We start from the raw sequence: 240006 nt of genomic DNA on the forward strand, positions 1-240006 counted from the left end.
CACACAATGACAAGCTTCTCCAACCAATGTTTAAAAAACTTTTAAGTGGTCAAACTTTATGGTGCCTTGGTTATATTCTCCAAGATTAAAGTTTTTCACTTACTCTTTTGTTTAAACTATTCTTATTGTGGTAACTATATATAACAAAATTTACCATTTCAAATGTCCCCCATTTTTTCCCCTTGGGCCCCCTACACTCACCCCTGCCCCACCCCAGGGCTTCACCACACTATTGTTTGTGTCCATGGGCTATGCATATATGCATATAAGTTCTTTGATTAGTATACAGTTAGTTCCATGGCATTAAGTATAGTACATTCACACTATTATCACTGCTATTCTGTAACTTTTTCTTCTTCCCAAACTTACACTCTGTACCCACTAAATACTCCCTCTTATTCTCTCCTCCCTCAGCCCCTGGCACCCACATTCTGCCTCTGTCTCTGTGAATCTGACTCCTCTAGAACCCTCATAGAAGTGGGATGATGCAGTATGCGTTCTTTTGGTGACTGGCTTATTTCACTCGCCATGATGTTTTCAAAGTTCATCCATGTTGTAAATATGAATCAGGATGTACTTCTTTTCTCAGAGTGAATGTTTTATCATATGCATATGCTCATTTTATTTATTCATTTATCTATTGATGGATATGTGGGGTTATTTTCACATTTTGGAGATATAGATAATGCTGCTATGTACATTAAATATGTTTCAGATCAAATCTCCTTTCAAGTATTTCTGTATATACCCAGAAGTAGAATTATTGGACAATATGGGAATTCTATATTTAATTTTTTGAGGAACCACTATAATGTTTTGATGCAGCTACACAAATTTACACTCTCAACAGCAATGCACATGGGGTCCAATTTTTCTACATCATTATCAACATTTGTTCTTAGTTTTTTTAATAGCCATTCTAATGTGTATGTATAATACCTCATTGTGTTTTTATTTGAATTTTCCTAATGATTAGTGATGTAGAATATTTTTGCATGTGCTTATTGAACATTTCTTTAGAGAAATGTCTATTCAAATCCCTTGCCCATTTTTTGGGTTATTTTATTCTTTGTTTCAGACTTTTAGGAGCACATTATATATTCTGGATATTAATCCATATGATTTGCAAATATTTTTCCCATTCTGTGTGGTTTGCCTTTTTACTCATTTTTTTATTGTGGTAAAATACACTAACATAAAACTTAACATTTTAAACCATTTTAGTGCACATTTCAGTGATTAAGTATATTCATATTATTGTGCAACCAGTACCACAATCCATTTCAAGAACTCTTTTCATCTTGAAAAACTGAAAATCAATATCAATTAAACAGTAACTTCCAGTGCTCTTTTTCCCCAACCTAGCAGTCTCCATTCTATTTTCTGTCTCTATAATTTGACTGCTCTAGCTCATTTCGGTGAAATCATTCAGTATTTGTCCTTTTGTCTCTGGCTTATTCCCCTGAGCATAATGTCATCAGATTTCATCCATACTGTAGCATGTGTCAGAATTTCCTTTCTTTTTTCTTTTAAATCTTCACCCTAGGATATGTTTGGATTTTTAAAAAATTATTGATTGAGAGAGGAACATCAATGTGAGAGAAATATCGATCAGTTGCCTCCCATACAAGCCCCAACAGGGATCAAACCCAAAACTCAGGTACGTGCCCTGACCTGGAATCTAACCTGCAACCTTTTGGTGTACAGGACGATGCTCCAACCAACTGAGCCACTTGACCAGGGAAGAATTTCCTTTCTTTTTAAGGCTAATATTCCATTTTACAGACAGACTACATTTTGTGTATTCATTTATCCATTGATGAAAATTTAGGTTTCTTTGACGGACCCTTGGTGATTGTGAATATTGCTGCTATGAATGTGGGTATGCCAATATTTTTTGAGACACTGCTTTAAAGTCTTTTGGGTATATGTTACTAATTTAGGGATTGCTAGTTCACATGGTAGTCCTATTTTTAATTATTTGAAGAACCACGATACTGTTTTCCACAGCAGCTGCACTGTTTTTCATGCATAAAGGTTCCAATTTCTCTACATCCTTACCCACATTTATTTTATATTTTTAAATTTTTTAATTTTTTTCAATCAGAGTTCATATATATTATTTTAGTTTCAGGTATACAGTATAGTGGTTAGACATTTATATAACTTACTAGAGGCCTAGTGCACGAAATTTGTGCACTGTGGTGGTGGAGGAGGACGATCCCTCAGCCCAGCCTGTGCCCTCTCACAGTCCAGGAGCCCCACAATCGATGGCCCCAAAGAGGTAAGCCTCGGCCAGGGCTCCTCGATTGATCACCCCAAAGAGGTAGGCCCTGCCTACCTGGCTGGGGCTCCGTGATGGATCACGCCCACTGAGGGAGGCCTTGCCCACCTGCTGCAGCACAGTCGCCAGGTAGCCTGGGCCTCCCTCTTTGGAGCAATTGATCCCGCCCTGCAGAGGGAGGCCCCACCCACCTGCTGCAGCCCAGTGGTCAGTGGCCTGGGCCTCCCTCTCTGGAGTGATCATGGAGCCCCCCAATTGATCAATCTCCCCCACTGGCCAGTGGCCTGGGCCTCCCTCTGCAGGGCAATCATGGGGTGATGGCCGGGCCCCCAACCAATCGCATTGCACCTGCCTTGGCTGGCCTGGCGCCAGTGGGAGTCATAGCGTGGTCGTCTGGAAGGTCGTCTGGAAGGTCGTCCAGACGGTCGTTCTGCTGTTTGGTCATTCAGTCAATTTGCATATTACGCTTTTATTATTATAGATGAACTGATCCCACTGAAGAGTCTAGTAACCACCTGATACCATACATAGTTATTGCAATATTATTTACTGTGTTCCCTATGCTGTACTTGATATCTCCAAACTATTTTGTAATTGACAATGTTTACTTCTTAATCCCTACACCTATTGCACCCAGTCCTGCAACCCCCTAGCCATCTGGCAACCATCAGTTTGTTCATATTTTTTTTAAATAAATCTTTATCGTTCAGATTATTACAGTTGTTCCTCTTTATATAGCTCCCCTCCACCCAGTTCCCACCCCACCCTCTGCCGTTACCCCCCACCACTGTCCTCATCCATAGGTGTACGATTTTTGTCCAGTCTCTTCTCACACTCCCCACACCCTTTTCCCCCCGAGAGTTGTCAGTCCACTTCCTTTCTATGCCCATGATTCTATTATATTCACCAGTTTACTCTGTTCATCAGACTTTTTATTCACTTGATTTTTAGATTCACTTGTTGATAGATTTGTATTTGTTGTTCATAATTTATATCTTTACCTTTTTCTTCTTCTTCCTCTTCTTAAAGGATACCTTTCAGCATTTCATATAATACTGGTTTGGTGGTGATGAACTCCTTTAGCTTTTTCTTATCTGTGAAGCTCTTTATCTGACCTTCAATTATGAACGATAGCTTTGCTGGATAAAGTAATCTTGGTTCTAAGTTCTTGCTATTCATCACTTTGAATATTTCTTGCCACTCCCTTCTGGCCTGCATAATTTCTGTTGAGAAATCAGCTGACAGTCGTATGGGTACTCTCTTGTACGTAACTGACTGTTTTTCTCTTGCTGCTTTTAAGATTTTCTCTTTGTCTTTTGCTCTTGGCATTTTAATTATGATGTGTCTTGGTGTGGTCCTCTTTGGATTCCTTTTGTATGGGGTTCTCTGCGCTTCCTGGACTTGTTAGTCTATTTCTTTCACCAGGTAGGGGAAGTTTTCTGTCATTATTTCTTCAAATAGGTTTTCAATATCTTGCTCTCTCTCTTCTTCTGGCACCCCAATAATTCTGATGTTGGTACGTTTGAAGCTGTCCCAGAGGGTCCTTACACTATCTTCATATTTTTGGATTCTTTTTCTTTTTGCTTTTCTGGTTGGGTGTTTTTTTTGCTTCTTCGTATTTCAGATCTTTGACTTGATTCTTGCGCTCCTCTAGTCTGCTGTTGGATCTCTGTATATTATTCTTTATTTCAGTCAGTGTATGCTTAATTTCTAGTTGGTCCTTTTTCATATCCTCCAGGGTCTCACTAAATTTATCGGCGATTTCTAGAAAATTCTTGAAAAACCTTATAACCGTGGTTTTGAACTCTATATCCCATAGTTTGCTCTCCTCCATTTCTGTCATTTGTGACCTGTTTCTTTGTCTCTGCCTTTTTTATGCTTCCCTATGTTGATAGAGTGGCTTTGTGTGCTAGGTGTCCTATAGGGCCCAGTGGTTCAGCCTCCCCAATTACCTGAGGTGGATACTCTTGGTGCACCCCTTTGTGGGCTTTGTGCACAGTCTTGTTGTAGTTAAGCCTTGATTGTTGTTGGTATCACTGGGAGGAGTTGACCTCCAGGTAATTGGCTGTGAGAATCAGCTGTGTCTATGGTGGGAGAACTTCTGTGCTGAAGACACCCTTATGGAGCAAGACTTGCTTCAGTGGGGCTTTGGTGCTCACTGAGTCTGCCCCCTGAGTGTGTCCCTTATGGATCTGAGGAGTTGTAATCTGGATGGTCCACTCTGACCACTGGATACACTGGCTCTTGGATCTCTAAGTAGGTGCTACTTTAGCATCTGCCTGAGGCTACCCGGCAGGAGCTACGGAGAGATCTGCAGTTTTCTCTTCTTTGTTTGGGATTTGGAGGTGCCCAGATGAGGCCCAGCTGTGAAGCAATGCAAGTTGCTGTGGGGCCTTGGGCCTTCTTTTGGATGTTCTGACCCAGCTGCAGTTTGTTAGGTAATTTTAGATTTCATTCATATGCAAAAGCCTCTGCACACAGCTTGGGTGGGACGGGGTCTCAGGGGATCAACAGGGGGGAGCAAACAGCCCTGCCCTAAAAGGCCCTGGGTCTCAATGTCCTGCTGTAATCAGTAATCGCTGAAAGCACCTCTGAGAGAAAGCCTCCACAAGTTCCATCCACTGCCAGACAGTCCAATTTCTCCCCTTATGAGTCTGGGTCCCCAGAGACTCGCCCGGAACTGGGGTTCAGAGCAGTTGGGAGCTTCTGTCTCCCTCCCGATTGAAAAAGACAGCCGTGTCCTCAGTTGCCAGCCCTTTCGCACGCCTCTGTACCTCTGCACTTTACTTTCACACTGCACCTCCTCTGAGTCTCAGTGTGCTTTTCTCTTTCCTTCTAGTTGTAGAATTTCCACTCAGCCAGCCTTCCTGTGGTTCTGGATGATGTCTGTTTTGTCTTTTAGTTGTAGTTTTGAAGTGGTTGTGCGAGGCAGCAATTTCTGGTGTTTACCTATGCCACCATCTTGGTTTCTCCATCAGTTTGTTCTTTGTATCTATAAGTTTGTTTCTGTTTTATTTATTTTGTTTTTAGATTCCACAAATAGGGAAAATCACATGGTATTTGTCTTTCTCTGTCTGACTAACTTCATTTAGCATAATACTTTCAAGGTCCATCCATGTTGTTGCAAATGGTAAGATTTAATTTTTACTGCCAAGAAATACGTCATCATATATATATATATGTGTGTGATGAGTCTATGAGTCTATCAATGGACACTTAGGTTGATAGTGTCCTATTGTAAATAAAGCTGCAGTGAACATAGGGGTGAATATATCTTTTCAAATGAGTGTTTTAGATTTCTTCAGGTAAATATTCAGAGGTTAAAATTTTGGGTCATATGGTAGCTCTATTGTTAATTTTTTGAGGAATCTCCATACTGTTTTCCATAGTGGCTGTACCAGTTTTCAATCCCACCAACAGAACATGAGTGTTTCCTTTTATCCACATTCTCTCCAACATGTTGTTTTTTCATTTATTGATGACTAGAGGCCTGGTGCACAAAAATTTGTGCACTTGGGGGGGGTCCCTCAGCCCGGCCTGTGCCCTCTCGCAGTCTGGGACCCCTCAGGGGATGTCCACCTGCTGGGTTTGGCCCCCTCCTCGGGGGTTTGGGCCTAAGCTGGCAGTCAGACATCCCTCTGGCAGCCCGGAAGCCCTCAGAGGATGTCCACTTGCCAGTGGGGAGCAGGCCTAAGCTGCAGTCAGACATCCTTGGTGCTGCTGGGGAGGAGGGAGAGGCTCCCACCACCACCACTGTACTGACAGCCATCAGCCTGGCTTGGGGCTGAGCAGAGCTCCCCCTGTGGGAGCGCACTGACCACCGGGGGCAGCTCCTGCATTGAGCGTCTGCCCCTGGTGGTCAGTGTGTGTCATAGTGACCAGTCATTCCCAGTGGTTCTGCTGTTAGGGTCAATTTTCATATTACTCTTTTATTATATAGGATTATTATATAGGATAGCCATTCTGACAGGTGTGAGATAATATCTCATTGTGGTTTTCATTTGCATTTCTATAATTTTTAGTGGCATTGAGCATCTTTTTAGATTTGTTGGCTATCTGTATGTCCTCTTTGGAGAAATGTCTATTCAGGTCCTTTGCTCATTTTTCTTTCTTTTTTATAAATCATTTTTCATTTCTAGCTACAGTTGACATATTTATAAAAATAAAAGTGTAATATACTAATTAGACTGGACAGCTGGACAACCTTCTGGATGTCCTTACGGATGAAGCCAGGGCTGTGAGGGCCGAGGCAAGCCCCTGCAGTTGTAAGGGCCAAGCCCCTTGCATGAATTTTGTGCATCGGGCCTCTAGTATTATTATGTTATTTTAGGTGTACACCCCAGTAATTAGACATTACTTAACTTACTAAGTGATCATACAGATAAATCTCACTCCCACCTGACACCATACATAGTTAGAATAATATTGCCTATATTCCCTATGCTGTACTTTACATCCCTATGACTATTCTATAACACCCAATTTGTACTTCTCAATCCCTTCACCTTTCTCACCCATCCCTCCATCCCACTCATATTTGTCAACCGTCAAAATGTTCTCTGTAAGACATATGAAAACATGCTCAAAGTCACTAAAACATGCTCAAATCATCTGAGAGAAGCAAATCAAAACAACAATAAGGTATCATCTCACACCTGTCAGAATGGCTATCATCAACAAATCAACAAACAAGTGCTGGAGAGGATGCAGAGAAAAAGGAACCCTCTTGCACTGCTGGTGGGAATGCAACTGGTGCAGCCACTGTGGAAAACAGTATGGCGTTTCCTCAAAAAATTAAAAATGGAACTGCCATTTGACCCAGTAATCCCACTTCTAGGAATATATCCCAAGAAATAAGAAACACAAATCAGAAAGGATATATGCACCCCTATGTTCATAGCAGCACAATTTACCATAGCTAAGATTTAGAAACAGCCTAAATGCCCATCAACAGATGAGTGGATTAGAAAACTGTGGTACATCTATACAATGGAATACTATGCTGCTGTAAAAAAGAAGAAATTCTTACCATTTGCAACAGCATGGATGGAGAGCATCATGCTAAGCAAAACAAGACAGTCAGAGAAAGATAAATATCACATGATCTCACTCATTTGTGGAATATAAAGAACATCATAAACTGATGAACAAAAATAGATACAGAGACAAAGAAGCATCAAACAGACTGTCAAACTACAGCAGGAAGGCAGGGGAGTGTTGGGGGTGGGTAAGAGATCAACGGAAGGACTTGTATGCATGCATATAAGCATTACCAAGGGACACAGACAGTTGGGGGGGAATATAATGTACAACACACGGAATATAACCAATAATATTGTAATAACTATGTATGATGACAGATGATTACTAGACTTATCATGGTGATCACTTCATAAGGTATATAAATGTAGAATCACTATGTTGTACACCTGAAACTAATATAATATTGCATGTCAACTATACTTTAATTTAAAAATAATATAATTTTTTTAAAAGTGTTCTCTGTATCTATGAGTCTGTTTCTGTTCTCCTTGTTCATTTGTTTTGTTTTTTTAGATTCAATTGTTGATAGAATGTATTGACATTTTACTATTCATATTTTTATCCTTTTTTTCTTCTTTTTAAAAAATGCTTTAACATTTCTTATAATACTGGTTTGGTGGTGGTGAACTCCTTTAGCTTTTTCTTGTCTGGGAAGCTCTTTATCTAACCTTCTATTCTAAATGAGAGCTTTGCTAGGTAGAGGAATCTTGGTTGTAGGTCCTTGCTTTTCATCACTTTGAATATTTTTTGCCAATCCCTTCTGGCCTGCAAAGTTTCTGCTAAGAAATCAGCTGACAGTCTTATGGGAGTTCCCTTCTAGGTAACTCTGCTTTTCTCTTGCTGCTTTTAAGAGTCTCTCCTTGTCTTTAACTTTTGGCATTTTAATAATGATGTGTCTTGGTGTGGGCCTCTTTGGGTTCATCTTGTTTGGAACTCTGCTTCCTGGACTTGTACATCTATTCCCTTTACCAAGTTAGGAAAGTTGCCAATTATTATTTTTTCAAATAAGCTTTCAATTTCTTGCTCTCTCTCTTCTCCTGGCACACCCATTATGTGAATATTGGTACGCTTGAAGTTGTTCCAGAGCCTCCTTACACTAGCCCTTTTTTATGATATTTTTTCTTTTTGTTGTTCTGATTGGGTGTTTTTTGCTTCCTCACATTCCAAATTGCTGATTTGATTCTTGTCTTCATCTACTCTACTGTTGATTCCATGTAAATTATTCTTCATTTCAGTTAGTGTATCCTTCATTTCTGGCTGGTCCTTTTTTATGTTGCTGAGGTTCTCACTAATTTCATTGAGCATCCTTATAACCCGTGTGTTGAACTCTGCATCTAAGAGATTGCTTTCTCTATATTGTTTAGGTGTTTTTCTAGACATTGTTTTTTGTTTGTTTGTTTTTGTCTCTTCAATTTGTCAGCCTCCCTGTGTTTGTTTCTATGTATTAGGTAGAATTGCTACACCTCCTTTGCTTGGTAGAGTGGCCTAATGTAGTAGAAGTTCTGTAGGGCCCAGTGGCACAGTCTTCCCGATCACCCAAGCTGGACACTCAAGGTGTGCCTCCATATGGGTTATGTACACCCTCCTTTTTTAGTCAAGCCTTTATTACTGTTGAAATGTCATCCCTCAATACCCCTCCCATATGGCAACTCTCAAAATGTTCTCTATTTCCATTCTTCTTGTTTGTTTATTTTGCTTTTTAGATTCCACATGTAAGTGGCATTTGTCTTTCTCTGTCTGACTTATTTCACTCAGCACAATACCCTCCAGGTCCATCCATTTGTTGCAGATGGCAAGATTTAATTCTTTTTTTATGGCTGAGTTATATTACATTGTATATATGCACCACATCTTCTTTATTCATTCATCAATAAGGGACACTTATGTTGCTTCATATTTTGACTATTGTAAATACATGCTTCAATGAACAAGTGTTTTATTATCCATTCAACCACCATATGTCTTTGGATTAACCATTTAATTCATTTGCATTTAAAGTCATTGTTAATAGATATGTGTTTATTGCCATTTTATTATTTACATTTTTAATCTTTTTTTTTCTTCTTTTTAAAGAAGACCCTTTATCATTTCTTGTAATACTGGTTTGGTGGTGATGAACTCCTTTAGCTTTTTCTTGTCTGGGAAGCTCTTTATCTAACCTTCTATTCTAAATGAGAGCTTTGTTGGGTAGAGGAATCTTAGTTTTAGGTCCTTGCTTTTCATCACTTTGAATATTTTTTGCCAATCCCTTCTGGCCTGCAAAGTTTCTGCTGAGAAATCAGCTGATAGTCTTATGGGAGCTCCATTCCAGGTTACTCTCTGCTTTTTTCTTGCTTCTTTAAGATTTTCTCCTACTCTTTACTTTAACCTTTGGCATTTTAATTAACACATTGTATGCGGGCCGTTTTTGCTAATTTTTTGCGCAAATGGCAACGTTCAGTAAAATTACGATAACTTTAGTTTTACATATTTTTTTCAATGAAACTTTTTGTGATTTACTATAAAATATATACTGAATTATTTTTCTTAAATTTTAAACAGAAAAATACTGGAAAACTCACTGGAAATTGTGTCTACCAGTCAACGTAAAATGTATAAATACGTTTCCCGTATACAATGTGTTAAGATGTCTTGGTGTGGGCCTCTTTGGGTTCATCCTGTTGGGGATTCGCTGTACTTCCTGGACTTGTATGTCTATTTTGATCACAAGGTTAGGGAAGTTTTTTGTCATTTTTAAAAATAGGTTTCTCTCTCTCTCTCTCTCTCTCTCTCTTTCTTCTTTTTCTGGCATGCCAATGATGCAAATGTTGGTACTCTTTTTCTTTCATTCCTCACCTGAGGATATTTTTCCACTGATTTTTAGACAGAGTGCAAAGGAGGGGGAGAGACAGAAAGAGATAGACAGCGATGTGAGGGAGTGCTGGGGTCCAACCCCAGCAGGTCCAGGGGTCCCCAAAGGTGTGGACGGAGTCGGCGAAGAAGGAATGACATGGAGGCAGCATTCAGATGATCATCGTAGTTGGGTTCCTCAGCCAGGTTCTGTCGCCAGGTTCTGTAGCCAGGCTCTCCTGCCAGGTTCTATCCAGTTTCTCCCACCATGTTCTGTCTAGGTTCTCCAGCCAAGTTCTGTAGCAAGGTTCTGTCCAGGATCTTTTGCCATGTTCTCTCGCTAGGTTCTGTCTCTAGGTTCTGTCTCTAGGTTCTGTGTTTTTTGTCTTGTTACATCTGTATTTATACCAGTCGATTTTAATCCTGTCAATTTCTATTGCAAAGGTTAGGGCATTTCTTATCTCCATTCCAGGGAGTAAAGATTATGTAGCTTAAGCGTGATTGTGCGTAGTTAAAGTGATTAACTACCCGCCTGGCACTTAGTTAAGGGGTTTTATTCCCTCCCTAACTTCAGGGGAAAATTCCTACCTGGGAAAACAACCTTTCTCGGAGAGGTGACTTTGGTTAAAACACATAGCGCCAAGAAGAGGAGCAAACATATTAAGAACAGTATGCCATATACGCCAGGTCCCTTGAAACATATGCTGTGCAGATGTTTCTTCTCTGCAGTGACTGTGTCAAGCAGCAAGGATGGACCGGCTCCCGGCAAGAGAGACACATCATTTGTCTTCCTTCCACACATAACCCAACCAGGGTCAGGGATCAAGTCCGCAACTGAGGTATGTGCCCTTGACTGGAATTGAACCCAGGACCCTTCAGTCCACAGGCTGGCACTCTATCCACTGAGCCAAACTGGCTAAGTCAAATGTTGGTACACTTGAAGTTGTCCCAGACACTCCTTAAACTATCCTCATTTTTTGGATTATTTTTTTCTTTTTGCTATTCTGATTGGGTGTTTTCTGCTTTCTTATCTTCCAAATTGCTGATCTGAGCCTCAGCTTCATCTACTCTACTGCTGATTCCCTGTAAATTATTCTTCATTTCAGCTATTGTATTCTTCATTTCTGACTGATTCTTTTTTATGTTTCCTATCTCTTTGTTGAAGTTCTCACCAAATTCATCTATTCTTTCCCTAAGTCAGCTATTTTCAACTAGTGTACTGCAGCACACTGGTGTGCCACAAGGATTTTTAAAACATGCAATACCTCTTTTTCCTTAGATTGTCAAATTTAGAAATGACAACATCCCTGGCCAGGTAGCTCAGTTGGTTAGAGCAGTGGTCGGCAAACTGCAGCTCACGAGCCACATGCGGCTCTTTGGCCCCTTGAGTGTGGCTCTTCCACAAAATACCACGTGCGGGCGAGCACGTACAGTGCGATTGAAACTTCGTGGCCCATGCGTAGAAGTCGGTATTTTGTAGAAGAGCCACACTCAAAGGACCAAAGAGCCACATGTGACTCGTGAGCCACAGTTTGCCGACCACTGGGTTAGAGCATTGTCCCAATAGGCCACGGTTGTGGGTTTGATCCCTGGGCAGGGCACATACAAGAGTCAACCAATAAATGCATAAATAAGTGAAACAACAAATCAATGTTTCTCTCTCTTTCTTTTTCTCTCTCTAAAATCAATGAATAAATTTAAAAGCTTCTGCACAGCAAAAGAAACCATCAACAAAAGAACAAGAAAACCCACCTCGTGGGAAAACATATTTGCCAACGTCATATCTGATAAGGGCTTAATCTCCAAAATTTATAGGGAACTCACACAACTTAACAAAAAGAAGATAAACAATCCAATCAAAAAATGGGCAAAGGATCTAAATAGACACCTTTCAAAAGAGGACATTCAGAAAGCCAAGAGACATATGAAAACATGCTCAAAGTCACTAATCATCCGAGAGATGCAAATCAAAACAACAATGAGGTACCATCTCACACCTGTCAGAATGGCCATCATCAACAAATCAACAGACAAGTGCTGGAGAGGATGTGGAGAAAAAGGAACACTTGTGCACTGCTGGTGGGAATGCAGACTGGTGCAGCCACTATGGAAGGCAGTATGGAGGTTCCTCAAAAAATTGGAAATGGAACTCCCATTTGACCCTGTGATCCCACTTCTAGGAATATATCCCAAGAAACCAGAAACACCAATCAGAAAGGATATATGCACCCAGATGTTCATAGCAGCACAATTCACCATAGCTAAGATCTGGAAACAGCCTAAGTGCCCATCAGTAGACGAATGGATTAGAAAACTGTGGTACATCTACACGATGGAATACTATGCTGCTGTTAAAAAGAAGGAACTCTTACCATTTGCAACAGCATGGATGGAACTGGAGAGCATTATGCTAAGTGAAACAAGCCAGTCAATGAAGGAAAAATACCACATGATCTCACTCTTTCATGGATAATTAAGACCATTACAAACTTTTGAACAATAATAAATACAGTGGCAGAGCTGCCTCAAACCGATTGTCAGACTGCAGTGGGAAGGCCAGGGAGGGTTGGGGGACAGGAGGGAGGGGAGTAAGAGATCAACCGAAGGACTTGTATGCATCCATATAACCATAACTAATGGACATAAGACACTGGGGGGTAAGGGAGGGCAGGGGCTTGTCAAGGGTGGGGGGGAAAAAAGGTCACATATGTAATACCCTTTGTAATGCTTTAAGCAATAAAAAATAAAAATAAAAATAAATAAAAAAATAAATAAAAATGACAACATCCAACACAACAGTGTGACTGAATCAAATTATACCTATTTTTATTAGATTGGCAAAAAATATATTTTTTGGTGTGCTGCAGAAATTTAGGAATTAGTTTATGTGTGCTATGGGATGATAAGGTTGAAAATAACTGCCCTAATTTCATTGAGCTTCCCTTATAACTAATATTTTGAACTTTGCACTGCTTGTCTCCATTTTTTTTTAAATTTGTATGAAGTATTGTTCTGTTCTTTCATTTGGGACATGTTTCATTGTCTCCTCATTTTCACTGCCTCCCTGTACTTGTTTCTCTGTATTAGGTAAAGCTGCTGCATCTTCTGGTCTTTGTAAAGTAGCCTAATGTAGTAAGTGTCCTGTAGGACCCAGTGGCACAGCCTCCTCAGTCACCAGGTGTGCCCCTTATGTGGGCTGTGCGCACCCTCGTGTTGTAGTTGAGCCCTGATTACTGTTGGCATGACAATAGTAGGGATTTACTATCAGGCTGATTGGCAATAAGGACTGACCAAGACCACAGCAGAGGAGCTGCTGTGCAGGGGCTGACCCTATAGAGCAGGACTCACTTCAGCAGGGCTTTGATGCCCGCTATGTCCATCCCTTGAATGTATTGCTTGTGCAGGTGGTTAAGTGATACTCCTTCATGGTCTGGTGCTGTCCACCAGGTGTGCTCACTCTGGAGCCTTCTGAGAGGTGCAGGCCAAGGTCAGCTGTTGCCTGTGCCCTGCTTAGGGCCATATGGCATGAGCTATAAAGCAATCTGCAAATGGATGCTATTTGAGCTGGGCTTGGAGGTGCCCAGAAGAGGCCCAGCTGAAAACCAAAGCTGGCTGCCACTAGTGCCAGGCCTGGGTCCACTTAGCAAGAGCTATGGAGCATGCCTAGGCCAGATGCTGCTTGTTTAAGAGATTTTAGGAAAGTCTGCAGCAAGAGCCAAGAAAGACCATTTTTATGGAAAGCCACTAGAAACACCTTGGGTGGGCCTGAAAATTAGGTGGAGCAGGGTCTCGGGGAATTACCAGGGCTGGGAGAACAGTGTGAGCCAGGTTGATTGAGACTCAGATATGGCACCTGCCTGCAAGCTCTCTGGAGGAAAGGTCTCAGCGAAGAAATAATTGCCCCTGCCAGCACTGTGGGAGGAAGCTGCCCCTCCAGCCCTCACCCTGAAGCCAGACAATTCAGTTCCTCCTCATATGTCTCTGGTGCCTTTTGAGCTGCTACCCTAGCCCTGAAGCTCAGAACAACTTTGAGTAAGTCCAGGTGCAGGCCCTTTAAGAGGAACACCTGGGCCCTAGCCAGTTTGGCTCAGTGGATAGAGCATTGGCCTGTGGACTGAAGCATCCTGGGTTTGATTCCAGTCAAGGGTATGTACCTCAGTTGCAGGCTCCTCCCCAACCCCAGCCTTGGTCAGGGAGCCTGCAGGAGGCAACAAATTAATGTGTTTCCCTCTTTCTTCTACTCTCTCTCTCTCAAAAAAAATCAATGGAAAAAATATTCTCAGGTGAAGATTTTTTTTAAAAAAAAGGAACACCTGGGTCTCCAGCTGACCTCTGTCTCAGCTACAATCCCTGCCAGTTTTCATAGCCAGAAGTTATGGGAATTTCTTTTGCCAGCACTAGAACCTTAGGCTGAGCGCATTTGGTGTGGGGCTGGGATCCCTCACTCCTCATGGGAGGACTTTCACATTCCAGATATCCCTTCTGATGTTTAACCACCACACATAGATGTGGAACCAACTACCAGTCTCAATGTAGCTTCTTTCTATCTTTATAGGACTTCTGTTTAGCTATATTTCTGGCAGTTGTGAATGATGGTTGTTCTGTAGTTTAGTTGTAATTTTGATGTGGTTGTGGGAGGATGTGAGTACCACATTTACCTACTCTATCATCTTGACCAGAACTTCCAATGTCTTATAATTTCCAATGTCTTATAGGTCTTTTACTTTCTTGGTTAAATTTATTCCTGGATATATTTTTTATTCAATTGTAAATGGGAGTGTTGCCTTAATTTCTCTTTCTAATAGTTCATTATTGGTGTATAAAATGCAATCGAGTTCTGAATATTAATTTTGCATCCTGCTATATTACTGAATTCATTTAGCAGTTCTAACAGTTTTTTTGGTGGAATCTTTAGTATCATGTTATCAACAAATAATGACAGTTTTCCTTCTTCCTTTCCAATTTGGATGCTTTTTGTATGTTTTTCTTGTCTGCATGCTGTGGGTTTGACTTTCAATACTATGTTGAATAAAAGTGCTGAAAGTGGACATCTTGTCTTTTTTCTGATTTTAAGGAAAATGCTTCTAGCTTTTCCCTCTGAGTATGATGTTAGCTGTGGGTTTGTATGTATTGTCTGCTGCTTTTTGGCCTTTATCATAGTAAGGTATGTTCCCTCTATTCCCACTTTGCTGAGAGTTTTTATGCAAAGTGGAACCTTGATTTTGTCAAATGCTTTTTCTGCATCTATGGATATGACTGTATGATTTTCATTCTGCAGTTTGTTTATGTGGTGTATCCCATTAAGTGATTTGTGGGTATTGAACCAACCTTGCATCTCAGGAATAAATCCCACCTAATTATGATGTATGACATTTTTAATATATTGCTGATTTTGGTTTGCTACTGAGGCTTTTTGCATTTATGTTGATTAGGGATATTGGCCTATAATTTTCTTTGCTTGTATATTTTTATCAGGTTTTGGAATCAGTGTAATGTTGGCCTCATAAAATAAGCTTGGGAGCCTTTCTTCCTCTTCCATTTTTTTGAAATAGTTTGAGAAGGATAGTCATTAATTCTTTGAATATTTGGCAGCATTTACCTGTGAAGCCATCTGGTCCAGGGCATTTGTTTGTTGTTTGTTGGATTCAGTTTTGTTAGTAGTTATTGGTCAGTTCTGATTTTCTGTTTCTTCTTGATTCATTCTTAGAAAATTGTATGTTTCTAGGAATCTATCCATTTCTTCCAGGTTGTCCAATTTGCTGGCATATAATTGTTAATAGTATTTTCTTATAATCATGTATTTCTATGATGTCAGCTGTCACTTCTCTTTCATTTCTGACATTACTTTTTGGGTCCTCTTGATGAGTTTGGTAACAGGTTTATCAATTTTATTTTTTTTAAAGAACCAGCTCTTGGTTTCATTAATCTTTTGTAATATTTTTGCTCTGTTTCATTTATTTCCACTCTGATCTTTATTATTTTCTCACTTTTACATACTTCAGGAACTGTTTGTCCTCTCTTTCTTTCTTTCTTTCTTTCTTTCTTTCTTTCTTTCTTTCTTTCTTTCTTCCTCCCCCTTGTCTTTTGGTTCTTTAAGGTGTAAGGTTAGATTGTTTATTTGAGATTATTCTTGTTGGGTTCTTTTTTGAGGTATAGCTGTATTACTATAAATTTTACCCAAGCAATGCTTAGGGCTATTTCCCATAGATTTGGGGTCATTGCATCTTCATTTTCATTTGTCTCAAGGTATCTTTTTTGGGAGAGAGAGACAGAAACATCAACAATGAGAGATAATCATTGATTGGCTGCCTCCCGCATGCCCCCCACTGGGGATCAAGCCCGCAACCCAGGCATGTGCCCTTGACCAGAGTTGAACCCAGGACCCTTCATTCCCCAGGCTGACACTCTATCCACTGAGCCAAACCAGCCAGGGCTCAAGATCCTTGATCTCATTGTTACATTCATTATTTAACTAGAGGTCCGGTGCACAAAAATTTGTGCACTCGGGGGTAGGGGGTCCCTCAGCCCAGCCTGTGCCCTCTCGCAGTCTGGGACCCCTCGGGGGTGACCACTTGCTGGCTTAGGCCTGCTCCCCAGGAGATTGGGCCTAAGATGGCAATCAGACATCCCTCTGGCAGCCCGGCAGCCCTCAGGGGATGTCCATTTGCCAATGGGGAGCAGGCCTAAGCTGCAGTCAGACATCCTTAGCATTGCTGAGGAGGCAGGAGAGGCTCCCACCACCACTGCTGTACTGGCAGCTGGCAGCCTGGCTTGTGGCTGAGCAGAGCTCCCCCCTGTGAGAGCGCACTGACCACCAGAGGGCAGCTCCTGCATTGAGCGTCTGCCCCCTGGTGGTCAGTGTGTGTCATAGTGACCAGTCATTCCCAGTCTTTCTGCTGTTAGGGTCAGTTTGTATATTACCCTTTTACTATATAGGATAGAGGCCTGGTGCACAGGTGGGGGCTGGCTGGTTTTCCCTGAAGGGTGATCTGGATGAGGGTGGGGGTCCCTCTTGGGTGCCTGGCCAGCCTCGATGATGGGCTGATGGCTGTTTGCAGCTGGTCACACCCCCTTCAGGGTGGGGGTCCCCACTGGGGTTCCTGGCCAGTCTGGGTGAGGGGCTGAGGGCCATTTTCAGGCTGGCGGGCAACTGAAGCTCCCAGCCTCTTTTTTTTTCTTTTTTTTATTCTGGGATTTATTTACCTTCTATAGCTGTCACTGGAGCTGAGAGCCGGCTCCAGCTCTGAGGCCCAGCTCCAGCTCTGAGGTTGTGGCTGGCTGAAAACAGGTATCTGGGTTTGTTTAGCTTCTATAATTGAAATTCTGTTGCCATCACTGGCGCTCTAAGCTCTGAGGCCCCGGCTGGCTGAAAGCAGGTATCTGGGGTTTGTTTAGCTCCTGTAATTGAAACATTGTTGCTTCTGGAGCTCAGAGCTGGGCCGCGGCACATGGGGAACCTTGGCTTCCTCCATCACTGGAGCAAGCAAGCCTCATGTTTGCTTCAGCTACGTGGCTGCTGGCCACCATCTTTGTTGGCAGTTAATTTGCATATCCTGCTGATTAGCCAATGGGAAGTGTAGTGGAGGTATGGTCAATTAACATGTTTGTCTATTATTAGATAGGATAGCATGTTATTTAGCTTCCAGATATTTGTTTTTCATTTTTCTTCTTGTGATTGATTTCTACTTCCACACCATTGTGATCAAAGAAGATGCTTGATATAATTTCAATCTTCTTAAATTTATTGAGACTTTTTTGGTTGCCTAATATGTGGTCTGTCCTGGAAAATGTTCTGTGTGTGCTTGAAAAGAATGTATATTCTTCTGCTTTTCAGTGAAATGTTCTAAAAATATCAATTGAATTTCTCTACTCTAATATGTCATTTAAAGTTACTATTTCCGAAGATGGCGGCTGGCAGGACGGAGGTGAGGGAAAGGATGTGAGTGAGTGAGGGGGTGAAAGGATAGTGTGTGGATGTTTGTGGTGTGTGTGTGTGAGTAAGGTAGGGACAGTTAAATCTGGCAGGAGTAGCAGGGGCTGGCAGATTGGACTCTCCTGGACAGAAAGCACCTACCATCGCTGCAGACACTCCCCAGGCTGCGGGATTCGGGCACAGAGCCCACGCCATCTTGAAGGGGAAAGTGGCCTCTTCTAGGAACTCATCAACACCACCACCCAGACAGGCCTTGGACACTGCCCGAAACCCTGCAGCCACTCCAGCCAAAATCCTGCTGCCCCACCCGCAGATCTGCAGACCCTAGGACCTCCACCTCCAAAGGTGAATGGTTCCCGCAGCAGTAAGTGCAACTTCCCCCCTCCCCAGCTGCAGACCTCCAGACACCACAGTCATGCTTTTCCAGCATGCAGATCTCCTGAGCCCACCGCTCCACAGGCCTCTCTTGGGTGCTGCTTGAGCGCCCACTGGGCATGCTCTTATACAAACAAGGATGCACTGCCCCAGCAGTAGAAATTCAGAATTCCCCCTCCTGGATACCTGCCCACAGATATCTTGGTCTCGTGGCTGCAGTACCAGGGCCCCTCAGAGTGCGTGAGTGGGCCACGTTGGCAAACGCACCATGGGTGCCTCTGTGAGCTGCCACTGGGCATGTGCGAATCAAACCAAGGGCACAAGGCCTCTGGCAGTAGAATTTCGGACTTCCCCCACTCCCAGCTGCCTTCCCACAGACACCTCAGTCATGCAGCTTCAGCACAAGGGCCTCTCTGAGTATACCGCCCTGGCAAACGGCCCCGGGGTACCTCTGTGAGCCACCACTGGACATTCGTGTATCCAATTTCAGACGCAGCAGAAAAAACTGAGTCTTCCCTCCCTACAGCTGCAGAACTATGGACACTACAGTGGCCTTTCTGGAGCACAGGCCTTCTGAGCCCCAACTCCCCAACAGACGGCTCCTGGGTGCCTCTGTGAGCCCCGGCTGGGGACACGCAATTTCAACCAAGGTGCAAGGCAGCAAAAATTAGGACATCCCCTTCCCCGGCTGCTGACCTCTGGACACCGCAGTTGCACCTTTCCAGCATGTAGGCCTACTGAGCCCACTGTCCCTATAGGTAGCTTCTGGGTGGCTCCTTGAGCCCTGGATGGGCTTGCTCATATCCAAACAAGGGCACACAGCCCTGGTCATAGAAATTTGGACTTCCCCCTTCCTGGCTGCCTACCCACAGACACCGCGGTTGTGTGGTTTCAGCACACAGGCCCCCTGAGGCAATTGCCCCAGCAGGCAACTCCCAGGTGCTTCTGTGAGCTGCTACTAGGTGCACTCATATTCAACCAAGGGCTCAAGGCCCCGGCAGCAGAAACTCGGACTTCCTCCTCCTCAACTGCTGACTTCTGGTCACTGCAGTCACACTAATCCAGCACGCAAGCCCCCTGAACCCAGTGCCCCAGCAGGCGGCCCCTGGGTGATTCTCTGAGCTGCTGCAAGACACAACTCTGGCCACTGGCATCCAGTCTCTATGGTAGCGCCATTCCAGCACAAGGGCCCCCTGAGCCCACTGCCCCCGCAGACGGCTCCTGGGCACTCTGTAAACAGCCATTGGGTGTGCATATCCAACCAAGAGAGCACATCCCCTGAAGCAGAAACTGGGACTTCTCCCTCCATGGGGCCGGTGACACACCACAATCACGCTGATCCATGAGCACACACCCCTTGCAGATGGCTCCTGGGCCCCTTTGTGTGCTGCCACTGGGTGTGTGCCTCTCCAACCAAGGGCGCACAGCTCCCTCAGTAGGAACCATGGCATCCACCTCCCAGCTACCTATCTCTGGATGACCTGGTGAGTTACTGAGGACTTGCCTCCCTGGACAAGGTCACATTGTTCCAGCCACAGACCTTGAGATTCCCACACCCCCAGCTGCTGGATCCTGAACTCCTTCGTGATTCAGAGAGGAAAATCACTTTGGCCAGAGTCCCACTGCCTCAACCACAGACTATGAGACACCCACCCCACACTGTCACAGGCTCCAGGCCCCTCATAGTGAGTTGCAGAGTGACGCTAATCCAGCAAAGGACACACCACACCAGCCAAAGTCAAAGTACCTGAGCTTCAGGTCCTGAGACTCCTTCCTCCCAGGCCGTGGACTCTGGGAACCCACAGTGAGCACATACCAGTGAGACTTCAGACAACCTTTTCCACAAGAACTGGAAACAAAATCACATCCAAAACAGCTTGCACAAAAAAGCTTGGGGTGAGTCACATTGCCAACCCATGACAAGACTTCACCCATGAGTAAGAAACTAACATTCAAGATCCAACTACATCAAGAGAACCCAAATAGCTCAAGTAGGGAGCTCCACTAGATTACCAAGCCCAGGAGAACTGAGAGATCACACCAGTAGTACCACCCCCAAAAGAACCTGGTTAGCAAATCAGTTGGATCAAGGGCACAGAAACAATTAAAACATTACAGCAGAGGGGGAAGAAAATGGCGGAGGTATAGACGGACATGTTCCGTGCCTTGTCCTGGAGCAGATAAGGGTGAACAGCTGAAATGGATAACATACAGCCCAGATAAGCAGAAGATATTCAGCTGGGAGAGAGTTTGCAGCCAGGAAAGACAGAGGACTCCGAAGAAAGGGGACGGTTGGAGACTGTGGCTGAAATCTCTCCCGGAGCGCCAGCTCAGCTGCGGAGATTGCGCCATCTTGAGTGGCTGTTACTGGAAGCATATACATCCAAAGACCCTGCATCTATGGCATCCAGACATCGGCTATTAGCCTGGAAACAACGGATCTCGGGCAGCGCGACTACGTGGACTCAGAAGAGCCCTGCTTCTCCTCATGGAAAGGTCGGATTTCACCTAGAGGTGCAGTTTGCAATTCAGGTAGGAGAGAGGAACGCACGCGGGGGAAGTCTGCGCCCCACAAAGTCCGTGGCCGTTGGGTCCAGCGTGATCTGTGAGAGTGGAAGGGCTCCTGCAGGGCTGCTGGCAGAAGGGAACACTAAGAATAAGCCGATAGCTGGACTGGATGCAAAAAAGCAGCCTCAGATTTTGCCAGTGTGCTGGCTGCTTAATGCCAGGGGAGAGAGGACGCGCAGAAGAGACTGCACACAGAGCTGGAAGGTGGAGGGTTGCGAATTCGTGCAACTTCTCAGGCTCTTGTTTTTTCTCTTCCCCTTAAATCTTTTCATTTGATTATTAAACCCAGTGCATGAGATGGCCCAGTTGGGGTCACTCACAGAGACTGCAGGGGAAAGTTGTTTTTGTGGAACCTGGGAAACAGAGCGGGGAGTAATGATTAAAGAACAGGCTCTAGGGTAGTCGACTCTCCCAAACCAGTTTTAAGTGCGATAGGGAAAATAAACCCTAACTGCTGGATAGAGAGGACTTATAGCTTCGGAGGTCAATCCAGAAACACTGCCACCCAGGGGCTGATCCACGAACTGACTCTTCTGTAAACACAAATAAAGGCAGTCTGGGAAACAAATACGGCCTGCCTCAAAATCAGGACTGTGGTTTACAACACAGAGGAACAGTGTATTGCAGAAAAATTCAACACTCTCCTGAATACCTGGCAGGACTAAGGCATGCCAAAAAGAAGAGTAGAGGAACTGAAGCACCTTCACTACTGCACATTTTTATTTTTTTTAATTCTTTTTTTCACATTTAATTAAGAAACTATTTTTTTCTTTTTTCATCACCTGATTTTACCTTTTTAATTACTACATTTTTAACCAGTATTATTACTACTATCATTTAACCATTTTTCAAAGTGTCATTATATTTTCTCTTTATTTTATTTTGGGATTAGTGCTCTACATTCTATTTTCATCGTTCCTTTAGCATCATTTTTCTCTACCTCAACTTTACCTTTATGCCAAAACTCTCTTCCTCACTTTTCCCCTTTTGTTGTCCTGTTTCTCTTACCCTATTCCTGCTTTAGATTTTCCCTATTCCTTCTTTTTACCCCCTGTCTAAATTTCACCCTACTTATATATCTGCTTTCCAATCCCCTGCTCTAAATCCATTTACACCTCTCTCTTATCTTTCTTCACTATCCAAATTTTTTTTCTCTTTGTCGTTTTGTTATTGTTTGCTTGATTGTTGAATATATTGGGGGTTTTTATGCTTGTTTGTGAGATTGTTTTTCTTTTTCTTTTTCTTTTTCTGATTTTTTTTCTCCGGTTATTTTTGTGCTTCTGTTTTCCCTCACCTCGCTTGATATTAGTGGTTGTTTGTAGTTTGCATTCATCTCCAGGGATTTGTTGCTGGAATTTGTTGGGATTAGTGGCGGTTCTATTGGAGTTTTCTCCCCATAAAAATAGTCTCTTCCCCTCTTCTATTTCATTGTCTCTCTTTTCTCTCTTGCCTTTTTTTCTCCCTTTTCCCAATTTCATTTTTGCACTCCTTTTTTTTCTTTTTCTCTTTTACCTTTTTCTATTCTTTCTTCCTTATCCCCTAATTCTCTTTGCTCGAGTGGTCACCTTTATTTGGGGTTATTAATATCGTGAATACATTTGTGTTCAGTGCCTTGTACGTTGTGCCCTGTTGTGTTGTATTTTGTGCCTTTAAATCAACGCAGCAGAGAGAGAACTACATAACCAAACACCTGGAGAAGAGAGATCATGGTGAGACAAAGAACCAGCCCGCATAGGAAAGAAAAACAGGCATCACCAGAAAAGGAAGTAAACAAAATGGAGGCAATGGAGGCAAGCAACCTGTCAGAGAAAGAACTCAGAGAAATGACCAGAAGGTGCATGAAAATAATGAAAGACAAATTCAACAATATGTGTAAGAACCAAGAGGAAATGAAGAAAAACCAAGATGAAATGGAAAAACGACATCACTGCTATAAAGAACTCAATAGAAAGCATCAACAGTAGACTAGAAGAAGCAGAGGACCGCATCAGTGAGCTAGAAGACAAGGTAGGTAAAAATACCCAAGCAGAGCAGCTTCTAGAAAAAAAAATTAAAAAGCAGGAGGAGAGCCTAAGAGAACTCTGGGACAACATAAAATGAAACAACATCCAAATAATAGGAGTGCCAGAAGGAGAGGAAACTGAGCAAGGAATAGAAAACCTGTTTGAAAAAATAATGACAGAAAACTTCCCTGATATAGGGAAGAAAAAACTCACACAAATCCAAGAAGCTCACAGAGTCCCAAATAAAATGAACCCCAAAAGACCAACACCAAGCCCATTATAATTAAATTGACAAACACCAATGACAAAGCAAGAATCTTAAAAGCAGCCAGAGAGAGACAGAAAGTTACCTAAAAAGGATCTCCCATCACACTAGCGACTGATTTCTCAACAGAAACACATCAGGCAAGAAGGGAATCTAATGAAATATACAAATTCATGCAAAGGAAGGGCCTGAATCCAAGAATACTGTACCCAGCAAGGCTATCAATCAAAACTGAGGGTGAAATCAGGAGCTTCACAGACAAAAAAGTACTTCAGGAGTTTATTACCACCAAACCAGCAATGCAAGAAATGCTAAAGGGTCTGCTGTAAAAAGAAAAAAATAGGAAATGAAGAAGGAACACAGAGGTAAAGAATAAAAATGGTGACAAACAAGTATCTATCAATAAAAACTTTAAATGTAAATGGATTAAATGCCCCAATCAAAAGACAAAGGGTAACTGAGTGGATAAGAAAACATGACCCATATATCTGCTGTCTACAGGAAACCCACCTCAGAAAAAAAGACGCACACAGACCAATGGTGAAGGGATGGAAAAAGGTTTTTCAGGTGAATGGAAGTGAAAAAAAAGCCGGGGTAGCCATACTTATATCTGACAAATTAGATCTCAAAGTGAAGGACATAAAAAAGAGATAAGGAAGGCCACTTCATAATACTAAAGGGAGCAATCCAACAAGATGAAATAACTCTGGTAAACATATACGCACCCAACATAGGAGCACCCAAATACATAAGAAAACTTCTGGAGGAGATCAAGGGAGAGATTGAGAGCAATACAATCATAGTGGGGGACTTTAACACCCCAGTATCACCATTGGAAAAATCCTCTAAACAAAAAATCAGCAAAGAAACAACAATCCTAAATGACTCACTAGATCAGATGGAATTAATTGACATCTTCAGAACATTTCACCCCAAAGCCACAGAATATACATTCTTCTCAACTGCACATGGGTCATTTTCAAAGATAGACCCTATATTTGGTCACAGGCAAAGTCTCTTCAAATTCAAGAAGATAGAAATCATATCAAGCATCTTCTCAGATCACAATGGCATAAAACTGGAAATCAACTACAATAAAAACAATCCAAAAAAATCAAACACATGGAGACTAAATAGCACGCTATTAAACAATGACTGGGTTACCAGAGAGATCAAAGAAGAAATAAAAAACATCATGGCAACAAACAACAATGAAAACACAACAATCCAAAACCTATGGGACACAGCAAAAGCAGTCTTGAGAGGGAAGTTCATAGCTCTACAAGCCTACTGCAAAAAACAAGAAACAATGATAATAAATTACCTAACCCTACAACTCAAAGAGTTAGAAAGAGAGCAAAAAGAAAAGCCCAGTGTAAGCAGAAGGAAGGAAATAATAAAGATCTGAGTGGAGATAAACAACATAGAAACCAAAAAAAAAAAAAAAAACAATACAAAAGATCAACAAAACCAAGAGCTGGATCTTTGAAAGGATAAACAAGATTGATGAACCTCTAACCAGGCTCACCAAGAAACAAAGAGAGAGAACCCAAATAAACAAAATCAGAAATGAAAGAGGAGAAATAACAACAGACCCCACAGAAATACAAAGGATTGTTAGAAAATACTATGAACAACTCTACTCCAACAAACTAGACAACCTGGAGGAAATGGACATATTCCTAGAAAAATACAACCTTCCAAAACTTAATCAGGAAGAATCTAAAAATCTATATAGGCCAATAACTATAGAGGAAATTGAAGCAGCAATCAAAAAGCTTCCAGCAAACAAAAGCCCAGGACCAGACGGCTTCACAGGGGAGTTTTACCAAACATTCAAGAAAGAACTAAAACCTATCCTCCTCAGACTACTACAAAAAATTCAAGAGGAAGGAACATTTCCAAGATCATTCTATGAAGCCAGCATCACCCTAATACCAAAACCAGATAAAGACAACACAATGAAAGAGAACTACAGGCCAATATCCCTCATGAACATAGATGCCAAAATCCTCAACAAAATCCTAGCAAATAGGATCCAGCAGTACATCAGAAAGATCATACACCATGACCAAGTAGGATTTATCCCAGGGATGCAAGGATGGTACAATATCCGCAAACCAATAAACATAATACATCACATAAACAAATTGAGGGGAAAAAACCACATAGTCATATCAATTGATGCGGAAAAAGCATTTGACAAAATCCAACACCTTTGTTGAAAAGAACTATCAGCAAGATAGGAATAGAGGGATCATACATCAACATAATAAAAGCCATATATGAAAAACCCACAGCCAACATCATAATCAATGGGCAAAAACTAAAACCATTCCCCCCCCCCCAAAAAAACAAGACAGGGATGCCCCCTCTCACCACTCCTTTTCAACATAGTACTGGAAGTACTAGCCGTTGCAATCAGACAAGAAGAAGAAATAAAAGGCATCCAAATTGAAAAAGAAGAAGTAAAACTGTCCTTATTCACAGATGACATGATACTGTACATAGAGAACACTAAAGACTCCGTCAAAAAATTATTAGACTTAATAAACGAATTCGGCAATGTAGCAGGATACAAAATTAATGCCAAGAAATCCATGGCATTTCTTTACACCAATAGTGAACTTACAGAAAGTGAGACTAAAAAAGCAATCCCATTTACCATCGCACCAAAAAAATTAAGATACCTAGGAACAAACTTAACTAAGGAGGTAAAGACTTATATGCGAAAAACTACAGGACACTGTTTTTAAACTTTGGCATTTTAATTATGAAAAATGTGGACCTCTTTGAGTTTATATTGTTTGGGACTCACTGTGACACCTGTACTTATATGTCTATTTCTTTTGCCAGATTAGGAAAGTTTTTAGTCATTCTTTCTTTTTTATTTATCTTCACCCAAGGATATGTTTATTGATTTTTTTAGAAAGAGAAGAAGAAGAAGAAGAAGAAGAAGAAGAAGAAGAAGAAGAAGAAGAAGGAGAAGGAGAAGGAGAAGGAGAAGGAGAAGGAGAAGGAGAAGGAGAAGGAGAAGGAGAAGGAGAAGGAGAAGGAGAAGGAGAAGGAGGAGGAAGAGGAGGAGAAGGAGGAGGAAGAGGAGGAGGAGGAGGAAGAGAGAGAGAGAGAGAGAGAGAGAGAGAGAGAGAGAGAAACATTGATCTGTTACCTCCCGTATGCACCTCAACTAGGGATTGAACCTGCAACCTACATATGTGCCCTCAACAGGACTCAAACCTGAAACCTTTTGGTGTGCAGGATAGTGCTCCAATCCACTGAGCCATCCAACCAGGACCATTATTTCCTTTTTATTATTATTAATTTCAGAGAGGAAGGAAGAGAGAAACATCAATGATGAGAGAGAATCATTGATTTGCTGCCTCTTGCACACCCCACACTGGGGATGGAGCCTGCAACCCAGACATGTGCTCTGACCAGGAATTGAACCATGACCTCCTGGTTTGTAGGTCAACCCTCAACCACTGAACCATGCTGGCCAGGCAGGGACATTATTTCTTTCAATAGGTTTTCAATCCCTTGTTCTCTCTATTCTCTTTCTGGTACCCCTATGATGCAAATGTTGGTATGCTTGATGTTGTCCCAGAGGTTCCTAAACTGTCCTAACATTTTGAAATTTCTTTTTACTTTTTGTTGTTCTGATTAGATGTTTTCTACCTTGTCTTCCGAATTGCTGATTCAGTCCTCGGCTTCATCTAATCTGCTGTTGATTCCATCTAATGGAGTCTTCATTCCAATTATTGTATTACTAGAGGCCTGATGCACAGATTCATGCACCTGTGGGATCCCTCAGTGTGGCCTGCGGGGATTGGGCTGAAACCGGCATCCAACATCTACTGAGTGATGTAGTAGTGCATGAAGTGGCAGGCAGCAGGGGAGGAGCCACTCCCACTCATCCCGGTCCCGCTTATCCCAGTTAGCTGAGCATCTGCCCCTGTCTTCCACCACCACCCCTCACATCTCCTATTCTGCTGCACCCAACTATGGAGAAGTGTGTCCCTAGGGCGGAGCTCCCGCGGCCTCACTAGTGGTACAGACTGAGGCTTGGAAAAGTGAGGTGAGTGCCTGAGGGGTGCCTGGGCAGACTAGGGAGTTGCAGTAGCTGCATGGCAAGGCTGCCCACTTCATGCACCATCCTGCAAGTCTTGGGGTGGCTCCAGCCTGATAGGAGGTGGGCGCTAGGGATGAAGTTCATGGTCTCTTTTTTCCCTCCCTCTATCCCTCAGTCCCGGCTGCCCAGGGAGGATGCAGCCAGAGGGGTTGATAGGGGTTGGGGGTGCCGCACCTCTGGGGCAGTGCCTGGGGAGCAGTGGAATTTGGGCCAATGACCTGGCCTCCCAATGGGAACTGCAGCTCAGCCCCACCTGCTTGCAATCTTTTGTAGACTCAATCGCCTGTTTCTCTTTTCATCTGTCCAAGTTGACTGCCCCCTGGTGGTCAGTGCACATCATAGTGACCAGTCAACCAGTCGCTGAGGCTTTTATATATATAGATTCATTTCTGACTAGTTCTTTTTTTATGGTTTCTTCGCAATGAGTTGATCTATTATTCCTCTAAGTTCATTGAGCATTCTTATACCCAGTGTTTTAAATTCTGTATATGGTAGATAGTTTGCCTCCATTTAGTTTTATTCTATTCTTTAATTTGGGACATGTTTCTTTGTCTCTTCATTTTGACTGCCTCCCTGTGTTTGTGTCTATGTATTAGATAAATCAGATACATTTTTCAATCTTGGTAGAGTAGCCTTATGTGATATGAGTTTTCTGGGGGTCCAGTGGCAGTCTCCATGATGTCCTGAGATGAGTACTATAGGGGTGTCCCTTGTTTAGGTTGTGTGTGCCCTCCTGTTGTAGTTGAGCCTTGATTTCTGTTTTACACAGTGAATGGGATTCACCCTCCTGCTGACTCCCAGGGAGGACTGGCCATGGCTATAGTGGACAAATGGTGGTGCAGGGGCTAACCTCACAGATTCACTTTGGTAGGGCTTGGTTGTGATGTGTGGAACTAATTGAGTGGTGCTGTGGTGTGGTCTAAAGCTGGCCACCAAGTGTGTTGTTTCTGGGTTATTTTCTATTTTTTTTTATAGTAGCCATCCTAGTTGTGAGATGATATCTCATTGGTTTTAATTTACATTTTTCTAATGATTAATAATGTCCATTTGTTCTTATGCTGGTTGGCCATTTGTACATAATCTTCAGAGAAATGTCTATTTAAGTCCTTTGCTGTTTTAAAATCAGGTTATTTGTTTCTTCATTGTTGCATTATAGGAGTTATTTCTATATTGTGGATATTAATTACTTATTTATATATATAAAAGCCAAATATGCAAATTGTCCCTTCAGGAGTTCCACCGGGACACCAGGAGTTCTATTGCTCACTCGCTATGATGTGCGCTGACCACCAGGGGGCAACACAGAATGAAGGAGGGCCCTGGCTGGCAGCCAGAAGGAAGGCCCCAGCTGGCATCCAGATGGCCTCAATTGGCCCTGATTGCCGTTCAGGCCTAGAGACCCTACCCATGCACAAATTTCGTGCACTGGGCCTCTAGTTAGATATATAATTTGCAAATATTTTCTCTCATTCTGTTGTTTGTCTTCTAACTCTGCTGGTTCTGTCCTTTGATGCAAAGTTTGTAACTTTGAGGTAGTCCTATTTGTCTATTGTCACTTTTGTTGCATGTACATTTCTTGCAATATCCAAGAAATCATTGCCAAATCAAATATTATGAAACTTTTCTCCTATGTTTTCTTCCAGGACTTTAATAGTTTTAGATTTTATGTTAGGTCTTAATCCATTTTGTGTTAAAATTTGTATATGGGGTAAGATAAGGGTTCAACTTCATTCTTTTGCATGTAGATATTCACTTCTCCCACTTCTTTCCACATTGGGTAGTCTTTGCATCATTTTCAAATATCATTTTACCATATATACAAGTGATTATTTCTGGGTATATTACTCTGTTTCATTGGTCTACTTGTCTATCTTTATACCAGTACCAAACTTCTTTGATTATTGTAGTTTGTAATACATTTTAAAATCAGGAGGTGAGCCCTAGCTGGTTTGGTTCAGTGGATAGAGTGCTGCCCTGCGACTGAAGGATCCCGGGTTTGATTCTGGTCAGGGGCACATGCCTGGGCACATTCTGGGTTGTAGGCTCAATCCCCAGTGGGGAGTGTGCAGGAGGCAGCCAATCAGTGATTCTCTATCGTCATTCATGTTTCTCTCTCTCCCTCTCCCTTCCTCTCTGAAATTAATAAAAATCTACTTTAAACAGATTAAGGAAGTGTGAGTCCTCTAGCATTATTCTCCTTTTTCAAGATTGTTAGGCTATTCAGGGTCCCTTGAGATTCCATATTTAATTTATGATTATTTTTTAATTTCCACAACAAACATCCTAGGGATTTTGATAATAGGAATTGCATTAAATCTGTGGATAACTAATTAATGAACATGGGATGCCTTTAATTTCCATCATCAGTGTGTTATAGTTTTCAGTGTACAAGTTTTTCACCTCCTTGGATAAGTTAAAGTAGTTTATTCTTTGTTGATGCTATTATAAATGGAACTGTTTTGTTAATTTCATCTTTGTATTATTCATTGTTAGTGTATAGAAATGCAACTGATTTTTGTATGTTCATTTTGTATCTGGAAACTTTCCTGATCTGTTTTTAATCTAACAGTTTTTTATAGAATCTTCAGAGTTTTTTTACATGTAGGATCATGTCAAACAGAGATAGTTTTACATCTTCCTTTTCAGTTTGAATACCTTTGATTTCCTTTCCTTGACTAATTGCCCCAGGTAGGACTTCCAGTACTAGGTAGAATAGACGTAGCAAAAGCAGGCATCCTTGTCTGTTTCTGATCTTAGAGGAACAGTTTTCAGTCTTTCACCATTGAGTACTATGTTTGGTGTGGGTTTCCATAGGTTATTGAGGTAATTTCCTCCTATTCCTAGTTTGTTGAATGTTTTTACCATGAAAGGGTACTGAGTTTTCTCAAAAGCTTCATGTGTATCAATTGAGATGATCATGTGATTTTTGACCCACATTCTGTTAATTTTATCATTATATTCATCGATTTTTGTATATTGAACTCTTTTTTTCTTTGCTATCTAAAATGGGATTTTTTTATTTTTTATTATTGACTAGAGGCCCAATAAATTGTTGACCTGTACACCCTTGCTACACACCTCCTTGCCTGCTCACTGCTCCTTACCACTCGGCTTGCTGCTCCTTACGCTGCCACAGATGCAGGAGAGGCTCCCGCCACCACCACTGCACTTGCCAGCCATGAGCCCAGCTTCTGGCTGAGAAGCGCTCCCCCTGTGGGAGCGCACTGACCACCAGGGGGCAGCTCCTGCATTGAGCATCTGCCCCCTGTGGTCAGTGCACATCATAGCAGCCAGTTGTTCTGCTGTAATGGTCACTTAGGCTCTTATTATATAGACTAGAGGCCGGTGCACAAAAATTTGTGCACTCAGAGGGGGGGATCCCTCAGCCCGGCCTGTGCTCTCTCGCAGTCTGGGACCCCTTGGGAGATAACGACCTGCTGGATTAGGCCTGTTTCTGGGTGGCAGAAGGCAGGCCCAATCCCTAGGTGCAGCCCCTGGTCAGGCTCAGAGCAGGGCCGATTGGGGGGTTGGGGCACCGCCCGCTGTCACACTCAAGGCAGGGTCGATGGGGAGGTTGTGGCGCCACCCCCTGTCATTCACAGAGCAGGGCCAATCAGGGGCTTGGGGCGCTGCCCCCTGTCACTCACAGAGCAGGGCCCATCAGGGGGTTTGGGGCTTCGTACCCTGTCACGCACAGAGCAGGGTCGATCAGGGGGTTGGGGAGCTCCCCCCTGTCATGCACAGAGCAGGGCCCATCAGGGGTTGGGGAGCTCCCCCGTGTCACGCACAGAGCAGGGCCGATCAGGGGGTTGAGGAGCTCCCCCCTGTCACTCACAGAGTAAGGCTGATAGGGGAGTTGGGGCACCACCCCCTGTCACACACAGAGCAGGGCAGATCAGGGGGTTGGGGCGCCACACCCTGTCACACTCAGGGCAGGGCTAATGGGGAGGTTATGGCTCTACCCCGTCACACACAGAGCAGGGCCCATGGGGGGGTTGGGGCGCCGCACCCTGTCACACACAGCACAGGGCCGATCAGGGGGTTGGGACGCCGCACCCTGTCATGAATAGAGCAGGGCGGATAGGGAGGTTGTGGCCCCGCCCCCTGTCACACACAGAGCTGCAGGGCGATCAGGGGGTTTGGGCGCTGCCCCCTGTCACGCTGATCCCGGTGCTGGGAGGCATATTACCCTTTTACTATATAGGATAGAGGCCTAGTGCATGGGTGGGGGCCGACTGGTTTGCCCTGAAGGGTGTCCTGGATCAGAGTGGGGGTCCCGCTTGGGTGCCTGGCCAGCCTGGATGAGGGGATAATGGCTGTTTGCAGCTGGTCACACACCCTTCACGTTGGGGGTCCCCACTGGGGTGCCTGGCCAGTCTGGGTGAGGGGCTGAGGGCTGTTTTCAGGCTGGCGGGTGACTGAAGTTCCCAACTGCTCCTTTTTTTCTTTTTTTTTATTCTGGGCCAGCTTTAGCTCTGAGGCTTGGCTCCAGCTCTTAGGCCTCAGCTGCTGAAAGCAGTTATCTGGTTTGTTTGGGTTCTATAATCGAAACAATGTATAACTCCCGCTCTGGGATCCCGGCCAGCTGAAAGCAGGTTTCTGGGGTTTTGTTTAGCTTCTATATTTGTAACAATGTTTCAAACTGCAAGCTCAAAGGCCAGCAGCGGCAGGCGGGGAACGTTGGAGTCCTCCATCACTGAAGCAAGCAAGCCTCATGTTCGCTTCAAGCTACCTGGCTGCCGGCCGCCATCTTGGCTGGCAGTTAATTTGCATATCGCCCTGATTAGCCAATGGGAAGGGTAGCGGAGTGACACCAATTTGCATGTTTCTCTTTTATTAGTGTAGATTATATAGACTAGACTAGAGGCCCAATGCACGAAATTCATGCAAGGGGCTCAGCCCCTGCAGATGCAGTGGCTGCCTTGGCTCCCACTGGCACGGCTTCATCTGGAAGGTTGTCTGGAAGGATGTCCAGAAGGATGTCCAGTCTAATTAGCATATTAAACTTTTATTATTATAGATAGTATAGATATCTCCCATTTTTCCCCCTTTTACCCCCTCTCCTAGCCCCTACCCACCACCCTCCAGGCCTTCACTACCCTATTGCCTGTGTTCATGGGCTATGCATATAAATATATACGTGTTTTGTTTTCTCTCATCTCACTGCCCCAACCCCACATTGAGTTATGTCAGTCTGTTCCATGCCTCCCTGCTTCAGGTCATATTTTGTTGGTCAATTCATTTTGTTCGTTAGATTCCACCAATAAGTGATATTTGTGATAGTTCTCTTTCTCTGTTTGGCTTATTTCACTTAGCATAAATTTTCCAGGTCCATCCATGCTGTCCCAAAGGGTAAGAGATCCCTCCATTTTTACAGCTGCATAGTATTTCCCTAGTGTAAATGTCTCACGGCTTTTTTTATCCATTCATCTACTGATGGACACTTGGGCTGTTTCCAGGTTTTAGTTAGTTATTATAAATAATGCTGCTATGAACATAAGGGTGCATATATTCTTTCTGATGGGTTTTTTTTTGGAGGGGGGGAGGGGTTAGGACATATTCCCAGAACTGGGGTTGCTGGGTCAAATGGGAGTTCCATTTTTAATATTTTGAAGAATCTCCATACTGTTTTCCATAGTAGCTGCACCAATCTGCATTCCCACCAGCAGTAAACTAGTGTTCCGTTTTCCCCACACTCACCAGCACTCGTTGTTTGTTGGTTTTTTTGATGATACCATATCATGTCATTCTGACAGATGTGAGGTGATACCTCATTGGGGTTTTAATTTGCATTTCTTTGATGATTAGTGACTGAGCATTTTTTTCATGTGTCTCTTGGCCATTTGTATGTCCTCTTTGGAAAAATGTCTACTCAGGTCTTTTGCCCATCTTTTTATTGGATTGTTTGTCTTCCTTTTGTTGAGTTTGTATGAGTACTTTATATATTGTGGATATTAAACCATTATCTGATGTATCATTGGCAAATATGTTCTCCCATATAGGGGGTTCCCTTTTCATTTTGATAGCAACTTTTTTTGCTCTACAGAAGCTTTTTATTTTGGTGTAGTCCCATTTGTTTATTTTCTCCTCAGTTTCCTTTGCCCTAAGAGATGTATCTGTAAGCATATTGCTACATGAGATGTCTGAGATTTTACTGCCTATGTTCTCCTCTATGGTTTCATGCCTTACATTTAAGTATTTTATCTCTCTTGAGTTTATTCATGTGTAGGGTGTAAATTGGTGGTCTAGTTTCATCTTTTTGCATGTGTGTGTCCACTTTTCCCAGTGCCATTTGTTGAACACACTATCTTTACTCCATTGTATGCTCTTGCCTCATTTGTCAAATATTAATTGACTGTAATGGTATGGGTCAATTTCTGGGGCCTCTGTTCTGATCAATTGGACTATATGCCTGTTTTTGTGCCAGTACCAGGCTGTTTTGTTTATAATGGGTTTGTGGTATAGTTTGATATCCGGTATTGTGATCCCTCCTACTTTGTTCTTCTTTCTCAAGATTGCTGCAGCTATTCAGGCTCTTTTATGGTTCCATATAAATTTTTGGAGAATTTGTTCTAGATATGTGAAATATGCCATTGGGGTTTTAATAGAGATTGCATTGAATCTATAGATTGCTTTGGGTAGTATAGACATTTTAATTGTGTTAATTCTTCCAATCCATGAAGATGATATACACTTCCATTTGTTTGTATCCTTCCTCTATTTCTTTTTTCAATGTCCTATAGTTTTTCAAGTATAGGTCTTTACTTCCTTGGTTAAGTTTATTCCTAGGTATTTTTTTTTTGTTGCAATGATAAATGGAGTTACTTTTTTAGTTTCTCTTTCTGAGAGGTCATTATTGGTTTATAGAAATGCCATCAATTTCTGGATGTTGATTTTATATCCTGTTACCTTGCTGAATTCATTTATTAAGTCTAGTAGTTTCCTGGTGGAGTCTTGAGGGTTTTCTATGTACCATATCATGTCATCTGCAAATAATGACAGTTTTACTTCTCCTTTCCAATTTGCATGCCTTTTATTTCTTCTTCTTGTCTGATTACTGTGGCTAGGACTTCCAGTATTATCTATATATATAAAAGCCAAGCGACTGGAATGACCGGTCACTATGATGAGCACTGTGGCTGGTCAACCGGCCTGATTGGCACCCCCACCATGATTGGGGGTGGGGCTGGTCAGCCAACCTCCCACGGCCCCTTCCCCCAGCCATCCCAGCCCTGATTGGCCCCAATTGTAGCAGGCCAGCTGGACCCCACCCAATCAACAACCTCCCGCAGTCCCCCTCCCCAGCCAGCAAACCCCAATTGCCCCATCAGGCCTGGCTCCTGGCTGAGACAGGGAACCGGGGGTAGGTGTGGCCCCTTTCCCTAGGGGGCTGAGGGCCAGTTCCCTCCTCGGGGCTGGCAGCCTCCCACAGCCCCTCACCCCAACCAGCAAACCTCCCTCGGTCCCTCCCCCTAATCTTCTGCCATCCTGGAGGCCCCATCCCTCCCCCCGGCCAGCAGCCCCCCCACCCCCCGTGGCAGTGTGGTGGTGAGGGAAGAAAGAGGGGGGAGATGGGGAACCGCGCAGTGGTGGGACACTGAGGGTGGTGGTGGCATCTGGAGACCGTTCCTTCTGTACCTGGTCCGGCGACCATTGCCTCCTCTCCTGACCCCACCAGGGCCTTTGGGCCCCAATCGGCCCCTATCAGCCTGGCCCCAATCGGCCCTGATCACCAGCCAGGCCTAGGGACCCCACCCATGCACGAATTTCGTGCACCAGGCCTCTAGTACTGAATAAGAGTGATGAGAGCATATTTTCTTGTCTTTTGTTCCTATTCTTAAGGAAACACTTTTAGTTTTTGCCCATTGAGCATTATGTTAGCTGAAGGTTTGCCATATGTGGCCCTTATTTATTGAGGTATGATCCCTCTATTCCACTTTACTGAGAGTTTTTATCAAAAAGGAGTGCGGGATTTTGTCAAATACTTTTTCTGCAGATATTGATATGATCATGTGGTGTTTATCTTACATTTTATTTATGTGAGGTATAACATTTATTTATTCACAAATATTGTACCAGCCTTGCATCCCTAGAATAAGTCACACTTGGTCATAGTGTATGATCTTTTTAATATATTGTTGGATCCGATTTGCAAATATTTTGTTGATTTTAGGTTCTTTGTTCACCAGGGATAGTGGCCTCTAATTTTCTTTTTTTGTAGTGTCTTTATCTAGTTTTGGAATTAGGGTAATACTGAATTCATAAAAAGAGCTTGGAAGTGTTTCTTCCTTTTGGATTTTTTTTTAATAGTTTAGGAGGATAGGTGTTAGTTCTTTGAGTGTTTGGTAAAATTCACCTGTAAATCCATTGGTCCAGGACTTTTGTTTGCTGGAATTTTTTTAATCACTGCTTCAATATCATCAGCGGTTAATGGCCTACTCAGGTTTTCTGATTCTTCCTGATTGAGTTTTGGGAGCTTTTATGTTTCTCGGAATTTGTCCATTTCACCCACGTTATTCAGTTTGTTGGCCTATTGTTGTTCATAGTATTTTCTTACAATTCCTTGTATTTCTGTGGTGTCTGTTGTTATATTGCCTCTTTCATTTCTGATTTTATTTATTTGAGTCCTCTCTCTTTGTTTCTTGATGAGTTTGGCTAGGGGTTCATCAATCTTATTTATCTTTTCAAAGAACCAACTCTTATATTTATTGATCTTTTGCACTATTTTTTAGTCTCTATGTCATTTATTTCTGCTCTGATCTTTATTATTTCCTTCTAATTCCTCTGGGCTTTTGCTGTTCTCTTTCTAATTCATTTAGTTGTAGGGTTAGATAGCTTATTAGTTCTTTTTCTTAATTCATGAGGTAGGCCTGTAGTGATATGAACTTTCCTGTCAAGACTGCTTTCGCCATGTCCCATAGGTTTTGGGTGGTTCATTTGTTTTCAGGAAGTTTTTAATTTCTTGCTTGATCTCATTAGTAACCTATTCACTGTTTAATAACATGCTATTTATCCTCCATGTATTTGAGTATTGGGTTTTTATTATTGTACTTGATTTCTAACTTCATGACATTGTGATCCAAGAAGATGCTTGGTATTATATCAATTTTCTTGAATTTGTATAGACTTGTCTTGTTTCCTAACATGTGGTCTATCTGAGAATGTTCCATGTGCACTTGAGAAGAATGTATATTATGTTGTTTGGGGTGAAATTTTCTGTAAATATCAGTTAGATCCATTTGATCTAGTGTGTCATTTAAGGCCTCTGTTTCCTTGTTAATTTTTTGCCTGGAAGTTCTATCCAGTGATGTCAGTGGGATGTTGAAGTCCCCTCCTATGATTATATTGCTGTCAATCTCTCCCTTGAGGTCCATCAAGAGGGTTTTTTATGTATGTGGGTGCTCCTATATTGGGTGCATATATGTTTACCAGAGTTATATTTTCTTGTTGAATCATTCCCTTTAGTATTATGAAGTGGCCTTCTTTGTCTCTTGTTATGGCCTTGGCTTTGAAGTCTATTTTGTCTGATGTGAGTAAAGCTACCCCAACTTTTTTTTCCTTTCCATTTGCATGGAATTTCCATCCCTTCACTCTCAGTCTGTGTGTATCTTTTGTTCTGAGGTGGGTCTCTTATAAACAGTATATATATGGGTCATGTTTTCTGTTTTCTTTTTATTATTGTTGTTTATTTATTTTTAATTCCTTATTGTTTAAAGTATTACATGTTTCCTTTTTCTCCCATTGACCTCTCCCCAGCCGCCCCCAGCCCCCAGCATATGCCCTCACCCCCATACTGTCTGTGGCCATTGGTTATGCTCATATGCATGCATACAAGTCCTTTGGTTGATCTCTTACCCCCTCACTTCCCACCTTCCCTCATAGGTTGGATAGTCTGTTCGATGCTTCTATGACTCTGCTTCTATATTTGTTCCTCAGTTTATGTTGTTCATTATATTCCACAAATGAGTGAGATCATGTGATATTTATCTTTCTCTGACTGGCTTATTTTGCTTAGCATAATGCTCTCCAGTTCCATCCATGCTGTTGCAAATGGTAAGAATTCCTTCTTTTTTACAGCAGTGTAGTATTCCATTGTGTAGATGTACCACAGTTTTCTAATCCACTCATCTGCTGATGGGCACTTAGGCTGTTTCCAAATCTTAGCTATGGTAAATTGTGCTACTATGAACATAGGGATGCATTTATCCTTTCTGATTGGTGTTTCTGTTTTCTTGGGATATATTTCTAGAAGTGTGATTACTGGGTCAAATGGAAATTCCATTTTTAATTTTTTGAGGAAACACCTTACTGTTTTCCACAGTAGCTGCACCAGTTTGCATTCCCACCAGCAGTGCAAGAGGGTTCTTTTTTCTCAACATGCTTGTCAGCACTTGTCGTTTATTGATTTGTTTATGATAGCTATTCTGATAGCTGTAAGATGGTACCTCATTATTGATTTGATGGGTCATGTTTTTTTATCCATTCAGTCACCCTTTGTCTTTTGACAGGAGCACTTATTGGTAGGTATTTATTTATTGCCATTTTTGTTTTCTTTATGCCTATGATCCTCTCTCCTTTTATTCTTCTTATAGCGGTCCCTTTAACATTTCTTGCATTGCTGATTTGGTTGTCATGTACTACTTTCACTTTTTTTAGTCTGGAAAGCTTTTTATTTCACCTTCAATTTTAAATAATAGCCTTGCTGAATACAGTAGTCTTGAATTTAGGCCTTTGGTTTTCATTACTTTGAGTACTTCATGTCATTCCCTTCTGACCTGAAGTGTTTATATTGAGAAGTCAACTGAGATCTAATGGAAACTCCTTTGCAGGTAATTTTCTGTATCTCTCTTGCATCTGGTAAGACTCTTTCTTTGTCTTTAATGTTTGCCATTTTAATTATGATGCGTCTTGGTGTGGGTCTCTTTGTATGCATCTTGATTGGGACTCTCTGTGCCTCCTGAGCTTGTGTGACATTTTCCTTCTGCAGGTTGGGGAATGTTTCTGTCATTATTTCTTTAAACAGGTTCTCTGTTCCGTGTTCACCCTCTTCTCCTTCTGGTATTCCTATAATGTGGATGTTGTTACGTTTTGTGTTGTCCCACAGCTCCCTTAAGCTATCTTCCTGCTTTTTAATTCTTTTTTCCATTTGCTGCTCTAATTGTGTATTTATTTCTACCTTGTCTTCCAAATTGCTGATTCAATCCTCTTCTTCATCCAATCTACTTTTAATATCTTCCAGTGTGTTCTTGATGTCAGATATATCATTGTTCATTTTGGTCTGATTCTTGTTCATGGCCTCTATTTCCCTCTTCATGCTGTTGTAATCTTCACTAAGTTCTTTAAGCATCTTTATAACCATTGTTTGAACTCTATGTCTGATAGGTTGCCTGCCTCCATTTCATTTAGTTCTTTTTCTATAGAGTCCTTCTTTATATCATTTGGGCGTTTTTTCTTTGTCTCCCCATTTTTGCTGTCTCTTTGTATTTGCTTTTATATATTAGATAGAACTGTTATGCCTCCCAGTCTTTGTGGAATAGCCTTATGTAGAAAGTGTCTTGAGGGGTTCAGTGGCGCAGTCTCTTTGTTCACCTGAGCTGGATGCTCTTAGAACAGTGGTTCTCAACCTTGGCTGCACATTAGAATCACCTGGGAATATTTTTAAAATCCTGATTTCTGGGCCTCATCCTCCAGAAATTCTGTTTCTTTTTAATGGGGTGGGGCCACAACATTAGTAACAATGAGGTGAATGCCAGTGGGACCTAAGCACCTGCTTGGGATTAGACCCCAAGGTGCTCATTGGCAACCCCCCACAGTTGAGATATCCCTCCTGAACTTCAGCTGCTGTCTGGAGGAGCCCAGCCAGCCCTTTTGTGCCTCTGCCCTTCCTACTAGTCTCTGTGTGGTCTCCATTTTCCATCCTTGGTTATCAGGGTCCTCTCCAGCTAGTTTTCAGTTGATTGTTCTTGATGGTTTTTTTGTATTTTAGTTTTAATTCCAGTTTGGTCCTGGGAGTGTGTTTGTCTCTGTTGAACTATCTTTGAATTTCAGGAATCCTACTTGGTCATAGTGTATAACCCTTTTAATGGACTGCAAAATTCCATTTCTTAGTATTTTGTTAATGATTTTTACATCAACATTCATCAGGGATATCAGTCTAGTTTTGTAGAAAAGAAAACTTGTCTTGATATAGTATCAGGGTGATGCTGGCCTCATAAATTAGCTTGGGAGTGGTTCCTCCTCTTCAGTTTTTGGAAGAATTTGAGGAGTGCTGGTGTTGATTCTTCTTTAAATGTTTGGTAGAATTCTCATGGAGTTTTCTGTGTTGGGAGGTTTTTGATCACTGATTTAATCTCCTTACAAGTCATTGGTTTGTTCCAGCTCTTTACTTTTAATCCATTTGTATCTTTATATTGAAACTGTGTTTCTTATAGTCAGGTCTTGCTTTCTTATCCAATATGACAATCTCTATTTTTTAAGTGGTGTATTTAGACCATTCATGTTTAAAATGATTATTGATATAGTTTGATTACTATTTACCATATCTGTAACTGTATTTTATTCATTGCCCTGTTTTTTGCATTTTGTTTATTTGTTTTAGATTTGTCCTCCACTCTTCTTCTACCTTCTCTGGTTTTTAATTAGCATTTTATATTATTCTATTTTTTTCTCCTCTCTTACCTTATCATGTACAGTTCTTTTTAAAATAATTACCCTGGAATTTGCAATACACATTTTTATTAATCTAAATCCACTTTCAAATAACATTATACCTCTTCACAGGTAGTGAAGATGCATTAGAGGATTCTCAATTCTTTCTTCCTATCCCTTATTATATTTATGTCATTTATTTAAGTTATCCATAAGCTATAACCATCCAATACATTATTGCTATCAGTATTTTGAAAAAAAAAAACTGTTATCTGTTAGATCAATTAAGATCATGAGAAAGAAAATATTTTATTTTACCTGAGTTTATTTATTCTCTAATGCTCTCCCTTTCATTATGAGAATATGAACTACATAATTTTTGTTCTCCCTAGTCACTTGTCATCAGAGAGATTCAAATTAAAACAACAATGAGTTATCACCTCACACCTATCAGAATGGCTACCATCAACAAATCAAAAAATGACAAGTGCTGGCCAAGATGTGGAGAAAAGGGAACCTTAGTACACTGCTGGTGGGAATGCAAACTGGTACAGACATTATGGAAAACAGTATGGAGTTTCCTCAAAAAAATTAAATATGGAACTACCATTTGACCCAGTGATCCCACTTCTAGGAATATATCTGAAGAAACCCAAAGTGCCCATCAGAAAGAACGTATGCACCTCTATGTTCATAGTAGCACAATTTACAATAGCTAAGATCTAGAAACAGCCCAAGTGCCCATCAGTAGATGACTGGATAAAAAAGCTGTGGTACATTTATATCATGGAATACTATGCAGCTGTAACAAAGAAGAATCTCTTACCCTTTGAGACAGCATGGAGGGACCTGGAGAGTATTATGCTAAGTGAAATAAGTCAGACAGAGAAAGACAAGTATCACATGATCTCACTCATATATGAAATCTAATTAACTAAATAAACTGATGAATGGAATGGATCTAGAGACATGGAAGCATAGAACAGAGTGCAGAATCTCAAAGGGAAGGCGGGGAAGGATGAGTGGGTGGAAGGTAATCAACCAAAGATCTTGTATGCATATGTGCATAACCCATGGACGCAGATAGTGGGGTGGTGAGGGCCTGGGGTGGGGCGTGGGGATGGGCTGGAGGGGAGAAAGGGGGACATATGTAATACTTTCAACAATAAAAATGTAAAAATAAATAATTTTGTTCTCTCTGAAGAATTTTTAAATTTGTTGCAAGGCAGGTATGAAGGCAACAAATTTCTTCAATTACTGTTTGTATGAGAAAGTCCTTATTTACCCTTTATTTTTAAAGGATAATTTTGCTGAAAACACAATTCCAGGTTGGTGATTTTTTTTTCTTTCAGCACTTTAAATATTTCCAGTCTTTCTGCTTGCATGATTTCTTAGAGACCAATGTATTTATTATCCTTGTTTCTCCATACATAAGATAATTTTCTTTTTTCTCTGGCTTCTTTCAAGATTTTCTCTTTGTCTTTGAATTTCTGCAGTTTTAATATGCTGTGCATAGGTGTAGATTTGTTGATATTTATTCTATTTGGTGATCATGCACTTCCTGAATCTGTGGTTTAGTTTCTCATTCATTTTGGAAAATTCTCAGTCCTTATTGCTTAAAATATGTCTTCTCTTCATTTTTTCTTTCTTCTGCATCTGAAATTCCCATTATATGTATGTTACACATTTTCTAATTATTCCAGAGTTACTGGATATTCTGTTCCATTTTTTATTCCTTTTTATTTTTGCATGCCAGTTTTGGAAGTTTCTATTGACATATGTTCAGGCTCAGTGACTTTCCCTCAGTTGTGTCCAGTCTATTAAATGAGCCCATCCAAAACAGTCTTTATTTCTGTTGAAGTGTTTTGAACTCTAGCACTTATTTTTTATTCTTGTATAGAGTTTCCATCTCTCTGTAACATTGCCCATCTGTTCTTGCATGTTGCCTGCTCATTCCATTAGAGTCCTTAGCATGTTAATCATAATTACTTTAAATTCCTGGTCTTGCTTTCTCAAAATCTCTGCCATATCTGAGTCTTGAATCTATGCATTTAGCCTTTTAGCACTCCTTATCATTTTTGTTAAAAGCTAGACATGAACTATTAAGAAGAACTAAAGTAATAGATCTTTATTGTAAGGTTCTAGGTTTATCTGGCCAACACTTAGGCTATGTTCATTGTTCACAGGGACTGTAGGGTCAGAGTCTGAGTGTCCTTTTTCTTTTGTCCCAATTGTCTTTCGTAGGCTCCCTCTTTAATCAACACATAGTTCCCTCAGCTGTAATCCCCTGTTGTTACTCTAGAGCCCTGTTGATGTGATGGTGAGGTGTGGAGCAGGGGAGCCTTACCATATTCTTATGAGCAATTCTGTTTTTATGAGACTGTGCCCTGGATTGTAACCTTTACATGTGCTCTTCCATTCCCCCTCTTGGTGAGATGGGAAGGGTAAAAGGACTAGGATGGGTATTTCCCTCTCCCACATCAAAGGCTAGAATGGGCTGGACTCAAGTATTTCTCTTTCCCCAGGTCAGCTATGCTTAGTTAAATAGTCTTACTTAGGACTGGTCTGATTAATGAGAGCATAGAGCTCTAGTGTGCTTCAGATTGGCTGATTTTCCCTTGTCTTGCACAGAGACAAGGGTTCTTCTCTGATATTCATCCTAAAAGCCTGGTGCAGCTCTTAGAGGTAAACCTGAGCCCTCAGGAGTTTTAGCTCCTGAGTTAGTCCTCATTCGGTCTCCAGAAATGAGTCAGTTAACCATGCTGGCTCCAGTTCATCTTCTTCCCTGGGAGATGTGGTTCTCTGGGTTCATCTCATCTCTTGGTGCCAAGCAGTGGTTTGCCCTGTGACATGTTTTCTGATTAGGAAGAGCTGTTGATTTTCAGTTGGTTCAGCTTTTTCCTTGGGAGTGATGACTTCCAAGCTCTTTACATGTTTATCTAGAAACCAAAGTTAGTAAAATTATTTTATGAAGAGTCATACCCCTCATCTGCCTGCCTGCACGATGCAATTCCTTAGAAAAGACAATGAATACGTGTACATACCTGTGTTTTTATAATATTTTACAACTGTTGCTATAAAAGCAAATATATTAATATCACATATTAAAACATTTTCTCGGGAAAAAAAAAGAAAAGACAATGAGAAGCTTTGAGATCATGAGATGCTTCCCCTTCACCATCCAAACAAAAGACCAATTAGTTTTTAAAATATTATTTCAAAGTCATGGATTTACATACATTCAATGGGTTTTGATTCATTGCAATTATCATCTATATAAAAGCTTAAAGTGTCACATATTTGTGTGATGGGAGTTTCTACAGGGAAGACTTTAGGTGCATACACTTCCTGCCCCAACTTGGGATTCATAATTTCTCTTAGAAGCCCTGGTTTCTTCTAATCAAAACAGCATTTCATAGAAAATTCTAGGAACCAGGGTGTTCCATGGATAGTAGGTAGGACAAACCCTCCACTCAAGTTTGGATGAAGAGTAATATTAACTACTAGAGCCCCAGTGCACGAATTCGTGCACCAATGGGGTCCCTCGGCCTGGCCTGCGGGATCGGGCCAAAACCAGCTCTCCATCATCACCCAAGGGATCCCAGGTTGCAAGAGGGTGCCGGCCAGGCTGAGGGACTCCACCAGTGCATGATCAGGGCTGGGGAGGGATGCGGGAGGTTGGCCAGCAGGAGAGGGACTGTGGGAGGGACCATGGGAGGGCTCCAGGCATTGTCTGGCTCATCTCGCTCAGTCCCAATCGGCCAGACCCCAGCAGCAGGCTAACCTACTGGTCAGAGCATCTTCCCCCTGGTAGTCAGTACATGTCATAATGAGCAGTTGAGTTGCCTTAGCATATCATTAGCATATTACGCTTTGATTGGTTGAACGATGACCAGATGACTGGACACTTAGCGTATTAGGCTTTTATTATATAGGATTTCTTTTCCATCTGTATCTATTATTCTACATGGAAATTATACTTCTCAAGACACAGGAGGTGATATTCCATAATTATTCATTAGCTTTGTCACACAATCACATGCAAAGTCTGAGATTAGCATTACTAATACTATCACTACAAATGTGATTACTGACAACAGTTCTGTTTTTTGATATGCTCTCCTACTTTTCACCATTTCTAATATGTGCAGATGTGCTTCACTGATAGAGCGTAGACCCATTCCATGTTGTGTCCCATCCCTTTATCCCTCATTTACATCATTAGAGCATAGACACATTTCATACTGTGATCCATATTTTTATCTCTCATTTATGTTGTTAGGTAATAAACCCATTTCATTCTGGGCTACATCCTTTTATGTCTCATACATTTTTAGAGCATAGACTTATTCTTAGCTGAGCTCCATTCTTTTAATATTCATTTATCAAATTAGAGCATAGATCCATTCAGTGCTGTGGTCCATCATTTTATCTCTCACACATTGTTAGAAAGTAGACCTTTTGCCTCTCATATGTTGGTGGAGTGCTGAATATTTCCATGCTGTACTCCATGTTTTATCTCTTATTTAAGTAGGTTGAGCACATGTCCATTATATGTTGTGGTTCATCATTTTAACACTCACACGTTATTAGAGAATAGACCCCTCCTATGCTGTATTCTATGCTTTTAATTCACAAATGTTGTTAGAGCAGAAACTTTCCATGCTTTGCTTGACCCCTTTATCTCTCATTTGCATTGTTAGGACATAGACCCACTCCATTCTGTGCTCCATCCTTTTATCTCTCAAATATTGTTAGAGCACAGACCATTCCATGCTGTGCACAATCCTATGTAACATACGTTGTTAGAGCATAGTTCCATTCCATGCTGTGCTCCTTTGCCTTATATCTCATATATTGATAGAGCATAAGCCCATTGCATGCTGTTCTTAGTCTTATCATATGTTGTTAAAGCATAGACCCATTCTATGCTGTGCTTTGTTCTGTTTTCTCTCATATGTTGTTAGAGCATAGACCCATTCCATGTTGTGCTTTGTCTGTTTATCTCTCATTTACATGATTAGACTACACACCCCTTCTGTGCTGTGTTCTCTTTTTGCATCTCTCATTTACATAATTAGAGGATAGACCCATTACATTCAGTTGCCTGCTGCACATGGCACCTCACTTTTCCAGATTCTCAGTGTATGAATCGGAGGAACAGAAGCAGTCATTCTTCGGCATGTGGCCCCTGCCTTTCCCAAAAGCTCAGTGTGTGAATTGCTGGGACAAAAACCATCTGCCTTTAGCACATGGCACCTAATTTTCCCACATTCTCAGTTATGTATTATGGGGACACAAATAGTTGTCCTACAACACATGGCATCTCACTTTCCCAGAATTCTGTGTCTTAATAGAAGAAACACAAGTACTTGGCCAACAGTACAAGGCACCTCGGTTTCGCAGATTCTCAGTATATGAACTGGAGGGAAACCAGTAGTTAACTTGGAGCATGTGGCTCATCGCTTTTCTACATTTAAGTATATGAATTTGGGGGACACAAATATAACATGTGGTACCTCATTTTCCCAGAATCTCTGTCTCATTTGGGGAGACAGCAGTAATCATGCAATACGTGGCACCTCGCTTTCCCAGATTTTCAGTGTATGATATTGGGAGACACAATCTGTCAGCCTGTAGCACTTGGCACCTTGCTTTCCCACATTGTCACTATAGGAACAGGAGAGACACAAGCAGTCATCATGCAGCACATGGCACCTCACTTTCCCATATTCTCAGTGTCAATCAATTGCATTTAAAGGCTCTTGGCCATGTAGTAGAAGTAGGAGAGTGGCTACCTTGGGGAATGGAGCTGGGAGGAGTACAGGTAACTCCTTGGTTCTGAAGAATGTCCTGGATTTTATACAAGTAGGCATCCACATGTAAAGCTCCATCAAGCTGTACTCTTAAGAATGTCTACTTGACAGACATAGGTGAACACTGGTGGTACAAGTGTATTGATCCTACTTGATGGTGTTGAAAAAAGATGGCGATAAAGCAGCATAGTACAGAACCTGCACTTGGGGTGAGGGACAGGGAGCCCAGGTCTAATCCAGTATTATCCAGATAAGTAAAAGTTTGGGTTAATGTTAGTTTTTAGGTCAGATTAAGATTGCAAGTTATAATTTTAAGATTAAAAGATAGAAATAGTCTGTATAATTCTAAATAATAAATGAAAGTAGAGAACTTTAAAAAATTGACCAATTCAAAAGAAGGCAGGAAAAAAAGAGAAAATGAATCAGAGAAAAGAAAGGAAGAATAGACAGCATGAAATAGAGTTGGAGATTCACTATCAAACACATCAGCAATTACATTCAATGTAAATGTACAAGATACTCCAGTTAACACAGCAGTGCTCAGACTAGTAAAAACAAAAAACCAAAAACCATATGCTGTAAGAGAGACATACCTAAAACATGACAATTAATTAAAAATTAATCAAGTAGAGGTTCATTGTCAAGGGGGGGGGGGGGAGGGAGACATATGTAAAAAAAATTAATCACATAGAAGTTAAATGTACAATAGAGAGGCTCAATAAAGTCAAAAGTGGGTACTTTGAAAAGACCATTTTTCAAAGTCTTTGGGTGGTAGATTTTTATGTTTTATCTGAGTTCATAATTGTTATTTGCTGGAAGGTTGGTCTGATGGGAGTTACTTAGCCATTTACAGAAGCAGAAAACATTAACTGACTAATGGAAAGGAATCATATGATTATCCCAGTCAATGCAGAAAGACACTCATAAGCTTTGATTTGACATGTTTGGGAGGAAGACACCCAGAGCTAGGACAACATGGGAGGTGGGAGCCTGTAATCAACACAGTCTTTTTCCTCAACCCCTGAGGCACTTTCCAAAAACACTGAAGGTCCTCTAATATGGATGACATGTTCCTGCCTCTGGGCACCTCTAGTAAGCTTTCCTTGAATGCCTGGTTCTTCCAGGTTTGTTGTCCAGGTTTCCCTCACATAGTGGGCAGTGGGGGTCTGACAACCTTAGTTATGTGGAGACCACTCAGGACCAATGCCCAGGGCAGTTCTGGTCACATCCGCCAGGATTTCAGGGGAGTCCACCTCAGGCCAGCCTTGTGGCCTCCCATCAAGGACTGCTGGCAACTGTGCGTTGCCCCTCAAGATTTTCATCCTGTCTGATGTTTTGGAACTTAGTGACTCTCTTAATAGGAAACAGGCTTTTTGTTTGTGGTTCATGGAGTCTGTCCCCAGCCTGGCAAGCTGCCAGTGTTCTCCCCAGCCACCAGCACCAGGACACACACACACACCTGGCTGATCTGATGCCAGGAACTGGCAAGTGAGGGAAGTCTCCCTGATCCAAGGCTCACCCCAGGGCCCTACCCATTTCCTGGCCTGGGAGTCCCTGCACTACAGAACAGTCTGCCCAGTGTTTAAGCCTGGCTTCCCCCTTGGCTGCCTGTACAGCTGCAGTCCTCAGTTGGCCCAGTGTCACTCAGGCCCATGCGTCCACCCAGATCTCTGTCAATCTGGCAGCATTAATAGGCAGGGACCCTGGGGCCATGTCGATAGTTGTAGAGGTCACCTTGGGCCTGGGGCAGGCAGGCACTTGGAGTGCGGTTTTCTCCTACTCCTGTCTCCTGTGAGCACACAGGACACTTCAGCCACACTGGCAACCTGCTCCTGGTGGTTCTTTCCCAACCATTCCTTGGTGGGCTGTGGACTCAACTTTGGATCCCTGGGCCAGACAAGGCCAGCAAAGATCCACAAATACCCTCATCGGCTGCCTCTGTAGGTCCAGCCTTGATGATATTTGCTTGAGAAAGAAGTGTGACGATTCTGCATATTGACCTCTAGTCCATTGACCTGGATTAACTCTCCTACTTAAGGTTCTTCTGGGTTTCCAATCTAGGTCATAAATCTCCTGAAAATTAAGGGACTCTGGGGCAGATACTGAGGCAAACAACTTGCCTGGCACAACCTAGGAGTCTGCACACAAAAGTCTGAAAAGATGTTCCTGCAACCCAAAGTCAACTGGGAAATCTCATGGGAAGATAAATCTAACGCCGAACCGGTTTGGCTCAGTGGATAGAGCGTCAGCCTGCGGACTCAGGGGTCCCGGGTTCGATTCCGGTCAAGGGCATGTACCTTGGTTACAGGCACGTCCCCACTGGGGGGCATGCAGGCGGCAGCTGATCAATCTCTCTCATCGATGTTTCTGGCTCTCTGTCCCTCTCCTTTCTTCTCTGTGGAAAATCAATAAAATATTTTTTTTTTAAAAAAAGATAAATCTAACAGACAGTAGAACTTAAATCCAAAGAAATGGAAAAGATAGATAAATCCTTAAAAAGACTTTATCTGGTAAATTTAATAGATTCAGAGATATAGAAGATGGAACAGCATCCAGGGCATGAGAACAGGATGTCCTAAAATAAACACAAATAGTTAAAAATGATAATTTTGGAAATTAACAATATATAATTACTGAAATTTAAAAATCAGTAGTGTCAAGAATAAACTCAAGGTGGATAAAAGACTTAAATGTAAGGCATGGAACCATAAGAATCTTAAAGGAGAACATAGGCAGTAAAATCTCAGACATCTTACATAGCAATATGCTTACAGATACATCTCCTAGGGTGAAGGAAACTAAGGATAAAATAAGTAAATGGGACTACATCTAAATAAAAAGCTTCTGTGCAGCAAAAGAAACCACCATCAAATTGAAAAGGGAACCCACTGAATGGGAGAACATATTTGCCTATGATACATCTGATAAGGGCTTAATATCCAAAATATATAAAGTACTCATTCAATTCAACAAAAAAAGACCAAAAAATCCAATTAAAAAATGGGCAGAATACTTGAATAGACATTTCTCCAAAGAGGACATATAAATGGACAAGAGACATGAAAAAATGCTTGAAGTTACTAATCATCAGAGAAATGCAAATTAAAACCACAATGAGATATCACCTCACACATGTCAGAATGGCTATAATAAAAAATCAACAAACAAGTGCTGGTGAGGATGTGGAGAAAATGGAACACTAGTACATTGCTGGTGGGAATGCAGATTGGTGCAACCATTATGGAAAACAGTATGGAGTTTCCTCTAAAAATTAAAAATGGAACTCCTATTTGACTCAGCGACACCATGTCTGGGAATATATTCTAAAAATCCCCAAAAAACAATCAGAAATAATATATGTTCATAGAAGTGTTATTTACAATAGCTAAGATTTGAAAACAGTCCAAGTGCTATCAGTAGATGAATGGATAAAAAAACTGTGGGACATTCACATTATGGATTACTATGCAGCTATAAAAAAGAGGGATCTCTAAAAAAAAAAAGAGGGATCTCTTACCCTTTGGGACAGCATGGATGGACCTTGAAAATATTATGCTAAGTGAAATAAGCCAAAATGAGAAAGAGAAATATCACATGATCTCACTTATTTTGGAATCTAATGAGCAAAATGAATTGACCCACAAAATAAGATCTGAAGCAGGGAGGCATGGAACAGACTGACATACCTCGATGCAGCCCACCCCACCACGATAGACCCACAGCCCCTCTCCCTGGCCGCCCCACCCCTGATCACACCCCCCACCCCAATAGGGGGTGGGGCTGGCCAGCCAACCTCCTGCAGCCCCTCCCCCCACCTGGCCCCACCCTAGATCTGCCTCCCCCACCCCGATCAGGGGCAGGGCCACCGGCCCACCACCCATGGCCCCTCCCCCAGGCCGCTGGCCCCTGATCGACACCCCCCACCCACCCTATTTGGGGGCGGGGCCAGCTGGCCCACTGCCCTCAGCCCCTCCCCATGGCCAGCCCCAACCCCAACCAGGGGCAGGGCCCAATGGCCAATCACTCGTGGCCCCTTCCCCCAGAAATCCTGGCCCTGATCAGGCCCTGATCCAGGTCGGCCGGCAGCCAACCTCCTGCCATCTCCTCCTCCCGACAGGCCCAGCCCTGATCTTCCCTGAATGGGGCTGGGCCGGCCTGACCCCACCTGTGCACAAATTCGTGCACTGGGCCTCTAGTAACAATTATAAACATACACACACCTAACAAGAGATCCCTAAGATGTATGAAGCAAAAAAAGTCAACAGAATTGAAGCTAGAAATTGACAGTTCTACAAGAATAGTTGAAGACTTCAAGGTTCCACTTTCAATGACAGGTAGAACAGAGAGAAGATAAATAAGGAATGGAGGATGTGAACAACATTATACATCAACTAAATGACTTACACAGGACACCACCCAACAATAGCAGAATACACATTTTACTCAAATGCACATGGAACATTTTCTAGAATATACCACATTTTAGACCACAAAACAAGTCTTAATAAGTTTAAAAACAAGGAAATCATACAAATGTATTTTTCCAACAATGATCAAATGAAACTAGAAACCAGTAACAGAAGGGAAACTGTAATATTCACAAATATGTGGAAATTAACACATTTTTAAACAATGGACCAAAGAAGAAATCATGAAGGAAATTAGAAAATATTTTATGAATAATAAAAACACAAATACCAAAAGTTGAGTATGCAGCAAAAGCAGTGCTCAGAGGGAAATTTATAGCTATAACCATCTACACAAAGAAAGAAGTATTCAAATCAATAACCTAACTTTGTACCCTAAGGAACTAGACAAAGAAGAGTGAACTAAACTCAAGCTAGCAGAAAATAAGGAGCAGAAAGCAAGCATCCAACCATGGAATCCGAGTGGCCATGTGGCCAGAGCTGCCCAGGACAAATTTACCCACCAGGCATACTGGGAAGGTGGGCCTTCAGCCCACCATCATGGTTCCTTGGGATTGGGTCCACTCAGGTGTAGAGGGGAAAGTAAGCTACATTAACATGTTCCTCTATACCACCCCCTGCCATTGTCCAGATGCATTTTCTCAAACCCCCTGGCCTCCTGGGGGCCCCTAAATCTGGCTGACAGAAGGAAAAAGCCCAAGCTTGGCTCACAGATGGGTTGGCTCCATAAGAGAACTGCAACTGCACCCAGGGGGAAACCCTGAAAATAATCGTCAGAGGGCCTCCCAATGGGCAGAGCTCTGGGTGGAGCACCTGGCCATCCACCTTGTGGCCCAAATTAAGGATATAAAGGGCCAGGGAAAAAATAGCTAAAGATAAACAACAAATGACTTAGCTGGTTAGTCAGGGGCCTGGAAGGAGGGAAGCTGGAAGAGTGGGGAGAAGGAGATCTGGGGAAGAGGCCACAGTGATGAACTTATGGGAGTGGGTACAAAGTGTGAGCTTGTTCCATCACACACTGAGGCCATCTGAGAACATCCACTGCAGAAAAGGCAGCAACCACCACATGCTAAGAATCCCAATGAAGCTGTCTAGATAGGATGGATTAACAAGAGAAGCAAGGGTGTGGTTTCCTCCCAGATCCTCTATAGGAGAGGTGTCCACTGGTCAGCTACTGTTAGTGTTGGCTGGAGCAGCTCACAGCTGTCCCTTCTTGGAGGGCTATCCTTGCCCAAGTGGGAGTGCCTGGCCTGGGAGGCTAGCACCACCCCTTGAGGGCAAACTTCAGCCAAATGGACTGATGGGATGGTCAGCCACCAGCTCTTTGGCAAGAGTTTTCCTGTGGCTTCAGTACAGACCACATCCTGGCTCTGCGCCGTCCTCTGCCTGTGCTGCTCCATGCACTTCTTCTGAGAGGCCCTCCATGAGCCTGCTTTAGTATTTAGTCAGCTCGACCTAAGACAGGTCACCATTTACAGCAGAATAAAAAGTATTATCTACCCAGGAGTAAATCTAGCAAAGTATGTACAAGGTCTCTACAAAACAAACAAACAAAACACTACAGAAACAGTATTGAGAGAAATGAAAGGATCTGTAGATAAACAGAGAGCTATGTCATGGCCGTGAGTCAGAACACTCAATCCTGTAAGGTGTCAATTCTTCCCAAACTGGACTATAAAGTCAATGCTATTGCAACAAAAATTCCATCATGTTGTGTAAATTGACAAGCTGACTCTAAAATTTATATAGAAGTGCAAAGGTACAAATAGCCAGGACACGATCATTAGAGGCAGAATGTGGTGGAAGGATTTTCTCCACTAGGCATAATCAAGCTGCAGAGTTAAGACAGTGAGGTGTTGGCGTGGTATAAACAAACAGGTCAGGGGGTGGCACAGAGAGATGAGAAGTAGACCATCTCCATGGGGACACCTGTTATAAGAAAAAAATAATTCTGTAAGGTGGTGGAGAAAGTAGTACTTTTAATATCTATGTGGAAAAATAATGAAACTCAACCCCTCCCTCCCACCTTGTCAATTCCAGGTCCACTTGGAAAGTTTCTAGAAGATTATGTAAAGTATCTTCACAACCTAGTTGTAGGCAAATATTTCCTTAAAGGGTGTATGTACACAGTAAAAGCATTAGCCATGAGGGAAAATGTAAGAGATTTGAGATTATACTTTAAATGTCCCAATCATCAGCAGGCACTATTAAGATAGTGAAAAGCCACAGAGTTTAAGAAAATATAACTCATGAAACTAACAAATATAAAGAATTCCCAAAAAATCAAGAAAAACATAGTTAACCTAATAGAAAAATGGATAAGAGATTTGAATGGGTATTTAATAAAAGAATATTCAAATGACCAACATGATTACTCATCAAGGAAATGGAAATTAAAACTATAATGGGATACAAATACATACCCACCTCAATACCTAATTTTAAAAAAACAAACACACACACAATAAAAATAAAAATAAAAACCTGACCTTGTGGAACAACTAAAAATGTTATGCACTGCTGGGAAATTTTTAAATTGGTTCAATTGATTTGGAAAACAGTTCATCATTATCTACCTAAAATTGAATATGCTTCCATCCTTTAACCCAGCAATCTGGTGTGGTGTTTTCTTTTTTAATAGGCCTTTAAAGGCTGGGGTGTGGTTTAAGACTTAAAGGTTTTGAATGGTCTAGGTCCGTGGTCGGCAAACTGCGGGTTGCGAGCCACATGTGGCTCTTTGGCCCCTTGAGTGTGGCTCTTCCACAAAATACCACGTGCGGGCATGCACGTACAGTGCGACTGAAACTTCGTGGCCCATGCGTAGAAGTCGGTATTTTGTGGAAGAGCCACACTCAAGGGGCCAAAGAGCCGCATATGGGCTCCTCAGGACACTCCCCCAGTAAAGCAGTGGCCTCCGAGGTGGCGGATAGCACGGGTCCAGCAGAGGAAAAACGCCAGCTGTGGAACAAGGAGCGCAGGCACATGACCTCAGTAGGCATTGGGGGGATGTGGCAATTCTACACAGAAGATTGGTCTGGCCTCAAGGATTGCCCTGTTTATTGGTTATGAGTCTTCTGTTCATCACTTCTGTATTTATGTTGCACATTTGGGGCAAGTACACTCCTTTATAGATTTGGCTACATCCATCTGTCTGTCATCTGAAGAAGGAGAAAAAGAATTGATATATCTTGGACCAAAAGCATAATGATTTTCTGTTCATGAGAAAGAAATTTTCTGTAAGCTTACTGTTTTACAGGGAACTTAATGAGAATTGGTTTTAAGGATCAATTTTTTTGTATGGCTAATAAACTTTTTAATTCTTTTTTAAAAAATGTAAACCTTCAGGAATTAACAAATTTTTAATGTAACTTCTAAAAATATAAAATATCACTGAAATTAAAAAAATGGCAAACTAGACATAGTTGAAGAGAGAAATAGTGAAGTAGATGGCATGTTCAGTGAATTTATCCAGAAGGCAGCAGAGAAGATACAAAGATGGAAAATATAAAGAGAGAGATTTAGAGACATGAGAGGATACGAGAGGGTCTAATCTGTGTCTATTTGAAATCTCTTAAAAAGCAAATGGTAAGAATTGATTTAGGAATGGCCACATACATTTAGAGAATTGTATATTAAGGGAATTTTCTAGAACTGATGAAAAATACAAATTTATAGATGGAGGAAGCACAACATATCCTACACCTAGATATGTTATGTGAAATTGAAGAATAGCAACAACAAAAAGAACACCTTGTAAGAACCTGAGAGAGAGGAGAAATTGCCTCTAAAGACATGTGGACTTCTAAACAACAGCAATGGAAGCGACTGTCGTAGCCTCCATGATGGCCTCCCGTAACCCTCGCCTCCTGAAATGTGTGCTTTTGTGCTGTCCCATCCTACACTAAACAGAGTTGCCCTGTGTGACCAAAAGTATATCGAGAAACTAATGATGACAGGCTAGATTTAAATAGCATTGGCGCTTCCACCTGGGTCTATTGATTGCAAACTCTGGAAGCCTGTGGAGAGGTCCTCATGGAGAGAAACCTGCAAACCCAGCCAGCATTTGACTGCACCCTCACAATAAATCCTGAAGCAAAACAGACCAGCCAATCCGCCCCCCAATTTCTGATTCACAGATACCATAGAACATTATATCTGTTAAACCACTAAGTTTTGACATAATTTGTTACACAGCAATAGGCCATCAATTCATTAGAATAGTAGCTACAAAATGTTGAGAGAAAATAAATGTTAACCTAGGATTAGGAATTTAACACCAAGGTCTGCTTTCAAGGAATTCTCAAGTATGTGCTTCAACAAGGAAATAATCCTACCTAGAAGGACTGCAGTGTGTGAGAAGGAATCATGAACAAACAAAACACTAACTATGGATTGCTAGGTTTGATCGAGCAATTGAATCGATACCCCTCGCCCGGGAACTGCCTTTTCAGGCCATTTCACTATGAACATTTCCTTTTGCTGAGACCACACTTTACTTACTGAGACCACATTTCATTATCTCTCCCCTCCGGACCTGCACAGAGAATTCTCCTCCCAGAAAGCTGGGCAAAAGTCCTTTGAAACCCGCTGACTCCCCTCACTGGGTGCTGGCGCCATCTGGGGCTCAGCCACCTGGTGTACGGATGATCCAATAAATGTGTAATCCCTCACCGTTCTGGCCTCGTGCGTACCTCCTCCAGCCACCTAACATGGATGGATCCAAACAAACATCGATAACATGAAAAAACAGCATCTACTGTGTGAGGGTAAAGACGGAGTGAAACGCTCAGCAGTGTTAACTTGGAAAGGGGTCATTAAAGCTAAAACGTTCTAAAGACCTTTTATTGCCTCAGAAATGGTCAAATATTAATTTAAGTCTTTGTTAACTTAGGCAAGTAACCTCTCAGGGGGCAACAATGAAAGAATAGAGTCAGTGCATATAAATTTCAAGCCCATATGGAGAGAAAAGTAAATACAGGGAAAGATTAGTAAAACAAAATCTCCATTTAAAAAACAAGGCAAGAAAGAAGAAAAAAAAACACAGAAAAAATGGTAAAAGTAGAAATAAATGATAGAAATAAGTCCAAATATATCAGTAATTACAGTAAAGACATGGGCTTCTCTACCACCTAAAAGACTTTGTCAGCTTGGACTTTTTAAAAAGCCACTCCCCCTCCCCCAGCTCTGCGCTGTTTTCAGAAAACACACTTAAAATAATGGAATGCAAAGACTGTTAGAGCCAGAAAGGGGGAGGACCAATATTGGCCCAAAGAAAACTGGGATAATGGCATGAATATCTCACAGCAGGAGAAAGGCCTCCCCAGAGCTCACTGAACACACCTTCCCAGGTGCCTGCAATCTCCATAAAAGTTGACCTTCTCTTAAGCCATAAAAATCTTTCCACACATTTCCATCAGCGTGTACCATACAGACCAAGGTCTCTGCCTGCAAAACAATTCAATTAGTTAATATCACACAATAATTTTTTTATCCCTGTATCTTTGGAAAGAGAGTTTCTAAAGAACTTTAGCAAGGTGGCTGGATTTAAGATCAATATACAGCAATTTGGATTTTACACAGTAACCATTAGAAAACACTTTAAAAACAACAACACCTTCACAACAGCAACAAAACCATCCAAAGGACTGGGAACCAATCTAGAGAATGCCCAAAACCCGCATAAGTCATAAAACCATGCACTCTGCCAAGAGTGCCATGAGGGGGGTACTGCCATCGCTTGAGCACGAGGGGTGCCGGCTTGGGCAAGCACAGAGACACGGTCTCAGAGTGAGGCTGGTGCCTCCCCAGGACCAGAAACCTCTCAGACCTCACCCAAGTGGCGGCCAGGCCAGGCCAGGATGCTTGTCCTGAGTGTGAACCCATGGTGGTTTCAGCCCAGCAGCGGTGGCTGCTACTGCCTGCAGGCAAGCCCGGTGACTCTGCCCCCATAGCCTGTCCACCTGCCCCACCCACCCAGCGTAGGAGCCACCAGGGACATGGGGGGAGGAGTGCGTCCTGGAGGCTCCACCAGCTCGCCCAGCTCACCTGTCACGTGAGAACAGGAGCGCACAGCTCTCCAACTCCCTGAGGGCCAGGGGTGCTGCAGGTAGTGAAGGAGGCCCCTCAGTCCCCATCCTCAGGGGTGTTCACAGACTCAAGGCAAGGTCACAGGGGCCAGCACGCAACTCCCGGCAGGTAGTCCTAGCAGCTCAGTCTGCAGTACCTGGGCCACCACACCTGCCACATGCAGCAGCACCATCCTCACCAGAGCTGGTGATCACGCCACCCACTGCTGCTTCTGGTGAGTCTGCAACAAGTCTGAGGGACCAGAGGAGCGGGGCTCCCCTGGGTGGGGATGGGCCCAGGCCAGGGGTGGTGCCAGGTGTCAGGGATCACCCTGAGGGGGCTGGGGTTAAGCCAGGCCCAGGGCAGGGCGCACTTGGCCCATAAAGTACTGGAGAGCTGACGGGCTGGTGTCGAGGGGCAAGGGGAGAGGGCAGTGAGTGAGGTAGGTAGTGGCGATGCCCCTCAGGGACAGAGCGCTGGGATGCTGGGGCAAGTACAGCACGGAGAGAACTAGAGGCTCTTCAAGCGGAGGAGTGTCATGTGGCCTTAAACATCCCCTTTCCCGAGCGTTTTCAAAAGGTACTATTCCTACAGTAGTTTCTGTCATTACCCAAGGGTCCTAAGGGGCGCCCAGGGCTGGACCATTAAACCTCATTTGTCCCCAGTCCTAGGGAACATGAGTCTGAGAGAGTGGGCCACCCCTCTGTTCCTTGGGGGTTCTGGGATGTGGGGAAGGAGAGGAGAGGAGAGGAGAGGAGAGGAGAGGAGAGGAGAGGAGAGAAGAGGAGAGGAGAGGAGGGGAGGGGAGGGGAGGGGAGGGGAGGGGAGGGGAGGGGAGGGGAGGGGAGGGGAGGGGAAGGGAGGGGAGGGGAGGGGCAGGGAGAGGAAGGGAGAGGAGGGGAGAGGAGGGGAGGGGAGGGGAGGGGAGGAGAGGGGAGGGGAGGGAAAAGGGGTAAAGAGGAGGAGGCAGAATACAGAAGGGGGCAGGGGAGAGTGTCATGGCAGGACTGGATCCTACCCCAGTGTCCTGTCTTGGGCCAGGAAAAGAAGAGGCTGCCCAGGTCCAGTGATGGGAAGGTCAGTGGTCAGGGACATGTTCAGGACTGGGCAGCATGGGTGGGGGCCAGCTCAGGTCTCTAAGTGGCGGGCACAGTCTCTCCAGGCCTCTGTGGCCCCTGATGGTGAAGCCAGGTCACCCTTTCCCTTGAGTCCATCAGAACAAGGATTTGAGTCCTCATGGGTACACCAACCTCAAAAAGCAAAGCTGGAGTGAAGGTCCTGGTGACACCATGGCCTGAGTGCTTCTCACCCACAGTCTCCTCACCTTTCAGACACCACCACTGAGGAGCTGGACACATCGTGCCTAGGTTTCAATGACCAAAACGGGCTTCCTGCTGCACAGATGGAGCCAGAAATGCAGGCTGAAGGTCCTTCTGCAAGGCTGGATGGGGGCTCCATCAAGGAAGCCACTGCCCCCTTTCACAGGCTCCTGCATCCCATCCCAGACTTGCTAGCCTGCATGGGGTGGAGGTCTCAGACGCTTGTAGAGCCTTGGGATCAGCAAGGTCATTGAGCAGGAGCTGGGCCCACTGTGGGCATTCCCTACCCTGGGTTTGACTCTTGGTCAGTTAGACAAAGACTGGGCAGCAAGGGCAGTGTGTTCAGCAGGATTAAGCTGCTCCAGGCAGAAGCCCAGAGGCCAGACAGTGTGGGTGGGGTGGAAGATGAGGCCTGAGGGGCCTGCTAGGCTGAGGATTTGGGCAGAGCTGTGCTCTGCTTGGCTGAGCAGGGGGGCAGTGGGAGGAGTAGGCAGGCCACCTGACCTGTGTTTCTGGTTTTTAGGGCCTGGCCACCACATTCATCCCTCTGCTTGTTGCTCCTCCTGTCTGTCAGTCTCACTGTCCATCTTTCTGACACATGGACACCCATCATCCGATGGGTCCGCCCTCCCTCTTCTGCCCCACCTCCACTGTGGCCCAGGCTGACCACTCGGCCTCTCTGAACCACAGTTGGTCATTGTGTGGAGAGCACCTGGGTGTGGGAGAAGGGCGTGGCAGCTGCTGGCCCCTTTCCTCTCCCCTGGGTTCTGTACCTCAAGGGTGATGTTGGGGCTGGGGGTCAGCAAGACTTCTGCCCCCTAGGAGTTCTCACAGCTCAACAGAAGAGATGTTCTCATGCCCCCAAGTCCCAAAAGTCAGGCAGCTCCCCTACCCCAACCAAGACCCAGCCAGCCTCTCATCTAAGGGATGACAGGGTCCCGTATGCTGCCCCCACCTGCCAGGTAAGGGGACTCTATGGGGGTCTGAGCCCAGCTGCACCCCTACCTGGGAGTAAGGAGGGGTTGTTTTTAACCTCCAAGGTTATTTCCTCACCTGCGAGATGTATTATAACACACTGCCCTCAAATAGCACTAGGAGCCAGTGGCCACAGTCAGGCCAACTCCCCTGGCCCTGTCTGCTAAGCCCCACACCAGGCAGGACTAGCTGGGCCCTGGGGAAGGTGTTCTGCCCAAATGAATAAGGTGTGGGAACAGATGGTCCCAGCACAGCCCTCTTGGGAAGTCCCTTCAAGAGGCCTAGGGGTTCAGCCAGGACAGCAGCTGCCAGCTATTCCTGGGTCAGGGAGAAGACTGTGTGGCCAACCTCAAGGTCAGGGCTGTGGCCTTATGGTGAGGTACCAGGAGGGTCACAGAGACCAGGCTAGCCACCCCAGGCACCAGGCTGTCCATTGCTTCTGCTACCTGCCTGGGATAACCAACCACCATGGCTGTCCCCTCACAGAATCATTCCTGAGGTAAATATCATTCAGATCTCCTGCAGGGCCCATAGCTTCTGAGTGGATGTTTGCTGGGCACTTCAGCTGGGGTCCCTGGCATGGGCAGAGCTGGGCCCTGGGGCTGGGAGTAGTGGGAGGGGGGATCCAGGGCACAGGACTAGGCAGAACATTTGGGTGGTGGGTTCACTGACCCCAACTCCCAGCCCTGCTGATGTGGCCACTGCCTCAGCTCTGATCACCCTGGGGCTTCCAGGGGGCCCAAACCCCTCCCTATCCCTCCCCAGAAGCCCCCACCTCTACTGGGAAAGCCCCTCTCCACGCCCCACCCCTCCCAGGTGCTCTGCCTGCTCCTAGGTGATGGGTTCAGTGCATGGGGCAGGCCTGGAACCATCCTTCAGGGAGAAGCAGATTTAAATTTGACATCTGTTCTCTGCAAACCGGGGTTAGAGTGGTGCTGCTCTGGGCCGTTGTCCTGCTACCCCTAGTTCCAGGGGGTCTGTGGAAAGGTACCTGCACACTCTAAGGCAAGGTCTTCTCCCCATTTTCAGGTGAATAACCTACAGGAATGCAAACCAGGCCGTCCGCTTAGACCCCCACCATGGCTCTTCCTACTAGGACTCTCCTTCCTCCACTCAGCACTGCTAGGGGTAATGCATACTGTCAGTACTTAATTAATAAGTGCTGTGGCCTTCAGAAGGGTCAGAGCAAAGCCACCCACAGAAAGGAAATGGATAGAGAGGGTGGCAAGGTCTCCTCACCCATCCACTGCGACCTGGACCCCCACCAATGGGGTGGGGGCAGACTTCCACCGCTGACTGCCCCAGAACTGTTTCAAGAGAGAGACCATGCTAAGTGCTGCACCCCCAGCCTACCTTCCTGGCCAGGCAGGCTCCCTAATCCACAGCCTGAGGTCTCACTGACCCCTGACCCTGAGACCCCAGGCAAGGACTGGGATGGGGCAAACCACCTTTGACCAGGTGGGTAGGATCCAAGGCTCTGCTTCCATGAGCCAACACTCTCTAGCCCCCAGCCCCAATCCCAGTTAGGCCTGCCACCCCCCACAGCAGAAGGGAGACCTGAGTGGGCAGGCACCACTGGAGTCATGGGGAGGAAGGCCCTTCCAGGCTCCCCTTCCCCAGCAGCCCAGGTGACACAAACCCTGCTGATCACCCTCCCACACCCACCACTGCAACTTTCATGCAGCTTAATAACAACAAACAGACCCAGGCCTAGGGCTCCTTGAGGCTGAGCCAGGACAGACCCCAGAGCAGACCACAATGTCCCTTCCCTCCATCTCCATCTCAGAGGGCTATGAGTCATCTGGGCGCTCCAACAGAGGTGAGGGGCCTGTACTCATGTTCCAACATCTCCCTCGCCCTGGCCAGAACAGGGGAAAATACATATATAGGTACAGGCAGCTTTTAAGAAAGCAGCTGGTATTTCTGTGCGGAATTACAGCTCAGCTCCCAGCCACCCCATGCCAATCTCTCTCCCTCCCAGAACAGGAGAGACTGACCCAGCAACACAGCCCTTGGGGAGGAGGGGACTGGGGAGAGTGTGGCCACCACAGGGAACATGTGTAGGACCAGAGGTGGGCCTGGGGGAATCCAGTTCTGAGGGATCCCACCCACATTGGCTCAGTGCTGGAGAGGAGGGGATCTTGGGTGGTTTCTGCAACCTCACCAGGTCTCCCCTCCCCAAAGCCCTCTTCTCCCAGGCTCCCTCCCCAAGGAGTCCTGCCTGGGCCTCTCTCTCCCTGCCAGTCAGCTAGCCGCCCCGCTCCCCCCTCCCCCCAGCTCCTAAGTGGGGGGAGGTTCTTTATGAGTCTCCCATTCCATAAACAGATCACCACTGTGCACAGTCCAGAACCTCTGGAAACAGCTGTCCGAAGTTCTGCAGGCCCTGCCAGGCCCCTGGCAGCCCCTCCCCCACCTGCCCTGGGTTCTCTGAGCAGAGGCGCCCTCTTGGTCTTGGCCTTGGTCTCTCAGCTGGCCTGGGTCTGGTTGTGATGGCCTCAGGTGCAGCCAGTCTGACCTCAGATAGTACAGCCCTGCACTCTGGCCCTCTGGCTGACCCCTAGGCAGGGCTAGACACCCCCAAGGACCAGGCCTTCTCAGGAACATCCTGAGGGGTCAGGCAGGGATTGATAGCAAATGCATCCATTAATAAAGGTTTGATGGGACTCTGCATGTGTCCACACATCCTAAATATTTTCCAGGAACATCTAGAGGAGGTGGAGCCCTGTTTATGGTTCACAATAAGAACACTTTTTCCAGGTCTTGGCCTGTCTTCTTCCCTCTCCTCCCACCTGGCCTACCTCTCACCTGGGAGGAGACACTCACTGGAATGGAGACCAGAGTAGCCCACCTGTGGGAGAGCTTGGGTCCTGCTCTTCCCACCGGCCTCTGCCTGCCTCCTTTCCCCCTCCACGCCTCCTCTCAGTATCCCAAACCCGCTCCCCATGGGGATGGGGCATCCTTCCTGGATGCTGCAAGGCACAGGTACATGGCCTAGGAGGGGCTGTAGGGGCAAGGTAGGTGAGCAGCAGGGAGGGTCTCCCAGCCTCCGTTCTGTGGGGTGGGAACCTGGGCTGTAGCCCCCTTTGCCCCTCCCCCACTTTTCTGGGTCCAGTGCCTTCCCTGGACCTGTGATTCAGGGGTCCTTGAGGGTGGGCTCCAGCCCAGAAAAGACAGGGCCTTGCAACTCAGGGTCTGTCTGAGGTGGTAATAGGGGAGACCTGAACTCCTGGGCATAGGGGTTTCCAGGGCAGAGGTCAGGGGAGGGGGTACCCAGGCCGATCTGGAGGTGAGAGGTGGGAGGAATATTGCCCAGGAATGACCTGGAGGTGAGAGGTCAGGGATGGGGTCAACACCTCCCCAACACCAACACCCGGACAGGCCCAGGGCTGCAGGCCTTCTTCATGGAGGCCTTCTTTGGGAGGGAGGAGGGGGTTCAGAAAAGATCTTGTGACAGGCCCCCATCCCAGGGCAGCAGGTGGACATTGAGGATGGGTCCTGGACTGAGACCAGCAGGACCCATGAGCCCCACATCCACCCCAGGCCACCCTGAGGGGGCCAGGAACCAACACCACTGGGCACAGGCTACCCTTGCTGCCCTGTGCCACACGTGTTGTCCCTGTGTGACTTCTGTTTGTTTGTCTTTCCTCTTCCTTCTTAATAAAACGCAGTGGGGTGGAAGGCCAAAGCCACCTCCCGTGTCCTATAAACCACCTGTGTGTGCTGTGGGCAGGCGGGTGCTCCCTGGCCAGACTACTGGCCGGCCCCACCCCCACCTCTGGGTCCTGATGGATTTCAGGGCTGGCCTTTGGGCCACCAGACACTTGCACAGGGAGGGGCTGAGACTGCTGAACAGGAGAGCCCCTGGGAGCAGACTTTGGGCAGAGCTGAAGGATGGGATTCAGGAGCAGGATGGGGTCCACTGTCTGTGACCTGGGACAAGATGCCCCTGGGGCTGGCACAGGGCTTGGAGTTCATTCTGCATCCCTGTGGAGTGACTCAGCAAAGAGAGGCCTGCTTTCTTTTTGTTTTTTGTTTTTTGTTTTTTGAAGTATATTTTTATTGATTTCAGGGAGGAAGGGAGAAGAGAGGAATAGAAACATTAATGATGAGAGAGACTCATCAGTTGGTTGCCTCTTACATGCTCCCTCCTGGGGATCCAGCCTGCAACCTGGGCATGTGCTCTGACCAGGAATCAAACTGTGACCTCCTGGTTCATGAATCGATGCTCAACCACTGAGCACACTGGCCAGGCAGAGAGGCCTGCTTTCTGTCCCCGACTGCTGGGCATGTGCGAGTCTGTGTGAGGGTCCCCAGCCACTGTGGGATGGGGTGGGGAGTCGTGTGGTATGGGGTAGCCCCCCATCTCAGCACCCAAACATTTGCCCTGAATAACAGTTGATATTTTATAATCTCTGCTGCCCCTCAACCCTCAGCAAGACAGATGCCCACAAGATGCCCAGGCCCGGGAGTTGGAGGCCCATGTGGAGGGTCTAGGGCAGCTCTCTGTCCCCACCCCAGTCAGGCAGGGGTAGCAGGCCTACAATACTGGCTAGCTGCCTGCCCATTTCTACCCAGGAGCCTGTCCATCTGCCAGCATCGATAGGGCCTCCTCCCCAGCACTGGCACAGATACCTTATCTGTCAGCCCAGCACCTCCACCCCTTCACTGGCCCAGGAGCTTGAGAAGGTGGGGGCTTTGCTTAGCACCATGAGCACCCACGTCACACTCTGGCTGCACCCTCTCTTCCTTGGCCTACACACCCCAGCACCAGGGTAGCAGGTGGACATTGAGGATGGGTCCTGGACTGAGACCAGCAGGACCCATGAGCCCCAAATCCACCCCAGGCCACCCTGAGGAGGCCAGGAACCGTGTGCTGTGGGCAGGCGGGTGCTCCCTGGCCAGACTGGATTTCTCTCTGGATTTCTCCTGAGCCATAGACCCTCAGGGCCAGGACCTCCACTCAGTGAGAGTCCCTCCCAGCTGCAGCTCCCCAGCCATAACTGTCTACCCTTCTCCCTGCCTCAGAGCCCCTGCCACCTGTCCTACCCCACCTTCTAGGTCTCAGTGTCCTGATCTCCATCCTGCTCTAGGCTGTCCTCCCAAGGGCCCAGAGAGAACCTAGCCTTCCTCCTCACATCAAACTCAGCCCCAGAGGCTCCTGCCCACCCGCTAGCCACACTTACCTGAGATTTCCCAGAGATATTGGCCCAGCTGTTGTGCTGTCCCCACAGTGGCTCCCATGTCCCCTGTCTTCAGAGGATCTCTGACACCACAGGACTCTGCTGGAATGAGGGACAGAGCATCTGTGAGTGGAACTGTGGTCCCGACCTCCCCAATCCCTCAGCTCCTCTCAGGCTTGATCAGGACCTCTGCTCCAGGGACATCCTGTTCCAAGGCTTCCCATGGGCTCCTGATAGAGGTCAGTGCCCTTGGGAGGGAGGGGCCCATTGGAGGTGGGGACAGAGCGGATACAGCTGGACCCCCACCCTATGAGGCAGCTGTGGCTCTCTCCAAGGGAAGATCTCCAGGGTCCCCTCCCCTGGGCCTGGCAGCACTGAGGCCTGGGCTCAGGGCTCAGGGCTCAGGGTCAGGAATGGGAAGTGTGAGACATTTTCAAAGCTGGCCGGGCTCTGAGCCACAGTTTCTGCTCAGCATCTCCTGGGTGTCAGCTGCCTGCTGTGTTCACTAAACAACTCTGTGACCAGCCTTCCCTGTGTGGAAGTAAGAGATGAGCCTCCTGGCCTTTATGCCCTGGAGGTCTCCTCCTACCACAAGCCCGGGCTGAGGCTAGTGCCACTGAGGCTCCCTGGCCTGCCTGCTCAAGGATGCCTGCCACCATGTCATGGAGACTCAGGCAGCATATGAAGAGACCTAGGAGAAGGACACTGAGACCCCAGCTCAGCAGTCATGAGCAAGCCCCCCCTGAAGGACAGATGCAGCCCCAGCCACCTGCAAGAGGCCCACAGCCAGAACCACCAGCCAAAACCCCAAAACAGACAGTGAGCAATTGTTGATTATTGTGTTGGTCACCCACTTTGGGTCTGTTCCTTATGCAACCAGCACATATCCCCCAAAAGCCCTCTGTGGGTTTTCCAGGCATCATGAGCATGATCTGCCATGCCAGGTAAACTGTGCACACAGGCATCACGGGCAAAGCTTCAGTGCCCAGTCACCCTAAGAGCAGGGGTGTCCATCCATCTGCATCCCAGCCAGGGTATGATGTGAAGCCCTTGCAAAGTGCAAGGGGGTGTGTCAGAGCTGCTCTGGTAGCAGAGAAGAGGGAGGGTGAGGATAGGCCCCCTGGAGTGGGGACTCAGGACTGGCACTGCACGCCATGGCCCCAGCCCAGAGAATGCCAGAGGCAGGCAGAGCTCACAGCACTCCACTGCCTTGACCCAGGGCTTCTGTCTGAAGCAGTGGGTCCAGAGGTGACCTACAGAGTCTGCCGCTGGGAGGACAGGTGAGGAAGGCCTGAGGCCCTAACCCATCATATGTGAGACCTCCTGGTCCTCAGAGTCTGCGTGTCCCTCCTGTTCACCTCTCCAGGATGGCCCCTTCAGGCTCCCCATTCAGAAGCAGGGTGTTACTCTCCCAAACCCCCTCACCTCACCTCACTCATGCAATGCCAGAACCAGCCTTGTGTGCCTGGGAAATTGAGACCCAGAGAGCTAGGGAGCAGAGCCTGACTCAGTATGGTCTCCTGAAACCAGAAGACACCCTGGAGCTTTGAGGAGCTGCCATCTGTCTGTCTGCCCAGGGGAAAGCCTGGGACCACACCCTGGGGTTGGGGCAATGGTGGGAGGCGAGGGGCCCAGTCCAGGTGGGGCAGGCAGAGAAGGTCAGTCCTGGTTCAGCCAGGTAGAGGGTGAGGCCTGCAGGGCTTTGGGGGCTGGTCTGGAGTGAGCAGAGTCTGCTCAGCCACAGTCACACACACACTCACACGCACACACGCACCCCAGGAGAATACACACTCCCACATCATGTAGCATGGCTGCCAAAGGCGCCTGGGCTCTCCCTTAGTTTTTGGCCTAGAGCTGGGGAAGGCTGTCCCTGTGTGGCCCCTCCCAGACCCTGACTCAGGGATGCTTTGTGGGAAGCAAGTGGGATGGGGGCAGCTAGCAGCTGGACCCCAGACCCACATTGGAGAAGCTCAGTGCCAGCCCTGCAGCCTGTACACACATGTAAGAGACACCACAGCCCCGATATGTGTGCACAGGACAGACCAGGGTCTGACAATGGAGTCCTGCACGTGTGTCACAGGCATCGTGTTAAGCACCAGCATAAAAATAATATATAGGTTACCATGATGTTTTTATGACCTTCCTGTCCCTGCCTTACAATGCTGGATCCAGCAGGTGAAATAATACACGTCAGTGGCTTCCCTGGGCCACTCACTGCACACGCGGAGCATGGGCAGCTGGGATGCTGTGGCAGGACTCACATCCTCTCTCGGGGAGCAGAACCATGTTAGTGTAGGTGCATCCCTGAAACTCAGACCTGTGGTTTGGACAGGCTGTGCAGGTATGCAGTGGGAGGGCCCCTGTTAGGTCTCCCTTCACCCCTCAGTTTGTGCAATGGGCAGGCTGCAAAGATCACACTGGGAGAGTGCATATGACCCACCGCTGTGGGGCCAGGTGGGCTGAGCCATTGCTGGGACCTTGTCACAAGAAAGCATGACCCTTGCCTTGGTGTCAACCTCTGCTACAGGAGAGAGGGCAGGTGGTGTGGTGAGGGGGAAGCTGCAACCTCAGCCACCAGAGAATATGGAGCTGTATCAGTCAGCTGTGGTTATGAAAAAGCATCCCTGTCAACCCCAGTGGAGGGGTTTCTCCAGGGTGTCACCACCTGGAGGGGGTTTCCAATGGGATAGAGTCCTCATCCCTGGGTCTGTGAGAAGCCCCGTAGAAGCCTGGTCCTGGGTCTCTCACAACTCTGTCTGTAGGCAAAGTGGGCAGCCCCAGCCCTGGCTCAACAGCCACAAGGATCTGCTCTTTTTCTTCGGGGCCACAGGAATGGACGGAGTGGCCAGGCCCGCCGCTCCCTTCTGGACTGGAGCTTGCCTCTGGAGCCCTCCTGTGCTGACTAGATGGCCACGAGCTCCAGCCTCTGCAGTAGAGACCGTCTCTGGTCAGCTCCAGCAGCTGCCTTGACCCCACTGCCCAGCAGGACCTGGATTTAGGGTGCTTCCCACATTGGCGTCCCACACACTGCAAGGGCCCCTGCAGGTTAAGGACTTGGCCTTGATCGCCCAGAGGCCACAGTGAGTCTTGGATCAAGGCTGCAGCCAGGACCCCTGGACCCTGTGGGGGCCAGGTCTGGAAGGACAGAGTGGGACACATCCATCCAGATGGCACATGTCTGAGGCTGGATGAGGCTGCAAATGATCAGTGGGTGGGGGCAGGCAGGGAAGGTGGTGACAAAAAGGCAGTTGTCCTCCAAGTGCAACAGAAGTCTCTGGTGGGGGTCAGGTGAGCATGAAGGTCCTGCTGTCTAGGTGCAGAGGGAAGGTCTGGCTAGGAGAGAAAGTGTGGTTTTCCCACAGGTGCAGATGAGCCATAAGAGGCAGCTTCTTGCCCTACCCCGAGGCCCCCAGAATATGGGCCTCCCCACTTGGGCTGGTTGCAGGTGGACGAGGTGTAGGCTCAGTCCTCCAGCTGCAAGGGCTCTGGCCTCGCATAGCCCTGGTGCCCTCTGACCTTGCTTTTCTCTGACCCCGGCCCGATGAGGGACCCTGGGGTGAGGAGGCCTCTCAATGTGAAGCTCCTTAAGGTGGCTGGGGGTGGAGGTGGGGTCTGCCTGCCAAAGGCCATGTCAGGCCTAGTGGGAAGCCTCATGTGGGAGCCCGAGCACCCCATATCCAAGAAGACCAGGAGTGGGAGACCCATGAGGGGTTGGCACAGCCCAGGATCCTGTACACCAGAGCAGGGTCCACAGAAGCAGCTGTGGGAGGGCCTAGAGGGTGTCCCCCGAAGCAGGCAGGTCCCTCAGGAGCAGAAAGTGGGCTGTGAGGCACCACCCACCCAGGAGGGACCCTTGTGTAGGCTCCTGGGCCTCTATCAGTGTTTCTGTGAGCCCTACAGGCACCTCATCTGTACCAGGCCTGCTGGGGTCCTGGGAACATCATGATGACAAAGTCACTGGAACTTCTAGCCAAGTTGGGGTGGGGTCGAGGGTTGGGGATCTAACAGCAGACAAATATGAAATCAAGATACATAATAAATGCCAACAAGGAAAAATGAGGACCCAGAGAGAAGATGTTGGGTAGGTGGCTAAGACAGGACCCTCCAAGGACCAGGAGGACAGAACTGCCCATCAGGCCTCACTATGGGAGGGGAGGGGAGGACAGGAGAGGAGGGGCCAAGGCCTTGGAGTGGGGGTTGAGGGCTGGCATTCCCTGGCAGCAGGTCTCCCCTTTGGGTACTGGTGGCCTGGTGCACCCACATGGCTCTTGCGTTTTCCAGGAATGCTACCAAGATATTTCAAGCCAGAACCTCAGACCTCCCCATCAGAGGGAGCTCTCTGTACCCTTGGACATGAGGGGTATGACCAAGGGATGCAGTCTCCACCTGGAGCCCTGACATCCTGTGAGGAAGCCAATAGTCCCTGTGGCCCCATGGAGTGGAACCATCCATCCACCGGCTCCTGTCCCAGCCCTGGCAGGAGGAGTGTCCGATGCTAGCGACAGGCAGTAGGCTCTGAGAAGCTGCGGGCACTGCTGAGCACTGGCCTGACCTGGGGTGGAAGCCCCAGGGCAAGGACTGGGCAGAAGTGCTGTGGCTCCAGCTCCTGTCCCACCAGCAGAAAGGAGACTGAGGAGGAATTCTGGGAATCGGGGAAATGGAAGAAAAGCAAGGGAGGAGGGAAATGCACCTGCCTGGTTCTCTGAGGGGTGGCACGCTTTTCTTCCTGCTTTGCTAATCAGCTAACTGTCTGTGTTATGTTTATAACCAGAAAAAATGACTTTCAACCCTTAACAGTTCCCCACCCTCAGGCTAAGGCCACACTCTGAGTCCCTGCTGACCACTGTGGCTACTGCCACCCCCAGATCCCACCCAGGGGCTTTGAACGCTTTCCCTGCCAGCATTAGGTGCAAAGGTGAGACAAACCTCTGCCCAAGGCCCCACCTCAGAGTCCAGGGTGTCTTGGGTGTGTGTGGGCTGGGGTCGGCGTCTGAGCCCCGGGCCTTTCGGCTCACATCTGTCCTGCACTCAAGGCTGCGGCTTCCGCCTCACTTGCTCCCCAAGCCACACTTCAAGGGCACAGTTTATTTTTCTAAGGTTCAGGAGAAACACGCCCAAATGCTCCAGGAGAGAAGTTGGTTCCTTTTGCCTCGTTTTGTGTTTTGTTCTTGCTGTTTCTGGAGTCTGAATGTTTGAGAACTGGGAGTTGGGTGGTAGAGAGGCTGGTGGGCCCCTGAATGTCTGGAGGGGGTCATTTGGGGACCCCCTAATGCTTCAACTCAGACAGACACTGGCTCCCAGGCCAACCCCAGTCCCGGGACCCTCGTATTGCAGACTCACCCTGCATCCCCCCCAGTGGCTGCTTCAAGAGATTCCTGCAGGAGGAGGTGCTGATTGGTTAGGGTGAAGCCCCCCTTCCCCAGGGTTTGAGGGAGTCAATGTGGCCAAGAGGAGGGGACCTCAGGGACCCCCAAGAGCCTGGAGCGGGTAGGACCTTAGGGGCTTGGTGGGAAAGGACAAGGGAGCCCCAAAGAGGGGGAGGCCTGATGGAAGGGGCACAGAGGGAGGCTGAGGCCAGCTTCTCTGGGATGGTGCGCCTGCTGCCCTGGAGCCCTTATCCCCAGTGGCCCAGAGGCCAGCTGTGCTCAGGTGTTCATATGGTGGCCCCGGTTGGTCCCTCTCTCTCACCTGTGTGACCCTTGGGTCACTGTTCTCAGATAGACCACAGTATGGGACTTCGGCAGTCCCAAATGCTGGTGCATTTGACCATCCTTGCCGCAGCCACTCTTGGCTCCAGGGACCATGAACTGGGCAGCACCCCTGGCAGGGCCTAAGGCCCACCCACAGCCCCTTGGACCCTGGATCTCTCCCTCCAGTCTCAGTCACCTTTAGGAGTGCTCTGTGGGTGAGGTGACACTGGGGCGTGTGAGGAGAGAAGAGCCACCAGAGCTCTGGGCCACTAGCCGGATCTGACAGGCAGGAATCATCTCACTGAGTGTGCCCAGGCCAGCTGCCTGTACCAGGCCCCTCCAGGACTCTCATTGGGCAAAGGCCCGGGGTCCACCTCCCCTATGTCAACCCAGCTTCATTCCCAGAAGCAGGGCCTGGGCTGTCACTAGCAAAGGTTGAGGACAAAGCATGCCTTTCCTCAAGCTGAGGTGAGCCTTGTACAGTACAGCAGCTCACTGAACCAGTTTCTCCACCTGGGCATCCTCCTCCATCCATCTGCTCAGTCATTCATTCATTCGTTCTTTCACTAAATGGTTCATTCACTCAAACCCATGCCAGGCCCCAGCAGCTCAGGCCCCAGCCTACCCCAGAGGGCCCACAGCAGGCACACAAGCAGGAAGCAGTAGGGAGAGAAGCAGCATCCAGGAGCCTGTCAGCATCCAGGGTAAGCATCGTCCTTCCCCCAGGAGTGTAATCAGGCAGGTGGCCCAGGCGAGGGGCAATGGCGAGGGGCATTGGCGAGGGGCTTTACAGTGTAAATAGGATTCACAAGCAGGAAGTGTGCTCTGGGCAGTTGGGCGACTTGAAGGAGGTGGCCCTTAGCGGGGCAGAGGTTCTGGGATCCTATGCCTGAAGCCTGAGCCTGGGAGAGACATGCAAAGACTGAGGGTCAGAGGGACAAAGGCAGCTCCCAAGAGTGGCCAGAAGGACCAGGTTTACCCTTGAAGGCTGAGGTAGAAATACCCTTTCTCCTCTTCCCCCAAACCATGGTCCCTAACCCACCTCCACTCCCACATAGCTTACAGGGGACACAGAGACCCTGCCCCACACAATCTGTCCATTGGGGGTCCAGGTGGTCCCCTTAGGCCTTTGGGCAGCTTCAGGGGTCCCAGATACTCACAGAGTCCCCACCACATTCAAGGGAGGGAGAGCAGGGTTCTGAGTCCCACAGACAAGGCCTGTGTCCTGGGTCTCCCTCACTCCCCACCCCCCAGAGCCTCAGAGTCCTCACCAGGAAAATAGGTGAATGAAGGCCATCCCAGAACAACGACAAGGGCCAAGGGAGCCCTGGGTGTGTTGTCCATGCTCCTTCCCTGTCCGCCCTCACTCAGGGGCCCCGGCTTGAGCTCAGCTCCCTATTCACTTCTTCCAACTCATATCCCACTTACAGTAGGACTCTGCCTTTTCAAGTGTTAATGAACCACATCAATTATTTTGTTTTTTAAAAGTACTGGAACTTGATTTTTAAAATCTCCCTCACACAGTGAGACTAGAAGGAATCAGAAAGGCCTAACAATGGGGGGTTGGGCTTCCTGAGGGGCAGTGTAGCCCCTGTGGGGGATCTCCAGCCCAGCACCTACCCTCCTCTGGGTAGTCACAGAACACAGAGCTCTGTGTGCTCCCCTCCCTGACCCTTGTCAAAAAGCAGATTCTGACTACTGGTGTGTGGGGGCTGAGCTCCTGGTGAGGCTAATGTTCAGCTTACACTCTGAGCATCAGGGGCCATGGCAACACATGTCCAGTCTCGCTGGAGGGGACAGAGGGGCTGCTCCGGGCCAGGCAGAGCCCCATCAGTGCACTCATGGTCCAAAGGTGGTCTCTCATCTGTATCCCAGGCCAGGAGAAGGGAATGAGGACAAACACCAGAAAGGGACAGAGAGCCTTCCTTCTTTTGTGGAGGTTTCACCCAAGCAGGTGGTCCTCCATTCAACATATGCAGTATCTCTGGCCACAGGGGCCTCAAGGCCCAAAGAGGGGAGGTGAGACAGTGCTGGCCCTCAGAGAGTCCCATGGAAGGACAGGCCCAGGACTCAGAACAACTCTGGGGTTCAAGAAAACATCCCTGAGAAGGCGATACCGAGCAATGGTGTGGAGTGAGGATTGTACCAGGCTCTGTCCTGGGGCCATAGACCTGGCAGGTGGGAGCTGAGGGAGGGAATTTCTGGTGGCCTGGATTTGGGTTGTTTGAGGACTTCATCAAGTGGTGTTCTGGGGTGGGCAGGTGGGGCCATCTGAACCAGAGTTTGGCAAAGCCACTCATTGGGTGCCTGCCACCATGGCAGATACCCTTCGAGGCAACACGTGCTTTATTCAGATACACAGGAAGCTGACACCAGGGCCCCAGTGGCACACCACAGGCAGCAGGGCTCTGGCCTAGCCCTGAGGTACCTGCTGAGGTCCTGAGTGGCTGGAGGTAGAGCCTTGAGCAAGGGGAGCAAGCCAGGGTCTGACCATGCAGGACCAAGGCCAAAGGCTGGAGCAGGCAAGGCACTAAGGATGCCGCCAGCGGTGGGTACCGCAGATGCCCCTGGGGTGCTCATCCCACTGTTCAGGGGACAGAGGGTCACAGTGCTGGAGCGGCTCTGAGCCAGATGCTGGAAGGAGGACCTGCCAACTACTGACAGGTCCAAACTATTTGCCTTGCAATGGGTAACCCCTTACTTCCTGGGCCCAGGAGTGAGGGGCTGAGAATAGGGAGAGGAAGTGGGGACCTTGGGTAGGGGTGCATGGCTGGATTGGGTTGTGCGATCAACCTAAGACTCTGTGTCCAGCTGATCCCAGCAGTCCCAGCCATGGGGAGCCCCTACCTCCTAGAGCATAATGGTTCTGGGGAACAATCCTCCATGCCAGCTCTGCCAGGACCGGAGATCACCAGCTCCACACATGGGGTGGGTCTCAGGCGAAACAGGGCTGTGTCCTTCCTGCAGGCTGAGGGGTCCCTGACTTTACTCAGAGGCTTTGTGTCAGCCTCATAGCAACCTAGATGATGAACGAATGAGTGGATGAATACACGAATGAATGAATGAATGAATGAATGAATACATTTGTGAGCACATGTCCTCAGCCCCAGGTCCCCACATGTCTCGTGCATGAGGACCAGCCTTCTCTGTTATTGACATTTTTCTCAAGTTACTTATCCCTTTGTTCCTCGGTTCTCAGTTACTGTCTCCCCTCCTAGAATTTTCTCTCCTGAAGTTGGCTGGTACCGTGGCTGAGTCTGGCATGAGCATGGTTGTCTGGTCTCTCGTTCTCTGAGATGCCCTTGGCCAATCACCATGGCCATTGTCCTTCAGTTTTAACTCCTACAAAACGGGAATAGAAACCTCTGTCCTGAAAGGGCCTGCTGGGCAGCTGGGCAATAAGAAGCATGTGCCCTGCATTATGGCCCCTTTCAGCCCCTTCCTAGCACCAGCTCCCCTTCTTCCTTGTGCAGTTATGGAGCACCAACGGTGTGCAGGCCCATCCCCCGGGCTCACAGTCTCCTGGAATAAAGCCAAAACACACAGGAGCCCGGCTGGGTGTCAGCCACCCGTGTGAGCAGCCCTCCCTGCTTAGTCCTCCCTCCCCGGGCCCTGGGAGGAGGAGCAGGCAGAGACCCCACCCTCCAGTCTCTCTCCCCTGATCTGTCCACTGCAGGTGGCCTCTAGGGCTTTGCTTCTTCCCTGTTTGGCTGCTGGTTCTCCAAGTGCTGCACTACCTCCCTTGCTGGACCCCACTCTGGGTGGGCCTGGGCCTGTCTCAGCCCCTCCCCAACCTTCCTGGCAAGCTCTAGCTATGCTCCCCTCAGTGAGAGGAGGATGACTTCACCCCGACAGAATCTGGCAGCACGCGGTATTTACATAAACACTTTGCTCCCCCACCTCCTGCCCCTGGAACTGAAGTGCAGAAAGGTGGGTAAACTGCTCAGCTCCCCACCCCCTGGGTCCAGGCAGCTGGCCCAGACCACTGTTCCTCTCTAGAGCTACTTCTCAGGTGGCAAATTGGGCCAATTAAGCATCCCTTCCATGTGCAATCCCAGCTGTCAGAGTGCCAGGAGTCCTGTCTTCTGGCTCTCCATAGCCAACCTACCCTGACCCCTCTTCCTGGACAGATCCACCCAGCTGAGAATAGAAACATTCTCACCTAGACCTGGAGCAGGCAATCTGGGAAGGCTACCTACAGGAGGCGGCAGCAGCCATGAGACTTGTGTATGGGATTTCATGAGGCAGATGGGAGGGTCAGGATCCAGGCAGAGTTGAGAGGCCTTGAGAGAGTTTGGGCCACAGGAAGGGATGGGACCTGGGCAGCGGGACCAAAGCATGAGGCCCACCCAAGGGAAAACAGCAGCCCCAGTTTGCATTTGAAGCCCTGGGATGAAGACTAGTGGGCAGGGCAGAGGCTTGAAGGCAACTGCGATGAAGGCACCAGCTGCCTCTGGACCAAGCTGATGAACCCTCACTCCAGCATTCCCCTGCTCTATGGCCACTGCCCTCTAACCCCTTCTGGTCACCACTCAGACCAGGGCTCCTGAGGGTCTCAGAACAGGTTCCATCAGTTTCAGGTTTTTGATCCCCGGTTGTCATGCCAGAGGCGGGCAGCTCTGGGTCTTCCTTGCTGGCATCCCTTACCTGGTGGGGCTGAGGGGCAACCTGGACCTGGGGCTCAAGGGCCAAGGCCTCCCCAGTCTTAACCCAGACCCCTGGGCTCTTGAGCACTGTCAGAGTGAGGGGGTCATGCTGGCTCCAGCCCCTCAGGCCTCAATTTCCTCATCCATGCACTGAGGGGATTGAGAAGGACCCTCCTGAAGATCCAAGGCCGAGTAGGTGGACAGAGGACTATGTCCATGCTGGAAGCCTTGGGACTGCATGGAGACAGGGGTTTTAGGATGACACAGAAGGGAGTCTGGCATCACAGCCCTGCCCCACCCACCTGAGGGGGAAAGGGTCCTCCAGGTCCCATAGGGACTCGGGCAGCTGTGATCACTGGACAGAGATCAAGTGAGAGCCAATGGAGAGAGGGGTAAGGAGTGAGGGAGCCTCAGCACTTGCTGCCATTCTGAGCCCAGGGGGTAGAGGCCACAGGCAGGAGGGGCTATCCTGGACCCCACAGACCTCTCTCTGAGGGGACCTGGGCCAAGACAGGCATGCTGTCCCAAGAGTGGAAACCCAGAGGGTCCGGGAGCACAGGAGGGCTCCCCACACTCCACAGCTGCACCAGGCAGGACACCCCAGTGATGTGGGGTAAGAGGAGGGCCGGCCATCTGTGTTCACCCTCCATCTCCCCCAGGTCTCTGGGTCTCAGCCCCTACCTGAGAGAGGTACCGATTCAGGAAGTCAACCTCGGAGAATCTAGAGCTGGCCCTGAAGTCTGGAGGAACACGGCTCTGCTCTGGGGTCTGGTCTAGGGGACACGGCCCTGTTGCCCTGGGGTCTAGGGGACATGGCCTCACCATAGGGTCTTGTATGGGGTTCCTGGCTATAATCAGAAGGGCTGGCTAGTCCAGATGCCCAGCTGAACCAGGAGCTAAGCTGCTTCCAGGCCATGGGTACAGGATGGCTCCAACCCCAGGGCATGTGGAGGGGCGGGACTCAGCTGGCCATGCAGCCCTACATTCCTCTCAGCCGCTGGAGCGTGTCCCCTCTTCAGGCCAAACCTCAATTGTTCAGAAGCCTTCTTCAAACCTGGGACTGGCCCTCCGGACATCCTGGACCTGAGGCCTGCATGGTTGGGCCCTCACATGGCCTGCCATTCTGTGGGTCCTATGCCTGGACCCACCAAGCAGGCAGGGGAATGTGGGGACAGTCCCTCAGGCCCCACACAGACTGGGCCTGGGAGGCATGTCACTGCCAGTAGATGTGATAGTGGGTTTCTTCAGAGCCACATGTATAGAGCAGGCCAGGCACCTCGAGGGCCCTTGGGTGCTATCCAGCTGCACTCAGCTCTCCTTCAGGAACAGGCAGGGGGCTAGGGCCCTCACACAGCTGTACCCTGACCTGAGGGTCCAGGGGACCACCTCCAGAAAGGCCAGCTTCTACGGGGCCTTCCTGTATCCTGTGAGCATGCATTGCACACCACTGTGTGCCCCGAGCTCTCAGCCCCTCTCAGCTGGGGAGGGGAACGCAGGCACAGCCCAGCCCATCCCAGCCCTGCTGGACAAGGGAACGCAGCCAACACGGCCGCTGAGACATTCCCCAGCTTGACAAGTTACATACTTGGCAGAAATTGGACCCAGGCAATGCCGGGAGGACCATTCAGTGCAGACGCCTGTAATGAAGACGATACAGCCCCCTGTTGTCCTGGTTTCATGTGCTTGTCACATGAGGCCCTGCTGAGCTGTCTGGCATGGAACCGCCCACCTCCCAGAGCAACATAAACGTCACTGACCATGGATACCACCAGCAGTGAAATGACCAATTTCCCAGCCAGCGCTGGGCTTCTCCTCCCGACCTGCTGTGGCCTTTCAGAGCTCTCACCCTCTCTGGGCCCCCACCTGAAATGAGCTTGGAGACATGCATGAAGAAGGTGGGGGTGGGGAGGAGGAGAGAAAATGCCTCCGCATGCAGGACTATGGGTCTAATGTAGTCATGACCACACAGAGAAATGGTCAGGGTGACATTGGAGGTTCCCCCCACCTGGACCAATACTCCTCCCCTGGGCAAGGACTCTTCAGCTGCCAAGCACTAGGCCTGAGTTGATGGGTCTGGATCTCCATTGCTTTCCCACAGTGGTCCAGCCCCTGGGTAACTCCACAGTTCACATACTGGAAGCTTCCAGGCTCTGCTCCAGCTGCCCTGCCCTGAACACACCCTTTCTCAGACACTAGGAAGTACTGGCTCAATAGCACCCAGCCCAGAGCTGGAATCCCTCCCAGCAATCTCAGCTCACACACATACTCACAGACACTCACACTCACACACACTCACATACTCACACATACACACTCACACACGAGCCCTTTCCCCCATCCTCTCCCCACAGCTACTCTCTGGGTCTGCCTAGCTGGCCCTTCTACCAGCCTCCTCTCAGACAGCCCTCACCCCACAGCCCCTGCACCAGCTCTCTCACCGGCAGGCTCAACCCAGGTTCCCCAGCACCTGTGCCCCGACCTGGCTGAGAGAAGGCTCAGCTCCTCTCATCTCTAACCTGGAGGTCCGGATGCCCACCACCACCTTGCAGGGGGCAGCATCTTCAGGGTGTGGTCATGAGTCCCTCAGGCTTCATGTCCAGGCTCAAAGGACACCTGCCTGGTCACCCTGGGGCAGTCCAGTGCAGAGTGACAGGGACACCGTGGGTTATGTGCTCCAAGGAGAGCGGGGCTCCAGGAGTCACCCCTAAGCAGCCCACAGCCCCACTGCCTAGGGCTCCCCCCAGCGTCAGTACAGGGCCAGAAGCCATGCCCAGAGCAGCTGCACCACAAAGGGGGGCCTGCTCACTGCCTATTGCCCAACTTGGCTCTGCTCTAAATGTCGGGTGCAGGGATGCCTTTGAGAGTGGGCAGGAAGGGGCTCCAGCTTTGAGGAGGAAGCCCTTCCTAAACACCCGCTCCCTGTTGGGACACCTCATCTAACCACACCTGACTCTCCCCCTGCGGAGGCTCTGGGCCAGCCCCAGCAGTCCCCATCCTCACTGCCCCTATGACTTCCATGTCCACTGTCACAGTTCCTCCATGGAGACCCCCAATGCCCTGCTTCCAAGCCTCGCCTCATCTATCTGCACTTGGACAGATGACCATGGTGGGTAGCCAGCAGGCCCACCCTCACCATGACCTGTTCCGGGATCCTGCCAACCAGCACCACCTGCTCACCAATAGCTCCCCGCCCCAGCTTTCTCCTGCAGGAAGGAATGCCCTCTTTTCTGTACCATCAGTTGCCCCCTGTTGCTCTCTCACTTCCACTCACCCAGAACAGGGTGTGGGTGGTGGGGGGCACCCTCACCCATGCTCCTGTCTTTAGGGTGCCTCTATGCTGAAATTGTACCCATGATGGGTTGTCCTGTGTATTATTTAAAATATGATTTTATTGATTTTAGAGAGAAAGAAGGGAAAGAGAGAAACATAGGTTGGTTGCCTCCCACATGCACCCAACTTGAGATTGAACCCAAAACTTGGGCATGTGCCCTGGTCGGGAATCAAATCGGCAACCTTTAGGTGGATGGGTCAACACTCAACCAACCGAGCCACACTGTTCAGGGCTGGTCTGTGTATTTTTAATTTACCTGAGTGGTGCTGTACTGACCTTTTCTTCCGGGTCATGCTTTTGGATCAGCCTGTTTTGCTATTTGGCTCAGTCCAGGCATGTCTACCATCCCCTATTCTCAGCCTTCCAGCTCCCTGGAGAGGGGAGGGGCTCCAGATTGACAAGAGGCAGCAGCACTTGGCTCTCTGCTCCTGCAATCCTGTATTTGAGCTGTGGCCAGTACAAAGACGTGTATTCTGCCCTCCAGGACAGTGACGGGGACATGGCTCTCTGGGTGGCTCAGGGTGCCTCCACAACCCGTTTCCTGTGGGGTAGCATGTATGCCCAGGCCCTGGCAAGAGTGCCTCTGAGGGCAGACAATGGAGCCGCCTTCCCTCTTACTCCCCCGATATAATACACACCAGCACTCTGATTTCTCCTTGTGTTCTTGTGGTGTGTTCACAAAAGTTTTCACAAATGTACTTCCCTCTGTTAAGCAGATAGTTTTAATGTTTACATCCTTAATTTCAGCATTTGCATGTATCAGGTGCTCAACAGGTATTTTAATAAGTGAGTGAATGAATAGAGGACTCTTTTTTTTAAAAGGCCTCTGGGCTGCACACCGCCTCTCCACTCCTCCAGGGGTCTGCGCTCCTGCTCTCAGCTGACCTCTCCCCTGACCTGGGGTCCCTGCTCCTGCCCCTGCCCCAGCCATCTCCAGGTAGAGCCTCATTCTCTGCATCCCCTGAATTGCTCTGTACAGTGCTTTTTCAAATAATTTACCAAAAAGAATGTGTAAAGAAGTGAACTTTCTCCACCACCACCACCACCAAAAAAAGATTAAAAAAGAGAAAAAAGGAAAAAAAAAAGAAGTGAACTTTCTGAGAACTTGCCTGTCCCCAAATGCCTCTGTTCTGGTTTTTCTGCAGGCCTGGCTAGGCACGACTCCTAGGTTGGAGATGGCAGTCCCTGCCCTTGAAAGGTATGGCTCCACGCTAGCGGAGCACCCCCACTACTGACGATGTCAGATGCCTATCCATCCTTCTCCGGGCTCCATGTGGAGTTAGGAATGATCTGGATGGCAGATAACAAAACTCAAACAACAGGAGTTTAAACAAACAGTTCATTTGTTTTCAATACTTGGAAACACACACATGCCAGAAATAGAAGAGGCAATATGGGAGTAGCTCTATGACTTCTCACCAAGCCTTTTCTATTTTTGCATCTTCATCCTTCATGCATGGCTTCCATACTCATGACCCCAGGATGGCTGCTGCAACTGCTCCATCATGGCCTATGTTCCAGGCCAGAAAAGGGTGGAAGCGTAGAGGTGATGAGCAAAACAGGCATTTTCTTAGTAAGCTCTGCCTTTTCATTAGAGAAGGGACCCTCTCCATAGGAATTTATCACCATATCTCCTTGGCCAAACTGTCAGGTGATCTCGTGGCTGCAAGATAGCCGAGGAGAAGTTATTTATATTTTACTTGCCATATTTTTATTTCCAATAGTTCACTTTTCCTTTTATTGTTACTTTTCCATTGATTCTATTCTTATTTTGTGTAATTCCTTCACAAATCTTTCTAAGGAGCTAATGATTTTACTTAAAACTCCCTTCTGTGTCCTGAATTACCTCTATTTCTTCCAGCATCATCTTTTTGTGTATCTCCCAAAAGCATCCAGAGTAATTCTATAACCATATTTCACTTCTGTCTAAAGCCCTTGGAAGCCAGAAAGGCAGGACATCTTTGCAGACTGAGAGGACAGAGAAGCCACTCAGAGGAGCCTCCCAGCCAAGTCTGGGAAAAACATCAGCCCTCAAAGCATAACAGCAGCATTGCAAGAAAAACTTCAAATTGAAGAAAAGACAATCCATGTGTTGATAATAGTGAAAAGTCCATGAAGGGAAGTTACTTTGCAGAACAACATACAGTAACCACAGCTGGAATGGCAGGATTGGGACTTTGCCTGGAGAGCTCCTGGTGCCCACATAGAGCCTTGCCCAGGACCCACCTCAGCAGCCCTGAAAGGCAAACAGTACATGTTATATGGTCCTGGATCAGGAAATAAAAAACAAACAAGCTACACAATGAGGTTTTTCCTCCAAGTTCAATTGCTGGGAGTCATGTGGGTGAGTGCCCATGTCATGGGAAGATGCACTGGGAGTGACAGGTTATGTGTTGGAAGGACCAGTGGCTTTCAAAGGGTACAAGAGATGTGTGTTTTTAGAAAGAGGACAAAGCAAACATGAGTAAGCTAACAGCTGGTGAAGTGAGTACATGATCTGGGCTTGCAGGAGGCAGACAGGTGCCCCCTGTTCCCTAGCCATAGGCACATTGTAGCCGTAGGCTCATTGTAGATAGGCTAGAAATTCTCATTCATAGTTGGGGGCAGAATCACATGGAAACTGCACCTGCCCCTGTGACAAAATCCACACTGAGGCCCTGCAGGCTGCCGGCCCATGCTCCAGTTCCTGCCCTCCAGGTTCCCACATTCCAGCACCAGTAATGCAGACACCAGCCTGCTGTGCTCGTCTCTCTTCTCATTCCCAAAGTCATGCAGACAAGCAGCAGCCCTCTCACTGTCCACTCCAGTGTCCTGTCATCAAACCACAGCAGCACCTATGATTCCCTCCTCTGGCCTTCTCCCCGTTCCTCTCTCCTCTCCTCTCCTTCCTCTGCCCTCCCCTCCTACTTTTGCCTTCCCCCTCCTCCTGCTTCCTCTTCCACGCCCTTCCCCCTCCTTTTTTCTCCTCTCCACTCTTCTCTCTTGCTCTGGGAAGGGCCTCTGCCTACCCAGCTAATAACCACAGCAGGAGCCTCTGGGCTCCTACTCCAGCCGTTTCCATGGACAAGGGCCCAACACAAACATGGATGCTGCAGCTCCCCTGCCAACCCAGGACCCCCCACAGCACAGGGTTGGTGGGCAGATGAGGTCATTGCCACAGGGGCGGTAGGGGGAGGAGTACGGATATTTGTTTGGTCTTGTTACCATGGAAACCTGCTAGACCCCTCCTCCACTCCACTCAGTTTGCTGGTTCAGAGGACTAAGCTGCCCCAGGCCCCTAGCTCCATCTCCCACCCTGACCTGGCTCCACCCAGAACCCAGGGCTGCCAGGGAGCAGCCATAACGGTCAGCCCCACCTCCAAAGAGTGGGGAAAGTGAGGCCTGGGAACCAGGCAGACCAAAACACTTGTCCCCAGACAAGTCTCCCTCTGTTATTGTCATAATTAGATAGTTTATTAATATTAATAATAGGAAATGAGCAAAGGGAAGGCCAGACATTATAAGCATGATCATCTGGGCAGCTTTACCAGGAAGCTACAACTTCATGCTCCCCAGGGAACCACCAGTCCCTTCCCTGCAGATAATGGGAAAGGGATTGAACAAAAGGGGAAATGGACACATGTACAGTGAAGCTGGGGTGATGTAGGGTAAGGGGTTGCCTGTCAGTCTAGCCTGGGGAACAATGGATTGGCCCATCAGAAGCACATGAAATCTTGGAAAGTTGGTTGGTCAGTATAAAGAAGCTCCTGGGCTGCTTCCACACCTGCAAATGGTAACCAAGGCCAATCAGAAACCCCTCTGAGCAGCCTCCCAATCTGAGCTCTGAGCCCTGAGCCCTGCAGGCTCCTCTTCTTTTTCTCCTCACTCCACGGGGCTTTGCCTGTAAGCTGCAGGTACACCCTGTCCTCTAGAACTTCTTGAGGCCTCTTGCCTGCTCCCCCACAGACAGGAAGCAGTCTCCTAGGGGTCTCTGCCCACCAGGCAAAATGTGGTTGGACAAGGCAGGTCTTCCCTACCTGAGGTGCTGGGCCAAGCCAGCAGCAGCTTTTCAGATAGAGGAGACCAGAGATGGGGCAGAAGGCCACGGTCACAGGGCAAGGCGAGTGGCCAGAAAGAACAGCAACAGCCGCCCTAACTGGTGTAGCTCAGTGGATAGAGCGTCGGCCTGCGGACTGAAGGGTCTGGGTTTGATTCCGGCCAGGGGCATGTACCTTGGTTGCGGGCACATCCCCAGTAGGAGGTGTGCAAGAGGCAGCTGATCGCTGTTTCTCTCTCATCGATGTTTCTAACTCTCTATCCCTCTCTCTTCCTCTCTGTAAAAAATCAATAAAATATATATTAAAAAAAAGATGCTGAAGTATTTAAAAAAAAAAAAAGAACAGCAACAGCCCAGCACTTCATCCTCACAGTACACACACACACACACACACAGGCGGATGCATGGATCCAGCCCCCCCACATGCTCACACACATGCACACACACAGACACAGAAACACTCAAAACTAGCCAGATGCACAGGGCAGAACCACCACACTCAGGACCCCAGGATCCAAGGAAGACCCAGGTGTCCAGAAAGGGCTCCTGGGCAGGGGGGGCACATGCCCAGGCAGGAGGAGGGTGGACCCTGGTGGAGGCTCTGCACCAGCCTGTGCTACCCAGAAGCCCTGCTCCCTTCAGAAGCCTGGCCCCTGCCCTCTCACACTGGGTTGATTTCAGCTACAGTTTCGGCCACAATTGCCTAGGAAGAATGGCCCCATTCAAGCTGCCTGCTCCCTATGCCCAGGCAGCTCACAACCCCCTCCCACCAGGCACAGAGACCTGAGACCCCCACTCAGGAGGAAGCTTTGGTCTTACAATGTGCAATGAGGAGGAGCTGACCCCTACGTATCCCCCAAGTGTGGGATGCCCCAAGCCCCCCTCCACCCTGCTGCCCACTGCCCCATCCCTCATCCACAGAGCCCATGCCCAGCTGAGGGACCTCACAGGGCTGCCTAGTGGCCTTCAGTTTGGCAAAGATCTGTGTCAGGAAGTGCACCTCGGGCTCCTCATGGCAGTGTCCCTGGGCCGGGGGCGGGGGGTGCTGCCACCCTCTGCCTGGGCATGGATATTAGGAGGGTAACCCCACATTTTTCTCTGGGGGAATTAGCAGGTTCACATGGGACTGGAGATGGCCTGCCACCGAGGGTCCAGCAGGACACAGCACAGCTTTGGGGGAACACATGAGGTAGTTCGAGGGAAGACAGAGACCAGCAGTGAGGCTGAGACCAACAAAGGACATGGGCCTTGAAGTATGGAGGAAAGGTTTACCCAAGAAACTGCAGCCTTGTTTCCTAATGATCAAGAGAAGGAGGTGTGTGTCCTGCCCTGCCTGCCCACCCGGCGGAGAGCTCAGACCTCCTAGGGACCAATGAGGGTTGTGTGTTGTGCCCAGAGAACCCCAGACTTACAGCAGGTGAACAGATGGACCAATGGGCCCTGTTGGGGACCCACTGCTGTAAGGAGCTGTGAGGAACCTGCTTCTGGAAGAGGCTGCAGCCTCAGAGCAGGAGGGAGAGCAGGGCCACAGCAGGCATCCTGAGAGCAGGCTAAAAGCACCCCACCCCCAAACACTCCTGGGGAAGGGAGGAGGCAGGGGCAGGTGCCCAGTGTGCTGGAGGTGAACTACACCCCCAGCATTCTGGAGGCCTCTCCCCACTGACCAACAAAGGACATGGGCCTTGAAGTATGGAGGGAAGGTTTGCTCAAGAAACTGCAGCCTTGTTTCCTAATGATCAAGAGAAGGAGGTGTGTGTCCTGCCCTGCCTGCCCACCCGGCGGAGAGCTCAGACCTCCTAGCCAGGGCCTGCCCTCACCCAGCGCTCCATGATTGCCATGGGTAGAGCTGTGTCCCCCAAAATTCACATCCACTTGACACAGTGTGGGACCTTAGTTGGAAATGGGGCCTCTGCAGATGTACTTAATGATCTCCAGCTTTGGGGAAACAAGGGTCTCAAGGCTCAGTCACCAGCTTGAGGCTATGCTAAGCATTGACAGTGGGCAAGCTGAACGTTGCTGGGCTCCTGGGACCCCAGTGACGGCAATGTGAGAGGGACCATGCAGCCACTCAGTGACCAAGGATCCCAGATAAGGTCTCTGCACCTGAGAGCTGTGGCCCCTCCAGGTATGACCACAAATAAACCACCATCCCCCATATGGGTCCCGCTGTGCTGTGCTTGGGCTTCAAAAACACTCAGCTCCCTCCACACTCTCACATCAGAATCCACTGAAACAAGTTTTCATGTTCCTACCTCAACTCTTCTCTGTCCTGCCCAAGTCCCTACTTATTACGTGTACCGGTTAATAATGCGGATTTTTTTCAATAGATGGAGTTACACATGTTGATATATATGCGATTTGATACGTATGCTATTTTGTTGTATTGACAGCAAGCTTGAAAACTTCATATGTCAAATTTGCTGAAGGTGTTAACATCATAGATATTTTACGCTTAAAAATGTCGAATTTCATGCCAAAAAAAGAGGATTTGTGGGAAGTTTTAATTCGTTACTTTATTTTGAAGAAAAGTGCTGCTGAAAGTTATTGTATACTTCAGGAAGCTTATGGTGAACATGCTCCATCTCAAGATACTTGTGAACGCTGGTTTAAATGCTTTAAACGTGTTTATTTCAATGTGAAAGACAAAGAACATCCAGGTCAACCGAAAAAGTTTGAAGACCAACAATTATAAGCATTATTGGATGAAGATGCATACCAAACTCAAAAACAACTTGCAGAAATTGTTGCTCAGCAAACAATTTCCAGTCATTTACAAGCAATGGGAGAGATTGTAAAGGAAGGAAAATGGGTGCCACATCAACTGAATGAAAGACAAATGGAAAACTGAAAAGTCATCAGTAAAATGTTGCTTCAACGGCACGAAAGAAAGGCTTTTTTGCATCGAATTGTGACTGGCAATGAAAAGTGGATTTATTTTGAGAATCCCAAATGCACAAAATCATGGGTTGATCCAGGTCAACCATCAACATTGACTGCAAGGCCAAATCGCTTCAGAAAGAAGACAATGCTCTGCGTTTGGTGGGATCAGGAAGGTGTGATGTATTATGAGCTTCTAAAACCAGGTGAAACCGTTAACACTGATTGCTACCGACAACAAATAACAATTTGAACCACACTCTGATCAAAAAACAACCAGAATGTGCCAGAAGACACGGCAAAGTAATTTTGCTTCATGATGACACACCATCACACACTTCAAAACCAGTTAAAAACACGTTAAAAGATCTTGCCTGGGAAGTATTAACCCACCCGCCGTATTCACCAGACCTTGCTCCTTCAGATGACCACTTGTTCCGATCAATGGCACACGCACTTTCTGAGCAGCACTTCAAAACATACGAAGTGGAAAATTGGGTCTCTGAATGGTTTGCCTCAAAACAAGAAAAGTTCTATTGGGACGGTATCCACAAATTACCTGAAAGATGGGGGAAATGTGTAGCTAGTGATGGACATTACTTTGAATAAAGCACTTTTTATGTTTCTCTTGAAATTATCGTGTTTTCTTTGATTACAAAATCTGCATTATTAACCAGTACAATAATCTGCATTATTAACCCTCCTCCCTCAGCCACTCCTCCCTCAACCCTCCTCCCTAAGCCCTCCTCCCTGGGCCCTCTTTCCTCAAGCCCTCCTCCCTCAGTCCCTCCTCCCTCAGCCACTCCTCCCTCAGGCCCCCCTCCCTCACATCCTTCTCCCCCATACCTCATCTCAGGCCCTCCACCCATAGGCTCATCATAACTACTCTGAAGTCATCGGACTGAGTCGGGCTATAATTTAAAATACGTTTATTTAGTGTTTCCATTTGTTTCTGATTGTGTTACACAAAGCCGTTAAATAAATACATTCTCCTAGTCACTCGAGTACACACCTACTCACTATATAGATGAGGTAGAGAAGTGGGTAGGCTGGCGGGAGAGCCTGAACACAGAGGAGTCAAGTGTGAATGCCCCTCCTCCCAACCTCCGGACTGGCTGAGCCTGCCCGGAACCCACATTCGAGGACCTGGTGGGGAGCAGGTGGCCGGGACCCGCCTGGCCCTCAGCATGGCTGCCCACCCCGCAGCTCCTAGAGAGGCTGACCCCGGGGCCCTGGCCCCACTGCAGACACGTTGCCTTCAGAGACCCTCCTGCCACATGAAAGAGAAGCACGTTTAGGAGAGACTCCATCCGCGGGAGTTGCTTCTTTGTTTAGCAAGACATTCTGATATATATTTATATATGAACAAGCCAGCAAGCAGACATTTTCAGTCTGCCTTGTTTTAAAAAATACTTTTCTTAATATTTATGACAAAAATAGCTAAATGTGGTATTTAATTTAAAAAATATATATCCTTCTTTTGACTTGCCACCTTTCCAGACCCAGTAGTGACTGGCTACAGTCTTGTCGTGGGAGCGTGCCGCTCCACCTGCTCTGGGCCCAGCGGGCAGGGATGCATGGGGATGACCAGGAGGCACCCCAGCTCACCCCCTATCCAGCCAGGCCTGCAGAGATGAGGGGCAGGTCCACATCTCCTGCCACTGAGGAGCCCACCTGGCTCCCTTCCAGGATGGGCCTCCACAGCAGTTATTCACGGTGTGTTCTCTGAACCACAGGAGAATAAACTTTACTATTTACACTATAAAACAGGAACAAAGAGACCCACATCAACATAAATAGGTTTTCTTTTAAAAACACAGTTCCCTGGGGTTCCTGGAGCCCCTGGGACTCCAAGGAATGCCCTAGCTCAGTAGTTCCTGCTTCCACACTGCCTGCACCCTTGGAGCACAGCTGCCAGCTGAGCAGGACAGGCCCAGGGCAGAAGCTCCAGAGCCAAGGCTGCCATTCACGTCAATGTGGGAAGGAGAGGCCCACGCTAAGGAAGGGCACAGGGTGGACTAGGTCACACCCCAACCACCCACAGACCACACCAACATACACACACGGGCACATGCGCACGCACATGCACACATATACACACATCACCCGTGCTTCCACACATGTGCATACATAATGCATACAGCAGAGGCATGTGCTCAGATGCATACATCCATGTAAGCACGCACACCCATGAACACGTGCATATGTTCACGCACTCATGTATGCGTGCATGGCATGTGCTTATACACACGTGTGCAGTCATGTATGCATACACATCACACATGCAACTAATACATGCACACACTGCACAAGCATGCACACATCACACAGAGAGACATACTCAAGCACACATGCACACGTGTGCGCACACTAACACCAAACCAGGTCGGTGTAGGCCATCCTTTACTCCTTCCGGCAAAGACAACAACATGGCCAAGGAACACAGCCTTCCATTTGCCAAATCCTAGCCCCAAACACACTCCATCACATCTATCCCACCCTGCTTCCCCCACAATGACACAGAGCAAGCTGTGCCTTCCTTGTGAAATAAACGCTCCAAGGGGCTGGCCCTGCCCCTCTGCCCATGCATACCCCTTGGGGAAGGCAGGCCAGCCTTGCCACCCCAGGCTCCAAAATCTGCATTTAGGGGCTGGAGTGCAGGACCGTGTGCCCACATGCTCGCTTCCCAGGATGGCTTCCCTGGGGGCAGCAGCCTGGACCTGACTTCCAGAAGCCCTGAGGGAGGTGGCCAGACACATCTCGCTTTAATTCTTAGAGCAACGACAGCAACGTCTCTCTTGACTTAGTGGTTTCAAACACAAAGCAGATAAGGCAAATAAGATGGGGGGGGAGTGGGGGGAGGAGAGAGGAAGGGGCCCCTGCAGACTGGGAGAGCCACAGCCTGGAACATAATGGGGACAAAGAAAATAATTATTATATATTAGTTAAATTAAAATAAGTTAAAAGTCACTGATATTACTCCAGAGAGAAGTGCTTGATGTCAGAGGGAGCAACAGCGCCTCCCCCTCACTGGCCGTCCCTCTCCTAGTGGTTTGACTCTAACCAGAGCTGGTGGAGGGCAGCCAACAGGCTGCCACAGAGGCCCTGTGTGGTCATGAAGGTGCACCCATGCTCCTCAGAGGGAGCCCAAGTGGTGAGGGGCACTGAGACACAGGAACTGGACTCTTAAGGACAAAAAGCATCAGTGCAATGCTGTCGGGTTCCGGGGCAGGAAAAGCAGAGGGTATGCAGAGGTCAGACCAGGCTGGGCTCCTGCCCCCACCTCATGCCCAAATGTGCTGGGAGCACCTAGCCCAGGGCTCAGTCTGCAAGTGTAGATGCCTCTGCTGCACACGCTGCCTGCACCCCCACAGCAGCCTGGCCACCTGGCGCTAGCCCTTGCAGGTGTAGACCTCCTCCCGCTGTGTGCACTGCCTGCACTCCACGTAGCAGCACCAGCGCACCTGGCACTGGCAGGGCCGTGTCACCACTCGGCTCTGTGTGTTGTGGCCTCGCCCACAGCAGATGCTCTCGCAGTTCTTCTCGCGATGGCACCTGCGGCCAGCAGTGCCTGGGGAGAAGCGGCCGGCCAGGCAGAAACTGGGCGAGTCATCCAGGTGCACAAGCTCTGGTGTATGGGGTAGCGGGTCACCACCTGTGCCCGAGGCCCGGCCCCTGGGTGGTGAAATGGCGCCTGCCTCACCAGCAGCCTCGTTGGTGGTGCTGCCCACCTTGAGCGCTGTCTCATACTTGTACTTCAGGCGCTTGCCCACCTCATGGAAGGGTGCCAGCTGCCGCCAGCACGTCCGCACAGTACAGGAACCTGACACACCATGGCACTTGCATGTGGTCTCCACCCCAGCCTTGATCACCTGGAGAGAGAGAGAGAGATGTGAGCATGTGGGCCACACCTGGCAGAAGAGACCAGACCCCACGAATCACCCCAAAAGGGGCTGAAACTGGCACCCACCCTAGGACCAAACCCTTTGGCCCCCAAACCCAGGCTCTCTGGCTTACATACCCATCCCACTGCCTTCAAGCCACAAACCACCTAGTACAGAAATCCTATGGCCAGCAGCATGGCCTCCAGAGCAGCCACCACAGCACCTGTGGCCCTGTGGAGACACTCCCTTCCCACCCAAATGTTCTTCCCTGTGTCTAGGGCTGCCCCTACACGGGCAAGGCAAGCCACCCTCCAGCCCTACCATCAGCACCCTATCAGTCTACTCTCTGGAGTGCTGCACACCCAATGGGCAGGACTGGCCACTGGTGTCTATAACTCAGCTGACCACGTCCCTGCCTGAGCATTGGGACCTGGTACTACTGCACATATGGGTGCCACCCAACCAACACAGAAGTGAAAGCAGCTGGCCAGGGCAGGAGCAGGTGTGGCTCAGCATCAAGCTGTGTTCAGACTCTGGGAAACTTCCCAAGACCCAGACCGGGTCCTTCCACTTCCAGGACTTGGGTGTCACCTGAAAAGTCAGGAAGTCAGGCCAGCTGCCCCACGGAGCCTTCTGCCAGACTGCCCACACAGGGGTCCCTGGAGGGATGTGGAGAGGAAGGGCAGGGAAGCCCTCCCAGTGGCCCAAGCCAGGTGTGAGCTCCCAGGGAGGGCCACCTGAGGGGATTAAGAAACAGCTACTCCTTGGCCACATAATGATACTTTGCTGAGAAACATGACAAATTTAATTAGAACACTACTTACCCAGGCCTGAAGCTAATGGAGCACTTTCATATTCTGACTTTTCATTTATAGCTTACAAAAGGCAAGTACAAAGGAAAAGAAAAGGGCTTGCCTGAAGGATTTAATCTCCCCACAACCTCCCCAGAGGACTGAACGAGGGAAGGAGCTCCCATCCATGACTCAGAACTCAGCTAGTCAATAAAGAGGCTCAAAGTAGGCTGGCTCTAATTACATCCCCCCAGGCCTGGGCTCCACATTCCTGGTAGTCCCCTGCCAGTCCCAGGCAATGGCTGAGCCTGGGGGGCATTTGGTGGCCCAGGTTGCTGGGGACCTAAGGGGACAGGGCTCCAACCACAGTTAGGACTGCAGGTACAGGCCTGATGCCTACACCAATGTTGAGGACCCAAGAGCCAAGGGACTGCAGAAAGGGTGAAGAGTGGCAGGAGCGAGGTCCCCCCAGGCCCAGTCATACTTGCAGCCCGCAGCCCCAGAAGGGCCCAGCCAAAACGCTAAGATACTCCTTTTCCTGAGTCTTCTGAGCTGAGTTCCTCAGAAGAGAGTCCTGGCCACAGATGAGAACCCTAAGCAGAAACACTCCCCAACACACACTTGGACCAGCTGCACCCAGGCCTTCCCTGGGACAGTTTCCAGACTGCCTCCACCTAGGTCCCTAGTAACAAGACCACATGCCCCTCAGCCCTGGCAGGCAGGGCTCCCAATCTGCCATCCTCTTGGATAGATGCTACCCATCACAGAGATCCTCCTGGTGGCCTTGACACCCAGGGCCAGACACAGATGGCCCCATACCTACCTGGCTCCTCCCCAACCAGTAGAAAGTAGGCCTTCCAGTTTTACCTCTCTAGGAGGGACCACCACCACCACCACCACTACCCCATGGCATCCCTCCCCCACCTTGCGCCCCCACCCCCACCCTGCTTGCCTTCACACCCACGAGGTTGTTGTGGAAATCCACACGGGCACGCAGGTCCTTGCTCGACCGCCGGCCCAGGAACTCCTTGACGAACTTGCTGCTGTACTTAAGGTTGTCTCCGCAGCCACCCCACTGCCAGGCCTCCCGGTTCTCCAGGTCAGGGGCTTCATCACAGGTACAGCGCTCCATGCGGCCTGCGCTGCAGGCCTTGGCCAGAGCGTGGGTCAGGCCAGCTGAGGAGATGGCGTAGAGGAAGGCAGTCTCCTTGAAGCCTGGGGAAGGGGGGTGGGGGGGCGGGGGACAGCAGGGCCGGTCAGTGGTGGCACCAGCAGCAGAACCTGTCACTATGTGCAGCTGAACCATGCATTCCCGATGAAGCCCCAAATTCTGGCTGCTGGAACCTTCCCATGATCAACTTGGGGGGAGGGGGAATACCTCCTGGGCTGAGGGCTCTCCTATGTGTGGGGGCGGGGGGGGGGGGGAGGGTAGAGATCCAGAGGTACTGTGGCCTTCATTTTGCCTGGTGATCAGAGACCCATCCATTCAGGTCTCTTACCCACCAGAATGGCCTGGGGCCCTAGGAAAACCCCTGCCTGGTCCCCGTTTTTTTAACAAGGTCATCAAGAGGCTCAGATGAGAGTCCCCAGTAGCTCCCACATGCAGAGGGAGACAGGAGAGATGAGGCTCTGTGCTCTGGGCACCAGCTGGACCCCTGCCATCCCTATGGGCACTGAGCCTTGGCCACAGGCATGTGGGAAAAGCCATCAGAGCTGCCTGAGGCCCTGGCAAAGCTGCCAAAGGCTCCTAGTCCTGCCAGCAACAGTTCAGGCCTGTGTGGGGACAGGGCAGTTGGAAGGGGCTGGGCAGGAGCTGGCTCTGGGATCTTTTCCTATGCCCTCAGCTCCTCTCCCCTGACCTGGACCCAGCGCACCACACCTCGCTTGAGCAGGCTGGCCCGGTAGCGGCCCTCTAGGGTGCAGTTCCAGCGCTCAAAGCGGAACTGGTACTGGCACTCGAGGGCGCTCATGCTGACCGCTTCCACCAGTGTCTCCGCCACACCCGGGTCCCGGCGGCACATGCGCCGCTGCTTCCGCTCCAGCTTCAGCCGGTCGCAGGCCTTGTAGTGTGCCTGTACGGCTGCCTCAGGCTCCAGGGTCAGCGGGAGGATGGTCAGGGGCTCGCTGCCAGTCAGCCTGCACACAGAGAGCCCAGGGTGAGCACCATCCCAGAGGAAGAGCCATCGCACACACCCGGGCAGGGCTCAGGAGGCCAGGCCTCAGGGAGGCACATACACTACACCCACAGTCTTGCCTGCTTACCCAGCTGGAGGAGCCCTGCTCCTGGATGCCCACCTCTGCCATCCCCATGTGGAGGTGGACCCTTGGGAGGTCCTTGCCCTCCAACAGCCTGTACACATGGCCCCAGGTCCCAAGGGATCTCCCAAAATGCCTGCGCCAGAGCACCGCCCAGCCCGGGACCCACGTGCCACTGGGAAACCGGCCCCTTTCTCCTGTAGCTCCACCCAAGGCCCTGGCCCACGGGGTCTGTAGCCTGCTCTCTGTCCTGCTGCCCTCCACCCCCACCTGCTCCATCCAGGGACTGACAGGCCTGGTCTTCTGTCTGCTATGGCCTCAGTGTCCCCAGATAGAGCAACTGTACCTCTGGGCCTCAGACATGTCCATGCCCAGTCACATTCAGACCCTTAGCATTGGGAGGGAGAGATGCCCACCAGGACAGAGGCAGGACTCAGAGCTCCCATTCGAGCATCTTTGGAAACAAGCCTCCCACCCCAGCCCACCCATGGGGAGCATGGCCCCCTCACCATGCCCCATCCTCCCTCCTGCTGCCTCTTGAAAGGCCACTCAGGGTTACAGTGGCTACCAGGCTGACTCCAAGAGCCCCAGCTTTCTATAGGAGGAGGGATGTGGTGGCCCTCCTAGAACCCCACCCTGTGGCAGACCCCCAGCAGTGATGCTCCTCTGGGGATAACCCAGGTACTGGCTTTCAAAGTCTCCCTGCCTCCGCTCCCTCTCACCTCCCACCATATACACCCCAGCATGGCCTCTCCCAGGCCTTGCCTGGGTGGGGGTCTCTACCCTGCTGAGGGCCCAGTGGGACTCCCAGACTCTGAAGAGACAGGGCCTGCCTCACTCATTCCAGTCAACTCCCCAAAGACAGGAGGTCCAGCAGGGAGCCAGGCAACACTGCAGGGACACCAGGGCAAAGGCCCCGGGGTGCAGAGAGGAGTGGCCAGCAGATGGGAGCAGTCACCCTTGGAGGATGAGGCCACACAGGCAGGCCTCAGACCAAGGATGCGCCCCTACACTCCACCCCTTCCACACTCTGGCTCCATTAGAAGACACCCCCCTCCCCCAGGCCTGGGCCCTGCTCTCCATGTGCCCAGACCGGCCTGGCACCAGAACAGAGCGCTGGCTGTGCCCCCACCAGCTCCAGTCCCAGAAGACTTCACTGCAGGGCCCGCTCTCCTAAGTGATGCTCTGAACCAGGAGCCCCCTTTGCTCCCCCTACCCCATGCACAGTGGGAGGCCAGCATGGACCCGGGCTGGGGGAGAATCCCAAAGGTCCCTGAGGCACAGGAGGGGCCTGGAACGGGTGGCCCTATGGTGCAGACAGAGAGACAGCAAGGTCTTTGAGGAGAAGTCTGTGAGCTCTGAGCTGGAATGCTGTGCCAGAGAGGAGGTGGTGAAGGACAAAGCCAGCCAGCCAGTGACCTGCATCCCCACTGCTGCCGCAGGGTTACTGCTTCATTCCTAAGGGCACAGGGACTGCCATGAGTGGCTTCGTGGACTTCCAAGCCTCCTGCCCAAAGACAGCTGCTGAGGCAGACGGAGAACAGGCTGGGGCCCGCAGACCCCAAGCTTGAGGCTGGAAAAGCCATGCTCCCCACACAAAGACAGCTCACACAGTGGAGACTTGTCCCCAGACAGGAATGTCAACAGCTGTGCCCAGAACGGGTGCCAGGCAGCAGAAACCCCGCAGCCTCCAACCTGCACGAGATTAACCAAGCTCCAGGCGGTGCCAAAACATTCCAGCATCCAAGAGGACCCCCAAAGGTGGGGCCAACGTAGGGGGATCTAGGGCCAGCCTAGAGAGGGCAGCTGTGAGAATGTACAAGGAAAGGGAAAGGATGGTGGGCCACAGTGTCCCCCAGTCCAGAGAGGCTGAGGACAGGGGTCCCAACACACCCAGGGCCACACTGCTTTCTAGTTCAGGTAAGGAGAGGGCCAGAGTCCCCCTACACCCAGGGTTGCACTGCCTCCCATCCTCACTGCACAAGGGCAGGAGTCCCCTACCTGAGGTTATACCCGGTCTATGCTATACATGGTGGCCAAGGGCAGGTATCCACCCATACCCAGGGCCTCCTCATCCACACTGCATCTAGGGGCAAGAACAGGGGTCCTCTGACACCTAGGGCCAACTGTGTCCATACTACACATGCAGATTGAGGGCAGGGTTCCCCATGCACTAGAGGTGCAACCACACTGTTCTGCTCCCAAGGCAGCCCCTTCCCAACTCTCCGACACCAGCACCCAGACCCCCCCTACACTGCCAGGGTGTGTTCAGTGTGTGGTCTGCAGATAGAGCAACTATCTGGGGCTCACAGCCTGGGGTGCAGAGGACAGACCCTTGCAGAGGTGTCGGGTGGCAAGATAAGTGGGCAGAAAATGTTCAGGGTGCAGGAGGACTGGTTTCTGGGCGTAGCGGAATAAGTCCCAGTGACAGGAACCAGGGATCCAGGACAGAAACCCCAACACCAAGAGTAACCATAGCAGTGCTAGAGGAAAGATGAGAGGTTTATAAAACACTCCTAGAGTCAGGAAGTCTTTTCTCAGAGTGAATCACAATCCAAAAGACCTTGAAAAATTAATAAATTTTACTCTTAAAATAAAAGAATCTCTGCACAGTGAAACAGTAGCATAGAGTTTTAAAAAACAATAAACAATGGGAAAACATATTTGCCAATGCTATTTCAGATAAGGTTTTAATCTCCAAAATTTACAGAGAACTCATACAACTTAATAAAAGGAAGGTAAAGGATCCAATCAAAAAATGGGCAAAGGGCCAAAACCGGTTTGGCTCAGTGGATAGAGCGTCGACCTGCGGACTGGAAGGTCCCAGGTTCGATTCCGGTCAAGGGCATGTACCTGGGTTGCGGGCACATCCCCAGTAGGGGGTGTGCAGGAGGCAGCTGATCGATGTTTCTCTCTCATCGGTGTTTCTAACTCTCTATCTCTCTCCCTTCCTCTCTGTAAAAATCAATAAAATATATTTTTTTAAAAATGGACAAAGGACCTAAATAGACACTTTTTGAAAGAAGACATACAGAAGGCTGAGAGACATATGAAAACATGCTCAAAGTCACTAATCATCCGAGAGATGCATATCAAAACAACGAGATACCATCTCACACCTGTCAGAATGGCTATCATCAACAAATCAACAAACAACAAGTGCTGGCGAGGATGTGGAGAAAAAGGAACCCTCATGCACTGCTGGTGGGAATGCAGACTGATGCAGCCACTGTGGAAGACAGTATGGAGTTTCCTCAAAAAGTTAAAAATGGAACTCCCATTTGACCCAGTGATCCCACTTCTAGGAATATACCCCAAGAAACCAGAAACACCAATCAGAAAGGATATATGCACCCCTATGTTCATAGCAGCACAATTTACCATAGCTAAGATTTAGTGCCCATAAGCAGATGAGTGGATTAAAAAATTGTGGTACATCTACACAATGGAATACTATGCCACTGTTAAAAAAAAAAAAAAAAAGAACTTTTACTATTTGCAACAGCATGGATGGAGCTGGAGAGCATTATGCTAAGTGAAATAAGCCAGTCAGAGAAAGATAAATATCACACGATCTCACTCATATGTGGGATATAATGATCAACATAATTTGATGAACAAAAATAGATCCAGAGACAAATGGCAGGGACGAGGGGGGGAGGGGTAGAGATTAACCAAAAGACTTGTATGCATGCATATCAGCATAACCAATGGACACAGACACTGGAGCGGTGGGGGCTTGCCCGGAGTGGGAATGGCTGGGGGTAAGGGGTCAATTGGGGAAAAAGGAGACATATGTAAAACTTTAGATAATAAATGTTTAAAAAAAGATTTTAAAAATTAATACTAATGACAGCAAAAAAAAAAAAAAACAATAGATAAGAATCAAAAAAAATGTTGCAACTCCAATCCCAAACCAAGGGCCAACTTCCTTTTGCTTGTGTGCTTGTGCATGTGTGTGTGCATGTGCACGAGTGTGGGGATCTTTTCCTAAAGATCTATAATAATAAAAGTGTTACATGCTAATTAGACTGGACAGCTGAACAACCTTCTGATCGTCATTCTGGACATCCTTCTGGATGAAGCCGCAGCGGCGAGGGCCAAGGCAGAGGTGGTTAGGGGTGATTAGGCAGTCAGGCAGAGGGGTTAGGGGCATCAGGCAGGCAGGCAGAGGCAGTGAGGGGTGATCAGGCAGGCAGGCAGGCAGAGGGATTAGAGGTGATCAGGCAGACAGGTGAGTGGTTAGGGGCAATGAGGCAGGCATGCAGGCAGGCCAGTGGTTAGGAGCGAGCAATCCCGGATTGCAAGAGGAATGTCTGACTGCCAGTTTAGGCTGATCCTGCAGGGATCCCTGAGGGATTGGGCCTATACCGGCAGTCAGACATCCCCTGACGGGTCCTGGATTGCGAGAGGGTGCAGGCTGGACTGAGGGACACCCCCCCCCCCATGCATGAATTTCATGCACTGGGCCTCTAGTCATTAATAAAAGGGGTCAATTTCAGAGGACACAGGATATGAACATACAGTTCAAAGGTAGGAAATATAGCTGCTGTTAACACTTATAAGAGGCTCCACCCCAATCAAAGAAACATAAAATATCCCGGCTGCTGTGGCCCAGTGGTTGAGCATCGACCTATGAACCAGGAGGTCACGGTTTGATTCCTGGTTGCCCCGGATTGCCGGCTCGATTCCCAGCGTGGGGCATGCAGGATTCTATCTCATCATTCTGTCTCTCTCTCCCTCTCCCTTCCTCTCTGAAAATTAATAAAAATATTTTTTTTTAAAAAAAGAAAAAGAAACACAAAATAAAACTATATTGATATGTTATTTTACATTCATCAGATGAGCACAAATTGGTGTCTGATAAGATTATTGTCAAGGACAAGTAGAAAGAGATGTCCCTTCATGGCTAAAATTCTGGACTGACATATCTATAAAAATTCTCCCACCCTAGCCAGTTTGCCTCAGTGGATAGAGTGTTGGCCTTCGAACTGAAGGGCCTGGGGCTCAATTCTGGTCAAGGACATGTACCTTGGTTGCAGGCTCCTCGGGGCTCGTGCAGGAGGCACCAATTAATGTGTTTCCCTCATATTGATATTTCTCTCTGTCTTTCTCTCTCTCTTCCACTCTCTCTAAAAATCAATGGAAAAATATCCTTGGGTGAAGATTAAAAAAAAATTTCACCCACCAATTCCCTTTCTAGAAATACAGGCTATAGGTATATTATCTTAAAACATACTCACACACTATCCAACACAATGCTGTCATACAAAAACACTAGAAGCACGGTTTGTTATACAGTATTCCCCCTTTCTCTGCAGGAATATGTTCCAAGACCCCCAGTGGATGCCTAAAACTGCAGATTGTACCAAACCCTTTATATACTGTGTTTTTTCCTATACATATACACCTATGATAAAGTTTAATTTATAAGTTAGGTGCAGTAAGAGATTAACAACAACTAATAATAAAGTAGAACAATTATAACAATGTGCTGTAATTAGTGTATGGCGCGTCTCTCTCTCTCTCTCTCTCTCTCTCTCTCTCTCTCTCTCTCTCCCCCCAACCAATTTGATCACCAAACATGTAATCTGTGACTAACAGGTGGGGAGTATCTACAGCACAGAAACACTGGACAAAGGGACAAGTTATGGCCCAGGTGAACAGAGCAGACAGTGTAAGAGTTCATCATGCTACTCAGAATGTCACACAACTGAAAACTTATGAGATGCCACCCAGCCAGTGTGGCTCTGTGGTTGAGTGTCAACTCATGCACCAAGAGGTCACCCATTCGATTCCCAGTTAGGGCACATGCCCAAGTTGTGGGCTCGATCTCCAGTGGGGGTCATGCAAGAGGCAGCCAATTGATATTGATGGTTCTCTTTCATCAATGTTTCTCTCTCTCCCTCTCTCTCTCTTTCCCTCTCTCCCTCTCTCTCCCTCTCTCCCTTCCACTCCCTCTCAAATCAATAAAAACATATTTTTAAAAATTAAAACAAAACTTATGAATTGTTTATTTCTGGAATTTTCCATTTAAAATTTTCTGACCATAGGTAACTGGAACTGCATAAAGCAAAACTGACCCTGAATTAAGGGACTACTATACAAAAGACTGGAGACTGACTGAATAGCCGGGATCCACCCCTCTATGGCAAATTTGGTCTGCCTGCCTCAATGTTGCGTATGTGTTTGCGGACATATGGGCAACCCAGGACACAGACGGCCTGGGGCAGCGGAAACACTCCTCTCCCTGCAGCCCGTAAGCTTCTCCCACATTGTGCTGTGCACGTGAGACCTATCCATAACAACAACACTCAGCACACAGCAGGTGGCCCAGGTGAGCCCCCTACCCTACCCACTCCCCAATGCAAGCTCTCAACCCTGCATGCTAGCCAGGGCAAGGAGCCTCTGCCCACTCAAACTGCCTCAGCCCAGAAAGTGGCCAGGTCTCCTGGCACAGTACAGGCCTGCCCAGCCTGCCCAGCCCACCAGCTGCTCAACGCAGCTGCCACCCCCTGCGTCACCCCTCCTGCCCCCCAACACACACACCCAAAGCAAACGTCTGACCCAGGACAGGTGAGCTCACAGGCCTACATAGACAGCCCGTGGAGGCAGTAAGCCCAGGCTGCCCACAGGTGGCAGCCCCTTGACAGACAACAGAACCCCTCCATCCCTGCTTTGTCTGGCTGACCACCTCTCACAGTGCTGAGCCCACTTCCCAGGAAGAAACAACAACAAGATCTAAATGCATTGTACCATACTCAGGGATTTTCTTTTAATCTTTAACATTCTCATAAGATACAATATGTCCAGGAAAGTGTGGACCACAGTTCTCACTCAAGAAACAGCCAAATATTTAAAGAAAAATTAATATGTATCTTTCTTAAACTATTTTAAAAACTGAAGTGAAAGGAATGCTTTCAAATTCATTTTATGAAGCCAACATTACCCCAATACCAAAACCAGATAAAGATACTACCAAAAGAAAAAAAGAGAGACGTACAGGCCAGTATCCTTGATGAACATATATGCAAAAATTCTCAACAATATATTAGCAAACCGGATTCAACAGTACATTAAAAGACCTTCACCAGTTCTCTCAGTGGTTAGAGCATGGGCCCATGGACTGAAGGTTCACAGGTTCGATTCTGGTCAAGAGCACATACCTTGGTTTCAGCCCTTGTCCGGGAAGTGTGCGGGAGGCAATCAATTAATATGTCTCTCTCATATCAATGTTTCTCTCTGTGTGTCTCTCCCCATTTCTCCCACTATCTCTAAAAATCAATGGAAAAAATATCCTCAGTTGAGGATTAACCAAAACAAACAAAACCCACTACATCAGTGGTTCTCAACCTTCCTAATGCTGCGACCCTTTAATGCAGTTCCTCATGTTGTGGTGACCCCCAATTTCACTGTTACAAATTGAACATAATTAAAACATAGTGATTAATCACAAAAACAATATGTAATTATATATGTGTTTTCTGATGGTCTTAGGCGACCCCAGTGAAAGGGTCGTTCGACCCCCAAAGGGGTCGCGACCCACAGATTGAGAACTACTTGCACTACATTAAAAGGATTATACACATGACTAAATGGGATTTATACCAGGATGCAAAGATGGTTCAACATGCATAAATCAATTAATACAACATATTACATTAACAAAATAAAAGATAAAACCCATCATCTCAAGAGATGCAGAAAAAGTATTTGACAAAACTCAACATCCTATTATGATAAAAACTCTCAACAAAGTGGGCATAAAAGAAACATACCTCGACATAATAAAGGCCATATAGGACAAATCCACAGCTGACATCATATTCAACAGTGAAAAGCTAAAAGCATTTTCCTTAAAGTCAGGGACAGGGATCCCCATTTTTATTGCTTTTATTTAACACAGTATTGAAAATCCTAGCCACAGCAATGAGACAAGAAAAAGAAATAAAATGCATTGAAATAAAAAAGAAACAAGTAAACCTCTCATTATTTGCAGATGACATGATGCTATATATACTACTAGAAAACACTAGAGACTCCAATAAAAAAAACTATTAGAACTAATAAATGTCTTCAGTAAAGTTGCAGGATACAGAATCAATATACAGAAATTGGTTACATTTTTATAAACCAGTAATGAACAATCAGAAGATATATTAAGAAAACAATACCACTTACAATTGCATCAAAAAGAATGAAATATCTAGGAATAAATTTAACAGAAGGGGTAAAATATCTGTACTCTGAAAACTGTGAGATAATGAAGAAAGAAATTGAAGACATAAATAATTGGAAAGATATATCTTGCTCATGGGTTGGAAGGATGAAATTGTTAAAATGTCCATACTACCCAAAGTAATCTACAGATTCAATGCAATTGCTATTAAAATGCCAATGGTATTGTCAGAACTAGAACAAATTATCCTAAAATATACATGGATCCACTAAAGACCCTGCATAACCACAGCAATCTTGCAAAAGAACAAAGTTGGAGGTATCACACTACTTGATATCAAACTATACTATAAGACTATACTAAGCAAAATAGCATTGTACTGGCATAAAAACAGACACATAGACCAATGGAACAGAATAGAGAACCCAGAAATAAACCCATCCCTACATGTAAATTAATCTATGATAAAGGAGGCAAGAATATACAATGGGGTAAAGACAGTCTCTTCAATAAATGGTGCTGGGAAAACTGGACAGACACATGCAAAAAAAAATGAAATTGGACTACTTTCCAACACCATATATAAAAATAAACTCAAAATGGGTTAAAGACTTAAATGTTAAAATTCTTAGAAGAAAATATAGGCAGTGAACTCTTTGACATCACTCTTAGCAATATTTTTCTATATATCTCCTGGAACAAGGGAAACAAAAGGAAAAATAAACAAATGGGATTACATCAAACTAAAAAGTTTTTGCACAACAAAAGAAATTGTCAACAAAATGAATGGGAGAAGATATTTTCAAATAATACATACAATAATATCTAAAATATATAAAGAACTCATAACTCAGCACACAAACACACACAGACACAAACCAATCTGATTTTTAAAATGGGCAGAAGGCCTAAATAGACATTTTTCCAAAGAGGACATACAGATGGCCAACAGATATATGAAAAGATGCTCAACATCACTAATCACCAGGGAAATGCAAATTAAAACCACAATGAAATATCATTTCACACCTGCCAGAATGTCTATCATCAATAAATCAACAAACAAGTGTTGGCGAGGATGTGGAGAAAGGGAACCCTGTGCACTGCTGGTGGGAATGCAGATTGGTGCAGCCACTGTGGAGAACTGTAGAGGTTCATCAAAAGATTAAAAATGAAACTGCCATATGATCCAGCAATTCCACTTCTGGGTACTTATCCAAAGAAAGCAAAAACAGCTATTTGAAAAGATATATGTGCCCCTATGTTCACTGTTGCATTACTAGTAATAGCCAAGATACAGAAGCAACTAAGATATCCATCAATAGATAAATGGATAAAGAAGATGTGCTACATATATGCAATGGAATATTATTCAGTAATAAGAATAAAATCTTATTTGTGACAACACGGATGGACCTATATGGTATTATGCTAAGTGAAATAATTCCGACAAAGACAAATACCATATGATCTCTCTTATCTGTGGAATCTAAAAACAAAATGAATGATCAAAACAAAAAGAGAACCAACTGATGATTGCCAAAGGGGAGGCAGTGGGGAACAGAAAAAATAAAATAGCCAAAGCAACTTAAAAAAAATGAAGTTGGGGGGCTAACTACCGATTTCAAGATTTATTAGAAAGCTCTTATTTATAAGAAAGTATAGTGTTGGTGTCAACATAGACAAAAAAATCAAAGGAACAAAATACAAAGTCCCAGAAATAGGCCCACATATAGTATATGGGAAACAGATTTTGTTATTAAAGTTGCAAAGGCAATTGGATACAGAAAGGATATTTTCTACAAATGGTACTGGAGCAATTAGATAGCTATATGCAAGTAAATACTTTCTACTATATACAAATATTCACATATTAATTCAATATGAATCATAGACCTAAATATAAAGCCTCAACTTTAATACAGGAAGGAAAGAAGAGAGGGAGGTATGGAGGTAGAGAGGTAGAGAGGGAGGGAAGGAGGGAGGGAGGGAAGGAGGGAGGGAGGAAGAAGGAAGGGAGGAAGGAAGGAAGGGAGGGAGGGAGGGAGGGAGGGAGGGAGGGACTTGTGCTCAGGAGCTCCTGAATCCTTCCCTGCAGAGGTCAGTGGGAACCACCGTCCAACCCCTGCAGTAACCACAGGAGGCACAAACATCCTACAGAAAGGGTAGGAGTTTCCCCTTTGCCAGCGAAACTCTCAACATAAAAGGAACATACCTTTCCATTTGCTTCACAGTGTCTTTCCATAAATGAAAGTTCTTAACTTTATTGCACCTAAATTTTTAGCCTTCTCCTGTCTATGTTACCTCTACCTCATTTTAGAAACCCATCCCTATTCTAATATCATGAATACAGTCCCCTAAATATACTCCAAAAGCTCCCCTTCTTGTTGTGCACCAATGCTAGGAAGTGAGGACCCCTGCCTTGTTATATCCCCTCCACATGCACAAGCTCACAGAGGGGGAGGGTGCCCTAGAGGCTGGCAGAGCACTACAAGGCTGAGACTGGGAAAGTGTGCCCGCAGAGCCAGAACACGCTCACTGCTTAAGAGAAAAATACCATCTTGCTTGAGGGTCTGTTAAGAGAGCTGGCATCACCCACATTCAGACAAGATGGCAACAGGCGTCCATGTCTACTCCTGGTCTTAAAGAAAAGCTTTTACCATTTCACTGTTAAGGATGAAGTTCGCTAAGTGTCTTCCCTGTATCAGGTTAAAGAAGTTCCCTCTGCTTTTAGTTTGCTAAGAGCCTTTTAAAAATCACAAATGGATGTTGAACTTCATCAAATGTCATCCCTGCACCTTTTGATATGTGACTTTTCTCCTTTGATCTGCTCAGGTAGGGAATTCCCACGTTGGACACCAAGTGATCCTGGAATGATGGATCTTGGCGTTGCTTTGTCTGGGCCTTTTGCATCTGTTTGTAATTTTCTTCTCTGTGTTCTTCTTGCTGAGTTTAGGTACCTTAGTGAATGTTCTTTTTTAAATTTCCTGGAAGAGTTGTGTCAGATTAGAATTTTGTCTTCTTAACTATTTGGTAGAACTTGCCATAAAGCCATGCAGGCTGACCTTTTCCTGATGGAAAGATTTCCTTTCTGGTCCAATTTCTCTCTTCTGTTTTGTTTTTAAACAGCTTTATTGAGATTCTAGAGGCCAGGTGCACGACATTAGTGCACTGGGGTGGGTCCCTCAGCCCAGCCTGTGCCCTTTCACAGTCCGGGACCCCTTGGGGGATGTCCACCTGCCACGGAGGCAGGAGAGGTTTCCGCCACCGCTGCTACACTCGCCAGCCATGAGCCCGGCTTCTGGCTGAGCGGCACTCCCCCTGTGGGAGCACACTGACCACCAAGGGGCAGCTCCTGCGTTGAGGGTCTGCCCCCTGGTGGTCAGTGTGCATCATAGCAACTGGTGGTTCCACTGTTCGGTCGATTTGCATATTAGGATTTTATTATATAGAATAAGTCACCATAGAATTTAAAGTACACAATTCAGTATTTTGTAGGATATTCACAGATATGGGTAAGTTTTAGGATATTTTCATCACCTCAGAAAGAAACCCCTTACCCTTTAAAAATCAACCCACATTGCTCCCCCTGCTCTGGCAACCACTAACCCACTTCCTGTCTATGGATTTGCCTGTCCTGGATGATCCATAGAGTGGAATCACACACTCTAAAGCTGTCACTGAGCAGTGTTTTCAAGATTCATCCACACTGCAGTGAGTGTCTATGCTTCACCCCTTTTTATTTTCAAATAGCGTTCAACTGTAGATGGAGCACATTCTGTATTCCTCAGCTGACAGACACGCAAACGTGTTCACTCTCAGCTCTTATGCACAATGTCACTATGACCACTCACATACACATTGGTGCTTGGATGTATGTTTTCATTTCTCATGGGTATGTCCCCAGTGGAACTGCTGTGTCACAGAAGAAATCTGTACTTAATTGTAGGACTGTCAGCGTTTGCCACAGTAGCCTCACCATTTACATTCCAGTGCCCCAATTTCTTTACTTACTATGGTATCAGTCAACATTCTATCTTGAACTTGTTTCTATTACTTTTCAAGTTTTCTTTATTTCTGAATTTTCAGATTTATTGGCATGAAACTCTTCATTACATTCCCTTGTTTTATTCCGTAGAAACTGTGAGATGTTCCCCATGGCATGACACATGTCCTGAGCCTCCTCCTCAGTCTCCTTAGCCGTTCACAAGACCTACACAGACACAGATCTGTTCATCTCTAATGCAGGTCTATTTTTATTTTGTTCATTTCTCACTACTTCTTCATTCCCTCTACATCCTTTGTATTTAGCTAACTGTTCTCACTTCTGTGACAGATGTTTGCTGAGGACTTTCGAGCTTCTTCCCATTTCTAAAATATGCATTTAAGCTGCCACTGTCACCACTTCAGTCTCTCCAAAACTGCATCAGGTCACCAAACAGAACCTGAGTCACAGCTCAGGTCACCATGCAGAGCCTGGGTCGCGGCTCAGGTCACCAAGCAGAGCCTGGGTGATTGTACTGAGCCTTGGTCACAGTGCATCCTTCACTCTCTTCCCTTGTTTCCTCTTGGTCTTACGGCCCATTGAGTTGGTATATCATTTCTTTATGTCCACTATGTGTCTCTAATTAGCAAGGACCTGACCACAACCCTGCACCCATCTTACACCCGGGGCTTTAGTTCATCCTTTCTACCGGCCTGCTTTGTTTCTCTTTTTCTCCTCTCTTGCCTCTTCTGGGGTTATTTTTATTATTCCATTTTCCCCTTTGTAACCTGAAGTAGTACATTTCTGTTATTTTCATGAAGACGCTCAAAATCACATGAGTCTGTAATTTACCCACACACACATGGTCGACACTGACCCTCAGGGCAACAGGAGGCCTGAGAGCACAACTCCGCTGAGGCCGGGTTGTATGCTGTTGGGTATTTAGTTCTACTTGTAGGACCTGACAAGAAGTTGTTCAGTGCTCCCCATTCCTTCACGTGACAGTCTCCTGGCTTCATTCCTCCCCATCTGGAGTACAGCAGGGCATTCCTCAGGCCGAAGCCGTGCATCCAGGTCTCCTTCAGAGCAACTCTTGACACAACTGACAATGTCTTCTTTCACCTTACTCTGGACAGTTTCCTTCTTTCACACACCAAGTGGATTGTCCTGCTGTGTCTCCAGGGAGATGTCAGCTCAGGACCCTCAGAAGGTAACCTGCATTTTGTTTCCTCCGACCGCTTTTTAATTCTCTTGTGCTCAGGGTTTTGCGCTTCCAAGTCATTATGTTCCAGCCTGAATGTTCATGTTTCTGCTTGAAAAGGCACTGGGCCTCTTGAGTCCTCTTAATTGCTCCAGTTTCAGTAAGTCCTTGGCCATTCTCACCAGATACCACCCTGTCCCCACCTCTGGGCCCTGGTGAAGATGGGGGCATCCTCTCTGCCCAGGTTTCATGCCCTCTCTCGTTCCCATGTGTCTCCTGCCCCAGGCTACGCTCCAGTAATTTCTCCTGTCCTATCTTCCAGTTTGCTAATTCTGTTCATCAGTTTCTAATCTGGTTTCAAATCAATCCATTACTTAAATTTTTTCCCAGTTGTACTTGGTTTCTCCAGACTTGCTAGGTCAGTCTGTATCTCTCACTCCTTGCAGACAGTGAGATGTGCTTTGTGCTGCACACTGACTGATCTGCTGCCATCATTTTGGCAGGGCTTCAGTTTCATTTCCTCACAGAAATTGTTTGCAGGAATAATCTGAAGCAAAAGATAAAGGGACCCACAATCACACCCAACTAGAACCTCAGAACTCTTATTTGGAATAAGAGTGTTTGCAGATGTGATCAAGGTGAGGATCTTGAGACAAGACCATCCTGGATTAGGTCACATACTGTCGAGACCCCACCCCTGACCACCTGAGCAGCTCTGCTGAGACTCCACCCCAGCTCCATAGAGAGTGTGAAAGAAGCTAGGATAAATAGAGTCAAGTTGGGGACACCCATCCCTCTCTGAGGGCCAGGCCTGAGGGCCAGTGGCTGCCTCTCTGAGCACTCAACTGGTCACACATCACCACATTTGCCCCCAAGGGCAGCCAGGTGGCAGATGGACACTGTTAGATGGGGGCTGGGGGTGCAGGTGTGGCCCAGGCTGAGGCCAGAGATGTCCTTGTCCTCGGGGTCCCACCCATGAACAGCCCAGCAAGGTTCAGCCCACCCTGCCCAGCAACTCTCCTCCAAGTGTCTCGTTACTTTCGGCTTGAGGCAGGGGGGGACAGGGGAGGGGGAGGACACTACAGATTTTGACAGCCCTTCCTCCTGCCAACAGGCTTGGCCATCCCAAGGGCCACCCTGCCCGCAAACTCAGCTTCCCATGTGTGGGGGGAGCCTGAGACCCTAGTTGGGCGGAGGGGAAGAGGCTGGAGTTCCAGAAGCCGCAGTGCCCTGCCAAGGAAACCTCAGCCCCACCAGACGGCATTTAATTTCTATGTGAATCAAATTCAAAACAAATTCCAGCACTGAGACACTGGATCTGAGATTAACCCTCAATTCTCCTGCAGCCTGTGGCCTCCCACCCAGCACGTGGATGGCAGAGATAGGGTGGGCAGAGACACTGACAGGGTCCGGGGGCTTCCAAGGGCTCTACCGTCACCCAATACCCAACACGCCAAGGAGGCCAGGACAGGAGGTTGTGGACAGGAAGCCATGGGCAGAGGGCAGCCCCATGTGGGCAGGCCATTCACACTGAGGTAGGGGCCTCGTGTCTATAATGGTTGTCATCTCCGTTGGCTGGGAGAGCCTCGGGACCCCAGCTTCCCCACCTCACAAGGCCCCAATATTCCAGGGCACAAAGAGCTCTTGTTCAGCCCTCAGTTCCATCACTGACCAGCCACCCAAGCAGAGCTTCTCGCCCAGGTCCAGCCACCCTAGAAGTCAGCTGGTAGACATATGACTGAGCAAACTCCAGGACACTGGGACCCACAGCACTGCCTAAGAGAAATGTCCCTGTCCACACTTGGTGGCCCCCAGAGAAAACAGAACCTGCAAACCCTGAAGACCTCTAGTTTACTGGTGGTTCCTTTCAGGAGCAGGATGCTGAAGCCCAGAGTGGAAGCTGTGGGATCCCAGCTTCACTGATGGGTGAGAGGAAAAGATGAGCAGCAGTGGCTTTATGGAGGAACCAGAGTGGCCAGACAGCCTCTGTGTCCCAGTCACCAAACCCCAGGCCTGAAAGACAGCTACAGACCCACAGGGATGTCACATGAAGAGATAAGTAGGACACCAGGCAGGTGCTTGGAAAGCCCCAGAGCCACCTCGATGACAGGCTATCTTCCTGGAGCTGGCCTACCAGGTGCAGGGCACAGACAGGGTGGCCGGGCTGGAGGAAGCAGCTGTGACATGCTCTGATCTGGGAGCCGCTGGCAGCCTCTCCACACAGGCCAGACCACTTCCCTGGCCACATCTACCTCAGGTATCGCTAAGAAAAACAAACGCAGCTTGAGGCTTGCCTTTTTCCATTCCCTCGTCCGGCTGCTGGTCTCCAGGTGCAGCGCCTGCCAGCTGGGCGGCCGTGCTTCCTCCTGCGGCCAGAGGCACCAGGCCAGCAGAGAACCACTGGGAGGGGCAGGGGAGGACGCGGGCTGGTCCTCGGGTCATAGAACCCGGCGGCCTCATGCCACCCAGGTCGGGGGCTACCCTTCTGTGGCAGCCCCAGCACAGCCACCTGCCAACCAGACTGGCCCAGCCCACAGGCATCCCTTAGTGATTAGCCCTCTCAAGAAAGCAGGCTGGTCATCGCCCAGCCCAGGCCACCAGGCCTGCAGTACAGCCAGCCACTCTGCCCCACCCTCATCCGGCAGAGCCCCAAGCTTTCACCTCACACCTGCACCCTGGGGACTCCAGGAAGCCCTCCACCCCTTAGCACAATGCCCATGCCACTCAAAAAGTTAGCTCCTAAATATGTCCAGGTTGGTGGTCTGCTGCACCTGGCCCACCATCCATGTACCCAAAGTCAGCAGGTATGGGCACAGCAGGCAGAGGTCAGAGCCAGGGGTAGCAGAGGGCTAGCCAACCTGGTGAATGAGTACCTCGAACCCTACACTGGGCTTCTGGACCCAGAACCAGAGGGAAGGGACCACCACAGGCCTCCAGTGGAGCACAGTTGGAGCTCCTCAAACATGAGCTCTGGTTATAGTAAAGAATGATGCTACTGGGCTGTCCTCTGGCTTCCTAGAAAAGTTGACAGTTAAGGCCAACCTGGAGCATGGAGGCCCTGCTCCCCACTTCCCAGAGGCTTGTCTCCAAGTGGGGCCTGACCTTACCCACTTCCCCAGACAACTGTGCCTCCTCCTAAAGCCCCCTCCCCAACACTCACCCCCAGCCCAGTGAGAGGAGTAGGTACCACAGGGGTACCCGCCACCTGCAGGGACAATACACAAAGGGAGCTAGTAGTGCTCCCAAGCCAGGATTAAGAGGGCCCAGTGCTGGCCCCTGACAGGTGTCATTTTTCTGCGACCAGGTGATCCGAGCCAGACCCTTATCAGCTCATCACTCCTCCTGAGTCCAGGGCCCACAGCCCAAAGGGAGGAATCGTGTGTGCAGATTCTTTCCCAGGAGAAAATCTACCCACACACTTCTCCCATTGTCCTCAACATCGAGAGGCCCCTGGGCAGGCGGCAGGCAGCGCCCTTGGCTAGGGCCACCTTGGAGTCGACCCACCTGGGAGACCTCAGTCCCTCTGATGGCCTCGGGGTCCCTGGGCCATGGGTACTGGCAGAATCCCCCCTCCTTCAAAGGCTGGAAACCAGGTCCCTCCACACACCACCCTCCCATCCTCCCTTGACCTGAGTGTGCCCCCCCCCCCCCCCAGCCAGAAGCCCTACCCTATATACCCCTTGCCTGACTTTTGGAGGTCTCACCCACAAATCTACATCCAAGGGGTCTTAACAGTCTCCCTGTGGCCCCTTGGTAGTCCTAGACATGGTGATAAGGTCCTTCTCATGGGTACCCCTCCCCTCCTCCTCCCCTCTCCCTCCGCCACTGCTCCTGATGCAAAACTACTCTCTTGACACCAGGCATGTGGCCACATGGACCCTCCAGATGGACTCCTCAGAGCGCTCTGCTCTCCATGGCCTCTCCCCCAAACTCTGGTGCCCAAAGCACTGGAGTTAGGTCCAGGGCCACAGTGGCAAGGACAGGAGCAAGATTAGACCAGCTGTCCAACCACCCCCAATCCAGATGGCCACCGGCTGTGGCAGAACGTCTGCTCACACAGCTGAGGGAGCCAGGTGGCCGTGGCTTCCTCCTCACCTCAGGCCCCAGCGCAAGGCCTGCACACAGCACCACCCGTCATGAGGCCCCAGCCCAGAGTCCCATCCTGGCCCCATACTCTCACCTGCCTCTATCTGGTCTCTGTATTGGGGGGCCAGGGCAGAGTCCCCCAAGGACTGTGAAGAGGATCAGGGCAAACTGGGGATCAGGGCAGGGTGGCCCCCCAGAGCAGACTGGCTGGGAGAAGGGAGGAAGGAGGACAAACATTGGAGACCATAGTTGCAGGAAGTTGCTGGTGCCCCCAAAGCATCTCCTCAGTCTGTCTGCATGCCCCTTCCACCTGTCTCCCCACTCCTGCCCAGACTCACCTGGGAGACAGTCCCTCTAATGGCCTCAGCGTCCCTGGGCCATGGGTACTGGCAGAATCCCCGCTCCTTTGAAGGCTGGAAACCAGATCCCTCCACACACCACCCTCCATCCTCCCTTGACCTGAGTGTGCCCACCCTCCCCCCCACCAGCCAGAAGCCCCACCCTATATACCCCCTTGCCTGACTTTTGGAGGTCTCACCCACAGGGCCACATCCAAGGGGTCTCAACAGTCTCTCTCTGGCCCCTTGGTAGTTCTAGACATGGTGATAAGGTCATTCTCATGGGTCCTCCCCTCCCTCCACTCCTGGTGCAAAACTACTCTGTCCTGATTACCCCCTCCCCAGAGTGCTCTGCTCTCCATGGCCTCTCCCCCAAACCCTGGATCCAGGCACGGCTGTCCTGAGGTGTGTCTCCATGGACAGCACCTTCCTGACTATCATCCAAACTCCTGACTGTTCGCTCCAGGCGCCACCATTCCTGTCCCCCAGCCACGGAGTTACCTCCCTTACTGCCAGTCCAACCCTGGTCACCCACAGGTAAGCCTCAGCCCCCAGCACCACACACAGCCCCCTGTGCCCCACTGGAGCTGTCCCATTTTCTTGGCAGCACCCTAACTTGCTCCTCACCCCCTCACAGGCCCATCGTGCAGCTTCATCATTCTATACCAGGTTTGCTCCTCTGGTCCCAAGAAACTGCCCTCCCTCTCCCCTCCAGGGACCAGCTCAGTACCCCACCTCTGAGAAGCCAGCAGGCATGCAGCCACATGGACCCTCCAGTTGGGCCCTAGGCTAGGTGCACGGAGAAGCAGAGAGAGCCCTCACCTTCCTGACCTTGCATACACAGCCCCCATAATAGCAGCCCCTCCAGAGTGCCACCTCAGAATAGTGTTGGGGCAACCTCCTCAGCCAGGGCCCCCACCAGGCCCCCAGACCACTCTAGTAACCGGATAATCACCTGCACCCTGGCTCCCCACGCAGTCAGGGATGGGGACTGCGCTATGAAGAACTGTGGAGGCAGCCTCTGTGTGCAGGGGCCAGACAGTATGCTGAAAGAAAGCAGGTTCTCCTCAGTCCAAGAAAGATCCTGAATATATAAAGTACTCTTACAACTCAACAACAAAAAGAGAAACTCAACCAAAAATTAGGCAAAGGAACGGAATAGACATTTCTCCAAAGAAGACACACAGATGTCCAACAAGCCCATGAACTCTTCACCAGGGATGTGCAAATAAAAACCACAGCAAGAAAGCAGTCACACCCACCAGGATGGCTACAATAAAAATAATTAAAAATTATAAAACCAGAGAATAACAATCATTGATGAGGATGTGAGGAAACTGGAGGCTTTGTTCACTGCAAGTGGGAATGTGACGCAGTGCTCCCACTGTGAAAAACAGTTTGGTGGTTCCTCAAAATATTAAATATAGACTTATCATGTGACCCAACAATTCCACTTTAGTGTATACCCAGAAGAATTAAAAACATACGTCCACAAAAAAACTTGTACACAATGTTCACAGCAGCATTGCCCACAATAGCCAAAAGGTGGGAACAGTCCCAATATCAACTGAACGGATGGAGAAAAACTGCATGTGTCCATCCAGTGGAATATTTTCAGTCACAGAAAGGAACAAAGCACTAACACTATAACATGGATGAATATTGAAAATGATATGCTCAGTGAAACAAGCCAGACACAAAAGGCCACATATCGTATGATTCCATTTCTATGAAACATCCAGAATAGGCAAATCCAGAGACAGAAAGTGGATTAGTGGTTGCCAGGGCTGGGGGTGGGGCGGTGGGATATGAGGTTTCTGGGATGATGAAAATATTCTGGAATTAGATAGAGTGCTGGCTGCATAGCCTTGTGGATGAACTAAAAACCACTGAACTGCTATAACAGGGTAAATTTACAGGATATGAGTTACATTTCAATAACAAAAAGAGCCTCACACCCAGTTGGCCCCCAGAGGGCCTTAACTGCCTTTCAGACCTGCTCCAATGCCCCTCACATGCCAATGCCCACCCTGGCTAGGGGAGTCCTCAGTGCCACGCCTGGTGCTGCCTCCTCCACGCAGGCCTCCAGGCAGCCTGAACCAGAGATGTGGGACCAGCCTGCAGACCTCACAGGAGGGCCCCACCTTCCCAAGCCAGCCTATAAATGCTTCCTGCAGAATGTGGGGTGGGGCACCAACACTGAGACAGCCTCAGGGCTCATGCCACTCCTCCCTACTTCTTTTAAAGAATAACCAAGGTAGAAGCCACAGGCCTCCACTCACCTGGGGCAGCACTATGATGCAGGTCTAGCAATCTCCCTGGGAAGGGGGGGGGGGGGGGTGGTCTCTTTGAGGGCTGCCTAAGCAAACATCAGGATCTCTAAGAAACGGACAGCAAAGTGCCTAGGAGCCAGGCACAGTTCTCAATAAGCCCCAGACTCGGCCCCTGGCTGCCCGCTCAGGAGGCAAAAGGGCCTTTCCCCTGGGGTCTGGAGAGTCCCTTCCTCAACAGGTTTCAGCACACACCTGAGGACAAGGCCAAGAAAGGGGCCAGGTGCTGGTGCTCTCCACCCCAATGCAGGCCAAAGCTTCCAGCCCACCCAGGTCCATGAGTGTGTATCCCCAATTCACCAAGAGACTCAGGGCAGCCCTCCTTCTGGGGGCCAGGCCCCCCCACTTTCCAAGAGGGCATCTGGCCAAGAGGTCTAGGCCCCCAGCACAGGCATCTCCAAAGCCCCTGGAGAACCAGATGGAAATGCCACCTGCTAATCATGCCTGAGAAGAAGAGCCAGGCCTGAGAGGAGAGCCAGTGGGCGGCCTGGAAGGTCCTGCCTAGTGGCCAGAGGCCAGAGGAGGGCAGCAGGAGCAGGGCAGCAGCTCATGGGTTGGGTTGCAGCCTCAAGGAGGGGGCAGGGAGGACTCCCACCACCCACGTGACCCTCCCCCAGGCCAGCCTCTCTGGGTTTCTGGGCTGTAACTGGAGCTGCCCTGACTGTGAGCCTCGGTGCCAGGCAGAGATTTCGGAGAGGGGGAAGGGATAAGCGGGCCTGGATCAGGTCCTTCCTCCTGCTCCCTCTGCCCTGTGCAGCGCACTGAGAGGCCCCCCTGGCTCCAGACAGACCCTGCCTCCCTTGGGCCATCTCCTCCTCCCTCTCCCTCTGGCTTCTGCCCCTTTGCTGGGCCAGGTGAAAGGACCCTAGAACCCCAGCCCAGCAGGTCACTGTGGGCCAAAGAGGCAGAGCCTCCATGCACAGTAGCATAAAACAGAGTGTGTGTTGCCCCCTCTCCTCCTCCCAGGACTGGCCCTTCCTGGAGCAAAAAGCAGGGCAAAGTCAGCTGGCCGGAGGACCCATGGTGTGCCAAGCTTTCCCCACATGCTACATGTCCACCAGGACTTTTCTCTGAGAGGGAGCTAAAATACACACACTAACAGCTCAAAGACTTCCTCAGAGGCAGGGAAATCGGAAAGAGGGATGCTGGGGGGGAGGGGGCAGCTGGGAGCCAAGACCCTAACCTCCCCCTGACTGATCTTCCCCAGGAGGAGTGGGCAGCAGCAGAGCCTAGGCAAAGCACAGCTGGGGCAGACAAGCCAGAGCAGACAAGCCCGGGGTGTGTCTGGAGCCTGGGGAACAGACCTGTGGCTGGGCCAGGACAGCAAGAAGGCACAGCTGGCTGACAGGCCAGTGTGACTCACCCGTGGACCTGCGGCCAGACGGCCATCCTCTGACCCTCCCTCTGCCCATGAGGGCGAGGTGAAGGCTGCACAGATGGAGTGCAGGGTTGTGCCAGCCTCCACACAGCCTGGGCCCCAGACAGGGCCAGACCCACCAGCAGCCAGGAGAGAGCCTTGGGGTGGGGGCTCCAGAAAAGACACGGAGCTGACCCCGAAAGACAACCCAGAAGAAAGGAACAGAAGGAGAAGGGGGGAGCGGGGGACACAAAGGAAAAGTTTCCCATGAAAATATTTTATTTTCTTTGAGAACAGGATACACCTGCAGGGCTCCTCGCCCAGTCGGCCTCTCCCCGCCCTGTCGGTGCCACATTTCTGGACCAACAGGGCCCTCTGCCGGCCAGGCCACCGCCTGCCGGCGCGGGGGCCAGGGGCTAGGGAACAGGTGAAGGGTGAAGGGCGGAGGGTGGCAGCGGGGCGCGGCAGAAGGGAAGGGCACCTCGGACAGGTGCCAGGACGAGAGAATGGGCCATAGCTTCAGGGTCGGTGCGGGGGGAGGGGAGGGAGGAGGCGGAGAAGAGCCGGAGGGCTCCCCTAACGATGCCACCCCAAACTTAAGTGTGCCCATATGCGTATCGCAGCGAGGGTCCCCAAAGGTCGCTGGGTTGTATGTCCCAGATAGGGGAGCGAGGAGCGAGGAAGGGCAGGAAGAAACAGCGGAGAGGGACGCGCGGAAACCATGCGCACTGCTGCTGCTCAGGAGAAGCGCACAGCACAACGACCCCCAAGACGGCGCGGAACAGCGTTCACTGCCCCGCTGGGCCCGGCGCTCCGGCCGGTCCCACAGACGCGCTCCCGCGAGCCGGGGCAAGGGAGCGTCAGAAGCAAAGCACAAGAAAAATAAATTCCTCCGGCTTGGAGTTATTTTTTTTTCCTTTGGGGCTCAGTACAAGGAACATCTGGATTTTGTACGTATTTTTTTGTTGTTGTTAAATTAACTTCTCGAGGAGAGAAAGGAGGGGGAAGCTGCAAAGGGGGTGGGTGGGCAGGGGCTGGGAGGTTCCAGTCGTTTGGCAAGAACTCAGCGGCCTAAGGGAGCCGGGACCACACCTTGGTCCCCGAGTTCCAGGGAGCCCGGCGCTTGGCTGCGGCCGCGACAACGACGACTCCGGAGTCACGGAGGACAGCAGCCTCACGCCAGCCCGTCAGGTACTCGGGCCCCTGTCCCCACGCCGCGCAGCGGGGACACGGACTCGCCGACCCAGCGACGCGCGCACCGCAAACAAACAGCTCCAGGCAACCCGGCAGCCCCCGCCAGCCGAGCCCCGCGCACCTGGTCGCGAGCCCCGCGTCGCCCCCGCCCCCGCCCCGGGCCTGCCCGCCCGCCCGCCCTCCGGGCCGCCAGGCACCTACCCGAAGTAGGCGGCCGAGGGGCGCAGCGCGGCCAGCAGCAGCGTCAGCGCGAAGGCCACGGCCAGCCAGCGCGCCAGCAGGGGCCCATCCAGCATCTTGCCGCGCCACGGCGGCTGACCATCGCGCTCCTGGCCCCGCGCAGGGCGCCCCGCGGCCGCCGCCCTCTTATAGCGCCCGGAGCGCCAGGCCGGGGGCGGGGCCGCCAGCTGGGCCCGGCCCGCCCCGCCCGGGGAGGGATCACGCCGGCGCCGGGGGCGGGCCGAAACCCGAGCCAGCCCGCCGCCGCCGCACCGCCTGCCGGCCCCGCGGGCCTCGGAGCGCACCCGGCGCTGGCGGAGGGGAGGCGTGCGAGGGGCGGTGGGACCTCGGGACCGGCGGGAGGGGCGGGAGCACGCAGAGGGCCGAGGGAGAGGACGCGCTCCCAAGCGGCCGTGGAGGCGGAGCCGGGGCGGAGCGTAGGCGGCCCGGGAGGAGACAGGGGTGAGGGTGGGGTGGGGCGAGCACTGGCTGGGCGGCGGGCGGTGGGCGGCGTGAGAGCAAGGGGTGGGAACGTCGGGGGAGCTGTGGGGAGAACTCGGGGCTGCGGCGGTGGTAGGGTGGGCCGGAGCGGGCCCGGGGTGGAGCTGAGGCCGGGACGCCGGGGGTTAGGGCTGCTAGCGACCCGGTGTCAAGCCCGCGCTGAATTGAGTCAGTCCGCTCCCCGGGGAGTTTGGAGAAAAGGGAGCAGAACAGCAGGTGATGTCCGCGCCCTTGGCGAAACCTGACCGTTCAGGAAGCGAGGGGCGGGGTTAGAGGCGCTGCTCCCAGGTCTGTTGGCCTGGGAATTGGGCTACCTGGCCAACTCAGGCCCCAGCCGAGGAGCTCAAGCTTTTGGGACCTGTCTCCCCATCCTTAAATCGAAGGTGAGGTCACTGCTGATCCTCTGGAAGAAGGGGGCTCTAGGGGACGAGGGGAAGGCCTGGAGTTGGTAGAGGCAGAAAGGAGAGGAGATGGAGCCACTTTTGAAGCAAATCGTGTCACACCGAGACACCCAAATCTAAATTAAAACAGATATATTAGCAGATACAGGAGGGGGTATGGCATCAAGGAGAATCTTTACAGGCCTCCTGGGCTAGGGGTTTCCCCTGTCCTGTGGGGGAGGAGAGCATGGCTCTGAGTCCCGCTGAGCTGCACTGGATGCCCACACAATGTTGGCAGCCTTCAGATGACAGTGAGGGGCCCGGAGACTGGGGCAGTGGGGCAGAATGTAACTCCCTGTCAGCATCTGAACATGGAGAACCTGCCTTCAGGCCCAGAGCCCTCAGTCCTTGGTGACCTGTCTCTGGATGAGAGGCAAAGCAAGGGAGTGGAAAATGCCCTTCTCAGTGGTCCTGGAGCAGGACACCATTCAGTTCCTGCCTCTCTGGCAAGGCCATCAGGTGAGCATGCTTTGTCCTCCTGGGGAGCTTCTGGTGCATGACTGGGTGAGGGGTGGGCAAATCATTCTCTCTCTCCGCCTGTTTCCCCATCTGAGACCCATCAACCTCCAGGGAGTTGTGGCTCTTTCTAAGCTGCAATGTCATGTTGTGGAAGCCCTGCCATGGCTTTGCCTCTCCATGGGTGTGACAGCCTGTCATTCCTCACTCCAGAGACCCTTCTGTGGGAGGGGGTTCTCCCTTGCCCACTTGGTCACCTCACCAACAGGCTAGCACAAGAGAGAGAGCTCCAGCCCACCCAGGCTGCAGGCCTGGGGGCACCCCGCCCTCTCCACCACAGTGGGCACAGCCTACAGTGCCTTCACCTGAAGGCCTGGCCCCACACCCGGGAAGTGTGAGGCATGGCGTGGGGGGCACAGAGTGATGACATGTTTAAAGGCACTGAGATGTCGTCCAAGAAAAATGAAGTGTGAGATTGTAAATGTGTGTCTGGAAGGCACTGCCGGCATTACTAGTACAGAACTCCCTTCTTTGAGAGCTCAGGGTTCTTGTCAGCTGCCTAGTGAGTGTGAGCAAGGCAGCCACCTGAGGCCCAGCCTGGGACCCATGGGCAGCAGCTGGTACAAGGGTCTGGAAAGATGAGCACCTCCTGTGGACTCTGAAAGGGGAAGGCCACCATGGTCCTGTCAGCTCAGCCAGCCCTAAGCAGCTCCACTGTACCCCATTTGAAACCCCAGATATCAGCAGAAGAGGGGTTCCAAGAGACCCCTTCAGTGTGGAACAAGGCCTACAGAAGAACCAGGCTTTACCAGGCCACATGGTGGAGGCAGCGCCCAATGCAGGCAACATTGGGAACACCTGAGTTCTGGGAAAGGCCGCCTCAGCCCCTGCCGCTGCACCTGGGGAGATGGCAACTGGTGGAGATGGTACCACCAGCTACCCCCACCTCATCGGGACCTTGGACACAGCCAAGCCTTAAACCCCACCATCCATCAGGCCTGGCTGCCTTGCCCCATGACTGGGGGGGGGGGGGGGGGGAAGGGGGGGAGGGAGTGAAGGTGGCCCTCAAGGCACCTGTGGAGCCCAGCCCTCTCCAGAGGGTACCTTAAGGTTCCCACCTCTGTGCCTGTAGCTACTGCCTCCCCCACACCCAGTCCAGTCCACCTATGCTAACTCTGGTCACCTGTAACACCTCCCCTGGCCACTCCACTTCTGTCCAGGCTGGAGAAGGAAAGTGAATTCATGGAGAACAGCTATTGATAAGCCAGCACCTGCTCAGTTGATCCTGGATAGTCAACTGAGGTCCAGAGAACTCCTGCTGAAGGGCACAGGGCAAGCTTTGGGACAAATGCCTGAGCCCAGCTTCCTGCTTTCCCAGCTCAGTCCCCTCAGAGATCATCTCACTGGCCTCAGGCACAGCATGAGGAGCAATGTTTTCCCCAAGAGCAGATGTCTCTCAACCAGCATGGTGTGCTCTGGGCAATGGCAACGTGGCCCTACATCAGAGAAGCTGAGCTTTAGGCTTCCTTCATCCCTGTGGCCACCAGGCCTGCCTGGCACAGACTAGCTGGCCAGGAGAGGACAAGTTGGCAGGAACTACAGCTACCCTGCACAGAGTAAGGCAGACAAGGAATGGTCCAGGCTGGGCTGGGTTTGTCTCCGCCCTGCACACTTGCCTAACAAGGGTTAGAACATGCACAGCCCCCCCAAGAGGGCCACATGGGTGCCCGGAAGTGCTATGCGCTCTGAAGCAGAGCCAATTCAAGGTTGGAAAGCATAAAGGCAGCAAGCCATGAATGCTGACCAGACCCGGTGTGTTTGCAAATGTCCATGAGACCTCAGCCCTGTGAGCTGCCGGGGTCAGCACAACAGGTCCTGAGCGTATTGACACAGGGAAGGGCCTGACCATGCAGAAGGTTGCCAAGGCCTCATCAAACAGCAAAGTCCTGCTAAGTCAGGGGTGGCCATCATGACACCAGGCTGGACGAGGGCAAGCTACCCAACATATATGCAGGGCACTATCTGGTGCAATAGTGAGGCCTCAATGGTCCTTTCAGAGCCCTCTCAGTCACCTCTTTCTCAGGCCAGAGACAGAGAGAGAGGAGGGGACAGGACAGGAGGTCCACCTTCCCAGTTGGCTGGGATGGCCATGTTGCCAGGCTGCTGCCTGGGAGGGGGAGCAGTTCTCCCAGGTGGTCTGGGAGAGTGGGTGAACAGCCACTTATCAGGAAGCATTGCCTAATTGGGAAGGTTTATGGGGCCAGGCAGGGGGTCTCCCTGGGGGAGACAGCGAAAGCCACTTATGAGTCATTTGAAACTGAGCTGGACAAAGAGCTCAAGGAGAAATGATCCCACCCAGGCTGCCAGTCTGGGCAGAATGAGCTCATGGGCTGTGGAGCATGCGTGCTTCCATGCATGTGTGTGTGGTGTGTGGCTGAGCGGGTTGGGGAGGGGGGAGAACACTGGTGCTCAAACAGCTGGGACTGGGAATTGGAGCCCAGCAGGGCCTTCACCATAGTCCTCTCCATGCATGGCTAGGCTGCCCCCTGCAGGTTGGCAAGGAAAAGGCCCAGCATGTAGTCTAGCATCCAGTTCAGCATCCTCATCCAGCATTCTGGTCCAGCACGCACACGCCCTCTGGACAGTGCCCAGCATAGTACCTTTCTTGGGACAGATGCCAGATAGATGTGGAGGTTATTCTTCATGATGGGACACTGTTCATATCGTCTTGTCCTCTGTGAAACACATGTTGGAGACTGGATATATGATACGCAATTTTTAATGTATTTCAAAAGTTTTAAAACATTGTTTTGAGAGAAATGTAGATTCGCATGCAGTTGTAAAAAATAGAGAACCTTTGTACCCATCACCCATTTCCCCCAATGGTAGCATCTTGCAAAACCTTAGAACAATATGCCAGGAAATTGACACTTGCTACATGCACTCATCTGTGTGCACATGCGTAGTTCTGTGCACTTTTATCACATGTGGAGGTTTATATGTCTACCACCATAGTCATACTGAACATGTCCATCAGCACAGGATCCCTCATACTCCTCCCCCTACCTCCTGGCATGCTAATCTGCTATCACTTGTATGTTCAAAAATGCTATATACCTGGAATCATACAGTATGTAACCTAGGATTGGCTTTTGCATTGAGCATAATTCTCTAGAAATTCACCCAGGTTGTCAAATGTATCCATAGTTCCTGTTTATTGCTTCAAAGCAATTCACTGTATGGATGTCCCATAGTCTGTTTAACCATATGCCTGTTAAAAGACATCTGGGTTGCATCCAGTTTCAGCTACTACAAACAAAACTACTATAAACATTAATGTACTAGGACAGGGTTTGTGTGAACATGGGTTTTGTTTCTCTGGGACTAATGCCCAGGAAGGCAATAGCAAGGTAAGGTGGTTGCATGTTCAGTTTTGTAAGAAACTGCCAAACTGTTTCCAGGCGGGCTGACCATTCACTCCCATCAGTAGTGTGTGAGTGGTCTAGTTTCTCACCTCCTCATCAGCACTTGGGTTGTTGCTGTGTTTATTTTAGTCATTCTGATAGGGGGTAGTGGTATATAATTGTGGTTTTAACTTGTGCATTAACCTAACAGCTAATGATGTTGAATATTAATGATCTTTATCTGCTATCTGTATCTCTTTGGTGAAATGCTTGCTCATCTTTTGCCCATTTTCTTCTTGGATTATTTTATATTGAGTTTTGAAAGTTCTTTCTTTATATATTAAAGGTATGATTCTTTTGTCAGATGCCTGCTTTGCAAATATTTTCTCCCAATCTGTAGCTTGTCTTCTCATCCCCTTCCTATGGGCTTTTGTAGAGCAAAACTTTTTCATATTGATGAGGTTTATCAATGGTGGTTTTTTTTCCATTGGTGATGTCTAAACTCTTTGCCTAGCCTAAGATTCTAAAGATTTGTCCTTTTTAAAATACAAGTTTTATGTTTTTATGGTTTACATTTAAGTCCATGACCCATTTCAAGTCAATTTTTTTCTAAACTGTGAGGTTTAGATCAAGGTTCATTTTTTTGGCCAGTTGCTTCAGCACCATTCGTGGAAAGGGGTCCTTTCTCCTCTGAAGTGCTTTTGCACGCCTGTCAAAGATCAGTTGTGATGTCTGTGTGGGCCTCTTTGTGGCTTCTGTTACCTTCCATTCGTCTCTGTGTGTGTTTCTCTGCGACAACACACTGTCTTTTTTGTTAAATATATTTCTATATCTTTCAGAGAGGAAGGGAGAGGGAGAGAGAGAAACATCATTGATGAGAGAATCATTGATCTGCTGTCTCCTGCACTGGGGATCAAGCCCACAATCCAGGCATGTGCCCCGACCGGGAATCGAACCATGACCTTCTGGTTCATAGATTGACACTCAAACACTGAGCCACGCAAGCCAGGCCCACACTGTCTTTTTTTTAAATTAAATTTATTGTTGAAAGTATTACATAGGTTTCCTTTTTCCCCCCAATGACACCTTCTAGCCTGCCCACAACCCCTCTTCAACCTCCCACCCCCCTTTCAAGGCCTTCACCATCCTACTGTCTGTGTCCATGAATTATACATATACGCAAGTTCTTTGGTTGATCTCTTCCCACCCATCCACCAGCCCCCGCCTTCCCTCTGAGTTTTCCTAGTCTGTTCCATTCTTTCAAGTCTCTGGATCCATTTGGTTAAACAGTTTATTTTTTTCATTAGATTCCACATATGAGTGAGATCCTGTGATACTTGTCTTTCTCTGACTGACTTACTTTGCTTAGCATAATACTCTCCAGGTCCCTCCATGCTGTCTCAAAGGGTAAGAGATCCTTCTTTTTTATTGCTGCATAGTATTCCATGGTGTGAAGGGATCACAGCTTTTTTATCCACTCATCTACTGATGAGCACTTGGCTGTTTCCAGATCTTAGCTCTTGTAAATTGTGCTGCTATGAACATAGGGGTGCATACATTCTTTCTAGTTGGTGTTTCGGGTTTCTTAGGCTATATTTCTAGAAGTGGGATCACTGGGTCAAATGGCAGTTCCATATTAAATTTTTGAGGAAACTCCACAGTGGCTGCACCAGTCTGCATTCCCACCAGCAGTGTACTAGGGTTCCCTTTTCTCCACATCCTCACCAGCACTAGTCATTTGTTGATTTGTTGATGGTAACCATTCTGACGGGTATAAGGTGATACCTCATTGTAGTTTTAATTTGCATCTCTCGGAGGATCAGTGAATCTGAGCATTTTTTCATGTCTCTTGGCCTTTTGTATGTTCACTTTGGAGAAGTGTCTATTTAGGTCTTTTGCCCATTTTTTTAATTGGATTCTTTGTCTTTCTTTTGTTAACTTGTATGAGTTCCTTATATATTTTGGTTATTAAACCTTTATCAGATGTATCATTGCCAAATATGTTCTCCCATACAGTGAGCTCCATTTTCATTTTATTAAATGGTTTCTTTTGCTGTGCAGGCACTTTTTATTTTGATGTAGCCCCATTTGTTTATTTTCTCCTTAGTTTCCTTCACCCTAGGAGATGTATCCATAAATATATTGCTACGAGAGATGTCTGATATTTTGCTGCCTATGGTTTCTTCTATGATTTTTGTGGTTTCACGACTTACATTTAAGTCTTTTATCCATTTTTAGTTAATTCTAGTGTATGGTGTAAGTTGGTGGTCTGATTTCACTTCTTTGCAAGCATCTGTCCAATTATCCCAGCACCATTTATGAAAGAGACTGTCTTGATTCCATTGTATGTTCTTGCCTCCTTTGTCAAATATTAATTGAGCATAATGGCTTGGGTCAATTTCTGAGCTCTCTGTTCTGTTTCATTGCTATATATGCCAGTTCTTGTGCCAGTACCAGGCTGTTTTGATTGCGGTGGCTTTGTAGTATAACTTGATATTTGGTACTGTGATCCCTCCAACTTTGTTCTTCTTTCTCAAGATTGCTGAGGCTATTTGGGGTCTTTTTTAGTTCCATGTAAATTTTTGGAATATTTGTTCTAGATCTGTGAAATCGGCCATTGGGATTTAAATAGAGATTGCAGTGAATCTGTAGATTGCTTTGGGTAGTATGGACATTTTAATGATGTTAATTCTACCAATCCATGAACAAGGTATATTCTTCCACTTGTTTATATCTTCCTCTATCTCTTTTTTCAATGTCCTGTAGTTTTTCGAGTACAAGTGTTTTACCTCTTTGGTTAAGTCTATTCCTAAGTGTTTTAATTTTTTTGTTGCAATGGTTAATGGGATTATTTGTTTAGTGTCTCTTTCTGAGAATTCATTATTATCCTGCTACATTGCCAAATTCATTTATTAAATCTAGTAATGTTTTGGTGGAGCCTTTAGAGTTTTCTGTGTACAATATCATGTCATCTGCAAATAATGAGAGTTTTACTTCCTCCTTTCCAATTTGAATGCTTTTATTTCTTCTTCTTGTCTTATTTCTGTGGCTAGGAATTCCAGGACTATGTTGAATAAGAGCAGTGAAAGTGAACATCCCTGTCTTGTTCCTGTTCTTAGGGGAAATGGTTTTAGTTTTTGCCCATTGGATATGATGTTGGCTGTAGGTTTGTCACATATGCCCTTTATTATGCTGAGATATGATCCCTCTATTCCCCCTTTGCTGAGAGTTTTTATCAAAAATTGGTGTTGTATTTTGTCGAATGCTTTTTCTGTATCTATTGATATGATCATGAGATCTTTCTATTTCAGGTTGTTGTGATGGATCACGTTTATTGATTTGTGAATCTTGGACCAGTCTTGTATCCCTAGAGTAAATCCCACTTGGTCATGGTGTATAATCTTTTTAACATATTGCTGGATCCAATTTGCTAATATTTTATTTAAGATTTTAGCATCTATGTTCATCAGGGATATTGGCCTATTTCTCTGGTTTTGGAATTAGGATAATGCTGGCCTCATAAAAAGGGCTTGGAGGTGTTCCTTCCTCTTGGAATTTTTGGAATAGTTTGAGGATATAGCTGTTAGTTCTTCTTTGAAAGTTTGGTAAAGCTCCGCTCTGAAGCCATCTGGATCAGGGCTTTTGTTTGCTGGGAGTTTTTTGATGACTGCTTCTATTCATCAATTGTTATTGGCCTATTCAGGTTTTTTTATTCTTCTTGATTCAGTTTTGGGAGATTATATTTTTCTAGGAATTTTTCCATATCATCCACATTGTCCAGTTTGTAGGCATATAGTTGTTCATAGTATTTTCTTAACAATCCTATGTATTTCTGTAGTGTCAGAGGTTACTTCTCCATTTTCGTTTCTGATTTTTTTATATATATTTTTATTGTTTCCAGAGAAGAAAGGAGAAAGCGAGAGAAAGAGAGAGAGAGAGAGAGATATCAATGATAAAACAGAATAATTGATCAGCTGCCTCCTGCATGCCCCATGCTGGGGATCAAGCCTACAACCCAGCCATATGCCCCAACTGAGAATCGAACCCTGATCTCCTGGTTCATAGGTTGATGCTCAATCACTGAACCACTCTGGCCAGGCATCATTTCTGATTTTATTAATTTGGGACCTCTCTCTTGGTTTCTTGATGAGTCTGGCTAACAGTTAATCGATCTTGTTTATCTTTTCAAAGAACCAGCTCTTGGTTTCATTGATCTTTTGTATTGTTTTTTTAGTCTCTATGTCATTTATTTCTGCTCTCATCTTTATTATTTCCCTCCTTATACTTACTCTGGGCTTTTCTTGTTGTTCTCTTTCTAATTCTTTAAGTTGTATGGTTAGATAGTTTATTATTAATTTTTCTAGCTTTTTTGAGATAGTCCTGTAGTGCTATGAACTTCCCTCTCAGGACTGCTCTTACTGTGTCCCAGAGATCTTGGGTGTGTTCACTGTCATTTGTTTTCAGGAAGTTGTTTATTTCTTTCTAGATTTCATTGGCAACCCATTTGTCTATAATAATAAAAGCATAGTATGCTAATTAGACTGGACAGCCGAACGACCTTCCGGACGTCATTCTGGTTGAAGCTACTGCGGCGGGGGCTGAGGCAGAGGCAGTTAGGGGCGATCAGACAGGCAGGAGAACAGTTTGGGGCAATCAGGCAGGCAGGCTGAGTGGTTAGGGGTGATCAGGCAGGCAGGTGAGCAGTTAGGGGTGATCAGGCAGGCAGGTGAGTGGTTAGGGGTGATGAGGCAGGCAGGCAGAGGCAGTTAGGGGTGATCAGGCAGGCAGGTGAGTAGTTAGGGGTAATCAGGCAGGCAGGCAAGCGGTTAGGGGCAATCAAGCAGACAGACAAGTGGTTAGGGGTGATCAGGCAGGCAGGCAGGTGAGCAGTTAGGAGCCAGTGGTCCCGGATTGTGAGAGGGTGCAGGCCAGGCTAAGGGACCCTGAATTTCATGCACCAGGCCTCTAGTTGTTTAATAACATGCTATTTAGCCTCTATGTGTTTGAATGTTTTTTACTGGTTTTACTATAGTTCAGTGGTTCTCAACCTTCCTAATGCCGCAACGCTTTAATACAGTTCCTCCTGTTGTGGTGACCCCCAATTTCATTGTTACAAATTGAACATAATTAAAGCATAGTCTGGATAACCAAGATGGCGGCATAGGTAAACACCGGAGACTGCTGCCGCAAACAACCACTTCAAAAATACAACTAAAAGACGGAACAGACATCACCCAGAACCACAGGAAAGCTGGCTGAGGAGAGACTCTTCAACTAGAAGGAAAGAGAACAGCATACCGAAGCTCAGAAGAGGCGCAGTGTGGAAAATATAAAGGTACCGAGGTGCGCGCGCAAAGTGGGCTGGTGGCTGAGGGCGCGGTTGTCGTTTTCAATCACGAGGGAGTCTCAGACTCTGGGCTCCAGATCCGGGCGAGTCTCTAGGGACTCAGACTCAGACGGGAGAAACGGGATTGTCCGGCATCAGTTAGAATCTGAGGGCAGCCTTCTCTCCGAGGTTTGCAGTGGCGGCCGGGGTTCTGAGAAGCAGAGCCTCTAGGACCGGGACTGAGAGCAGCCATAACTGCTCCCTCCATCTGCCCTGTTGATCCCGCCCCGCCCAAGCCCTGCGCAGAGCCATTTGCTGGATCGCCTCAGGCAAAGGCTAGATTAGCACCTCCCCAGAGGACAGAAGTTTTCCACACAGCTGATTCTCACAGCCTGTCAGCCTGGTGGTCAAATCCCTCTAGTATTAACTACAACAATCAGGGCTTAACTACAACAAGACTGCGCACAAAGACTACTAGGGAGTGTACCAAGAAAGCGTAAAAAATGCGGAGACAAAGAAACAGGACAAAACTATCAAGAGAGGATATTGAGTTCAGAACCACACTTTTGAGGTCTCTCAAGAGGCTTCTAGAGTCTGTCGATAAACTTGATGAGATGTACAGGAAATCTAATGAGACCCTCAATGGTGTGATAAAGGACCATCTAGAAAGTAAGCATACACTGACTGAAATAAAGAATATTATACAGACTCCCAACAGCAGACCAGAGGAGGGCAAGAATCAAGTCAAAGATTTGAAATGCGAAGAAGCGAGAAACACCCAACCAGAAAAGCAAAATGAAAAAAGAACCCAAAAATACGAAGATAGTGTAAGGAGCCTCTGGGACAGCTTCAAACGTACCAACATCAGAATTATAGGGGTACCAGAAGATGAGAGACAGCAAGATATTGAAAACCTATTTGAAGAAATAATGACAGAAAACTTCCCCCACCTGGTGAAAGAAATAGACTTACAGGTCCAGGAAGCGCAGAGAACCCCAAACAAAAGGAATCCAAAGAGGACCACACCAAGACACATCATCATTAAAATGCCAAGAGCAAAAGACAAAGAGAAAATCTTAAAAGCAGCAAGAGAAAGAAACTCAGTTACTTACAAGGGAATACCCATACGACTGTCAGCTGATTTCTCAACAGAAACTTTGCAGGCCAGAATGGAGTGGCAAGAAATATTCAAAGTGATGAATACCAAGAACCTACAACCAAGATTACTTTATCCAGCAAAGCTATCATTCAGAATTGAAGGTCAGATAAAGAGCTTCACAGATAAGGAAAAGCTAAAGGAATTCATCACCACTAAACCAGTATTATACGAAATGCTGAAAGGTATCCTTTAAGAAGAAGAAGAAGAAAAAGGTAAAGATACAAATTGTGAACAACAAACATGCATCTATCAACAAGTGAATCTAAGAATCAAGTGAATAAATAATCTGATGTACAGAATGAACTGGTGATTATAATGAATCAGGGACATAGAAAGGGAATGGACAGACTATTCTTGGGGGGGGGAAAGGGAATGGGAGATGCGGGAAGAGACTGGACAAAAATCGTGCACCTATGGATGAGGACAGTGGGTGGGGAGTGAGGGCGGAGGGTTGGGCGGGAACTGGGAGGAGGGGAGTTATGGGGGGGGGAAAGAGGAACAAATGTAATCTGAACAATAAAGATTAAAAAAAATTAAAGCATAGTGATTAATCACAAAAACAATATGTAGTTATATATGTATTTTCCGATGGTCTTAGGCAACCCCTGTGAAAGGGTCATTCGACCTCCAAAGGGGTCGCGACCCACAGCTTGAGAACCGCTGCTATAGTTGATTTCTAATTTCATTCCATTGTGATCTTAGAAGATGCTTGATATGATTTCAGTCCTCTTGAACTTGTAGAGACTTGTTTTGTGTCCTAACATGTGGTCTATCTTTGAAAATGACCCATGTGCACTTGAGAAAAATGTATATTCTGCAGCTTTGGGGTGAAATGGTCTATAAATGTGAATTAAATCCATCTGATCCAGTGTGTCATTTAGAGTCACTGTTTCCTTATTAATTTTTTGTCTGGAATATCTATCCAGTGAAGTCAGTGGGTGTTAAAGTCCCCAATCTAACTATATTGCTGTCGATCTCTTCCTTAAAGTCCTCTAGAAGTTTGGTGTTTTTTTAATGTATTTAGGTGCTCCTATATTGAGTGCATATATGTTTACCAGATAGCTTGCTAAATATAGTAATCTTGGTTTCAGATCCTTACTATTCATTACCTTGAGTACTTCATGCTATTCCCTTCTGACTTGTAGAGTTTCTGATGAGAAATCAGCTGACAGACTTATGGGAGCTCTTTTGTAGGTGATAAATTGCTTTTCTCTTGCTGCCTTAAAGATTCTCTTTGTCTTTTATTTTTGGCATTTTAGTTATGATGTGTTTGGGCATGGCCTTGTTTGGGTTCTTCTTGCTTGGGCCTCTCTGTGCCTCCTGAATTTGTGTGACTTTTCCCTTCACCAGGTTGGGGAAGTTTTCTGCCATTATTTCCTCAAACACATTATCCCTTGCTTGCTTTCTTCTCCTTCTGGCATTCCTATTATATGAATATTGTTACATTTCATGTTGTCCCACAGCTCCTTTAAGCTGTCAAATCACACAATCAGAGAACCAAAAAGAAAAAACAATTGAAAAACAGGAGTTTTCTACCCTGTCTTCTAATTCACCAATCCAATCCTCAGCTTCCCCTAATCTGCTGTTTATTCCTTCCACTGTGTTATTAGTGCTATGTCCTTCTTTATTTCTGACTGGTCTTTTTTCATAGTTACTGTATCTTTTCTCATGATGTGGAGCATCTTTGCCATCATTATTCTTTTTTTTTTTTAATATATTTTTATTGATCTTTTACAGAGAGGAAGGGAGAGAGATAGAGAGTCAGAAACATCGATGAGAGAGAAACATCGACCAGCTACCTCCTGCACACCTCCCACCGGGGATGTGCCCACAACCAAGGTACATGCCCTCGACCGGAATCGAACCTGGGACCCTTCAGTCCGCAGGCCGACACTCCATCCACTGAGCCAAACCGGTCTTGGCATGCCATCATTATTCTTGACTCTATATCTGATAAATTTCTTATCTCCATTTTGTTTAGCTCCTCTTCTGGAGAATTCTCTTGTTCATTCATTTGGCGGTTGTTGTTTTTTGTTTTTTATCTCCCCATTAGGATTGCCTGTTTGGGTTTGTGTCTATGTATTAGGTGGATCTGCTACGACTCCCAATCTCTAGTGCAGGATTATGTCAGATGCTGTTTCTGACTGGCCCTGAGTACCCTGTTTGGAACCATCAGCAATTCACAGCTTGGGGTTCCCTCTGCTGGGGCTGCTTGTCTTTGGGAAAGACCAAGACGTGCACCAGGATCTGCCTTTCCTAACCCTGGGCCCAGAAGGAGATCAGGCAAATACTCAAAGCCTCCAGAGACCCACCTCTGACCCATTCAGACTTGATTAGTCTCAGACTATCAACCACAGGATCGAGCAAGAGGTCTTCCCACAGGATTCAGCAACTGCCTTCCCCCAGGGGGAAAATCGCCTGATAGCAAAGGTCCATGGAGAAAGCTGTCCTCTGCAGCATGAGTGAATGACTCAGCACAGAAAACAGGGTGGCTGCCCTCTAAGCTCCAACCCCCAAGCCCCCAACTCTGGACTCTTCTCACACATCTCCAATCCACACTGCCCTCCCTCTGCCAGAGCCCAAGGTGAGTGGCTGCACACAAAATTTTGTGTGTTGGCCCTTTAAGATGGTTCCTACATTTTCACTGTCTCTGGCTGGCAGACAGCAACTCTGCTTTTCACAGCCAGGTGTTATGTGGGCACCTTTACCAGTCTGGTTCTCTGGAACAGGGAGCTCAGCTTGGGGTTTAAACCCCCGAGTTTTCGGTGGGAACCCCCTATAGCTGAGATATCCCTCCAGACCTTCAGCTGTTGTCTGTGGGACCCAGACAGCCCTTTCGCATCTCTGCATTTCCTGCCAGTCTCTATGCAGTCTCCACTTTTTGTCCTTAGTTATCAGGGTTCTCTCCAGCTAGTCTTCAGTTGATTTTTCAGGGTGGTGTTTCTATATTTTAGTTTTATTTCGTTTGGTCCATAAGAGTGTCAGTATAGCTTCCACTTACTCCACTGTCGTTTTTAAGCCTCTGATACCACACTGTCTTGATTACTGTAGGTGTAAAGCAGCCTTAATGTTGGGTAGAGTGATTCTTCTACCTGTTTTTCAAGACTGTTTATCTGTTCCAGGGCCTGCACCTTACCATATAAATTTTAGAATAAGCTTGTCTGTGCCAACAAGAAGCTTTGCTGGGATTGTGATAGGAATCATGCTATACCTGGAGACCAATGTGGGGAGAATGGAGTCCTCCAGTCCACAAACACAGAATGTGTTTTTATTTAGTTAGATCATCTTTGACTTTTTCTGTCAGCATGTTGTAATCTCAGCAAGCAGATATTAGACACGTTGTGTTCAGTTTGTAACTTTTGTTTTCTTTGGAGTGATTATAAACAGTGCTGTGTGTTGCACCCCAGTTCCCACATACTCACTGTGAGTATCTGGAAATGTGTTTGAGTTTTGTGCATTGTCCTTGTATCCTGCAACCTTACAGCACTCACTTAGTTCTAGAAGGTTTGCGGGGGGAGGATTTTCTATGTAGATATTCATGTCATCTGTCAATAGGAACAGTTTTTTCTTCCTTACCTATGTGTATGATTTTTATTCTTTTTTCTGTCCTATTCCACTACTAGGACTTCCAGCACAGTGTTTAATAGTTGTGGTGAGAGCAGACATCCCTGCCTTGTTCTCATTCTTAAGAAGAAAGCATTCATCTTTCTCCACTATGTATGAAATGAGCTATAGGTTAGTAGAGGTATTTCCCCTCTATTCTTATTTGCTAAGAGTTTTGTCATGAGTGGGTGTTGGCATTTTTCCAAATGCTTTTTATGCATTGATACAATCATATGGGTGTTTTTTTCTTTAGCTTGTTGGTATGATGAATTACATTGATTGACTTTAAATGTTGACTCAGACTTGCATACATAGAATGAATCCCACTTGGTCATGGTGTATAATTCTTTTCATATATTGCTAGATTCAATTTCCTAATATTTTGTTGCAGATTTTTGCTTCTTTGTTCATAAGGGATATTAGTCTGTAGGTTTCTCTTTTTGGTACTATCTGCCTGGTTTGGGTGTCAGGCAGGGTAATACTAGCTTTCTAAAATGAGTTGTGAACTATTCCCATCTCCTCTGTTTCTTAGAAGGAATTGTATAAAATTGGTATTATTTCTTCTTTAAATGTTTGCTAGAGGACTCCAGTGAATCTATGTGATCATGGAGATTTCTTTTTTGGGTGCTTCTTTTTTTTTTCCTTCAATTGCAGTTGACATTCAATATTATATTAGTTTCATGTGTACAACATAGGGGTTAGACATATATATAACTTATGAAGTGATCCTCTTGATAAGTCTAGTACCCATCTGGCACCATACAAAGTTATTGCAATATTATTGACTACTAGAGGCCCGGTGCATGAATTCGTGCACAGGTGGGGTCCCAAGGGGGAGGGGTTGCTGAGATGTGATCAGCCCTCTGGGCAGGCAGTGGGACCCCCTTGCCAGCCCGTGACCCAGATCCGTCCCACTGATATTCACACCAGTTGTCAGGAGCTACCTGGCAGCCACTTTTATATCCTTTCTCCCTCGTGGAGTGACTAGGGTGGGGAAGCAGCCACGGTACAGGAAGCTGACTTCCAGGAGGCCAGCAGCGCTGTCGGGATCATGCTGGTGACTCTGGTCCATCGATGCCTGGCCCATTCTCTAGAAATTGGACCTGCAGGACTACTGAGGGAGTGGCTACCGCCAGGCCAGTGGGCCGCCAGGACAGGTCTGTCAGCTGAGTGGTGCTCCCACTGTGGGAGCACACTGACCACCAGGGGGCAGCTCCTGCATTGAGCATCTACCCCCTGGTGGTCAGTGTGCATCATAGCGACCAGTCATTTCGGTCGTTTCAGTCATTCCAGTAGTTCCGGTCATTCAGCTGTTCTGTTGCTTAGGCTTCCTATCTAATAAAGAGGGAATATGCTAATTGACCCTCACACCATTGCAAAGATGGCGGCGCCCATAGCCAACAAGGAGGGAATATGCTAATTGACTGCCCCGCCCTCAAAGATGGCAGCACCCACAGCCACAAGATGGCAGCACCCAGTCCCCTCAGCCTCCCAGCCACTCAGGGCCAGCCCAAGGCACAGGCAAGCCTCAGATGGTGGCTTCCCAGCTGCCCAGGGCCGCCTGAAGCTCAGATAACCAGGGCCAGCCAAGGCTTGCACTGCTGGCAGTGGCAGCAGCAGAGGTGTGATGGGGGCGTCACCTTCCCCTGATCACCGGGTCACTTCCTGCCCTGAGGGCTCCTGGACTATGAGAGGGGGCAGGCCGGGCTGAGGGACCCCCCACTCCAGTGCATGAATTTTCATGCACCTGGCCTCTAGTTTACATATATAGATGTTCCCTATGATGTACTTTATGTTCCTGTGACTATGTTGTAATTGCCAATTATACTTCTTACTCCCTTCACCTTTTTACCTAGTCCCCCCACCCATTCCCATATGGCAACTATTAGTTTGTTCTCTGCATCTACTAGTATGAGTATGTTTCTTATTTACATCAATTTTTTAAAATGATAATAGGACTATTCAGGTTGTTTATTTCATCTTGGTTGAGTTTTGGTAGTCTAGTTTGTGAGGAATTGGTCAATTTCTCCTTAGTTGTTGTATTTATGAGCAGAAAGTTGTTCATAGCATTACCTTGTAATCATGGTAATGTCCCCATTTCATCCTGATATTGGTGACTTGTGTCTTCTCTCTTTTTATCTTCTTCAGTCTTACTAGAGGTTTGTAAACATTATTGATTTTTTTGAAGATCCAGCTTTTTGTTTTACTGATTTCTCTATTGTTTTCCTCTTATTACTTCCTTCCTTCTTGCTTTGGTTTTATTTTGCTCCTCTCTTTCTAGTCTCTTAAGACAGGAACTTAGAATATTGACTTGAGAACTGTCCCCTGTCTGATGTAAGCATTCGGGGCTATAAACTTCCTCTCACTGCTTTAGCTACATCCCACATATTTGATATGTTGTATTTTCATTATAATTTCCAAGTTTGTGCACATCAAACAACAGAGCCTCGATATCCATGAAGCAAAAACTGTTAGAGCTGAAAGGAGATGTAGACAAACCCACAATTATCGGGTACATTGATGCCCCTCAGTCAGCAGTGGGAAGAATTACCAGATAGAAAATCAACAAGGGCATCAGGGAATTCAACAACTGAAGAAGTCTGATCAACACCCATACAACAGCATCAGAATGTGCCTTCTTTTCAAATGGCTGTGCAACATAGACCAATCTGAGCAAATGTAAAAGGAATGAAATCATTTGGGTGTATTCTCTGACCACAGTGGAATCAAACTAGAAATAAGTGCCAGAAAAGCACCTGGAAATTTTCCAAACACTTAAGCTAAACAACACACTTTCTTTTTAAATTGATTTTAGACAGAGAGAGAAACATTGATTTGCCATTTCACTTGTTTATGCATTCATTGGTTGATTCTTGTATATGCCCTGACCGGGGATCAAACTCACAACCTTGGCATATCAGGATGACGCTCTAACCAACTGAGCTACCTAGCCAGGGCTACAACACATAACCTATGGGTCTCAAAGGAAATTAAAAAATACATTTTCAAATTTTTGTTTTTTAATTAAATCATAAATAGTCTATCCCCTAATTTGACACTAACATCTGGTTTGAGAAAAGATTTTGTATGAATAATCTACTCCAAACCAGAAATCTGAATAGGCTCTTCTTCCTTGGTTTATCCACCACTGGTAGAGACAGTGCCCCTAGCACATGGTCCCAGTCAGTGAGCACTGATCCGTGCCCACCACAGACCCAGCAGAAAAAGTGGACAGGTGCTCAGACTGAATGACTGTTCCCACCTAGAGCATAAGTGAAAGAGGCACTAGTCCCACTTAGGGGCTGGATTGACACATGCCATGATCAAGGCCTGGCTCCTGCCCCTAAAGGCCACTCCTCATGGCTGGAGTTCAGTGGCTGAAGACTCATGGCGTTCAGGCTCTTCCCTTTCCTCTCTGGCCTGTGGAGCTCTGACACTGAGACCACCATGTTCAGGCAGGTGCCCCTACTCCTGGGGTTTGCCAGCTCATAAGAGGGGATGTGGATGCGGAGGCCATGCCAAGCCTCCCCAGTGGCCAGCATGTTCCCTGGGATTGGCCCTGACCCAGGAGCAACTTCAATGTTAGCAGGTTCCTCTGAGGCCAGGGAGGCAAGGTTGTCAGCTCAGTAGGGGTCCAGATGCCAGCAGCAGAGAGACAAGGATGCTGAGGAGCCTTCACCTGTGGGAGCCTGAATCACCGCCCGCCAGGTTGGACCTGTCTTTCTATGACTTCGTCCTGCATACTCAGCAGCCTGGATCCCTGAGATGTAGGTGCCAGGCCACGTGGTCCACTGTACCTTCTGGACCTTCCAACTGGCCAGGGTGTGCTGACTACAGGGCAGAGAGCAGCAGCACCCCCTGCAAGAACACCTGATTTACCTCCATTCCCTCCTGCCTGTGTGCAGTCAGGTCTTAATCACAAAGGTAGCAGCTCTTCAGGCAGTCTGTCTCTGCTCCAACTTGACCTATGGTGGGAAGAATTTCCTGAGATGCTGGGCGCCAGGTGAGGTGCTCTTCTGTCAGTGAGGGAGGCTGCTGGTGTCACAGCTGGGCCAGCAGGACCCAACAGGCATCCTCCTGGACCAGACCACAAGTTGGTCCTATCTATGTCTGTGTCCCTCCCAAGTGCCAGTCCAGTCCTGTGGCCACTGTGAGGTGGGTGGACGTTTAAATGTGCAGCAGGGATATGTTGACTGAAAACTGGTTTTAAAGAGAATAAATTAACTATTTGAAAAAGTCACACAAGCCTGGCTTTGCCATAAACAATTTTCAGAGGGATTAAAGGGACTTGAAAATAAAATAATGAAAATAAAATACAGGAGAGTGCCTGTACAGTGAGAAAGCCCTTCCTCAGCATAGGGCAGGGTAAAATGCACATTTTTGTAGGCTATCTGGCAATAGAGCTCACTAACCACATCAAAACTTTGACCCAGTCTCTAGGCTTTTATGCTAGAAAAGTAACAGAGAGGCACAAACACTGTAGACAGGGATAATTATCAAAGCATTATTTGTAATAGTACAAAATTATAAGCAGTATAAATGTCCTCCAGAGGGGATCCATTTTCAAATAACATTTCCAGGACAATTTAACTGTCTAAAGACATGAGACAATTGCTGGCTAAAGGTGACTGCTGAGCCCACACATTGATTTCTTCCTCCCAAGACCTTTTTAAAATGATAATAAATGAATAATATTTAAGGTCTATGGGACACAGTGACCTGGAGAAGTTGAGGAGAGATTACAACAGATTTTTGAAAGGAAGAACACAGACCACTGATTTGGCAAAGTGGAGAGCTACTACCAAAAGGAGAGTGGGTTCCCCAGGCACAGCCCTGGGGACAAGCCTGGCTGGCAGGAGGACGAGGTGGGAAAGCGGGTGTGGAAGCAGGCTAACTGTCTGCACTGGGGAGACTTCTGCTCCAGCCAAGATTAAGTAATAGGGACAAGATTTACCCTACCTCTCAAACAACAGAGAAACTAGACAAAGTTTATGGAGAGGTTTCGGATGTTGGACAGCAGGCAGCACAGGACAGTGACCCCGGAGGGTGAAGAGTGCAGTGATCCTGGGTTCCCCACGCGTAGCACAGGCAGGGGGTCCAGATGGAGTCCTAGATTGAGGAGACAGCCAGAATCCAGGGAGACTGTTATGGCTATGTTGTGCCCCCATCCCTTCAATTCACATGTTGGAGCCCAGCCCCTAGGACTTCAGGGTGAGTATATTTGGATAAGGGCTTTCACAGAGGTGATAAAGGTGAAATGAGGCCATCGGGCTGTCCCTAGTCCAGGGAGGAAGAGAGTAGAAATGAGATTGGGGCCCCTGTGGGATGAGGGGGAACAGTGGTATGGAGGGTCCAGTCCAGGCCTACCACCTTGCTGTGCCTCAGTTTGCCCATGCGGTGTAAGGCTGGGCATTTGAGCTGAGATTCTGTGACTCTCAGAAATGAAACACTGAGAAGAAACCAAGATGGCGGCATAGGTAAACACCGGAGTTTGCTGCCTCGAACAACCACTTCAAAAGTACAACTAAAAGACGGAACGGACATCATCCAGAACCACAGGAAGGCTGGCTGAATGGAAGTTCTACAACTAGGAGGAACCGAGATTCAGAGGAGGCGCAGTGCTAAAGTAAAATACTAAGGTGCAGAGTGCGTGCGGCGTGGGCTGGTGGCTGAGGGTGCGGTTGTCTGTTTCAATCCGGAGGGAGCCTCAGACTCAGAGCTCCAGATCTGGGTGAGTCTCTAGGGACCCAGACTCAAACGGGAGAAGCAGGACTGTCTGGCTACGGTCCCTCCGAGGTTTGCAGCGGTTGCTGGGACAGAGAGGCAGAGCCCCTGGGGATGGACTGAGAGCAGCCATAACTGCTCCCTCCTCCGCCCTGTTGATCCCGTGGGACCCGCCCCGCCCAAGCCCGGCAAAGAGGCATTTGCCAGATAGCCTCAGGCAAAGGCTAGATTAGCACCTCCCTAGAGGACACAAGTTCTTCCACTGCAAACACAGCTGATTATCACAGCCAGTCAGCCTGGAGGCAAATCCCTCTAGTATTAACTATAACAATCAAGGCTTAACTACAACAAGACTGTGCACAAAGACCACTAGGGGGTGTACCAAGAAAGCGTAAAAAATGCGGAGACAAAGAAACAGGACAAAACTATCAAGGGAGGATATTGAGTTTAGAACCACACTTTTGAGGTCTCTCAAGAGGCTTCTAGAGTCTGTCGATAAACTTGATGAGATGTACAGGAAATCTAATGAGACCCTCAATGGTGTGATAAAGGACCATCTAGAAAGTAAGCATACACTGACTGAAATAAAGAATATTATACAGACTCCCAACAGCAAACCAGAGGAGCGCAAGAATTAAGTCAAAGATTTGAAATGCAAAGAAGCGAGAAACACCCAACCAGAAAAGCAAATTGAAAAAAGAACCCAAAAATATGAAGATAGTGTAAGGAGCCTCTGGGACAGCTTCAAACGTACCAACATCAGAATTATAGGGGTACCAGAAGATGAGAGAGAGCAAGATATTGAAAACATATTTGAAGAAATAATGACAGAAAACTTCCCCCACCTGGTGAAAGAAATGGACTTCCAAGTCCAGGAAGCGCAGAGAACCCCAAACAAAAGGAATCCAAAGAGGACCACACCAAGACACATCATAATTAAAATGCCAAGAGCAAAAGACAGAGAATCTTAAAAGCAGCAAGAGAAAGAAACTCAGTTACTTACAAGGGAATACCCATATGACTGTCAGCTGATTTCTCAACAGAAGCTTTGCAGGCCAGAAGGGAGTGGCAAGAAATATTCAAAGTGATGAATACCAAGAACCTACAACCAAGATTACTTTATCCAGCAAAGCTCTCATTCAGAATTGAAGGTCAGATAAAGAGCTTCACAGATAAGGAAAAGCTAAAGGAGTTCATCACCACCAAACCAGTATTATATGAAAGCTGAAAGGTATCCTTTAAGAAGAGGAAGAAGAAGAAAAAGGTAAAGATACAAACTATGAACAACAAATATGCATCTATCAACAAATGAATCTAAGAATCAAGTGAATAAATAACCTGATGTACAGAATGAACTGGTGATTATAATAGAATCAGGGACATAGAAAAGGAATGGACTGACTATTCTTGGGGGGGAAAAGGGTGTGGGAGATGCGAGAAGAGACTGGACAAAAATCGTGCACCTATGGATGAACACAGTGGGTGGGGAGTGAGGGCGGAGGGTGGGGTGGGAGCTGGAAGGAGGGGAGTTATGGGGGGAAAAAAGAGGAACGAATGTAATAATCTGAACAATAAAGATTTAATTTAAAAAAAAGAAAGAAAGAAATGAAACACTGCCTAGGAGGGCCAGGCCTGAGGTAGGATGTGTGTAACCAACATCTTTTATTTCCAATGTCACAGTTTTTCCCAGATCAAGGATGGGTGGAGACTGCTGCTCCCTGAGTCATTCCTCTGACAGAACCCAGCTGACTGGTCCATGGCGGGGAAGTGCCTTTTGCTAACTATAGTGTCCACCTAAACCAGGCAAGCTCCCCACTGCCCTTTCCCCATCTGAGCAAAGCAAGCTGAATGCATGTGCCCCATTGTCAGTGCCTGGAGGTCACAGAGTGCAGGAGGGCCAGGGGACACTAGAGAATCATATGGACACCAGGGAAGCAGATCACCCAGGGTCTTGTGCTGAGCAAGCAGGCATACAGGTCTGGAGCCCACGGTGTGGTCTCTAGGGCTGTGGGGCAAGGATAGGAACAGGAACTGGTGGCCATGTGCTTGGACCAGAGAGCTGGCAGTGGCAGACAGGCTCTGGCCATCCTACAGGGAGAGCTCACAGGCCTCCCAACACTTGGGACAATGGGGACCTTGGCCTGGAACCACAAGGACTAGGGTTCTGCCAGTAACCTGAAGAAGACCGACGGGACAAAGAAGAAGTTGAGGAGAAGCTCAGCTAGTGCTGTCCCCAGATCAGCCTCCTGATGAGAACGCAACTGCCCACCCTTGGTATCTGCCTGGTAGGGCCCTGCACAACTTTTCCACCAATACACAACTATCTTCATGTGCCTGTTGATAATTCCAAACCCCTGCCACTAATATGCTCTAGCTCTATTATTTTGTCATTTCAGGAAGATTCTACACGTGAAATCATGCAGCATGCAACCTGTTCAGATTTGGCTTTTTCACTCAGCACAATTCCCTTGAAGTCCATTTAATTTGCTGTGCATATCAATTATTTTTTATTGGTAGGTAGTACATTGAAAGTTTGTCTAACCATTCACTTGCTGAGGGATATTTTGTTGGTCTGCAATTTTTGGCCATTACAAATAAGGTAGGACACAAATCAAAATGAACACATGAAAAACAAAAATCTATGGGACACAGCCCAAGCAGTTCTGAGAGGGAAATTCATAGCACCACAAGCCTATCTCAAGAAACAAGAAAAATCCTATATAATAAAGAGCTAATATGCAAATAGTCATCATGCACCAGGCCGGGGGACCTGAGGCTGCACCAGGGGACCTGAGGCCACGCCCCCACCCAGTGGGGCTTGACAGGGGACCTGAGGCTGCACCCCAACCCTTGGGGCATGATGGGGTTGGGGCAGGTTGGGTCTGTGTCTCCCATTATTTCGAGGCACATGCAGGTGGGCAAGGACTTGACTCTGGGTCCTGTGGCATGCCCCAGACTCTGACAGGAGGGAGATTTTTGTATACATTTTACTAATTTTCTTTCATCTCTGACACTTCTATTATAGAGAAAGGGCAAATAGCAATATTAAAATATTTTCTCTAATTAATTCCCTTTTAATGTGCACAAATTTTGTGCACCAGGCCCCTAGTTATAATAAACTTTTTAACCTTACAATTTAAAGAATTAGAAAGAGAACAACAAGAAAAGCCCAGAGTAAGTATAAGGAGGGAAATAACAAAGATTAGAGCAGAAATAAATGACATAGAGACTAAAAAGAACAACACAAAAGATCAATGAAAACAAGAGCTGGTTCTTTGCAAAGATAAACAATATTGATGAACTATCAAGAGACAAAGAGAAAGGACTTAAACGTAAGATGAGAAACCATAAAAATACTAGAGGAATCCATAGGCAGCGAAATTGCAGACATATGCCGAAGGAATTTCTTCACTGATACTGCTCCTAGGGCCATGGTCAGCAAACTGCAGCTCACGAGCCACATGCGGCTCTTTGGCCCCTTGAGTGTGGCTCTTCCTAAGCCTAAGGAGTACCCTAATTAAGTTAATAACAATGTACCTACCTATGTAGTTTAAGTTTAAAAACTTTGGCTCTCAAAAGAAATTTCAATTGTTGTACTGTTGATATTTGGCTCTGTTGACTAATGAATTTGCCGACCACTATCCTAGGGCAATGGAAACTAAAGAGAAAATAACAAATGGGACTACATCAAAATAAAAAGCTTTTGCACAGCAAAGGAAACCACCAACAAAACAACAAGAAAGCCCACTGCATGGGAGAACATATTTGCTAATGTTATCACCGATAAGGGTTTAATCTCCAGCATTTACAGGGAACTTATACAACTAACAAAAGGAAGCTAAACAATCCAATAAAAAAATGGGCAATGGACCTAAATAGACACTTTTTGAAAGAGGACATTCAGAAGGCCGAATGACATATGAAAACATGCTCAAAGTCACTAATTATATGAGAGATGCAAATCAAAACGACAATGCAGTATCATCTCACACCTGTCAGAATGGCTATCATCAACAAATCAACAAACAACAAGTGTTGGAGAGGATGTGGAGAAAAAGGAACCCTTTTGCACTGCTGGTGGGAATGCAGACTGGTACAGCCACTGTGGAGAACTGTATGGAGTTTCCTCAAAAAACTAAAAATAGAACTCCCATTTGACCCAGTGATCCCACTTATAGGAATATATCCCAATAAGCTAGAAACACCAATCAGAAAGGATATATGCATCCCTATGTTCACAGCAGCACAATTCACCATAGCTAAGATTTGGAAACAGCCTAAGTGCCCATCAGCAGATGAGTGGATTAAAAAACTGTGGTACATCTACAAAATGGAATACTACGCTGCAGTAAAGAAGAAGGAGTTCTTACCATTTGCAACAGCATGGATGGAACTGGAGAGCATTACGCTAAGTGAAATAAGCCAGTCAGAGAAAGATAAATACCACATGATCTCACTCATTTATGGAATATAGTGAACAACATAGGCTGATGAAAAGGGATAGATCCAGAGACAGAGAAGCAGCGATAAGACTGTCAAACCTCAGAGGGAAAGTAGGGGAGGGTGGGGGTAAGGGGGAGAGATCAACCAAAGGACTTGTATGCATGCATATAAGCCCAACCAATGGACACAGGCAACAGGGGAGTGAGGGCATGAGTGGGGTTGGGGGGGAGGTTTATGTGGGGGGATGAGGTCACATATGTAATACCTTAATCAATAAAGAAATTAAAGATTGGGGGGAAAAAAGAGACAAAGAGAGAGGACCCAAATAAATGAAATCAGAAATGTAATAGGTGAAGTAACAACTGACACCACAGAAATGCAAAGGATTGTAATAAAATGTTACAAACAACTATATGCCAAAAAATTGGACAACCTGGGTAACATGGACAAATTACTAGAAACATACAATCTTCCAAAACTGAATCAGGAAGAATCAGAAAATCTGCATAGACCAATAACAACTAAGGAAAATAAAGCAGTAATTTAAAAAACTTCCAGCAAACAAAAGTCAAGGACCAGACAGCTTCACAGGGGTTTTACCAAATGGTCAAAGAAGAACTAATACTTATCCTCCTCAAACAATTCCAAAAAATTCAATAGGAAGGAACACTTCCAAGCTCTTTTATGAGACCAGCATTATCCTAATTCCAAAACAAGATGAAGACACTACAAAGAAAGATAATTCAGGCCAGTATCCCTGATGAACATATATGACAAAATCTTCAACAAAATATTAGCAAATTGGATCCAACAATATGTTAAAAATATTATTCACGATTGAGGAGAACCAAGATGGCGGCATAAGGTATAGACCTGTGCATGCTGCCTCCCACAACAACATTGAAACTACCAACTATAAGACAAACAGCTATCATTCAGAACCATGGGAAAGCTGGCCCAGTGGAAGTTCTACAACTGGAAGGAAAGAAAGAAGTGCATTGAGACTGAGTAGGATATGCAGAGGCACCAAGAACAGAGGTAGGGAGTCGCGCGCCAGGCGGGCTGTAACTAGATGCACGGTTTTTTTCAATCGGAAGGGGTTACAAACTCTCGAATCCACTGAGCTTGTTTGGGGCGGGATTCTGAGGTCCCAGACCCCTATGGAGAGAGGCAGGACAGCCTTGCAGCGGGTCAGAAAGCGAGGGTGGCTCTCTCACGACACTCGGGGACTCAGAGTCACGGAGTCGTGGAGAGGCAAGGAGCTGCAGAGATGCCATTGCTGTTTGCTCCACCCTGGTGACTCCCTGAGACCCCACCCTACTCAATTTACATCCCCACCCAAGCTGTGCCAGAGGCACAAAAGGAGCCACCAGTGCTTTTACAGCCTAACCCAACAAACTGCAGATTTCAACTCCTTGCACCCATAAGGGACACACTCAAGAAGCAGACTCAGGTTCGGAGGAAGCCAGAGCCGGACTCGGCTGGGCCAGTGACATGGAACCACTGTACCAGCAAACGCACAAGGAGGTCCACCAGATCCAGTCTCACATGGGACACCAGGAGACGGCAGACAAGCAGTCTGTGAACTTAATAGAAAACAAAACCCAAGCAAGCATACCAGATATTCAACCAGCTAGAAAGCCTGGAGATTTTGTCCAGAAAGGAGCCTCCCAACAAAAGACAGAATGCCAAACTTCGTGTTGACCAGTTAAAGTATGATGCCCAGCACCTACAGATGGCTCTCAGAAACTTCCAACAGGAGAGACAGCAAGAGGAGCTTCTGACTCACACCTTCAACCCCAACATGGGATGTGGCGCCCCCTGCAAGGCTGCGGTGCCACCTGTGAAGCTGCGACAGTCCCAGTGAGGCTGAAACGGTCCCAGTGAGGCTGAGACGGCCCTGCGAGGCTGTGACAGCCCCTGCAAGGCTGTGACGGTCCCTGCAAGGCTGCTATAGCCTCTGGGATGCCGGCAAAACCGCACGAGCAGCCCAGACAGCTTCGTCGATGGCCCGAGAACCAGCATGCAGCCCCAAGCACAACTATCACCCGAAGGGCAAGAGGGACGAGAGCAGCTGTAGTGTTGCTTTCTCCTCACTTTTGGTAACGAAATCCTCATTTTAAACATAAGAGGACACATTATTTTAAAAAGCCGTTATGTCTTTCCGTATGCTTTCTGAGTAGAGCGTGAACAAGTCGTGAGAGATCTTTCCGAACACAGGGACATGTCGCGGATGGAAATAGCTACATTTTCCATGTGTATGACCTTTGACTCGGCAACAAAAAGTGTACACCTATGGATGAGGACAGTAGGGGGGGTAAGGGCAGAGGGTGGGGTGGGAACTGGGTGGAGGGGAGCTATGGGGGGAAAAAGAGGGAACAACTGTAATAATCTGAACAATAAAGATTTATTAAAATGAATAAATAAATAAGTTATTACTAAAAAAATAATAATAATAATAAAAATAATAAGAAATAAAATAAAAATATTATTCACCATGACCAAGTGGGATTATCCCAGGGATACGAGGCTGGTACTATATTCACAAAGTAATAAATGTGATATATCACATAAACAAAATGAAAGATAAAAACCATATGTGCATATCAATAGGTGCAGAAAAAGCATTCGACAAAATCCAGCACCCGTTTTTGATCAAAAACTCTCAGAAAAGTGGGAATAGAGGGGTCATACCTCACCATATTTGACAAACCTATAGCCAACATTATACTTCATGTGCAAAAATTAAAAGTGTTTCCCTTAAGAACAGGAACAGGACAGGGATGTCCGCTTTTACCACTCTTATTCAACACTAGAGGCCTGGTGCACAAAACTCGTGCACAGGTAGGGTCCCTAGGCCTGGCTGGCGATCAGGGCTGATCTGTGGGGCATCCAGCAGGGCAATTGGGGCCCCTGCTCGCACCCACCTTGGCCTGGCGCCACCCACTCACCTGCCCCACCATCCCATCGTGGTCCCACTTTCGCTGGGGCGCATCAGGGCCAGTAGTGCCTCCACTGCCGCCAGCTGCCAGCGCCGCATCGCTGACCCTCGCCATGTTCTGTGCCACCCGCTGGTGGTCAGCGCACATCTAACTCCCAGTGAGTCAAACTCCTGCCCATGGGGAAAATTTGCCTATTAGCCTTTTATTATATAGGATAGTACTGGAAGTCTTAGCCACAATAATCAGACAAGAAGAAAAAATAAAAGGCATCCATATTGGAAAGGAGGAAGTAAAACTGTCATTATTCACAGATGACATGATATTGGACATAGAAAACCCTAAAGACTCCACCCAAAAAAAACCATGCTAGTTTAATAATGAATTCAGCAAAGTAGCAGGATATAAAATTATCCAGAAATCAATGACATTTTGTATATCTATAATGAATTCTCAAAAAGAGAAACTAAAAAAAAAAAAATCCCATTTACTATTGCAACAACAACAAAAATAAGATACACTGGAATACACCAATAGGTAAAAGACTTGTAAACGGAAAACTACAAGACATTGAAAAAAGAGATAGAGGAAGATATAAACAAGTGGAAGAATATACTATGTTCATGGATTGGGAGAATTAACATAACTAAAATGTCCATACAACTCAAATCAATCTATAAATTCAATGCAATCCCTATCAAATTATCAATGGTATCTTTCAGAGATCTAGAACAAGTACTCCAAATTTTATATGGAACCAAAAATATCCCGAATAGCCGCAGCAATCTTGAGAAATAAGAACAAACCTGGAGGGATCACAATACCAGATATCAAACTATACTATAAAGCCATTGTAATCAAAACAGCCTGGTACTGGCACAAGAACAGGCACATAGATCAATAGAACAGAACAGAGACCTCAGAAATTGACCCAAGCCATTATGCTCAATTAATATTTGACAAAGGAGATAAGAGCATACATGGAGTAAAGCAATCACTTTAATAAATAGTGTTAGGGGGGAAATGGTGGCAAAGTAAATGGAAGCTACACTGACACTCTCCCAGGACCAAATTTGAAATACAACTAAAATAGAGTAAAAACATCCTGAAAAATCAACTGAAGAGAACCTTGATAATGAAGGATGGAAAGTGGAGATCATAAAGAGACTGGTAGGAAGGGCAGAGGCACAAAAGGGTTGGCCAGGCTCCCACAAATAGCAGCTGAAGGTCCAAAGGAATATCTCAGCTGTGGGAGGTTCCCACTGAAAACTCTGTGGTCTAAACCCCAAGCTGGGCTCCCTAACCCAGAGAACCAGAACTGATAAAGGTGCCCATATAACACCTGGCTGTGAAAAGCAGCAGGGTTGCTATCTGCTAGCCAGAGATGGTTGGAAATGCAGGCACCCTCTTAAAGGGCCAATGCCCAAAATTTTGTGTGCAGCCACTCACCTTGGGCTCCAGCAGAGGGAGGGCAGAGCAAACTGGAGCTGTGTGAAGAGAGTCCAGAGTTGGGGGCTTGGGGGTTGGAACTTAGAGGGCAACCACCCTGGTTTCTTGTGCTGAGTCATTCACTCATGCTGCAGACCTTTGCTATCCAGGTGGGTTTTGAGCGGGGGGGGGGGGGGGGGGGGGGTGTAGGGAGGGGTAGGGGGGGAGTGGCCACACCCATTGAAAGAACTCCTGCCTCACCCTGTGGTCAACAGCCTGAGAGTAATCAAGGCTGATAACAATCAGACAGCAGGCAGAGGTGGATCTCTGGAGGCTTTGAGTATTTGCCTGATCTCCTTCTGGACCTGGCAATAGGGAAAACAGATCCTTATGAACATCTTGATACTTTCCGAAGACATCTAGCCCCAGCAGAGGAGCTACAGACTGTGGATTGCTGAAGCGCCAAACAGGGTACTCAGGGCCAATCAGAAACAATGTCTGACATAGTCCACCACTAGAGATCAGGAGTCATAGTACATCTACCTATACATAAACACAAACACAAACAGGCAGCCCTAATGGGGAGACCAAAAAGAAAAAGAAAAAAAGAGAAAAGAACAAGAGAATTCATCAGAAGAATAGATAAATGAAATGGCAATAACAAATTTATCAGATATAAAGTTCAGAATAATAATGGTAATGATGCTCAACAGCATGAGAAAATATATACTAACTATGAAAAAGACCAGTCAGAAATAAAAAATGACATAGCACTAATAAAGAACACATTGGGGGGAATATACTAAAGATTAGGGGAAGCTGAGGATTAGATCAGTGAATTAGAAGACTGGGGAGAAAAAATAATCAGAGAACCCCAAAAATTTTTTTAAAAAGAAACAGGACAGCTTAAGGGAGCTGTGGGACATGAAACAACAATATTTGCATAAGAGTAGTGGCAGAAGGAGAAGAAAGCAAGCAAGGGATAGAGAATGTGTTTGAAGAAATAATGGCAGAAAACTTCCCTAACCTGGTGAAGGAAAAATTTACCCAAGTTCAGGAGGCACAGAGAGGCCCAAGCAAGAAGAACCCAAACAGGCCCATGCCCAGACACATCATAATTAAAATGTTATTGATTAAAAACAAAGAGAGAATCTTTAAGGCAGCAAGAGAAAAGCAATTTGTAACTTACAAAGGAGCTTTCATAAGTCTGTCAGCTGATTTCTCATCAGGAACTCTATAGGCCAGAAGGGAATCGCATTAAGTACTCAAGGTAATGAATAGCAAGGATCTGAAACCAAGATTACTATATTCAGCAAACTATCCTTAAAAATAAATGGTGAAATAAAGAGCTTCCCAGACCAAAAAAAAAAAGGCTAAAGGAGTTTATCACCACCAAACTATCACAGCAAGAATTGCTAAAGGGACTACTGTAATAAGAAGAAATAGGGAGAGAAACATAGGCAGAATTAAAATGACAATACATAAGTACTTATCAATAATAACCTTAAATGTAAAAGTATTAAATGTTCCAATAAAAAAATATAGGGTAGCTGACTGGATACAAAGACATGACCCAATTAGATGCTGTCTACAACAGACCCACATCAGACCAAAAGACTCACACAGGATGAGAATGAAGGGATGGAAAAAAATTTTCCATGCAAATGGAAATGAAAAAAAACTGGGGTAGCAACACTCATATCTGACAACATAGACTTCAAAATGAAGGCAATCACAAGAGACAATAAAGGTCACTACATAATACTAAAGGGATTGATCCAACAAGAGGATATGACCCTGGTAAACATATATGCACCCAATATAGGAGCACCTAAATATTTTTTTTTAACTTCTAGAGGACTTTAAGGGAGAGATCGACAGCAATACAGTCAGAGTAGGTGACTTTAACATCCCACTGACTTCACTAGATTAACAAGGTAACAGTGACTCTAAAGGACACACTGGATCAAATCGATTTAATTGACATTTATAGAACATTTCACCCCAAAGCTGTGGAACATATATTCTTCTCAAGTGTATATGGATCATTCTCAAAGATAGACCACATGTTAGGACACAAAACAAGTCTTTAAAATTTCAAGAAGATTGAAATCATATCAAGCATCTTCTCAGATCACAATGGAATGAAATTAGAAATCAACTATAATAAAAACACCCAAAAACATTCAAACACATGGAAGCTAAAAAGCATGTTATTAAACAACAAATGGGTTACCAATGTGATCAAGAAAGAAATAAAAAAGCTTCCTGGAAACAAATGACACACAACAACCCAAGATCTCTGGGACACAACAAGTGCAGTCCTGAGAGGGAAGCTCATAGCACTACAGGCCTATCTCAAAAAACAAAAAAATTTAATAATAAACTATCTAACCCTACAACTTAAAGAATTAGAAAGAGAACAACAAGAAAAGCCCAGAGTAAGTATAAGGAGGGAAATAATAAAGATTAGAGCAGAAATAAAAGACATAGAGACTAAAAAAAAAAAAAAAAATACAAAAGATCAATGAAACCAAGAGCTGATTCTTTGAAAGGATAAACAAGATTGATTAACCATTAGCTAGACTCATCAAGAAACTGAGAGAGATGACCCAAATAAATAAAATCAAAAAGGAAAGCGGAGAAATTACCACTGACACCACAGAAATACAATATAAGAAAATACTATGAATAACTATATGCCAACAAGCCAGACAATGTGGATGAAATGGACAAATTCTTAGAAAAATACAATCTCCCAAAACTGAATCAGGAAGAATCAGAAAACTTGATTAGCCAATAACAACTGATGAAATAGAAGCAGTCATCAAAATACTCTTAGCAAACAAAAGCCTGGGTCCGGACTGCTTCACTGGGGAGTTTTACCAAACACACACAGAAGAACTAACACCTATACACATCAAAACATTCTAGTAAATCCAGGAGGAAGGAACACTTCCAAACTCTTTTTATGGATAAGAGAATAATTAGCATTATCCTAATTCCAACACCAGAGAAAGACACTACAAGGAAAGATAATTACAGGCCAATATCCCTGATGAACATAGATACTAAAATCCTCAACAAAATATTAGCAAATCAGATCCAGCAATATATTGAAAAGATCATACACCATGACCAAGTAGGCTTTATACAAAGTATACAAGGCTGGTACAATATTCACAAATCAATAAACATGATACATCACATAAACAAACTGAAAGAGAAAATTCACATGATCATATCAATAGACAGAAAAAAACATTTGACAAAATCCAACACCCATTTCTGATGAAAACTCTCCGCAAAGGGGGAATAGAAGGTCATATCTCAGCAAAATAAAGTGTATATATGACAAATCTACAGCCAACATCATATTCAATGGGCAAAAACTAAAACCATTTCCCCTAAGAACAGAAACAAGACAGGGATGTCCGTTTTCACCACTCATTCAATATAGTCCTGGAAGTCCTAGCCATAGAAATCAGACAAGAAGAACAAATAAAAGGCATCCAAATTGGAAAGGAGGGAGTAAAACTCTCATTATTCACAGATGACATGATATCTTATCTAATAAAAGAGAAACATGCAAATTGACCATACCTCCACTATGCTCACAAGCCACGCCCACCAGCCAATCAGGAGCGAGTATGCAAATAAACCCAACCAAGATGCTGGCAGCCATGGAGCTAGAGCGAACAGGAGGCTTGGGTTGCCCCCGGCGATGGAGGAAGCCAAGCTTCCTGCCTACCCTGGCCAGACCTGGGCTCTGCTCAAGGCTACAAAGTTTCAATTATAGAAGTATCAATTATAGAAGATAAATAAATCCCAGATACCTGCTTCCAGCCGCTCTGGCCTCCACTCAAGGAGGGTCTGGGAGCCTGGGTTGCCCGGGGCCATGGCCAGCCTGCAAACAGCCATCAGTCCCTCACCCAGGCTGGCCAAGCACCCCAGTGGGGACCCCCACCCTGAAGGGGGTGTGGCCAGCCTGCAAACAGCCATCAGCCCCTCACCCAGGCTGGTCATGCCCCCCCAGCAGGGACCCTCACCCCATGGGGGCGTAGCTGGCCTGCTAACCACCACAGGCCCCTCACCCCATGCCCAAAGGGAACCCCCACCCTGATCCGGGACACCCTTCAGGTCAAACCAGCTGTCCCCCACCCATGCACCAGGCCTCTATCTATACTAATAAAAGGGTAATATGCTAATCAGACTGGGAGACCTTCCAGGAGACCTTCCAGACATTCTTCTGGACAAAGCCATGGTGGCGGGGCCGAGGTAGAGGCAGTTAGAGGCCAAGAGGGGAGGGCAGTTGTGGGTGATCAGGCTGGTGGGGGGCGGGGCCGTTGGGGGTAAGCAGACCAGGAGGGGGACCAGTTGGGGGCAAGCAGGTCATCAGTGGGGGTCAGTTGGAGGTGATCAGGACAGCGGGGGGAGGGGGCAGTTTGGAGTGTACAGGCCAGCAGGGGGGCAGTTGGGGGTGAGCAGGCCAGTGGGAAGGGAGGGTGGGGGCGAGCAGGCCAGCAGAGGGGGGGGAACTTTAGGGTGATCAGGCTAGCAGGGGGGCATTTTGGGGCAAGCAGGCCAGTGGCAGGGGGCAGTTGGGGACAAGCAGGCCAGCAGGCAGAGTGGTTAGGGGCAATCAGGCAGGCAGGCAGGCAGGTGAGCAGTTAGGAGCCAGCAGTCCCAGATTGTGAGAGGGAGTCCGACTTCCAGTTTAGGCCTGATCCCTGTAAACCGGCAGTAGGACATCCTTTGAGGGAGTCCCAGATTGGAGAGGTTGCAGGCCGGGCTGAGGAACATCCCCTCCCCCGTGCATGAATTTCATGCACCAGGCCACTAGTTGCAATAGAAAACCCTAAAGACTCCACCAAAACATTACTAGATTTAATAAATGAATTTGGCAATGTAGCAGGATACATAATAAACATCCAGATATCAATGGCATTTTTATACTCCAATAATGAATTCTCAGAAAGAGACACTAAGCAAATAATCCCATTTACCATTGCAACAAAAAAATTAAAACACTTAGGAATAGACTTAACCAAAGAGGTAAAACACTTGTACTCAGAAAACTACAGGACGTTGAAAAAAGAGATAGAGGAAGATGTAAACAAGTGGAAGAATCCTATATAATAAAAGCCTAATATGCAAATTGACCAAGGAACGACTGGTGGAACAATGGGTTGCTATGATGTGCACTAACCACCAGGGGGCAGACATTCAATGCAGGAGCTGCCCTCAGTCTGCAGGCCCCAGGCCACCCAAGGCAGGTGCCAGCGGGGGTCCCCTGATCTCCTTGCCGAAGAAGGAGGCAACCGGCTACAGCGGCAGGGGGATGGGGCCGGCGAGTGGGCGGGAGCCCCCTGATTGCCCCACTGGTCACTCGCAGATCAGCCCTGATCACTGGTGTTATAGTAATCATTATGTAACTTAATGTTATGACCTTAGAATGTAAGACTTAAAGCATGTAACCCTGTGTGGACTGTTATAGTAATTAATGTTAGATATAGGAATACTGTGTGAGACCCAAGAATGCACCCTTGTAACCTCACTAGTACTGATAAACAACCTATCTGATGGGAATGCCCAAAGCCTGTACACACCCATAGATTAGCAGACCCCGGGTGGATCCACATATGGCAGCTGCTGATAACACACACACCAACGAAAACCACGTCTACAGAGGGGTATATAATCAGACAGTCTGATCGACCTAGCAGCTCATAGCTCTCCTGTTGCCAGAGCGTGAGGACCTGTGTGTGTTCACGTCTCGGTTCCCAGCACGAAACTCTGCCCAATTAACTGTCAATCGACGAAAGAGCCAGCAGCCAACGGCGCCGTCTACCCCTGTGTGTGTGTCAGCGAGCATCACCAGGTGGATCCTTCCCAGCGTCTGAGACCCAACAGGAACTGGTAAATAAACCCCCTGTGTGCTTGCATCTAACCTGTTTGTCTGTGTGTAATTTCCTCGGCTCGGCTCAAATCTTGGTGCTGTCTCTGCGAAAGTGTCTGACCAGAAGGTATTGGCACAAGCCTCAAGTGGATGGTCCAGACCACCTGTGCATGTCCCACTTAGGAGCAGCACCTATATGGGAATCCCCCGCACCTCGATATAGGTGACGGTCCTTAAATATATAAGAAATAGAAGCTTATTTTGGACAACTGGCCAGGCCTAGGGACCCTACCTGTGCACAAATTTCATGCACCAGGCCTCCAGTATACCATGTTTATGGATTGGTAGAATTAACATCATTAAAATGTCCTTACTACCCAAAGCAATCTGAAGATTCAATGCAATCTCTATTTAAATCCCAATGGCATATTTCACAGATCTAGAACAAATATTCCAAAAATTTATATGGAACTAAAAAAGACCCCGAATAGCCTCAGCAATCTTGAGAAAGAAGAACAAAGTTGGAGGGATCACAATACCAAATATCAAGTTATACTACAAAGCCATTGTAATCAAAACAGGCTGGTACTGGCACAAGAACTGGCATATATAGCAATGAAACAGAACACAGATCTTAGAAATCAACCCAAGCCATTATGCTCTGTGGAGGGCCCCCTGTCAGGGAAGGCGCCATGGGCTTTCTTTTAAGTTCATGTTGACTGAACCCATGATGTAGGCACAGCCTTATCTTGGGGGCATATCTAACCAAGAGGTGAGAATGCCTCAGTTGGACTTTTCAAAGCCCAGGTTCCTGGGAATGGGTTTTTATTATGTAAATCCAGTCAAGGACCAGGAATGAATTCTATTCGGGCCCACCCGGAGGTGACGATTTACAAAGAAGCTACAAGAATGCACACAATCCCCTTTTATTTACCCTTAGTAAAACTTCCTGATATTTGGCTATAAATAAAAATTGCTGCCCTGGCTCTGGGCTCTGTTCATCTGTCAGAGGGCAGACGCCACACCTAGGCCCAGCTTTCCCTCTATTTCTGTCTCAGTCTCGTTCGTTTTCATTCTTCCTTAACCCTCGTCGCATTCTACTCAAGATTTCTTGAACCCCCACGTTCTCTCTTTTGGCGCTGGCCACGGGAAGAGAGAACACACCCCCATAATGCTCAATTAATATTTTACAAAGGAGTTAAGAGCATACATGGAGTCCAAACAGTCTCTTCCATAAATGGTGCTGGGATAATTGGACAGATACTTGCAAAGAAGTGAAACCAGACCACCAACTTACACCATACACAAGAATAAGTTAAAAATGGATAAAAGACTTAAATGTAAGTTGTGGAATCATAAAAATCATAGAAGAATCCATAGGCATCAAAAATCTCAGACATCTCTCATAGCAATATATTTATGGATACATCTCCTAGGGCTAAGGAAACTAAGGAGAAAATAAACAAATGGGACTACATCAAAATAAAATGTTTCTGCACAGCAAAAGAAACCATCAGCAAAATGAAAAGGGAGTCCACTGTATGGGAGAACATATTTGGCAATGATACATCTGATAAAGGTCTTTTGAAATATATTTTTATTTATTTCAGAGCGGAAGGGAGAGGGAGAGAGAGAGAAACATCAATGATGAGAGAGAATCATTGATAAGCTGCCTCCTGCATGCCCCCTTCTGGAATCAAGCCCGAATCCCGTGCATGTGCCCTTGACCAGAATTGAACCCATGACCCTTCAGTCCGCAGGCCGACACTCTATCCACTGAGTCAAACCAGCTAGGGCTGATGAAGCTTTAATACCCAAAATATATAAGGAACTCATACAACTTAACAAAAGGAAGACAAACAATCCAATTAAAAAACAGGCAAAGGACCTAAATAGACACTTCTCCAAAGTGAACATACAGATGGCCAAGAGACATATGAAAAAATGTTCAAAGTCACTGATCCTCAGAGAGATGTAAATTAAAACAACAATGAGCTATCACCTCACACCTGTCAGAATGGCTACCATCAACAAATCAACAATAAGTGCTGGTCAGGACCTGGAGAAAAGGGAATCCTAGTGCACTGCTGGTGGGTATGCTGACTGGTGCAGCCATTATGGAAAACAGTATGGAGTCTCCTCAAAAATTTAATATAAAACTGCCATTTGACCCAGTGATCCCACTTCTAGGAATATATCCTAAGAAATCCAAAACACCAATCAGAAAGAATGTATGCATCCATATGTTCCTAGCAGTACAATTCACAATGGCTAAGATCTGGAAACAGCCCAAGTGCCCATCAGTAGATGAGTGGATAAAAAAAGTTGTGGAATATTTATACAACGGAATATTTACATTATGCAGCAATAATAAGGAAGGATCTCTTGCCCTTTGAGACAGCATAGAGCAGTGGTTCTCAACCTTGGCTGCACATTAGAATCACCTGGGAATCTTTTTAAAATCCTGACTTCTGGGCCTTATCCTCCGGAAGTTCTGTTTCTTTGTTATGGGGTGGGGCCACAACATTAGTAACAAAGAAACAGAATTTCCGAAGGATGAGGCCCAGAAATCAGGATTTTAAAAAGATTCCCAGGTGATTCTAATGTGCAGCCAAGGTTGAGAACCACTGGCACAGAGGGACCTGGAGAGTATCATGCTAAGCAAAATAAGCCAGTCAGAGAAAGATAAGTATCACCTGATCTCACTCATATGTAGACTCTAATGAACAAAATAAACTGATGAACAAAATAGATCTCCAAAGACATAGAAGCATGGAACAGACTGATGAATCTCAGAGGGAATGGGGTGGAGAGGGGGTCAAGAAGACATTAAACAGGGAATTTATATGCACATATTCATAACTCATGGACACAGACAATAGTGCAGAGCAGATCTGGGACAGGGATGGGATGGGGGAGAGAGGGTCAATGGGGGGAAAAGAGGACATCTGTAATTCTTTCAACAATAAAGAAAATTTTTTAAAATAATAATAAAGTAAAAGGGGATTTATTATAATCTATATGCCAAAATAAACGGGACTACATCAAATTAACAAGTCAACAACCTCTACAAAATGAACAAATTCCTTGAAAGATATAAATATAAAAGCTCACTCAACAAAAATAAATAAGCAAAATAGCTCTAAATCTATTGAATAAATTGAATATATAGTTATAAAACTTCTTGTAGAAACTTTTCTTCCTAAGAAAACTTTAGGCCCAGAAGGCTACATTGGTGAATTATACCAAACATTCAGGAAATAAATAATAATTCTTTACAAATTCTTCTAAAAAATTAAAGAGTTGGGAACATCTGAGTAATCCATGAGGCCAGAATTACCCTGATGCCAAAATCAGACAAAAATATTATTAAAAAAGAAAATACCAGACCAATATTCCTGTGAACAAATAGTTTTAACTAAGTTTATCATATCCAATTCAACAATATATAAAGAAGACAGTACATCATAACCAAGAGGGATTTATCCCAGAATGTAAGGTTTGCTATTTGATCATCAATTAATATAATTCAATATATTAACTGACTAAATAATAAAAACTATAATTGTCTCAATAGATGCAGAAAAATCACTTTACAAATTCTGACAAAAACTCTCATCAAACTAGAAATACAGGGGAATTTCTTCAACCTGAGAGAGGGCTTATATGGAGAGCCTACCACTGGTAACATGCTTAAATGGAACACTGCATGCCTGTCCCCAAATATCAAGGACAAAGCAAGGATATCCACTCTTGTCCTGGAGCTTCTAGCCAATGCAATAAAGCAAGAAAAAGAAATGAAAGGTATCCAGAATTGAAAGATACAAAACTGTCACAATTGTCTATGTAGTAAATCCTATAGAATCTATAGGGGTGGAGAACTACTAGAACTAACAAATGAGTTTGGGAAGGCTATAAGATCAATATACTAAAACCAATGATATTTTTACATTCTAACAGCAAATGATGGAACTTGAAATTGAAAGAAAAATACCATTTGAAATAGCACTTCACTTCCAGACTAAGAGGAAGAAGCTGGTCTAGGGGCAGATGGAAGATTTAAGAGAGAGAGGGATGGTCGCTGAGCCTGGAGAGAATGAAAACAAATGCTTTGCTAAACTTTCTGGACCAGCATGGCTGATGGCATATTCATCCTCTGAGACAGGAGAGATGGAGGCTCCACTGCAGGTTATAATGGGGAAGCTGATGACCTCAATTTCCCTCAATGACATGAGAGAGGAGGGAGTCTACTGGAATTACAGAAGGAAGTGAAAGAAGTTGCTGGAGGGGCACCAGATTGGGCTGTGGAGATGTGGGGAGATGGGGTTGCTTGGGTAGGGAAGTCTTGTAAGCAGGTAGAAAAGCATGTCACCGACCAAGGGGTTGATGACCTTAGAGAAAACACATCATCAAGTGACATTTGGTGCCAGAGAGCAGCAAAAGAGGAAGGGAGTGGCCAGTGGAGACCTGGACAGCCTTAGGCCTCTGCCCCACCCTGCTTACATCCTTCCAGGATCAGGCTCCACCTGTCCTGGCTCCCAGAGCCCAACATAGAGATGTGGGGAAGTAACACCCCAGCCTCCCACAACCTGTGGAGATGGAGAGCAACAGACATATGTGTCTCCCACCATCACTGAGGAAGGCTCCAAAGGTGACACTTTGGGGTGTGGTATACTAAAGGAGAGAGAAGTCAGACCGTTAGCCAGGGTGACAGGGCAGTGAGAAGGATACCGCCAGGGAGCCACCTAACCCTCTGAACACTGGCCTCATGAATCTCACTCTCAACCCCTCTGGTCCTCAGCACCCATTCATGCCCTGAGGATGGTAACAGTGTGTCTCAAGTGATCTCAGGATCAAGTGAATTACCCAACACGAGTAAAGCAGACCCTCTGGGACTGTGGTCATCCTGTTACCAGGAAGAGAGGCCTCAGGAAGGTCAAGAGCTAAGGAGCGACTGAAGCTCCCTCCACCCATAGCAGAGCCCAGGTGGGCACTGCCTATAGGTTAGGGACCTCAATGTGGCCCCAGTGTCTTGTCCACTCTGCTGCCTCATTCCACAAGGTAGCAATGTTGACCCAAGAGTGGATCTTCCACAGGTGACCACTCAAACTAATGGCCCCATCTGGCCATCACAGCAAAACAGCACATTAGACAGAAGGCTAACACCTGCATTTTATAGATGAGTAAGGCCACAGAGCCAAGATTGCAAGGCCCCCTGGAAGCTGAGCCTTAGAAAACTAATCTACAGTCCTAACCACTGTGATTAGAGTCCAGGATTCCAGAACTCCATGATGCTAATTTTTATCCTCAAATTCTGTTTTCTTCTACTGCTAATAGCTCTGAGAATCATAGATGCAGAGGTCTTATGGCTGCACCTTCTGGAGCAGGGAATGGGAGATCATGCAACAGAAAGCCACTTGAGCTAGGGTTGCACGCTGGGGATGCACACAGGAGTCTTGTTCCGGGGGTGCCATGGATGACAGCCTCCCACGTGACATCCAGAGGCACAGGCTAACGTGGAGGGTTTCTGGAGGGTGGGGTCCAGAAGCAGAGGTCTCACCCATTAACTCCTCAGTCTCTGCCACTCACTCAGAGCCTACTTTCTCATACAAGGAGGAGCTGACCTAAGAATCCAGTCATTGTCACAGGGTCTAGTCAGAGCATCCTATCAAAATCAAAATGGAGCTCCCAGGGGTAGTTAGAAATGGTGACTGCAAGAGGGGCATTTGCTGTGGGATATCTTGAGACAGGTGGACTAGTTCTCAGGAATGGAAAGGACCTCACTCTCTATCCACCAGGCAGCTCAGAAAGACGAGTGCACACGCCCCCACCGCACCCTTACATCCTGACCCTGGCTTTTCATGGCCTCATAAACTTCAAGTCCCACCTCTGGTATTCAGATTGTGGGAAACACCTAATCCACAGAGACTGAGACCCCATCCTGCCTCACTTCCCTCTGGGGATGTGAAGAACCTCTGCCCACTTGGAAACAGATGCTTCTGGGGTTCCAAGTGAGATCAGGGACCACAGTACTGGGCAGAGCCCAGAACCCAGAGCATGTGTTGTCACTGTCTCAAAGGGCTTGGAGAAGTCATCTGATCCAACAGCCTGCCCTTAAAAGGAAAACCTTCTGGAGAGCCAAAAAAATTGACCAGGGCTAGAAAGGAGAGGCTCTTAAAACACAATATGCCCACAAACTAAGAAAAAAGGATATAGGACAATGGAAAGATCCAGAAACACACAACCAGATTAGATGTGCAGCAGGGGTCTCCAAGAAGTGCATCTGAGATCAGGGGAGAGATGGGGAGGCAGAGCAGCTGAAATGGACCATGCATCTGGGGGCCACTCCCAGCTACTTGTGTTAGAGCCATGGTTTCCAAACTATGTGCCAAGGCACCCTGGGCCATTGCAGCAAATTCCTAGGGCACTGCACACTCACAGGAGGCACAGCAATATTGTCATCTGCAGGAAAGACACCTACTGGCTCTAGGGAGCTGTATTTTAGCTGGGATGGGCCATATTCCTTTGGAAGTTATCACATCTCTGTGAAGCTGGCTTTCTGGCTGATGCTGTGATTTAAAAAAAAAACATGTACCAATGAAAATCCACAAGGAACAGAAAATAAGGTTTTCTTGCCGACTGCGCGGGCACAGCTTCCCATTGGTAACTGCAGTTATGTGAGAATGAAATAAAAACAGTATTCTTTTAACTTATGTAATTTTTTTTAAAAAAGAACTACTCATTATTATGGTTTTTGGACCTAATGACTTGCTAAACAAAACTGTCAGGTATGGCCCAGCCAGTGTTGCTCAGTGGTTGTTGACCTACAAACCAGGAGATCACAGATTGATTTCTGGTCAGGGCACATGCCTGGGTTGCGGGCTCAATTCCCAGGGTGGGGTGTACAGGAGGCAGCTGATCAATGATTGTCTCTCATCATTGATGTTTCTATCTCCCTCTCCCTTTCTCTCTCTAAAATCAATAAAAAGATATATTTTTTAAAAAACTGTCAGGTATGTCTTTTGGCCTGGGGCACTCTGAAAAGATGACTGAGCATGGACAGAAAGCCTGAACCCTCTGCTGGGAGTGCAAGGACCTCACCCCTGAGGAGCAGGTGCCCCAGAGTCAGTCTCTCTCTCTCTCTCTCTCTCTCTCTCTCTCTCACACACACACACACACACAGTAGGTGAGGAAAGCTTCCAGAAGGGGCAGGAAGAACACCCCTGCTTCTGATCTGAGACTCCCATCCTGTCTGCACTTGGTCCCTCTGAGGGCATAGCTATGGGCTTCCCACCTCCAGCCCCTGGTGGCCCACATCCTTTCCTGCCTCTCCAACTTCTTTATGGGAAAGAAGGAAGTTAAGGATTAGGCAATTAGTGTCTGAAAGCCTGGCGTCCCCCTCCCCAATACAAGAAATACCACTACAAAATTCCACCTGATACCTGCCATGAAGGATTTCAACACCACCACAGATAGGGAGCTCAACACCTCAGATAGCAAATTGCCCTCCCATCTGGCCTGCCCCCACACCAGGTCCTCACCATCCCTGACCCCAGCAGGGGCCACCCAGAGGTCCTGGGACCAAACCTTCTTTCCCCTCAGGCCTATCTGGAAAGAAAGCAGCTCCCATGGGCCTCTTCCAGTCTACAGTGGTGCAAAAACAGGATCTTTCCTCAGGAGTCATCCACAAAGGGGAGATGGGATGTTGTGGGATCAGACCTGTGGCCCTGGGTAGGTCAGGGAAACTCCCTCAGGATGACAGCAGAGGGCGCTGCCAGGAAGGACTTCCCTTCAGCAGCTTAATTGAAAGGGAAGCTTAGTTGAGAGGGAAGTGGCCAGGGCCAGGCAAGCAGGGGCACAAGCAGACATGTGTGTGGGGGGGGGGGGGAAGCATGTCTCTCTCTTCCAGTCAGGGTACAGAATTTCCAGCTGAAAGTAAGGGAGTGGGAAAGAACCTCACCACCCAACTGTAGTGGAAACTTCCCTTTCCTGCACCTGTGTTCCTCTCCACATCGACCCCGGGATGGCCTCGCCCCATGCTCCTGGGCTTGCAGGAAACAGACTCAAGGGCTTCGACGGCTCCTAGAAAATGGGGTGATGGAAGAGCTTCCCTGGCTGATGCTCTCTGGAAGGCTTGCTATGATGCGTGTCTTCAGGTAACTCTCCAGAACAGGGAGGCTTCACCTGGGAGTGGCAGCGTTCACCTTTCACTCTTTCTTCCCTCCCCACCACCTAGCACCACAGATGACAAGGCCCAGGAAAGAGGAGAGCAGCAGGGGGAGCCTAGAGGGCCCAAGCAGGTGAGGGGCAGGATGGAGGACTGAAGAGGCAAGACCTACCTGCTCCATCCCGGTGGGATGGCCACCCCTGTGTATGGATCCACCCCTGTGTCTGGGGGTTCCTCGTCGAAGCTCTAATCCCAGGCAGGCCGAGCACCTGGGGAGGCAGGGGTAGGAGCTGCAGTGTGGCTCCCACCCCACCCCCACAGCCCAAGTCCCCAGTAATTTGATAATTGGGCGGAGTTTTCTCTGAGAGAGAGTGGAAGTCCGGAGGACAATCTAGCTCCCTCCTGCCCACCCATCTCATTCCAGAATCCCTTCTCCTTCCCTCAGTGGGTGGAGGGCATTTGTTGACTCAGTGAAGGGGTGTAGGGAGGAGCATGCATAGACAAAACTGGATCCCAAAGCTGGTGAAGGGAAAAGAGCTTTCCTGGAAATACAAAGACTTTGCTCCACATGGGGAAAGGGCTCCTGATGCAAGTCACCAGGTGCCACGGGGCCGGCATCCACAGGCCCCAGGGCTCCCTTTGCAGATGAGCAGGCAGCATGCTGGGGGTGGAACCTGCCTCTGGGTCTCCAGCCCGTACTAAATCTCAAGGGACATCGAGCCACCCCTGAACTGGGGCCTCTCTGTGGGAACCCTCTATGGGGCCGACACATTCTGCAGACCACACTGTACAGTGTAACAACTCAGAGGCTGACTGAGCAGTGGTCATAGGAAAAGCGGCATCATGGCAGAGCCCCCGCTTAGGATTTCTAGGCTCAGTTCTACTCCCCTTCCCCCAGACCCCAAACAATGACACGAATTCCCGCTCTGCTCTCCTCACAGCATAATTGAAACCGACCAGTCTCCCATGGGCGCAAGCATCTCACCTGTTATTATCATGTGCACCAGGGAAAACTGGAGTGAGGGGTGACCTCTTCCCTCTCCTCCCCAAATAATAGCTCTTGTTTCTCCCTGGGCTACGGATGAATATGCAGACAGCCACACTATGGACTGCAAGCTGGAGAGCTAGAGAGCCACTCCGTGAGATCTTGGATAAGTCACTGTCCCTTTCTGGTCTCCCCCTCCCCCGTCAGCAGAACCATAAGGCTTACCTCCGTTGTCAGAAATCCCTTCTGGGCCCTGTCAGACCCGGTGATCCGAGGTCCCAGAGCTCAGGGCACAGCTGCTGCGCTGCGCGCGCCACCTCAAAATACCAGGAGATTCCGCGTTCTGTTTCCTGGTGGGGTGTGGGAAGAAAGTGGGGGCGTCACCACCTGTTTCTCAATCTTAACCTTCAGGTACGTGGTTGCACCCTGGACGCCCACTCAGCCGCTGTCCCCAGGGCCGCCGTTCCCAGCCCAGCCCAGCCCATCTCCGTCGGCTGAGCTGCTCGGGCAGCCTGGATCCCAGCGGACTAGCAAGGCGCGGCTTGTAGGGCCGGCCTCGGAAGAACTGGCAAAGAGATGGATGGAAGGGAGCGGCAGCCCGGCCACAAGGGGCAAGGGACAGAGCGCGAGACACAGCAGAAGCAGGAGCGAAAACAGCACAGCGCGTCTCACGGTGAGCGCAGGGCGCGCAGGGCTCCAAACGCCAGGCGCGGCCCGGGAGCTCAAAGAGGATGATTGCCGACCACGCCGTCCAGGTGGGTCGGCAGGCGGTAGTTCCCTCCCTATCATCCCTCCCACCCCCCGCTTCTGACAGCAATTCCTGAACATTGGGTGCATCCAGCGCACCCTGCGCATCCCGCGGCCGCGGGAGGGGCCAGCGCCTTCGTAGCGCCAGTTCCCAGAGCCCCGCCCGCCCCCAGCCCGGCCCTCCCTGCCCCGCCCCGGCCAGGGCCCCGGCGGGCGCCCCCCGCGGCGCTGCCCCGCCCCCGCCGTCCCGCGCTGCCTTGGGCCGGGGCCCGCCGCCCCGCCGCCGGCCCACCTGGCGCAGCGCCGCCCTCGGAGCCCGCACACCCGCGAGCAACCGCGCACCCCGCACACCCTGTGGCAGCAAGAAGACCCAGCGCCGCCGCCCGCCAGCTTCCAGGGCCCCGGCCCGCCTGGCGCCCGCGCTCTGCCTCCCCGCGATGGCCCCGCTTGGGTACTTCTTATTCCTCTACAGCGTGAAGCAGGCGTTGGGCAGCTACCCGATCTGGTGGTGAGTGAGCCTTCCTCGCGTTCGCCGCGGCCTCTGTGCGCCCCCAGCCGCCATCCCCTCGGGCAGGGCCCGCAGTGGCCCGGAGCCCACGCCCTACCCCTTCGATTCCGCGGGCCGTGGGCACCCGGTGGTTTCCCTTGGCGGCCTCTTTTGACCTGTTCGGGCCAGGGCTGGGATGCGGGTGGCGGAGCTTCCGGGGACATTGATCTCCGGGCCAAGAGGGGCCCCGGCGAGAGACGAGGCGAACAGTGGGCTGGAGAGGGGCGGGAAAAGGGTCCTCACAGATGTCACGAACGTCTGGGCAGCCTGAGTCCAAACGAAGCGGGGAGGGCGAGCTGGGAGAGAGAAATCCGCCAGAGATTTTTCTTAAGGACCGTGTCTTACTCACACACACACACACACACACACACACACACACACACCTTAAAACAAAGTCGTTGAGACAAGACCGAACAGCTCGGGGCAGCGCAGTTACGTAAAGACAGCAGTGGGGACTGGCCAGGAGCGGCAGGCGCAGTGGGGCCAGTGCCAGGCTCTCCGTGCCTCCCTCCGCTTTCCCGGCGACAGTGTCCCGAGGGGCCCTGTCTGTGAGCCGTTGGCCTGGACTCCCATAGCCAGAAGGAGTTGCCGAGAGGTGCAGAGGGAGTGAGCATCGAGTTTGAGGTTTCCTGAGGGAGAGGCCCTGGAACCCACCTCGGAGAAGGCTAGGGCGCTCTGTCCTCTGCCCCAGACCAGGCACATCCCTGTAAGACCAACCTAAAGCTGGTCATGGGAGTGCAGACAAACTGCGGGAAGGATCCCGAGAGTTTACAGCACAAATGCGGGGAGGCGGGTCAGGGTGACTCTCCCTCCTGGCATCTGATGAGGCAGGACCCTCACAGTCAGGGTCACCCCAAGCCCCCTGTGGGGAAAGCGGGCGCCGAGGGGCCGGGCGCGCCATTGGAAGAGACTCAGAGTTGGAGAGAAGCCTCCCCACACACTTGCGCGCTCTGCACACACCCTCCCAGGAACCCTTTCCGACGGCTTGCCTGGAATTATAATAATTACGCCGAGGGGAAGGGGGAGACCCAGCGAGCCCAAGTACATCTAATCCGATAATAATTTTTCTCTTCGAGATTGTTCAAGAGCGGGGGCGCCCGGGGTGGGAGCTGCGGTCCAGGCGCAGCCAGGCGGGCGGAGCGGAAGGGTGGATGGGGCGGGGCCGGGGGCCGGGAACTGGCGGTAGAGTGGCAGGGACGCGCCTCGGAGACCCTGGTGCGTCCCGCACCCGCGTGTCACCTGCAGCTTCGGTGCCCCCAGAGCGCGGGCTGCGCCGAGCGTGCCTCGGACGCGGGGACACTGACGCTTGCGCCACCAGCCGTGGGGGAAGCCAGGGAGCGCGTCCAGAGGGCCCGCGGCCGCCAGCTCCCTCGCTGGCTTCTAATTAGAACCGCCGCTGCATTCCTGGGCGCAGGAGGAAGCGCCTTCACCCTCGCGCTGCTCTCGTAAAGAAGGGCCCTGTCACCAGCCTCACGCACTGAGAGCTTTGTCCTGTTGGGCCCGCGGGACCGTAGCCTTGCCCCCCACAACACACGTGTGTCACTCCTTTCACCTGAGCCATGTGTGTTCTGTCTAAATGGACCCTAACCTGGTCTTCTCCAGATCAACTCAGGGGGTCCTCTCCCCAGGAGCTACCACTAGGCACCCATCCAAGCAAGAGTGCAGGGCAGCCTGTGGCCCCAGAGGGTAGAGGTGTCATGGAACCCCACTTTGTTTGCACACTCAGTGATTCTCTATTTCCTGAGAAAAAGTGAATCTGGTGGACACAACCTCAGGGCTCCTGGGGACCACCGATTTCCCCTCCTCCTCTCTGCTCCCAGGCCAGCTGGTTACCGGAGGGGTGCTGTCTCCCCACAGGGCACACAAGCAGAACAGAGAAGGGCTCATGGAAAGATGGGGGTTACAGCAGGAAAAGCCTCTATCTTCAGCCCCACCTGTCCCAAGGTCCCACAGGTGGCTCCTCTCTTCTCCTGCCCACCGCCCACAAGGGGGCCTGAGGGACCCTCCCTTTATAACTTCTCACCTTCACGCCCAGCCTCCCTAATTGGCTGTTCTGTTTCACCCTTCCTGCCCCAAAGGAAGTTACTATCCCATTCCTTCTCCCCACCCCAGCAGCTCACATATAAAAGTGAAAGTGATGGGGACTTCCTCACCTGAGAAATAGCCAGGAAACAGCCCAAGTCAGGAGTAATTAGGCTTTTGAAGTTGGTGTGGCTCTTGGTGGGAGGGTGGAGGAAGAGGAGGAGGGAAAGGAGCAGCAGCAGCCTGTGGGGACCTGAAGGGCACAGGCTCCTCGGGACCATCTCAGAGTGTTGTTCAATGCCTGAGGCCCAAGGTCCAAAGGTGAAATGGTTCTAAGAGCTTCGGAGCCCTGCAGGAGCATGTGCTCCTGTGTAACAGGTGAAGGTGGGAGCCCAGAGAAGGGAGGGGTCTGGGCACCTGACACCCTTGGCTAGTGCTCCCTCCCCGCACCAGGCTGCATTCCTAAAGAGTCAGAGTTAAGTGGAGGCCTCCTGGGAACACAGAGCCCTGTAGAGAGCGCCCCCCTCCCGTGGGCAAGGTGATCCCTGTTGTGCTTTGGGCGCCTTCCTTCCACTTCCCACCCCCCAGTAGCATAGCCAGGGCCCTGGAGACCATCTGCTGCCTCCATCCTCACCCTCCTGCCCTCCAGGCCAATCCCACACCTTACTTCTCAGAGCTACTGCCCTGATTTCACCTGCACAGGCAGCCTGCCCCCCATTCCCTGTAGGAACCCCCTTCCAGCTGCCTGGCCCCTCACTAGCCCCTGCTGGACTGCAGGCTCCCCGGCACAGAGGCCATGCCTTGGAGCAGATGTCCCCCCAGCTAAGCAGTGCAGTGAGGCTGAGTACAGCCTGCTCCCACTCTTCGGCCAGCACAGAGGCTGGGATGTGCTCCCTGCCTCTCCCTCCTCTCCAGTCTCTCATCTTCCTCCCCAGACCCCGCTAGGCCCTGCCACACCTGGGCATGTAGGCACCAGCCAAGAGCATGTGTCCAGCCCTCCTGCTCCTTCTAGCCCCCAAAAAAGGCCATCACCTGCCCTCACCTTCTGAAACCTCCTCTGTGGTGGCCCTCCCTCATACTGGCCCCACAGGCTCCTCTCATTCTGAGGGTGAGACAGGCCTCCCTCAGTGGGCCCACTGTTTATGGGGTGAATGTGCGTGTTGAGTTCAGGAGCAGGTGAAGGAGAGTTGTAGAGGCATTGCCCAGGACCCTCAGCCTCACAGCATGGGCAAAGAGGAGGAGAAGGAGGGGGAGGAGAGGAGGAGAAGGGCTGAGCAAGACTCAGCTTCTTAGACAGGCAGGGCCAAGTGGGCAAGATTCCGGACCTGCCCTGCCTCTGTGAGCTGCATCCAATGTGCCTTCCCAGGGTGGCCCTGCCCCCTGTCTCTCTCCAATCCTCTCTCTCTCTCTCTCTCTCTCTCTCTCTCTCTCTTTCTCTCTCTCCCCACCTCTATCGGTCTCTGCACCCCTGAGGCTGGTGATGGTCGTAGCTAGCTTATAAAACTAGAGAAATCCCGCGCCAGCTGACACCCCCAGAGTTGCAGGACCCTGGGGCACTAGGAACAGTGTTCTGCACAGAACCACAAACAGACATCCTTGTCCTGAGGGACAATGTCAGAAATGGCCACAGATAGAATCTATATGGTCAGAACACTGGCTCATACAACTACCAAGTCTGCTCTCCCTCATCTTGACCCCTCACAAACACACTGACATCTGACCCTCTGACTTAGCCACCCAAACACTCAGGCCTCTATCTGGGGTCTGGGTGTGGCAGCTCTTCCCAGATGGGCTGCCCTCCATTTTGCTGGGCTTGTTATCAATTTTTATGAAGTGGTTTTCTGTTTTATTTGCATAAACTTGCTAGAATCCTTTGTGTCAGGAGAACAGGATGGATACATATAGGAGGAGCAGTCTCAGAGAGGCTGCAAATTATACTCTTCATGGTGAGTACCCTGTGCAAGTCTCCAGCCTCAGGGTGGGAAGTACCTGGTCCTGCCCTGCAGGTGTGGCCAGGACAGAAAGCAGGGCCGGGATGGACGCTTATATGGAGAGTGTAGTCCACAGGTTGTCCATGAAGAAACAAGAACAGAAATTAAAAATACGTGGGTGGGGCCCTAGCTGGTTTGGCTCAGTGGAGAGAGCGTCAGCCTATGGACTGAAAGGTCCCGAGTTCAATTCCGGTCAAGGGCACATGCCTGGGTTGTGGGCTCGATCCCCAATAGGGGGCATGCAGGAGGCATCCAATCAATGATTCTCTCTCATCATTGATGTTTCTTCCTCTCCCTTCCTCTCTCTCTAAAAATCAATAAAAATATTTTTAAAAATATGTGTGTGGGGCCGCCGGTGTGGCTCAGTGGTTGAACATCTGCACCCATGAACCAGGAGGTCACAGTTTGAATCCCCTCAGGGCACATGCCCAGGTTTCAGGCTCAATCCCCAGTAGGGGGCATGCAGGAAGCAGCTGATGATCATTGAGATTTCTATCTCTCTCCTTTTCCCTTCCTTTCTCTGAAATCAATAAAAACATATTTTTTTTAAAAAAACAAACAAAAAATGTGCATGGGTCCTGGCAGTGCCTGCACTGCCACATTTTTAGGTATTTTATAATGGATTAGGAGTTTAAAAAGAAAACTCAAAATGCAAGCTGTTCTCTAGCGAGTTTGAAAAGCATCTGTCCGCCTGAGTCCGGAGTCCCCTGCAGTAGGCAGCCCAAAGGACAGACGCCCTTTTGCTTCACCACCCAGTACTGCATTTGGATTTTTGAACCAAATGTGAGGCCTTGTATTTGCCCTATTTAAGGGTGGTTGGAGGACTAAGAAGTGTTTGGAGCCCACACTGCTGTGTGGGGTCTGAGAGGTGGGGGCCAGAAGCTGCTGGGGGCCAGGAGGTGGGTTTTGGCTCTGAGTAGGAAAGGCTCCCTGAATCTGAGAGCAGTCCCGGTGCTGGTGCGTGGGAGGTGGTGGGCTGCCCATCCTGGAGGCATGGAAAGGGACAGCCTGCTGCCGCGTGGGCCCATGGACACCTGGTGTTCACCACTGCAGCTGACAGCCCTCCTGGTCATTTCCCTAAACTCCACCAGTGCAGTCTGCAGTTTGAGTAGCTTGTTTGTTCAACAGCTGGTGTCAGACGTGCACTACACTGAGCGGGTCTTGCAGAGAAGCCCCGGCACAAACAGCAGAGACAGCCTGCCTGGCGCACCCACGCTGGGTTGGACATGAGCTGACTGGGTCTCGGGTTGTGGGGAAAGAGACCACAGTCGGGCTGCCTGCGCCCAGTTCAATCTTCCTCTCTTTGTGAAATTGTCACAGGACTGTCCCTGCATCACCGCTGTGAAATCCCATGAGGGGATTCATTCTTCCTCCCTTTGCACCCTTTACCCCTGAAATTGCTGGTAAGATTTTGTTGAATGAACAAATGAGTGAATGAACCAGTAGAATCTTTCCCATGAAAAACAAGCCATACGAGGTGGCCTGAGCTGAGGGACATGAGGACATAGCTGAATGTTTTTACAGCACCCTCTGAGTTCCCCATTCTGGGGCCGGGTGCCCATGACTCATTGGGGAGCGCTACCTCGATCTCCCTCCAAGCCTCCACAGGTGACACCCTGGAGGTGTTTAATGCTTTGGCGCTTTCACATTCCTTCCCAGACAAAAACGTGCCGCCGCTGCCGCCCAGGGAAGCGGGCAAATGCTTGGCCGCAGGCACTCGAGCTTCTGCCCACCTGCTGGGACTTGCTCAAAGTATGTGTCAGTAATGCTTTCTGGCCTGGTGGGTCGGGAGTGCTGGGAGGGCTACAGGCAGGGTCATGCACTGGGCAGGGAGGGGTGGGTCCTGGGACCCCTCTGCCATTGGCCCTCCCCAAAAAGAACGTGCTCAAGCTCCGAGGGCAGGGTCTTCCGAGTGGAAGAGAGAGAGAGAGGAGGCATGCTGCCTTCCCTGGGGTCCCCTTGGTGTGTAGAACCTGGAGGTTCTCCCTCAGGCAGGTCTGCACCCATGGGGGAGCCTCAGTTCCTGTGGCTCTTGAACAGTTCCACCCAGAGGAGCAGAGCCCGTCCATCAAGCCAGGCAGCCGTCAACCCTCAGGGCAACCAGCCCACACTTGGGGCCTCAGATCTCAGGACAGGACCGTCTTCCTCCTGTGGAAAGGCTCTGATCTTAGAAGACAGCAATTCCGACAGGACAGCTGCTCTGGAGGCCTCGTGTGTCATCAAAAAGGAGACCCCTGGACAAAACAGGACCCTTCTTACCAGAGACCTCACAGGGTGGACAGCAGAGGCCACTGGACCTCCTTGTTCTCCTGGGACCTAGGCAGAGCTCAGTGCCTACTCTGTGCCTGCTCTGTGCCCTCAAAGGACAAGAGAAGACATGGCTTTGCCCTCTGGGAGAGGCACCTCATGGCCCAGACATGGGAGGACGTGCAGAAAGGTGGCGAGCCTCACTGGGACAAGAAAGCAGACAGCAGGGCTGGGGCACAGGGTGCTTCCTGGAAGAGGTGGCCTAATGATGTGGGGTTGAATGTGCCCTAGGGACGCCAAGGTATAAGGACCCACATCCCCACTGCTCACCTCCCTCTGGGAGCCTCAGATAGAACGTGGCCCACATCCTGCCCTGAAGGCCCAGCGGAGGCCCCACCTACAGAGCTCGCAAAATGCTCACCTGAGATCCTGCCCCCCATCCAGATCCGCCTGGACAGTGCACAGGGCCAGCCTCTTTGACTGGGAATTTATGCCTCTGCCCAGCCTCTTCTGTCCTCTGGCCCCACCACAAAATCATGGTAAAGTCCACACGGTGAAGGCCATCAGCCAGACTAGGTTCTGGACAGCCTGCCCCCCTGCATGTCACAGCCAGTGCCGCCTCTATTCCAAGTAAGACCGTCTGGCAAGGCGCCCGGCCTCTGCAGTGTCGTCTTCAACAGGAGTGAGCGAGGAAGGAGGGAGGAAAACCACCAGTGCTAGCGCGGCCGTGGCTCACGTGGCCCCAGTCATAAGTGGAACCAAGCCTAGGGGCCACTTTGCACGTGCTGTGTTCTGGGCTGAAGGTGACACCCCCACCTTGGAAAAAAGACAAGTTTGCCATCTCACCGACTTAATACTGCGGGTTCTTTTCATTTCACTCACACATTTTTCCTGGTTGTAAAAACTGCACGGAGCAGTTTGTGTTCTGCATTTCAAGGCTTGCCTTGTCCGTTGAGCATTTTTGGAATCTCTGGGTGATGGTGAGAGCAGTTACTCAGGTCTGTGGTGTGGATGTGCTATGTCTGACTGTGGGCCCTTTCTGCTGTGTGGACACTCCTGCAGGGAGGGTCTCTCCGGAGCTGGGATCCAGGGTAAAGGCTCAGAACTCGGGGGGCGGGAGGAGGAAGAGTGACACATCTGGGGGTGCATTCAGTGTAGGACACTGATTTTGAGAGGCTTGTGGGACATCGGGGTGTGATGTCCAGCTGGGCAGCTAAAATTCTGCTAATGTGGGCCCCTCCTGGGATGCCATCCTGCACCTCAGGGTTGGCAGAGGAAGGGAAATGCAAGGGTGAATCACGTGGCAGGAGCAGGTAGAGGAAATGCATGAAGCGAAAGCAGGTGGCCTTCAGTCCTATCCCCAGGATGGGCAGGCCCTCATGTCCCTGTTGTTCCAAGGACCACAATCCCAGGGACCATCAGGGCAGGGCTGGCCAACCCCCAAAGTGGCCATCGGCTGAAACATCCTTTTGTAGCAAAGGCCATGAGGAGGAGGAAATACATGGTACCCCTGAGGTAGGGTCAAGACCTTGCTGTGACCTGGATTAAAAAAGGGGTAATAGATTTCAGGGTTCTACCGCCAGTGCTCACCTGGACACTGTCATTTCTCCTGTGAGTGACCCCAATTTGCATTTTTGTGCAGTGCATAAGGGGCTCAGGGGAGACTGGAGGATCAACCTGCCGCCCAGGCTCTAGGTGAGAGCTCAGCGTGGGCTCCGGGGTTGACTGAGGCCCCTCCCAAGAGCCCCTCTCATTACTGCTGGACAGAGACTTCAGTTTGTCTCCTCAGGCTGGGGAGCAGGCTGTCACTTCCCCTCAGGCATCGCCCTTCCCATGACATGGCTTCGGAACATTCACCACTGGCTCCGCCTCCTCCTGTTGGTGCCTCTGAAGGGACACGTGGGCCTGGCCCTGGTCACCTGCTCATCTCTGGTTCTGGGTCACTGGGCTGAATGGGCGCCTCGTGGAGATGGATGGGGCTGTAGGGGGTAAGGGGTCATGTCCTGTCCCACTCCTGACCGGGATCAGATGCTGCCTTCCTGGGTCTGACTGAACCCACATTCTCAAAGGTGGCATTGGACATCCCCAGAAGCCTTGGGGTCCAGAAGCAGAAACCAGAGGGAAACCCTGGCTGCCAGACCCAAGGGTTTGGACTTGAAGAGACCTCTCAAGGGGTCTCCTTGCCAACAGGGGGGCGTTGCAACCCCAGACTCAGAGCTGGACACACCCTCAGTTACCCAGAATCAGAACCCCTGTCCCAGGGCAAGTTTCTGACTCAGCAGGTTCAGGGAACTGAGTTTCTAACAGGTCCTGTGCTGGGCATGCTGTCAAGTCAGGGTCCCCCTGGGAGGACCCAGCTCTCACCCAGCCACCTGGTGTGTCAGATGGGGAAACCAAAGCACAAAAGGTTCCCTAGCTGCAGGCAAAGTCAACCAGCCAGGGGACAGGCAGGGGCCACCACACGGGTTCCCCCTTGATGACAGTTCCATGATGGAAATGGGCCACATGAGTGTAGTGATGGCTGGTGGGTTTTGTTTACTAATATGATGTTCACCATACTGATTGTCTGGACTACATGTCCATGTCCTCCAAATCCACATGTTGAAGCTCTGACCCCCAATGTGATGTTAGGAGATAGGATCACTGTCCTTAGAGAAGAGGAACTCCTTCTCTCTGCCAGATGAGGACATAGTGAGAAGGCAGCTATCTGTTGGCCAGTGTCTTCCTCTGAGCCATGGCCTCCCGGTACAGAGGGTCCTGGGAACCACCTCCACAGTTTGTGCAGATTGAAGCGAGTCACATAGTGAGCCGGGCTGAGGTGACAGTGACAGGGCAGGTGGGCCAAGTAAGGGGTTGGGCAGTGGCTAACTGCAGGCAGAGGCCCAAGCAATGCCAGAGGTTTGGAAGGAAGCAATAACCACCCTCTGAGAGAGAAGGGCACCGGGCTGCGGGGAGAGGTAGTGCTGACTGAGGTGAGGAGCTGGAAGAGCTATCTATCTAAAGATCTTGGTGACTGGCTGGTGAAAGCGGCACTGGCATGGACCTTCAAGCTGCACAAGGAAGGCCTATCAGCCCATGAGGTTCTGTCTCAAGATCTGAGAGAGAAGCGCCCTGTGAGCGAGGAGGAGTCAGGGTACACCAGTCTGTACTGTATAACAGGTGACCAGACTCAGTGCTTCAGGCGGCACCCATTCATTAGTTCAGGTCAGAAGCTGGGTAGTTTGTCTGGGTTTCTTGCTCAGGGTCTCATGACGCCAAAATCAAAGTGGCCAGTCTGGGAAGAACATGCTCCCAACCTCATCTAGCCGTCAAACTCAGGCCCTTGTGGTGAGGGGACCCAGTCTCCACGTACTGGCAGCTGTCGGTCTGGTGGTTTGTAGCTCCTCGGGCAGTGATGGCGAGCCTTTTGAGCTTGGCGTGTCAGCATTTTGAAAAACCCTAACTTAACTCTGGTGCCGTGTCACATATAGAAATTTTTTGATATTTGCAGCCATAGTAAAACAAAGACTTATATTTTTGATATTTATTTTATATATTTAAAAGCCATTTAACAAAGAAAACTCAACCAAAAAAATGAGTTCGCATGTCACCTCTGACACACGTGTCATAGGTTCGCCATCACTGTCCTAGGGGCCACTTTCTGGCCCCTCCATCTCGGAGCCTCAGCAGCTCCAGAGGGCGCTGACTTCACCCCCAGCTGGCTGTTGTGCTGTGAAAACAACTCGAGGTGGGCCCTGATTGACATCCACTCTCCACCACAGGTCCTGCCGATACAGCTATTGTAATCTGCTGTCTATCACAGTCAGGGCAGCAGGGTGGGGGCTCTTGGGGCCACAGTAGAGTCTGGGCTCAGTGGGTGGTGAGGCAGGGGGAGCCATGCCCTGCCTTCCCACAGCACGCAACCCCCCACAAACACTCGGAGTAGCCTCAGTGCCAGCCCCTGGGACAGGAGATGGCATCTCTATTTGCACCCACCAAGGACCGCAGTTGGGCTCACCTTCAACTATGAACACGGTGGCAAACTGCAGCACTGTTGGCAGTTTCTGAGCTAAATTCACCAGGAGAAAGCAGACACTTTCATCTCAGATGATGGTGGGGCCAGAGAGTACAGAATGCACTGGCACTCTCAGCCCAGGCGTCGGCTCAACAAAGAGACATGCTCGCTCCCGAATCACAGCCTTGTGCTGCGGCTGCAGTCAGTCTGCTGCTTCCTCATAACTGTGTCTTCTCTTGATTCAAGATGAATTCTACCACCCATTCCCATGCTGTGTCCACTTCCCCTCATGCTCACATCTTGTATAAGGGGCACGTTTGTCAGGTGGAGAGCCCGTCCTGTGCAGTGCCACTAGCCACACATGGCCGACTTCACCAGTCTCTGTGGATGTTTTTTTCCTGCCCCATCCCATTCTGTGCTGCCTCTAGTCCGTAGGAGAGGCCAGTACATGGTAGTCCCAGGAGACTGAGCCCCATCAGCCACTGCTGCAGGTGGAGGCTCTTCCCCACCTTCCCATCCAGCCCTCAGCCCAGCCCAGAGCCTCCCACTTCCGCCTGGAAGTGTGTGGGGGGAGGGAGTTATAGACTCTGGTTTCCAAGTATTGATTGCCTAGGGCAGTGGTCAGCAAACTCATTAGTCAACAGAGCCAAATATCAACAGTACAACGATTGAAATTTCTTTTGAGAGCCAAATTTTTTAAACTTAAACTATATAGGTAGGTACATTGTTATTTACTTAATTAGGGTACTCCTAAGGCTTAGGAAGAGCCACACTCAAGGGGCCAAAGAGCCACATGTGGCTCGAGAGCCGCAGTTTGCCGACCACGGGCCTAGGGACATCTACTTTCTCCTCGGTGAGAAATCTGGGTCCTGGATGTGTGCAGTGTGGATGCTTTCCCAGCTTTATTGAGATTCAGGTGACACATAGCATTGTGTGAGGTTCAGGTGTACAGTGCTAAGATTTAATAATGTAGATGTTGTGAAATGATACGCTCACATAAGGTTAGTGAACGTATTTGGATTTTTTATATGATTTTTTAATGGTTCAATTTATCCTTTAAGACCTAGCCAACATTTGGTGGCCCAATTAGCCCTCTTGGCCCTCTCCTGCCCTCCTCCTGCTCAACATCCCCTGCCCTTGTAGAAAGGGACATTCCCAACCCGCCCCCCCCACCCCCCCCCCACCCCCTCTATCCTCTGCTCTCAGTCTTCCTCAGACAGGGTCTGCATCGCCCAGATCCCCTTAGTCACCTGGTTCTTGAGCAGAAAAACCTTCCTGGAAGTAATTCAAGAAATTAAAGGGGTGGGAGAGGGATCCTGCTGGGGTTGGTGGAGGCTGGAGCAGCTGGAGCGGCATCTGGGCTGGCGGCCATTGGCATCCTGGCCTCACTCAGGGAGGTGACGAGCCCGGGCCTGCCCAAAGGAGAGCCCGGGGGAGGCAGGTGGGAGCTGATTTAGCACCCCCAGAAATGAACTGGGGAGAGGCTATTAACTTGAGAGACCCTCTCTGCTTCCCCTAGAGCAGAGTCCTGGGGTGTGAAGGAAGCAGGGTGGGTCCAATCTTTCTGCCCTGGCCTTGGCTTGCAGGCAAGAAGGAAGATGGGAAGGGCCGAGGTGGTGCAGGCTCTGTGGGAGGTGTGGGAGCTGTGGGGTTCTGGGGTGAGTGCCTTGCCCCTCCTGTACCCCCACACAGAATAATCCTGGCCTCACATCTGGCAGGGGCCAGCACCTTGAGACTGGCAGACAGAGAGATGGAGTCATCTTGTCTTTCTGTCTGAGACTCTAAGTCAACATCGACATGAATTTTCCTTCTAGTGAGAGATGGGCTTCCCGACAGGAGGCCTGTGGAAGCTGCTGAAGAAGCCAGAGCCACCGTGGCTCCTCTCCCCACCTGGCTTCCTGATGGACAATCAGCCAGCCACACGGTTCCCGGGGCCTCTACACCTGCATCCCGCCATCACTGCAGAGGGTGTCACCCCCACCCCTGGTGCTGTGGTTTTAGGTCAATCCCACTAGTGCCCAGTGAGGGTGGGCATGCAGCCTGGTGGATGTGCCACAAAGAGGATTCTGGTCCCTAGTCCTTGGTGTGGAGCCCCCAGCACCTGCTTCTTACCAGGTGGGGTCAGAAGTGGGGACACCAAGCTTCAGAAACAGATGCAAATCTCAGTCTGGGGCAGGAAGAGCCATTCACACACAGAGTCTACACAGGCTGCAGAGTCCCTGGGGCCGGGACAAGGCATCTGGTGGGTGAGTGTCATAAAAACTGACTGAGTGGACTGGACAGGAAGTAGAGGTTGCGAGGAGAACCAGGGCTCTGGGCACTGCACATTCTCTTTATGGTTCTCTGTTTCCAAGTGGCCAAGAGAGGCAGGGGGTGTGCAGGTTAGCTACAGACTGTCTCCCACCACTGCCTCCTCTTGTCCACCCATCCCTGCCCTGTCCTGGAGCCAGGCCAGGCCCACTTCTCAGCCTGGAGGCCTTACCCTAACCAACTGATTGCTTCCGAGGGCAGAGACAGCTGACCTCAGTGCATCCTGCCATCTGTCCACTTGATCCTTGCTTATCCATCAGGAAGCCAAGTACCAGGTTGACACAGGGGTCTCGGAGGAATAGTGGAGACAGCCCATCCATGCAGGGCAAGGGTGTAGGAGAGCCAGGAGCAGGTTACAGGATGCTTCCAAGAGAAGACCAAACTGTAAAGTGAGAGCAGAGGGCTGGCCTTTCTTGGAAACTTTGGGGTCCTGGGACTATGAGGCAGTTGAGAGTCAGGCCTGGCCCAGTGCTCGGCATTCACTGGGGCTCACAACGAGTGAATGAATGAGCCAGCCCCGCCGTTGCACACCACACCAGGGAAACAGATTCAGATGGAGATGAGGGGAGGCCTGTGGTGTCTTGGCACGAAGTCATGGCTGGTCTTTGGCTTTCGAGCAAATAATGGGCAGGATGGGGAATGCTCTGGAATATCAGGGTGGAGACAAGCAAGGGACTAGAAGTCTGGTTTGGAAGTGCCAGACCACTCCCAGGTTCAGGGACACAGGGGCCGGCACCAATGGGAAGGAAGCTCAGCTTCATTAGGACATCTAACTGCAGGGTGGGTTGGCACTCTTGAAGAAGACAGGTTTGACCCCTGAGAAATGCACATGATCTGGAGGAAGGGAGAGTGCCCAGGAATGGTGGGAACACACAGGCTGTTGAGGGGTTTGGGCAGGAGGGCATGGGATGAGAGGATGTCATACATGTGAAACCCTGCATTCAGGACTTCCAAGGAGAAGTTGCCCTTTCTCCAGCCTCCATCTGCAGCTGGTGAAGTAAATAAGATGGAATTGTATACATGCTGCCTGCCGAGGGGCAAGGAGCAGGGGTCTGCAGGGGAGAGAGGGTGTTCTGTGTGGCAGTCTGGATGAGTGGGAGAAAGCTCTGTGCAGGAAACAGAGGGAGTGTGTAGGGAGGCTGGTGTGGCCGGAGTGCAGGGCCCATGGTGTGAGAGGAAGGAGCTGGAGAAATCCAGACCCTAGCAGGACTGGGCAATGAGGAAATGTTCTCTGAGCCAATCAGGTGGCAGGCACTCAGGAGCTCAAGGGCACAGGCTTTGTGCCTCAGGCAAGGAGAAGGCTTTGAAGATTTTGGAGACTGGAGTGGGAAACATGATAGGGTCCGATTCCTACTTCAGAGAGCAGGTTTGTTTCTGTCCTCGATTGCTCTCATCAGAGCTAGATGGAACTGAGTTACTTAGAGTAGGACTCACCAAATACAAGTATCATAATGTGGGTATGAGGGACACAGAAGCCTTGTCCCATCTTCTCGGGGCTCAGCCCTCCCAGGGGAGAGGAGGTACTGAATAAGAAGAAGCCCTAGGAGTTCTGGCTGAGGTGTTAATAAAGCTGCCATTTCCTCAGTCGCACCAAACAAGGAAGGAGAAACAGGCCTTCCCACCTGGAGCCCAGCTAGCAAGCTCCCAGATAAGCAAGGACCCAGGGGCTGCTCTGGACCTGGGCCTGGGACACCCTGCACCACACGGTCCAGAATAAGGAGGGACTGGGCTCCCTGAGGAGAAAGAGGACAGAGCATGCACAGCCCATGACCTGAGTGAGCATGGGTACCTCTATGCTAAGAGACAGCCAATCTTTGATGATGACGGTGCATTCAGAAGCCATGGTTGTTGGTCCCCTAGAATCTCCCACCCAGCAGTGCTCCTGGATCTGGAGCCTCCCCGACCAACCTGAAGATCTCCACAGCCCTTTCCCAGAGACCCTGCAGACCCTCAGTGATATCGGCAGCTGATGGAAGAGAAGATTGCACAGCCTGGCACCATTCACAAGCATGAAGGAGGTACTGAGATGCAGAGCTCTGCCTATGAGTGCCACCAACCACCGCAGAGATGAACACATCCATGAGCAGCAGGACCATAGGGCACCCGCTGCAGAGATGGGCATATCCACAGGTGGCGGGACAGTGGGCACCCACCACTGAAATGGATGCGTGCACAGATGGCAGGACCACAGGAACCACTGTGGAGATGGACATGTTCATGGCAGCAGGATGGTGGAGTACCCGCTATGGAAACGATAAGTCCACAGGTAGCAGGACTGTGTATCACCTGCCGGATTAAATAAACTCTCACTCCTCTTGCCAAGAGGACCTGGTCATTTTTTTAAACCAAGGTACAATTATGTACAGGAAAATTAAAATGATTCGATCAGTCCGACACACAAACACATGTGTAGTCAACTCCCCCATCAACACAGAGCACTCTGTCACCCTCGTCCCCTGTGGTCCAGTGGAACTCTCCACAGGCTCTGAAATGTCCCATAGGTAACCCTCCACCATGGTAGCCTTGGGCCACATGTGGCTGGGTGACTGAGAAACAAAGTTTTCTCTCTTTTTATGTCATTTTACGTCATTAAAAGTCAGGTGCCTGTGGGTAGAGGGGACCATTCTGCAGCCTGAGAAACCTTCTCTTTGCCCCAGTCAGGCCCGTCCCGCCACCCCCCCCCCCCCCCCCCCCGCCCCGGTGTGCATGTGGAAATCACCTCTCTGGTTTTTGTTGCCATCCATGTGTGGTCAGCTTTTGTCTTAGAGAAATGGAAATCAGGCATCTGTCAGACCTCTCTGCTGCTCTCACTCCTCTGTCTCCCAGCGGATTCCCCTGCAGAAGCTCTGTCTTGTATCAACACCTCCCTGCTGCACTCGCAGTGCTTCCTGTCTGCATGCACGCTCACAGCCCTGTGAATATTCTTGAGCACATCTTCCTTGGGACATACGTTTTTACTTCTGTGGGGCTGGCCCAGGGGTGGGGGGCGGCGGGGAGCTGTGGTTCAGCCACTGCTGTGCCCACCTTACCCTCAATCCTGCCCCAGACCAGCAGCCCCTCCTCTGGGCAGCAAGTGGCCTCCATCCCTCCTTGATTTACTCCCCACCACTCCACAGGCACATCTTGAGGTTTCGTGCTAAATCTCAGGCACGGGGTAAGGACAAGCTACCTCCAGGGTGGAAGCACATCTCACCCTGGAATGCACAAGTGCCCCAAAGAAAAGGACCTTCACACTCCCTCCGGGGCAGACCCAGCTTCTGCTCCTGTTTCAGAGGCTGCCAGGGCAGCTCTCCCACTCACCCGGCCTCTTTGCCCTTCTCCCCCAGGTCCCTGGCTGTTGGGCCTCAGTACTCGTCCCTGGGCACACAGCCCATCCTTTGTGCCAGCATCCCAGGCCTAGTACCCAAACAGCTGCGCTTCTGTCGGAACTACGTGGAGATCATGCCCAGCGTGGCAGAGGGCGTCAGGATCAGCATCGAGGAGTGCCAGCACCAGTTCCGCGGCCGCAGGTGGAACTGCACCACCATCAACAACAGCCTGGCCATCTTTGGCCCTGTGCTGGACAAAGGTATGCCTTCCAGGTGGAGGTGGCAGCCTGTTGGTGCAGCAGGCCCAAGCCAGCTGCCCTGCTCTGCCCTCGTGTCTCACCTGCCCCTGGTCATGGGAGCAGCACCTCCAACAGGTGGGCAGTGCTGCACACACCTAGTGATATTGGCATCTCTGATGTGGTTTCTTCCCGTGATCCCTGTCTCTGAGGGGGCTCCTGGAGCTCAGGAAGGACACAGGATCACACAGATTTCTCTGACTTCCCTTCCCCGAAAGGAAATTGCACTTAAGGCAGGTCTTAGAGAGAAAATACAATTAAAAGAAAAAAATTTTTTTTAAATTTAAAAAAAGACAGGAAGGGAGAGAAGTGGGGGCCAAGAGGCACACGAGGGAAGCTATGCAGGGCCCTGGGGGCCAGCGGTTATTGGGGAAGGAGAGGAGGATGAGGAGGGCTGCATGTTGGTTAACTTTTGGTGAAGAGCAAATTTTCTCAAAACGTCATGGTTTAAACCAGCGATTTTCAGCCAGTGTGCCACAATAATTTTTAAAACATGCATTACCTGACTATTTAGTTAGAGGCACTGACCTCTTTTTCCTTAGAATGTCAGATTTTAAAAAAAAAAATGACAACAGGGAACACAATAGCCATCCAGTGTAAATGAATCAAAATTATAACGATATATATATATATATATATATATATATATATATATATAATGTGCTGCAGAATTTTAGTAATTAGTTTATGTGTGTCATGAGATGAAAAAGGTTGAAAATCTCAGGTTTGGACAATGATGATGTGTCATACGTCCCAACAAATCAGAGTGCAGCACACCCAGATTGGTCTATGCCCCTCCGCCAGCCCCTGTTCTCTCTCACATCTGGCGATCAGTGGGCCTCTGCATGTGGCCTGGGCTCCATCACTATATGGGAGCTGGGCCACATGGGCAAGTGGGAAGGGAAGGAAGTGGAGAGTGGGAGAGAGGGACTCCTTTCATTCACTTAGCGGAATGTTTTCAAGATTTATCCGCACTGTAACATGTTACAGCACTTCATTCCTTTTATTACTGAACTAGAGGCCCGGTGCACAAAAATTTGTGCACTCGGGGGTCAGGGGGTGGGGGGGTCCCCCAGCCCGGCCTGTGCCCTCTCACGGTCTGGGACCCCTCAGGAGATAACGACCTGCTGGCTTAGGCCTGCTCCCGGGGGGCAGAGGGCAGGCCCAGTCCCTAAGTGCAGCCCCTGGTCAGGCTCAGAGCAGGGCTGATTGGGGAGTTGGGGAGCTGGCCCGTCATGCACAGAGCAGGGCGGATAGGGAGGTTGCGATGCCACCCTCAGTCACGCTCAGGGTAGGGCTGATTTGGGGGTTGGGGCACCGCCCCCTGTCACACTCAAGGCAGGGTTGATGGGGAGGTTGCGGCGCCACCCCGTCACGCACAGAGCAGGGCTGATCAGGGGGTTGGGCGCTGCCCCCTGTCACACACAGAGCAGGGTCCATCAGGGGGGTTGGGGCTCCGTACCCTGTCACACACAGAGCAGGGCGGATCAGGTTGGGGCGCTGCACCCTGTCACACTCAGGGCAGGGCCAATGGGGAGGTTATGGCTCTACCCTGTCACACACAGAGCAAGGCCCGTGGAGGGGGATTGGGGCGCCACCCTCTATCACCCACAGAGCAGGGCCGATCAGGGGGTTGGGGCGCCACCACTGTCACACTCGGGGCAGGGCTGATGGAGAGGTTATGGCTCTACCCTGTCACACACAGAGCAGGGCTGATCAGGGGGTTGGTGCGCCGCACCCTGTCAAACACAGAGCAGGGCTGATCAGGGGATTGGTGCGCCGCACCCTGTCAAACACAGAGTCTCAGGGCGATCGGGATTGTGGAGCTCTCCCCTATCAGGCACAGGGCAGGGCTGATCAGGGGGTTGGGGCGCCTTCCCCTGTCATGAACAGAGCAGGGTGGATAGGGAGGTTGTGGCCCCACCCCCTGTCACACACAGAGCCGCAGGGCAATCAGGGGGTTTGGGCGCTGCCCCCTGTCACGCTGATCCCGGTGCCGGGAGGCATATTACCCTTTTACTATATAGGATAGAGGCCTGGTGCACGGGTGGGGGCCGGCTGGTTTGCCCTGAAGGATGTCCTGGATCAGGGTGGGGGTCCCCACTGGGGTGCCTGGCCAGTCTGGGTGAGGGGCTGAGGGCTGTTTTCCCGAAGCGAGTGACTGAAGCTTCCAACCGCTCCTTATTTTCTTTTTTTTTCTTTTTTATTCTGGGCCAGCTTTAGCTCTGAGGCCTCGCCGCTGAAAACATCGATACAATGTTTCTAAAGCCCAGCTGACTGAAAGCCGGTTTCTGATGTTTTGTTTATCTTCTTATTTGCAACATAGTATATAGTTTCTTAGAGTTGCAACTGAGAGGCCGGAAAGTGAGGGGGGAACATTGGAGTCTGCAGCAAGCAAGCCTCATGTTCGCTTCTAGCTGCCTGGCTGCCGGCCGCCATCTTGGCTGACAGTTAATTTGCATAAGGATACACTGATTAGCCAATGGGAAGGGTAGCGGTCGTACGCCAATTACCATGTTTCTCTTTTATTAGTGTAGATAATATCCCACTATATGGATATACCACATCTTATTATCCATTCATCGTTGATGGACATTGGGTTTTTTCAACCCTTGGCCATTGTAAATAGTGCTGCTATGAACATTTTAGTACAACCGTTTTCAAAGCCTTTGGAGTGGATGAGTAGAATTGCTTGGTCTCAGGATAATTCTGTTTAAGTTTTTTTGTTGTTTCTTTTTTAAGAGTATTTTTTTAGTATTTCAAGAAAAAAGATTTTAATTATAATAATGTTACATGCAATAAACATTAATATTTCAAGAAAAAAGATTTTAAGTATAATAATGTTACATGCAATAAACATTAATATTTCAAGAACAATGATTTTAAATATAATAATACTAGAGGCCTGTGCACGAAATTCATGCACCAGTGGAGGGGGGGTCCCCTCAGCCCGGCCTGCACCCTCTCGCAATCCAGGACCCCTCAGGAGATGTCCGACTGCCGCTTCAAGCCTGATCCCGCAGGCAGTTGGACATCCCTCTCGCAATCCAGGACCACTGGCTTCTAACTGCCTCTGCCTGCCTGATCGCCCCTAACCACTCCCCTGCCTGCCTGCCTAATTGCCCCTAACTGCTCACCTGCCTACCTGATCGCCCCTAACCGCCTCTGCCTTGGCCCCCGCTGCTGCAGCTTTATCCGGAAGGTCGTCTGGAAGGACGTCCGAAATGACATCAGGAAGGCCATTTGGCTGTTCAGTCTAATTAGCATATTACGCTTTTATTATTACAGATTACATGCAATAAAAATTAATATTTCAAGAAAAAGATTTTAAATATAATAATATTACCAAAACTGTACTAACATACTATAATATCACAAAAGTTGTAGATAATATTAAAAACTGCAAATAACAGAATTATTTCTATTATAGTCTAAAATATTTTTTTCTCTGGCTCTATTTTTGTTCATCAGTTTATGTTGTTCATTTTATTCCACAAATGAGTGAGATCGTGAGATATTTATCTTTCTCCGACTGGTTTATTTCACTTAGCATAATTTCGCTTATTTTGCTTTAGGTCCATCCATGCTGTTGCAAATGGTAAGAGTTCTTTCTTTTTTACAAAGTAGTATTCCATTGTGTAGATGTGCCACAGTTTTTAATCCATTCATCTGCTGATGGGCACTTAGGTTGTTTCCAAATCTTAGCTATTGTAAATTGTGCTGCTATGAACATAGGAGTGCATATACCCTTTCTGATTGGTGTTTCTGATTTCTTGGGATATATTCCTAGAAGTGGGATTACTGGGTCAAATGGGAGTTCCATTTTTAACTTTTTGAGGAAGCTCCATACTGTTCCCCACAGTGGCTGCACCAGTCTGCATTCCCACCAGCAGTGCAATAGGGTTCCTTTTTCTCCACATCCTCACCAGCACTTGTCCTTTGTTGATTTGTTGATGACAGCTACTCTGACAGGTCTGAGATGGTACCTCATTGTCATTTTGATCTGCTTCTCTCCAATGATTAGTGACTTTGAGCATATTTTCATATGTCTCTTGGCCTTCTGTATGTCCTCTTTCAAAAAGTGTCTATTGAGGTCCTTTGCCCCTTTTTTGATTGGATTGTTTATCTTCCTTTTGTTAAGTTGTATGAGTTCCCTGTAAATTTTGCAGATTAAACGCTTATTGGAGATAACATTGGCAAATATGTTCTCTCATGCAGTGGGCTTTCTTGTTGTTCTGTTGATGGTTTCTTTTGCTGTGCAGAAGCTTTTTATTTTGATGTAGTCCCATTTGTTTATTTTCTCTTTAGTTTCCATTGCCTTAGAACAGTGGTTCTCAACCTTCCTAATGCCGCGACCCTTTAATACAGTTCCATATGCTGTGGTGACCCCCAATTTCATTGTTACAAATTGAACATAATTAAAGCATAGTGATTAATCACAAAAACAATATGTAATTATATATGTGTTTTCCAATGGTCTTAGGTGACACCTGTGAAAGGGTCATTCGATCCCCAAAGGGGTCACTACCCACAGGTTAAGAACCACTGCCTATGTCTGATATTTCGTTGCCTGTGGATTCCTTTAAGATTTTTATGGTTTCCCATTTTATGTTTAAGTCCTTTATCCATTTTGAGTTTATTTTTGTGTATGGTGTAAGTTGGTGATCTAGTTTCATTTTTTGCATGTATCTGTCCAATTTTCCCAACACCATTTATTGAAGAGACTGTCTTGACTCCATTGTATGTTCTTGCCTCCTTTGTCAAGTACTAATTGAGCATAATGGCTTAGGTCAATTTCTGGGTTCTCTGTTCTGTTCCATTGGTCTATATGTCTGTTCTTGTGCCAGTACAGGCAGTTTTGAGAAAAGTGGCTTTGTAATATAGCTTGATATCTGGTATTGTGATCCCTCCAATTTTGTTCTTCTTTCTCAAGATTGCAACAGCTATTTGGGATCTTTTTTTATTCCATATGAATTTTTGGAGAGTTTGTTGTAGGTCTGTGAAATATTCCGTTGGTATCTTAATGGGGATTGCATTGAATCTATAGATTGCTTTAGGTAGTATGGACATTTTAATGATGTTGATTCTACCAATCCATGAACACAGTATATTCTTCCATTTGTTTATGTCTTCCTCTATCTCTTTTTCCAACCTCCTGTAGTTTTCCAAGTACAGGTCTTTTACTTCCTTAGTTAAGTTTATTCCTAAGTATCTTAATTTTTTTTTTTTGCAAAAAAATGAGTTTATTATCTATACTAATAATAGCCTAGGGCTGTCATGACCTAAACGACCAGATGGATGACCGGTCACCAGGAAGTGAATGGAGCACCTCTTGGTCCCTCCCCCATGGCCCACAGGCTCCTATCACAGCAAGGCTGGTGGCAGGTCGGTGGGCGGGGTGAGGAGGACGCAGTGAGGTTGTTAGCCTCGGCCTGAGGCCGGGCTGGAAGCCTAACAACCTCCCAGCTGCTGCGGTGGCTGTGGATCAGGCCCAGAGAGAGGTCTGGAGAGAGAGGCAGGGCCTGATCAGCAGCCACTGTGGCTGCTGGCAAGGCCCGGAGAGAGAGAAAGGTAAGGCCTAATTCACAGCTGCCGTGGCCGCTGTGGATCAAGCCCAGAGATAGGCCCAGGGAGAGGGGCAGGTCTTGATCACAACCACTGCGGATCAGCCACTGCAGAGGCTGCGGATCAGGCCTAAGGATAGGCCCGGAGAGCTGGGGCCTTCTGGATTTCCCAGAAGAGCCAATGGCTGCCTAGGAGGCGGAGCTTTTTACACTGACTAATATAAAAACTGACCAATCGGAACCTAATCTGGGTGAACTGCGAAGGCAGAACCTAAGGTGGGGGCTGAGGAGGGGTTTTAAGGGCAACAGCTGTTTGGTGTAAGCTGTAAGAAAGCAGTTCATTTTTTTTTTTTAATATATGTTATTGATTTCTTACAGAGAGGAAGGGAGAGGGATAGAGAGTTAGAAACATCGATGAGAGAGAAACATCGATCAGCTGCCTCCTGCACACTCCCTACTGGGGATGTGCCTGCAACCAAGGTACATGCCCTTGACCAGAATCGAACCTGGGACCCTTGAGTCCACAGGCCGACGCTCTATCCATTGAGCCAAACTGGTTAGGGCAGTTCAATTTTTTAATAACCTGTTTGGCAGTATAGTGCATATGGCTGGCTATCAGTCCAGATATAGGGATTATGTATTTTTGTCTGCCAAGAGCATCTCCTCCTGCTGAAAAAAGGCTTCCCCCCAACCCCCATTTAAGCAATCCTATCCTATATAATCTATCTATACTAATAAAAGGGTAATATGCTAATTAGATTGGGTCAATCGGCCATCTTCCAGACGTCCAACTTCCTTCCGGACAAAGCCACGGTGGTGGGGGCCGAGGCAGAGGCAGTAGGGGTGATCAGGCTGGCAGGGGAGGGCAGTTGGAGGCGAGATCAGGCCAGCAGGGGAGGGCTGTTGGGGGTGACCAGGCCGGCAGGGGACCAGTTGGGGATGACCAGGCTGGTAGGTGGGGCAATTAGGGGCGACCAAGCTGGCAGGGGATAGCAGTTCAGGGCAATCAGCTGGCAGGGGAGGGCAGTTAGACATGATCAGGCAGACAGGGGAGAGCAGTTAGGGACGATCAGGCCATCAGGGGAGCAGTTAGGGGTGATCAGGCAGGCAGGCAGAGGTGGTTAGGGGCAATCAGGCAGGCAGACTGAGGCAGTTAGGGGCAATCAGGCAGGCAGGCAGAGTGGTTAGGAGCCAGCCGTCCCAGATTGCAAGAAGGATGTCTGACTGCCGGGTTAGGCCCGATCCATGTGAGATCCCACATGGATCGGGCCTAACCCGGCAGTCAGACATCTCCCAAGGGGTCACTGATTGGAAAGGGTGCAGGCTGGGCTGAGGGAAACCCCCTGTGTGTGAATTTCGTGCACTGGGCCTCTAGTTGCTATATAAAAAAGCCATAGATTTCTGAGTGTTAATTTTGTATCCTGCTACATTGCCAAATTCATTTATTAAGTCTAGCAGTTTTTGATGGAGTCTTTGGGGTTTTCTTTGTACAATATCATGTAATCTGCGAATGGTGACAGTTTTACTCCTTCTTTTCCAATTTGGATGCCTTTTATTTCTTCTTCTTGTCTGATCATTATGTCTAGCATTTCCAGTACTATGTTGAACAGGAGTGGTGAAAGTGGGCATCCCTGTCTTGTTCCTGTTCTTAGGGGAAATGGTTTTAGTTTTTGCCCATTGAGTATGATGTTGGCTGTAGGTTTGTCATATATGGCCTCCATCATGTTGAGATATGCTCCCTCTATTCCTACTTTGCTGAGAGTTTTTATCAAAAATGGGTGTTGGATTTTGTCAAATACTATTTCTGCATCTATCAATATGATCATGTTATTTTTGTCTTTCAACTTGTTTATGATGTATCACATTTACTGATTTGCAAATATTGTGCCAGCCTTGCATCCCTGGAATAAATCCCACTTGATCATGGTGTATGATTTTTTTAATATATTGCTGGATGCCATTTGCTAATATTTTGTTGAGAATTTTAGCATATATGTTCATCAGGGATATTGGCCTGTAATTCTTTCTTTGTAGTGCCTTTATCTGGTTTTGGAATTAGGATAATGCTGGGCTTATAAAAAGAGTTTGGAAGTGTTCCTTCCTCTTGGATTTTCTGAAATAGTTTGAGGAGTATAGGTATTAGTTCTTCTTTGAAAGTTTGATAAAACTCCCCTGTGAAGCCGTCTGGACCTGAGCTTTTGTTTGGTGAGAGTTTTTTTTATTACTGTTTCTATTTCATCAGTTGTTATTGGCTAATTCAGGTTTTCTTATTCTTTCTGATTCAGTTTTGGGAGTTTATATTTTTCTAGGAATTTGTCTATTTTATCCACATTGTCCAGCTTATTGGCATATAGTTGTTCATAGTATTTTCTTATAATCCTTTGTATTTCTGTGGTGTCAGTGGTTACTCCGCCACATTTGTTTCTGATTTTATTTATTTAGGTCCTCTCCCTTTGTTTCTTGATGAGTCTGGCTAATGGTTTATCAATTTTGTTTATCCTTTCAAAGAACCAGTTCTTGATTTCATTGATTTTTTTGTATTTTATTTTTTTTTAGTCTCTATGTCATTTATTAGTGCTCTCATCTTTATTATTTCCTTCCTTCTACTTACTCTGGACTTTTCTTGTTGTTCTCTTTCTAGTTCTTTAAGTTGTAGGGTTAAATAGTTTATTGTTGGTTTTTCTTGTTTTTTGAGGTATGCCTGTAATGCTATGAACTTCCCTCTCAGGACTGCTTTTGCTGTGTCCCAGAGATTTTAGGTTGTTGTGTGTTTATTTTCATTTATTTCCAGGAAGTTTTTGATTTATTTTTTGATCTCATTGGTAACCCATTCAATGTTTAATAAAATGCTTTTTAGCAACCATGTGTTTGAATGTTTTGGGTGTTTTTACTGTAGTTGATTTCTAGTTTCATTCCACTGTGATCTGAGAAAATTCTTGATATGATTTCAATCTTCTTGAACTTGTAGAGACTTGTTTTGTGTCCTAACATGTGGTCTATCTTTGTTAATGATCCATGTGCACTTGAGATGAATGCATATTCTACAGCTTCAGGGTGAAATGTTCTATAAATGTCAATTTAATCCATCTAATCCAGTGTGTCCTTTAGAGTCTCTGTTTCCTTGTTATGTTTTTGTCTGGAAGATCTGTCCAGTGAAGTCAGAGGGGTGTTAAAGTCCCCTACTATGACTGTATTGTTGTCAATCTCTTCATTAAAGTCCTCTAGAAGTTTTTTATATATTTACTAGAGGCCCGGTACACGAATTCATGCACAAGTGGGGTCCCTTGGCCTGGCCGGTGATCGGGGTCGATCAGGGCCATCTCGCCCAGTCCCTATTGGGGCTGGCCAGTTGAGGGGGGAGAGGGGGGTTGGACTGTGGGAGGTTGGCTGTGGGAGCACACTGACCACCAGGGGGCAGCTCCTGCATTGAGCATCTGCCCCCTAGTTGTCAGTGCACGTTATAGCAACCAGTTGACCAGTTGTTCAGTCATTCGGTCGTTCAGTCGTTGGGTCGTAACAGTCGCTTAGGTTTTTATATAGAGAGAGGTGCTCCTATGTTAGGTGCATATATGTTTACCAGGGTTATATCCTCTTGTTGGATCAATCCTTTTAGTATTATGTAGTGACCTTTGTGTCTCTTGTGATGGCCTTCATTTTAAAATCTATTTTTTTGGATATGAGTATTGCTATTCCAGCTTTTTTTTCTTTTCCATTGCATGGAAATATTTTTCCCATCTCTTCACTTTCATCCTGTGTGTGTCTTGTTTTGAGGTGGGTCTCTTGTAGACAGCATATAGTTAGGTCATGTTTTTGTATCCATTCTGCTACCCTACGCGTTTTGATTGGAGCATTTAATCCATTTACATTTAGGGTTATTATTGATAGGTACTTATTTATTGCCATTATATTTCTGTATGGCTAGGTTTCTCTCTCTGTTTCTTCTTCTCATTACAGCAATCCCTTTAGCATTTCTTCTAATGCTGGCTTGGTGGTGATGTACCCCTTATCCTTCTTTTGTCTGGGGAGCTCTTTATTTGAGTGTCTATTTTGAATGATAGCCTTGCCGAATATAGTAATCTTGGTCTCAGATCCTTGCTTTCCATTACCTTGAGTACTGCATGCCATTCCCTTCTGGCCTGTGGAGTTTCTGATGAGAAATCAGGTGTCAGCCTTATGGGAACTCCTTTGTAGGTAACAGTTTTCTTTTCTCTTGCTGCCTTTAAGATTCTCTCTTTGTCTTTAATTTTTGGCATTTTAATTATGATGTGTCTGGGCATGGGCCTATTTGGGTTCCTCTTGTTTGGAGTTCTCTGTGTCTTCTGAACTTGTGTGACTTTTCTCTTTACCAGGTTAGGGAAGTTTTCTGCTATTATTTCTTCAAACACCTTCTCTATGCCTTTCTGCCGCTTCTGGCACACTTGCTATTCTAATATTGTTATGTTTCATGTTGTCCCACAGCTCCCTTAAGCTGTCCTCCTGCTTTTTAATTGTTTTTTTTTTTCTGGTTTTCTGATTGAGTGATATTTTCAACTCACTCTCCTAATTCACTGATTTGATCCTCAGCTTCCCCTACTCTGCTGTGTATTCCTTCCAACGTGTTCTTTATTTGTGTTATGTCATTCTTTATCTCAGACTATTCTTTTTTCATAGTTACTATATCTTTTTTCATGCTGTTGAGCATCTTTACCATCATTAATCTGAACTCTGTTTCAGATAAATTTCTCATCTCTGCCTCATTTATCTCTTCTTCTGGAGAATTCTTTGCTTCTTTCATTTTGGGGTTGTTTCTTTGTCTCCTCATTTTGGTTGTCTGTTTGGGTTTGTGACTATGTATTAGGTAGATCCTCTACACCTCTCAATCCCTAGTGCAGGACAGTGTTAAAGTTTGTTTCTGACTAATTAGATTGGGCAAAGACTAAAAGCCTCCAGAGACTGCCTCTGCCTACAAACTGATAGGATTCTGTTTGAGTTGCCTACCAGGCAATCATCCTCAGGTGTGGTGAGTTTTTTTTCAACAGGGTGAAGCAGTTGCTACTGCCTGGAGGCTAATTGTTATTTTTAATCTCTTATGTGGCCTCAGGGCAAGGTGTTTTTCAATATGGTGTGTCAACTGTCTTCCCCCCAGGCAAGGCAGATGTCTATGTGGGAAAGATGTCCTCTGCTGCTTGAGGGAATGACTCAGCCCAGGAAACAGTGTGTCTGCCTTCTGAGCTCTATCCCCAGAGTCCTCAGTCCTGGCTTCTGCCCTCACAGCTCCAGTCCACTTCACCTTCCCTCTGCTGGAGCACAAGGTGGGTGGCTCCACAGCGAATTTTGTGCATTGGTCCTTTAAAAGAGTACCTGAATTTCCAGCCATTTTTCCCTGGCAGACAGTGCCATGCTGCTTTTCACAGCCAGATGTTATGTGGGTACCGTCCTCAGTTTTGGTGCTCTCTCCTGGGGGCAGGGGCAGCTTGGGGATTAAATCCCAGAGTTCTCAGTGGCAACCCCCCACAGCTGAGATCTCTCTCCAAGACTTCAATTGCTGTCTATGGGCACCAGGCCAGCCCTTTCGCACCCCCACCCCTCCTACCAGTCTCTATGCGGTCTCCACTTTCGGTCCTCCTGTTTAAGTTTTTGAGGAACCACCGAACTGTTTTCCACAGCAACTGCACCATTTTACATTTCTATCAGCAGTGCATAAGGGTTCCAGTTTTTTCCACATCCTTGTCAACACTTGTTTTTCTCTTTTTTCTTTAGCCATGTCAGTGGACACTAAATGGTATCTCATTGTGGTTTTTATTTATAATTCCCTTATGGCTAATGATGCTGAGCATCTTTTTATGGGCTTATTGGACATCTGTATGTATTCTTTGGGAAAATGTCTATTCAAGTTCTTTGCACAGTGTTTAATTGGGTTGTTTGTGTTTTTACTCTTTAGCTATTGAAGTTCTTCATACATTCTAGACACTAAAAACTTGTCAGATATATAATTTGCAAATATTTTCTCCCATTCATAGGTTGTCTTTTCACTGTTGTGACAGTGTCCTCTGATGCACAAAATTTTAAAATTTTGGTGAAGTCTAATTTATCTATTTAGATATCATATCAAAGTAAGCATTGCCTAGTCTAAGGTTACAAGGATTTATACCTATGTTTTCTTCTAAGAGTTTCATAGTTTTATCTCTTACATTTAATCTTTGATCTATGTTGTTGATTTTTTCATATGAGGTTGGGGTCCAACTTCATTCTTTTGTATGTAGAAATCCAGTTATTCCAGCACCATCTGTTGAACAGACTATTTTTTCTCACTGAATGGTATTGGCGCTCTTGTCAAAAATCAATAGGCAGCCCTAACCGGTTTGGCTCACTGGATAGAGCATTGGCCTGCAGACTGAAGGGTCCCAGGTTTGATTCTGGTCAAGGGCATGTACCTTGGTTGCGAGCACATCCCCAGTAGGGGGCGTGCAGGAGGCAGTTTATTGATGTTTCTCTCTCATCGATGTTTCTAACTCTCTATTCCTCTCCCTTCTTCTCTGTAAAAAATCAATAAAATATATATTTTTTAAAAAGTCAATAGGCAATAGATGTGTGGATTTATTTCCAGACTCTCAATTCCATTCCATTGATATATATGGCTATACTTCTGCCAATACCACATGATTTTGATTGCTGTAGCTTTGTAGTATGTTTTAAAGTTGGGAAGTGTAACTTATCCAACTTTGTTTTTATTTTATAAGATTGTTTTGGCTATTTGGGGTCCCTTCCAATTCCATATGAATTTTAGGATTAGCTTTTCCATTTCTGCAAAAATGGCTATTGAGATTTTGTTGGGGATTGTATTGACTCTGTAGATCACTTTGGGGAGTATGCCATCTCAGTTAGTTGGAGCATCATCCCATATGCCAGAAGGTTGTGGGTTTGATTCCCAGTAAGGGCACATACCTAGATTTTGGGTTTGATCCCCAATTGGGGCATCTACTGGAGGCAACCGATCAATGTTTCTTACATTGATGTCTCTCTCTCTCCCTTCCTCTCTCTCAAAGGATTTTTATTTTTTTTTTTATTTTTTTTTTTTTTAAATATATTTTATTGATTTTTTACAGAGAGGAAGGGAGAGAGATAGAGAGTTAGAAACATCGATGAGAGAGACATCGATCAGCTGCCTCCTGCACATCTCCTACCAGGGATGTGCCCGCAACCCAGGTACATGCCCTTGACCGGAATCGAACCTGGGACCTTTCAGTCCGCAGGCCGACGCTCTATCCACTGAGCCAAACCGGTTTCGGCTCAAAGGATTTTTAAAAACAACCTAAGTCTTCCAATCCATGAATATGGGGTGTCTTCCATTCATTTATGTCTTTCTTAACTTCTTTCAGCAATGTTTTGTAGTTGTCAGTGAACAACTCTTGTATATCCTTGGTTAATACAATCCTAAGTATACTATTTTATTTGATGCTATTGTAAATTGAATTGTTTTCTTAATTTCTGTTTCAGATTGTTCATTGTTAATATATAAAAATACACGGATTTTTGTGTTTTAATCATATATTCTATAACTTTGCTTAATTTGTTCATTATCTCTGAGAATTTTAGTGGATTCTTTATGATATAAGATCATGTCATCTGTGAATAGAGACACTTTTAATTCTTCCTTTCCAATTTATATGCCTTTATTCCTTTTTATTGCCTAACTTCCCTTGCTAGCATTTTCAGTACTCTTAAATAAAAGTGGTGAGAGTGGTCATTCTTGTCTTTTTCCTGATGTTAGGTAGAAAACTTTCAGTCATTCAACTTTGAGTATGATGTTAGCTGTGGTTTGCCATGTATGCCCTTTATCAGGTTGGTGAAATGTCCTTCTACTCCTAGTCTATTGAGTGTTTTTATCAGGAAAGGATGTTGGATTATATCAAAAATCTTTTTCTTCATCAAGTAAAATGATCATGTGGTGTTGCCTTCATCCTCTTAATGTGGTGTGTTAATGCTGATTGATGTTTCTACATTGAACCACCCTTGCATTCTTGGGATAAAGCCTCCTTGGTGCCCTGGCTGGTTTGGCTCAGTGGCAAGAGCATCGGCCTGCGGACTGCAGGGTCCCAGGTTCGATTCCGGTCAAGGGCACATGTCCGGGTTGCGGGCTCAATCCCCAGTAGGGGGTGTGCAGGAGGCAGCCGATCAATGATTCTCTCACATCATTGATGTTTCTCTCTCTCTTTCCCTCTGCCTTCCTCTCTGAAATCAATAAAAATACATTTAAAAAAAAAAATCCGCCGAAACCGGTTTGGCTCAGTGGATAGAGCGTCGGCCTGCGGACTGAAAGGTCCCGGGTTCGATTCCGGTCAAGGGCATGTACCTGGGTTGCGGGCACATCCCCAGTAGGAGATGTGCAGGAAGCAGCTGATCGATGTTTCTCTCTCATCGATGTTTCTAACTGTCTCTCTCTCTCCCTTCCTCTCTGTAAAGAATCAATAAAATATATTTAAAAAAAAAATCCTCCTTGGCCATGATGTACAATCCTTTTAATCTGCTGGATAATTTTGTTTGCAATGATTTTGGTGAAGATTTCTGCAATCATATTTATAAGGGATATTGGTCTGTAGTTTCTTTTCTTATATTTGTCTGGTTTTGGTGTCAGGGTAATGCTGACCTCATAGAATGTGTTTGGAAATGTTCCCTTCTCTTGTTTTTTGGAAGAGTTTAAGAATCGTTGGTGTTGATTCTTCTTTAAATGTTAGTTATAACTCCCCAAGCTTTCTTTGTTGAGAGGTGTTAAATTACTAATTCAATATCTTGATTCAGATTTTCTATTTCTTGAGTTAGTTTTAGTAGTTTGTGTTTTCTAGGAATTTCTCCAATTTATCTAGATTTGTTGGTTTTTTGTATGCCTCATAATTTTTGGTTGAAATATGTACCTTTTGAATATTATAATATGGTAACTCTGGAAATTGGATTATTTTCCCTCCTCGTGTTTTGTTGTGCTTGCTGTGAGTTGTAGTTGTTTATTTTAGTGTCTTTTTTTTTTTTTAAATCCTCACCCAAGGATACGTTTTTATTGATTTTAGAGAAAGAGGAAGAGAGAGAGTAATGCCCATGTAAGAGAGAAACATCTATGAGTTACCTCCCATATGCACCCCAACTGGGGATCGAACCCACAATCTTTTGGTGTATGGGATAATACCCCAACTAACTAAGCCACTCAACCAGGTTTCTTTGTCATGTGTGGTCTCTGAAGTATCTGTTTCTTTAGCTTGTGGTCAGCTCATGGTTTGGCAGAAATTTCCTTAATATCCTGGAGCAAACATATGCAAATGAAAGAAAAAAATACTCCTTCTAGTCTTTGCCGATTGGCTATGCTGTGCACTCTTTCCATGTTAGCTAGTCTGCTCACAACTCTGCCTTAGTTTTGCTCCCTGCCACTGAGCCTGAAGATCAGCTGGAGATGAAATCTTAAGATATTTCTTGAGCGTGCATCCTGCCTTTGGTATGCAGTGAGGCTTTAGCTCTCTCAGGATGCAGAGGAGCTTTTCAAAGCTTTTATTCACCAAAGTAGCTCTTCCCCCAGCCTTTCCTCCCAGGCAGCCAACTGTAATCTTTTTCCCCAGGTAGCAGTGGCTTGTTTATTTGATGTTCAATGTTTTCAAGGAATACCCTCCACTGAGAAACTTCTAATTTTTTATATCAGTCCTTTAGGGAACCCCAAACAAGTCCTTGGGAACAATATCCACTACACTCCCTCCAGAAACATCTACCCACATGGAAACAACAAAGACGGCCATCTCAAGGCTTCATGTCAGAGGGTGGTTTGCTTGGTTGCTGAAAACCTTGAGCTCCATTCCAGGGTTCTGACGATGTTGAGTCTTTGCTTGATTATTTCAAATTCATTGTTATTGATATGAGAGAGAGAGAGAGAGAGAGAGAGAGAGAGAGAGAGAGAGAGAATGAGAATCATTGATCAGTTACCTCCTGCACATCCCACACTGGGGATTGAGCCCACAACCCAGGCATGTGCCCTGACCAGGAATCAAATTGTGACTCCTGGTTCATAGGTTGACACTCTACCACTGAGCCATGTTGGACAGGCTTGATTTTTTTCATGTTTCTGTGGAAGGCAGGCCCTTGACACTTCCTACTCTGCCATTTTGCTGATGTCACTTCGTACTGCCTTTGAGACCTAGTCTCAGGGACCAGGCATCACCACATTCACTGAGGCATTTTCAAAGGCCCACCCCAGGTCTAAGGTAGGGGATACAAACACCATCCCTTGATGGCTTGTTAAAGTCACCTTAAGAGGTGAGCATGAAGGATAAGATGTACACTGGTGCAGCCGCCCTCAGAATACAGGAGAAGAAAAAAGAACAAGAGATTCACCAGGTCCTGATATTGCTGGCATGCATGTAGCAGGGGCCCACTGAAGAGGGGTCCTGGGAGTGCAGCTGAATGCTGCATTGAGGGCTGGTGGGACCTGATTGTGTTTGCTCAAGGTTCCCAGGACTCTCCAATGTCAGATAGTCATAACCATCTCCCCCAGGTGAGCCCATGTTCTCTGGAGCTTGTGGGGTCCACTCCCTTCCTGGAGTGTCACCCTTCCCATCTACAAAATGGAAAAATAATTGCTACTCAGCTGACTTCACAGAACTACCATAAGCATAATTATATAGCAGCTCCCCATGGGGATGGCCACTGCCATGCATGGGAGGGTTAGGTCCACAGGGCAATGCGGCACAGGTGGCATGTGGGAAATGTGTGTATGAGTGCATGTGTGTGCCTGCATGTGTGTCTATACATGTGTGAGTGTGGGGCATGTGTGCATGTGTGTGCATAAAGTTGTATGGGTGTGCATGGCTGCATGCGTACATGTGTGCCCATGTTTGAGCAAATGTGTGTAGTGTTTGGTATTCATATGTGTGTTTAGTAAGTGTATATACATGTGTGGTGTGTGTATATGCATGTGTGGTGTGTCTATATGCACACGTGTGCGTTGCATAGTGTATATGCATACATGAGCTTGTATGTGTGTGCACATGTGAGCAAACGTATATGTGCTGCAGTTGCTCCTATGTGGGTCCTATGCTGTGCTTTGGTCAGTGGTGTTGTGGAGCAGGGAGGCATGTTCAGCACTTGTACCTTGGCCAGGAGCCCCAGACAGGGTCCTAGGGCTATCTAGGTTCCTAGTTTCAGAGCCCAGATTGGCATTCCTCGGGTTCCCACTTCCCCAAAAGGAGACAGCAGGATTTGGGGAAGAAGGCAGAAGCCTGTTCTACCTGGAGAGGCTGCCATTGGTGGTGGAGTGAGGCTGTCTCTGATGAGGTTGGGAAGCCAGGGAGGGAAGTGTGGGTTTATTTACAGGCTCTAGTCTATCCCATTGCTCCACATTTCTATCCCACCAATGCCCATGCCATGCCATCTTGATTACCTGCAGTAAGTTTTGCAATCCAAAAGTGTGAATCTTCCAACTTTGTTCTGTTTTTCCAGGCTTAGTTTGGTTATTTGGGGCCCCTTGTCATCCTATATGAATTTTAGGATCAGCTCATCAATTTCTGGGGAAAGCTTAGCTTTTTAAGGATTGCATTAAATCTGCACATCAATTTTGGGAGTATGGCCATCTTACAATATTGTCTCCTGGTCCATAAACATGGAATGTCTTTCCATTTACTCCGGCTTTCCTTAATTTCTTTTAATGATGTTTTATTGTTTTCAGGGTACAAGTCTTGCACTTCTTTTATAAAATTTATTACTATGTAGTTTATTCTTTTTGATATGATGGTAAATGGAACTGTTTTCTTAATCTCATGTTTAAATTGTTTATTGTTAGTGTAAAGAAACACAGTCAATTTTTAATATTGACCTCATACTCTGTAACCTTGCTGAAGGTTTATCAGTCAGATAGTTTTTGTGAATTCCTTAGGATTTTCATGTTATTTGCTAGTAGAGACTGTTTTCCTTCTCCTTTCCAGTCTAGACTTTCTTTGTTTCTTTTCCTTACTTAGTTGCCCTAACTGGAGCATCCAGAACAATGTTGAAGAGCAGTGGGCAGTGTTTCACCACTGGGTATAATGCTAGCTAGTTTTATAGATCTCAGTGTGAGGATACCAATTCGCACGAATAGGTAATGTGGGAGAGTATATATATAGAGGGGGGGCGGAGGGAGAGTGAGACAGAGAGAGAAAGAGAGAGAGAGAGACTATATACACTGAGTGTCCAGATTATTATGACCACCTGACGTTTGTAGGCAAATTAGCTATAATTTCACTCTGAAGTTGCTAGAGGGCCAGACTATTATATATAGGGAAGCAGGTTGTTTACCACAACAGTAGAAGTGATTTTTTTTCTGAAGATAAGGGTAAACAATGCGATTTAACAGCCTTGGAACGTGGGATATGTATTATTATGAATTGCCAGATTATTATGACCATCTGACATTTGTAGGCAAATTAGCCATACACTGCATCATATGGGATATGAAAGCCAAAGACCTGTTCTAACACCTTTGCTGTCTGCAGTTACCAAAATAAAACGTCTCCAATTCGCACAGGAACACAAGAATTGGACAGTCGAGCACTGGAAAAAAGTCATGTGGTCTGATGAATCACGTTTCCAGTTGCATCATGCAGATGGCAGAGTGAGAATTTGGCAGAAACAGCATGAAAGCATGCAGCCCACATGCATGAGTACAACCCTTCAAGCTGGTGGGGGCAATGTTATGGTTTGGGGCATGTTTTCCTGGCATGATTCGGGCCCTTTAATTCGTGTGGAACAACGTCTGAATAGCACAACATACCTAAGTATTATTGCTGATCAAGTTCATCCTATCATGTTGATGGGGTATCCCAATGGAGATGGCTTCTTCCAACAAGACAATGCGCCATGCCACGGTGCTCGTATTGTGCAGGAGTGGTTTCAAGAACATGAGGGAGACTTTACCTTGCTTAGGTGGCCCCCACAATCACCAGATCTCAATCCAATTGAGCATTTGTGGGACGAAGTTAAAAGAGCCATCAGGCAGCTGGTTCCACAACCATCAAACCTCACAGAACTGGACAGTGCTATTCATCAGGCATGGTGTCAGATTCCTCGCATCAGCTTTCAACATCTCGTGGAGTCAATGCCCAGAAGAATCGCCGCAGTATTGAAGGCAAAAGGTGGCCCAACGAAGTACTGATGGGGTGGTCATAATAATCTGGCTACTCAGTGTATATGTATGTGTATATATATAAATTTATATATATATTTATATGGTATATCCCACATTCAAAGCCTGTTAAATCGCGTTGTTTACCCATATCTTCAGAAAAAAAATCACTTCTACTGTCGTGGTAAACAACCTGCTTCCCTATTTATAATGGTCTGGCCCTCTAGCAACTTCAGAGAGAAATTATAGCTAATTTGCCTATCAATGTCAGGTGGTCATAACAATCTTGACACTCAGTGTATATATATATAGTCTCTTTTTTAAAGGACAATTGTTTTATTTATTCATTTATTTTTATTTCAAAGGGTAAGGAAGAGGGAGAGAAAGAAATATCAATTATGAGAGAGAATCATTGATTGGCTGCCTCCTGCATGCCTCCTACTGGGAACCGAGCCCGAAACCTGGGCATGTGCCCTTGACAGGAATCGAACCCAGGACCCTTCAGTCCACAGACTGACATTCTATCCACTGAGCCAAACCAGCTAGAGCTATAATGTCTCTTTTGATTCTTTGCACTTTGAGTTACATGTGCCAAAAATCACATAGCAATCTATCATCAAAAAGTTTTTAAAATCTGTCAGCTCATGACTCAGTTGAATTCTCTTTCATTCTGTGGAAAAGGAGAAATTGGAAGCACCTGAAGTGCACAGGATTTTGTGGCCCAGCTGTCATAGCCAACACCAGGCTAGCCACATGCCAGGAAGACTAAGAGTCTCCTCCTGGGCAGAGTGGGAGAGAGTGGCCCTCTAAGGAGAGGCAGGAGCCTAAGCAAGATGCCTTGGAACCACCCATGCCATCTAAGGGCTCTGGCTCCTTTGCAGGCGCCGCAGGGATACACGGACCTGCATGGTGGTCCCTGGGGTAAGCCGTTGTTCCCTTAGGGCACAACATTGCCCTCACTGGATGCAGGCTCTGTCCTTTCTTCACACATTAGTACATGATTCCCATCATCCTCAGCTCCAAACCGCAATTTCCCAGCTATGCTCAGACTCACAAACATCTAGGTCAGCAAGGCCATTGAAGCCCTGAGGTCTGTTTGCCTAAGACCTCATCCACTCCCCTTTGTGTTTCCCACCCCAGGGCAACGCAGCATCCTGCTTTCCCCTGAGATGCTTCCTGCTCCTTGTGTGCTTCAGATGACTCTATCATAGATCTTACCTGACCACCCAGAGCTGCCAATCCCTATACCCCACCTCACTACGCCCTGAATCTGAAATGAGGGCAGTCTTTGTGCCCCGGTCATCAAAGTCCTCATCCTGTCCAGCTCCTTATTCTTCAGCCCACAGGTCCCACCTGGGCAGCAGCTCCAGGCCCCCAGAGCTGCTCCCCATTTCCTTGCTCCATCTGTGCCCCACTAACGCCATCACTATCTGGGGCAAGAGTCTCATGTGCCCCACCCCATGCCCAGCAAGTGCACAGCGGATGCACAGGGGCAGTTCCAGTGTGTGTGCTGGCACATAGTAGGTGCTTAGTAAGGCGGTTCTGAGCCAGTGACTGAAAGATGAGGTGTGTGCCCAGGTATCCCCGTGTGGGCAGACTTCTCAGGGGAGATGGCACTTGAGCTGGATCTCAAAGAGTTTTCTCTCTTTCTTTACAGCAAGTATACAGTGTTTTCTGGTGGGGTGCTCAGTGTTTTACACCAAGCCACAAATTGAATCCTAATATGCATCAGATGAGCCAGAATTATGGCTACAAGTGAGGAAACTAAGGCAAGATGAAGGGCCCGGTCAGGACTCTGAGGGTACCCCAGCCCATGTGGAGTCAGCAGGGGTTTTCTGGAGAAAGCAGGTATGCAGGGCCTAGGGAGATGCCCTCCTCTTCCGCACCCCTTAACTTCCTCAAAGCCTCTCCTAGGACGTCTGGACACCAGCAGGCCACAGGGACACCCCTGAGTCCTCACTGTCCTGACCCCTTACACCCCCAGGTCCATCCTCCCCACATCCGATCTCCCATGTTCACTCTCCCCATGTCAACTCTCCCCACATCTACTTCCCCACATCCACTCTCCTGGTGTTCATTCCCCCACATCCACTCTCCCCATGTCTACTTCCTATATTTACTCGTCCTATATCCAAGCTCCTGTCTCTGTTCTTTCCTCCCTCTGGCTCCCCCTATCCAGTCTCTCCCACCCCCGTCCCTCTCACATATCCCACCTCCCCCACTTTCTGCTAGATTACAATTGCTTCAGCCCCCACCCCTCACCATTTGGTTAAATGGGGCAGAGGAAGCCCTGCTCTCCCTCACCTGCCATGGGGCTGAGAAAGGACCTGATCACTGTGGTGAATAGCCCCGAGGAAGGAGCTGGCCAGGTGCCCCAGAGAGAAGCTGGCTCCTGGAGCCCTCCTCCTCACCTGCCCCCTGACTGTAATCAATCTGATTGGATTAGGATCAAGGCAACCCTAATCATCTCAGAGGTCACCCAGGCTTTGCAGTGGGGTCCATGGGCATGGCCCTCCCACTGAGGCAGCCTCATTGAACAGAGCTTAACACCAGTGGGCCAGCTTAGGATAGGGGCCCAGCCTTGTGTGGGCATGTGTGCATGCATGTTTGAACATGTGTAAGTGTGTGCAGGGTGTGTGAGGATATGAGGGGAGAGCGTATGCTCACAGCTCCTGCTTTCAGCACACAGACACACACATACACAATCCCCGCCACCTGCTTGGCTTGGGGCTGGACCCACAGAACGTGCTGGCAGGAAGGTGGGGTTGGATGACAGAAGTGAGCCCTAGCTTGGGACAAGTGCCCCCTTCTGCTTCGAAGGCAGCAGGACCATTTAATATGTATTGTAGGGCAAAAAAGCATTTGAAGAATTTTTGAGTGCATGGAGGCTGGCACAGGATTGCTGCTTATCTGTTCTCTACCCCTGGCAGGGCTCAGGCACCTGAAGGACTTGCTTTCCCCAGAGCTGGCCAACACCCCCTCTTGACCATGAGGTGAAGGAGTGGGGAGGCCTCAAGGCAAGGAAGACAGATCTCAGAGCTAGGAGCCTCAGCAGACACCCTGAAGTAGGGCCAACCAGGCCATGCCCCTGGGGAGCACAGTGGCATGTGGCCAGCCTAGGGTCCAAGCATGAGAGGGACTCTGCTGTGGCACATGGCTTTGCAGAGAGCTGGGCTCCCAGCCAGGTGGGGCATTTCACCTGAAAGCAATGGAAGGCCCCAGCTGCATCCTCCAACGACACCAGGCACTGGGCTGTGTCTATTCATGCATTCTGTGCCCTTGGTGCAAGCAGGGCCAGGAGCCTGTCACTTCAGAGTACTGATCAGTTCCCCTGGACCCCTAAGCCCCTCAGGCAAGGTCTGCGAAGGTCAATCAAGTTCTCAGCAGGTGTGTGCCCAGACCCCAATCATTCCTGTTCTCCTTGGGGGCTGGGCTAAGGAGGAGCAGGAGGGGGACAGCATGCCCTGTCCCCTCCCTGGCAGAGCCCTTTTCCTGGACATGCTCCAAGAGGTGGTCTGCTGTCTCCCTGGGAGGGCTGGGTGCAGGCACGAGCTGGTCTCAGTACTCAGGAGGGGCCTGAATAGGAGGCCCTCGAGGGGATCAGCATCCCCAATCCAGGTTGCAACCTTTGACCCTCATCAGAAAGTGTTTCTGTGCTGGGTGGTGGGGGCTCCCCCGTATATCATTAACTCTTCCCAATGGGAGGGGGTGAAGGCGCCAGAGAAACTCTACAACACCCTGCCTCGCCTGGCTCAGAGCACAATGTGCCCACCAGGACGACAAGATTAACCACAGAGAAAAGTGAAAATGCTGCTGGATTCACACGCCCGAGGGCCATGTTCGGCGTGTGAACAGCGCTCTCCGCACATACCTCCCGGTTGCTATGACCAGCTTGCCATGGCCTAATCGCCGACGAGGGGGAAATTCATATAAAATATCACAGGCCATTGTGGGCCTAATGCGGCATGACAGTGGCTCACAAAGCCAAATTCATTAGCCCCAGCAGGTAATCAGAGGACACTGGCCACGCCGGAGGGGCAGTGTCAGAGGCCACTGCCTTGGCCACAGTGGGGTGCCAGCTGAATTCCACTCTCAGGTGGTTTCAGGATGCAGTATTACCAGATGCCATCGCAACCCCCCTCCCTCCACTGCCCACCTCACTCTGGGACCAGGGAGGGTATGCATTGTGGAAGGGGAAGCACTGGCCAGCCTGGTGCAGCAGAGCCACAGTCTTGGGGCATTGATTGAGGGAAGGTGCCAACCTACTGAATGCTTTAGGAGTGACCTGGGCTTCCACCTGCCAAGTTGGCAGAAGCTTGTAGGCCTCAAGCCAGCTGGGGAGGTGAGGGAGAGAGAGCCAGAGAAGGAGGCTGAGGTACAGCATGGTTGAGGACACTCCGGTTCTCTCTGTGATGCACCAGTGATGCTCTATAGGCAGGCAAGGGCCAAGTGACCCTCAGAGGCCTGAAGGTCAGCACTGACTCAAGGAGAGATGGAGCCCAGGAGCCCATGGTGGCTGCACCAAGGTGAGGGCTGAGGTCAGCCAAGAAGAGACTCTAGCAAACAGGTCCTGCAGCTTCTAGGGAGGTCATACCCCACCCTGTCTTTGGCTGAGTCCCTGCCTGGCCACCAAGTGACAATAGACAGGCCTCTGAGTTCCAGAGGTCAGTGACCAAGGGCCTGGCTTCACATACAGATCAGGCCAGAGATACACAGCCCACCCTGGGAACCCAGGACAGGGGGATTGTGTCAGAGACCTTCGTGTGAGCTCCTCCCCTCCCATACACCTGCTGGGTCTTACAAATCTGAGTAATGGAGCCTGGGGGCTCATCCCAGGAGCCCTTCCTCCTCATCCAGCATTAGCACCCTATAGCTGGGGAATCACCTGGGATCTTTTATAGATACTAGAGGCCAGTGCATGAAATTCGTGCACAGGGGGTCCCTTCAGCTCAGCCTGCACCCTCTCCAATCCAGGACCCCTCGGAGGATGTCCAACTGCCAGTTTAGGCCCAATCCCAGGGATCGGGCCTAAACCGGCAGTCGGACATCCCTCTCACAATCCTGGACTGCTGGCTCCTAATCACTCACCTGCCTGCCTGCCTGGTCATCCCTAATTGCCCCCCCCCACCCCCCGGCCAGCCAGGTTGCCCCCAACTGCCCCCTCCCTGCCTGCCTGGTAGCTCCTAACTGCCCCCCCCCCCGCCGGCCTGGTCACCCCTTACTGCCCCCCTTCTGCCCCACCCCTGCCAGCCAGGTTGCCCCCAACTGCCCCCCCACCAACCTAGTCACCCCTCACTGCCTCCCCTGCCGGCCTGGTCACCCCTAACTGACCCCGCTGGCCTGGTTGCCTCTTACTGCCCCCTTGCTGGCCTGGTCACCCCATGAAGCCTGCTTGTTCAGTCGTTTGGTCATCCCTCACTAACTCCCCTACGGGCCTGGTCGTAGGCACCCATCTTTGTGAGGGTGTGAGGGTCAATTTGCATATTACCTCTTTATTATATAGGATGTCCCCAAGAACTGTGGCCCCAGACACACTGGTGGGCCTGCAGTGACATAGTGCTTGGGTGAACTTGTCCCTGCAGAACTTCCCAAAGAGACCACCTAGTGAACCCCACAGACAGAATGTCCCAAGAGTTTCAGCTTACTGTTTAGAGATCACATTTGAACAGTCCCCTTCCAGGAACCTCCACTGCCTGGAGTTACCCTTGTCCCTCAAAAAGGCCAGTACAGTGTCTCCTCAGGCCAACGGCTCATCCCAGGAACTCCTCCTCCATGTCCAGTATTAGTACTCCACAGCCTTCCCCTCCCAGGAAAGGACAGGCAAGCATCCCCTCACCCCACCATGGCAGTGGGATGTGGGCTCAGCAGGGTAGGTAGAGTCCCTGCCTCTTCAAGGCTGCAACCACAGAAACAGCCTGGTGGAGTCTCAGGATCCCTTGCTGGGGGTGCAGAAGCCTCTCCCAGGACTTCTGTCTGGGGTATGTACTCCCTGCTGTGCATCCTGGGGCCAGTAGCTGACCTGCTCTGAACCTGCACATGTTGCTGGGGCTGAGTAGAGTACCCCTCTTCCTGTCTGGGCTGGTTCTCTCATCCGTGATAAAGGATTCATGGTTCAGGGCAAGGTGGCCTTCAGGCTGTGCCTCCCTATCAGTCTGACTGAAATGGCCCCCTGGGTGACCTCCCCAAGGGAAGATCAGCTCAGAGAGAGAGGCTTTCTTGTCCATTATGAACACAGTTGGTACTCAATGAATAGTTGCCAGCTGACCAGCTTCATGGTGAAATATGAAAAACGAGATCCTTGGAATAATTTTTTGGAACTTTCTTCAACATATAGGACTTTAGAAGTATAGCCTTTTTGATGTTAAAAAGTCCTTTTCTGAAGTTATGGTAGTCATTGTTTAAATGTTTTTCCCTCTCATGAAAAAGTAATAATACTTGGCAGTACTCTTTCAGTCCACAAATGATCTCTGGTACTTGACAAGCCTCTGGAAACAAAGGAATTGCTAAGATCCTTTTAATTCTAAGTTCTGGGAGATGAAGTAATTGCCAAAACCCATCTCAGAAGTGATACTTGGCTCCCCACACCTAAGGCTGCCCTGGCAGCTGTGATGGGCTCCTCTTCCTGCCTTCCTCCAGATGCCCAGTTCTTGCCACACAGGACTCCTTCATCTGCACCAGACTCTCCCCATTCATTCACCATCCATCTATCCACCTATCCATTCACCTATCTACCCACTCACCGACCCATCTATTCTCTATGCACCACCCACTAGCCATATATCCATCTATCCTTCCATCCTTCCACCCATCCACCATCCATCCACCATCCATCTATCCTAGGCCTGCCCCAAAGCTCATGTTGCCAAGCCTACTTCTCATACTGCCTTATTCCCCCTACTCTCTTCCTCATGAACTGTGAGCTCCCAAAGGCAAATGACTTCACACAGTCCAAAGCAGAAAACCTGACTTGCAACAGCAGAGCCTACTACTAATGGTATGGAAGGATTCCTCTGGTTCACCCTCCTCCTTCCCAGTACAAAGATTCTCTCCACCTGACAATTGGTCGGTCATCCAGCTTCTGCTTAATTACCACTTGGACAGGCAGCTCTTTCAACTTTCGGAACTCCATTATATGGAGCAGCAATCCACTTTCTTTCAGATTTCTTACCTTGGCTTTTGAGAATGGGCACCTTGCATCTTATTTATCTCATATTCCTAGTTCTGAATTTAGTGTATATCTCATTATAGACTCTCAGATACTGGATGGATGAAAGGATTGATGGACAGACAGAAGATGGATAGATGGTGGATGGATGGATGGATAGATGGATGGATGGATGGATGGATAGATGGATGGATGGGAGATGGATGGAAGGAAGGATAAATCATTGGTATTTTGCATGAACTCAATAAATAATTGCTAATGAGACATCATTAAGTTGGGAAGATGGTTTCCTGGTGGAAGATGCTTGTCTTACAGAACAGCTTTGTCTGATCTCAGTGTAGGAATAAGTCCTGGGCCTGAAGAAAGCAGGCCTGGGGTAGCTCAAGAAACTTATCCAGGCTCTTCCCCAGAGACATGGCAAACTGGAAGCATTGGTCCTTAAGCACTCCCCTCCCTCAGTAGCCTGTGTCTCCTCCTTTTCTCTTAACCTTGCACAGCTCATTGGGAAGAAGGCATTTTGCTGGTGAAGGTGTCTTCTCAGGGCCAAATGGCTCCCCATCCTTTCCCCAGGATGTTGTGTAAACAGAAGCAGGAACCTCTGCAGAAGCTGCTGCCTGTGGATAACAACTTGGCTGTAACTGTGACAGCCAATGGGCTCCAGACCCTCCACACCCATGACCTCAGGGAAGCCTGTACCACTCCTCTGTAAACGAAGGCCATTCTAGCCATGGGTCATAACCTTACTGTTCAGATCCCTGTGGAAATCTGATGGAGGCAATGGGTTCTCAATTCAGAAGTATGCACAAGTTTTCAGATATGCACTGTCATTCCTGCTTACAGTTTCGGGGGGGTTATGAACCCCCAGAAGCCTCCCTATTGCCCTTAAATTAAAGTCATATGGGCGTTCTGGGGTCTTCCTTCTGCATGGCCTCAGGGTGCATTTTAACTTTTTCTTTGGAAATAAATGTCAACTTATAGGAACATTCCAAGAGTGAGTCCAAATCCACGCCCAGGCCTCTCCCAGGGCTGACATAGCACAAACCAGGTGCATCCATCATAATTAAGTTCCATTACCATTAACTAAACTCCACATTTTTCCCAGGTTTCACCCGTTTTTTCCACCAATGTTCCTTTTTTGTCCAGGATCTTATGCTGGCCCTTGTCCTTTGTGCCCTCGAGACTGGAAGGAGCCTGCTCAGGTCTCTGGGTCTCCTGACGATTAGGTAAAGGTTATGCATCCTTGTCAAGAATGCCTTGAGCCCTGACCAGTTTGGCTCAGCGGATAGAGTGTCAGCCTGCGGACTGAAGGGTCCCAGGTTTGATTCTGGTCAAGGGCATGTGCCTTGGTTGCTGGCACATCCACAGTAGGAGGTGTGCAGGAGGCAGCTGATAGGTGTTTCTCTCTCATCGATGTTTCTAACTCTCTATCCTTCTCCCTTCCTCTCTGTAGAAATCAATAAAATATATTTAAAAAAAAAAAAAAAGAAGAAGAATGCCTTGAAAGCAGCCCTGGCCATTTTGCTCAGTGGTTAGAGCATCTGCCTGCAGACCGAAAGGTCTCGTGTTCAATTCCAGTCAAGGTCATCTACCTTAGTTGCTGGTTCCCTGGCCCCAGTGGGGGCACATGCAGGAGGCAGCCAATCAATGTGTCTCTCTCACATTGATGTTTCTCTCCCCCTCCTCCCTCCCTTTCTCTCTCTCTAGAAATCAATGGAAAAAATATTCTCAAGTAAAAGAATATCCTAGGGTGAGGATTTTTTTTTAAAAAAAAGAATGCCTTGAAACAATAGAGTGTCCTCAGAGCACCATCTGGGGAGGTGCATGGTGCATGGCATCTGTCCCATTGCTGGCGGTGGCAACCTCAGTCCCTCTGGTGAGACGGGCCTGCCCTGTTTCTCCAGTGCAGTCACCGTTTTTCTTGATCAGTATTGCAGGTAACTGCTCAGGCCTACCTTGAGCTTTTTTTTTTTTTTTTTTTAATTAAATCTTTATTGTTCAGATTACATTTGTTCCTCTTTCCCCCCCCCCGCAACTCCCCTCCTCCCAGTTCCCGCCCCACCCTCCGCCCTCACTCCCCACCCACTGTCCTCATCCATAGGTGCACGATTTTTGTCCAGTCTCTTCCCACATCTCCCACTCCTCTTTCCCCCCCAAGAATAGTCAGTCCATTCCCTTTCTATGTCCCTGATTCATTATGATCACCAGTTCATTCTGTACATCAGATTATTTATTCACTTGATTCTTAGATTCACTTGTTGATAGATGCATGTTTGTTGTTCATAATTTGTATCTTTACCTTTTTCTTCTTCTTCCTCTTCTTAAAGGATACCTTTCAGCATTTTGTATAATACTGGTTTAGTGGTGATGAACTCCTTTAGCTTTTCCTTATCTGTGAAGCTCTTTATCTGATCTTCACTTCTGAATGATAGCTTTGCTGGATAAAGTAATCTTGGTTGTAGGTTCTTGCTATTCATCACTTTGAATATTTCTTGCCATTCCCTTCTGGCCTGCAAAGTTTTTGTTGAGAAATCAGCTGACAGTCGTATGGGTATTCCCTTGTAGGTAATTGAGTCTCTTTCTCTTGCTGCTTTTAAGATTCTCTCTTTGTCTTTTGCTCTTGGCATTTTAATGATGATGTGTCTTGGTGTGGTCCTCTTTGGATTCCTTTTGTTTGGGGTTCTCTGTGCTTCTTGGACCTGTAAGTCCATTTCTTTCACCAGGTGGGGGAAGTTTTCTGTCATTATTTCTTCAACTAGGTTTTCAGTATCTTGCTGTCTCTCATCTTCTGGTACCCCTATAATTCTGACGTTTGTACACTTGAAACTGTCCCAGAGGCTCCTTACACTATCTTCGTATTTTCGGATTCTTTTTTCATTTTGCTTTTCCGGTTGGGTGTTTTTTGCTTCTTCACATTTCAAATCTTTGACTTGATTCTTGCGCTCCTCTGGTCTGCTGTTGGGTGTCTGTATAATATTCTTTATTTCAGTCAGTGAATGCTCAATTTCTAGTTGGTTCTTTATCACAACATCGAGGGTCTCATTAGATTTCTTGAGGCTATCATCAAGTTTATCGGCAGTTTCTAGCAAATTATTGAAAGCCCTCAAAAGTGCGTTTTTTAGCTCTATATCCTCCATTTCTGTCATGTTTTTTTGTCTCCGCATTTTTTATGCTTTCTTGGTGCATCCCCTTGTGGTCTTTGTGCGCAGTCTTGTTGTAGTTAAGCCTTAATTGTTGTCGGCAATACTAGGGGTAAATTGTCCTCCAAGCTAACTGGCTATGAGAGTCAGATGTGTCTGCAGTGGGAGAGCTTCTGTGATGAATCTCTAGGGCGGTGCTAATCCAGCCTTTGCCTGAGGCTATCCCGCAAATGCCTCTGTGCAGGGCTTGGGCGGGGCAGGTCCCCGGGGATCTACAGGGCGGGCGGGGCGAGCAGTTATGGCTGCTCTCAGTTCCGTCCCCAGCGGCTCTGCAACCGCTGCAAACCTCGGAGAGAAAGCTGCCTTCCCAGTTCTCCCGTTTGAGTCTGGGTCCCTAGAGACTCGCCCGGATCTGGAGCTCAGAGTCTGAAACTCCCTCCTGATTGAAAACAACAATCGGGCCCTCCGCCGCCGGCCCACTCCCCACGCACCTCCGCACCTTAGTATTTCACCTCCGCACTGCGCCTCCTCTGATTCTCGGTATGGATTTCTCTTTCCTTCTAGTTGTAGAATCTCTCCTCAGCCAGCCTTCCTGTGGTTCTGGGTGATATCCGTTCCATCTTTTAGTTGTATTTTTGAAGTGGTTGTTCGAGGCAGCAAATTGCAGCGTTAACCTATGCCGCCATCTTGGTTCTCCCCCTACCTTGAGCTTTAAAATGGACTTCCACCCTGACCAGTTTGGCTCAGTGGATAGAGCGTCGGCCTGCGGACTCAAGGGTCCCAGGTTTGATTCCGGTCAAGGGCCTGTACCTGGGTTGCGGCACATCCCCAGTAGGGGATGTGCAAGAGGCAGCTGATCGATGTTTCTCTCTCATCGATGTTTCTAACTCTCTATCCCTCTCCCTTCTTCTCTGAAAAAAATCAATAAAATATATTTAAAAATAAAATAAAATAAAATAAAATGGTCTTCCTTTGCCAAAACAAACCATAGCACGTTTTTCTGAAACATGAGGCAGAGACTTCTTTTCTCCATGAGCAAGTTGAAAGCTGCTCCATGGCATCCTTGGCTGGCAGGAGTTTATCCGAGGAGAGGTCTTCTCATCTGGCAGAAGGGGAAACTGAGGCCCACGGTGGGGGACGGGAGGAATGTGTGCAGGATTGCACAGCTAGCTGGTGACAGAGCTGGGCAAAAATGAGTTCTTTTTCCTCCAAGTTCAAGGGGAAGCTCCCAAAACCCTCCACCCTACCCCACACACCCTTTCCCTCAAGTGTGTCTGGAGGCCCTGGCTGTTTGCCTGAGGTCAATAAGCAGGGATCTCCAAGCCCTTGTTGAGAGCTGTGGGGCAAGGCCTTTGCTTGCTCTCCCCTTATCTTCAGAGGAGAGAGGGGCTAGCATAGAGGGAGGAGGCAGAGGCAGAGCAGGGTCTTCCTGTAGGAACCTGCCCTGAGCTCCCTGGGTTGAAAGGCAGCTCTGCTGGGGTTGCAGGAGGGTATTCAGATATTGGAGATCCTTGAGAAGGGCAACCAGGGCCTTCAACCAGCTGAGAGTGAGAGGGTGCAGTGGAGAAAGGCACCAGGCTGTGTGTGGAGGGTCCCAGGAGTGCCCAGGACATACTGGCTCTGCCTTGTGCCCTGAGCTGCCCTGGGAGGGGTGGCCAGGAAAGCTGGTCCCTGAGGAGTCCACAAGCCATCCTAACAACAGCCCCTAACCCAGGCTGCACCAGTGGGAGAGGAGGCATCAGGCTGAGGAGAGGAGAGAAAGAGAAGAGTTGAGAGCAAGGGCCTGAGAAGTGGGAAGGAGGCAGTTTGAGTTCTTGAGAATACAAAATAAGGGTGTGAGCTCTGCTGAGTGTAGAGACAGGAGGGGAAGGGGTCTGTGTTCAGCACACTGGCATTTATTCACTCAGATGCCTTAGGCCAGCAAGAGGCTGTTGCAGGCCTGCCTGTGAACTGATTCGTCATATTATGTAAGGAAAACAGGGAGAGGGCTTCATGAGTCTTGGGGAGGTAGCTGCCTGGTTGATATTTGAGAAAGGGGAGAATGAGGGGAGCTATCCTGAATCTGTTCAGGGACAGGCTGAGTGGGGAGGGTCAGAGAGCTGGACCCACAGAGTAAGCCTGCCTAGATGGGCTCAGACCAGGCTAGACTCCCTGCCTTCTCCACAGACCAGGTCCTCACTCCTCAGGAACCATCTGTGTGATCGCCTGATTGGGAACAAAAGGTGAACAGGGCACAGTCCTTGCCTCAGGGAGCTTCCAGACCAAGTGGGTGAAGGAGGAAGCTCCCATGGGACCTGGGAGCCTGAGGGGCCAAGAATAGATCATGTCCAGACCTCATGGCCACAGGATCCTGTCCTGTGCCCCAAAGAGTGGGGAGTGGACAAGGCAGATGCTGCATGAGCATTAGAACATCTGGAAAAAAACCTGAGGGAAGGGCAGTAGCTGAGTGTGGCTGGAGGCCAGGTAGTGGCTGACAGAACTGGGAGGGCAGCACGGGGGAGGAGTTGGCCTGTGTTCAGTCAAGCAAGGACACAATGTCAAGAACTTGAGAAGGGGCCAGGCAGAGCCAGATGGCCATTGGACAATGCACTGTGCCAGTGGCCTGTGTATATGTGTATGCATGTGTGTGTGTGCATGTGTATATGTATGCATGCATGTTTGTGTGTCCATGTACCTATGTGTCTGCACGTGTGTGCCTGTGTGTCTATGCATGTTTGTGTGTGCCTGTATGTCTATGTGTGTAAGGGGGTGTTGCAGAGGTGTGTGTGTGGCTGTGTGGCCATGTTTATGTGAGAGTGAATGTCTATTTGTGTATATATCTGTGTCTGTGTGTGACAGTGTCTATGGGTGAGTATATCTGTGCATGCATGTATGTGTGTATGTATGTGCATGTGTCTGTGTATGCCTCTGTTTCTATGTACCTATATGTGTTTCTATGTGCCTGTGTGTAAGAAACTGTCTATGTGTGCATGTGTGTGTACATGTGTGTATACACTTATGTGTGTCTGTGTGAGAGTGTGTTTATGGGTGTGTGTGTGTCTGTGTGCTTGTCATGCATGTGTGTATGCGTGCGTATGTGTGTGTGTGTGTGTGTGTCCCTGTGTCTATGTGTGTGGTACATATGGATCAGGAAAGAAGCTGGAGGCTGAGGGTGGGAGATGCTGAGGGCTGGACTCCTAGGGAAGGGCTGGGTGAGCAGGATAGGCCTGGGTCCCTGAGACCAGAGCAGCTTTCAGTTTGGGGCAATCCCAAGCTGGCAGTGGGAGGCCTTCTGGGGCTTATGGCTGGGTGTGTGGCCCAGAGCTTCCCAAAAGCAGGGAGAGACCAGGCCTGCTCAGTTCAGAGCCCAGGGAGGAAACTGGTGTCCAGAGCCTGCACAAGGCTGTCAGAAAGTGTCGGTAAATCTATGGAAAGAATCACCAAAAGCAAAAATGCAAGTGGGGTCAGATGGCCAGTGGGAAGCCAATGTAGAGGGCATGTCCTCTCGGTATCTGAGGAAATGTTCACTTTTTGGTAACAGGTGTGTGTGGATGTGAATGAAGCTGGGTGGGTGAGTCTGAGTGTGTGCATTCACGGGGTTTAGGGCACCCATGTCGGCTGCAAACCTGGAAGCAGCCTGAAACCCCTGCTTACTCCCCAGGATGGAGCCCATCTACCCATATCCCTCCCAGAACAAAAGCCCCCTGGGCATTGAGGTGGGGCAAGGAGGCAACAGCACCCTTTCACCATTACTCACCTGTAACTATTGGGAGCTCAGCAGGATCCAGGCCTGCCTGGGGCCTCTGCCCAGGAGGAGCTTGGGGGAATACAACAGGGCACTCACCCGGTGCCCTGATCAGTCCTGTTCCCACATCTCTCCACCCAAGACCTGAGGAAAGACAGGAGTCAGAGCCAAGGAAGGTGGGGTGCAGGATCCCACATGAGGGCAGCAGAGACACCTAAGGCAGACCAGCCATCAGAGCCAAGCCAGGGTTCAGCCTGGGCCTGCTGGGCTCCAAAGCCCTGTGAGTTTTTTCACTACGTTTTTTAATTCCTGCTAGTTGCAGGTAAGCTCCAGGGGGCCATCTGGCTCCCTACTGTTTATTTCTCCAGGGGGGTTAGGAAACAGCACCTGCTGTGCACTAGTGACCTGGGAACCCAGGGCAGCCCAACTCCCTCATCCTGAACCCAGAGCCCATCAAAATGTTTACACACACCCAGGAGGCAATGCATTCATTCCCTCAGGAAAACTCCCGCTTGGGGATGCCAGGCTGCCCCACCCCCCACATGCCCTGTACTTCCCTCTGGTCCTGCCAGCCCAGCAGAATACTCCTGCCCTCTGCTTTCTCTCTGTCTGCTTCCTATCTGTCTTTCAAGACCATCTTCAAGGTTCTGTCTACCAGGGGCAGGCTAGGCCGCCCCACCCTGCAAGGTCCAGGGGGCCTCCCTGGACAGCGGCATATACCTGTCTGATACTGTTGCCTGGCAAGCTTCCTCTTGCCAAGCTCCAGCCCTCCCCCACTGCCCCTCTGCAAAACTAATGTCACTCCCTCTGACTCAGTTTCCAAGAGGATGCATGCAGGGACCCAATATCAGCCTCTGGGTTAACAGAGGCCTGGAGGCCATCCTGGGGCAGGTGTCAGGCAGCCGTTGGGCATACTCAGGCCTGAGCGTGTGGAGCCAGCACAGGGTGAATGTGCACCGGGGGCCTGTGGTCCTTGCAGCACTTAGAGTTCAGGTGAAGGAGGGGAAAGATGTGCAGGCAAAACGGCAGCATAGGTAGCAGCATGTGGGCCAGAGCCACACTCTGGGCAGGTCATCCGGCTGCTGGAAGCTCCTACTGGGAAGTCTGGGCAGGGGGAGCTGACCCCAGGGCTGTCCAGTGGCCTTTGTTCAGTCAGCATGATTACTTTGAGAAGCATCATGCTCTTTTTCCAATTACTGCTAAATAAAATTCCATTTTATGGAAATGCCACAATTTTTTATGAAGGTATAATTGACATATATATTGTATTAGTTGTAAGTATACAACATGATGATTTGGTATACTGTATATTGTGAAATGATCTCCACAATAAGTGTAGTTAACATCCATCACCTCATATAGTTACTATTTTTGTGTGTGGTGATAACACAAGATGTATTCTTAGCAACTTTCAGGTCTACAGTACAGTCACCTCCCTGCATATCCTATCACAGGACTTATTTATCTTATGCCATAGCTGTTTATCCATTCTCCTCTCGTAGGCATTTGGGAGCTGCCAGTTTGGGGCTATTACAGATAGAGCGGCCCTGACATTTGCTCCTGGTCTTTGTGTCAATGCAGGGGAAATACCTGGGAGGTGATGGCTGGGGCAGGCGGTATTTGCATGTTTTTTAGAAGCTGCCAAACCGCCTTCGAAGGGGCGCTCCCATTTCCCTCCAGCCAGCAGTATGCAGGGTGCTCACGTCCCTAACTTCCCCACAACGACGAGTGCCGTTCAGCATCACTTCTTGGGTTCCTTGGTCCTTGGTGGACTTTCTCTGGGGAAGCTCTCCCTCTTCCTTGGGTCCTCTGGGGACAAGCACCCTCTCCCCCCAGTCCTGCCCCGCCCTTGCGCCCTGCCTACCTCACGCCTCTCTCCACAGCCACCCGGGAGTCCGCCTTCGTGCACGCCATTGCCTCCGCCGGAGTGGCCTTCGCAGTGACACGCTCCTGCGCGGAGGGCTCCGCTGCCATCTGCGGATGCAGCAGCCGTCACCAGGGCTCGCCAGGCCACGGCTGGAAATGGGGTGGCTGCAGCGAGGACATCGAGTTTGGTGGGATGGTGTCTCGTGAGTTCGCGGATGCAAGAGAGAATAGGCCTGACGCCCGCTCTGCGATGAACCGCCACAATAATGAGGCTGGGCGCCAGGTAAGTCCACAACCCTGTGTGTCCTAGCCATGCATCTGGGGGCCCTCTGAGCACTGCCCTGGGTATCCTTGGGGATTAGGGCAGTGTCTTCGACCATGGCCCTGTGTGTCTGAGGGTGCACCAGGGCACCCTCTGACCACTGTCCTGTGCATTGGGGAGGGGTCTCTGACCATGGCCCTCTGGGCCCTGGGGATGTTCCAGGGGACTCTCAGAGCACACCCCTGGTCCCTTGAGGAGTGTGGCCTGGTCTGAAACATAGTACTATCCAACTGCTCCACAAGTGTTTGGGTATTCCCACAAATTGGTAGGTCCACTTCTGGAGTTGGGGTCACAAGAAAGGAGGGATGGGATAAAGGCCTGCCTTGCAGGAGCTCCTACACAGCCAAAGAGATACGCTAGGTGGCTACAGCACAGTCTGGGAAGTTCTGTGTGAGGGAATGCATACACATAAGGTGAACTGGTACAGAGGAGGGTCCAGACCCAGGCTGCAGTCTCAAAAAAACGACTTCTGCTGTCAAAGATGGTGAGCAGAGAAATACAGACTAATGGCAGTTATCTAGCTGGGAGGAGGCCAGGAGAGCCTCCGGGCAGCCGAGAGGTGAGGCTGCACATGAGTTAGTCTGGGTAGAATATGGAAAACAGAAGGAGAAAGAGAATTTGGGAGATGGAGAAGCTGATGGGTCAAGCTTTGAGGGCTTTGTGAGCCCTGCTAAAAAGGACTGGGTCAGAAGTTCAGTGGGAAACTGACAGAGGACTGACTGCTTATAACAGGAACTATGTAAGGACCTACAGGTGTCCAGTAGATTTAGCAACACAAAGTTGGCACTGGCTTTGCCCAGTGGAACCAGGGGATTGCAGAGGGCTGAAGAGTGAACGGGGACACTCAACTTCCAAAAACGGGGACTAGGTGAGTCAGTCTCATCTTCTTGTTGAAGACAGTATAAATGTAGGATGGGATACAAAAGGCACTCTGTTAAAAGTAAAGAATGCTTACGTGTGTAAAGTCACCTGATTTATCTCAAGGGAGGTAAAGCAGTGCAGACGGGGAAATAGGCTTTTCAATAAATGTCCTCAGTCCATTGAATCACAATATAGAAAAAGTAATCTTGACCCCTACCTCACACCATATATAAATGTAATTACAAGTCCAAATGAGAAAGGTAAAACAAACCCAAAAAAACGCTTAGAAGAAAACCTAGGAGACATCTTAGGCAGAGATTTCTTAAATAGGTCAAAGAAAAATATAAAAATGTGGACCCATATTTAAATTAAGAATGTCTATTCAAGCCGAAACCGGTTTGGCTCAGTGGATAGAGCATCGGCCTGCGGACTGAAAGGTCCCAGGTTCGATTCCGGTCAAGGGCATGTACCTGGGTTGCGGGCACATCCCCAGTGGGGGATGTGCAGAAGGCAGCTGATCGATGTTTCTCTCTCATCGATGTTTCTAGCTCTCTGTCCCTCTCCCTTCCTCTCTGTGAAAAATCAATAAAATATATTTAAAAAAAAAAAAAAAAAAAGAATGTCTATTCAGCCTTAGCTGGTTTGGCTCGGTGAATAGAGCATTGGCCTGTGGACTGAAGGGTCCCAGGTTTAATTTCAGCCAAGGGCACATACCTTGGTTGTAGGCTCCTCCCTGGCATGTGCAGGAGGCAACCAATCAATGTGTCTCTCTAAAATCAATGGAAAAATATTCTCAGGTGAGGATTAAAACAAAATTTTTTTAAAGAAATGTCTATTCATAAAAGACACCATCATAAAACTAAAAACACAACCCACACAGGAGGAAATAATATCTCCAAAAATATATGAAAGCTATAATATAAGAACTCTACAAATTAATTTTTTAAAAAGACAGATAACCCAATAAAAAAGTTGGCTAAAAAATGTAAAGCCACTTCACAAAAGAAAATATAGGAATGGCCAATAAGTATATGAAAAGGTGTTCAATAACATTAGCCATCAAGGAAATGCTGTCAGAATCAGTGCCCTGAAAAAGGGGAGGACAACCACTGGAAAAGAGCATGATGGTAGTTTCTGAGGACCTGGTGATTTGTGAAATTTTGTCATGTTTTAGATTATGACATATATACATTTTTGTATAATACACTTCCATAAAATGACTTTAAAATGTAACATAACTAAACTAACCATAGAGTGAGGAATTAGCAGTCCCAGGTCCAAAAGACAGGACACTGAATCTGGTACCTGGGGTAGCTTTTGTCCAAGCGTCATTTGCTGATGTGGAAGAAAGTGCATACACTAAGCTGCGCTTCTCTCAGCCTCACAGAGCTAACAGACCCACGAAGGGTGGTCTCTCTAGGACAGTGGTTCTCACCTTCTGGCCCTTTAAATACAGCTCCTCATGTTGTGACCCAACCATAAAATTATTTTCTTTGCTACTTCATAACTGTAATGTTGCTACTGTTATGAATCGTAATGTAAATATCTGATATGCAGGATGGTCTTAGGCGACCCCTGTGAAAGGGTCGTTCGACCGCCAATGGGGTCGCGACTCACAGGTTGAGAACCGCTGCTCTAGGAAATCACTGCCCAGTTTAGGACCCTAGGAAGTAAAGGTAACCCAGAAGCAGACCAGCTGTTGTGCATATGTGTAGACTTTAGCTAGGCTGAACATTGTTTCTACAAATAATTTTTCAAACACAATGTCCACATAAATAAGGATAACCTGTCACATGAGCTGATGACACAATGAATAAGTGGTAATCAGGGGGAAAAAAACAGAAACAGTACTCTAAATACTAGAATGCGTAAGCATGGATTATTAAAAAAAAAAAAATGTTCGCCCTAACCGGTTTGGCTCAGTGGATAGAGCGTCGGCCTGAGGACTGAAGGGTCCCAGGTTTGATTCCAGTCAAGGGCATGTACCTTAGTTACGGGCACATCCCCAGTAGGAGGTGTACAGGAGGCAGCTGATCGATGTTTCTCTCTCATCGATGTTTCTAACTCTCTATCCCTCTCCCTTCTTCTCTGTAAAAAATCAATAAAATATATTTAAAAAAATATGTTCACTGGACAGACACACACAAAAAGATGAAATTAGACCGCCAATTACACCATACACAAGAATAAACTCAAGATGGATAAAGGACTTAAATGTAAGGCATGAAACCATAAAAATATTAGAGGAGAACATAGGCAGTAAAATCTCAGACATCTCATGTAGCAATACGTTTACAGTTACATTTCCTAGGGCAAAGGAAACTGAGGAGAAAATAAACAAATGGGACTGCATCAAAATAAATAAAAAAACTTCTGCACAGCAAAAGAAACCACCATCAAAATGAAAAGGGAGCCCACTGTATGGGAGAACATATTTGCCAATGATATATCTGATAAAGGGTTAATATCCAAAATATATAAAGTACTCATACAATTCAGCAAAAGGAAAATAAACAATCCATTAAAAAAAATGGACAGAAGACCTGAATAGACATTTCTCCAAAGAGGACATACAAATGGCCAAGAGACACATGAAAAAATGATCAAAGTCAGTAATCGTCAGAGAAATGCAAATTAAAACCACAATGAGATGTCACCTGACACCTGTCAGAATGGCTATCATAAAAAAATCAACAAATGACAAATGCTGGCAAAAATGTGGAGAAAAGGGAACCCTAGTACGCTGCTGGTGGGAATGCGGACTGGTGCAGCCATTATGGAAAAAAATATGGAGTTTCCTCAAAAAATTAAATATGAAATTGCCATTTGACCCAGCAATCCCACTCCTGGGAATATATCCTAAAAACCCAAAAACTCCAATCAGAAAGAATATATGCACTGCCATGTTCATAGCAGCATTATTTATAATAGCTAAGATTTTGAAACAGCCCAAGTGCCCATCAGTAAATGAATGGATAAAAAAGCTGTGGGACATATACACAATGGAATACTATGCAGCTATAAAAAAGACGGATCTCTTACCCTTTGGAACAGCATGGATGGACCTTGAAAATATTATGCTAAGTGAAATAAGCCAATCTGAGAAAGACAAATATCACATGATCTCACTTATTTGTGGAATCTAATGAGCAAAATGAATTGACCAACAAAATAAGACCCGAAACAGGGAGGCACGGAACAGACTGACATACATCGATGTGGGGTTGGGAAGATGAGAAGAGATAAGCTAGAGAGTTTATATACTTACTAGGGGCCCAGTGCATGAATTTGTACACCTTGAAAGGAACTGTGGGCCTCGAGGCTGCGGTGGGCATAGGGGCGGATCTCAGCCCATCCTCCACACCCCACCTGGCCCCTCCCACCGGGACCCTGTTCCCTGTCTGCTGGCAGCCCCGCTCCCACCACTGCCACTCCCACACACTGACTGTGCTAGCCCCACTCACACCCACTGATGGCGCAGAGCGATTGGGGCCGGCGCCAGCAGCAGGTGCAAGCGGGGCCAACACTGTCAGCAGGTGCGAGTGGTGGCTACTGCCCTGATCGCCCTTCAGGAGCAAGGGAAGGTGGAGAAGCCCTCAGGGGTGATCAGGACTGGTGCCAGGCACCGGCAGTGGGTGCAAGCAGCGGCTCTGGTATCAGCTGCAGGTGTGAGCAGGGCCATCTCCAGCAGCGGGTGAGAGAGGCAGTTGCCAGCCCCATTGCCCCTCAGGAGCAGGGGGAGGTGGAGAAGCCCTTAGGGGCAATCGGGGCCGGCAGCCTCCACTTGCACCTGCTGACGGTGCCGAGCGATTGGTGCTGGCGCTGGGCACCAGCAGCGGATGCAAGCACCGGGCAGTACCACAGCGTGCAGGAACAAAGAATTTTCAGTAACTACCAGAGGCTGACCCCGATGACAGCAACCAGCGCCCCGCCTTGGTCTGGCACCCCCACTCACCTGCGATCAGTTGTTCGATTGTTCCACCGTTCAGTCTATTCTCATATTAGGGTTTTATATATATAGATAGGCATAGCCCATGGACACAGGCAATAAGGTAGGGCAGACATGGGGGGGGCGTAGGGACTTGCAGGATGGAAGTAAAGGGGGGAGAGTAGAGATATCTGTGATACTATCAACAATAAAAAGTTTATTTAAAAAAGAAGAAAACAAATATTTACCCTTTCAGAGATAGCATAAGAATATACTAGAGACTTGGTTTTGGGATGAAACCTGACATGGACTCAAATATTGACCCTTCGTTTAATAGTGTATCACTTTGGGAAAGTTACTTAACCCTCCTGGAGCCTCCGTTTTCTCATCAATAACGTGAGATTAATAATTATTAAAAATGCTCACATTCATACAGCTAAAATGCAAGGTTGAACATTTCAGCAGGGAACTGAAAACTATAAAAATAATATAGTAGATTTGGGAAAGAATCACATAAAAATTGTAGAACTGAAGAATGAATGAGTATTTCCAGTTAAAGACAACAAAGCAAACACAAGCCTTTCCCTCTGCAACCTCCTAAACACCCACTAAAATGATAATGAATGAATCATATAATAAAAGCCTAATATGCAAACTGACCGAATGACTGGTCGCTATGATGCACACTGACCACCAGGAGGCAGACACTCAACGCAGGAGCCGGCCAGGCCTAGGGACCCTACCTGTGCACGAATTTCATGCACCGGGCCTCTAGTTTTAACATAAATAAGGCTCCTGAAAACATGAAAAACAGAAGTGACAATGGCAACAAAAGCTTGAAAGCTAAAAAGCAGATAGATGAATATTCAATGTCTTAGTAGGCCCAAGAAAGCTCAATATTAAGCCAGCAGAGGCGAAATCTGAGAAACAACTCAGGAATTACTAGTATCAGGTGTCTTGAGAAACAGAAGTAAATATGAGGCTGAAAACAGGAATACTGATTGAAAGTCTATGTTAAAAGCAGTTTTCAACCCACCAGCTCTTCTGTCCAACTCCTTGCACCCAGACAACACCCCTCTTTACCAGAAATCTGTAAACTAATTCTCTAAAAAGGGTAAAGCAGAGTTGTCTGGCCTGTGGAGCCCAAGCACAGCTAAGGGCAAGGCCACCCAAGTGAAAATAGTATATCTAAGTATGCATTTCTCTTCCTCATCTCCTAATGCTGCACTGAAGCTTGATCGCCCACAGGCAGGAGGATGGAAAGTTCTGCCCTGGAAATCAGAGGAACCCAGGAGAAGAGACTTAACTTCTCCAGTGAGACAATGTGGCCAAGTCACTCTGGGGCTCGGGCTCAAGTTGGCAAGTCCCTCCCAGGCACAGGAACTTCCAACAAGATTTTTAGTGGCCTGCTTTTATTTTATTTTTTTGCCTTTTACACTCTTTTTTATTGATTTCAGAGAGGAAGGGAGAGGGAGAGATAGAAACATCAATGATGACAGAGAATCATTGTTGGCTGTCTCCTGCACGTCCCCTATTGGGGATCCAGCCAGTAACCCAGGCATGTGCCCTTGACCCAAATCGAACCTGGGACCCTTCAGTCCGCAGGCTGACACTCTGTCCACTGAGCCAAACTGGCTAGGGCTAGTGGCCTGCTTTTAAATATAAACAGATAACCAAGGACTCTCAGACACCCAAGGAGGCCTCCAGCAATCACAAAGGTAAAGACCAAAACAAAGAAACAAGATCCAAACTTATGGAAAAGAGATGTTGCAAAGAGAGATGAAAACTTCAAAAACTATCACTGTCCCAGAGAGATAAGAAAACATACTGCACCCATGAAATTGGAACAGGATGTTAATTTAAGAGAACATTGGGGGTGGGGGAAAAGGTCTAAGAAATTAAAAATAGGACAGCAGAAACAAAACTCTCAGCAGAAAGGTTGGGAGATAGTTAAGATACTTTTCCACAAAGCAGAGGGAAAAAGACAAAGAGATGGAAACTAGGAAAGAACAGAAAATATGGAGGCTCTGTCCATGAGAGAGTGATGAACATGAAGAGGAGGAAATTGGCACAGAAATAAGGCAGGAAGGGTCTGGGACTGGAGATCACAGGTTTCAGACCACACAGGCCCAGGAAGTGACTGAAACAAGAAAGGGAGACCCACACCAAGCTGACAGCACAGACATGGCCTCCAAGCTGCCCAGGAAAAGGTCAAGTTCATGTCAAGTTTCAGAGCCAGGATGGCATCAGAGTTTCCAAGAACAATATAAATGACAGAATAAGATGGAGCAGTACTTTCAGAATTCTGAGGGGCAGAGGAGGGTGGCCTTTTAGCCAAGAAATTTATTTAAACCATTTTTTCAACTTTTCAAGTAGAAAAGATTTGTTTCCAGACAAGCACATTTCATAAAATTGACCAGAAGACCTCTCAAAAAGATGTCTCCAAGATGAAATCGATAGGACACCTGGTGCGTTTAAATGTCTTGAAGAAGATACTTAGACCAGTGGTCGGCAAACTGCGGCTCGAGAGCCACATGCGGCTCTTTGGCCCCTTGAGTATGGCTCTTCCACAAAATACTGACTTCTGCGCATGGGCCATGAAGTTTCAATCGCACTGTACATGCGCGCCCGCACGTGATATTTTGTGGAAGAGCCACACTCAAAGGGCCAAAGAGCCGCATGTGGCTCGCGAGCCGGTTTGCCGACCACTGACTTAGACAATTAAGGGAGAGCTTGAGACTGAATCCATGACACATATATTCAAAAAGTAACAACAAAACATCTTGTAGGAAAGGAAAAGTAATCGTAACATATCACATGGCTCAACTGAATATGACATTTAACAATCCCAATACCATCAGCACTAAATATTGATCTAACTAGAAATATGCTCTAGTTCTTAAGGCAGGAAGAGGTTGAAAATGTGCATCAGAGTGGTGGGGGCAGGGGTGAGAGGTCCAGAGACAATGCCAAACACAAGATTTGTGAGAGGCACACAGCACTACCTTGGATGGTCAGGAAAGTGCTGAGTGAGAGTGGGCACAGAACTCCTGTGTGTTTTTTTATTAGAGAGAGAGAGAGAGAGAGAGAGAGAGATTTGTTGTTCCACCTATTTATGAAACATTGGTCAATTCTTATATGTGCCCTGACAGGGGATCAAACCCAAAACTTTGGTGTATGGGAATGATGCTCTAATCAACTGAGCTACCTGGCCATGGTTCCTGTATTTCTTAACACATTTCGGGAGTTATTGGGCTTTTTAAAGCAGTGGTCGCCAACCGGTGGTCTGCGGACCACTGGTGGTACATGAGGGCTAAAAAGGTTGGCGACCGCTGTTTTAAAGTACATACATATATATCTTTGATAAAGTCAAACTACAAGAGACTGGAGGTGCAGAGGAGAGAAGCAGCTGCTCCTGTTTGGAAAAGCTTGGCCACAAAAGGGAAGAGGGTGGAGATTAGACAGAAATGAACTGGTGTGGGGGCAACTCACAGATGCCCAGGGAAAGGGCCGGTATGAGAGGGAAGAGTTGAAACAGCAGGGAGATGGGGATGGAACAGGGAAGGGTCTGGATGCAGAGCCCACTGAAGCCTTAGCCCAGCATCGTCCAGGAGTGCAATGTGTAACAAATTTTCTAGTAGCCACATATTAAAAGAAAACAGCGGACATTCATTTTAATACTAAATTTTATTTAACCCACTATACCCAACATGTTGTCATTTCAGTAATGCAATCAGTATTAAAATCATGCTTCAGATATTTTACATCCTCTTCTTGTACAAAGTCTGGGGACTTATGGCAAACCAGTGTATGGTCTGCACTCACAGCACTTCTCAGTTTGGACCAGCCACACCTCCGGGTTCATGGGTGGTGGTGGTCACCATAGTGAACAAGGCAACCTTAGGTCTGATTAAGTCACCCACCTTCACCTCTTTCCCCAAAGAGAACCTGGGATTCCCACAGGAAGAAACACACACACCACTTTGCCAGGCCCTGCCGGTTGTCCACTCTCAGGCCCCACAACTTGGTGCCCTGCACTGCCTCGCTGCTCCTCTTCCCAACCCCTACAGTCCAAGAACCCAGCTTCCTGGGCCCTGAAGATGCCCAATGCAAGCCACCCCCATTTCCCACACTCAGGTAACTCTCAGTCTCGCCACCAGCCCCCATACACCTCTGGGCCTCGATCTTGGGTTCCCCAGGTTAGAATTAACGTCTTCATGTCTGCACTTACACCTTCACGTTACAGCCCTGGCCTTCCTTCACTCTGTCATAGATGCCCAAGACTTAGACCCAGCCTAGGAGAGAGCAGGGAGGCTCCCGGGCCCTGCCCCCCTACTCTACCCCACTTCCACCCCGCGCTCCGCGGGATCTCGGTCGGCTACGGAAGCACATAGAAGGAAATGGCACTGCAGGCCCATGGAGAGGGCACCTGCTCCGCCTGGGAGCCTCAGGCGATTTATGGAGCAGGCAGGCGGGCTGGGTTTGCCGGGTGAGCCTGGGGCGGGGGCTGCAGGCCAGGAGCACGGTCCTGGGAGACTGTTCCGCGCAGACGCACTTGGGCTGAGCAAGGGCCCTGACGCCCCCACCCGCGCTCCTGCAGGCCATCGCAAGTCACATGCACCTCAAGTGCAAGTGCCACGGGCTGTCGGGCAGCTGCGAGGTGAAGACCTGCTGGTGGTCGCAGCCCGACTTCCGCGCCATCGGCGACTTCCTTAAGGACAAGTACGACAGCGCCTCGGAGATGGTGGTGGAGAAGCACCGCGAGTCGCGCGGCTGGGTGGAGACGCTGCGGCCGCGCTACACCTACTTCAAGGTGCCCACGGAGCGCGACCTGGTCTACTACGAGGCCTCGCCCAACTTCTGCGAGCCAAACCGCGAGACCGGCTCCTTCGGCACGCGCGACCGCACCTGCAACGTGAGCTCGCCGGGCATCGATGGCTGCGACCTGCTGTGCTGCGGCCGGGGCCACAACGCGCGCGCGGAGCGGCGCAGGGAGAAGTGCCTCTGCGTCTTTCACTGGTGCTGCTACGTGAGCTGCCAGGAGTGCGCGCGCGTATACGACGTGCACACCTGCAAGTAGGGGCGCGCCGGGCTCGGTGCCGGCCCCACCCGGACGGGGCGGGGTCCTCTGCTGGAGCCCGCGGGCGGCAGAGTAGCCGGCGGTTCTTCCCGACAGGTTCGGAGCTCCTCCCGGATGGGGCGGGGCTCGGGGGGGTGAGGCTTTTGGATGAGGGCGGGATCTTCTCTGGGGACCCAGCTCCCTTGCTGGGAATTCCGCTCCGCCACCTCCTCCTTGCAGCCCACTTGTAAGGTTCCATCCAACCCAACTCTTCTATGTAGAGCAGCTCTCCTGACAAACAGCGGCCGAGACCCCTGTCCCCCAACCTCTTCCTCTGAAGTCTGGGGACCAGGGGCCTCCAAGTCCGGTGCTCTGGAAAGGCCTGACATCTGCCAGCGCTCCCAACCAATCCAACGGAGAGAGCCACGCCTTGCAGAGCCCCAAGAACCAGCTGGGCCTGGGGGAAGGGGGGGCCCGAAGGCTGGGCCCTGAAACCTGTGTGAGGCATCAGACACCAGGCGCTCTTCCCAGGAACTGTTACTGCTGTCGCCCAAGCCCTGGCTGAAACAGCCCACTGTGGAGCCCTTCCACCTCCCCTCCTCAGGTCTTTCACCTGCACCCCATCCACAGGAGAGGAGCATAGCCTCCTGTCCCAGCCCGACCCTGCCTCCCTTTTGGCCTCAGCACCTCCCCCACCTTCCTCATCCACAGCCCAGACCCCACATCTGCCCAGGTGGTGCTAGCCTGCACCACCTAGCTCCATCATCCTGCCTGGGAAGCTCATTTCGGGGTAGGGTTGGGTTGTTTGGGAGGTTTCAGTAGGAGGAGCCACACCTGGGGGCTGCAGAGGACCCTCAGTCCCCAGAGGAGTAGTATCCCCTTGCAGCCCTGGTAGTTAGGACTGATCCCCTGGGTCTCCTGCTGCAGCTGTGGTGTGCCAGCCTTGCCACACCGGCCACTGTCCTGGAGCATGTGGCTGGCTGCTCAGCCAGCCTCACCTTCTGACTAATCCACCCAGCCCAGGAAGTACTGACTTCTGGACCCCTCAGCCAATGCCCAGGCCAGGCCTCTTCTCGCTCAGACTCTGCCACTGTGAAACATCCCCCAGTCCCTAGGCAGGGGGAGGAGACCAGCCAGATAGGGATGGCTGCCCACCTCCGAAGACAAGACCTTCCTCTGCCTTGAATTTTGTGTTTTTGGTTTTAATTTTATTTCTGATGCTGCTATATTCACCATACACTGGAGCTAATCAAACAGATGTGTTGTTGTTTTTTCCCTTTTCTTTCTATGAAAGAAATTATTTGAGTCGTAGCTTGTGAGTTTCAAACAATGGGGAAGTAAAAGACAAAAAAAAAAAAAAAAAAAAAAAAAACGCAAAAAGCAGAAACAACCAAACGCTGTGGATTGTGCTGGATTTCTGGTGGTGGGTTGGGGTAAGGCATGGAGGTTGGTTTGGTGGTGATCTCTGGGACAGAAGACACCCATGGGCCAGGGGAGGAGGCAGTCAGCATGCACCTCAGAGACTCCTGGGGTCTTGGAGGTGGCCTCCAGAGGCCAGAATTCCAGAAAAAAGAGGGACCTCCATGCCAAGGAAAAGAGGGCACAGCCAGTGGTGCTGAGGTCTGGGGCAGGCAAACTAAACCCAGGCAGAAGGCTCCAGTGAGGTGCAGGGAGGAGGAGGAAGCCCACCTGTTGCAGGGGTGGTGCAATGCAGTGAGCAGGGTGGAGGCCCCACGAGTCAGTGGAGCAGTGGGACATCCACCAAGTCAACCAAAAGCCACTTCCTCAAACGTCCATGGCATTCAGCTGACGTTTTAGTGCTGGCTATGTGGCCGCGCCCTCTGGGTTTGGGGACATGGCCTCTGTGTGGGGTCCCCATTGTGACCCACCCCAGGATGTTCCAGGAGCCCAGCCTGTCTGGGAGGCAAGAGACAGTCCTTCAACCAGAGGTTTGCCCAGATGAGGCCTAGAAGTTGCCCTTGTCCACCCTCACTGGGCCTATGCAGGCAGTGCTGGTTGGGGCCTCTGGAAACTGGAAGGGGGAAGGGGGCTTTCCCAAGGCCACACCTTTGCTTCTCCAAGCTGGGTGCAGGCTCCCTGCATCTCTCTCTGCCCTTCTGAGCCCACCCCCTCATCACCACCACCGCCTCTTGAGCCAGACTCAAAGGGAGGGAGAAAGCTGAGGAGGGTGGGGGTGGACAGGCTGGGACAGGTGGAGGGTGAGGAGCATAAAGGGGAAGCTGAGGGCAGGAGGCCCAACCCCCACCCTCTCCAAGCTCAGGCCCTATGTAGGCCACTTGCTGGAAGGAAAGAAGGTGGGGGGAGGGGGGGGGGAGAGGGAGGGAAAGGAGGAGACCTCACAAGGAATCCCCAGCCAGCTGATGGTGGAGAGAGGGAGCTGAGGCAGCTGTTTGTGAGGTTAGGAGGAAGGAAGGAGGAGGGAGGGGTCTGCATGGCTTTGGGAGCAGGGCCTGCCCCTGCTACTCACCACCACTCCAGCTTTTTCCCAGATCTTGGGGTAGGCCGACCTCTACGCTGGAGACATGCACCCCTACTGACTCCACTCATCCTTTCAGCTTTGCCACCCACTGCCTCTGCTTCCCACCACCACCCTTGGGTACAGACTCTAACCTAGTCCCTACCTGGGAGCCCATACCTGCCCCAGATAAGCTCTATGCCCAATACACACACTTGACCAGGGCCCACTTGGGCACATACTCCTGCCACTAGAACATCAGGCCCCCTCTCTCCACCATCAGCTGGCAGGGGATTCCTTGTGAGGTCTCCTCCTGGCCCCCACCTTACACCTTGGGTCCAGGGAGTAAGAGAGCAATTACTGGCTCTGCAGAGGGTCCTGGACAGGAGTGTGCAGAAACAGGGCAGGGGCCCTAGATGGGGGTGTGCAGAGACAGGGCAGAGAGTTCTGGACAGGGGTGTGCAGAGACAGGGCAGGGGTGCAAGACAAGGGTGTGCAGAGACAGGGCACCGGCATGGATATCCACTCACAACCATGCCCTGTGCTGGAAGAAAGCTGTGGGAGGGTGTGGGGAGATGCCTGGTGGATAGAGTAGGCACCTATCAGAGTGAGGAAGGCAAGAGGAAGCCAGATTGTGGGAGGTCTTGGCTTTGATGGTCAAGACAGGACCTGGAAAGTCTCCCCCTCCCCCAAATTGCACCCCTCCCCCCCCATTTCTTATGGCCACAGGGTCCTTGCTGGAGGCTCCAAGCCACTGAAGACAGAGCTAGATGGGGCCCAGTAGGGCAAAAATACCGGGGACAGACACAGGTCTCCAGGTTCCCAACATCCCTCCCTGCCCCTCATGGGCTGGCACCCCCATGTCCCACCCCAAGCCCATGGCCTCAGTGGCTCAGGGCTGCTGCTCCCCCAATAGGCCTACCCCAGGCTGAGTCACCCACTGCTCTGGGGCCACAGCTGACCACCAAAGATTCCCAACTGGGACTCTAAGAGGTCAGCCAGGGCCAGATGGGCTGCAAGCAAATGCTCTATAAAAAGAGAACCAGTGATTAAGTGCCCAGGCAGGGGGCTGTAGCACTGACAGCAATCTCTCCCTCAGGGGGTGAGTCACAGGCAGGGGAACTGGGCTCTCTCAGCCCACCAGGCCATCCTAGGCAACAGAGCTGATTAGACACTGCACAGGGGTCAGGCCCTGTAGGTGGGGGTGGCAGGTGCTCAGAGAACCAAACATGGGTGTGCCCACAGTGCAGACAGCACAGACGTGCAGCACCTGAGTCAGGGGCTGGGCAGGAGCCATCCTAATTGGCACCTGCTGTGAACTAGGGGCCAGGGGCTCCACAGATGAAAGGGCCAGAGAGACAGCCTAGGCATGGGCGGGGCTGGCCTATGAAAAGAGACAAGATGGGACCATCCTGGGGGGTCAGTACAGAGATGGGTTCTGCCTGTCTACACCTCTGAGTCACAGGACTGCTAACCCCCAACATCCAGGCTCTGTCTGGCCAGGGGCCACTGTGAAAACAGGGCCTGGTGGGCCTGTTCGCAGGTGGGCCCAGAGAGGGGGTGGCACTGGCCTGAGGACACAGCATGTCAGGGACCCATTCTGGTCTCTGGGTGCTGGATCTTGAGGTCCCACTTCAGGCTGGGTAGCAGTACCAATGTGCAGATGGTCTCAGCTCTACAGAGGTGAGGCACCAGGACAGTGCTCACCTAAGGGGCATGCCCACCATCCCTTCCAGCATAGCTCCAGGGTGGAGAGAGGCAGAACTCCCCAGAAAAGGCCCAGGAGAGGGGACCCAGGCCCCTAGAGCCACAGGACAGGCCCTATGGGGTGTGGGAAGTGCCTGTGTGAGTGAAGAGGGGAAACCCTCAACTCTCCCTACCTCAGTTTCCCGCCAGTGCTAGAGGAAGTGGGATGAGGGGGTGTTTCCCAGGGCCTCTCGGCTCCTGCCTTTTGTTGATGTGGAATGCTCTATCTGGAGCCACTGCTAGAGCCTAGCTGGCTACCCACTCACCTGCTAAGATCCATCTGCATGTCCCCGTGAACCCCTTGCCCAGCCCCCAGCCTGCCCCTAACCCCCACTCAAAGGGAGGGCAGAGCTGGGCAGCCTGGGGCCTCTGAAGATACTTCTCCGGGGAGTTTATAGCCCGGCCTGCCCGCCCTGGGAGGGAGGAAATGGTCCTGGTGGGCCTGTTCGCAGGTAGTTGAGACAGGAGAGGAATAACCATATTAAAGGCCCCGGAGGTGGTAGGCCCCCACCCTGCCCCAGGGCGCCCTTGGCCCCGCCCCTGCAAATCTCACACTCCCCAAGCAAGGGCTTTGAAGTCCTGCAGGGATGTGGCCCTCCTCCTCTGGCCTCCACTTTCTTGGTCTGGAGCCTCAGTTTCCTTCCTTCGGGGACTTGCTGAGCACCTCCCACCTTCTCCCCAGGGCTAGGAACCTATGGCAGCAGGACCCTCCCCCCAGTCTCTACCCCAGCTGTTGAAGTCCCCTGCCCCCCAAAGCAGAGCCGGAGAGTGGGTGGGTGTCAAGACCCTGCTGGACTGAACTTTGCCCCTAAGGCCCTGAGGTCTGGTTTGGGGGACACAGCCCTTCCGGGGTCAGGGGGACACAGCCTTACCTTGGGCTCTGGTCTGAGAAACATGGCCCATCCTGGGTATCTGGCCTATGGCCTGGGGTGGCCATACTCCCTTGGCTCTCCCCTACAGTGGACTCCCCGGCCCAGACACCACAGCCTTCCTGTCTGCCATCCATTTCCTTGTTGGAACCCCTTTTCCTTCATGAAACCCTCTGATTGAGATGCCCAAAGGCAGGGCATTCTGAGGTCTTGACCTGGCAATCAGCAGCTTCCTCTCCAGAGCCCCTTGGCCTCCAGGTCGGAGCAGAAACTAGACACCTGATCCGCCCACACTGCCCTCCAGCCTTGCATAGTTCAGTGCTGCCTAGAGTCCAGCCTGGATGATGCATGGCCTCCTAGAGTGACATCTAAGGCTCTCAGGGGAACAGGATGGCATCTCTCCCATACACTGGCTGGGGGCACTGCCAGCCTTCCTGTTCATAGGTATCGACCAGTACACTGAAGCCTGCTGGGAGAGGCTACTCTCTGGAGTATGAGTTCATGAAGGTGAAGCCACCGCATTTCCTCCCTTCCTATTCCATCATAAAGTGGGACAACAGGGAATAGCTAACAGATGACACCCCCACCCACCCCACCCTCATTCCACCAAGTGACCTTAATCCTAGAGAGTTGGACAATGGCCCCTTTGCCACCTACTGGGTCAGGGGTTTCAGGGGGAGGTGAGCATGGGGCATTGTTTCTCTGGTTCCAACATCCTCAGTGCAGGCCACTAGGCCTCCTGTACTTTTGAGGACCAGGCAGGATGCCCCAGGGAGGGCTGTAGCCTGGGAGCCCCATTGCCCAGCCTGGCAACTGGGACAGTAGCTAGTCAGAAGGTGTTAATTAATATTTAGCTATAGGCTGGCTCCTCGCTCCTCTCTCTCTCTCTCTCTTTCTCTCTCTCTCTCTCTCTCTCTCTCTCTCTTTTTATTTGAGTCCTTGGAGTGAACAGTAAACAGTCATTTGGCTCTTGGGACCTGCAAATTGGTGTTTATGGTGTGAGGACCAAGACTCGTCCACCCAAACATGGCTGGCTGGGAGGGCAGCACCCTCCCACTCATGAAAGCCCAGTTCTGTAGGGGATCCTCCCCCACTCTGAAGGAGGAAGTCGACCTACTCCCTGCAGCCCAGTCTGAGGTGAGGGACCAACTGGTTGACTGAAATGGCATTGGCCAGAATCCTGCTGGCCAGGTGCTTGTGTGGTTGCAGGTGGCACTGCAATTAATCCAGAGGGCTTCTAGGAAGAGGTGAGGCTTCCAAGGCAGGAAGGTCTCTCCAAAGGAAGCTCAGAAAGCTCACCAGAGCCCTTGCCTCCCTCCCAGGGGGTTCTGCATCCAACCACAGCTCCTATCACCTCCCTCAACAGGCTCCAAGTCCTCTCCCCACCCAGCAGCCATCTGCAGAACTGAAGACAGGAATACAGGAGGGTGAATGGTGGAATTCCAGGCACAGGCAGACAGCAGTGGGGAGAAGGGGACTTCCCCACCTGCCTGCCCCTTCTTGACAACAGCTGGTGGGAAGGCAGGCAGGTCCGTGCAGAACTCCCAGTAGCCCCTCAGCTCCCTCTGCTGCCTACAGTCCGCTGGGTTCATCCTCCCTACCTCACCTAGCACAGCACAGCCTGCCAGCTCACAGCACCCAGAGAGGCAAGGCTGGGAGCCCAGGGCAAGGCTGTTTGGAAGGAGCCCTGTAGATCACACATGCTTCTTCCCACACATGTTTTCAGCATCCAGGTCTGAGCCAGAACCTCCAGAACTGAGACCATGTCTTGCATAGAGGAGCCAGCCCCTCCTCTGCTTCCATGGCTCCCCAGTGCCCACAGATGGAGTTGGAGTGCCTCAGCCTGTGCCCCTTGCACTCTGGTCCTACTCTGGGCTGAAGGGGGGCCTCTATGATTAGATGGAGAAACTGACCCTCACCAGGGCATGACTTGCCCAAGGGCACTCAGCAACTTCACATCACAACTTTCAGTCCCACCTGCAGTTCACTCTTGCCTTCCTTCACCCTCCCTCCATCCCGCCAACCACAGCCTTCTTACCACCACACTGCCATAATCCTCAGTGTCTCCCGAATCACTGTTTGCTGGGGACTCTGGAAAGCCAGTGCCAGCCATGCCTCAGGGGCCCACACAGGGCACCAGGGCTCCAGAGGAGAAGCTGTATGTATGTGCATGGTGGGAGATGAGGCCCTGCTGCCACGCCCCCTACTTGGTTCATCTGCAGGGGCCAATTCTCTCCCCACCTCCAGACTCACCCCTAACAGATACACCCTCCCCAGCCTAGCCCTTGTGCAGGCCAGGCTGAACAAGACAAATTAGTGCCCCTTGGAGCCCTTCAGAGGAACACCTTCTCTTCTGGGGGAAGATTTGGAAGAGGCTGGGGCACCTGGAAGGTGCCAACCCTGCAAGGTGTGACCTCAGCATAAGCTGGCCCTAGAGCCATGCCAGGTGTATGTGCCCACCAAGGAGCTATGCCCTGGCATTCGAGGAAGGACATCTGGATGTCAGGATGACAGCATAGCATCTGGTCTTGTTGCAAACAGGGAAACTGAGGCCAGGAGAGGGCCAGGCCTTGTCCCAGCCTCTGAGTTAACAGCAAATTGAGGACAGGGTCTGTTTGGTAAATGGGAACATGTGCCCCTTCCCAAGCTCTAACTCCCCCTCCCACCATGTGGGAATATGATGAGGCCATCCATAAGTGGACTGAAAGACCTTGAGAGCCTGGGCAGCTCCTGAAACAGCTAGCATTTGATCTCACACAGCTTGAGAGCCAGCACATCCTGCGTCTCCCACCCACCCCATCCCCTGCCCCATGCCCTGTTTTGCTTTGTATTCTGCACTCTGTATAACCTTGTACTGTGAAAATTTGAGTTGCGATAAAATTTCACTGGCTGGCCGCCTTACCCGACCCCCACCCTGGGTGTGGCCCATTGCAGACTGGATGGGACTTAGCAGAAAACTTCACTGATAGGCAGACACTGGTGTGGACAGTTCTAGCCCCTCAGATGGGGAGGACAGACATGCCAGCCCTCAGCCAATGTGGGGAAGCCAGTGGGACTTGGGCCCAGCACCTACCTGCTCAGACCAGGAGGGCAGTATGGCCTCCACCTACAGGCAGCACAACCCATCGGGGACAACTTCAACCTCCTCTCCAAGCAACGAGAGTATAGCGTAGCTCCCAGACAGCTATGGCAATAACAGATATGGTGGAAACTCAAGTGGGGGCAATGCAGGTAGGGATGCTGCAGGTGGGGACAATACAGGTGAGAAAACTGCAGGTAGGCACCATACAGGTATACAGGTGGGAACAACTCGAGTGGGGACACTGCAGGTGGTAGTGACATTGTAGATGGGGATAATGCAGGTGAGGACAATACAGGTGAGAACAATGCAGGTGGAGAGGATACAATAAGGACAATGCAGGTGGGGACACATCAGGTAGGAACCATACAGGTTGGAACAACTCAGGTAGGGACTGCAGGTGTGGACAGTGCAAATGAGGACATTACTGATGGAGACAATGCAGATGGGAGGCTGCAGGTAAGGACACTGATGGTGGAGACGATGCAGGTGAGGGAGGACACTGCAGGTGGGCATGCAGCAGGTGGAGACAATACAAGGGAGCATACTACAGGTGGGGTTGCATGCAGCGTAGATGGGAGGCCTCAAGCTGAGACACACTCACAGGTGGCTCAGACCCGCTCTCTGTCTCTTTGTCACCCAGGCCTGTCCTGCCATGCGCAGAAAGAAGAGAGTTGTGTTCCTGACCCTAGATCTAGCCTCTCCCCTGGGCTGACCTTCAACAGTGAGCTGAGCCAGTCTAGTCCCACAGGATCCAGTGTCTACATCCCAGCCCAGCTGACATATGACAGGCCACCGTCCACTCTAATACGCACCCTCAGCCAGAGAGGGGCATGTCAACTTCCTGTGTCCCCTCCTATGAGGGCTTGGGGGCCCTGGAACAGGACCAGAGCATGCCCTGGGCCCTCCCCACAGCTTGTATCTAGTATGCTGGGCAGGCAGCAACCGGGCCAATACCCCACCTGACAAGCCCCCAGCACACCTGTTTCACTGTTGGATGTGTTCTTTTTAGATATTTTTTCACCCAGTTAAGGAAGGATACTTTCTCTCCAGAATAAAAACCACCCAAGTGCTGGCTACCCCAGCTATCTCAGCAACCTGGTCATCTGCTTGGGCTCCAGCCCTAAGTCCAGCTCCCTCTGCCCTTGTCCCCTTGAGGACAGAATAAGACCCCTTTTGCCTCTCAGTTCCTCTGGCTGGCCTGTGTCTTACTCTTTGTGGCCAGGCCATGAACATGAGGCCTTTGAAGGTTCAGCTGGAAGACCACGATGCCCTTGGCCTCTCACCTGGTAGGTTGCACATCCGCCTTTCCCTTCCCTCCCCTCTGTCCACCTTGAATGCACCTGGGTTACTAGGCACCCTTCCCACCCCTCACAGACAGTCATAATAGTGGTGGTGGAGGCAACAGCCTGGGAGGGAGAGAGGTTAGAGACTCCCCCTAGAATGTGGCTCCCCAGATTTGGGTACCCAGTTGGGCTGGCAGGTGGAGGAGTGGAGGCTGGAGTTGGGACAGCACTCTCCGTTTGTGGGGACAGTGAGCTCCAAATGATATGCCCCCTTGGAGAGACCAGAACTGGAGGTGGCCTACAGCACATGGCAAGAGAGGACCCCTGCCAAGGAGGGATGACAGGCAAAGGACCTCCCTTGGGGTTTAGGGCAGGTGGGTGCTGGTGGCAGATGCTGGGACACCACGATGCCTTCCCTGGGCTTTTTAATTAGCCTCCACGGCTCTGAAGGGCCCTAATTAGGTGGAGAATGTGATGGCAGAATGGGGTCAGGCAGGAGGCCAGTTTTAATTAAAGTTCCAGGGTTCCCAACCAAGGTGGTGGTGGCCTGGACATGAGCGCCCCCGCCTGACCACCTCCTCTCCAATCTTGCTCTGAAGGGCAGTGGTGCCTCAGATGGCAACAGCAAGCCCACCTGTCCCCCACTGGCTGGACACAGCCGGGCTGGCCCCCAAGGGCCTGAGGCCTCCCATCCATTCTGCATGCCCCCTCACTGACCCTGCTGGCTTCCCCCTGAGACCTACCCTGCTCTCCCTCCAGTCACCTGCCCTGGAATAAGCCCTGGAATGATAACAGTATATCATGAGTGTCTGGTGTCCACTGTAAAGGCCCTGCTAGGTGACAGAAGACAGTCAAACACAATAAAGCAGAGAAGGAAGCAGGCAAGGGACAGAGAGAGCAGGGAGGGCTATTTTAGAAGGGGATTGGGGGGGGGGGGGGACAGGGGGTATGACAGGCCTGAGAAGAGAGGGAGCTCACCTGGAGGAGCAGCCAGGCAAAGGTTCTGGCAGGAGCCTGGACAGAGCTGAGGAGCTAGGACAGCCATGGGCAAACTACGGCCCGCAGGCCGGATCCGGCCCGTTTGAAATGAATAAAACTAAAAAAAAAAAAAAAGACCGTACCCTTCTATGCAATGATGTTTACTTTGAATTTATATTAGTTCACATAAACACTCCATCCATGCTTTTGTTCCGGCCCTCTGGTCCAGTTTAAGAACCCATTGTGGCCCTCGAGTCAAAAAGTTTGCCCACCCCTGAGCTAGGGGCTGGTGTGCCTGCACCTGTGAACTAGAAAGAGTGGCACAGCAGGGAGGGAGCTCTTGGCTTCATTAGGGAGAATGGGGGCCACATGGAGCTTCTGATAGGGGTACTTACTAGGTACCAGGAACACCAGGGCACCTGACTTCTGCAACCTGACTCCACTCTGCATGTTGTCCAAGCGGCCTGGCTTGGCACAATGGGACTGCAAGCAAGACGCACGTGGATGCTTGAGAGAGTGTATGTCCTAACTCCACTTGGGGATGGTAGCAGGCTGCCCCACAGCTGCCATCTTTCTTCAGGGCAGTTTTGCAGTAACCACCACTGCAGGGTTGACATTCTCCATGCTGGCTTCCTCCAGACAAAAGGCTATGGAGGGCAATGAGTGAGGGAAGTGGGGGGAGAGGTGTTCTCCATACCAGCACCAGCTGCTGCCAGTCCTTCCCTGGTCCTGCTGGGCTGCAGAGGGACTGGCTGTGAAGGATGGCGGTCAGAGCCATGGACATGCCCAGGTGCCCATTTACAAGTGGCCCAGCTACCCTGAGGCCACTGTATGCAGACACCATTCAGACCACAGAGAAGAGAAAAGGTTATGAGGGTGGGGGCAACCTTTCAGCCTGAGCACCAGCCAAATGAGTGAAGAAGCCTGCAGGAGGTCCCAGGGCAGCCATAACAAATGACCACAAACATGAGGGCTTAAATTACAACAGAAGTGCTCTCTCCCAGGTCTGGAGGCCAGAAGTCAGAGAGGTGTCACACGTCTGCCCTCCCGCTGAAGGCTCCAGGGGAGGGTCCTTTCTGTCTCTTCCAGCTGCTGCTCAGGCATCCGTGGGCTTAGGGCCACATCACCAATCTCTGCCTCTGCCATCACACGGCCATCTCCTTGTGTCTGTGGGAGATGTCCCTTCCTTTTTCCATAAAGACATGTCATTGGATTCAGGGTCTACCTCATCCAGGGTCATCTCATCTCCATCCTTACCTTGATTACATCTGCAAAGACCCCATTTCCACATAAGGTCACATTCTGAGGTTCCGGGCAGACATGACTTTTCGGAGACACAGCTCTACCCATTTCAAAGCCTGTATAAACCCAGGCACTACTGCTGTCTGGCTGCACCTCGTGGGAGACCTCAGGCCAGTACATGGTGCCCAGAAGCCCAGGTCCTAACCCCTCTGGAACCACGAGATACCATACATAAGGTCTGTCGTTCTAAGCCACTAAGGTTTGCGGGACTTGTCACCAGGCCACAGAATCCAGAATGGGGACCAACTAACTGTTCCTTCTCCAGGTGTTTTCATAACCCTGACTGTGTTGGTTGCCCCCCAGCCCAGGCAGAGTCCTCCCTCTGCCTGTCCTCTGTCTGGGCTTGAAAGAGGAAGAAGTTCCCAAGAAAGGGACACAAACACCAGCCCCTCAAACCTGGGGGTGGGTCCCAAAAAGACAGTTCTGTCCAGATGGAGCCTATGATCACACCCCTCACATTCTGGGTCACCCCCTCACCTGTGGAAGCCCAGACCCTTCCTCTCTCCCCACCCCCACCCCTACCCCCACCTTGCTGGGTGCCACAGCTCCACAGCCTAGTCAAGCTGGTCCTGGTGGTCTCCTCCTGCTGGCCACATGGATTTCAGCCCCTCCTTGGCCACACTGCAAGGACCACCAGGGCAAGCCTGCAAGTCACTGGGGCTCCTCTGGCCCTTCAGTTTCCAGCTTCGACTTTACTGACTGCTGCCCCGCAGCGTGCCCTCACCACATCCCTCTGTGGGGCCTCTCTCACCCCGACTGGCCTCTTCCAGAGGAGAAACCTGCCCCTTTGCCTTACATAGCCTCCCTACCACCACTACCAAACAGGGCACACCCAGACACTCTCCAAAGACAAAAGGAAGCCCCTTCCTGCCCTAGCCGGTTTGGTTCTGTGGATAGAGCATCGGTCTGCGGACTGAAAGTTCCCAGGTTCTATTCCGGTCAAGGGCACATGCCCAGGTTGTGGGCTCGATCCCCAGTAGGGGGCGTGCAGGAGGCAGCTGATCAATGATTCTTACTCATCATTGATGTTTGTTTCTCTTCCCTCTCCCTTCCTCTCTGAAATCAATAAAAAAAAATTTTTTTAAAAAAGAAGCCCTTTCCTGCCAGCTGTCCTCATCAACACATGTCTCTTCCATATGACTTCCTCCCACACAAGAAATGATGGAGGCCTGACCGGTGTGGATCAGTGGTTGAGTATTGACCTATGAACCAGGAGGTCACTGTTTAATTCCTGGTCAGGGCACATGCCTGGGTTGTAGGCTTGATCCCCAGTGCGGGGTGTGCAGGAGGCAGCCGATCAATGATTCTCTCTCATCATTGATGTTTCTATCTCTCTCTCCCTCTCCCTTCCTCTCTGAAATCAATTTTATATATTTAAAAAAGAACTAGCTTTAAAAAAAAAATGATGGAATCTGAGTTTTGACTCACCTAGAACAAGCCTTACATGATGCCAACACTCATGTGTTGAAAGTCCATTTAGCCTCCTCTTGCATGCCTCCAACAACAGTAGCTCATTCATACTGTCTTCCCACATATGGAGCTGCTCCCTACTCTGTGCTGGCCCCCAACATGACTGCACCCCTAGCCCTTGGACATTCCTGGAGAGTTCCCACCCCAGCAGGCCTCAAGGTAGAGCAGCTCCACATCCTCATCCCTGTCCCCTGATTTGGCAGCACACAGCAGAGTTCCTAAGAGCTCTGGGCTCAGACGCAGGCCCTTCAGGTAGCCAGACAGACCCCAGATGAGGGTCCAGTTGATTCTTTTGCAGGATTCTGGGGAGGATTTCTTTTTCTTTTTCTTTTTAATTTTTTTTTTTATTGCTTAAAGTATTACAAAGGGTATTACATATGTGTCCTTTTTTCCCCCGCCCTTGACAATCCCCTGGCCTCCCCTACTGGGGAGGATTTCTTGATCTTCCCAAGAAGACATCTGGCCTGGAAAGAGATGAAAGAGTTTCCTCTCCCCTCCCCCAGCATCCCAAGGAGAGGGCAGGCTCTGGGCTCCTGGCTCTGTCGCAGGTGAGAGGACAGAGGGCACAATGGAGGGCTAAAACCATCTGCCCCTGACAAGTTAAGTAAGGGGTGCTGCCCTGTGCTCATCCCCTCCCTGAACCTCAGTCACCTTCTGTATTAAGCAGCAGAAGCAGAGAGCCCTCTGCAGAAGGAGCGAGTCTCCAACACAGTAGATGGGAAAGCTGTCAGTTCCGGCCCAGCGAGAAGGGACCCATGGACTGGCCCCACCTGCCAGCACTGCACTCCAAGGCATTAGAGCAGTGAAAGCATGTTGCACAAAGCCAGCCTGGTTGCTCCCTGCAGCTTATTCGTAACTGCCCAAGTGTCCAGCCATGTCTGGCAGGAGCTGCATGGCACCTCGAAGGTGTGCAGGTGGAGGAGGTATTCTGTGTATTTGCTGGGATGAGGGTTTCACGAGGGTTTGCACAGATGTGACCAGTTTCCAAAGCTCCCTGAACACTTGTGCATGCCACTGCATGTGAAATATGCCTCAGTTTAAAAGGGAAAACCCAGAGAGGCCATGACCCAGCTGACCACTCACCACAGCCATGCTAGACCCCCCACTGGACACCAGGGCAGCCTGTCCTGTCCTCAGGCCTTGATTTCCTCTTCTGTCGGGGGTAGAAGGGGTGGGGGTCCTAAGACTCTAGGACAGGTGGTCTATCCCCAGTAGAACAGGATCTAGGACTGGTCTCTCCTGGGACCTGGGCTTGTGGGGAAAGTGGGCCTGGAGGTCTGAGCACCAAGCGATGGGCGTCCAGAAGCCTGGGAAAGAGGAAAGTGACAAGGCCCCAGAATGTGCCCTCCACAGAATGAGTGCAGTAAGCCCTCCATCTCAGAGCCGGGATCACAGAGCTAGGAGTGTCCAGGGGCTCCTCCCAGAGCCCACTCTGCCCCTCCCAAGTACAGACTCCTCAAATGTGCCAGCACCTGTACCCCAATCCACAAAGACAACATATATATGCACAGACACTCGCCAACAGAGCCCCCCAATCTTAGGGCCTCAGGGCCAGAAGAGGCTAGCTGTCTATCATCCCCACCCCATGTCACCCAGAGGGCTCTCTGGGCCAGCAATATCTGAATCAAGAGAACCTGTTATAAATGCAAATTCTCAGGTCCCACCTAGCACTGCTGACATGGTTAATTTTCTATGTCAACTTGGCTGGCTGAGGGAGAGCCAGATGGGTAAAGCATCATTTCTGAATGTCTGTGAGGGTGTCCCAGATGAGATTAACATTTGAAAAGTTGCCCTGAAGGAAGAAGATGGCCCTCACAAAAGCAGGTGGGCCTGCTCAGAACAAACTGGTAGAAGAAGGGCGAATTTGCTCTCTGGACATCTGTCTTGAGGATGTCTATTTTGCCTGCCCTCAGACTTCAGAGCTCCTGGTTCTCCCATCCTCAGACTGGGACTGCCTCACCCATCCCCTCTCCTTTGTCTCCGGTCATGGGACTTCTTGGCCCCCATAATCATACGAGCCAATTCCCATGATCAACCTTGTCTCATATATGTCTGCACACACCCTATCGGTCTATTTTTCCAGATAACCTTAATATATCCACTGACTGGAAAACAGGCAGAGGGGTCAGAGGTTAAGTGACATTCCAGGTGGCTGGAATGAGCTGCAGCTTGGGACCCACACAGCCAGAGTGACAAAACTGGCTCCCCCATTCCCTATTGATATTTTCTTCCCAGCAACTCCACCCTAACCATCGTGAAGAGTAAGGCCAGTGGCAGGGGCTGCACTGGGTGCAGGCAGACTACTCGCCAAAGTCCTGGCGGGGGGGGTGGGGGGGGGAGAGGTTCTGGACCCAGCAGGTGTTGGGTGCCATTGTTGGGGGTGTCCAGAGTAAGGAGGCTGTGTGTGCATCCAGGACTCCGCTAGCAGACTGGTGAAGATGGGATCCTTTTGCAAAAAAAGGATGTATCACTCCCTAAAATAAAACACACCATTTCAGAAAAACAGATCCAGTTATCAAAAGCTATGTCTATTGTAGGATGTGACTTAAGGGGTGACAGGTTTCTATTACCTTGATGGGGGCGAGGATCCTGAGATGCACCAAGTGTGATCAGAACTTTCCAGACTGCATACCTCCAGTGTGTCCAGCTGACTGCGTCTCACTTGCACCCCCTTAAGGCCAGGAAACATGGAAGCGCTGTGCAGAAGGGGACACGGGGTGCGTTTGTTATGGATGTCAGCCTGAGTTATTAGCACTGGAGGTGACAAAGCCAGCTGACAACCTCATAATTTCAGCTGAGTGGGGAGCAAAAATAATATTTCATAGTTCTTGCAACAGCCATGATGTGACATGAACATGTCTGATGTTTCTGCTGCTGGCACAATCATAGGTCCCGTGCACACAGTGTTAGGGAATATTGCCTACATTCCAAATGGAAGGAAATGCTCATGTCGGTCAGAGTCTTCCTAAGAGCAAAGAGCTGTTTTCAGCATCCCTGTATGAGCCCTGCTGGGTAGGACATCCCATACTTGCCTCACCTGCTGCCCACCAGGTACGGGGGAGCCTGAGAACTATGCAGAAAACATTCTTGCCCTGTGGAGTTAGCCTTCCAGGGACAGCCACAGTGCCTGGGAAATCCCAGTGGAGCTGCCCACCCTAAACGGTGTCACAGGAGAGGGGGCAGGACCCTCAGGGAATGGTCCTGGCCTGTCTCGGGGATGGAAAGGAGCTCCGTAAGCTGGGCCAGGGCCAAGGGATCATAAGAGAGATGCAGGGAGGGAGGGGCTGGCATGAGATGGGGAAACTGAGGCAGGTGCATGACTACAACAACAGGAGTCAAGGCCTGGCGGGCTCCAGACTCCAGGTTAGGCCAAGAAGCAGGGCTACCTGGGGTGGGGTGGGGAATTTGGTGTGGGTATGGGGGCTCTGCAGGCCCCCTCATGGGATCTGTGCTTCAGAACAGCTGTAATAATTCCTGCAGCTTGCATCAGGAGGGGCATGCAGGAGGGCCGGCTTTGAGAATGGGCCTGGAACAGAATGAGGGAGCAGGGCCCAGCAGACAGAAGGGCGGGGGCCTCTCCACACCCACTCCTGTCTGGACAGAAATCAGTCTCAGAGTCCCCTCTGGGCTCAAGGGACCCATAGAGGCCAGCCCAGTGGAGCCAGGAGCATGTGGCAGAGCACAGGGAGCCAGAGAGCCTTCTTTTCCCCCACCAACCAGGGACCCTTTCAAGAGGATAACGTTGTGCAACTAGGTGCTGAATGTTGAGTATATTGACTAAGTAGTGAGCTCCCTGTCACTAGGGAGATAACATTGCAGCCTGTAGAAACGCTGAAGCTTTAGTGTCCTGAGAGGCTGGGGGTGTGGAGGGGAGCAGAGGAAGAGCAAAGGTGTGTCAACAGCATGCTGAGGGCATAGTGAGTTCCAGAAGCTCAACCCTAGCTGTGTGACCTTGAGTGGACTTGCAACCCCTCTGAGTCATTAGCCTGTGGTGAACACTGCCCACTTCACAGGTACTGCACACAAAGATGCAGAGATGCCTGCCAACTTGGGTCCTGGAGAGTATGAACATTTCCTACTCCCTCTCCTTCCTACCCCTTTGCTCTAACTGTCCTTCCATCCCTTCAGCCACCTTCCTTGGGGGACTTAATGTTCAGCATACCTGGATAGTAAGTTCAGGGACTCCCAGAGGGGAGGAGTTCAACCCCAGCCCCCTCCCCTCCCCCATGTGGGCAGGCTGGAGTGAGGATCTGGGCACTGGAGACTTTAGCCTGACAGTGGAGGACCTCAGGCTGGCAGCCCTCTAGTCAGCTCACCTCATCCCTTCCTGGTCAAAGTTGGGCAGGCACTCCACTCAATGAGTCTCCAGGTTGTCTATCCCCAGAACACCAGGGAAGAGGCTATGGTTCCCAACATAACCTCAGGAAAGCACCAGGGCCTCAGTTTCCCTAGGTAACTGCCTGGCACTTTCTGGCTCCCTGACAGATCTGCTAGTCACAGCTGGAATCCCCATACCTATATGGTCTGAAGATGCCCCTAGGAAGGTAAATTCCTTATCACAGGAAGCCATCTTGTTCTTTTTTAAACTGTGTATCTTTCACATGCTCCTTCCTGTCTATATTTCTCATAATTAAAATAATTTTAGCCCTGGCAGTGTGGCTGAATGGTTAGAGTGTCAGTCCCGTGCACCAAAGGGTCGAAGGTTTGTTTGATTCCCGGTTAGGGGCACATATCTGGGTTACAGATTCAATTCCCAGCCATGGTCAGGCTGTGTGTGGGAGGCAACTGATCAGTGTTTCTATCTCACTCTCTCTCCTGTGTCCTCCCTCCCTTCCACTCTCTCTAAAACTTGATGGGGGAAATATCCTCCGTGTGGATTTAAAAAGAAATGTTTTTAAAGGACCTTCCTAAGGACACATGAGCCCTTGCAGACAACTGGCCATGGGTCAGCTCTCCAAGGCTGGGAGCCTACACCACCTGAAGGTTCTGTGCCCCACCTTGGAGGTATGGACCCCTGGAGGCACTTTGCATGACCAGACTTGGAGTATTTATGATGTTGGGGGTCAGAGGCAAGGTCCAGAACACATAGGTGGTCAGGCTTGGGGGAGGCTGGGCTCCTGGCTCATAGGGCCAAGAGCCCGCAGCCTCTCAGGAGAGGAGGTCATCAGTGTTTGAGGCAGGAGGAATCCCTGTTGAGTATGGGCAGCCCCTAGAGCAGCGGTTCTCAACCTGTGGGTCGCGACCCCTTTGGGAGTCGAAAGACCCTTTCACAGGGGTTGCCTAAGACCATCGGAAAACATATAATTACATATTGTTTTTGTGATTAATCACTATGCTTTAATTATGTTTAATTTGTAACAATGAAAATACATCCTGCATATCAGATATTTACATTACGATTCATAACAGTAGCAAAATTACAGTTATGAAGTAGCAATGAAAATAATTTTATGGTTGGGGGTCACCACAACAAGAGGAACTGTATTAAAGGGTCGTGGCATTAGGAAGGTTGAGAACCACTGCCCTAGAGGCTGGTGAGGTCCCAGCAGCTCTAGTTCAGTGAGGGGGCCCTGCCCAGGGGAGCAGGGGAGCAAGGTGGGCAGAAGGGGGACAGGAGATCCTCACCCTCCACCAGGCCAGGAACACAGGCAGGCCCCTGGGCCAGGGCCCAGGTGATGGCTGTTTTGCACCCTCCACACCAGGGCCCAAGGCTGAAGAGACCCCCAGCAATCTCCTCAGCGTTTCTTAATTGGGGCAACCCTTGTGGCAGCAGGAGGGTGGGGGGAAGAGGAGCCCAGGTAGTAGTAAGTGGGGGGAGGGGTAGACTATGATGGGTGGGATGCCAGAGTAAGGTTCCCAATGGGGGCCAC

The 240006-nt window shown here is 48.7% G+C and overlaps 2 protein-coding genes and 1 long non-coding RNA gene across 3 annotated transcripts; 1 reads left to right on the forward strand and 2 right to left on the reverse strand.

Moving 5' to 3' along the window:
* Positions 1-85352: 85352 nt before the first annotated feature.
* WNT9A (Wnt family member 9A) lies at positions 85353-114398 on the reverse strand. Its single transcript, XM_070416708.1, has 4 exons — positions 114243-114398; positions 90995-91251; positions 90068-90330; positions 85353-88312 (listed from the first exon to the last, which is right to left on the reverse strand). The coding sequence occupies exons 1-4, from the start codon at positions 114335-114337 to the stop codon at positions 87833-87835; spliced, it is 1095 nt and encodes a 364-aa protein (XP_070272809.1). The 5' UTR covers positions 114338-114398; the 3' UTR covers positions 85353-87832.
* A 5680-nt stretch (positions 114399-120078) lies between these two features.
* Positions 120079-159078, reverse strand: LOC139011264 (uncharacterized). Its single transcript, XR_011471589.1, has 3 exons — positions 158960-159078; positions 157922-158018; positions 120079-122928 (listed from the first exon to the last, which is right to left on the reverse strand). It is a non-coding gene; the product is annotated as an uncharacterized lncRNA (long non-coding RNA).
* Positions 159079-159847: 769 nt separating this feature from the next.
* On the forward strand, positions 159848-221035 carry WNT3A (Wnt family member 3A). The gene is made up of 4 exons (XM_070416709.1): positions 159848-159989; positions 175919-176160; positions 210778-211043; positions 220472-221035. The coding sequence occupies exons 1-4, from the start codon at positions 159919-159921 to the stop codon at positions 220949-220951; spliced, it is 1059 nt and encodes a 352-aa protein (XP_070272810.1). The 5' UTR covers positions 159848-159918; the 3' UTR covers positions 220952-221035.
* Positions 221036-240006: the final 18971 nt, after the last annotated feature.

Source organism: Myotis yumanensis, unplaced genomic scaffold, assembly GCF_028538775.1.
Source record: "Myotis yumanensis isolate MYYU_CA2020_CCGP unplaced genomic scaffold, mMyoYum1.0.hap1 SCAF_5, whole genome shotgun sequence".
Classification (NCBI taxonomy): domain Eukaryota; kingdom Metazoa; phylum Chordata; class Mammalia; order Chiroptera; family Vespertilionidae; genus Myotis; species Myotis yumanensis.

What these genes read in the sequence shown, in the direction of transcription:
- WNT9A (XM_070416708.1), bottom strand. Translation starts at nt 114,337, where the DNA reads ATGCTGGATGGGCCCCTGCTGGCGCGCTGGCTGGCCGTGGCCTTCGCG. An exon ending in GGCCAGCCTGCTCAAGCGAG is followed by an intron (nt 90,331 to 90,994) that starts GTGTGGTGCGCT and finishes CCCCTTCCCCAG; the next exon opens with GCTTCAAGGAGACTGCCTTC. An exon ending in ACAACCTCGTGGGTGTGAAG is followed by an intron (nt 88,313 to 90,067) that starts GCAAGCAGGGTG and finishes CTCTCTCTCCAG; the next exon opens with GTGATCAAGGCTGGGGTGGA.
- WNT3A (XM_070416709.1), top strand. Translation starts at nt 159,919, where the DNA reads ATGGCCCCGCTTGGGTACTTCTTATTCCTCTACAGCGTGAAGCAGGCG. An exon ending in GGCAGCTACCCGATCTGGTG is followed by an intron (nt 159,990 to 175,918) that starts GTGAGTGAGCCT and finishes CTTCTCCCCCAG; the next exon opens with GTCCCTGGCTGTTGGGCCTC. An exon ending in ATAATGAGGCTGGGCGCCAG is followed by an intron (nt 211,044 to 220,471) that starts GTAAGTCCACAA and finishes GCGCTCCTGCAG; the next exon opens with GCCATCGCAAGTCACATGCA.